The sequence below is a fragment of the Crinia signifera genome, chromosome 19 (genome assembly GCF_055691185.1).
Source record: "Crinia signifera chromosome 19, ASM5569118v1, whole genome shotgun sequence".
Lineage (NCBI taxonomy): Eukaryota > Metazoa > Chordata > Amphibia > Anura > Myobatrachidae > Crinia > Crinia signifera.
The window spans coordinates 107460672-107749029 of NC_139226.1; the positions used below are offsets into that span (position 1 = coordinate 107460672).

At 46.3% G+C, this 288358-nt stretch overlaps 6 protein-coding genes across 15 annotated transcripts; 4 read left to right on the forward strand and 2 right to left on the reverse strand.

Annotated features, from left to right (window-relative positions):
• Positions 1–32616: 32616 nt before the first annotated feature.
• On the forward strand, positions 32617–98921 carry CCDC27 (coiled-coil domain containing 27). 6 transcript variants are annotated; one of them, XM_083163112.1, is made up of 13 exons: positions 32617–32812; positions 42291–43041; positions 45599–45795; positions 48303–48432; positions 50590–50756; positions 53739–53900; positions 54640–54855; positions 55205–55379; positions 58157–58287; positions 58804–58881; positions 60060–60272; positions 64135–64239; positions 98705–98921. In XM_083163112.1, the coding sequence occupies exons 3-13, from the start codon at positions 45634–45636 to the stop codon at positions 98834–98836; spliced, it is 1671 nt and encodes a 556-aa protein (XP_083019238.1). In that variant the 5' UTR covers positions 32617–32812; positions 42291–43041; positions 45599–45633; the 3' UTR covers positions 98837–98921. The 6 variants fall into 6 exon arrangements, with proteins under 6 accessions (XP_083019238.1, XP_083019240.1, XP_083019239.1 ...); XM_083163114.1 differs by lacking the exon at positions 42291–43041 and having other exon boundaries at positions 45605–45795; XM_083163113.1 differs by lacking the exon at positions 42291–43041 and having other exon boundaries at positions 32617–32792.
• A 10655-nt stretch (positions 98922–109576) lies between these two features.
• SMIM1 (small integral membrane protein 1 (Vel blood group)) lies at positions 109577–132161 on the forward strand. The gene is made up of 3 exons (XM_083161924.1): positions 109577–109925; positions 131296–131417; positions 131802–132161. Exons 2-3 carry the CDS (start codon positions 131311–131313, stop codon positions 131932–131934), a joined length of 240 nt encoding a protein of 79 aa, XP_083018050.1. The 5' UTR covers positions 109577–109925; positions 131296–131310; the 3' UTR covers positions 131935–132161.
• An 18838-nt stretch (positions 132162–150999) lies between these two features.
• On the reverse strand, positions 151000–164334 carry LRRC47 (leucine rich repeat containing 47). Its single transcript, XM_083163118.1, has 7 exons — positions 163672–164334; positions 161953–162399; positions 158264–158380; positions 156530–156645; positions 155148–155250; positions 153514–153603; positions 151000–151419 (listed from the first exon to the last, which is right to left on the reverse strand). The coding sequence occupies exons 1-7, from the start codon at positions 164227–164229 to the stop codon at positions 151177–151179; spliced, it is 1674 nt and encodes a 557-aa protein (XP_083019244.1). The 5' UTR covers positions 164230–164334; the 3' UTR covers positions 151000–151176.
• A 9832-nt stretch (positions 164335–174166) lies between these two features.
• Positions 174167–226654, reverse strand: ANAPC4 (anaphase promoting complex subunit 4). 4 transcript variants are annotated; one of them, XM_083163123.1, is made up of 30 exons: positions 226515–226616; positions 224537–224773; positions 221130–221287; positions 219312–219417; positions 219092–219224; positions 217790–217864; positions 216959–216985; positions 216558–216602; positions 213480–213564; positions 205918–206025; positions 205752–205835; positions 204783–204869; positions 198929–198993; positions 197967–198009; positions 197796–197872; positions 196332–196432; positions 189889–189940; positions 188204–188259; positions 187228–187274; positions 186731–186787; positions 186587–186643; positions 185174–185267; positions 183768–183865; positions 183606–183667; positions 181728–181766; positions 181540–181641; positions 179762–179836; positions 178538–178708; positions 176711–176834; positions 174167–174432 (listed from the first exon to the last, which is right to left on the reverse strand). In XM_083163123.1, the coding sequence occupies exons 3-30, from the start codon at positions 221235–221237 to the stop codon at positions 174235–174237; spliced, it is 2376 nt and encodes a 791-aa protein (XP_083019249.1). In that variant the 5' UTR covers positions 221238–221287; positions 224537–224773; positions 226515–226616; the 3' UTR covers positions 174167–174234. The 4 variants fall into 4 exon arrangements, with proteins under 4 accessions (XP_083019249.1, XP_083019250.1, XP_083019247.1 ...); XM_083163124.1 differs by having other exon boundaries at positions 221130–221290; XM_083163121.1 differs by lacking the exon at positions 224537–224773 and having other exon boundaries at positions 226515–226654.
• On the forward strand, positions 226636–262816 carry UBE4A (ubiquitination factor E4A). Of its 2 annotated transcripts, none has more exons than XM_083163119.1 (20): positions 226636–226771; positions 239630–239794; positions 241557–241730; positions 246010–246122; positions 247002–247154; positions 247266–247425; positions 249024–249226; positions 250727–250918; positions 251016–251349; positions 253385–253511; positions 254737–255044; positions 256098–256230; positions 256478–256665; positions 256753–256853; positions 256940–257053; positions 257144–257318; positions 257735–257915; positions 258026–258173; positions 259740–259897; positions 261862–262816. In XM_083163119.1, the coding sequence occupies exons 2-20, from the start codon at positions 239674–239676 to the stop codon at positions 261998–262000; spliced, it is 3222 nt and encodes a 1073-aa protein (XP_083019245.1). In that variant the 5' UTR covers positions 226636–226771; positions 239630–239673; the 3' UTR covers positions 262001–262816. The 2 variants fall into 2 exon arrangements, with proteins under 2 accessions (XP_083019245.1, XP_083019246.1); XM_083163120.1 differs by having other exon boundaries at positions 226758–226810.
• Positions 262817–272296: 9480 nt separating this feature from the next.
• Positions 272297–286530, forward strand: CD3G (CD3 gamma subunit of T-cell receptor complex). Its single transcript, XM_083161928.1, has 6 exons — positions 272297–272439; positions 272683–272703; positions 274808–275011; positions 277657–277788; positions 279969–280012; positions 286317–286530. Exons 1-6 carry the CDS (start codon positions 272370–272372, stop codon positions 286383–286385), a joined length of 540 nt encoding a protein of 179 aa, XP_083018054.1. The 5' UTR covers positions 272297–272369; the 3' UTR covers positions 286386–286530.
• The last annotated feature ends 1828 nt before the right edge of the window (positions 286531–288358 follow it).

Genomic DNA, 288358 nt, shown 5'->3' on the forward strand with positions numbered 1-288358 from the left:
GTGGGCCAATAGGTTGGGGGGTTCTTACTCATGCGGAGACAGTTTTGTAAATCGCACTCCGGTTGGTCCAAAACTCGCACATGACCGGCGGAAGAACTCGCACTTTTTTGTTACTTAAAATCGCACCACTTCGCCGCAAATCGCACCTCTTCGCACTTTTCAGCCTCCAATGCGCATCACATTAAATATGCGAATTTTGACTGAAAAGTGCGAGTTGAAAAAGTGCGAATAGCGGCGATGTGGTGCGCTAAAAAAACATGCGCATTTATCTCAAAGCATAGAATGTCACCCCATATATCCCACAGAGCCCATTTATATCCATCTATATTTGATAGAGACCACTCATGATCCTTTATATGTCTTAGAGCCCCCCAATCATGCCACTTTATAACAGCCTAAAACATGTCTCGGTACTTGTGTAATTTCATGGCGCCACTTACGTAGTCAGCGTAGTGTCCCTGTCAGCATCAGCGTTGTGTTTCCGCAGCCAGCGTAGTCAGTGTCCCTGTCAGCATCAGCGTTCTGTTCCTGCAGCCAACGTAGTCAGCGCCCCTGTCAGCATCAGTGTCGTGTTCCCGCAGCCAGCGTAGTCAGCGTCCCTGTCAGCATCAGCGTTGTGTTCCCGCAGCCAACATAGTCAGCGTAGTGTCCCTGTCAGCATCAGTGTTCTGTTCCTGCAGCCAACGTAGTCCGCGTCCCTGTCAGCATCAGGTTCCCGCAGCCAGCGTAGTCAGTGCAGTCAGCTTGTTTCTGCGACTGTGTGTACGTTCGCATTTAAACGGAGCTTACGCACTAAGCGTAGTCAGTCAGCGTTATGCAATAAGCGTAGTCAGTCAGCGTTATGCAGTAAGCGTAGTCAGTCAGCGTTATGCAGTAAGCGTAGTCAGTCAGCGTTATGCAGTAAGCGTAGTCAGTCAGCGTTATGCAATAAGCGTAGTCAGTCAGCGTTATGCAGTAAGCGTAGTCAGTCAGCGTTATGCAGTAAGCGTAGTCAGTCAGCGTTATGCAGTAAGCGTAGTCAGTCAGCGTTATGCAGTAAGCGTAGTCAGTCAGCGTTATGCAGTTAGTGTAGTCAGTCAGCGTTATGCAGTAAGCGTAGTCAGTCAGCGTTATGCAGTTAGTGTAGTCAGTCAGCGTTATGCAGTAAGCGTAGTCAGTCAGCGTTATGCAGTTAGCGTAGTCAGTCAGCGTTGTGTCAGCGCTTATTACATTGTATGTGAACCATTGAACATTTTTAACCTGCCTGACACTATCCACGTCAGCCAGAAGTGTGGAGAGCGCAGCGATCCCCGCGAGGGGATGCGGTACGCGTCCTCCCAACCTGTTCATACCCCCACTATCCACGTGGGCGTGGAGTTGATTTTATAAAGTGTGGCGAGTGCAGCACAGTGACTACGCGGCCTGATGGGGACACTACGCTGACTACGCAGGGCTGCTGCAGGGACACTATGCTGACTACGCTGGGCTGCCGTTGTCCTAAGCTGACAACATAGCTTGGCCTACGCTGACAACATAGCGTGGTGCCGTGAAACTACACAAGTACCCATGTTTCTTTATGCAGACTCAGGGCCACCAAGTCAATCATGTCTCTTTATGCCAGACTGAAAATCATCTCAATTATACCACTTTATGCCTCAGTGCTCACAGACCCCCTCATGCCATTCCAGAGCCATCATGCCATTGTGGCTTGCCCTGGCTTACTTAGCTGAACCACTGAAGGCCCAATCTGAAGTATAATTGAATAAACAAACTTCTCCAAAATTATCTTTGCTCTACCTGGCTCCATCTGGCATCCACTGCACATTGACTCCAGTCATGTCCAAGGCTCAGAAGAGGTGGACCCAGAAGCATTACAACTGGAGAGTGCGGGTGTTCAGTTCATACAGCCCCATGCTTCTGTCACTAAGGAAACCATGCATCCACAATCTTAGGGAAAGCCAGCATCTCTACTAAGAATGCTGGGCACACCTAAAATGTGGTGTACTGGGTCTTCCCGAGAGTCTAAGGCCCTTCCAGTGAGACCATGCCCCTTTAGTGAGGCAAACAAGGCTTCCTGTTAGGTATTGACCCCTCCAGTGACAATACGCTCATGGTTGGGCAATGGGTAAAACTGAGGGCTAGCAGCAGAGTGGGCTTCCCTGGCCGTGAAGCACTGACTGCGACTTTGATAGAGCTATGGCCAGTCAGAAGTTTGAGAAACTGCTTTCATGGGATGAGCAAACTTCTGGAGAGAGCTTCTCATTTGTTATAGGGTGACATTTGCTGTCTCCAGTTAGTGCTAGAGGCACATCTCTGCTTGACCTCCAACTCCAATGTGTACTGCGCATGTTCGGCTTTACAGCACGTCTTCAGCTTCATACTTTAAATGAAGAATCTAAATGAAGAGCACCTGAAAGTCTTCTCAGTGAGATGGCCTTACATTAATATTAGGGGAACGTTAGGGTTAGGCTGTAGAAAGGGAGGGTTAGGGGGCAGGGGGTAGGTAAACATACTTACTGGGCCCTGTCGGGATTCCCTCTCACAAGATGCCGGCATCGGTATTCTAACCGCCAGCATCCTGTGTGCTGGTCATCGATATGTGTTCCATTGCATAATGGTCCAGCAGATTACAGAGGTTCTTGGTAGGCTGCATGGCATGGTCATAAAGCAACGTTGACCTGGTGTTTAGAAAGTAATCTACTCCCTACCAAAAAAGTTTCTGGTGCCCCTCCCCCACAAACAGGGTTGCACATTATGCCCCACACCATAATTCCCTGTAAGGCCCATACACACTGGGCGACTTTGAGCTGAAAGCCGCATGTTTGATCGGCTTTCAGCTCAAAGCCGCCCAGTGTGTGTGCCCCAGCGATGAGCGCTGCTGCGCACTCCCGCATCATCGATGGGAAAACCGCTCATCTGCTGGCAATACCAGCAGATGAGCGGCTTTGACGGCTTTGCATAGCTCTGCGCTATGCAAAGCCATCCTCTTCCCTCTGTCGGCACCGGGCAGGAGGAAATCCGCTCAGTGTGTATGCACTGAGCGGCTTTCCCCCCCAGCGATGAACGCGATCAGAGCCCTGAGCGGCTGTAACATATGCATGGTGTCTTGAGGAGAGGGAGGGCCCCTTTAGGCACTGGCCCACCTTGTACCCCTGTGGGCCAGTGCGACCCTGGGGTAAGAGGTCTTCCTTCCAAATATTCTGATTATCAAGACCATGAAGGCCATGTACCTTATTGGAAGGCAAGGAGGAAATACAGGAACCCACTGAGATGACCTCTCTGCTGGATAGCGGAGGCCGGTTTGCAGCAGCTAGTATGGGTGAGAATAAGGGATTTTTGATTTCCAAGGTAGTGAACAATTTAGTAAAATACAGGTGAAATTGAGTTGCAATAGCAACATGAGAGCTACATCTAATATCAGCAGGGGGACCAGTAATGGAACTTATATAGTGCCTCTTATGTTGTTGTTTGACTATGTGTGCTAGCAATTTCCCGGGTTTGTTTACCCATCTATACCGTCTATTTTTAACATAATCGACAGTAATTTGAGGTTGGATGTTTTTATCTTTCAAGTATATCTAAAATCTAACTGTAGAGCGAGAGTGGACAAAGGTATCATGCAAAGTTTTCATTTGGGCATGAATGACAAGATAATCTATTTTCTTTGCAAAGTAGTTAATCCAACCCCACATCATCGCAATTGATGTTATACAAAATATAGACCACTTAGTAAACCATGGAGAGAGATAAAGTGGATTTAGATAAAGTAACAGCCAATGTGTGGTACCCTGCAACTGGGGTACCCCCATTCTGTACCCATGACATGCATTGGTGGCCAGTGCTGCCAGTATAAACTTTTGTGGCCTGAAGCACAGGCAGCGGTGAGTTGACTCTCCGGCCAAGAAAAGAGAGGAATCCAGATGGGGGACCCTGCACAAGACAGAGGACCTGAGATCCTGCACCCCAGAAACTGCAGAGCCCGTTGGGAGGAGCCCGCAGGAGAGCAAGAAGTCATGACTGGCAGGAGCCAGCAACTGTTGCAGACAAGCAGGTACCCTTCTCCTGGTCAGCCCGCCTGTTACCCATCCTACCTTCCCCAGGCCTGCTAACCCCATTGACACAGACCCACACCGGCACCATTTTAGACTGAGTCACGGCCCACCTTTCAGTGACTGCCTTTACCCCCATCCTTCATTACCTCGGACAGGAAACAATATTTAGGGCCGGATGTTGTAACATCCGCGGCCCCCTTCGCCGGCTACCGCAATTTTAATAACGGCATATGCTGTAACATATGCCGTTAATAACGCAAGGGACAGCTCTTGCGATAAGAGCTGTCCCTTGCGATGCGGAGCCGGCACTGGACTTCCGGGTCTGTGACCCGGGAGTCCAGCTGCGACCCTGGGTTAAGAGGTCTTCCTTCCAAATATTTTGATTATAAAGACCATGAGGGCCATGTACCTTACTGGAAGGCAAGGAGGAAAACAGGAACCCACTGAGATGACCTCTCTGCTAGATAGCGGAGGCCGGTTTGCAGCAGCTAGTATGGGTGAGCATAAGGGATTTTTGATTTCCAAGGTAGTGAACAATTTAGTAAAATACAGGTGAAATTGAGTTGCAATAGCAACGTGAGCTACATCTAATATCAGCAGAGGGACCAGTAATGGAACTTATATAGTGCCTCTTATGTTGTTGTTTGGCTATGTGTGCCAGCAATTTCCCGGGTTTGTTTACCCATCTATACCGTCTATTTTTAACATAATCTACAGTCATTTCAGGTAAAAAAAAAGCTCCAGGATGTTTTTATCTTTCAAGTATATCTAAAATCTGTAGAACGAGAGTGGACAAAGGAATCATGCAAAGTTTTCATTTGGGCAATGATGGCGGGATACTTCTCCTCTTTGCTAGGTAGATAAACCAACCCCACATCATCGCTATTGATGTTATAAAAAATATAGACCACTATATAGTAAGCCATGGAGAGATAAAGTGGATTTAGATAAAAGTAGCAGCCAATCAACGCCTAGCTGCCATGTTACAGGCTGTGTTTCGGAGCCCTGTCCCTGCGAGAGGTTGCCGGATGACTGACCGGCAGTCCGAATCCCGACTGCTAAAAGCCCGACAGGCAGCAGCTATTCTCCCTTGTGGGGGTCCATGACCCCCATAGAGGGAGAATAAAATAGGTGGTGAGTGCAGCGAGCCACTTTGCCCGCAAGGCGCTTTGTTGCGTTCCCCCCGCTGTCTGAGTCCCCATAGATGGTATTCCCATGACCGGCTAAAGACTGTCGGACCCCTACTGTCGGTGAGTTCTACCACACCCCCTGCGAGCGGGGGATGATACATTCTGACGTTAGGATCGCACTTTACAATGCGATCCTGGGCCCCTATGTAACTGCAATTATACACATTTTGAGCAGAAGTTTTTCACATATTTGTCCTCAGCCCACTAAATGAAGCAGAAAGTAAAGAAACATCCATCACTGAGGTACAATAGGAGGGAGATCCATTACTCCTGAGCATAGGCGTGCGCAGCCTGTTTTCTTAGGGGGTGCGCCATTGGAGGGGCGTGTCCATCACTACCTACTGGGCGTGTCCATCATCGCCTATTATTACACATAATGTAACACACTAATGCCCATTAGACATAATGCCACGCACAATCATGCCCATCACACATGCCACACACAGTAATGCCCATTCCACATTATGTCAAGGTTTAAAAAAATGTTAGTAGAACTAGGAACAATAGGGACTGTGCGCGTCGAAGGCACGCGCCAAAAATTTACACCGTAACGCATATTACACGTCACACAGCCATTACATAGTATACCACATTCCATAATGCCCATTACACGTTGTACGTGTAATTCCCATTACACGTTACGCCTCACACCGTGATGCCCATTACGCCCCACACCATGATGCCCCTTACACGTTACGCCTCAGACTGTGATGGTCATTACAGATTATGCCATGAAGGGGGGGGGTGTGAAATGTTCTTTGCCAGGAGTCATATGTTCCTTACCATGGGTTTCGTGCTCCCTGGGAAGGGGGTGGTTAAATGCTTATTGACAAGGGGAGATTCATGCTCATTGCTGGGGGTGCGCACTGCACACCAGCGCTCCCGTGAATCCGCACTTCCAGGTAGCGCTGGGTGCTCTTCTTATAAGATGCCCACCGGAGCCACAGCCTCCTTCCCTTTTGAGCCGCTGGCCGGATGCTGCACGCCGCACACTGAAGCTACTTTACTTGTCAGCGGCAGGCAGCATCCGGCCAGCGGCTCAAAAGGGAAGGAGGCTGTGGGGGGCCCGGGACACTTGTACCCCAAGTACCCAGGGGCAAATGCCCGCCCGCACACATACTATTCATATACACAGCCCTCTATGCATGCACACACACATACAGAGCTCCCCCACACATAGTATACATATACATAGCCCTCTATGCATGCACACACACATACAGAGCTCCCCCACACATAGTATACATATACATAGCCCTCTATGCATGCACGCGCACACACACACACGCAGAGGCCCTCCCACACACACATAGTATACATATGCACAGCCCCCTTTGCGCACCCACATACACACACAGCCTGCACACATACAGATGTAGTATACATATACAGAGCCCCCCCGCACATAGTATACATATATATAGCCCCCCTACAGTATGCACACAAGATATATACTATACATACATACACACACAGTATACATATACAGATATACACAGCCCACACATATATATCAGGGTTGCCGACTTTCTTATTCTCCTCTCCGGGAGAAGCCCGGAGAGAAGAGTTTCAGTAGCCGCTCAGGGGGCGGGGCTTAAGTGTGACATCACTAACCCCCGCCCCATGCTGGTAAACCAGCGAATTCAGGGATCTCAATTAAGGGGGCGGCGCTAAAATGACGCGATTGTGTCATTTTAGCTCCGCCCCCTCCTCTGAGACCCGAGGATTGCGGCATTTTAATGCCGCGATCCGGGGGTCAGCGGGGGTCCCCCCTGAATCCGGGAGGGTTGCCCACCCTTCCGGGGGGCCGGGAGGGGGACCCGATTTTCGGGAGACTCCCGGAAATTCCGGGAGGGTCGGCAACCCTGATATATATATATATATATACACACACATAGCATACCTCCCAACAGTCCCAATTACAGCGGGACAGTCCCGATTATCAGGGCCTGTCCCGCTGTCCCTCCCGCGGCCGGCAGTGTCCCGCGGTGAGGGGGGACTGTTGTGAGTCCCCCTGTAGGCTGCTAAGCAGCGGGGAATAAACGCTGTGCGCATGCGCGCAGCGTCTATTCCTGTAGCCAGGGGGCTGGGGGCATGGCTAGAGGCTCACAGAGCCTCTGGGTCATGCCCCCATAGCGGCAAAATGGGGGCGTGGCCTCGCGGGAGAGCCACGAGTATAGTCCACGCCCCGAATTAGGCCACACCCCCGGAATTTTCGGTGCGCAGGAACTGCGTCCCTCTTCCGTCTGGTCCAAAGTTGGGAGGTATGACATAGTATACATACAGGCACACACACATACCTCCCAACATGACCCTCTCCAGGAGGGACAGAATGCTCTGTTTCTGGACCTCCATCTTAATTTATGATTGTCATCACCTGTTTTAACACAGAGTAATTGATAAGAAAGGTGTTTAAGCACAGGTGATGGTAATCCATAAATTAAGAAGAAGGTCCAGAAACAGAGCAATGTGTCCCTCCTGGAGAGGGTCATGTTGGGAGGTATGCACACACACACTGTACTGTAGTATACACAGAGCCCCCCTCCCCCCCCTCCCCCCCACACACAGTAATAGGAGCGAGAGGCGACTAGCCGGGAGAGACCATAAACTATTAGGCTGTGCTCCCAAAGCCAGGAGGTGTGCCCTATCATATTGCTGGGGTTAGGTAGGAGGCAAGTAGATAGTAAGGAAGAGATAGGAGGAGGAAAGAAGGGGGAAGGTAGGAGAGGGCTATAGGGTGCAGGCCCCTCCCCAGGGGGCGTATACCCATACTTAAGCACAGGACAGGTAAAGGGGGAGGGTCAGAAAGTGCAGCAGGTGAGGCAGAAAGGATTGTCCAGCAAGAACATCCAGGAGGCAGCAGAGGAATGATACAGAAATATTCTGATAAGTATTCCTTCTTATTCTTTTACTTAATTCCATATTCGGCACCCTGCTACCCTGCTGCAATCTGCTGTTACAAACTCCCAATGTCTCTGTAATTTTATGAATTCAATCTTTAATGCAGATAGAATTTTATCACATGTTTTATATTATGCTGAGCAACTTTCCCCTAAGGAATAAAAGCACCTAATAGAGTCTTACACCTATAACCTAACAGTACAGTTGAGATTCAGTGCAGAAGTTATTTAAATGCACACTTCTAGTTTAAGGCCAAAAAATGATTACTTAGGGATTTATTATTATACTCTAGTCGCTGCAGCCTTCAGGAAAACAGCATAGAATTAGGCCCAATTCAGGCAAGTTAGAAACAAGTCCCATCCCCCCTCCCCCTAATTATATTACTGAGGGCTTGTTTACATGGCATATACAATACCTTTACCTACCCCTCCCACCAGGCAGGGCATACAATGGAGTCAGCAGGATGCCTAGCAATGATAAACAAATGCAGAATTCGGGCAATAATATGAAATGTGTGATTATAGATGAGCATTGGTAGAGCTGAGTTGTTTCTTATCATATGTACTAGGGGAATTACATACAGTTTGCGGTACCATAATACAATATTGCATAGCAGTGTTATTAGGATATGACAAAGCATATGTTTAGATAGGCAGAATGCAAATGTGGGAACGCATGTTTTTTTTTTTTTATTATTATTTATTTATTTTTATTTAAAGTTAATATAATGCAGGAAAATTCATTATATAGTGCAATTTTCAGCGTGTAAGGCATCATAGGGGTATTAATAGACAGTATTATAAGTATGTTGCTGAATGGGGGAATGATATATTGTATCAGGTTAGATTAAGCTGCAGTCAGTAATATAATATGGTGTCACATACAAATTAGTATGTACAATAATAATAGTATACAGGATATCAATAATTGAATTTATTACGTTTGTGCATGATAAGCATTTTACTGCATATTAGACTGTTATACTTTGGCTAGGCCAGAGCAACCTTACGTTACTTCCTGAAAAGCGCTGGGTTAATCTGCTGCTTTATACAAAATCCTGTGATGTTAGAATTCTGTTAAGTCAATTCATGCAATTGTATAAGAAGTAATGAATATAATTAGGGCACAGGGGCTAGAATGTGCTGGAAATTTGGAAATGGAATAAACAAAGCAGAATAATCACAGCAAAATCTAAGGCATTTTGTGTAACATGGGTGTAAAACAGTCATAGGCGCAATAGCATGAGCAGGGTGTAGATCAAATTATGTATAGGAATCAGAAGGGTGCAAGGAGACCTATGTGCAGTGCACCTGCCAGCAATGTGGTGGCAACATATTATAACCTTTATGCTAATACAAGGGATAACAGCCCCTTCTTTGGAAGCTTAGTACAAGTTCTCTGTTCATGGTCATTTAGAACAAAGGTAATGCACTATTTATTGAACAAGCTTAGTGAAAATTCTAATGCCAACGGGGCTTAATGGAACACTACAAATTTCCATGGGGGTAGCTATTCAGGCACTTGTATATGGATAGATGCAGGGTAGGAAATATATAAAAAAAAAAAAAAAAAAGGGAGAATGCAGGGAGGTGGCATTATAGGATTATTGCTCATGTTTTGGGAGGCTGCGTGGTCCAACGTATTTACACACAGTACAAACTAACATGTTTTATGTCACCTCGCAGTGCAACCCTTCCTCTTCCACCTGCAGATGCCTAAGGATCGGGGGGTATGGCCAGGCTCATGACCTGGACGGACGCTGAGCTACGGCAATGCCGAAAGCGTAGTATGCAAATGTGCTCTTTCTTGACAAGAATGAGTTCTACGTTGTGTTAGTATGCGCATAAAGTAGCAAGAGCCTTACATTCGCCATAGTGAAGAAAGCATTAGTGACAGCGGCACGGAGAAGCTGCAGGTCAGCCGGAGATGTGTTAGTGCAGAGAGTGCAAAGCGCATGCCAAACGGCCAGGTCACGGGAAATTCAGGCTCAGGCTCAGCCATCACATGTCTTACCCAGCAGGAAAATCAGTGAATGACGCCTTAGAAAAGCAACAGTGCAGCGTCGCTTACCAGTCTTTTAAAGATGCGCTCAGAATAGTGCGCAGCTGCGGGGTAGGGGCCCAATTGGGGAAGATAGATATCGAATCAGCATTTAGGCTCCTCCCCCTTCACCTACATAGTCACGGATTCATGGGACTAAAGTTCAAGGGCAGTTACTATGTGGCTCTATGCTTACCCATGGGTTGCGCCATTTCATGTGCATTCTTAAAAAAAAAATATATATATATATATATATTTCAGCACGTTCCTGCACTGGTGCGTTGAGGCAGGGACGGGCTGCAGGACAATTGCGCACTATGTGGATGGCTTTCTAATGGTCAGCCAGGTGAACACTGATACATGCGAGCGGCTGTTAAAATCCACGCAGGCGCTGTTCCACAATTTTGGTGTTCCCATAGCAACGGAAAAAACAGAGGGGCCTATGAACAAACTGCCGTATCTGGGAATTGAAATAGATACCACCAGCAGGCTGTGTAGATTACCAGAAGACAAGGTTGCTGGCATTATGAGGCAGATTGGGGAGCATGCCAGAGCAGACAAGATTACACTAAAACAGCTCCAATCGTTGTGGGGGACACTGAATTTCACATGCAGGGTTATCCCTATGGGCTGGAAAGGGCCACAGCAGGGGTAAGTAAGCCGCATCATCTGATTAAGCTGACAACAGAAATCAGAGAAGACATGTTGATGTGGGAGACAATTCTAAGGGAATTCAATGGTATTCGCATCTTGCCGGCACCGCCTGTGTCGAGCAAGAGGCTGCAGCTGTACACCGACGCAGCAAGGTTTTTGGGGATTCGGGGCATATCTCGAGGGAGAATGGTGCGCATCGCAGTGGCCGCAGAGCTGGGTCGGAGCAGGGCTGACAAGGAACATGCTGCTGCTAGAGCTGTTCCCGATCACAGTAGCGGTGGAGTTGTGGAGTAGCTGGTTAGCCAACAAGGAAATATGCTTCTGGTGTGACAACCTGGGGGTGGTCCAGGCGGTCAACAGGCAGAGTGCCTCCTCCCCACCAGCGATCAATCTGATCAGGTATTTGGTATTGGTTTGCCTGCGGCACAACATTAACTTTCGCGCCAAGCACGTCCCAGGGGTAGATAACATTATAGCGGATGCCCTCTCAAGGGGAAAATGGGAAGCGGCACCTCATGCGCAGCTGCAAGGTTTAACATGTCCACCTCATTTATGGCAGGTTGTCAAGATGGCGTGAACAAGCTGGTGAAAGACTTGATAGCGCCTGTGACATGGAGAAGCTACAGGGTAGCTTGGGAGGAATGGGGGAAACATAAGAAAATAGCAGCGAAGGAGGGTAAGTGGGAAAGCGAAGTGCAAAAAGAATTCCTGTGGGGAAGGTACAAAGACGAGAAGTCTAGGGCGCAAGCGAGCGTAGCGCTGGCAGCCATTGCTTTCTTTACAAAAGTAGCAGGGGAGGAGGACATTACAAAGAGCTTTACCATCAGCTGAATGATGAAAGGTTGGGGCAGGCGGAGCCCAACGGAACCTGATACTAGCCGGCCCATTACAGAGACAATGCTGGGGCAGCTCATGGCGGCAGCAAAAGACATGTGCAAAGGTGGTGTTTGAAACAGCATTGCTCATGGCAGCATTCGCAATGGCATTCTATGGGGCATTTAGGGTTAGCAAGCTGGTGGCTGCATCAAAAGCTTGCAAGGGGTCAGGCATGTTGGCGGACAATGTATCAGTGAGTGGAACGGTGGTGGCCTGCAAGATACACAGGTCTAAGACAGACCAACAAGGCAAAGGAAAATGGGTGGCATTGCGGGAAGGAAGCAACCCAGAGACCTGCCCCGTTAAGTTGGAAAAATAATACTTGGCGCTCAGAGCCAACGAGGGTAACGGAGGGTCTGAGGCCTTCTTGGCGCACGCGGATGAGTCCCCACTCACGGTATACCAATTTAAAATCCTGCTTAAGTGATGTGTGAAGGCTAACGGTTGGCAGGAAAAGGAGTATGGTACGCACTCGTTTAGAATTGGTGCAGCCACCACAGCGTTCAAAGCAGGGTGTTCGGATAAAGAGATAAATGCATCGGTAGGTGGTGCTCAGCTAGCTACAAGAAGCACATCAGGTTTGGGAGAAAGGAATTGATGCATAGCTAACACCCTGCCTGAGCGGAGGGTCTCCGGTGGTTGGTAATTTTATGTAATTTGTGTGCAGAGGGTCGTTATGAAGGTTTAAGTCATAGGGTGAGGGAAGGTCATGGTAAGGTGGCAGGCTACGGTTCTGAGAACCTAGCGTTGGCGAAAGTACCTGCGGGCCAGCCAAAGTGTGGCGCCAGGAAGCGGAGGCACCCAATAAAGGGGGTGCAGATCTCCAAAGGCCTGGCGTCGGGGTGGGGGCAAGTTGGGGACCCAGGTCGGTTACCGGTTTTAGTTGCGAGAAAGGGTCCATGGCCCCCCCCCCCACGGTCGGCTTGATTCAGTTACATTCGAGGGCTGGTGGACCGCAGTGCTTTCTTTGCCACCTAAGTGATTAAGATTATATTGGTAATCACTTGGCGCTCAGAGCCAACGAGGGTAAGGGAGGGTCTGAGGCCTTCTTGGCGCACGCGGATGAGTCCCCACTCACGGTATACCAATTTAAAACCCTGTTTAAGCGATGTGTAGGAATTGATGCATAGCTAACGCCCAACCCGAGCAGAGGGTCTCCTGTGGTTTCAAAATTTTATGTGAATTGTGTGCAGTGGGTTGTTATTGAATATTTGAGTCATAGGGTGAGGGAAGGTCACGGTAAGGTGGCGGGCTGCGGTTCTTGGAACCTAGCGTTGGCGGAAGTACCTGCGGGCCAGCCAAAGTGTGGCGCCAGGAAGCGGAGGCACCCAAAAAGGGGGTGCAGATCTCCAAAGGCCTGGCGTCGGGGGGGGGCAAGTTGGGGACCCAGGTCGGTTACCGGTTTCAGTTGCGAGAAAGGGTCCATGGGCAACCCCCCACGGTCGGCTTGATTCAGTTACGTTCGAGGGCTGGTGGACCGCAGTGCTTTCTTTGCCACATAAGCGATTACGATTATATTGTAATCTGATTAATAAATGTGACCTTTAATTCGCCATAAACAAATGACTCTGTTTTGGTTATTTCAGGAGAAAGGGGAGCAGAGGGAAAGGGAAGGGGTGGGAGGGAGGATGTTTAAAGGGGTGGGGTTTCTTAGTCTCTTTAAGGGTAAAAGTATGGCGGGAGCATCAGACGCTCAGAGGTTTAATAGGAGCGAGAGGCGACTAGCCGGGAGAGACCATAAACTATTAGGCTGTGCTCCCAAAGCCAGGAGGTGTGCCCTATCATATTGCTGGGGTTAGGTAGGAGGCAAGTAGATAGTAAGGAAGAGATAGGAGGAGGAAAGAAGGGGGAAGGTAGGAGAGGGCTATAGGGTGCAGGCCCCTCCCCAGGGGGCGTATACCCATACTTAAGCACAGGACAGGTAAAGGGGGAGGGTCAGAAAGTGCAGCAGGTGAGGCAGAAAGGATTGTCCCACCCACCCACCCTTGGACGAAGAAGGAGGAACATCCAAGAAGGATCTGTTTACAGCAAACTTCGTTTTAACAGGGCGCGGAAGTACCTGCGGGCCAGCCAAAGTGTGGCGCCAGGAAGCGGAGGCACCCAAAAAGGGGGTGCAGATCTCCAAAGGCCTGGCGTCGGGGGGGGGCAAGTTGGGGACCCAGGTCGGTTACCGGTTTCAGTTGCGAGAAAGGGTCCATGGGCAACCCCCCACGGTCGGCTTGATTCAGTTACGTTCGAGGGCTGGTGGACCGCAGTGCTTTCTTTGCCACATAAGCGATTACGATTATATTGTAATCTGATTAATAAATGTGACCTTTAATTCGCCATAAACAAATGACTCTGTTTTGGTTATTTCAGGAGAAAGGGGAGCAGAGGGAAAGGGAAGGGGTGGGAGGGAGGATGTTTAAAGGGGTGGGGTTTCTTAGTCTCTTTAAGGGTAAAAGTATGGCGGGAGCATCAGACGCTCAGAGGTTTATATATATACACAGCCCCCTATGCACACACACAGTATACTTACAAAAAGCTGATAAACACACACCTTCATGACAAAAAAAGCAACCATCATTATTAGGCCAATATAATTACGTTTTGTACCATCCCCCTCCCCCTCTAAAACAAAGTCATAGCCTGCTCATACTGTATAACATACAAACCCCCCTGTTCCAGCTCACCTGCAGCACATTTATTTCAAACACATTTCAAACACCAGTCACCAGGAAGTCCTCACTCGGCCACTCGGCCAGCGCTGCTCAGTAATGCCTGAGAGGAGCTGTCTGCTCTTTACACTTCAGCTCCCCAGGGCCGGTGCAAGGCACCGGAGCGCCCCAGGCGAGTCGGGGTGGGGGCACCCCGGTGCCGGGGGGGGGGGGGGGCTGGTACCTGTCCTGCAGCGCTGTGTATTTAAATCTGGCGGCGGAGGCAGCGGGGGTCCCTGCAGTCCATTAGAAATCACGAGCGCTATCCGCCGGGCTATGCGGAAGCGCTTATAGTGTGAAAACACTGGCAGCACGCTGATTGGCTGAGATCAGCGTGCGCCGTGCTGCCAGAGTTTTCACACTAGAAGCGCTTCCGCATTGCCCGGCGGATAGCGCTCGTGATTTTTAATGGACTGCAGGGACCCCCGCTGCCTCCGCCGCCAGATTTAAATACACAGCGCCGTAGGACAGGTACCCGGGCGGCACAAAATGCCGCCCTCCAGTGGCCGGCGCCCTAGGCAAATGCCTAGATTTGCCTAGTGGTGGCGCCGGCCCTGCAGCTCCCCCTACAGGCAGCCAGGGTTCTCACACGTCTGTCACTGCACTGCAGCCGGCTCCCGGAAAAAAAATGGTATTCTGTGATGTCGGACCTTGCAGCATCAGTGCGGGGGTGCCTGTCATTAGGAGGTGCCTGTGCACCCCCGGCACCCCCCGTGTGCACGCCTATGCTCCTGGGGTAGCAAGGCAGTAGAAGGTGTGCCCAGTGGCGCAGAGAGGGTGGGGGGGGGGGCTACTAATTACCTGGGCCCAGGTATGATGCTATTACGGAACCTATTACCTGGCAGCAACAGCAACTCTTCTCAATCTAACACATGCTGCTGTGTGCTGAGATGCAGCGTGTCCAGGGAGGTGCTTAAAATACAATTACTGTAATCTATTCTAAGCATAGGCGAATCTAGGGGGTGGTCCGGGGGTGCACTGGAACACCCATTAGCCCATTTTGTAGCTGAGGGATGGGGCTTTCCAACGAGCCTAGCCCCATGTCTCTAGCCCCCTGGGAACCGGAGATACTGCCAGGCAAACCTGCAACGTTTTCCCTATAGGATAACATGGGACCCGCTAATTCCGACCCCCACCCAGTTCAACGGCTGCCAGTTCCCCCTTCGGCATCACTGAAGCTCGAGGTTGATCTCAGTCGAACCCAAATCGTTGGGCCTTCAATCTGACACCAGGCTGGATCCATATGGGTTAATTGGTTCCAGGGATATTGAGGTTAAACAGTTTTTTTTCATTTCTTAAATGTAATTTCATGAGTGTTTATGTTCTTTGAGGGCAGATTTCTCTGGAACCAAACAGCCCAGTTTCACGGGACCAAACTCATTCGAAGCCAACTCAAAAGTTCTTCAATATGATACTGGGTCAGTTGGTTCCGAAGATATAGCTGGTTGGTTAAAGGGGGGTAGGGAGAGGGGAGTGGTTGTCTCTCCCCCTCACATCAGAAAATGCAGGGACTAAGCTGGTGTATAAGGGGTCAGCCTGGGAATGCCCCTGCATGATCCTGGGACCATATTCCTGCATTTTCTGTTGTGAAAGTGGTATTATTTCAAACAGCCGTGACCTGCAGTGCTCTGAATACAGCCGGGCAGCCCCCTGCTCTCTGCCCAGCTGTCAATGACTGTCACCCCTGCAGCTTCCGCTCCAATTCTTCTCCCCGCTTTAGCCTCAACCTGCCCCCCCTTTAATCATGTGGTGACGGTGCCCGGCGTGCTTCCCCGATGTCACGCACAACAACAGCGTGAACAATATTTCAAATGTCCACTCGGCTAGAGGGGACACCAGGAGGGGAGTGGGAGCGTGCTCTGCGCTGCGGTCTGCTCCTCTCCCCATAGAAGCAGCTGCATCGCTCTCCATCTCTCCCTGCATCAGCAGCGAAGGCTCATATAAGAATTTACAGTTTAAAGTTTCACTTTTTGGGCCTTGCTTAAGGGACGCTACAAGTGGCGGTATGTGGGGGCATTTCGCTTAATGTGTGGCTTAATGTGTAAGGGGCATTACGTTGTGCAGCATCATGTGTAAGTGGCATTATGTGTGCAGCATCATGTGTAAGGGACATTATGTGTGCAGCATCATGTGTAATGGGTACTATGGTGCACGGCATCATGTGTAATGGGTACTATGGTGTGCGGCATCATGTGTAATGGGTACTATGGTGTGCGGCATCAAGTGTAATGGGTACTATGGTGCCATCAAGCAAGAACCCCCTAGCAATGAGCACGTAGGTAAGCAGCACTTATGTGGCAAATATGTAATGGGCATTACGGTTTGTTATATAGTATGTAATAGGCATCATGATGTGTGGCACAATGTGTAATGGGCATTATGGTGTGTGGCCTTATGTATAATGGGTATTACGGAGTTTGCTAAAATGTGTAATGGGCATTACTGTGTATGGTCTAAAGTGTAATACCACACCCCTTTTTGTGATGCCATGCCTCCTTCCCATGAGGCCACGCCCCCTTTTTGACGCGCGTCTATGCCGCGCAAAGATCCCCCTGCTATTATGTCTAGATCTGGGACCACCCAGTACCATAATTCTAGATTCGCCTATGGTTCTAAGGTGCATGGCCAGGCCTCGTGCTATTAGGCCATGGTCCCTGAAAAGTATTATTATAAAAGTATTATATTAGGTCGACATGCATTGGGTCTAACACTGTAGGTCGACAGGTTTTGGAATGTCGACATAATCATTAGAACGACAATGGCAAGGTCGACAGTGAAAAGGTTAACGTTTTTTTAACTTTTTTTGTGAGCCGACATGTGCCGACAGGTGGTAATTTATGCGCTACAATCCACTAGGGCCTGGAGGGAGAATAGAATAGTGTGCCGAACACAGCGAGTCATGCAAGGGGATGCGATACACTTTGACGGTGTCCATGTCAACTTTTGGGTCAAAAGTGTGGCATATGGTCCCGATAGTCGGGATCCCGACAGTCATTAGCCTGACGCCAGGATGCCGACTGGCCGGACTCAGACAGCATGGCGAGCGCAACAAAACCCCTTGTGGGCTCACCAGCAGCGGCGTAACTATAGCACCGCAGCCCCTGCCACCGCGCGGGGGGGGGGGGCGCTGTGCATGCGGGGGCTGAGGTGCTATAGTTAACCCCCCCCAATCCCCCGCAGACTTACCTATCTCGCTGGTCTCGGCGGCTCCGTTCTTCTGCTGAGGACCACCACAAAATGGCCGCCCCATATAGCACACAGTTCTCTGAAACTGTCTGCTGTATGGGGGAGGCCATTTTGTGGTGGTCCTCAGCAGAAGAACGGAGCCGCCGGGACCAGCGTGATAGGTAAGGCTGTGGGGGATTGGGGGGGGGGGGTTTGCATGGGCGGCGGGGCAGGGGGGTAGGGGTGCTTGGCGGGGGGGGCGCCCAAAACGTAGGTACGCCACTGCTCGCCACGCTTCAGGCACGGTGGCTCGCTACGCTCGCCACCTATTCTATTCTCCCTTTATGGGGGTCGTGGTCCCCCACGAGGGAGAATAGCCGGTGGCCGTCGGGACCCCGAGTGTCGGGGTTTTGACTGTTGGGATCCCCACGTTGAGGTAATAACTGTTGGGATCCCGACTGTCGGGAAACTGTCCGGCACCCCTTTAATCCTCCCGCTGATGACCGATGCCCCAAATGCAGTATGACCCAAGCGTCCTTCTTTCACTGTTTCTGGGACTGCTATAAGGTACGTAGGTTTTGGAACAAACTGTTCTCCTTTATAAACGATGCTTTCTCCCTTTCTTTGCTTCTGTCTCCCATGGCTTTTTTATGCATAAATTTTAGTGTATGGGACCACACGTTTGCCATTAAGCACCTATTCCCCTTTTTTTTAGCACTGTTTACAGTAGCTAAAAAGCTCATTTTAAAACATGGGTGTAGGGCCGGTGCTAGGGTGTTCGGCGCCCCCCTGCAAACTAAAAATTTGCGCCCTCAATGCCTGCTGAAGGCGCACGATGAAAAAAAACACATAATGGGCTTAGTAGCAGCAATACCATATGTAGACATTTTGGTACCCTGGTTAGAAAACGAATTGGTAAACCCCCACCCCCCTACGCACACACACACAGACACCGAAACCAGTGATAGTGCGCACTGTAGGCGTGCGGCAAAATTTACACTGTAAATCCTATTACACATGATTTCCACACACTGTAGTGCCCATAACACATATGGTCACACACCATAATTCCTATTACATGTTATAACCCACTGTAATTACACATTATTACACTATTACACATTATGCCACAACCGTAACGCCTATTACATATTATAACACATGCCATAATGCCTATTACATATTATACCACACACCGTAATGTCAGTTATATATTATGCCACATAAGTGGCGCTTACCTACATGCTCATTGCCAGGAGTTACATGCTCGTTGACAGGGGTTTCTCGCTCAAATACAGGGATTACATGCTCCTTACTAGGGGTTTGAGGCTCGTTGCCACTGAGTTACCATTAAATGCTTATATGGTAAAGGTAGATAGCAGTTTTGGAAATACTGGGTCAAGGAGGGGGTTGGGGTCAGGCAATATATATATATATATATATATATATATATATATATATAACACAAAGTGACCCCAAGAGCGCCCAGTACACAAAGCAGCTTCTCTACAAATCCCCCCTGTTAGTGGGAGATATAACAAAGACAAAGAGAGAGTAGAGAGCGCTATATATTCTCCACCAACTATAAGTAAAGTCACCACTACGATTTATGGTGTGAATAACCAATCCAATTACAATGTGATAGAAATTCAATAATAAAACAATTTTATTAAAACAAATTTTTCATGGTTCACATCTGGATTTCATCTTTAGGATATGAATTCAACAGACCAACGCGTTTCGTCTTAAAAAAGACTTCATCAGGGGTTTGATTACACAAAAAGTTGTACATCAACAATTGTGCAGAAAAAATATCCTTAGGGTAGATGGTTAGTCCGAGATTTTATAATCTATAGTATGGTATAGTATCGTGACCTTCGCACGTAGATATAAATTAGGCTGGGAGGTAAGTCCACAGCAATCCTTAGGTGGTGGATGTTATAAATCCAAAAATACCGGATATTGGCAAGAACAGACTAACCAGACGGTCAATAATCAATTAGGGTTCACAACCCAGTAACGTTCACGTCGAATAGACAACCCAATGTGGTATAATATCTGTAGGGTGGTAGCACGCAGGTACTCCCGACAGCTATATATATATATATATATATATATACTACATTTAATTTGTGTGGTTTTAGATAACTATATTATTTCATTCCTTTTAAAATAAGCAGCTTATCTATTGTAACTCTGATTTCCCTGGTGGTCTAGGGTGAAAGCACTCAGCAAGTGTTTATTTCCAGACAACCTACCCCTCCCCCCTTTCCCCCAGTTTTGGGGTTGGTGGCAGCCAGCACAGTACACCTACCCCAGGCAGTGAAGAGAGAGCAGGGCTGCTCCATGCTGTAGCTGCAGCTCCAGGCGTGTCGTGCACATGTCACACAGGCAGCAAAAAGCACAGCAACATTGCAGCTGCCCCAGCGGTGTCCAGACTATTGCTGAAAATACTGGTAACTGGGACACTGGCGGTGGGGAAGACCCGATTAAGCGATAGCCGATGCGGTAGTCAGCACTGCGTTTTTGCTGTGCCTCTGGCACCGCTGTCTGTATGACAGGTGCAGTACAGGAGGCACCGTGTCCCGGCAGAAGCAGAGTGGAAGTGCAGGGAGAGGCTTGAGTGCCTCTTCAGCCTGGCGCCTACCTGCACCGCAGGAGCCGCTGAGTGGGTAGCACCGGCCCTGATTTGGTGTCTAAATCCACACCCACCCTATCGGCACTACATAAGATGATTCTTCAGCAACTATATTGCTACTGTAAAGCCATTTCTCTCACTACTTACCAAGGCAGAAAACATTTTCACTGTAAATGGGATTCTTACATCTCTATGCTGGACCTTGAAACACAATCCAGAATATTTCAGTTCCCTGAATACCAATCCTGGTCTATGCTAAGGTCTTCTACACAATACCTTCAGTAATATTTTTCTCCCATGAAGTACCATGATAGGATGTTTATTTTGATCTAGTTTCCCCGGGACTGTTATACCCTCAAATTTTTCTCTTGATTTCAATGGTTTAAGGTTATTGTTAATTTGTTATATAGTATGTGGATGGGATCAGGGGCGGATCCAAGGTAAAATGACAGGGGGGGCACCATGATAAAAGAGGGTTTGGGTGGGGGAGGGGTGGTGTTAGTGGTGCCAGTGTACATGCTAAGAGAGTTGCAGAGAGAGGGTGGGAATGGGATTAAAAATAGGCCCTGGCATTTAAAGTACGCAGGCTCACCATGGAGATAAAAGTGAAGGATGTAGTTGTGCGCGCACCGAATGCGCGCTCCGGAAAAGGGGTTGTGGCAACTCAACAGGGGGCGTGTCCCAGAGTGTAGTGTACAATACCATATACAACTTCTACACATTATGCCACAAAATACTAGACCCCATTATACTTGCCCCTTACACATGATGCCACATGGATTGAGCCAAAATTCAAATAACGCCAAATGGATTGTGTCAAAATTCAAATAACGCCACACGGATTGAGCCAAAACTCACATAATGCCACACGGATTGAGCCAAAACTCACATAATGCCAAATGGATTGAGCCAAAATTCACATAATGCCACATGGATTGTGTCAAAATGCACATAATGCCACACGGATTGAGCCAGAATTCACATAATGCCACACAGATTAAGCCAAAATTCACAATACGCTTCATAAACAGGGACATTGTCCACCAAAGGTGTGCATTAAACATTTACACCATAATATCCATTACATGTTAAGTTACACCCCATCATATCCATTATGTATTATGCCAAACACCATAATGCCTATTAAAAATTATGCTACATAAGTGCTGCTTATCTACATGCTCATTGCCAGAGGTTCCATGCTCATTGCCAGAGGTTCCATGCTCGTTGCCATGTGGGATTACATGCTCATTGCCAAGGGGGAATACATGCTCGCGGTAAATGGGGGACAGCCGCCAGGCAGAAGTGATAGCCACTGACAGTGGCAGAGCCTGGCTGTATTGAAATAATACCCCTTTCACACCAGGAAATGCATTCCCAGGTTGACCCCTTTTATACCAGCCTAGTCACTGCATTTTCTGGAGTGAGGGGGAGAGAAACTACCCCCCCCCCCCCCCTTTACCCAGTTATCTCATTTAACCGACTATATCTTCGGAACCAACTGACCCATTTACATGAGACAAGTATCATATTGAAGAACTTTTGAGTGGGCTTTGAATGATTTTGGTTCCAGAGTAATCTGCCCTCAAAGAACATGAACAGCCATGACATTACATTTCAAAAATAAAAAAATTGGTTTACACGCAATATCTCCGGATCCGATTGACCGATATGGACCAGCCTGGTATCATATTGAAGGCCCAGCGATTTGGAAATGAATAAGATCAACCACAAGTGGGAACTGGCAGCCATCGGAACCGGGTGGGGGTCGGAATTGACGGGTCCCATATTATCCTATGGGGAAAAAAAGTTACAGCTTTGCCAGTCGATATCTCCGGTTCCCTAGAGACACAGGGCTGGGCTCGTTGGAAAGACAGGGGGCACGTGCCCCTGAATCCGCCACTGGATGGGATTACTATATGTGATGGGAGGCATTGTATGTTTCGTACAGCAGCAAAGACCCGATATGCCAATAATGTTTCCCCAGCACAGGTCTCTATGCTAATTGTCTATACTGCATAAGTTATACCTCTGTGTGTCCCATGTTTGAAACGAATAAAAAATGTTTTAAAAAAAAGTGGTAGGTGAGAAGGGCTGGTCCCAGTGCTGGTCCCAGTGCTGGTCCCAGAGGAGGAGCCAGCCCACAGTAACTAACCAGGGGCTGGATGCAGGGGAAAGAAAAGGAGAGCCCTTGATGCATGCAAAAAGGTTGTGGAAGATAGAAATGAGAGCTATCACAAAGGGTATTATCCAGGGGCAATTTAACATAGGAGACCTAATTTCATGTCGACATTCAGGCATACTTGCCTACCTTTGAGGTTGCCTCTCTGGGAGAAGCTTTGGTGGGCATGCAAGAGACTTGCATGCGAAGGCCGGGAGGGGGACACAATTTTCGGGAGCCAGTCTCCGGCTAATCCGGGAGGGTAGGCATGTATGCACAGGCTATGTTGACATTTTATATGACTACATCCCGTCTATAACATATATATTGGTATAGGTTAAAAATGACTTCGCAAGGGCTTTAGTTATAAAACATACAAAAACTTATGTTCGCCAGCATATCAACTGTAGCTCTGGCACCATCTTGTGTCTAAAAGTGTGAATGGCGCAACCACTTGCTGCCATAGTTGTGCTCTATAGAGTATTTCATATGCTGTCCATAGTAAGAAGTGGATGGCAATATAAATGTCCTATATGAACAGTATAGAAACAACCTGTACAGTCATTGTCATTACTTGCCCTCAATGCAAAATGAGAGCACAAGGTATTCATTAATTTTAATCAAAAGAGATGTGTAGCAAATATTGCCTGTCCAGAGCCCAGTTCAAGGTCTTTGATGGGGGTGAGCACATCACAACACCAGGTCCCACCCCCTAAATACCTACAAATCAAGGCACTGCTCTGCTCCCGGGAATCGGTCTGACTGGGGCAAACTTTGTTGCAGCGTGGGCAGCCAGGAGCAGCTCTCTCTGGTAGGCAGAGGTGAAAGGGGAGTGGAAGACTTTGGGGGCAGCCAGTGACTGGGTGCAGGGGGAGTTGTAGGCCCTGGAAACAGTTTGAGCACCATAGTAACCGCACATGCAGCACCCATAGTAGTGATTTTGTGCCCTATGGTGCATGACCTTATGGGCCCCATATACCAGCAATCACAATTAATGGTTTTCCAGATCCTGTTTTTTGGCCAGATAAATGATTTCTACAATCTATCTGACTTGCCCACACACTACAGATTTATTTCAGTGAACGGCAGATTTTTCCCATCTAAAGATTGCATCTTCATATCTGGAAAGTGCCCATACATCACCTCAATCGATTGTCATTTCAGATGTTATTACTTCTTTCCATAATGTAAATAGCAGAAGAAGACAAAACGGGAATGCCCACACATATAAAAAACAACCGCAGATAATACCAGATTATTAGACATGTTTAAAAATCTGATTCAGCAATCGATTGGCGATCCCTATTAATTGTTGATTGGGATTGCCAAAAGGGGAGCCCACACATCAAAGATTAATTGTGACAATCATCTCCAGATCTGAGGATTGGCACAATTAATTGCTGATGTATGGGGCCCATTATACACTTAAAATCTCCAGGAGAGGAAAAGTAGGTGGGTGGTTATGAGGCAGGGCCGTTATAATTGCTTCATTGGGCCCAACACCCCTCATGTGGAAATTGCCATTTGCATAGAGAGGATTGGGTTGAATGACGCAATTGTCACAGAAACAAGTCCCACCCCCTTATTTTATCTACATTTTTTTATTTGCATTCTGCCCACTTCTCTAGGAAGTTGGTGGAAGGGAGGGGTGCCCTCTCCTCCACGGGTGTAGGTGCCTACACAAAAATATCTGGTGTCTCCTGCAGGAACCGGGAGAGTAGGAGTGTATGTAAAAACAACATGACATCACTTACAGTAAATGCTCCGTGATGGGCAGTGATTCCCGGACTTAGCACTTTTTTTCCAAAATGTTGCACCTCATTCGCATTGTAGGAGAATTAGACGCTAGAATTAGTCTTTATGTCGCACAAGGGGTGTGGTCTGTGGATCATTAAATCGACCAAACTAAATTCGACATGCATTCGATTGACCACTGAAGGTTAAGAGGCCTTAGGTTGACACTTCCTCATCATGGCTTTAGGTTGACAGGGTCAAAAGGTTGACACAAGCATATGGTTGACATTGGGAAGGTCGACAGTCAAAAGGACAACATGGAGTTTCACTTTTTTTTTGTCCCGAATGTCGGCACAGTGGACATGGACAAGGAAAATCTTTGCTCGGCACACTTTTCTATTCTCCTTCCACGCCCTAGTGGATGGTAGGGCATGAAATACCGCCTTTGGGCACATGTTGGTTAAAAAAACTGTGAAAAACCCATGTCGTAGTTTTGACTGTTGACCTTCCCGATGGCGACCTAATGCTTGTGTCTACCTAATGACCCTGCCGACCTAAAGCCATGTCAACCTTTTTCATGTGTCGGCCTAAGGCCTGTCGACCTTCTGTGGTCAAGTTAATGCATATTGACCTTTTGACTGTCGAACTGGTGACCTGCACAAGTATCGGTACAAGGTTGCAGATTAAGCTCATTGATGCATGGTAGGAGGAAGGGTGCAGCTAACTCCGTATTGTGTCTTTTTACACCGGTTTGCACATAGCAGGTGCACTTTAAGCCGGCGCCAGTGTCCAGCGTACCTGTGCATTGTTATATTTTCACAGTAACCAGGGGCGGATTGGCCCACTGGGAAACCGGGCCATTTCCCAGTGGGCCGGCCCAAAACTCATCAAAAAGGGGCCGGCAGCGCTCGCCCCTGGGCTGGCTGGGCCACAGGTAGCAGCAGCAGCACTTTGCCCAAATACAAAATGGCCACTGGAGGGCTGCTGCGCATGCGCTCACAGCACCTCCCAGGTTCCCAGCTCCCGTCCCCCACAGTAAAGCACCGCTGCCCAGCCAGGGAGAAGCAGCCACCCCCTGTCAGAAGTGACAGCTGCACCGGCCATCAAAGAGAGGCGGACAGCGCTGCCTGATTCAAGATCCCCGCTAGCCGCCTCAGTGACGCCTCTATCACCGCCCAGCCGGGACCAGAGGGACAGAGTGGCGCCGGTAATTGACAGCCCCCACCAAATTACAGACGCCGGAAGGAAGTCGCCCCAGGTGAGAAGAAGAAAAAAAAAGAAGAAATAGCAGCACAGGTAAAATCTATAAACAATTAAAAGGTATATGGGACTGATTTTACAATGAATTATAATACACAAATATACAATTGTGACCAAACTAAAAATAATAATAAAAATGCATTTGTGGCCAATAAAATGACTGGTATTATGCTTATTTATGAAATTTTGCCTCACACAGGCCGGGGATCCACACAGGTGGGGGGCGCAGATGACAGGTCAGACGGTGGGTGCAGATGAAGAAGCTCTTTCGCGGCAGTGAGGGCACCGGAGAGCTGCATCATCTTCATCCGCTGCCTGTCCTGTCATTTGCACCTGCCGTCTGTGTGGATCCCCGGCCTGACAGCACACAGAGGACTGGCACCCTGGTTAAGTACCCCCTACGGTACTTGTGTATTATACCCGATGGCATGTGATGCGACGGGATTTTGACCCCCTATACGATGAAAAATCGTATAAGCACCCTAAAGGGTGCTTTTGAGCACCCTAATGGGTGCTTACAATGTTAGATGCACCCCCACGCCACCCCCCACTATAAACGCGAACCCGAAGCGTGGCGAGCGCAGCGAGCCCGCGAGGGGAGGCGGTACGCGTCCTACGACCTTTTCATACCGCCACTATCCACGTCGGCGTGGAGTTGAGAATAGAATAGTCTGGCGAGCGCAGCGAGCCACCGAGCCCGAAGCGTTGCGAGCGCAGCGAGCCCTGCGAGGGGACGCGGATACCTTCACAGGTAAACACGTCCCTTCGCGGGCTTCACAGGTATCCGCGTCCCCTCGCGGGGCTCGCTGCGCTCGCCACGCTTCGGGCTCGGTGGCTTGCTGCGCTCGCCAGACTATTCTATTCTCAACTCCACGCCGACGTGGATAGTGGGGGTATGTAAAGGTCGTAGGACGCGTACCGCCGCCGCTCGCCACGCTTCGGGTTCACGTTTATAGTGGGGGGGTGGCGTGGGGGTGCATTTAACATTGTAAGCACCCATTAGGGTGCTTAACATTGTATAAGCACCCATTAGGGTGCTTATACAATGTTTAATCGCATCGCATCGTATGGCATTGTATGCCATGTACAATGGCATACAATTTAAAAATTGTATGCCATCGCACACTATCGAACGATATCGCGTCGCATCGCATACCATCGTATGCGTTATGGTATGCGATGGGCGCCGCCAAAATACACAAGTACCCCCCCCTACCCCTTTCACACCGGCCAGGTTCCCGGGTTTAACCCGGGAACAACCCTGCTCCATAGCAGGGTTGAAATCCCAGCAAGGGAACCTTACACACCAGTGCTAGCCGCGGGTTGTTCCAGGCCCAACCCGGGAAATTAGGCTGGTGTGAAAAGGGTATCATAGGGGCATTATCAAGTGTCTGCTTTTGCAGGGAGGTGGGATCAGTTGTGCCCCACAGGGACAGGGCAGTCTCCGATACACGCAAAGGAGGGGCAGTTGCGCAGGGGGGGGGGGGGGGTTGGTTTGCGTGGGGGTTACAGGGTTTGGGGTAGTAACAAGGAGGGCATTTACAGAGTGTCAGCTGCAGGGGATGGCAGACACAGGGTGCAGGGGTGACAATTACAGGGGGCTGGGGAACAATAGTGGTGGGTTTAAAATACCTAAGAGGGGGTGTAGCAGCAGGCAGGTATCTCAGAGACATACTCACACAGAGTCAGAAATCAATATACACACACACAAGCTGTAACACACATAGGGGGTTATTCTAGTTCATTCTTTCTGACAAAATCCTTCTTAGATGGACAAAACCATGTGCACTGCGGGTGGGGCAGATGTAACTTGTGCAGAGAGAATTAGATTTGGGTGGGGTTTTTCTTCAAAGTGAGATCTATATTGAAGTGTAAAATCATGCAGTCAGTATTTTCCCTGCACATAAACAAAAAAACTCACCCAAATCTAATTCTCTCTGCACATGTTACATCTGCCCCCCTGCAGTGCACATGGTTTTGTCCATCTAAGAAGGATTTTGTCAGAAAGAATGAACTAGAATAAACCCCATAGTTAGGTACTTATACACAAACATGACATATAATACAGTGCTCATCCCTCCTCTCTCACCTTGCAGGATATGTACACAGTCAGTCACTCTGTAGCTCCTCAATCTCGTTTTTCTCTTTCACCACACGCTGTTGGCCTAGCTGTGTGCCGATTAGCCCCGCCCCTTCTGCTTTGCCTTTGGGGGGGTCATATCACTACACGAGTGGGAGGGCGGGGGGCTGCGGCCGCCTCCAACCTTTTCCACAGTCGGGCTGGTGCGGCCGTATTGCTAAACAGTCGCCTCTGACCTGTTCCGAGGGGGGGGGGGGGGTATCCCACTGCTCACGCGCCGCCGACATGCTCCAGGTCCAGGGGGTGCCGCTCACCAGGCTCCACTGATGGGGGGGCACATGCCTAAAGCTGCCTAGTGGTAGCGCCGGCCCTTAGTGCAGTAAACTGAGTGCGATCCTGCTGCTGCTGTAATCAATTGCCGTGGGGCTCCGGGTGACCTGTGGCTGCCCCCGTCCTTCTCACACTCCTTAATGCTGCTTGGGACTCTGCTCGCCTCTCCCCTGCGCCATCAGCTCTTCCCTCTGTGTTAGAGGCACGGGCGGGGCGGCTTCATGACATCACCTGCACACCGCTGCATCACTGGAAGGAAGTAGGGAAACCCAGTGACCTGGCCGGGTGGCAATATATTAGCAGGGGGGCACGTGCCAAGGTGCCACCCCCCCCCCCCCCCTAAATCCACCTGTGCGTGACCGGAAGTTGGCCGTTCGGCTAGCAAGCTCATTGGCATCTGGAGAATGGTCCAGCAAGCCTCATCTCACTCATTTAACCAGGGAAGTGAGGCAATGGTATATTTTAATATCGTGGAAGTGGGGCACCTGAGGATTAGTCTGATCACATTTAAATTGATCACATTGAAACTTGATCAATAAAGGGTCCTGCTTTAAAATACAGGTTGAGTATCCCTTATCCAAATATCCGTTTCCAAATTATTCCGAAAACCAAACATACCAGAAAGTGATTTTTTTTTTTTTGCTAAAAAGCACTACTGGGAAATCTGTAACAGCACTACTGGGGACATGATATGTAACTGGCACTACTGAGGACATGGTATGTAACTGGCACTACTGAGGACATTATATGTAACAGCACTACTGAGGACATGATATGTAACTGGCACTACTGAGGACATGATATGTAACTGGCACTACTGGGGATATCTGTACCAGCACTACTGGGGACATAGAAACATAGAAACATAGAATTTGACGGCAGATAAGAACCATTTGGCCCATCTAGTCTGCCCCTTTTTTACCCTTCAGGTAAACTCAACCCTTTTTAATCCTTATTTCTTTGTAAGTATATTTATATGCCTATCCCAAGCATGTTTAAATTGTTCTACTGTCTTAGCCTCTACCACTTCTGATGGGAGGCTATTCCACTTATCCACTACCCTTTCTGTGAAGTAATTCTTTCTAACATTTCCCCTGAACCTACCTCCCTCCAGTTTCAGTGCATGTCCTCGTGTTTTATTACTTGTTTTCCTTTGAAGAAAATTTCCCACCTGTACTATGTTAAAACCCTTGATATATTTGAAGATTTCTATCATGTCCCCCCTTTCCCTTCTCTGCTCCAAACTATACATGTTAAGATCTTTTAGACATGATATGTATCTGGCACTACTGAGGACATGGTATGTAACTGGCACTACTGAGGACATTATATGTAACAGCACTACTGAGGACATGATAGGTAACTGGCACTACTGAGGACATGATATGTAACTGGCACTACTGGGGACATCTGTACCAGCAATACTGAGGACATGATATGTAACTGCCACTACTGAGGACATGATATGTAACTGGCACTTCAGGGGACATGATATGTAACTAGCACTAAAAATGTGCAAGAAAATGATTGCTTGGCATTCAAATTCAGTGCCTGAGATATTACACAAACTTTGTTTCATGTTTTGAAACTTTGTTTCATGCACAAATAAAATATATTTGTGTGTATTTCATGTGTTTGTACAACATAAATGCAAGAATCCTCAAGATACATCATTGAAATATAAAAATATTCCGAAATATGGAATAATCCGTTATCCAAAATTCTTCTCGTCCCGAGCATTTTGGATAAGGGATACTCAACCTGTATTTTCGTTTTCTTAATAATACTTTTGTATTTTGCCATTGTCTGTGGCTATATACTGTAGGCAAGTTCTCTGTTCGTTGGTTCATCTTGTTTTTTTCCGTTTATGTGAGGAGGTCTTCTCTTTATAGTTGAGTACTTCTCTGTAGGCTTTATCTATTAGATGTTGGGGATAACATCTTTGGAGAAAGGCGGAGAACATGTCCCTTGTTTGTTCTATAAAGTCTTTGGTATCTGAGCAGTTGTGCCTTAATCGGTACTCTTTACCTAGAACGGCGCCCATCGCGGTGATCGCGGCATCGCGGGCAGTACATAAACGGCCGCGACGCGATGCCCGCGATCACCGCGATTTTCCCATAGGGAACAATGTTAAAAAGCCTGATTGACCGCGATTTAGCATTCAATGCCTCAATGCCCGCGATTTTCCCATAGGAATCAATGTTAAATGGGCTACAGAGCCCAAATAGGCACAATTAACCCTTAAATGTCCCCCCAATTTTTGTACACCACCCCACGATCCACGCCAACCCGAAGCGTGGCGAGCGCAGCGAATCCGTGAGGGGCGGCGGTACGCGTCCTCCGACCTTTTCATGCCCTACTATCCACGTCGGCGTGGAGTTGAGAATAGAATAGTGTGGCGAGCGTAGCGAGCCACCGAGCCCGAAGCGTGGCGAGCGGACGCGGATACCTTCACAGGTAAACGCGTCCCCTCGCGGGCTTCACAGGTGTCCGCTTTTCGCCACGGATACCTGTGAAGCCCGCGAGGGGACGCGTATAACTGTGAAGGTATCCGCGTCCCCACGCGGGGCTCGCTGCGCTCGCCACGCTTCGGGCTTGGTGGCTCGCTGCGCTCGCCACACTATTCTATTCTCAACTCCACGCCGACGTGGATAGTAGGGCATGAAAAGGTCGGAGGACGCGTACCGCCGCCCCTCGCGGGCTCGATGCGCTCGCCACGCTTCGGGTTGGCGTGGATCGTGGGGTGGCGTACAAAAATTGGGGTGACATTTAAGGGTTAATTCTGCCTATTTGGGCTCTGTAGCCCATTTAACATTGAATCCTATGTGAAAATCGCGGGCATTGAGGCATTTTAAAGTAAAATCGCGGTCAATCAGGCTTTTTAACATTGTTCCCTATGGGAAAATCGCGGTCATCGCGGGTACACGATTTTTATGTACCCGCGATTTACCCGCGATGCCCGCGATGACCACGATTTTTTACCCCCGACGCCCGCGATTCTAATCGCGGGCGCCGTTCTAGGTAAAGAGTACCCCTTAATCTAATAAACTGCCCTTTTGGGATAGTTTTTTCCAAGGGAAGTGGTGTTCACTGTGAAAGTGCAAATATGCATTTTTTTCCAACTTCGTTGGTATGGCTTTTAGTGATAATTAGATTGTGGACTATCTCTAGAGATATATCTAGAAAGGTGATTTTTTAAGGGGTGACACTGTAGTGTAAATTTTAATCATTGTAATTAAGGTGATCACGTCATAGCGCCACCTGTCTCCCTCCTGTAGGGACACATTTTTTCCAAGTCAGCTGGTGTCTGTCTGGTGATCAACAGGCTGTAATGATGATGTCCTGCTTCTAATCTGGCCCATCTGCTCCCCTCCAGAGGGTTATTCCAGTCTTCGCCGTTTCCTCTCCCAATCCACCTGTAATTGCATATATGAAAGTAGTTCCCAAATGTAGTTCTCAGGGCACCACAACATATTTTAAGGATATCTTAGAATACCTCCCAACTGCGGGGGAAGGAACATTGGAAGGTACAACAGACATACAGACAAATCTCTGTCCCAAGGATTGGGTAAAAACCAGAAAGGTCTGGACCCCAGAGCACCTGCAGCAATCTTAGCCACTGTGAATGTCCGGGAGGCTCCCGAAAATTGGGTCGCCCTCCCGGCCCCCCAGAAGGATTGGCAAGCCTCCCGCATTTAGCTGGTACCCCATAGCCCTTCCTCTGTTCCAGGGTCTGGACTGTTCCGGCTTTTACCCAATCCCTATTTCCACCCCATTTTCCTCCATCCGCTCCCCCGGCCCACTGTGCACTTCCCCTGTCTCATCCTCCACTTTTTCCCTCTTCACAGTTTTTTCCTGCACTTCTGGTTAATGCGACCAGCTTGTGGAACAGCAGACGGGCAACTGTGTTTTCCAGCAAGTATCTCAGCTGATTCTCTCAATATTCAACCCTTGCCTGGAATGCTGAGTCTTTAGGGGTCTGTTTTTGTAGAATGTTTGGTAATCTCTGGACTAAAATTACCTGTAATGGTGTGCACACACGGAGCGATATGGCTTCCGATGTTGCCGATATAGTGCACATCGGAAGCCATATCGCATGCCGTTTGTGTACTTTTCAGGGCTTGCGAGCCCGATGCGCTGCCGATGCGCGCTCCCGAGTGAGCGCAAATCGGCAGCGACATAGTGAGGGCAGGCAAGACTATATAGTGCAGATCTGCACTATAACGTCTTTGTGCCTTATACTCACATAGCTCCGGCGGCCAGAGGGGCTTCTCCTGGGGCTGCAGGTGATGCGCAGTGACCGGAAGTCCGCCGTATAGAGGAGGGCGGGGGTGTGGCCTCTGATGTATGCATGGGGGGGCGGGGGGAGCTGTTGCTGTGCCGTTGCCCTGGGTGTCGCAGCACCCTGCCATCTGTGCCCCTGCCCGGCACCTGGTGACAGGTATCGGTACTGTCCTCTCCTCCTACTGTCCTCTCCTTCCGGTGCGATGCGAGTCCCAATGCGATCAGATCGCAACGGGACTCGCATCGCACGGCATGTCGACCGTGTGTACACACCTTTACTGTTATAATGTTCTGATAAGAATAGGACTAAAATATTATTACTGTTATTGCAAAGACAGAAAATATTAGTGGAATTTAAAAAAAAATGAGAAGCTTCAAGCATTAAGCTGTAACAGGCTGGTGGCTCTATAGTTAAGGTGTAAATGATATTTATTTTTTCTTGAGGTTATAATCTATTATTGCTGTGTTCCTATGTCAGTCACAAACAAGACAGTATGTCCCAGAAGCCTCAGCATTCAGTGTTTGGTCCTACCATGTACACAGTCTGTCTCCCAGCAACTGACCTTCACAGACCAATCCCTGCTTCACCCTGACATTCCTCACTGACACAATGTAACAGCCAGCCACACGTGGTCATCAGCCGGCAATAGCTGGCTGGGTCTGTCCCTGCACATCCACCTACAGTATATCCCCAATGCCTGTGCTACACTCCTGTGGACACCTCCTTACCCCCCTTGCAGCTGCCTGACAAGGTGAGGACCACTGGCTGCAGGTAGGCATTATACTATTACTTTGCAGTATTATTTATCACTGTTACACAGTATGCTGTGCACTTTAGCAGGATCTAGTTCTGGCATTCCCAACCTCAGTTCTCAAGGCAGTGATATAAGTGGTAATATCCAGGCTTCAGCACAGAATGATAAATCAAAATAACTCAGGTACTGATTAAGTCACCTGTGCTCAAGCATGGAGATCTCTATAACCTGGATGATTCGATTTTGACTATATAATCGAAATCGAATAGAAATCAAACAGGTTTTCACCTGCATTTGATGCCGATACAATCCCGATGCATGCTCCCTCTTATTCTGTATATCAGGGGTTCCCAAACTTTTTTGAATCATGGCGCCCTAGAGCATCAAATTATTTTCAAGGCACCCCTAGGCCAAATGCTTCTTATCGAGAAATTCAGAAAAAAATATTAAATGAAGTGCATTGTGTGTATATGTCACAGTTATCTGGTGAGGGACAGGATTTGCTTATGTTTGTCCCCATATATTATGATTGGCAGCCACAAGCACTGGTTTTGCCTGGTACATTGACCATAAATCAGTGGTCGAAGTGGGGCGGTATACGGGGGTATGGCATACCCCCACTTTAATCTGAAGATAAAAAAAAAAAGTTTTTTTTCCCCCTCAGGATGCTCTCTGATCACTCAGCAGCACATATTGTGCTTTTGTAATACCCCTGTACAACGGGGCAGTCTGGCAGGGGACGTTGATGGACAGGGGGGTGTCCGAAGGTGCGCACTATATTCACTCTTTACTTTTCCATACCCCCACTTCAAAATTTCCATACCCCCACTTCAAAATTTCCACTTCGACCACTGCCATAAATAATATGAATTCATCCTGGTCCACCAACCCAAGGCACCCCTGCAAGTGTCCTGAGGCACCCCAGGGTGCCTAGGCACACAGTTTTAGAACCACTGCTGTATATTGAATAGAAAAATATACTGCAAGTCTATATAGTACAGATCTGTAGTATGTACTCCAAATTGAGTGCGATTCGATCCTGATCAAATCGGGATTAAATATCAAGGCAATCGCACCGTGTGTACGCCCCTAAAGGCATAGCTTAGCAGAATGATGAATTGGGGTGTGTAGTGACGACCCTAATGCAGTAATCACATTATATAATATGGTTGTATTCCCTTGTGTTGATGATGCCGTACATCTGTTGCTTTATTTGTGCTATATGTGCGTTTGCATTTGACTTTTACTAAAAATGTTTACAAACAAATCCCTTATATGTCACTGGGTGCATTGATTTGTCTTAAAGTGTATGGCAGGGGTGGCCAAAAGGTCGATCGTGATCTACCGGTCGATCGCGTAGCTCCCGCCGGTAGATCGCGATCAAATGCCCTTCTTTCCTATGTAAAAGGATCTGCTGAAGCCTCTGAGATCTCAGAGGCTTCAGCGTTCCCAGTGATGCAGTGCGCAGGTGACGTCATGACATTGTCCGCGCAAAGCATCTGAGGAGCCTGTCAGCTTGCGGCAGCAGCAGCGTGCCGACGAGAACAGCACACGGCAGGGGCCGGGGAGATCATCTTCAGCGGGCAGCAGCGGGCCGGGCAAGAGCAGCATGCGGCCGGGGAGATGCTCTTCAGCGGGCAGCAGCGGGCAGGGGAGAGCAGCACACGGCAAGGGAGATCCACTGTGCTCAGTCAGAATGAAGTGCCAACGGGAGGCTCAGTGGCAGCACCAACAGCGGGAATCCTGACAGCTTCAAAGCACAGTAAGAATTGAATGTGGGTGCATATATGCTTTTATTGGGTGGGAGGGGGAGGTGTCTTCACAATTGTAAATTCATCCCAGATGCTGCTTGTTATGGAGTTTTTTTCCCCCTAAAAGTGTGTGTATGTGTGTGTTATTTTTTTTTTTTGTAAGGGGTCACAAATCTCCATCAGGCAGGCAGCAATTGGGATGAACTTACACTTGTGAAGACACACCCCCCCCCCCCCCCACCACCACATGACAGAACATTATTTGTGGCAAAATTTGACTTTTAGACTCCTTTCCTGTGTCAGGATGTGACTTTTGGACTACTTCCCTGTGTCAGGATGTGACTTTTGGACTACTTCCCTGCAGGCACTGGAGCGCCCCAGGCAGGGGGGACGCCCCGGCGCTCACCCAATGCACAGGGGGTGATGGGTGCTGCTGCGTGGGAGGGACCTGGGCTCTGCCGCGGCGCTCCACGGTTTGCCGGGCGACGTGGAGTACCCAATTCATTTGGGGGTAGGTGGTGTGCCGGGTGATGGGTGCTGAGGCGCTCCACGGGTAGGAGGGGGCGGGCGGGTTTTGCCGCGTGCAGGAAACTTACCCCTGCTGCCGGCGTCCCTGCTGCTGCTCCGATCCTCTCTGCTGACGAAAAGGGGGGGTGGGGGTGGGGGGTGGTTGCGCAGGTGATGCTCCGGTGGGGGAGAGAGTTGTGCATGGCGCTGACCTCCATCCAGGGGGGGTGCTCCAAACTGCCAACCTCCAGTGGCCGGCACCCTAGGCAAATGCCTAAGGCTGCCTAGTGCTGGTGCCGGCCCTGCTTCCCTGTGTCAGGATGTGACTTTCGGGCACATTCCCTGTGTCAGAATGTGAATTTCGGGCTCATTCCCTGTGTCCTAATGTTATATTTTGGCTCAAAACCTGTGTCCTAATGTGAATTTTGGCCTATTCTGTGAGGCATAATGTGTAAGGGGCGTATTGCACTGGGAAGGGAACAATTCTTGCACATGGGGAAACGCCGGTAGATCACCGGTAAGTAAATGTACAAAAAGTAGATCCCGGGTTACCAAAGTCCGGCCACCCCTGGTGTATGGGGTCTATTTACTAAGATTGGAGTTCTACTGAAGATGGGATGTTGCCCATAGCAACCAATCAGATTTTATCTGTCCTCATAGCAACCAATCCCGGTCCTCAAGTATTCCTAACAGTTCCGGTTTTCCAAATCACTCAGCCGGTGCACTGAGGCGTTTATTTACTAAGATGGGTGTTCTATTTCCGATGGTATGTTGCTATGGGCAACCAATAAGAATCTATTTTCTTATTTATCTACTATCTTATCTATTTAACACCTTCTAGAAGATAATAGGTCGAATCTGATTGGTTGCCCATAGCAATATCCCGTCAGAAATAGTACTTCCATCTTAGTAAACCCCTGTGTATCACCAACTGTCACATTTTAAAAATCCACAGGTGACCTGTAAAACGTGAACTGTTAAGCCCCATACACACTAGAGATATAGTGAAAGATATTGCTCAGAAAGTTCTTTTCTCAGTGATATAGTATTTCTCAGTGTTATTCACTATATAGTCTAGTGCAGGCGTTGTGAAACTAGAAGTCCAATCATGCCTTGCCACGGTTTTGCTATTAGGGAATGCTAAGACTTTGGCAAGGCATGCTGGGATGTGTAGTTTCACAACAGCTGGAGGGCCATAGTTTGGACATGCCTGGTTTAGTGTGTACACTCAACATCGCTACTGAACTCGCAGCTCAATTTAGTTATATAGCCAAATGTCCTGCATGTTTAGCGGGTCCCAGTGGCCGATATCATTCAGTGTGAATGCACAATATCGGCTTTCTGCAACAGCAGACCAACTTATTAACTATATCGGCCACGGACAGGTCAGCTAAGCCAGTGGCGTAACAATAGCCCCGCGGTCGCGGGGAGGAGCTGAGTTAAGGGTGGGCGCTGGGGGTCTACGGGGCTTTTGTTACGATGCACTGGTCGGGAGCAGCAGCCTGCCTTACTACCCCTCAAATGTGATGCCGCCTCCGGGACCCGCAAATCTCCTTGTCTGCAGTCCGGGTCCCAGCGCTCCTCCTGGCTGCTGCTTGAAAATTACCATAACAAAATGTCTGCCCTCTTACAACAGACCCTTTTTGAGGATGGTAGAGGAGGCGACTGGGCCTCCTCTAGCATCCTCAAAAAACGGTCTGCTATTAGGGGGCAACCATTTTGAATCCAAAGTTTTACAAAGCAGGTCTGCACTGGACATAATAAGATGGGCATTTATTAATGACAAACCTGGAGCTACGTTCCTATTAGACACAGCTGTCACCCAACCCTGTGTCACAATAGTCAGACTTTGAACATTAATCCGTAGAAGAATCCATGTTTCCCATGACTCTACAATGGCAACACTACAACTCTTTGCAACCCTTTGATCAAATTGCTTCACCTGTCTGCTGCCTGGATACTATCTCCGTGCAAGATGTTGACACTGAAGTCTCCATAACCTTAATCTAAACTAATAATACTAATATGGTATGTTCAGTAACTGGACACACAGAACAAACATGATTACCTGACTGCTTGCTCACCGCATTCAATAAGTAAAGAAAGACTTCCCTGTCACAGTAATCCCCAGCGGGGTCCAAGAGAAACGCTTAAACTGGATACACACTATAAGATTATCTTTCCTATCTGGCTGGTTGGAATGAAAATCTGGTCATGTCTGGGAGCAAATTACAATCAATTAACCATTTGCTCCCAAAACCTGGAAAATTGACAAAAACAGTCATTTGCAAAAGTTGGTCAAATCAAAAGGCATTTATTTATTTTATTTTGAAATATGTTTATTGATTTTCAAGTTTTGTGGTCCAACATAGAACAGGGTTGCCGACCCTCCCAGAATTTCCGGGAGTCTCTCGAAAATCGGGTCCTCCTCCCGGCCCCCCCAGAAGGGTGGGCAACCCTCCCAGATTCAGGGGGGACCCCCGCTTTCCCCCGGATCGCGGCATTAAAATGCAGCAATCCTCGGGTCTCAGAGGAAGGGGCGGGGCTAAAATGTCACAATTGCGTCATTTTAGCCCCGCCCCTCCACGGAGATCCCTGAATTCGCTGATTTACCAGCATGGGGCGGGGCTTAGTGATGTCATGCTTAAGCCCCGCCCCCTGAGAGGCTACTGAAACTCTCCTCTCCGGGCTTCTCCCGGAGAGGAGAATAAGGAAGTCGGCAACCCTGACATAGACAAATGCAATTGAAACAAAGCAATGCAAGAATGGCAGCATAAAAGGGAATTACAGTGCATTATGTGAAAACAGTGACATTAAATAGAAATCCACCGATATTATCGTCAAAATGAACAGTTCAGTGGACCACAAATGGGACCACATTATAGGTCAAGAGTTCCATTGAGTCGGGGGACTTGAACTCCCGTTGGGTAACGCATAGAATTCCAGAACAAAAAGAGGATAGCACAAACTTTGCTAGTATTCTCTAGAATATACATGCTACCATATAAGTGGCCAAATCAAAAGGCTTTAACCAATTTGTCAGAATGACCATTTTTGTCTGCTTTCCGGTCACTTGTCATTTGCTCCCAGATATGACCAGATTTTCATTACAACCAGTTAGATTGGAAAGATTATCTTATAGTGTGTATCCAGCTTTACCATAACACAGGGGTTCCCAAACTGTGTGTTGTGGCACCCTGAGGTGTCCCAGGGAACTTATAGGGGTGGCCTGGGTTGGTGGTCCAGGACCAATTCAAATTATGGGTAAAATAATAGGTAAACCTAGTGCTGGTAGCTTCCATTCATTACATATTTGGAAGTAAATCCTGTCCCTCATCACATAACTTTGCCTATGAACCTCATATAAAAACAATGTTCTGGATTTCTCAAGAAACTTGTGGCCAATGGGTTCTGTGAAAAAAAAGTTCTGATTCTCTAGGGCCCCATGATTCCAAAAGAAATACATAGATGATTATTCAGTATTTTTAATTTGTAAATAGGTAGCGCCACACAGAAAAAAGAGAACATGCAGATGGAGACTTCTAATAATCAGCTCTGCAATAATCATGGTACACAAGTTCTTAGCATCATTTTGTAGCCCAAAATGATGAGCCTACATGCCACGGTCAGATGACCTCATCAGATGGGTCCCTAACATTCCTAATCTTCCAGTCCAGAGCATGGAACCCCCGTGGTCAGCACAGGACAACCACCCAAGGCATCATACTAGTGAGAAGTACTAAGTAGCAGTTCAGTGTTACATAGGTGCAGGGCCCTAGGCAAAACTTCAACCTACTGTACTCCCACCACCCCACCCCCCAAAAAAAATCATGTGGTCCTCCCAGCCCCCCCCCCCCCCCCCGGGAAAGTGGGAAAGTCCCCTGCTTTTCCTGAAGGCCCTCTGCACCCTGCCCTTTGCCACCACAACAGAGTACAAGGAGGAGGGGGCAGCGATGTAGGGAAGTATGTCTCAAGGGAAAGTATGGAGGTGAGGTCCTAGGAGTTCCACAGTCGCCACCTGCATTAAGTACAACAAGGATCCTCATAGACATCCTTGATTTTTTGATTTGCAGACTTGGTGGCGCCCCCCCAGATCTTGGCGCCCTAGGCAGCTGCCTAATGGTAGAGCCGGCCCTGCATAGGTCAGAGGTAGCAATTAGGGTGTTAAAAGTGTTACGTTAGTGAAAAGCAGTTTAGGTAGTGAAAAGTGTTATATTGTGTTGCAAAAATGATGCCCTGTAGCAGCCCTGAAACATCAGTACAATACATAGCAGTTTGTATGCACAAGGTAAAGATCAGTGGGGAGACAGGACAATCAGGTCTAATACTATCACTAAAGGTGCGTACACACTGGCCAATAAATAAGCCGTTCCATCAAACGTACAATATATCAGCCAGTGTGCACCATTGATATATCTGTGAATGGCATAGTTTACAGATATATCGCGTCGGCTGGGCAACACACTGCACGACCTATCTGTAGATATATCTGCAGATCAATTGATCTGCAGATATATCTGTTAGTGTATCCCCACCTTTAGACCAAGCATGGACCAGCCATTGTCATAGGAGAACACAGAGGCTAAAGGATCACAATACCTAGCTTGATTGCTTTCAGAAAAAGACTTCAAATGTGTACTCAAGATAAAAAATTGGTCCCCTAAAGGAAATATATACACAGATTGCGTACCGACCAATACTCGTGCAGCAAATCCTGTTCTTGCCCAAGAGGAGCCTAGCGTGTAGGAGGTGGGGCCACATGGCACTTCCCCTCCTATTTTCATCAGTGTGGAGGCATGCCTAGCTCTCTCTGGGCCAGATGTATCAAGCTTCAAAAAGTGATGACGTGGAGTGTGATAAACAGCCAGCCAATCAGCTCCTACCTGTCATTTTTCAAAACCAAAACTGGTTAGCTGGCTGTTTATCATTCTCTAGATTATCACTTTTTGAAGCTTGATACATCTGGCCCTCTGAGATGCTGGGCTGCCCCATGGCTCTACCTGCACTGTGAATAATTCCATACATATCATTTTGCAAAGCAGCGCTGTAGTCACCCCAACTGTGCGGGTGGGACAGTAACAAAAAAGGGAGTTGGGAGGTATGACATTTGCCCAATAGGGAAAATATAAAACACACATTCATTGCCCCCACAGAAGACTGACCTGTCAGACTCAGAGACTAGTTGTAGCGGTTGTTGTAGGGTTCATCAGTAACTGTTGGCATGGTTACACAGCAGAACTAGAGGAAGAAGAGAGGAACGCACTGCAGCACGCAGCAGCCTCATTACCGCAGTGCACTCTATCTGCGGGACAGCATGCAGCTATATCTTCTTGCCACCGCGTCACTGTTTATAGGTCACTCCCCATGCCACACCTGTGCCACCTGGCAGACCGTTATCACTGGGTGCAGAAGACACAGTGCTGCCACTGGCTGCCGGTTGCCACCAAGTCTGAGAGTCATTGGTCACCCTATAGGGTGGTGACCCCATTTGTTGGGTGGACTGGCCATAGACCTTACAGCAGGGCTGGGCATTTGCGGCCCTCCAGATGTTGATGAACTACACATCCCAGGATGCTTTGCATTAGTTTTCTATGTGGCCATGCGGAAACTGAAGCAAGGCTTGCTGGGATGTGTAGTTCATCAACATCTGGAGGGCCGCAATTGCCCAGCCCTGCCTTACAGGGAAGACTCTCGGTAGGCTGGCAAACCAGTGAGGCCACTTATCAGACAGTCACTTATTACTATGATCTGACCCTGCCATGGCCCAGTCCCCCTTCTGCCTCCCACACGCACAGCATTTGCCGGTCACAGAGCAGGGCACCCAACACTGCAAATACTCATCTAAGTATGTGCAGACCCCAGGAGTGAACGGCTTTGGCAAGTTTCACACTCGTCGAACAGGATGGCTTGCGAGGCCAAGAAAACTGTCCTAACCGCAGGGGCAACAAGCTCAGTTTCTGAAAATGGCGCACAATCAGACATAGATCATACCTCCCAACTTTTGCAGTTTTGGCAATCGGGCACGGACGGCCGAAGAAGGGGGCAGCTTCTAGCCCGGTAAACGTGGCTTCCGGCCAGTGGGCATGTCCTAGTGCCGCGTCCCCTGTTTTCATCAGGGGCTCCCTTCCTGCACTGAAGATTCACCGATCACCGTCTGCATACCTCCCAACTTCTCTGTTGAAGAAATAGGGACACTCGCGAGGCGAAAAGGGGGCGGGGCGTATGCAAATGAGGGCGCGGCTTATGCTAATTAGCCGCAAACTCATTTTCATATGAGAATAGACGCTGTGCGCATGCGCACAGCGTCTATTCTATTAGATCGGGGGGTCTCCCAACTGCCACCCCCCGCAGCGGGACAATGCCTGCCGTGGGTGGGACAGCGGGACAGGACCCGAAAATCGGGACTGTCCCGCTGTAATCGTGACAGTTGGGAGGTAGGCGTCTGACCTGCAGAGCAGAGCAGCAGTGATCTCTGGCTCCCCCAAACTGACTTATGACTGACTTATGCATACCTCACAACTGTCCCTATATCAGAGGGACAGTCAAGATTTTTGGTGACTGTCCTGTGTCCCACCCGGCAGTGTCCCGCCGGTGGGGGAGGGGGCTGTTGGAAGTCCCCCCTGTCACAGCGGTGGCAAAACAGGGGCAGTGTGGGTGTCCCAATCCACAACACTTGAAAGCTGGGCTGTATGATAATGTATGGAAGGTTATCATCTTCTTCCTGATTCTCAGCAGATCTTGTGGATCGAGTTGCCGGTTTAATTTAGATCCCTGATCACTGGTAGTAATGGGAACGTAGGCTTTCTTTCCTAGCTGGAAGTGGATACTGTCATGATCCACCCTCTGGGCACCCCCACCTGGATCATGAGGGGGTAGGCACCCCAAGATTCCTAAATATAGCCCAGAGACCCAGACACTCTCTTACCTGAATTAACAACATTTTTCCAATACAATTCCCTGCCTGCCATCTCATGGGAGCCGTGCCTCTCACACTAATATAGCCTTCCACAGGACTGTGTGTTCTATAGTACTAGGATCGGACTTTATTACATACCAGATGTCTGCCTGCGATGGGAAATAGTACCGCGTGTTTATAAGTATTGCGCCCATCAGGGCATATACTCCTGAGCCTGATATGTGTCTATCACAGTAATGTATGGTTTATTGCATGTGTGTAATATCTTGTTGTCTAAATGCGGACAGCCGACACCCCCCCCCTATCTCATCCCCCTCACAGGAAGCATCAGCAAGCTGAATAGGCTGAGACTTCACAACCAACAATAGGGTCTGTTGTGACCTCACACCTGGGCCGCCCCCTTATCAGCAATGGTTCCTGGCCTTTTGTTCTCCCCGGGGAGTTGTTATAGACTGGCCGGCACCAGACCAGCAGGGGGGCCAGATAGTCCCAGAGAACAACAAGTTGGCAGGGCTACAGCAGCAGCCAATCCCTACACAGGACTCAGGGGCATTTACATCTCAGGATTCAAGCAACGACCAATCCGGTCGCAGAACTCAAGTATAAAATGGGGTGAAACAGCAGCTCTTGGTTCGACTTTCCTGCATCCATCCAGGATCCCTGACCCGGCGAGGCAGGATCCCAGGGGAGGAACTGAGGTCCCTCCAGACCCCACCAGAACAGCAGCAGCGGGCATCGGCCCTGGCGCAGTGAACCCCATACCACAGCCAGCGGTTGCATCCAGCGTGCCAGCACCCCGACGGCACCCACAGGCCAAGCGGCTGGGATTCATCACCTGCAGGAACAGCAGTGGGCAGTCGGCCCTGGCGCAGTGGACCCCATACCACAGCCAGCGGTTGCATCCAGCGTGCCAGCACCCCGGCGGCACCCACAGGCCAAGCGGCTGGGATTCACCACCTGCAGGACCGGCAGCGGGCATCGGCCCTGGCTCAGTGGAGCCTGTACCTCCGCTGGGGTTTTGCATTCCCCCCTCACCAAGGCTCCACCAGCCTCAGCTCAGAGACTGCCCAAGGTGACTATTGACTGTGGAAGGGAAGGGGAGGTGTTCACCTTTGTGTGGTTCTGATATAGTTAGTGTGTGCTGTGTATATTGTAGGCTACCTGTATTGTGTAGTGTTAGTGGTGTGGTTATGGTTTTCATGTACTGTTAATATGAAATAAAGGTGCATTTTGTACCTTGCTTTTGTGGCCTTACTGTGTGATCCGCGAACCGAATTCTCCCGGGACTGTGCAATGCTGTAAACACTGCCTTTCTCAAGGCGGATACGAGCGACAGGTCCCTCCATGCACCCATGAGCCCGGGAGTCTTCACAGATACAACCACTGTAGTGTAGTTAAGCCTAGTTCACACCTCCTTTAAGCCTAGTTCACACCTCCCAATATTTGATAGTAGTGAGGAGGGACATTTTGTGCGTGTGGGGGCGTGGCCTAACACATGCGAGTGTGTACTAGTGGAAAGGAGGTATAGCCTGGACTCTACTTTTATCACCACCCCCTCCTCAAACAGATGCATTTGACCGACAGAGAGAGGGAGTGATAGGGGCTAATGGGGGCTATCCTTCCGGATGCGCTATGCAGCACAGAGCTCCACTGGAAAAGCAGGGATCACCCTTGGATCCCTCTGTGAACCAAACAGGTTCTGCTGTACATTCAGGGCTTGGAGCCCAGAGGCAGGTGACTCCAATGCCTCTGGGAGTTTCGCCTCTGGCAGGACAGTCTCCAATTATCGGGACTGTCCTGCTGATTTTGTCGACAGCATGAACCCATCGATATATCCTGGTCATACAGGGTGAGATATGTCACAGTGGGGCAGATGTACTAGCATACCTCCCAACTGTCCCGCTAAACGCGGGAACGTCCCGATTTTTGGGGACATTCCCGCGTCCCTCCTGCGGCCGGCAGTGTCCCGCTGTCCCTCCCGCGGCTGGCAGTGTCCCGCTGTGTCCCACGCGAGCCACCTTTTCAGTTTTCTCTCTCTATGGGGGTCGTGGACCCCCACGAGCGAAAATAGCGGGTGGCCGTCGGGCACCCGGCTGTCGGCGTTTTGACAGTCGGGATCCCGATGTCGGGTAAATGACTGTCGGGATCCCGACTGTCGAGAACGCGTCCGGCACCCGGCAGCACATACATTGCCAGAGTACACTGATGGAATCAGTTGGGCAAATTTAAAATATTTTCACGCCCAAGTTGCGGGTTGATTGCGCCCATACACTATGCAGTTATTGTCTTGAGCTAGTATAGGGGCTGATAATTGTGTAATGTATATCAGGCTTTAGACTGATTGATTTGGGCAACTACTCCACTTTTATCTCTCTCCAAGGCTCGATACATCTCCCCTAAAATCTTTATTGTTTGGCCTGTGACCATATACTTAAAGTTGTAAAGTGCCTCCCTGTCCCCTAGCTGACCTAATTGCCCACCCCTGAGCTAGACCAACCTGTATTTTTTGTTTTAACCGGAGCAATGTGAGTGGATTATATTACCTGTCGTAGTTTCTTAGCTCAGCCTGTTTATAAACATCTTTCTTACTTTCACCTCTTGGAAGTTACTGTATGCGGGATCCGTGGCTGTAATCTCCTTATTGCCAGGTTGGTAACTGTATCACTCTCAGGGGTGGGTTCAGTACTGTACATCTCCAGTGTATGGCCACAATGCTTTCTCCCCTGGGGTGAAAACATTTCCTCATTCCTTCTCAGTGAAGAAAGAGGGGAAATGTTGGTCGCTCAGCCTAGGACAGCGCACACACTGCAAGATGTGCAGTACAATGATGGGATCAGTTGTGCATGTTCATGCCCAACTGTCCGATCATCATTGATCAATCATGGCCATACACTATGCAATTATTGTCCCGATCCACCGATAATCTGCCCAAGAATTGCATGATGTATATCCGCCAATAGGATTGAATGGACTGGTCTAGGCAACTACTTCACTTTATCTCTCTCTAAGGCTTGATACATCAAGGCTTCACATCAAGCAGCCAAGGTTGGCGTGACGGTGGGTCTACCAACATATCTGTCAGATGTGTACTCAACCAAAAGGCTCAATTCATACCTGCTCGCTAGGTTGCATATACTGCTGCCTAGCGAGCAGGTAAATGCTGCCCCCCACCGAACGCACACACATCCGCCACCCGAATCTCTGCGCTATGCCGCTCGCATGCAGCCGCACAGATGAAAAGTCATTCGATGGTTACTGAACAGGTCTGAATGGGCCCCTTAGTTACCTAGCTCAGCCTGTTTATAAGCAGCTGTCTTACTTTCACCTCCTGAGAGGTATGCAGGGCCTTTTCTATGATCTCTTTATTGCCAAGTTCTTAACTAGCGAGTCTTTGATAATTCCAGGTTGCACGTTCCTATAGATGTCGCCTAGGAAACATCTCAGCACAGAAAGCCTCTAGTACCTTATATACCTGCCAAATCTCTGCACCTGTGAAGTTGGGAGCAGCAGGACTGGGAGAACCTGGGACTTTGCAGTCGCAGGAGAAATATTCATGACTCTGTAACCCACCGTATAGAGGATCCAATGCGGCACCTCACAGATGATGATTTTCATTTTTGTTTCTTAAGCAACAGGTTGAACTTGAAACGATAAATTAGTGGAGATGAAAGAAAATCCAGCTTGGAAGATGCAAGGTTTACATGATCCTCAGTGGACGGGATCTCGCAGACCCCGGACAGCAGTATGGAAGATCCCAACGTCAGACACACGGCGAGAGAAATACAACAAGTCGCCTCAAGAGCGCGGACATTCCTACGAGACCCACGTAATTTGTTATTTATTCTTTACAAAATAGCACAAGTAAAACTCCTGCATTGTATGTCACCGAGTTATTGTAGGGCGCGATTTTGTTTTATGGTGAATTCATTCCCAAGGGCCAGATTCTCTAAGCTTCAAAAGTGATAAAATGGAGAGTGATAAACAGCGAGCCAATGAGCTTGTGCCTGACATTTTTGAAACACAGTCTGTGCCATGGCAAGTAGGAGCTGATTGGCTGGCTGTTTATCACTCTCCATTTTATCACTTTTGAAGCTTAGAGAATCTGGCCCCAAATCTTTTCTTCTTCGCTTATTTTTTGGGGGAAATATGAATTATGATTAAAACCAGCTTGTAATATACATTTTCTAACTATATTTTTTATAATATTTGTTAATCAAATAGTGGGTGGGATGCAACAAGCATCGCATCTTGCTTGTGATGCATCTTACCACCCCCGCATGTACCGTAAATCGAAGTCCTATCGGCACATAGGGACCCGGGAGGGACCCTTTAGATCCCTCTTAGAAGGGGTAGTGCAATCATACTTATTGTTTTTCCTCTCCGGGAGAAGGTCAAAGAGGAGATTGTCAAAGGGACTTCAGGGAAGTGGACAGAGCTTGACATCATCAGAGAGGAGGCGGGGCTAAAATGATGCAATGTTTATCATTTAAGCCCCGCACTCTCCCTGAAGAGAGGGAGGTGTTTGACCTTCAGAGGGGGGTGCTGCGGTGAGGGTGTCCAAGGGCATGTGGGCTTGCACAACCTTCCGGGGGCCCGGGAGGTGGACCCAAATTTTTGTGAGCCTCCGAGCCATTTAGGGAGGGTAAGCCAGTATGAGTACAATAGAAGGTCATAGGCTTCTGTTGGGCAACGCTGAATTGAAGATGGCATTGCCCATCACATTCCAAGCCCTAGAATGTATCGCATTCTGGGGCTTGTTGCATATGTGGTACATGGCCAAACCTCAGAAAACAGCATTTAGGGAGGTTTGGACACATATTTTAGCTTCCTGCATCTTGCCTGCATCAGTGCTTTGATCACTTCTTCAATAAAATATCAACTTTTTGTTATTCACGTTCTAACGTAATAAAAAATCCCACAACTATACTGTACATTATATATTGAGGGCCTTTAAGAGATAGGTGCTTGTGGTCTACTTTAGTGCTCAAAAATACTCAAGTGGACTCCATTCCTCCCCGTGGTGCCCCCGCTTCTTATTTTGTGTGGAGTGGAGTGACCTGTTTTCCTGTGGTTCTACACTGGGAAACCTTAGCTCGGCACCCTATTACCATGGAGCAACAGACAACTGGCAACTCTAGCAACAGACGCAGACTGAAATCTCCGCCTAGCTCTGAATAGGTCAGAAAAATGTGATTTATTTTTTGCATCCAGCCCTAATCAGGACCCTGAAGAAGTGTCATTACGTAACTCATTTAGGATGAGATGCTTCATCAGGTAAAAAGCAAAGCTTTCCGTAGTTTGGATTGATAGTGAACACCATCTTTAGATGGCATTGCCTAAGGGAAGCCTAGGGGCCTCCCCACATTGTGCCCATTATCAGCCGCAATCATTGGTGGCTTCAGAGGTGGGGCTGCAGCAAATGGCCAAACTTCAGCTAGGGGAGGCCACACCAACTGTCACCCAATTGCTGCCAAATATCACTGTCTGAGACTCACTGACCATTTGTGGGGATCCCCTGTTTGAACTTTGGCCTGTGCTGTAGCCCCTCCTCTGGAGTTATCAGTGGCCGCACTACAAGCATATGGTGTTACTAAATGCCGCTACGCTTCTCTATGTGTTGGGATGTAATACATGATGCTTACTACCCCTAAACCTAAAGGTTGACAGTCCTTAGGTCGACACCTGAAAGAGGTAAGGTCAACAGGCTCAGAAGGTCGAAACAAGCATTAGGTCAAGAATGGGAAGGATTTTTTCGAGCCGACATGTGCCGACAGGCGATATTTCATGCCCTACCATCCACTCCAGCGTGGTGGTAGAATAAAATTGTGTGCTGAGTGCAGCGAGGCACCGTGCCCGAAGCTTGGCGAGCCAGGTGAGGGGACGCGGTGCACTTTCAACTGTGTTAACATTCTGGACAAAAAAATGCAAAAGACTTAGAGGTAGGAGGGTGCTGCAAGCTTAATCTATAGGATGCTTGTTTCGCCCATACGACCTTGTTGCCCTACCCCTGTTGACCTTCAGTGGATGAACCCAATGCATGTCAACCTAAATTGGGTTAACCCAATGACCCATACCCAACCTGTCTCCTTATGAACTCATCTGTATGTAAAAGTAGTTATTATGTCAGACAGAATGGCCCCTCCCCTTGCTGTATTCATGACTCACTTATACAAACTTTATCTTGTACATACAACATTATTAGCTGTGTTTAGACATCAGGTGCTGAATACAATATCCTCTGAGTTGCTGAGAGGTGATTACATTCCGCCCCAGCTAACACATATTGCATTGTATTAAAGTGTCAGTTTGGTAACTGTGTTTGTTCCCTTGCAGTCTCCTATGTTTTCCTCTAGTCCGGCCTTTTCACTGGAAAGCAGCAGCTCTTCTCATGTCATTGACTTACACACACCGAATGGACCGTCCAGTGGATCCTATAAAGTGAGCAACTTCTCATTCGCCGCAGGTAATCCATGAGGCTTTATTGCTTTCAGAGTCAGCCATGTCTTATCTGCCAGGTTCTCAGGGTGTGTGGTGTTGCGCTGCATTGGATGTCCTTAGTGAGAATGACCAGAGTGATGTGTTGGGGATCGGGTGTCACAGGCGTGGTTCTGGGGTGAAGATAGGGGTGATTGGGGAGACTGATTACTAACAGGAAAAATGTATACAGGTAAAACAATGAAGGATGTTTAGTGAATTGTGTTAAATATGCTAGTATTGGAGAGAGATAAAGTGTAGGGAAAATATGGACCAGGCAATCAGCTCCTAACTGCCATTGTATCCACCAACTTTCTCTCTCCAAAAGGCTTCTCAAATAGACACCATAGTGGGAATAATAATAATGTTACACAATTGCGAATAAGGAGACAATTTATAGCCGTGATGGCTAACCTATGACACGCGTGTCACTCGTGACACACCAAGGCACTTTGACTGACACGCATCTGACCAACCAGTGCGGAGAGTTAAAAACTGGAAGTGCGCAAGTGAAGCGACTATGCCAGCACGCATGTTGTGCCGCCAATTGGAAGGGGACCGAGGGAGTGTCGCCTGTCCGCTGGAGGGAGCAGAGCTAGCTCCCACGCTCTATAGTCCACCCCCGCTGCTGTAGTTGGGCCTGTGCTGCTCCAACTCTCTATAGTCCGCCCCCGAGGCTGTAGTCAGGCCTGTGCTGATCCCACTCTCTATAGTCCACCCCCGCTGCTGTAGTTGGGCCTGTGCTGCTCCCACTCTCTATAGTCCACCCCCGAAGCTGTAGTGGGGCCTGTGCTGCTCCCACTCTCTATAGTCCACCCCCACTGCTGTAGTCGGGCCTGTGCTGCTCCCGCTCTCTATAGTCCATCCCTCCTGCTGTAGTCTGGCCTGTGCTGCTCCCGCTATCTATAGTCCATCCCCGAAGCTGTAGTCGGGCCTGTGCTGCTCCCACTCTCTATAGTCCACCCCCACTGCTGTAGTCGGGCCTGTGCTGCTCCTGCTCTCTATAGTCCATCCCTCCTGCTGTAGTCGGGCCTGTGCTGCTCCCGCTATCTATAGTCCATCCCTTCTGCTGTAGTCGGGCCTGTGCTGCTCCCGCTCTCTATAGTCCACCCCCACTGCTGTAGTCGGGCCTGTGCTGCTCCCACTCGCTAAAGTCCACCCCGGCTGCTGTAGTCGGGCCTGTGCTGCTCCCACTCTCTATAGTCCATCCCTCCTGCTGTAGTCGGGCCTGTGCTGCTCCCGCTCTCTATAGTCCATCCCTCCTGCTGTAGTTGGGCCTGTGCTGCTCCCGCTCTCTATAGTCCATCCCTGCTGCTGTATTAGTGCGGCCTTCTTAAATTATATCTTGCTCTTTCACATTGACTTTCATATTTATAATGGGCACCACAGTGTGTGGCATATGTATAATGGGCATTATGGTGTGTGGCATATTTATAATGGGCACCACAGTGTGTGGCATATTTATAATGGGCACCACAGTGTGTGGCATATGTATAATGGGCACCACAGTGTGTGGCATATTTATAATGGGCACCACAGTGTGTGGCATATGTATAATGGCTGCAAATATCATCAAATTATTGATATTTCTTGAAGTGACACGCGACTCGAGGAAGGCTACACTTTTTTACAATTTTCGACACACCAAGTTGAAGATGTTAGCCATCACTGATATATAAGAATAATGGAAACAACTAAATAAAAATTTGCAGGTGAAATGCCATGATACATTGTGTAACAGGAGTCTCTCGCCATAAGTAATGTATAATAATAACATTGTAATTGGTGGTGTTGGTACAGAACCTGGGGGGTTATTCTAGTTCACTCTTTCTGACAAAATCCTTCTTAGATGGACAAAACCATGTGCACTGCAGGTGGGGCAGATGTAACATGTGCAGAGAGAATTAGATTTGGGTGGGGTTTTACTTCAAAGTGAGATCTATATTGCAGTGTAAAAATAAAGCAGCTAGTATTTACCCTGCACAGAAACAAAATAACTCACCCAAATCTAATTATCTCTGCACATTTTACATCTGCCCCCCTGCAGTGCACATGGTTTTGTCCATATAAGAAGGATTTTGTCAGAAAGTGTGAACTAGAATAAGGCCCCTGGTGTCTCATATATTTTCACACTCTTTATTGTTAGATAGAAAACTCCCTAAAATCTCCAGCTCTGCTGATCTCTCCAAGAGTAACCTGTCCACAGACGGCTCATCGGGAAACCTCTGTTACATTGGAAATCAGAGCAATGAAACCTATCTCACGTTTGTAGACGTAAAGACTCCATGGTACATAAATGTGCTCAATGAAAAGGTAAATATTTTATCTATCTGTCTGTCTGTCTGTCTGTCTATCGGCAGTCAGGCTACTGGGAGCACAGGACAGTTCCTGCTGAGACAGAACTGTGCTCCCTTTAGTGACTTACCGCCGCACTGACTTGTTCCGGCTGCCAGGATCAGAGCTCAACACCGCTAATATAAAGCATGGATTTGGTGTAAAGTATTTATAGACAAAAGAATGGATAATGCCACAATATACATGGCAACCCTCATCATAACAACAATGTTTTTCTTTTTGGAAATGAGTGCGCCCGGATGGTGGATGGAAGTAGTATTACACTAGTATGTGAACTAAAGGGTCCTACACACGTAGCACTATCGTCCCAGTATGCTGGATAAATCTACTTAATAGATGGGGTCCCCGGGATCAGGGCCAGGGACCCCCAAATAGCTCAAACAGTAAGGTGTCTGTCTTCAGTAAGGTTATGGGATCTAATACAGGGTGTGACACTTGCAAAAATTATGTTAGAAGGGGGAGTCAGCCACATTAGCGATATCAACTGCTTTTAATTAAGCTCAAGGGGAGGAGAGGTGCCCCCTTGGGAGCAGGAGCCCGTCGGCAGATAACTCCATTGCCTCCCAGAGTTCTTCCTCTGCACACAGCTGATTGGCTGGCGCATCATCGCCTTCTGCTTTATCACCACTTTATCACTTTACCAGGCTTAATACATCTGCCCCAATGTTTTAAAATTGCCTGTGGGCTCATCCTGTAATTCCTCATACAATGTCTGATCATTCATCTGTCTGCAGATTTATTATTTTTATTTATCAGTGTTCCGTAACACTGGGGTAGATTTAAACGCGCCGCTATACACTTCCTGCTTCGCCTCATTAGCGAGGCGAAGCAGGAGGGGAGAGCTACAAGATGCATCAGTTAACACTGACACGCTGTCTGCTTCTCCCCGGCCGGCTGGACTGTGCGGGATCTTGCTACTCACGCGAGATCCCCAGCGCAGCTCAGACCCAGCAGCAGGGACAGCGCTGTCCCTGCTGTGGACATAGGGCATCGCCGCCTGCAGCTGTCGAAGTCGATAGCTGCAGGGGGCGGAACGGTCAGCGATGCTGACCGTTCATACATTGGGTAGGAGGCAGGCTCGCAGAATAAAATATCGGCCCTGCGCTATGCCTCCTGCCCTGCGCCGCCACACGGCACAGCAGGTGTCATAGATCAGGGGAAGCGCTATCCCCTGCCTTAACGCACGGAGATAGCGCATATTCCCCTGATCGACACATAACAAATCTACCCCACAATCGTTCCTCCCTTGTCAGCTGATCTCACAATCATGGAGCTGTTCTCACTGAACCCCTTCAGCTCCAGAAACTTATCACGTGTCATGTCATTCATTTGTTATTTGTTGCGTATTCTACAACTGTGGTTTCAAGCATCCGTGAATAACATTTGATTGATGGATTCTGTGTATGCGGGTCAAAAGTAATTTTGGATTTGAATGGGTGACTATGAGACTTATTAGTCTGATTGGTAGGCTGGTTGGAGAAATAAATCTGTCAATATTAGATTGCTCCGGTCAAAGTAGTCAAACTTGTTGGTAAGTACAAAGGACAAACCTTGGTTTAAATCTCTTTTCAGGATTATTTATTTATTAACAGTTTCTTATATAGCGCACACAGATTCCGCAGCACTTTACAGAGTATAGTTGAACATTCACATCAGTCCCTGCCCCAGTGGAGCTTACAATCTATATTCCATACCACATGTACACGCACACAGACATTCTAGGGTTAATTTTTTTTCTTGGGAGCCAATTAGCTTACCAGAATATTTTGGATTGTGGGAGGAAACCGGAGTACCCGGAGGAAACCCACGCAAACACGGGGAGAATATACAAACTCCGCACAATTAGGGTCATGGTGGGAATGGAACCCATGTCTTCAGTGCTGTGAGGCAGTAGTGCTAACCATTACACCATCCGTGCTGCCCAAGGGTTATATGTGTCTTGCATATGTGTCTTATAGCTTACAGTCTAGAAGGAGGGGAGACAGGTGACATGACATGAGGTGCAGGTAAGGAGACCTGAAGGAAATATGTGAGTATGGCGAGGATTGTCAGGAGTCAGGACATGAGGCAGCCGGATGAGAGAGCAGACAAAGATGTCCTCTCCCTCATTCTATCCTCTCCCTCCTCCACCTGCCCCCTCGACACCCCTAACAACTCTGCACTGCACCCCATGCTTCAACACACCCTGCTAGGGGGCAGAGAGCATGCAGAGTGAATAGGTATAGCACAAAGTTTTGATTGTGTCAAATTAGTGTCAGTGAAGAGAGAACGTAAATGGAATATGTCACACTGAAATTGCTACAGAGAAAATGTGACTAGTGATATTAGGGTGAACAGAAAGTACTGGCTATGAGCATTAGAGACTGGCAGGCAGGGAGCTCAGTGGGGGGTGTCAAGGTCATGCATTCAGTATATGTTGGAGGTGGTGAATTCCTTAGCTTACTGTTGACTGTTGGTAGTAGTCTGTTTGGGGGATGTTAGAAGTTATATCAGGGTTGCCGACTTTCTTATTCTCCTCTCCGGGAGAAGCCCGGAGAGGAGAGTTTCAGTATCCGCTCAGGGGGCGGGGCTTAAGCGTGGCATCACTAAGCCCCGCCCCCATGCTGGTAAACCAGCGAATTCAGGGATCTCCGTTAAGGGGGCGGGGCTAAAATGACGCAATTGTGCCATTTTAGCTCCGCCCCCTCCTCTGAGACCCGAGGATTGCGGCATTTTAATGCCGCGATCCGGGGGTCAGCGGGGGTCCACGAGGGGGACCCGATTTTCGGGAGACTCCCGGAAATTCCGGGAGGGTCGGCAACCCTGAGTTATATCGGGGTCCTCCTGTGCTCTCCTGAGTATCTCCTGCATGTACAATCTACCCCTAAACAAAATGTAACAGATTTCATTCTGTTATTAAATAACAAAAATATCTTTAAGCATGCATGATATCTATTTTAGGAGCATTGTCTTCTGAAGCTGGGAGAGGAGATAAATCGACTGTCAAGGTTTGAAGTGGAATCCAAGAGGAAAGATCAGATTATTTCGACTTTGAAATATGAAATATCACAGCTTCAGAATGAGTTCTATAAGATCCTCCACTCAGAGACCGGGGATGTAGAGGTAAGATCCCCTACTCACTGACCAATGAAGTAGAGTAAAATCCTATACTCACAAACCAGGGAAGAAGAGGTAAGGATACTACACTCACAGTCCAGGGAACAAGAGTAAGATGCTGCACTCAAACCAGGGATGTAGATGTTAAATCCTGCGCTCACTGACCAGATAAGTGGAGTAAGATTCTACACTCACAGACCATGGATGTAGAGGTAAGATCCTTAATACACAGACCAGGGAAGTAGAGTAATATCCTACACTAACAAACCGGGGATGTAGAAGTAAGATCCTACACTAACATACCAGGGAAGTCGAGTAATATCCTACACTAACAAACCAGGGAAGTAGAGTAAGATCCTACACTAACAAACCTGGGAAGTAGAGTAAGATCCTACACTAACAAACCAGGGAAGTAGAGTAAGATCCTACACTAACAAACCAGGGAAGTAGAGTAAGATCCTACACTAACAAACCAGGAAAGTAGAGTAAGATCCTACACTAACAAAACAGGGAAGTAGAGTAATATCCTACACTAACAAAACAGGGGAATTGTGCAGGCGTCACAGTGACTCGGTACAGAGTCAATCAGAATCAGCCCCTTGGTGGGAATCATACCCATAACCCAATATATCAACTTGTAAATGCCAGAGTTCTTCAAGTTTAATAAAAAAAAATAAGTTATTATGTAGCAGTCAATAGAACAAAATCAGTAGCTGTCATTGAACCATGGTCATCACTGTTACAGGAGACTCTGAAGCATCCTGGCCATGTAAGTCCCACTATTCAGAATGCATTTCCAGAAATGGAAGAATACCCCACTGAGGTTGACGTGACTGAAGAACCATTGACTTCAAGATCACATCTATGGGATTTATCCACAAGTCCACAAAGAAATGTCTCAACTACACCCTTAGTGGGAAGTTTGTCCGAGATACAGAGAGAAAGTCAAATGAAGACAGAGGTATTAAACAGATACGTTTACTTAAAGCAGCAGGCCAGGTTTTCAGGATTAATATCTGTGGGAGCAGGTGAGATAATTACTAAACCAGCTAAATAGATCTCCAGCTGTTGTTGAACTACACATCCCAGCATGCTCCGCTGCAGTTTTGCTATTTGGCCATGCTAAAAATGATGTAGGGCAAGCTGGGATGTGTAGTTCAACAACAGCTGGGGTGTCAAGTTTAGCCATCACTGACTTTTGCAATTGTCTTCCTTTGTTCAGCCTGTACATCTAGACAAACAACATGTATATACATACATTACATGATATATTCTGTGATTCTACAGTAACTCGTGTATTCACTCACAAGCAGAGCCTGAATGATGATGTCGCTGTAGAAGATCAGTCTGGGACCTTCTCAACAAGACATGAAAATCAGGAACCAGCTGATAGGCCTGTGGGAGACTTTGAGGACAGAAGTAGCCTCATACAGACACTGCAAGACAAGATAGAGACGATACAAAAGGACTATGAGATGTCAAAGGGTAATTTATGTTTCTTTTACTATAGTAAATCTATTGAAAATGCAAAAGGTTTAGTTTTAGTTGGAACTAACTGAAGTTACAGCCAAAAAATGAAGACAGGGCTGCATGTGGCAGGATGAATGTCATAATATGAGGAGGGGAATGGAGGCAGCAGAAATTCAGAGACTGGTTGTTCTATAGTGGAATGAGCAGGGTCCCCAGCAGCACATTATATAGATGAGTGATGTACTAGTGAGGACAGGGTTATGTATGACAGGGCAATGGCATTATGTGCGGAGGGGAATGGAGGCAGCAGAAATTCAAAGACTGTTTGTTCTATAGTGGAATGAGCAGGGTCCCCAGCAGCACATTATATAGATGAGTGATGTAATAGTGAGGACAGGGTTATATATGACAGGGCAATGGCATTATGTGCCGAGGGGAATGGAGGCATCAGAAATTCAGAGACTGGTTGTTCTAGTGTAATGAGCAGGGTCCCCAGCAGCACAGAGTATATGAGATGAGTGATGTAATAGTGAGGACAGGGTTATATATGACAGGGCAATGGCATTATGTGTGGAGGGGAATCGAGGCAGCAGCAATTCAGAGACTGGTTGTTCTATAGTGGAATGAGCAGGGTCCCCAGCAGCACAGAGTATATGAGATGAGTGATGTACTAGTGAGGACAGGGTTATATATGACAGGGCAATGGCATTATGTGCGGAGGGGAATGGAGGCAGCAGGAAGCCACAGTCTGGGAGTTACATTAGATAGTGGAAGGAGCAAGGTCACTAGCAGCACAGAGTATATGCTGGTGGCTGGGGATTGGGTTGAATTGGGTATAAATATATACATTTTTAGTGGTTCTTTAAAGATGTCCTCAAAACTTGGCCTATTGGTCTCACTGGAAGAGAAAGGTTGTGAAAGTCAGATATAGTTACTAAGTAAGTAAGTTTTGTTTATACACACTTTATTTAACTCAAGGTGCATTACAGACATCAAAACAATGCACATAAGACTTAGATAGTACAGCAACAGACAAGTAACACAGACATAAACGAGAGCCTTAAGAACACAATAGGCACAATGTAGTGTTGTACAGGCATTTTGGATAATAAATTCCACTGGTTGTGTATTCCACCCTGACAAGGTACCAGGTGAGGCAGCCATCTTTGGCGCACTGTGTAGGGTTACCCTGGGTGGAAGAGGTTACCCCTAGAAAAAATGACACAGAATGCAGCATATAATAGGGTCCCAACAAGACACTCAGATCCATGTATTTTTCATCTCATCCACAAGTGCACCAGATGAGGCAGACATGTTGGGCGCACTATGAAGGTTACACTGTTGGAGATGAGCCATACAAGGGCCCAATGCAGATATGGGAAAGTAGATGCTTGTGTAGTAGTATGATATACTCTGCACAGAAACATCCACGTGAAGCACATCATGCCTGCGAAGGAACCAGCTGGGGTGCACTGTGTAGGTCACTGCTGGCAGAGTGTGCAGTCAGTGGAGGTACACATTACAGGAATAGCACATGGCGGAGCAAAAGTAAACTGTTGAGAAACAAAAGCACATGATGAAACACCTTTGCAGGGAAACCACGAAAGGGTGTCCTTGGTTCTTTCCCCCCAATAACCCCCAGCTCACCATAAGGAGTTGTATAATATACTCATATACTATATAATATAATGTGAAAGTCTCCCTAAAATGTGATATTTACAGTACAGCATACACCGCACTACATAGTAAAATATCATACATCACTGCATAGTCACACAACATAACAGCACTGCATAGTAACACAGCATACACCACACTGCATAGTAACACAACATAACAGCACTGCATAGTAACACAGCATACACCGCACTGCATAGTAACACAACATAACAGCACTGCATAGTAACACAGTCTGCATAGTAACACAGCATACACTGCACTGCATAGTAACACAACATAACAGCACTGCATAGTAACACAGCATACACCGCACTGCATAGTAACACAACATAACAGCACTGCATAGTAACACAGCATACACCGCACTGCATAGTAACACAACATAACAGCACTGCATAGTAACACAGCATACACCGCACTGCATAGTAACACAACATAACAGCACTGCATAGTAACAGCATACACCGCACTGCATAATAACACAACATAACAGCACTGCATTGTAACACAGTCTGCATAATAACACAGTATACACCTCACTGCATAACAACACAAAATAACAGCACTGCATAGTAACACCACATACACTGCATAGTAACACAGCATACACTGCACTGCATAGTAACACAACATAACAGCACTGCATTGTAACACAGTCTGCATAGTAACACAGCATACACCTCACTGCATAGTAACACAACATAACAGCACTGCATAGTAACACCGCATACACTGCACTGTATAGTAACACAACATAACAGCACTGCCTAGTAACACAACATAATAGCACTGCATAGTAACACCGCATACACTGCACTGCATAGTAACACAGCATACACTGCACTGCATAGTAACACAACATAACAGCACTGCATAGTAACACAGTCTGTATAGTAACACAGCATACACCTCACTGCATAGTAACACAACATAACAGCACTGCATAGTAACACCGCATACACTGCACTGTATAGTAACACAACATAACAGCACTGCCTAGTAACACAACATAACAGCACTGCATAGTAACACCGCATACACTGCACTGCATAGTAACACAGCATACACTGCACTGCATAGTAACAGACAGTATATATATATATATTTTTTAGGTGTTATTTCATCTCTGCAAAAACTAGTTTCATCCAGTGAGTACAAGCTAAAGAAATGTGAATGTGAAAAAGAGGTTTTACAAAGAGAACTGCTGGATAGAGCAGTACAAGTACAAGCCATGTCTAACAAGGTACCGGCCGCTGCTAATTACTCTCTTACATCTGTCTAGCTCATGGGGTGCCGGACAGTGGCTGCTCATAATGTCCCTCACAATGAAGACACCAGGGCCATAACCACTGCATATAATAATGCAGTCCCCGACTGCAACCTGTCCCCAAAACATGCCTGAGTTTAGTAGTCATCCCCAAATTACCTCCCACATACGGCCACTGTCTGTCAATCACTCTGCATCCTTATCCATTAAATATCCAACGTTGCGCATTGTGCAGTGCAGCTCCATCACCTCCCTGCATCATATCTGAATCAGGCTGTATAAGGAGATTTTTTTTTTTGGGGGGGGGGGGGGGGGGGGGTGTTGTTGTCCAGGAAAATAAGGTCCTGTATGAGTGTAATAAAAGAATTTAGGTGATTTGGGAAGAAGCCTGTGTGCTTTAGACCTATCACTAGAGTAAATGTTCCTCTAACGTAGTAGTGATGATGATAATAATGGTAAGCTTATTAATAGATGTGCATGTTCATCTGTAAGTTTTCCAGTATGCGAGAAGAAAGAAAACACGAAGAGCTGATGGCGTCTATGGAGAGGGAGAACTACAGTCTCAGAGAGGTGACTGAGCAGTTGCAGAATCCATAACTCACATTATGTGCACTGATACCGCTTCTCCCGATGTATGAAGCAGCCGGGGTGCGCTAAATCACAGGGGTCCCTGTCCTTATCGGCGCTGCTATCTAAATGATAGCAGGCTGAATGTATGAACGGTCAGTATCGCTGGCAAAGCCCTATCTCAACAGCAGGGACAGCGCTGTCACTGCTGTTGGCTATAGGCTGCGCTGGAGATTTCGCGTGAGTAGCGAGATCCCGCACATGCCCAGTCCAGCCGGCCGGCGGGAAGGAGATAGCGCATCAGTGTATACTGATGTGCTATCTCCAGGAGGGGACATTGGCAGAGGGGGGAGTTTACGCTCCCCCGCTTCGGCGGACAAGATGTTAATACATCTTGTCAATGTCCCCTACTGCTTCGCTTTGTTAATGAGGTGAAGCAGGAAGTATCATAGCGGTGCGCTATGTGCTGCTATCATACATCCGCCCCATTGGGGCTTATTTATAAATGTTATATTTATCAATCGCCAGTAATGTGCTGCACCTCTATCACTGGCAGCGCTTTATGTTAACACTGTCCTATATTCTCTCTTGACAATAACCCTGATTGCAGGGGAGAACCCATATTATAAAATAAAAAAAACCTTATTCTTCAAATAAAACCTACTGTGGAAGTTGTGCTGGTTAAAAAAAACTTTTATTTATTTTTTTAAAAGTATATGAAGTCATAGACCATTATCCTAATAGATCCGCATTGGCTTTGGATTATAAAAAAACGGACGGATATCGCGATTAATGACCAAATGTCATTATCACGGTATCCAATTAGCAGCCATTTTTATGGTCCGGAAATGTGTTAGCGTTGATCCCGGCGGCTGCTTATCAGGGATTAAGGCACGCAAAGCGTAATACCTAGGTACTACAGCAGGAATCGGGCAGAAAGGGCTAATAGGATATCACCAATAGTGTAGATAATGCTGCTAGTATGCTACTTAGCCCCGATCCCCAATCCCTGTTTCCCATCTAGACACCCACACGACACAAGTACTGTAGTTTGTTTTCTCCTGCCACGGCGAATCATTCTGCTAGCTGCACTAGTACATAGAGAGTTATTTATCATTTTCATCAACCTGACAACTGACATCTGATGAGCCAACATTGACCTACGCTCAATTGTGTTCCAGCTGCTGTCTGAACTGAAATCAGAGGTAGCGAGGAGGAATGACATGATTGCTGATTTTAAGAATGAAGTTCACAGACTGCAGAAGGAGACAACAGATTATCAGACACAGAAGAGAATGTACGAGGGCGAGAAGAACCAGCTGGAGAGACACCTGCAGGACTTGGCAGCTTCAGAACAACATGCCAAGGTGTCATTGGAGATGGTGCAGTCCAAGGTAGAAGCAGTTTGTCCTTTCATATTCTGTGCTTATTGGTGATCGCAATATAGGTGTCATTCCGATCTAATTGGCCCATTGCGAATTCACAATGGGGACCGATGTTGAAGATCTGCACAGGACTCTGCGGGTGCCCTCGGAGACTTGCATAGTCTCCATATCTCCAGTTTATTTCTTCTCCAGGCTTAATACATCTGCCCCACTGATCCCTATGGCTACATGCATTCAACTAAGGTTTCTTGTGGCCACTTATATGGAACCACTTGTAAAACACAGTATATGAATAAGCCCTGACACGATATCACTGTCTTTTCTTCAATACGTACAGTACTTTGGGGCTCATCTATGTTTGGATGTGTCATTTTATGACACACGCATCTCAGATGTAGCATGACATGTCCACGCTTCTAGGTGCCACCTTCACAATCTCCCTGACACTTATTATTATGTATATGGTATTATTGAGTGTGAAGAAAATAAATATCATAGCAAATAGTTGCAAAAAGACTTAATCCAATACCGCAGGCAACAATGTTATAATCAATACTTGATAAAATTTCCCAAAATATATAGTTAATAATGTTATCTAGAAACATCATGCAACACGTACGTCACAACATTTGGGTATTGGGAGTCGGGAAAGACTGCAACCGTGAAGCCGTGCCCCATTTCACCAATATCGGGCAAAACTTTGCTCTGAGAGCTGCCCTCTGCCTCCCTGAATAGATGCTGTGAGCATGCACAGAATGGGGGTTATTCTGGGTGATTCGCAAGGCTGTGTATTTGCCGCCTTGCGAGTCCACCAAACCCAGCAAGGGGAATGCTGGGCCGCCCACCCCCCCTTACCGCATGTGTTCTCATGCACAGGCTGCAAATGGATGTTTAACATAAACATCCGTTCCTATGCTGCAGGGAACACCCACATCTCTCCATGGTCGCCGACCATCACACATATAAAAGTGACTTTCCAGTCGCTTACACATGCGTGTACGCTGGGACATAAATGGGCGGGCAGCTGACGGTGATGTCAGCTGCCCGCCCCCCCGCACCAGCGTCACGGCCTCATTACCATAAGAACGCTCAGCATTCTCATGGGAACGCCCATAAATCGCTGGGCATTCCCATATGGTGATGGTGCAGCCCACCGCCACATGCCCCTCTACGCCCCCCGCCCACTATGTTGGGTGCATGCAAATGCGCATGCACACTAAAGAAAAACCGGTCCCCATGCAAACGCAGACTAGCTGTGTATGGACCAGAATAAGGGCCCACGTCTATTCCCCACTGCTCTAGTGTCAAAGGACAGTGCGAACTCCCAACTGCCCCCCCTTCACAGGACACTGCTGCCAGCCCTGGTACTGCCACAAGTTGTGCACAGTGTGTGACTCTGAGATCATTTATGTCCACCCTTTGTGGACAGTCATTGAGTGCTGCAAATAATCGTATCTTATATTGTTGTATAATTATATACTTGCCTACCCTCCCAGAATGGCCGGGAGGGTCCCGCAAATCGGGTCCCCCTCCCGGTCCCCCGGGAAGGGGGGCAAGTCTCCCGCATTTCCCTACAGCCCCGGCTCCCCCTCTCCCCGCGGTCTAAAAACTATGACTTTCGCGGGTCCGCGGGGAGGGGGCGGGGCTAAATGACGCAATTCGCGGCATTTCACTGCATTTTTAGCCCCTCCCCCCACCCACGGACCCGCAAATTGAGGCATCAGCCCGTCATGGGGGCGGGGCTTGATGACATCACCCGTGCCCCGCCCCCAAAGCGAAGCCTCTACCCGCCCCCTTTCACTCCTCTCCGGGCTTCTCCCGGAAAGGAGTATGCCAAAGTCGGCAAGTATGTATCAAAGGTTCTTTTTTCTTGTTGATGGCCCTGTAATGTCCATTTGATTGGCTTCATATTTCATTGTTTTCTTATGTCACTGTAATTTTCTCAGTGCTGTGCTCTAGACACTTGGTGGCGCCATACAAATGAAAGAAAATCACAGTGATGGAAGAAATAACTGTATTTGCTCCTTTTGCAACCCTAGGCCCTGCCACTGTCACCTTTACATACACTCAGGGATGGTGCCACGCTTAGGCACAGTTAAAGTCCAGCCAGGTTACAACCTCTGACCTGAATGGGCCCTCGAAGAGAAAGACACAAGGGGGAAATTTACTAAGAATGCAAATACGTAAATTCATATTTGAATTCTTCCTACGACTGCATACGACTGTTTCAGTCGTATGCAAAGTCGTGTTCCGGAGGGTCATTTACAAAGCAGTCATATACAACTGCTTTGTAACCCTCCGATGGTGTAACTATTCGTATTAGCGGCTCATATATACGGCCGCTAATACGAATGTTTCAGGCAGCCTGCATGGATCAGTCAGATCAGTGCAGGCTGCAATGTGTAAAAAAAATATAGATAAATAAATAAATGAAAAAAAAAACAGCGTGGGGTCCCCCCCACGGCTGTAACCAGCACCAGGCTCAAGGAGCCGGGGCCGGTAATAAAAAATCAGGAAACCCCGCAAATAGGGGTTCCCCAATTTTTTACAACCAGCCCCAGGCTCCATGGCCGGGGCTGGTTCCCAAAATACGGGGGACAAAATGACTAGGGGTCCCCCGTATTTTAAGAACCAGCCTTAGGCCAAACCAGCCAGCAGGGTAATGTCACAGCCGGGGGACACTTATGATATAAGGTCCCGCGGCCAAAACATCACCCTACCGACCAGTCAGCCTGGCCAGGGGCCCTGGGGGAGTGGGGACCCCCCCCAATGACAATAGTTTATTCTTTGTTTACACTGCCATCAGCCCGGTGACCACCGCTCCACCGAGGACAGCACCAGGCTTCAGCCTGGTCAGGTGAGTCCTGGAGGGGGGGACCCCTTCATTGGGGTTTTGGCCGCGGGACCTTATATCATAAGTGTCCCCCGGCTGTGACATTACCCTGCTGGCTGGTTTGGCCTGGGGCTGGTTCTTAAAATACGGGGGACCCCTAGTCATTTTGTCCCCCGTATTTTAGGAACCAGCCCCGGCCATGGAGCCTGGGGCTGGTTGTAAAAAATTGGGGAACCCCTATTTGCGGGGTTTCCTGATTTTTTATTACCGGCCCCGGCTCCTTGTGCTGGTTACAGCCGTGGGGGGGACCCCACGCTGTTTTTTTTTCTTTTATTTATTTAATTTTCTATTTTTTAACACTGAAGCCTGCACGGATCTGACTGATCCGTGCAGGCTGAAGCCAAATATGACAGGAAAATAAGGTGTATTTTCCTGTCCTATTTGGCCGGGCATTTCACGCCTAATAGCAGCCGTATTTTCAATACGGCTGCTTAGTAAATCAGGAACCACCATTCTTTTAAATGGTGATTCCTGTCGTATTCTATCGATGGTGTATACATTCGTATTTGTAAATACAAATACGAATGTCCCATCAATATGAATACGAATATTTGTATTTTTGGCTTAGTAAATGCCAAAAATACAAATACACTCCAAAAATTCGTATTTTCCTAGGAAAATACGAATTTTTCCTACGAATCCATATCAGTAAATTTCCCCCAAGGTGATAATAGCACATCCACGCATTGGCGGACCTTGTTGGCCTAAGTGCAAAAATATAATTTAGCCCCCCCCCCCCCACACACACACACCCCAACCCAAATTCACAATAACTCATTGCTGGTTTGGACAGCAGTGGGCCACTTAGTCATCAGGGGGCCCGGATTCAATGCACCTGCTGCACCAATGGTAGTTCCACCTCTGCATCCCAGTAATGTCTGTATCTGACATTCATCTCAGTGAGCTCTGATACTAATTATGTTACTTTAGATTAATTAGATCATTATTTGAATGTATGTGTTTTTCCTATACACACAGTTTGAAAGATTCCGTAGTAAAATCATACAGGCCGCATACACTGCCCCAGGATTCAAGGGTCCACAAGTGGAGGTCTCGGATACAGAAATACTGGACACCATGCAGGTAAGAAAAGATGCACATGTTTGGTCAGGCTCCGTGCATAACCGGTGGCTCCTATGTGGGAGCACTATTTCACGCGGGCTTCTGGAGACTCTAAGGTATAATTACCTATATTTTAAGAAAAAGGAATAAAAAGTTCTTTTAAATAAAATTGAAAAAAATATATAATACTATGCACGTCAAAAATAACAAATAAATAAAAAAGTATGTGCAACTTATAGACGGTTTTCTGAGATTGACCTTGGCATTAAACATAAGACCCATGTGGATTATGTATTTTGAAAATTTATAGCATGAGGAAGTGCCAAGGCTAACAAAATTCCAAGTCTACTTGAAAATTTATCTTATGTAGCTGATTGACAGCAAAGGTATAATGTGTTTTTGACTACTCAAAAAAAGTAGCCACGAATGATCCCTAATAATTTTTTATGTGTAGAGTTCAATAAAAGTTATGTTTTAGATGATTAATATTACCATATAATTAACTAGTAAAAGAGTGCGCCCAAAAAGGCACATTTGTCTTTCTGTTCACACTTTTGTGAACAAATCCCTTCTTATTTAGTCACAATACTGAATGTGTTGGGCGCACCACCAATCCAAGACTACAACAAATACTGAGAGGTAGTCCAACATATTGGTATAATAGATGTTTCTTTTTGAGATGCATTAATAGATGATTTAAGTCTGTGCGGATCCAAATACCACTTTCTGCAAGTAGTTAGCTCCACCTGTGGATCATTTAAAGTGTGTCCTTAAGTAATGATTACACCTTTTGCAGCAGCTAGGCTGTCTGGAAAATGTGAACTGTTGGTAGCTCTCGAGGACTGGAGTTGGCTACCACTGGTCTAAACTGTATTGCTATCACTCTTCTGACACATTTCAGATGATTTCCTTTCATGCACACTGCAGAGTTGAAGTGCATCACAAGAGAGGAACAATGGTCGGTGGGCCTCTCCCGGGTGTTACACACCAAGATGCAGACTCCTCTAAAGTGACAGGAACCTGGTTCTGCAGAGTGACATTATCTTGCAGCACTTGGCTCCTGACACTGAGGAGGAGCCGGCAGTGCTGGAAGAGTCTCAGGGGGAAGTCCGCACATCCCCGAAGTGAGGTAACTGGGTGCTACCCGCACTAAACCACGCCTCCTCTAGTGTGGTCAGTGTATCTCCTGCAAGGCCACACCCCTTTATGCAAAATCATAGCCGTGTTTGAGTGCTCACTCATCCACTGTTACTAAATTAATACGTTCCTTCATCCATTCAGTGTCCCTTTTTAGACTAAAGGATTGAGATGAACTGATTTTTTCAATGGTTTTAAAGAGATGTATAGCCTCAGATCACTTACCAATACTGTACCTATGCCAAAAGACTTGCACATTCATTGTCTTCCTGGGTCCTCTCTGGTTACAATGAGTTAATTGTGAGATTTACAGTGAATTGTGTCATTGTCCTTCAGACAAATGTGTCCTGCCAATAGCCAGTTCCCCCTATCAGTAGGGGAGTCATTTGTAACTGATGACAGATTTTTCTTACTGGGTGACCAGAAGGAATGTCAGCTATTTCATATCAGTGTAGGTTATGGAGACATCAGTGGCGTAGGGCGCAGTCAGGGCACCCGGAGCAAGCTCATGTCACTGCGCCCCTCACCATATATACACAAACACACACATATCGGCATGAAGATTTGGAGTGCAAGGAACCAAAATATATGTTAATATAAAACATTAATAGAGGCCACCCTCACAAATAAATATATAAAATACACTCTATATGTAGCGCCCATACCTGAAACCCCTCACTGTGCAGCCTGTTGGCGGCTCCTCCTCAACCCCCCCGAGCCAAGGTCGGACAGACAAGGCGGGGGCGGGCGGTGATGACTCACTCCATGCTCTCCCTGACTGGCACTCTACACATGACGAGCTCCGCCAGCGCAACCCTAGCTACGCCTCTGGTTGACATCCCTGCAATCTATCTGACCTGCAGGGCCGTTTCTAGACAATTTAGCTCCCAGGGCGAAGAAATAAAAATGCGCCCCCCCCCAATACATAGCATGGTATTATAGTAATTTCGCGCGCCGAAGGCGCGCGCCGAAATAGGGGGTGTGGCTTGATATTAAAAGGGGTGTGGCTTAATGTAAGGCGTGGTCTAGCAGGAAAACAATTACCTTATATCACACTTTTGCAACCTGCAAGACCAGACATTGGTTGCTGCAGGAATTGTTATTGTCCTCCCGCACTTAAGTTGGCTGGCTGAAGGCCACACAATGACCTAGTACGCCTCACAATGACAGGCTACTTAAATCATTATACACTATTTATCTGTGATGCCAATTACACATTACGCCGTACACTGTGATGACGATTACATATTACGCCGCACACCGTGATGACAATTACACATTACACCGCACACCAAGATGCCCATTAGACCACACACTGTGATGGCAATTACACAATACTCCCCACATCGTAATGCCCATTACACATTATGCCCCATGTGCCGCTGCCGCACAACCGATGCTGTTTACTAATATGCCCCCACAGTGCCAGATATGCCCCACAGCGCCACAAATATATACCCCACAGTGCCACATATATGCCCCCACAGTGCCACACATATGCCCCCACAGTGACACAAATATATGCCCCCACAGTGACACAAATATATGCCCCCACAGTCCCACAAATATATGCCCCCACAGTGCCACACATATGCCCCCAGTGCCACAAATATATGCCCCCACAGTGCCACAATTATGCCCCACAGTGCCACACATATGCCCCACAGTGCCACAGATATATGCCCCCAGTGCCACAGATATATGCCCCCAGTGCCACAGATATATGCCCCCAGTGCCACAGATATATGCCCCCCAGTGCCACAGATATATGCCCCCCAGTGTCACAAACATATGCCCCCAGTGCCACAGATATATGCCCCCAGTGCCACAGATATATGCCCCCAGTGCCACAGATATATGCCCCCAGTGCCACAGATATATGCCCCCCAGTGCCACAGATATATGCCCCCCAGTGTCACAAACATATGCCCCCAGTGCCACAGATATATGCCCCCAGTGCCACAGATATATGCCCACAGTGCCACAGATATATGCCCCCCAGTGCCACAGATATATGCCCCCCAGTGTCACAAACATATGCCCCCAGTGCCACAGATATATGCCCCCAGTGCCACAGATATATGCCCCCAGTGCCACAGATATATGCCCCCAGTGCCACAGATATATGCCCCCCAGTGCCACAGATATATGCCCCCCAGTGTCACAAACATATGCCCCCAGTAACAAACTTACTTGGAGAGGGGAGGGGAGCGCATCGTGCTTCTCTCCTATCCCGCGCCCGAGCTCCTATTGGCTGACAGCGGCAGCCCAGTGACGTGGGCGAGGGGACGGAGAAACGCACGATGCGTTCCCCTCCCCTCTCCAGCGTGGAGTCGGGCGGCCGGGGAGACAGCGGCAGCGGCTGCGGCTGCGGCTGCGGGCGGGGGGGTTAGACTGCCGGGCGCCCTGGCTGTTTCAGAGGCGGACAAGCCGTGCGGCGCCCCGGGCTGCTGCACGGCTTGTCCGCCTCTAGAAACGGCCCTGCTGACCTGATATAGAAGGGAAGCTGTTCTGCGGTACAGTGATAACATAGTTAATCTGTGCACACACTAGAGATGGGATGGGGAACCTTTGGCACTCCTGCTGTTGTGGAACTACACATCCCAGCATGCCCTGCTACAGGTTTGCTGTTTGGCCATACTAAAACTGTTCCAGGGTATGCTGGGAACAACTGGAGGGCCAAAGGTTCACCACCCATGCACTAGAGCAACGTGGATTCATTCTGACATCGGAACAAATCCCTGTCTGCCCGGGTTGTGTGTTCTGTCCACCATTAGCATACATGGGGTTGCTGGCTATATCACCACTTTGATGCGCAGGACATCAAACCAGATGTCGTGGCATGTGGCCAAAGGTGAGCGCATATCACCAGTACACACTGAGCAATATGCCGGTCCCATCTGGATGACGGGATGGATATTGCTCAGTGTGTACCCAGCTAGAGTCTTGGATACCTTTTATATGGCATGGGCAAGGTTGGTAGAGGGGAATATACTGGCTATACTTAAAATGCATAAAAACAAATTTCTCTAACGTCCTAGGGTATACTGGGGTTCAGGTAGACAATGGGGTATAGATGGGTCCAAAGGAGCCGGTGCACTTTAATAAAAATTAACATCCTGTGTGCTGGCTCCTCCCCTCTATGCCCCCTCCCACAGCCCAGTTTAGAAAAAAGTGCCCTTCGGGCCGGTAGCACACTCTGGAGCTCCAGAGTTTTTTCTTATTTTTATTTTTAATTTTAATTTTATTTTGCAGCAAGCTGTGCTTACTGCTGTCCTGATGGAGGGACACGGCACCAACCTCTTACAGGGTTAATGGTCCGTGTCCTGCTGCCGGGGTTTGACCCGGACGGTGATGTTACCGCAGTCATTAAGGACTGACGAGCACACCTTCAGCCCGCCGCCCCATCAGAGTGTCGGTACAGCGGTAATAGGTCTCCCGCTAAGGGGATTCTTCTGGCCGCGGCGGCGTGTATTTTACACAGACGCGCCATGTTGGGGGCGGAGCCTCCCGGAGAGCGCGAAAGAGCAGCAGCAGCCGGCGCCATTACCGCTTGCTGAGAGCACCGCGAGGACGCAGCAGAGACCGTACAACAGACTGGTAACACAGTGGGGTTGTGGGGGTCCGTGGGTGCTACTAAGTGCCACACTTGTGTCCTCTTTAGGACCAAACTGCGTTTATTGTCAGCCCGGGTGCCTAACTAACGCCCAGCTAAGGGCTTGTGTGCTGGCTCTCCTTCTCTGTCCCTTCTCACTGCTTGGGGAAGTTACAGTTGCTCTGCGGGTGTTCGTACAGATATATTTATATATATAAGCATTATATACCCGACAGCATGGCAGGGAAGAAGTCTGTGTGTCAGTCATGCCATGCAAAATTCACCCCCTTAGTGGAGGGGTCTCTTGTGTGTGAAAGCTGTATGCCACCTGAGCAGGGTACTAGCAGCCAGGAACCTGCTTGGTTAGATTCTATTAAGGGAATGATGTCTTCCATCTCTTCTGAATTAGCTGTGGCTAGACAGGAGAGACATGACTTACAGAGGTCTGTGGCTGATCTTAGAGCTACACCTGCTGCTCAAAAACCACCTAAGCTTCTTCCTCAAAAGCGTTCTTTGCCTGCTTTGCTGGGTACAGATGAGGATGATGATGAGGAGTTAGAAGATGATGAGGTAGAGATTCCTGAGGTAGTTGAGGAATCTCACTCTCAAGGGGTGGATGCTCTCATCTTTGCAATAAGAGAGGTCCTAAATCTCCCTGATAAGGAAGAGGAACAGACAGAACTAATGTTTTTCTCTACAAAAGAAAAATCCTCTGCCACCTTTCCTGTCTCTACAGAGCTTAACAGGAAATTTCAACAGTCTTGGGCTCACCCAGAAAAGAGATTTCAGGTGCCTAAAAGGTTCTTATCTATTTTTCCTTTCCCGTCTGAGGATAGAAAGCTGTGGGAGACCCCACCGGCAGTGGATACATCTGTATCCAGGCTCTCTAAAAAGATAGTGCTCCCAGTCCCTGGGGCAGTCTCTTTAAAGGACCCAGCAGATAGAAAGTTGGAAACCACATTAAAGGCTATCTATGTGGCATCTGGGGCAACTCAGAGACCAGTTATTGCAGGTTGTTGGATAACCAAGGCCATTAGCAAATGGGCTGAGGCAATTCAGGCTGATTTACAAGAGGATAACCCTCAAGTGGATATGCTGACTCTTTTGAGACATATCCAGGAATCTGCAGATTTTTTATGTGAAGCATTAAAAGAGATTGGAGTAGTGGCAGCTCAGACAAACACTATGTCTGTTTCCGCCCGCAGAGTCTTATGGTTACGACAATGGGCGGCCGACCCAGAGTCTAAGAGGGGTGTAGAGGCCTTACCTTTCACCGGGGAGGCTCTATTTGGTGAAGAACTAAATAAGTGGATTTCACAGGCAACTGCTGGAAAGTCCACTTACTTGCCGTCTGCCCCTCCACCCCCGCGGAGAAATTATTCAGGGCCCTCCTTGCAGTCCTTTCGGACCGCGAGGTTCAGGTCCAGAGGCCGTGGAGCCTCAAATGCAGTCAGAGGCACTAGGGGCAAGTCCCGCAGAACCCAGTCAGCAGTCCTGCCCGAGCAGGCTCACACCTCCACTCAGGAAAAGCCCTCAGCATGACGGTTCCCTTCCTCAGGGGGGGGACATTCCAGTGGGAGCACGTTTACTTCATTTCAGTCCGGTTTGGCGGGCGTCTGCCCTGGACCCTTGGGTGCTAGAAATAGTGTCTCAAGGATACAGAATAGAGTTTGCCTCTACCCCGCCTCAAAAATTCTTCAAATCAGCCTTACCAGCTTCACAGGAATCTCAAAGGAACCTTCTGGAGGCGGTTCGGAAACTAATAGATCAGGCTGTGGTAATTCCGGTACCTACCCATCTCAGGGGGAAGGGATACTACTCCAACGTATTCGTCGTGCCCAAACCAGACGGTTCGGTAAGACCTATACTGAATCTTCGGTTTCTGAACATGCATCTCAAGACCTTCAAGTTCAAGATGGAGTCATTGAGGGCGGTCATTTCGGGATTGGAGGAAAGGGAATTCCTGGTGTCGTTAGACATAAAGGATGCCTACCTTCACATCCCGATATGGCCGCCACATCAGGCCTATCTTCGCTTCACGATCCTAAACGACCACTACCAGTTCAGGGCTTTACCTTTTGGCCTGTCTACAGCCCCTCGGATATTCACGAAGGTCATGGCAGAGATGATGCATCTACTCCGCCGGGCCGGAGTGAATATTGTGCCATACCTGGACGACCTTTTAATAAAGGCCCCTACCAGAGAGTTACTGGAGGAGAGTGTCAACACCACCTCCAGGATCCTGTCAACCCACGGATGGATACTGAATCTAAAGAAGTCGCAGCTAGTACCATCTCAAAGACTTCTTTTCCTAGGGATGATACTAGATACGGTGGCGCAGAAGGTCTTCCTGCCAACGGAGAAGGTTCTGGCAATCCAAAAGATGGTGCGGTTGGTTCTGAAACCGCGCAGGATATCTGTCCACTCCTGCATACAACTACTAGGGAGGATGGTAGCAGCATACGAAGCGATTCCCTACGGACGCTTCCATGCGAGGACTTTCCAACTGGACCTCTTAAACAAGTGGACGGGGTCTCATCTCCACATGCACTCCCTAGTCACTCTGGCATCGGAAACAAGAGTCTCTCTTCTGTGGTGGCTGAAGTCATCCAACCTGCTAGTGGGAAGGAGGTTCGGAATTTACCCATGGGTACTCCTAACAACAGATGCCAGCTTGAAAGGTTGGGGAGCAGTAACTCAGGGAGTTCACTTCCAGGGTCTATGGTCAGAGCAGGAGGTCTCTCTTCCCATAAACATCTTAGAACTAAGAGCAATACACCAGGCCTTAATACAGGCCTCCGATCTGCTGAGAGGAAAGCCAGTTCAAGTCCAGTCGGACAATGTCACGGCAGTGGCATATATAAATCGCCAAGGGGGCACAAAAAGCAGGTCTGCCATGAGAGAAGCGGCAAAAATTCTAAGGTGGGCGGAAAGCCACGCAGAAGCCATATCGGCCATCTTCATTCCGGGAGTACAAAACTCACTAGCGGATTATCTCAGCAGACACACCCTGCACCCAGGGGAGTGGAGTCTACACCCCCAGATATTTCAAATGCTGGTGGACAGGTGGGGGTGCCCTCAGGCGGATATGATGGCCTCACAAATGAACAAGAAACTGCCGAGATATTGCTCCCGAACGCGGGATCCTCTAGCAGTGTCGGTGGACGCACTGACGGCGCCATGGCCCTTCAGTTTCATTTACCTGTTTCCTCCCATCCCATTGATCCCGAGAATTCTCAAAAGGATAAAACGGGAAAGGGTTCTGGTGATCTTCATTGCCCCATATTGGCCGCGCAGGACCTGGTTTGCGGACCTTCTGTCCCTGTCTCTGGAAGACCCTTGGCCTCTGCCACACCGAACAGACCTTCTACAGCAAGGGCCGTTCATTTATCACGACTTACGTCGGCTAAATTTAATGGCGTGGAGATTGAAAGGGAAATCCTAGCAAGAAAGGGCATCCCAAGTGCCGTTATTCCAACTATGCTCCAGGCTAGAAAAGTAGTCACTTCAAAGCATTACTACAGAATCTGGAAGCGGTATATCTCTTGGTGTGAAGGCCATAAATATCCTCCTTCGGAATTCAAATTAGGAAGATTCCTTAGGTTTTTACAGGCTGGGGTTGATCTGGGCCTTAGGCTGGGTTCCATCAAGGTCCAAATTTCTGCACTGTCTATATTTTTTCAAAGACAGTTGGCGACTCTCCCAGAGGTGCAGACCTTCATCAAGGGGGTCTTACACATCCAACCACCCTTCAAAAGTCCGGTGGCGCCTTGGGATCTAAACCTAGTTTTGGAATTTCTTCAATCATCATGGTTCGAGCCTTTGAAGACAGCAGAAATAAAGTTCCTTACATGGAAAACGGTTCTGTTATTGGCATTAGCATCTGGTAGAAGAGTCTCCGAGCTCAGCGCACTCTCTTGCAGAAGCCCATACCTAATTTTTCATGCAGACAGGGCTGAGTTGCGTACAGGGCCGAAGTTCCTCCCGAAGGTGGTCTCGGCTTTTCATATTAACCAGCCCATTGTGGTGCCATCGGTTTCTACTGGTTCTTCCACACCTAAGGCTTTGGATGTGGTTAGAGCTTTGAGGACTTACGTTTCTCGAACAGCTCGTACAAGGAAGTCTGATACTCTCTTCATCCTATATGATGCTAGAAAGATAGGATGTCCAGCGACAAAGCAGTCCATCGCCAGATGGATTAGATTAACCATTCAGATGGCCTATTCGCAGGCCTCTATTCCTGCTCCGGCCTCCATATCCGCTCACTCTACCAGGTCGGTGAGTGCCTCGTGGGCGGCTGCTCGGGGGACCTCATTACTACAGTTGTGTAGAGCAGCCACCTGGTCGGGAAACAATACATTTGTAAGGTTTTACAAGTTTGATACTCTGGCTTCAGAGGATCTACAGTTTGGAAACTCAGTGTTACAGGGACCTCAGCACTCTCCCGCCCGTTGTGGGAGCTTTGGGACGTCCCCATTGTCTACCTGAACCCCAGTATACCCTAGGACGTTAGAGAAAAGGGGATTTTGATTACCTACCGGTAAATCCTTTTCTCGTAGTCCGTAGGGTATACTGGGCTCCCACCTCTGTGCTTCGTTCTACTGTTTGGCGTGTTTGACTGACTGGTTTCGTCAGTGCTATGCTGTTGGTAGTTAAAGTTAAAGTTATTCCTCCTCTCTTAGTATGACCGTCTCCTTCGGGCACAGTTTTCTAAACTGGGCTGTGGGAGGGGGCATAGAGGGGAGGAGCCAGCACACAGGATGTTAATTTTTATTAAAGTGCACCGGCTCCTTTGGACCCATCTATACCCCATTGTCTACCTGAACCCCAGTATACCCTACGGACTACGAGAAAAGGATTTACCGGTAGGTAATCAAAATCCCCTTATTAAGCCCGTATAAAGGCTAATTCCATTGGCATTGGATTTAGGTGTATTCAGTGGATTTTGTGGGGTTATTGAAGATGGGATGTTACCCATAGTAACCTACTTCCCAGTCGATGCCCATTCAATTTCCAATTCGATTTTTATTCGATTTTGCTTCCATAAGCAAAATCAAATAGAAAAATAGTGCATATCTCACTGTGTGTACCCTCTATTAGAAAGCCACACACCAGTTTTCTCCTTTGACATGGATTCATCAATGACCTTGAAACATTCCTTAGAGAACCTGGTCCATGGCGACCTAAAAGTATCTCATAGAGCAGGGATGGGGAACCTTTGGCCCTCCAGCTGTTGTTGAACTACACATCCCAGCATGCATTATGGTATGTATACTTCAACAACAGCTGGAGGGCCGAAGGTTCTCCATCCATGCCATAGAGAATTGCATCCACAATCCCGCTTCTTATTGCATACTTGCTGATCAGATATGTACTTACATAGGCAATTAGTATCACAGAGGACAACTCTCCCGATGAGACCTGTCCTCTGCGACAATGGACACATGCGCTGCAACCGCAGGGGGTGCTGGGAAGGATGTGATTAGATACTTTTCTGGAGAAATTGAGAAAAGAAGCCTATAGGCTTCTGTATTGCAACGCCATCCAAAGATGGCATTAACCCCTTTGGTGGTGGATTTTTTTTAGAGAGTGCTCCCCAATGGGCGAGTTTTTTCTGGGGAGCGCTCCCTGCTGCTGAACAGTCTTATCAGCCGCTGCCCGGCCCGGCCCCCCGGCAATCTGTTTGTGTACGGCGTGGCGTTACAAGGTCTCACCACACACGGGGTAAGGAGGCAGGGCGGGCAGCAGGAGCCGGGCAGCGGCATGCACATGTGCAAACACCCCGAGTGAATGATATTTTCTCTGTTCGGGCGCATGTCAGCGGATGTGTAAGTGTACACATATATTTGCAGCATTGCACAGGGATTCGGGCGGCAGGAGGGGGCATTTACCTGCTTACTAGGCAGCGGATTTACGAAGGAACAGGCCTGAGTTAGCCCAAACACTGCCTACCACCTATCACAGCAGGTAGTAACGGTTACATATAATAAATAGTTTTTCCTATATTTTTTGCAATTGTAAATAATATTAAAGCATTCGGTGAAATAACGGTACAAGCGCTAGCAGCATCACACACACGGACTGTGCGGAGTTTGCATATTCTCCTTGTGCTTGCGTGGGTTTCCTCTGGGTACTTCGGTTTCCTCTGACATTCTAAAGATATACTGGTAGGTCAATTGGCTCCCAACAAAATTAACCTTAATTCTGTGTGTGCGTGTACTGTACATGTGGTAGGGAATATAGATTGTAAACGCCACTGGGGCAGGGACTGATGTGAGTGTTCAAATAATAAATAATGGTAATAAATAATAACATTTTAAAGAGTATAAAGTTATTTGAACACACAATTATTCTCTGGCAACTACAAACTAGAAGAAGCGTCCGGCATTGTATTGCTGCAATTTATAAAAGGTCCGAATTATAACTTGGCAGAAATAAATGAATCCATACTGGGGTAGTCATTTTACAACAAAATCCTATGAAATGAATTAGTTTCTGGATTTGTTCATAATTACCGTGGCATTCTCTCTGACTGTGGTCCCCTCCTCTCTTAGGGGGTTATTTTGGTTCACTCTTTCTGACAAATTCCTTCTTAGATGGACAAAACCATGTGCACTGCAGGTGGGGCAGATGTAACATGTGCAGAGAGAATTAGTATTGGGTGAGTTATTTAGTTTCTGTACAGGGAAAATACTGACTGCTTTATTTTTACACTGCAAAATAGATCTCACTTTGAAGTAAAACTCCACCCAAATCTAACTCTCTCTGCACAAGTAACATCTGCCCCACCTGCAGTGCACATGGTTTTGTCTATCTAAGAAGAAATTTGTCAGAAAGAGTGAACCAAATTAACCCCCTAAGAGAGGAGGGGACCATATGTAGTCTCCACCTGTGTCCTCTTCTCCAGGCGGCAACACAGTAGTCTCCAGGAGACTCTAGCACTGTGACAGAAACAAGTGTGCATGTGCTGGACTCCGGTAAAATGGCGCTGCCTCCAGTTTTGCAATGATTTTTCAACTGTGCATGTCCGCCTTGCCACTTTACTGATGACTTTTGGTGTCATCTCTTGATTATACTTCGTCAGCAATGGAATTTGTGTTCAGCATTAGCAGCGTCTTATGGCATCTATATATATGATATACTGTATATATAACTATGGGGCTGATTCAGAGCTGGAGCCTTTGCGTCACATTTTGCAGCTGTAACGCTTTATCTAAATCAACACATTTGCTGGCATATGCAAATTAGCAACACTTCCCGGATGTGTGTAGGTGTGCGACTAGCACGTGAGCCAGGGTTGTGTTACACACACATCACACACACACATGTTCTGTTATTATACAGGGTTTTATTGTACATTGGTTATACATATATAGATTGATAGTGATATCTATCTAGATAGATAGATAGATAGATAGATAGATAGATAGATAGATATGTACAATATTTACAATATTTACAAATATACACGTATACATATATACAGAAATGTACAAAGCCGTCCTCCTCACACTACCGGCCTGCAGTAGTGGAGATGTGCAGCCAGATTACAATATAGGCTACAATACAGGACAGCATAGAAAAGTCATTGGGGTCAATGGCAGCGGACTCCAACTCCCAGTCTTCATGCTGAGTGCCAGGCGCTACTCAGACAATACGCAATAGCATATAGAAGTCATTGGGGACAATGTCCGGGGACTCCGACTCCCAGTCTTCATGCCGAGTGCCAGGCGCTACTCCGACAATGCAGGACAGCATATAAAAGTCATTGGGGTCAATGGCAGCGGACTCCGACTCCCAGTCTTCATGCCCAGTGCCATGCACTATTCCGCCACTCCTTGGGCCAATATAATCTCCTCCTCCTCAGCCACGACCTCCTCAGCAGATGCTTCAGGCTCCTCCTCTTCATCAATGGGGGACAGAATAGGTGTAAACCCATAAGCCTTGAGCCTTCGGTTTCGTCTGCGGCTAAATGCCGGTCGGGACAAAAGGACCTCCAGAACAAATGCTGCCTGATCGTTGTTAAGCAGATTCCGGGCACTCGCAGGTTTAGCGCTCTGCACGTCTCGGTCACAACATTTGCCTAAGCAGCAGCCCATCTTCACAGAGAACGTCTTCCACCATCCAGTTCTCAGGAAGCAATGAGCCTCAAGCCAAACAGCTCAGATCATGTGACATCATCCCTCTGTGACATCATCAGCATCTATTATATGCAGTGGATGGCTCTAGAGGTGATGGCTGCAGCACAGTCTAATGTCTAACTAGGGAAACCTCACCAACTGCCACAACCTTCCTTCCTACACTGACTCACTGGCAGTTGGTGTGGCTCCCCCTCCATGTATCTTGGACTGTGCTATAGCCCCTCCTCTGGGGCCACCCATGGTTATATGTGATCTGGGTTGATACCCAAAGATTGTAATAAAAATAATTGTCCCCCAATAGTTATCGCCCAGCAATGACCAGTGACAGGATCAGCACCATTACTCAGTATTGTCTACAATCACTTATCAATCTGCCCCCTTGTATAGAAGTAACCAGTGGTGTAGCTAGGTGCCACGGCGCCCGGAGCAAGGGCATGTTTCGCACCCCCCCTCTCCCCAATTTGTAGTAGGTGAGGCTCCTGCATAGTGAAAAGCGGGCTCGGCCAACATTATACCACACACACCGTAATGCCCATTGCACATTTTAGTGAACTTTGTAATTCCAATTACACATACGCCCACACATGATGCCCATTGCATACTATATAACACTCCGCAATGCCTATGACATACTATATAACACTCCGCAATGCCCATGACATACTATATAACACTCCTCAATGCCCATGACATACTATATAAACACTCCGCAATGCCCATGACAAACTATATAACACTCCGCAATGCCCATGACATACTATATAACACTCCGCAATGCCCATGACATACTATATAACACTCCGCAATGCCCATGACATACTATATAACACTCCTCAAAGCCCATGACATACTATATAAACACTCCGCAATGCCCATGACAAACTATATAACACTCCGCAATGCCCATGACATACTATATAACACTCCGCAATGCCCATGACATACTATATAACACCCCGCAATGCCCATGACATACTATATAGCACTCCGCAATGCTCATGATATACTATATAACACTCCGCAATGCCCATGACATACTATATAACACTCCGCAATGCCCATGACATACTATATAACACTCCGCAATGCCCATGACATAATATATAACACTCCGCAATGCCCATCACATACTATATAACACTCCGCAATGCCCATGACATACTATATAACACTCTGCAATGCCCATGACATACTATATAACACTCCACAATGCCCATGACATACTATATAACACTCCACAATGCCCATGACATACTATATAACACTCCGCAATGCCCATGACATACTATATAACACTCCGCAATGCCCGTGACATACTATATAACACACCGTAATGCCCGTGACATGCTATATAAAACTCAGCAATGCCCATGACATACTATATAACACTCCGCAATGCCCATGACATGCTATATAACACTCCAGAATGCCCATGACATACTATATAACACACTGTTATGCCCATGACATACTATATAACACTCCGCAATGCCCATGACATACTATATAACACTCCGCAATGCCCATGACATGCTATATAACACTCCGCAATGCCCATGACATACTATATAACACTCCGCAATGCCCATGACATACTATATAACACTCCACAATGCCCATGACATACTATATAACACTCCGCAATGCCCATGACATACTATTTAACACACTGCAATGCCCATTACATACTATATAACACTCCGCAATGTCCATGACATACTATATAACACTCCGCAATGCCCATGACATACTTTATAACACTCCGCAATGCCCATGACATACTATATAACACTCCGCAATGCCCATGACATACTATATAACACTCTGCAATGCCCATGACATACTATATAACACTCCGCAATGCCCATGACATACTATTTAACACACTGCAATGCCCATTACATACTATATAACACTCCGCAATGCCCATGACATACTATATAACACTCCGCAATGCCCATGACATACAATTTAACACTCCGCAATGCCCATGACATACTATATAACACTCCGCAATGCCCATGACATACTATATAACACTCCTCAATGCCCATCACATACTATATAACACTCCGCAATGCCCATGACATACTATATAACACTCCGCAATGCCCATGACATACTATATAACACTCCGCAATGCCCATGACATACTATATAACACTCCGCAATGCCCATGACATACTATATAACACTCCGCAATGCCCATGACATACTATATAACACTCCGCAATGCCCATGACATACTATATAACACTCCGCAATGCCCATGACATACAATTTAACACTCCGCAATGCCCATGACATACTATATAACACTCCGCAATGCCCATGACATACTATATAACACTCCTCAATGCCCATCACATACTATATAACACTCCGCAATGCCCATGACATACTATATAACACTCCGCAATGCCCATGACATACTATATAACACTCCGCAATGCCCATCACATACTATATAACACTCGGCAATGCCCATAACATACTATATAACACCCCGCAATGCCCATGACATACTATATAACACTCCGCAATGCCCATCACATACTATATAACACTCCGCAATGCCCATGACATACTATATAACACTCCGCAATGCCCATGACATACTATATAACACACCGTAATGCCCATGACATACTATATAACACTCCGCAATGCCCATGACATACTATATAACACTCCGCAATGCCCATGACATACTATATAACACTCCGCAATGCCCATGACATACTATATAAACACTCCGCAATGCCCATGACATACTATATAACACTCCGCAATGCCCATGACATACTATATAACACTCCGCAATGCCCATCACATACTATATAACACTCCGCAATGCCCATGACATACTATATAACACACTGCAATGCCCATGACATACTATATAACACTCCGCAATGCCCATGACATACTATATAACACTCCGCAATGCCCATGACATACTATATAACACACCGCAATGCCCATGACATACTATATAACACTCTGCAATGCCCATGACATACTAAATAACACTCCGCAATGCCCATGACATACAATATAACAATCCACAATGCCCATGACATACTATATAACACTCCGCAATGCCCATTACATACTATATAACACTCTGCAATGCCCATGACATACTATATAACACTACGCAATGCCCATGACATACTATATAACACTCTGCAATGCCCATGACATACTATATAACACTCCGCAATGCCCATGACATACAATTTAACACTCCGCAATGCCCATGACATACTATATAACACTCCGCAATGCCCATGACATACTATATAACACTCCTCAATGCCCATCACATACTATATAACACTCCGCAATGCCCATGACATACTATATAACACTCCGCAATGCCCATGACATACTATATAACACTCCGCAATGCCCATCACATACTATATAACACTCGGCAATGCCCATAACATACTATATAACACCCCGCAATGCCCATGACATACTATATAACACTCCGCAATGCCCATCACATACTATATAACACTCCGCAATGCCCATGACATACTATATAACACTCCGCAATGCCCATGACATACTATATAACACACCGTAATGCCCATGACATACTATATAACACTCCGCAATGCCCATGACATACTATATAACACTCCGCAATGCCCATGACATACTATATAACACTCCGCAATGCCCATGACATACTATATAAACACTCCGCAATGCCCATGACATACTATATAACACTCCGCAATGCCCATGACATACTATATAACACTCCGCAATGCCCATCACATACTATATAACACTCCGCAATGCCCATGACATACTATATAACACACTGCAATGCCCATGACATACTATATAACACTCCGCAATGCCCATGACATACTATATAACACTCCGCAATGCCCATGACATACTATATAACACACCGCAATGCCCATGACATACTATATAACACTCTGCAATGCCCATGACATACTAAATAACACTCCGCAATGCCCATGACATACAATATAACAATCCACAATGCCCATGACATACTATATAACACTCCGCAATGCCCATTACATACTATATAACACTCTGCAATGCCCATGACATACTATATAACACTACGCAATGCCCATGACATACTATATAACACTCTGCAATGCCCATGACATACTATATAACACTCCGCAATGCCCATGACATAATATATTACACTCCGCAATGCCCATGACATACTATATAACACTCCGCAATGCCCATGACATACTATATAACACTCCTCAATGCCCATCACATACTATATAACACTCCGCAATGCCCATGACATACTATATAACACTCCGCAATGCCCATGACATACTATATAACACTCCGCAATGCCCATGACATACTATATAACACTCCGCAATGCCCATGACATACTATATAACACTCCGCAATGCCCATGACATACTATATAACACTCCGCAATGCCCATGACATACAATTTAACACTCCGCAATGCCCATGACATACTATATAACACTCCGCAATGCCCATGACATACTATATAACACTCCTCAATGCCCATCACATACTATATAACACTCCGCAATGCCCATGACATACTATATAACACTCCGCAATGCCCATGACATACTATATAACACTTCGCAATGCCCATGACATACTATATAACACACCGTAATGCCCATGACATACTATATAACACTCCGCAATGCCCATGACATACTATATAACACTCCGCAATGCCCATGACATACTATATAACACTCCGCAATGCCCATGACATACTATATAAACACTCCGCAATGCCCATGACATACTATATAACACTCCGCAATGCCCATGACATACTATATAACACTCCGCAATGCCCATCACATACTATATAACACTCCGCAATGCCCATGACATACTATATAACACACTGCAATGCCCATGACATACTATATAACACTCCGCAATGTAATGCCCATGACATACTATATAACACTCCGCAATGCCCATGACATACTATATAACACTCTGCAATGCCCATGACATACTATATAACACTCCGCAATGTAATGCCCATGACATACTATATAACACTCCGCAATGCCCATGACATACTATATAACACTCTGCAATGCCCATGACATACTATATAACACTCTGCAATGCCCATGACATACTAAATAACACTCCGCAATGCCCATGACATACAATATAACAATCCACAATGCCCATGACATACTATATAACACTCCGCAATGCCCATTACATACTATATAACACTCTGCAATGCCCATGACATACTATATAACACTCCGCAATGCCCATGACATACTATATAACACTCCGCAATGCCCATGACATACTATATAACACTCCGCAATGCCCATCACATACTATATAACACTCCGCAATGCCCATGACATACTATATAACACACTGCAATGCCCATGACATACTATATAACACTCCGCAATGTAATGCCCATGACATACTATATAACACTCCGCAATGCCCATGACATACTATATAACACTCTGCAATGCCCATGACATACTAAATAACACTCCGCAATGCCCATGACATACAATATAACAATCCACAATGCCCATGACATACTATATAACACTCCGCAATGCCCATTACATACTATATAACACTCTGCAATGCCCATGACATACTATATAACACTCCGCAATGCCCATGACATACTATATAACACTCTGCAATGCCCATGACATACTATATAACACTCCGCAATGCCCATGACATAATATATTACACTCCGCAATGCCCATGACATACTATATAACACTCCGCAATGCCCATGACATACTATATAACACTCCGCAATGCCCATGACATACTATATAACACACCGTAATGCCCATGACATACTATATAACACTCCGGAATGCCCGTGACATGCTATATAACACATTGCAATGCCCATGACATACTATATAACACACCGCAATGCCCATGACATACTATATAACACTCCGCAATGCCCATGACATACTATATAACACTCCGCAATGCCCATGACATACTATATAACACACCGTAATGCCCATGACATACTATATAACACTCCGGAATGCCCGTGACATGCTATATAACACATTGCAATGCCCATGACATACTATATAACACACCGCAATGCCCATGACATACCATATAACACTCCGCAATGCCCATGACATACTATATAACACTCCTCAATACCCATGACATTCTATATAACACACTGTAATGCCCATGACATACTATATAACACTCCGCAATGCCCATGACATACTATATAACACTCCGCAATGCCCATGACATACTATATAACACTCCGCAATGCCCATGACATACTATATAACACTCCGCAATGCCCATGACATACTATATAACACTCCGCAATGCCCATGACATCCGCAATGCCCATCACATACTATGTAACACACCGTAATGCCCATGACATACTATATAACACTCCGCAATGCCCATGACATGCTATATAACACTCTGCAATGCCCATGACATACTATATAACACTCCGCAATGCCCATGACATACTATATAACACTCCGCAATGCCCATGACATACTATATAACACACCGTAATGCCCATGACATACTATATAACACTCCGCAATGCCCATTACACATTTGACACATAAGTGCCACTTACCTACATGCTCAATGCCAGGGGATTCATGCTCGATGTCAAGGGGCTTCATGCTCGATGCCAAGGGGGACTGAATTTGCTCGTTGCCAAGGGGGACAGAACTGTGCAGCAGCCCGCTACTGGCTGCTGTTTTCAATTCAATGCACCGCCAGTAGTAGTGTGCAGCAGGGAAGGAGGGAGCAGTAGTATGCAGGAGGGAGGGAGGGTGGGAGCAGTAGTGTGTAGGAGGTTGGGAGCAGTAGTGTGCAATAGGGTGGGAGCAGTAGTGTGCAGGAGGGAGGGAGCAGTATTGTGCAGGAAGGAGGGAGGGAGCAGTAGTGTGCAGGAGGGAGGGAGGGTGGGAGTAGTAGTGTGTAGGAGGGTGGGACCAGTAGTGTGTAGGAGGGTGGGATCAGTAGTGTGTAGGAGGGAGGGAGGGTTGGAGCAGGAGTGGGAGGGAGGGTGGGAGCAGTAGTGTGTAGGAGGGAGGGAGTACACCTTACTCAGCCCCCCCAATGCCCGAGCCGTCAGGGGGCCCGGCTGACAGATGCAGCATGCGTGCGCCCCCTCCCCTGTCGCAGGGCCTGCCCGCTCCCAGCTCCCCGCTGTGTGTGTCCGGGAGAAGTGTTGCTATGTAAAATTCAAATCTCCCGCTGGACCACGCTAGCCAATAGGCGCTCGCGGTCCAGCAGCCACCAGTTGATTGGCTTCTGGACCGCAAGTGTCTATTGGCTAGCGCGGTCCAGCGGGAGATATGACTTTTACATAGCAACACTTCTCCCGGGCCGGACAGTGGGAGTGGCGTGCTAATGCACATACGCTACCGTGTACATACGGTTCTTACATTGTCCACTCGGACTTCAAGCGTGCGGACGGGCGGACGGCCGAACGAAGAGGCTCTGCTGGTGTTAAACATGCCACAGCACTAATCCACAAGAAACGAATGCTCAAACCATTACCCAATCACCCAGTGTATGTTGTTTATTGCATTCAATTAACTATTTGCCTTCCCCAATTGCAATACAAATGAACCCTTATTACATGTGTATTTATTGTGCTCAGATTGTGGCACTTAATAGTAGTTAAGTGCATTTGTGTGTAAAAGCAATTAAATATATAAGAGATATGAACGCAGAGAAGTGTAAATGGTTAAACTGCAAAAGTGTGCTTCTCGTGTTGCTGCCATGTAGTTAGTTAATTGATAAATGTGAGAAATTGTGCGTGTTGTCCGAGCGAATGTGGGCCCACTGATGCGGCTGGGCTGCGTGGCGTGAGAACTGTTTCTCATGTGTACCGGACCGAGCGCTTGGTGACTCGAGCGAGGCCTATGCCCAGCACTTGTTGTCACCACCCATATGCACACCCTGGTTACCACCCAGTTTTGACCAGATTTTATGCCGCCCTGTGATACGCCCACTATGTCCGAGCATGCAGTAGGCTAAGAAACACGCTCCGAGCGAAGTTGTATCTGAGCAAGTAAATCAGAACAACCTCCATTATACCATATGCCATAATGCCCATTACATAATATACCACACACCGTATTGCTTATTACACATTAGGCCAAACACCATAATGCCCCTTACATATTATGCCACACAAATGGGTTTACCTGCATGCTTGTTGCCAAGAGTTACATGCTCCTTGCTACAGGGGGTTACATACTCATTGCCACAGGTATTACATGCTATTACATGGGGGGGGACGGAGACATAGACAAAGTCCTGGGACATAACAAGGGTATAATCGGGGGTAACTCTCAGGGTGCATCAGGAATGTCATGTAATAAAATGTTATGTTGTAACAGTCACGTTACCCCATTACAGTTCTTAGGTACAGATGATCTTAGTATACGGGAAGGAGGGAATGACAGAGGAAGAATTCCCGGAACTATGGAGAGGGCAGGCAGTGTGCATGGTGGGGAGGCCTGTAGAGAGTCTATTGAAGGGGAGAGGGGAAAGAGGAAGCTAGTAAAGAATTCAAATGGGTCCTGGGGTGAAACTAATCACAATATTAGAGCCATATCTAAAAATAAACATAAATTAAAATGCTTACTGGCTAATGCAAGAAGCTTAGTGAGTAAAATCGGGGAGCTTGAAACGGTGATCAGTAGGGATGACTACGACATCATTAGTTTTACAGAAACATGGTGTAATGGATCCGATACGATTTGCCGGCGGTCGGGATCCCAGTGGTCGGAATCCCGACACTGGAATCCCGACCGCCGAAATCCCGACAAGGGGGGGACATGGATCGCCCCCCCTTGCGGGCTCGCTGCGCTCGCCACGCAGCGGGCCCGGTGCCTCGCTACGCTCGGCACGCTATTTTATTCTCCCTCTATGGGTGTCGTGGACACCCACAGAGGGAGAAAGTTTCGGGATTTCGGCGGTCGGGATTCCAGTGTCGGGATTCCGACCGCCGAGATCCCGACCGCCGGCAAATTAACTGCATCCCGGTGTAATGAGTCGCATGACTGGGCATTAAACATGGAGGGATATACACTCTACAGGAAAGACAGGGAAAATAGAAGGGGCGGGGGTGTGTGCCTATATGTAAATAATAACTTAACATCATGTGAGAAAAATATGAGCACAGACCTGGAAGACGACAACTCGGAGACAGTGTGGGCAGAGATAACCGACAATAATAAGAAACCAAAAAACAAATTTATAATAGGGGTATGCTATAGGGGTATGCTATAGACCACCAAATATAAATGACCCATCACATACTATATAACACTCCGCAATGCCCATGACATACTATATAACACACTGCAATGCCCATGACATACTATATAACACTCCGCAATGTAATGCCCATGACATACTATATAACACTCCGCAATGCCCATGACATACTATATAACACTCTGCAATGCCCATGACATACTATATAACACACTAACACACACTTTTCAAACACAAAAGTAATTGAACAATTAGGGAATAGTGATCACAATATGGTTTCACTGGAAATCAACTTCAGTAAATTACATCAAAAAGAATCTGCAAAAATACTAAACTTCAGAAAAGCGAACTTTGAATTATTCAGGGAAGCCCTAACAGGAATTGGGTGGGAAACGGTTATGGAAGGAAAAAATGCAGAGGAAAAGGTGCTTGATTCACTAACTATTGAATACATTCCTAAAGTAACTAAAGGTAAATTCAACAAAAAAAAGCCACCATGGTTGGACAAAGAAGTAAGGTCAGCTATCAACAATAAAACCAGAGCCTTTAAATTCTATAAAAATAACTTGAATGAGGAGGCGTTCGCAAAATACAAAGAATCAAACAAAACTTGTAAAGGGGTAATCAAAGCAGCTAAAATATTATATGAAGAGTGCATAGCCACTGAAAGCAAAACCAACCCAAAGAAGTTTTTTAAATACATAAATAGTAAACGTTTAATTAAGGAAAACATAGGCCCACTAACTGATACTAGTGGAAAAAGTGTTACTGAGGACAAGGGAAAAGCAAAACTGTTAAATGAGTTCTTCTCATCAGTATTTACTAAGGGAGAGCAGACTGTGGAACGAACATTTACCACAAACGGGACAAATAAGCCAGATCTCATTGTGGATTTCACGCCGAAAGAAATAATACTGAGGCTAAGCAAACTCAAAACAAATAAGTCACCAGGGCCAGATGGGATTCATCCGAGGGTATTAATGGAATTAAGGGATGAACTAGCTACCCCCCTACATTATATCTTTAGCAAGTCACTATCGTCAGGTATAGTACCAAAAGATTGGAGAATAGCAGAGGTAGTGCCAATATTCAAAAAAGGAAGATCCAGCTAATTACAGACCCGTTAGTTTAACATCAATTGTGGGTAAACTATTTGAAGGATTTTTAAGGGATGGTATCCAGGAATATTTAGATCATCACCGTCTACTCAGTACTAACCAACATGGGTTCGTGAAAAATCGTTCATGCCAAACTAATCTACTAGGGTTCTATGAAGAGGTTAGCAAAAACCTCGATAATGGAAATGCTGTAGATGTGATTTTCCTAGATTTCGCTAAAGCATTTGATACTGTCCCACACAAGAGATTGATTAATAAAATGGAGAACCTAGGATTGGGTGAAAATATCTGCAGATGGGTAGGGAATTGGCTATGTAATAGAGAACAAAGAGTGGTTGTGAATGGTGCCGTATCAGATATGATACCGGTACTAAGTGGAGTGCCCCAGGGTTCGGTTTTGGGGCCCATTTTGTTTAACATTTTTATTAACAATATTGGGATAGGGTTACTCAGCAATGTATCCATCTTTGCGGACGATACAAAACTTAGCAAAGTCATCAAATCACCAGAAGATGTCACCATGCTTCAAAATGATCTTGCAATTCTAGATGAGTGGGCAAAAAAATGGAAGATGAGGTTCAATGTAGATAAATGTAAGGTTATGCACCTTGGGAGACACAACCAGTGTGCAAGTTACAACCTTAGCGGAGAGGAACTGGGTAATTCCATACTTGAAAAGGATCTAGGAGTCCAAATAGACAGCAATCTAGGATGTAGTGCCCATTGTAATGTAGCTACAAAAAAGGCCAACACAATTCTGGCATGTATTAAGAGTGGAATGGAAACTAGGGACTCAAGGGTAATTATGCCACTGTATAAATCATTGGTGAGACCTCACCTTGAGTACGGAGTACAGTTCTGGGCCCCACACTATAAAAAGGACATCATAGAATTAGAAAAAGTCCAAAGGCGAGCAACAAAGCTTATTAGGGGAATGGAGAATTTAAGCTACGGGGAGAGATTAAGCAATTTGGGACTATTTACATTAGAAAAGAGACGTTTAAGGGGGGACATGCTCAACATGTACAAGTATATCAAGGGCCAATATAAGGAACTGTCACACACCCTATTTTCTACTAGAAAGGAATCTAGGACGCGAGGGCATGAGTATAGATTAGAAGAAAAAAGATTTCATTCAGCTAGTAGAAAGAATTTCTTTACGGTCAGAACAGTCAAACTCTGGAACTCTCTTCCCAGAGAGGTGGTAACGGCTGGCTCATTAAATGCGTTCAAGGCAAAGTTGGACAAACATTTACTGGAGAAAAACATCCATGGGTACAAATAAGAAATATAATTTGTCTGTAAAATACCAGAACCTACCAAATCAGCAATGGATATCTATACCAGGTTGAACTAGATGGACGCAAGTCTTTTTTCAGCCTTACCTACTATGTAACTATATGTAACATTGCCAGGGGTAGTTACATGCTAATTGCCCAGGGGGATTACTTGCTCATTTCCGTAATCTGTCACCTGTCAAGAGTGGGGCTAAAGTGAGATGGGAAAGTGTGAGGACCAGAGAGACAGAGGAGACTTGGAGCAGAGAGAGATGAATTGGTGAGAGAGGGTTGAGAAAAAAGGGTACAGGGAGAGAGGCAGAGGGGAGAGGGTGAGAAAGGGATTAGATGGGGGAGCACAGAATGGAGAAAAAAGGGGAAAGAGACTGGGGTGAGAAGACAAATAAAGAGGCAGGGTGTGACGAACCTTCGGATGCCCCACCCCAGTTCGTCAGTGGGTAGCCCCCCTAAAGGCCTACCGTGCTTGCACCCCAACACAGGGGGGCAGGCACCCAGCTATTCCTAAACAGTGCCCAGTGACTACCAGACCTTTGCAGGCCTGAGACTGCCACGCTGGAGGCAGAACTGTACTATTTCTCTAAGGGTGTCTGAATCCAGCAGGAGATGCCTTATTTCATCCCCCCTCTCTCCTACAGGAAGCATCAGCCAGCTGAATAGACTGAGACCTTACAATCCACAATATGGTCTGTTTTGACTTCACACCTGGGCCGCCCCCTTATCAGCAATGGTTCCTGGCCTTTTGTTCTCCCCGGGGACTTGTTATAGACTGGCCGGCACCAGACCTGCAGGGGGCCAGAGAGTCCCAGAGAACAACCAGTTTCCAGGGCTCCAGCCGCAGCCAATCCCTACACAGGACTCAGGGGCATTTACATCTCAGGATTCAAGCAACGACCAATCCGGTCGCAGAACTCAAGGATAAAAGGGGCTGAAACAGCAGCTCTGGGTGCTACTTTCTGCATCCATCCAGGATCCCTGACCCGGCGAGGCAGGATCCCAGGGGAGGAAACTGAGGTCCCTCCAGACCCCACCAGAACACCAGCAGTGGGCAGTCGGCCCTGGCGCAGTGGACCCCATACCACAGCCAGCGGTTGCATCCAGCGTGCCAGCACCCCGACGGCACCTACAGGCCAAGCGGCTGGGATTCATCACCTGCAGGACCGGCAGCGAGCATCGGCCCTGGCGCAGTGGATCCCATACCACAGCCAGCGGTTGCATCCAGCGTGCCAGCACCCCGACGGCACCCACAGGCCAAGCGGCTGGGATTCATCACCTGCAGGACCGGCAGCGGGCATCGGCCCTGGCTCAGTGGAGCCCGTACCTCCGCCGGGGTTTTGCATTCCCCCCTCACCGAGGCTCCACCAGCCTCAGCTCAGAGACTGCCCAAGGTGACTATTGACTGTGGAAGGGAAGGGGAGGTGTTCACCTTTGTGTGGTTCTGATATAGTTAGTTAGTGTGTGCTGTGTATATTGTAGGCTACTTGTATTGTGTAGTATTAGTGGTGGGGTTATGGTTTTCATATCTATTGATAATATGAAATAAAGGTGCGTCTTGTACCTTCGCTATTGTAGCCTTACTGTGTGATCCGCGAACCGAAGTTCTCCCGGGACTGTGCAATGCTGTAAACACTGCCTTTCTCAAGGCGGATACCAGCGCTAGGTCCCTACGTGCACCCATGAGCCCGGGAGTCTTCACAATTGGTGGCAAGCAGTGGGGATCACACAGTCCTGTACACCAGGCAGAACCAGGGGCCCGTATCGTTATACGGCCAGGTTCTGTTGGCACAATAGCCCATAACCTGATAGTATAGAACCACACAGGGAGGAACACGTAAGCCAAACCCTAAGCAGGCTAAAATGCAGGAGAATGAGGAGCAGCGGGCTCGACAGGAGCGCGAACATCCCTACCGGAGGGCCCGCAAGCCAGAGCTGCAGGTATTATGCCAGTCCAAAGACATCGCCTTTGTGGATACGGACACCCGGGAAGTCCTCATTGGTCGGCTCGGTGAGTGGGTACGCACACATCCGGCCGGCCCCGACGACGAGACTGCCACAAGCCCTGCGGAGGACTCCGGCACGGGGACCTCTGCACAGCCGGCGATGGATACCCTCCCGGCCCAACTCCTTGCAGCGTTGGACACGCTGGGACACCGGGGGCCCCGCCTAGGGTTCCGGGATGTGCCTCCATTCCGGGAGGCCGAGACGGACATTGACACGCACCTCCAGATGTTTGAGAACCTGATGGGAGTCCACCGGGTAGGTCCAGAGGACTGGCCCAAGTACCTAGGGCCGAGCCTGACCGGGAAGGCCCTGGAAGCCTACCAAGGACTCAGTGTACAGGCCTGTGGGAACTATGCCGAGCTGAAGAAGGCACTACTGGCCCGGTTCCAGATCACTGCTGAAACCTACCGCCAGCGCTTCCGAAGTATTAGGAAGAAGGAAGGTAGCTCCTACGTGGAGTATGGCTCACAGCTGCAGAGCCTCTACCGAAAGTGGACTGAAGGGAAGCAGGCGGCCAGCGCTGGGCAGATTGCGGATCTGATGGTAATGGAACAATTATTGGCCCAATTACCCGTGGACCTCCGGGAGTGGGTGGCGAATCGCGACCCCATCAGCCCGGGGAAGGCCGCCAGCCTAGCCGACGAATTCCTGGCTAACCGCTCGGGATGGAGGAACACGCTCTCTACCCCCTCCACCGGGCTACGGCGAGCCATTCAGGGCTCCCCGCCAGGGAAGCCCCCTACCAAACCCTTGGTCCCACGGTGGGAGCCCCCGAGAGCCCCGGCAGCCAACTTCCCACCACCCATTCCCAGGTCCCGAACCCCAATTGGACCTTGGGACTGCTTCCGCTGTGGACAGCCGGGGCACCTGCAGAGGAACTGCCCCCGGGGTCAAGACCGCCCCACCCCCGTAGCCCTGGTCTACGGGCAGCAGGCAAAGGGGCCCGGTAAATAGGAGGAGGACCTATATACCGATGGGGATGAGGACAATGAGGGGGTCTATGCCGTTGACCTGGTAGGCGACCCGGGGGCACCTGCCCCGAAAAACATGCGGGGACACATGCAGCCAGTATGGGTCGAGGGACGGGAAGTAACTGGACTCAGAGACTCTGGAGCTTCTCTAACCCTGGTGGAGCCCGACCTTATCCCTCCCGGCCTCCTTCTGCAACAACAGCGAGTGACCATCCGCACCGCAGGAGGCCAGGAGCGGGACATTCCTGTAGCCCGGGTTCGAATGGACTGGAAGGCCGGGCAAGGAACCATAGAAGTGGGCGTGCTCAGCGGACTGCCCGCCAAGGTCATTTTAGGTAACGACCTTGGGCAAGGACTCGTGACCCATTTTGTGCAACCCGTTACCAGAAGCCAAACTCGGGGAGTAGGGAGGGGAGACCCGAGCCCCCGACTACGGATCCCGACACCAACCCAGGCGCCGTCCTGGCGTGCAACCCTGGAACAAGGCCCCGGTCCTGAGAGGGTGAGTGAACCAAGTAACCATGACCTCCCGACTGTACCTGACTTGGGGGAGGGCGACCGAGAGAAGTTTAGGAAGGCCCAGGCTACGGATCCCTCATTGACCGAGTTGCGCCGGGCCGCCGAACAGGGGGGCCTGGACCGGGGAGGGAATCGTATAGTCTGGGAAAAGGGGCTGCTGTATAGGATAGTCCCCGTAAGGCCTGACCTGGGCCCGGCACCTCACCCAAACAACTGATAGTCCCCGCAGCCTATAGACCAGAGCTCCTAGCCCTGGCCCATGACATCCCGGCCGCCGGCCACCTGGGCACCCGTAAAACACGGAACCGGCTAGTGAAGAACTTCTTCTGGCCGGGGGTGTCACGTGCGGTAAAAGAGTACCGCGCCTCTTGTGACACCTGCCAGCGGTTAGCCGGCGCCCCAACCAAAGCCCCCTTGTTGCCCATGCCCATCATAGAGGAGCCATTCAGAAGGGTAGCGATAGACCTTGTAGGCCCCCTTAAGGTGCCCAGTCGGTCCGGCAAAAAGTACATCCTCACTCTGGTAGATGTGGCCACCCGGTACCCTGAGGCAGTGGCTCTCGCCTCCATAGATGCGGAGCACGTGGTACAGGCCCTTGTGGACATCTTCAGCAGAGTGGGGTACCCCCAGGAGGTGCTCACAGACCAGGGATCCCAATTTCAGGGAGAGCTAGTGAAGACCCTGTGGGAGAAGTGGGGGGTGAGGGCTCTCCGGACCACCGCTTACCACCCCTTACCACCCCCAAACCAATGGGTTGTGTGAACGGTTCAACGGGACCCTCAAGTCCCTGCTCAAAGCATACGTCCACTCAGAGGGGAAGGACTGGGAGAAGGCGCTGCCGCAACTCCTGTTTGCCTACCGAGAGGTGGCGCAAGAGTCTACCGGCTACTCCCCCTTTGAGCTGTTGTATGGCCACTCAGTACGGGGACCCCTCGACCTAGTCAAGGAAGGGTGGGAAGGGACCTTCCGAGACCCAGAACAGCCGGTTCTGCAGTACGTTGAACAACTGCAGGCGCGACTGAAGCGGGTGATGGGCTTAGCCAGAGAGAACCTAGTCCAGGCCCAGGACAAACAAAAAGGATGGTATGACCAGCATGCTCGCCTCCGGGAAATGGTCCCGGGGCAGAAAGTGATGGTCCTAATACCTGTGAAGCATAACAAGCTCCAGGCCACCTGGGCAGGTCCCTACACCGTCATGGAGAGAAAAGGTCCCGTCTCTTACCTAGTATCCCTAGACAAAGGGGGCCGGCAATGCCGCATCTTCCACATAAACCGGCTTAAGGGGTACGTGGAGAGGCACCTAGGGGCGATGGTGGTGTGCTGCCCACCCATGGGTGAGACCGAGCTAGACCCCCTCCCTGACCTGCTAGAGGTAGCTCGACAAAACCAGGGCATTGAGGCAGTGCAGATAGGCGCCCAGCTGGAACCCCAACAGCAGCAGGAACTGGGGGAGGTGCTCCGGGAGCATGAAGCCCAGTTCACCTGCCGTCCGGGCTGCACCCCACTGGCCACCCACAATGTAGACACCGGGGAGGCCAAACCTTGCCGACAGGCGGCGTACAGAATAACCCCGGAAGTATTGAGACAGGTCCGGGCCGAAATAGAAGAGATGCTGCAACTTGGAGTAATAGTCCCCTCCCGTAGCTCCTGGGCAGCCGGGGTGGTGCTGGTGCCGAAGAAAGATGGTACCACCCGGTTCTGCGTGGATTACCGGAAGCTCAATGAGGTAACGGTGACCGATGCATATCCCATGCCACGAATGGATGAGCTGTTGGACAGATTAGGTGGGGCCCACTATGTGTCAACCCTGGATTTGAGCAAAGGGTATTGGCAAATACCCCTATCCAGCGGAGCACAGGAGCGCTCTGCATTCACCACCCCCTGTGGCCTCTTCGAATTCACGATGCTGCCATTTGGGATGAAGAATGCCCCTGCCACCTTCCAGCGCACAGTGGATAACATGCTGGAGGGGTGCCAGGAGTTTGCCCATGCCTACCTGGACGACATAGCTATCTTTAGTGACAGCTGGGAGGAGCATCTGACTCAAGTTAGGGAGGTGCTGACCCGGATCCAGCGAGCCGGGTTCACCATCCGCCCCGACAAGTGCCACATGGGAATGGCTGAGGTCCAATACCTAGGACACCGAGTGGGAAGCGGGCAGCTGCGCCCGGAGCCCGCTAAAGTAGAGGCCATTCTAAACTGGCCCCGGCCTTCTTCCCAGAAGCAGGTCCGCGCCTTCCTGGGGACTGCTGGGTACTACCGGAAGTTTGTACCCCAATACAGTACCATAGCCCAGCCCCTGACCGACTTGACTAAAAAGAAACATGCCAAACAGATAGCGTGGACAGCCCCCTGTGACCATGCCTTCTCCCAACTCAAATTGGCCCTAGCCAGCTCCCCCGTGCTAGCCACCCCCGACTTTGACAAACGGTTCCTGGTTCAAACCGATGCCTCAGACCATGGGCTGGGGGCCGTCTTAAGCCAAGTAGGGGCAGATGGCCGAGACCACCCCATAGTGTACCTGTCCCGGAAACTGGTGGAGCGAGAGAAGGCCTATGCCACCATCGAAAAGGTATGCCTGGCCATTGTGTGGGCCCTAAAGAAGCTCCAACCATATCTTTATGGGAAGGAGTTCACTGTCCTGACCGACCACAACCCCCTGAGCTGGCTTCAAAAAACGTCTGGAGAGAACGGGAGGCTACTACGGTGGAGCCTTGCCCTCCAAGCTTATAATTTTTCTATTTCTCACAAAAAGGGGAAGGACCACGCCAATGCGGATGGACTGTCCCGACAGGAGGAGCCGGATCCCGCTCCCAGGAAACCACTGGCCCCGATCCTCCCGACTGGCCCTGATCCAAGAGCCAGCCCCTCCGACCGGGTTTAGGAAGGGGGAGGAATATGACGAACCTTCGGATGCCCCACCCCAGTTCGTCAGTGGGTAGCCCCCCTAAAGGCCTACCGTGCTTGCACCCCAACACAGGGGGGCAGGCACCCAGCTATTCCTAAACAGCGCCCAGTGACTACCAGACCTTTGCAGGCCTGAGACTGCCACGCTGGAGGCAGAACTGTACTATTTCTCTAAGGGTGTCTGAATCCAGCAGGAGATGCCTTATTTCATCCCCCCTCTCTCCTACAGGAAGCATCAGCCAGCTGAATAGACTGAGACCTTACAATCCACAATATGGTCTGTTTTGACTTCACACCTGGGCCGCCCCCTTATCAGCAATGGTTCCTGGCCTTTTGTTCTCCCTGGGGACTTGTTATAGACTGGCCGGCACCAGACCTGCAGGGGGCCAGAGAGTCCCAGAGAACAACCAGTTTCCAGGGCTCCAGCCGCAGCCAATCCCTACACAGGACTCAGGGGCATTTACATCTCAGGATTCAAGCAACGACCAATCCGGTCGCAGAACTCAAGGATAAAAGGGGCTGAAACAGCAGCTCTGGGTGCTACTTTCTGCATCCATCCAGGATCCCTGACCCGGCGAGGCAGGATCCCAGGGGAGGAAACTGAGGTCCCTCCAGACCCCACCAGAACACCAGCAGTGGGCAGTCGGCCCTGGCGCAGTGGACCCCATACCACAGCCAGCGGTTGCATCCAGCGTGCCAGCACCCCGACGGCACCCACAGGCCAAGCGGCTGGGATTCATCACCTGCAGGACCGGCAGCGAGCATCGGCCCTGGCGCAGTGGATCCTATACCACAGCCAGCGATTGCATCCAGCGTGCCAGCACCCCGACGGCACCCACAGGCCAAGCGGCTGGGATTCATCACCTGCAGGACCGGCAGCGGGCATCGGCCCTGGCTCAGTGGAGCCCGTACCTCCGCCGGGGTTTTGCATTTCTCCCTCACCGAGGCTCCACCAGCCTCAGCTCAGAGACTGCCCAAGGTGACTATTGACTGTGGAAGGGAAGGGGAGGTGTTCACCTTTGTGTGGTTCTGATATAGTTAGTTAGTGTGTGCTGTGTATATTGTAGGCTACTTGTATTGTGTAGTATTAGTGGTGGGGTTATGGTTTTCATATCTATTGATAATATGAAATAAAGGTGCGTCTTGTACCTTCGCTGTTGTGGCCTTACTGTGTGATCCGCGAACCGAAGTTCTCCCGGGACTGTGCAATGCTGTAAACACTGCCTTTCTCAAGGCGGATACGAGCGCTAGGTCCCTACGTGCACCCATGAGCCCGGGAGTCTTCACACAGGGGGAGAGAGAAAAAGAGGAGATGGGTGTATGGAGGGGAAAGGCAGGGGTGGGGAAAACAGGGAGTAGGGGGAGAGCCTAATTAACCCCTTCTGCACCTGCATCCCCCTCCCTAACCAACATTAAAAGCTGTGTACCTTCAGCTTGGAGATCTGCTCCCCCGCTGATCACCACCACCGCCAGTCCTGCCTCCTGTACAGCAGTAGTCGGGCCTCCTGCTTACAGTTGCCAGGCCTCCTTATGCGCTTCCGGGTCTCTTCACCTGTTGATTGATGCCGCTGGGCCTCATGCTCTGCCACAGGTCTCCTTCTCCTCCTATGACTTCTGCTGGGCGCCCTGCATTGCCGCAGCGGGGCCTCCTGCTTCACGCAATCATGATGCCACAGGGTCTCCTGCTCCGCCACAGGCCTGCTTCTTCCACATCGACGCTGCCAGGCCTCATGCTGCCCTGCGCACTGGCACTGACTCCCTGGTGCAGCCTGTATATTCAACCCAGCGCTGGGTTTCCTTCTGCGCTGCTGCCCACAGTCCCCAGCTCCAGCTAATTCTACATTAACTCCTTGGGCCCCGGTGCAGTGCACTGGCAGTAGTTCCTCCCCTGTGTTCCTCCTCTCTATGTCCAGTATCTGTCCCCCCTCCTCTCTGTGCCCAGCATCTGTCCCCCTTTCTCTATGCCTATCATCTGTCCTCCTCCTCTGTATGCCCATCATCTGTCCCCCCTCTTCATGCCCAGCATCTGTCCCCCCCTCTCTATGTCTATGATTAGAAGGAACAATCACATGTGAAAGTGTATAGGTATACTTACAACATGGCTGACCAGGAAGTGTAAATTTCAGTGTGTTCCGCATTTTTCTGCCGACATCTCTGCTCTTTTATAGCACAAACATGGGCCTCATTATACCAGTATATGGAGGTACAATAGCCAGCGGCCAGGTCCGGATTAACAATGGACCTGATGGAGCTACATCTCCAGGCCCACTCTCCAAATAGGCCCATTTTGTAGCTGAGGGCCAGGGCTTTCCAACGAGCCTGGCCCCGCATTGCTAGCCCCTGGAAACCAGAGGGTTTGCCTGGTATGCCAGGCAAAGCTGGAACGTTTTCCCCGTAGGATAACATGGGTGAATTTTGACTAAATCCGTGTGCCATAGTGTGAATTTTGGCTCAATCGGTGTGAATTTTGGTGGCATAATGTGTAAGAGGCAAGTACAGCATAAGGGGGCTACTATTGTGTTGCATAATTTGTACAGATGGCCGACACGGGGGTGCGCGTGCACAAGACATTCACGCACCCCATGGCAACGGAGCTTCCCCCAGGTCCCCGCAGCCTCCCCCGCCGCCGGTCCCCTTCGCTGCCTGACCCCCCCTAACCCTGGTCGTCTCCCTGAAGTGGAGACAGGCAGGATGCCACTGCTCCGCCGGCGGAGGATTGGGACGCGCGTGAGACGCACATGCTTCCCAGTTCAGTGTAGCCCCTGTCTGCCGGCGCTTGCCAGAGGGGAGGCTCTGGCGAGCCCCGGCCAAAGATGACAGGGGCTACATCTGTATAAGGGGTATATGGTGTGGTAAACTTAGGTGACCACATAAAAGGTGCTGAAATGTTGGCTACCAAGTTTCAGCTTTCAGTATTTTTTTTATGCCTGGAGTTCCGCCTCACCCCGCAAGTATCTTAGGACATCGGCGTCCTGCGGGTGCACCTTTGTTGGGCACCCGGTAATATATCTCCCTGCATTTTTCCTATGCCAGCCCCCTGCCTTTTCCAGGCATATATAATTAGTTGAAAGTATTTACACAAATAGAGACACACCCATGAGCAGACCGCCCAACCAGAACACTGGTCACGCCCCCCACATTATTAGGTGCTGACTACAACCCCTATTATTGCGCATAATAGGCCCTTGATAATTTCAGCTCCAGGTCCATTTAGACCTCAATCTGGCACTGCCAGCGGCAACACATTGCTCTGGAATATGAAAGCCACACATATATATAAGAGATACTGAGGGTGTTAGCAGTGGTTTATGTTCAGAGTCAGCACAGCTATGAGACATTCCTTCTGTCACCTGCTGTGAATATGGACTAGCTCATGTTTCCTTATTGTATGGTAGAGTATTTCCTTGTATTGTTCTAATAAATCATACAGGCATTTCTTCTGTATTTTTATTGTTTGTAGAAAATAATTGCGGACCGGTCTGATTTCCACCAACAACTGAAGAAGAAAGGAGTGAACGTCCCTCCCCTTTACGCATCGGAAATCTCCCATGTTAAGCAGTCGTCAACGGCAACAAGAAGGAAAGCCCTGTGAATTACATCGGCTGAGCACTGTGCCAACATGATACTCGCAGTCCACTTTCTGGTGTTTTTAATAAAGTTGGTTTTGTTTATTGTGACTTGTGTGCTGGGCCGATTTTCCATTGGGACCACTACTTTCTATATATGCCCACTCCCCCTTTATAGTGGAACCTACAAAAAATCCTGACTGTCTCATGAAAATTAGAACACTTGGGGGCCCATTCAGACTCGCTCAGGTCTGAATTCGTCCCCGTCCCCAATGGTGGGGGTCTGCACATGCACATGTGCAAACACCCCGAGCTAATGATTTTATCATCTGTGTGGGCGCATGTGAGCAGATGTGTAAGCCTACACATATATTTGCAGTAAAGAAAAAGGAAATGTGCCAGCGCTGGCTGAACAATTAGAAAGACCAGAGGGTATCTCAAAAAATGTAACAATTTATTATAGACATATAAAAACAATCAAGAAAAATAATAAAACACACATTAAATAAAATAAAATAAAAATGAGCACAGGATGCTTTTGCTAATTGAATTGCGGAGCTCCACAGGTGTGGAATTCTTGTGAAATAAAGTTATAGTTAAATTACCATCTGTTGTTCTCTGGTGTAAGGGTTGTGGACACCAGGAAAGGAGTGATGATGAAGTCCCATGTGTTGGTTCCCTGATTAGGGATACAGGCAATTCTCCCTATTTGGCGTCTTCTCCTTTGTACTGGATAATTAGGAATTAGGCTTGAATCCCCAAACGATTTGTAATCCAAATGAATTTTAGGAGATGATGGACGTCTGTGGGAGAAGGGGCATCACTTGTAAAGATGAGAGATGGTCTTTCTTTCAAATAGCTCAACCCGTTTCCCCACAGCACGAGGAGGATACATGGTATGGTGCAGGGCCAATCATATCACATTACTGGAAATGACTGCAACCTCCACTCTTTCCCTCGGCATCAGATGCCATTAGGATGTAGGAGGAAGCTGATTGTAGCGGTATGTGATACTGTGCAGTCAGGTTGTACTGTGAGGAGACAACATTGAGGAGAGGAAAGGGCCGTGCACGGTGCACTGGAGTTGTATAGACTCTGCTCCTGCTGTTGCTGCCCGTGCCCGGCCCAAACCATAAACATCCTTGGCCTCTTGCCAGAGATGTCTCCTCCCCAAACCTGCGGTGGCACTAGTGCAGTGTAAAAGGGGATGATCGCGGTCGCAGACTGTGCGGATTACTCACCGCCGACACTGGCACTGTAGTGCAGACCATGCCATGGAGGGAAGAGGGGAGTCCTGAGTCACGGCACAGCTAAGAGAGCCGCTGCGGAGCTTCCTCCATTCTTGCGAGATAATGAGATCATCAGTTCTGACTCTCCCATGACTCTGTTATAGTCAGCAACTCTGGAGCCAGGCAAAGTCACACACTGTGTGTGTGCGTGTGTTCGTGTGTAGGCCCCGGTGACAGTAGCACGACCGGAAGGGGAGACACTGGTCAGGCAGTGCAGTAACTAAAGAGAGTGCAGAGGATAGCCCCAACGGGGCCCCCGGGCCCCCTAGCAGCTGCATCCCCTGCACCGCCACTGCCCCTCACCCTGCTTGTATTATGCCCTTGCCCCCCACCCTGCTTGAATTATTTCCTCCCCCCTCACCCTGCTTGTACCTACAACAATCAGACTATTGCTGCTCATACATATGTCAGATATTGCATATGTCATTTATCGAATAGCATGAGCAATCGCATGTGGTTTTTAACCACATGCGATTGCTCGAATGCAATCAGCTGCAGAAACGGGGCAGGGATGGGGAGCGGGGCAGTGATGGGGACCGGAGCAGCCGGTGGCGGACGAGGAGTGGGGGCCGGTACCTTAGCAGGAGCTGGGGACCGGAGAGGTGGAGCTTTTAGGCGGCGGGACTCGGCGGCGGCAGCAGATGACTTGAAAAACTGGACGGCCCTCTGATTGGCTGAGGCCGCTGAGAGTGAGAGCTCTCTCAGCCAATGAGTGGCCGCCTGAATGTGAGGCCACTCATTGGCTGAGAGAGCTCTCAGTCTCAGCGGCCTTGGCCAATCAGAGTATTTCAAAGTCATATGCTGCCGCTGCTGAGTCCCCCCGCCTGACAGCTCCGGTCCCCAGCCAGTTAGTACCCCGCAGCACCCGATGTTCATCACAAATGGCATGCGACATCGGGTGCTGCACTGGGCACCACTTGATGCGATCAGATGCAATGGGACATCGCAAGTGTATGGGCAGCATAAAAGTGAACTTAAATCTGAAGACCCTTAATCTGGGCATATTCTATGGCGACCTCCCCACTGAGAAGTCACCTGCGATCCCCCCCCCCCCTTGAGCCAACGCAACCTTCCTGGCAGGATTGCATGCCATAAATTGCACATGATCCCAGCCAAGCCTCACAAGCAATCCTAATGATTGTGTCTGCAGGTGGTGCGACTCACAGGCTCCGGAGCTATGCGCACAGGACAAGGTATCGCATCCACCTGCTATCAATCACCTGCAATTTGGGCTCTTTTCATGTGTTTGATCTCTGATTGAGGAACGCTCTGCATATAATGTGTTAAGTCTGTAACTTATTTTATATCAAACCTTCATGAAGGAGGACACAGGAAGTTCAGCATGCTTCTTTACTCATAAACTGCAGGGCAGGAACTACATACATTACAGGTATTCATACGCCAACTTACACACAAGAAATTAAGATCTGTTATATCCTTCCACGGGATACTTACACAGCAATAGGAACTATATACACCACACTCCTCCCAACTTAGATACAAGCAGACAAATTGTAAATGTAGCACTACACAAGGTATATGTTACCCCAGAAGGCTACAAATCAAGCCTTTGGGGTGCCTTACGAACTCTGTCTGGGTAACGATGTTTAAATTCCCTAAAGACAGGCTGTTCCACTGAAGTCACACCAGAAGGTTCAGGGTCAGTTGTTGTCACTAGGGGAACCTCTTGTTCAGGTGACTCCATTCTAGGCATAGGAACAGTCTCTGTAGTCAACCCAGAGGGGTATACATTTTCCTCAGTGTCAGGAACAGTCTCTGTACCAGGCCCATGGGGATAAACATAAACCCCTACATCACTAGCTTGACTGTGTCCAGATTCCGACTCACAAGTCATCTGCCTCCTGGCCTCAATTATTTGATCAATGTGTCGACGCCACAATTCCCCTCCAACTTCAATCACATACAATTCATGAATGGACCAGCAAAGTCGATATGTACCCGCTGCCATGGAGATGATGGCCATTCCCAGGGGTGCAGTGGGGCTGTGGATGGTGAATTTTGAACTCCTTGACACCCTTCACATCCTTTTGTCAATGTTTCGATTTGCCCATCGATTCCTGGCCACCACACATAGCTTCTAGCAAGACTCTTCATTTTTACTGTGCCCAGATGCCCCTCATGTAAATTTTCCAACACTCTTTGTCTCAGTTTGGGCGGTATTACCACTCTGGAACCACACAACAGAGTTCCTTGACAGACAGAAAGTTGATCCCTCCTGGCTGAAAAAACGTAATATTGAGCATTGCCATGTTTAGGCCAACCTTTGAGAGTTAATTCCATTACTTTAGATAAGACTGGGTCTTTCCTTGTTTCCCGATTGATCATGTCATTGGTTATAGGTAGCTGTTCTATTAACATATTGTGATAAATGTCCAGGTCATCTTGGTCACTGGCTTCATTGCCTTGGGGCAAGGGAGAACGTGATAGACCATCAGCGTTGCCATGTAGTTTTGTTCCTTTAAACTCAATGTCATATGAGTGTGCACCCAGGAATAATGACCAACGTTGAAGACGAGCAGCAGTCATGACTGGAACTCCCTTTTGGGGGTTAAAAATTGACACCAATGGTTGATGATCAGTTACTAATGTGAACCTTTGTCCGTATAAAAATTGATGAAATTTCTTCACTCCCCACACTAGACTTAAGGCCTCTCGATCAATTTGCGCATAATTCTTTTCTGCTGCAGTCAAGGACCGTGAGGCGAATGCAATTGGTTTCTCACTTCCATCTCTTAGTTGATGTGACAACACTGCTCCAATGCCATATGGTGAGGCATCACATGCCAGTCTGATCGGCAGTGTTGGATCAAAATGAGTAAGGACTTTATCAGATGTAATCAATCTTTTTGTTTCTGCAAAAGCTTCCTCACAGTCTTTTGTCCACTTCCAACGAGCACTTTTCTGTAATAAGGCATTTAGTGGGTGTAGGACTGTGGAGATGTCTGGTAAGAACTTGTGATAATAATTGACTAGACCCAAGTAAGATCTTAGCTGCGACACAGACTGGGGCCGGGGTGCTTGCAGTACTGCTTCAATTTTGTCAGCCGACTTGTGTAGACCCTCTCTATCGATTACATGTCCACAGTAGGAAATGCTTTCTTGGAAAAATGCACATTTGTTTTTCTTTACTCTGAGTCCATACTCCTGTAGTCGATTTAACACTTTCTCCAAATTATTTAGATGGTCCACGTCATCTTTGCCTGTTACAATTATGTCATCCAGGTAACATTGTGTTCCTGGTATTCCTTGTAGGACTATATCCATTGATCTCTGCCATAGTGCTGGGGCTGAAGATAGTCCAAACACAAGATGGTTTTATTGTAATAAGCCTTTGTGTGTGTTGATGGTAAGATATTTCTTGGATGCTTCCTCAATTTCCATCTGTAAGTACGCTTGAGCTAGATCAATTTTGGAAAAGCGGTCACCCCCTGAAAGGGATGCAAAGATGTCCTCTATTTTGGGCAAAGGATACTGTACGGTTCGTAGCACTGGATTTATTGTCGGTTACCTTATGCACCTGGGGTGTTGTATATTTTCTCCCAGAGGCTTTATATGCTTTTGAGCGGTTGGGTGTTTTCCCCGACTGACATGTCCTTTCAATATGGCCTCTTTTCTTACAATTTCGACATACTTTGTCTTTAAACCAGCACTGACTGGCTTCATGTGAGGACTTCCCACAGCAGGCACAGGGCTTTCTCTGATTCCAATGAATTGGAGTGGTAGAACATTCTGGAGCCTTCTGTTGCAATTCTGATGCATCTCTGGTTGCAGTCTCCATTGAAATAGCTATGGATAGTGCACTCTCTAAGGTCAGTTTAGGCTCAGCCAGCAATTTCTTTTGTGTATTTGTACTTATCATCCCACAAACCAATCGGTCTCTTAAGGCATCTGATAACCCTGCTCCAAACTCACAGTGTTCAGATAACTTTCTTAATGCAGCAATGTACTCAGACACACTTTCACTTTCACTTTGATTTCTTCTGTGAAACCTGAATCTTTCAGCAATCACTAATGGTTTAGGATTTAGATGCTTTTGTAAGATGTCCACAATGTCAGTGAATGACTTGGTGGCTGGCTTCTCAGGTGTTACTAAACTCCTCAGTAAACTGTATGTTTTGGCCCCCATCACACTTAGTAAGACTGCTACTTTCTTGTCAGCCTGCACACAGTTAGCATCACAGTACAATTCCACTCTCTCAATATATGTAGCCCAGTCCTCTCAGTCAAAAGCAGCTATTGTGCCAATATATCCTGACATCTTGCCTTAATGTCCTCTTTCCTCTCTTCTGTATAGAAAGAATGATAGAACTCACGTGCTCCTGTATTCAGTGATGGCTGTCTGCATGTGCTGCCCTTTTTCACCCCACAATTGTGTAGAGTCAGTCCTTTGGCATTCTACTGATCACTGGAGCAATACTGAAGAATAGGTTTTATCCTCGTCGCCAGTGTTAAGTCTGTAACTTATTTTATATCAAACCTTCATGAAGGAGGACACAGGAAGTTCAGCATGCTTCTTTGCTCATAAACTGCAGGGCAGGAACTACATACATTACAGGTATTCATACGCCAACTTACACACAAGAAATTAAGATCTGTTATATCCTTCCACGGGATACTTACACAGCAATAGGAACTATATACACCACATAATGTAAGGAAACTGTTTGGGATAACGGGCACCCTTCTATAAATTATATAGATATTATATTAGCATTGGCTGGGGAGATGTGACCGGATCACAGGGCCAGCAACAGAAATCTTGGGGCCAGGAACACTGATATCTCTGGAGCCCCCCGACACCGCATACACATTTTTATTACATTGCATATTAAATGTATTTTTTTATTATTAGAAATAAACAGATAATTAATATTTACTATGCAATATAATAGGGAAGGGCAGATTGTGCGTCGTGTGGTTTTCTGCATTGCATGATGTCACTAAACTCATTAGTACAGGTAGCCAGACAGGTGACCAAGCAGCCATGCTTACAGCACCTGAGTCCCTCATTGGCCCTGATTTATTGATTAGTGTAAAGTACCAATGGCAGGATAGATGGAGACCATCGATGGTGAACTGGAAGAAATCTAGTGACTACCCCCAATATCTGTCAAATAACATGGAGCCTGGACACAGCTTGTATTGTGTATTTGGAAACATGCAAATCTCCTGACCAGAGAGGAGGCCTCAGTACTGCAAGCGCAGGGTTAGCAAGCAGTCACCGAGGAGGAATGTGTGGGATGACGGGCAGCACATTCAGTTTCGTCAAACATAAATGTTGAGGAATGTGGTAAAAGATTTCCTCACTTCCCTATTGCTTACTGCAGTCACTGGCTTACTGTGTTTCAGTGCCGGAATTAGGTGTGTGTGTGTGTGTGTATGGGGGCCTACTTATAAAGTTGTAAATGCGATAAACTGGGTGATTTTATTTACATTCTGGGCCTGATTCAGCTATTTTCTGGGAGTGGCGAGGCCAGTGTATGCCAGAATTAATTACACTGATAGGGGCGAATGTACAGCAAGGAGGTCGGGAAGAGAACCTGTAATATACATGGTGTTGCTGTCAGTAAAGCACACTACTTTCATCTAGGAACCTTGAATCAGTTCATCTTTAACAGAGACCATGGTGATGAGAGGTAACGGAGATGTGTACCTGCTTGGAAGTATAATGATTAATGTTTAAGGTTATTAGTAATGTATAACTTCTAGAAATGGTCTGACAGAAGTAACACATTAGTCATAGTTGCTTACATTCTAGCTGCCCTCTTTGAAGAGGGCAGCCAGTTCAGTGAGGCAGGGGGGTGGGGCTGCTGATGGGGCGGGAAAGGGATGGGGTGGCTGGCGGAACATCGGGTGTAGGGGCATGGCCAGCGTGATATCATCCTCATGACCACGCCCCCCGCTGTGCAATGCCTGTATTTCAGGTATTGCATAGCAGGGGACGGGGCTACAATGATACGATTCGCGTAATTTACTTCCATGGACCTCCCCGCTGAGGAGGGGTCGTGGGAGACTGCCTGCATTCTGGGGGGCCAGGATAGGGACCCAATTTCGGGACCCTCCCAGCCATTTCGAGAGGCAACACTGGCAACACTGACATTATTATAGAGCAGTGGTTGTCAACCTCGGTTCTCAGGACCCCCACACGGTGCACGTTTTTCAGGTCTCCACACAGAATCAAAAGTGAAATAATTAGCTCCACCTGTGGATCTTTTAAAATGTGTCAGTGAGTAATGAGTGCACCTGTGCACATGCTGGGTGACATCGAACAGGTGGACTGTGTGGGGGTCTTGAGGACCGAGGTTGAGAACCACTAGTATAGAGGTAAATAGCTAAACTAGTTCCAAAAGCTTTTGCTGTCATACTGTATACTAAGGCTCCGGCGAGTGCAGGGACAGAGTACGCTGTAACGCTTTGACCTGCGCTTGCATTTTGATTCATCGCCTGCCCCGCCGTGCACAGTATTCAACGCCTCAGGGGCTCGCTGCCCCTGATGGCGAAAGTACCCCAATACGGCGACAAGGCGGTGGCAGGCATGATGGCAGCCTGCCGGTGCTGCACAGCCAGGAGGGGGACAGGACGGCCGCAGCAGGGGAACGGAGAGCAGCAGGAAACAAATATTCAATGCAGGGAGGGCCAGGGGAGCCAGGCAGCAGTCTGCGCTGAGCTAGTCCCGCTCCATGCATATGTAATGAGCGGGACCCAGCGCAGTGAATATTAATGAGCGGGTCCCCGCCCCCCTGCATACGTCATGAAAAAAAATACAAATATATTTATGTGCTGCATGCTTGTTAATAAAAATAGCAAGACCCTTCAAATAATAAAAAAAAAACCTGATTTTTGGATACCAAAAAAATGAACAGAAAACATTTTTTTTAAAAGTACACATTACAGTTCACTTAAAAAAGATGTTGAATGCGAAATGATGAAACTACGAAAATCATGCTGAAAGCAGTTCTCCATCCTAGCATTGAATACACTCTCTGCGAATTAGAGTCAAAACCCCATTGAAATATACCAGCGAATGGCAGCGACTATGAAACGGTGAATTGACCGGCAATCACTGGTCGCTTTCGGCGATCAGTGAACATTGAATACAGCAGATATCATTTTCTGAGAAAAAATTCATAGTTTCGCTGAAAAACAGCCCTGTAACCGAAAAAAGCAGTGAATCAAGAGCATTGAATACTGGCCGAATCCGCATGTACACCCCCTGTGTAGCTATACATTTGGGTTTCCATAGGCAAATGCAGGTGAGGTTCCAGTTACCCAGAAACCTCCTCCTCTTGGAAAGTGGCTCAAATTATGACAAAAGAAGCAATGGTACAGTATATAATACGAGCTAAAAGCCCATACAAAGGACGGCTTCTGCAATGTACTTTTACTTTGAGCAGGTGACCGTTTTTACTTTCACTTTGAGCTGTGACAGTTTTACTTTCACTTTGAGCTGTGACAGTTTTTAGCCCACACACTCTCCACCCCACCCCCAGTCCCTATCTGCTCCTACCTCAAATCTCTGTCTACACAGCTCCCTCTCTGCATATCCAGCAAGTTTGAAACTGATCAGCATCTCTTTAAAAATTGCGTTCACTTATCTTTTAGCACACAAAGGAGTAATTTGGGCTGTCAAGTGGCCTCTAGTGGTCACTGGCGGTACTTCACCTCACAGAGATGAGGCGTAGTTAGCCTTTTATATATAAGTGACTTGTGCGAAAAATTTTGCATGTGAATAAAATACGATTACCTGTCATTTTATGGCGAGGTATGTGGTAGCCATTTTGAGTAGCCGGCGCAACCAGAGAAAGAACTCTGGGGCCAAAAATCTATTTTTAACCTAGATTTTGAATTAAACAATGTAATGTGTAATTGTAAATTAACAATTTGTCAGAGACAGAGAACAAAATCTTTAAAATGGTACCTGATTTATGGATTTTGGTTAGGGATGAAGAGAGAAAAAGGGAACATAATACTCGCACGGGCCACCCAAGGGGTTATATGCTCGCTCAGCAATATATCGCTCAGCGAGCATATCGCCCAGTGTCCCGTTTTGCATCAGCGACCAGCAATGGTCACAGATGAAAACGAGACACTCTGCCGGGGGATGCCACTGGTAACCACTACAGTGACCACTACAGGGCTGGTCGTGGGAGCACACTCCCGGCAACCATCTTTCTGTATGCACTCAGAGTCCATATCCCCGGCGATTCTTGGTAGAATTGCCCCGTGTATACGGGGCTTCAGTCCCCAGCCGCAGTTTTGTAAGCAGAGATGTGGCACGAGCGGACGGTTCTCCGGCTTGTAGCGAGATCCATGTGTGCTCGTCCTGCTGCAGCTGCATGGAGCTCCGGTGTCAGCGACCAAACTCTGACTGGGGCCGTGTGTCGCGTGCGCGAGTCCTGCATTGAGGCTGAGCTGCAGGAGCTCTAAATAGTGGAGCAGGCTCTGTTTTAGGTGTTAGGTTGGGGGGGGGGGGGGGCAGAGACTGCACAGCGGTCTGGTAGCAGCACTAGCAGTAATGTACCAGTGCTGCCAGTTATTAATGTGTGGAATATGCCATGTTTTTCATACACTAAGTGTATATGGGGCAGTGGGAAAGTGGAGAGACGGAGCTTACTGCGGAAAAGTCCATTTTTAACTATGATTTTTAAACAAAAAATACAATGTGCAATTGTAAATGAACAATTTGTCAGAAGGGGAGACTGTATGAAGGAAGAAAAAGGAAGCGTCACGAAAATCACCTTTTAAAAAATAATTTGCTCGAGCTGCGGCCATATTATGTCGTGTAAGGGACATTGCACATGGCCAGTGGTAGCAGCTTCTTCTAACAAGCCTGATGTGTGCCAGGAAAAAAGAGAGAGGCGCCTTACCATGAGGTGGGGCAATGTGGGCTTAGAAAGTGCAGTACTGTAGTCAGATGTTCAGGGGGGACAGGTGGACGGAAAGGTGCAAGAGGGATGGAGAGGTGCAGGGGAGACAGAGAGGTGCAATGAAGATGGGGGCATACACATATATAACAATTAATCTGGGGACATATCCAGCAGCTCACAGAACCCTGGGCATGCCCTCACAGCGGCGGGAAAAAAATGGGGTAGTGTCTTGCAGGAGTGTCACCCCGCTAAGCCACAACTCTTCACATGAGACCACACCCCTTTTTGGGTCATACAGTCCTTCAATCTGGGACCACCTATTACCATATTTCTAGATTCGCCTATGCTACTATTCTGTCACTAAACACATGAGTGTCTTCTGCTGCTATTGCTGTACCATGGGAAGCGTAATGATCCCACTAATCCCAAGCCAAACATTTCAAGCCTACCCCGTTGCATCCTGGGAGCCAAAATATGACGGGGGAGGGAGATCAAAACATATTTCATTATAGCTATGCATAACAGAAACAGTTTGAGGAACCTTTTCCTTTAAGAGTTCCAGTATTATTACATAACGTGAGTGTACAGGGTCAGAACTACCCAGTTAATGAACTAATAGAGAAGTTAATCCATCTGCTGCCCTCCCATTTACTGACTGAATATCTTCCCATTCTTACACAACTTCTCTGACTGCAGCGGCAGGTTCACTATTGGTTTAGGCAGCGAGGTCTCATTTTCCCCCCTCTCCTCTCAAAGGAAAGATTTGGGATTGTGCCAGAAAGGAACTACACACACAGTCAGCTGAGGAGTCCATGAAACTCTGTCAGATGTGCTGGGACTTTGTTATTTTGTGAAGCACACTGTAAAACTTTCCCATCACTCCCCATCCCCGCTGACTGCTAACAGAGGGATCCAGTTATCCGCCCTCAGTCAGGGAGGTAAGTTAATCCATGTCTTGTCTGCTGCATGCACTGTGGAATGTGGAGGAATGCCACCCGCTCCAGGAACAAGTTACGCTTTACTAAGCAATGGAGAAAGTCCATGTAACGAGCAAAGCCCTGGACAAGTCACCATCAGTTACACTGGAGTATAGATTGGGGTTCCTTGTTATTAGAAAGAGAGAAGAAGATTGCTATTCGCACAGGACCCTCATTAATTGCGAGGATTATGGGTGGACCCCCAATAAGCTATATACAAAAATATATCATGTATGGTAGATATTGCTGAAGGGGTGTGCTACCACTGGACATCAAGAACAGAATATCAAATACAAGAGAACAGTATGTCCTTGTGTGGTGCACCTAATGAAATTATCACGAATAAAAATTGACTTTTATTTCATAACCACTAAAAAAAGCGAAATATAAAAACATACAGACAATACATAGACACAATGTGTATTAAAAGGAAAACGGCCGCTCTCTGACTCTCCACACTATATTAATCTGTAGTAGAAATCTCCTGTAATCTAGGAGTGTGTAGCTGACACTTGAATAATACGTAAATGCAATCAAAAGTATATAATATATAGTGGTGTCTTATTAGCTAAAGCCCTTGTGCGGGGGTGCCAGGCAAATGGCAGTGGTGTGGTGACTGTGTCACGTCTGACATAGAATTTTAAATGACAGATTACAATATAATTTAATTGGAAATATAATTGTATATCTCACACAATGCCGGGGTTGTAATTAATTACCACAAGTAATTCTCTCCAAATAGTGACTACTGTCGTCACTTTTTGTCACTTATAGACAATATTTTTCACTTGTTAAATAGACATATAGCGTATCTGCCTCTTTATACGGATTTAGCTAGAATTGCTGTGACCATAGGACAGTATAATACAGCCGCTATTGAGTGAAAAAATTGTCCAAGATGACAAAGAAAAAATTTTCTATATAAGTAACATGTCGACTATTAGGTGTCGACCATTAGTATCCATAGCAATAATTAGTAACTTGCCAAAATTGTTGCTAGAAATGGCAAGTGAATTGATTCGTATTCGGTGTGTGTCACAGTAGATGTCAAATTGAACTTATAAATTTCCTTGGTACAGTTAAAGTGTGTCTAAGTAGGTGTCAATTAACGTCACAGATTTCCTTTGAAAATCATATACACCTGATACAGTTTATCTCAATAACACATAGCTCAAGAATAGCTAGGAGAGATGATACAAAGTACTGATTGATGAGTAACCAGTGGTGATTGGTGTAAAGACTGTGTGTAAATACACTTTAATTGTCAGATCCACTGTCTCAAAGTGTCTGGATGTTGAACACTGTAGATAGTAGACAATGTTGTCTGTGCACAGAGGGAGTAATATAGATCTCCTGTTTGTTAGACTGTCACAGGATAATATGGATGTCTGACACTCTGGATTTCAGGATAGCAAATAAGTCCGACACACTGAATAATTGGACAGGGTAGTCTGTACGTAGTGGGAATAGTCTATATCCCCTGCTACAGGCTGTCTCAGGGTAACGCGTTACCGGACACCTACGATGTGCGGCAGTGTTAGTCTGCAGATAAGGGGAGTATGAGTCCCTTGCTGCAGACTATTAGGAGAGATTAGTGCACCCCACAGACGTGAGGTTCACCTCACTCTGTCAATCCCGGCACCACAGCGCACTTGGGGGGCTCCTAGATATTTTAAAATAACAGATCAAAATACATCCTATCAGTGTGTGAATCAGAGAGCGTCACCGCTAGCCGGCGCGCGCTTCGCTTGCAGCTTTTTCAAAGGCCAACCCGACTGGCCATCCCGGAGCTCTTAAAGTACCATCCCTAGTCTTGACTGACGGGAGTTATGTCCAATCCTGTTCTCACTCTATGAGCTAAGTATACGCTGATAGGTCGGTGGGCGCGGCTTTATCACATCAATGATTGATGGCTGCTACGTCCCATCATATTGTCGACCTGCTTCAGACTACCTTCTGATTGGGAGCCGTGTCCTAGCATGTTATCGTTCTGCGAACAGTGCACCGGCTGACAGGTAAGCGAGCACGGCACACTTCACAGTAATGATTGACAGTTTCATCCCATCTCTATCGCATAGTAAGCTGATAGACCTATCCCTCTATTTTTGTTGACTTTATCGGAACTTACAGCGCATATATGTATAGCGTGATGCTGATCGCATAAACCTTTTGTGTTGCTAATTGTTTCCCTTCATGGGGCTGTCATAGTAATTATTGTTTAGAAATTCCAATTGTCAAGCGATGGCCAAAATGTTATGTCCCATTTCGCCGTTGTCGCGTGACATTGGGTTTTTTGAGGTTTTTAGATAGCATGGAGGTTTACAATTATGATGTTTTATTCTCTATTGCTCACATTATGAGTATGCAACTCACAAGCAGTTTTCAAAATTGATGTTTATTGTGATACTTCATTATGTAGCCTCTGGAGATTATGTTACGGAGATTGTTGATGGACTTATATTGTTTGATATAACATAACAGTACTGTCAATAACAGAACTGAATTTTCTGATAAGTAATCCGTTATGGGATCTATAATGGCATATCGATCTCCGGCAGTCAAAGCGCTTGGCAGTGATATATCATGCCTTTGTCGTTTATTAATATTACAAAAAAGTGATTCATAAAGACAAATGGTTGGTTTATTGTAGCTGAAAAATAATATATTTCTGAATAACCTAAAAGAAAATGTGAACTGTACCGTTTTTCGGTGATAGAGTGGCAGGACAGTTATATAATTAACTGACTTCGTAATTTTGTGATGATACTTGGTCCTAGGTGATCTAAAGATACAAGGTTAAATGTGAATGTGCGGTTAGATTGTTCTGTGATACAGATAAAGATAAGCAAATAATAATGATATTGAAGAATATATATAAAAGGAAAAAGAAAGAATATATATTGGCAGAGAAATGACTTACATGATTTTAGTGACAAACTGTATGTTACAGTGTCTATGACACTGTTTATACATACTAAGGGATTGTGGTGCAGAACTCAGTGGGTGTGATAAATATTTAGAAAATTAAGTGAAAAAGCTTACAAAGTGAAAAAAACGTCCCTTAAAGGTATTAAAGACAATAATGAAATTTGTGACTGTAAGAGGCATCTCCTACAAGGATGAGGGTAATATTCAGCAGCGAATGGGTGCTGATATGGACTGCCGATGTGCTGACATGCTGATATCAAGTATGTACATATAAATCAGAGGTATGCCGTAAATTTGTTCTCTTCATTTAGGCCATTTGGGAACATGGTCTCTAACAGGAATATCAACCTGGTTTCCTGTCTTAGAAGTTCACTGTCCACATCACCTCTTCTAATACCCAGATTGACCTTCAACATGCCATATGCTTTAAGCCCTGAGGGGTCCTGCTGATGGTAACGATAAAAATGGCGGGCCACAGGAGTCAGAGTTTTCATGGCTGCTTTATCTTTAGGGGCATTTTTGATGCTATTTACATGTTCCATTATTCGTTTCTTCAGGGGCCTGATCGTCTTGCCAATGTATGTTTTGTTACAGGGACATTGCAGATTGTACACCACCCCTGCTGTTTCACATGTGATGTGGTCCTTGATTTTCCAAGTATGGTTAAACTTATCTTGGTAGGAGTTTTTGGTAATCATATATGTACATGCTCTACATGTGCCACACCTGTATGAGCCAATTTTGGTTTTCTCTTGTCTCTTGATCTTATCAAGGTGGCTGTGGACCAGCATGTCACGCAGGTTTTTACTTCTGCGCCAGCTAATTTCTATCCTGTTGCCAAGAATTGGAGATAGGTCAGAGTCTGTCTTTAAAATGTCCAGATGTTGATTAAGGATTCTTTGAATGTCACGCCATTCTTGACAGTAAGTACCTATAAATCTGACTTTTTGATCTTGCTCGTTGTCTTTCTTGGTAGGTACAAGTAGGGATTCTCTGTTTATCCTTTTGGTCTTATTGTAGGCAGATTTGATCGTCCGATTACTATACCCTCTATCTCTGAGGCGACCACTGAGTTCATCAGCTCTTTTAATGAAAGTTTCTTCATGTGAACAGTTGCGTTTAGTACGCAGAAACTCTCCTTTTGGAAGCCCCTTGATGACCGGGGGAAAATGAGCACTCCCAGAGTGTAACAAGGAGTTGGTTGCAGTTTTCTTTCTGTACATATCAGAGGAGATGGTCCCATCTTCCTCAATGTTCAGACGTAAATCTAAATAATTTACTCCTTCCTGGCTCATCTCATATGTTAGACGGAGATTAAATTTATTGGTGTTGAGGATGTCAATGAACATGACAAAGAGATCTGCATCTCCCTCCCAGATGATCAGTAAATCGTCTATATACCTTAACCATAATGTTATATGGTTCGTATATAGATCATTTTGTTCGTGGAACACCACCTCACGTTCCCACCACCCCAGGTACAGGTTCGCGTATGTCGGAGCACAAGTACTCCCCATAGCGGTCCCCCGTACCTGGAGGTAGAAGGCCTCATTGCATACAAAATAATTTCGTTCTAGCACGAATCTCAGTAATTGGATGATGATCTCATGCAGGTCATTTTCCCTGTCCATACTGAGAAAATAGCGTGCTGCATGGATGCCTTGTTGATGTGGAATGCTAGTATATAAACTCTCAACATCACAGGTTATTAGCCAGGAGTTTTGATTTAAGACCACATCTTGCAGTTTTTTGAGGACATCCATCGTGTCTCTGACATAGGAGGGCAGTGTGATGACATATTGTCGTAGGTGGAAATCAACAAATTCACTTGCCTTTTCTGTCAATCCTCCTATGCCAGAGACAATGGGCCTGCCGGGTGGGATCCGTTCATGTTTGTGGACCTTTGGAAGTAGGTACAGAGTCGGAATGCGTACATTCTTTACCATAAGAAACTCAAATTGGTTTTTAGAAATTGCGCCATTCTTGAAAGCTGTATCTAGCATGTGGGAATATGATTTTAAAAAATCTTCCGTTGGGTTGAAGGTTAACCTTTTATAACAAGTGGCATCTCTTAGTTGTTTTTCCATTTCCTCAACATACGCATCCCTAGACCATAGTACCACGTTCCCCCCTTTGTCCGAGGGTTTTACTATGGTGTCGCTCCAGTTCTTGATTTCTTGTATGGCTTTTTGCTCATCTCTACTGAGATTGCTTTTAAACTGATAGGGGCGTTTGTTTCTTTGTAACTGGTCTAAATCTTTGCTCACTACGTCGACATATGTTTTGACGACGGGGCAAATAGAAAAATCTGGGTAGAAAGTTGATTTTTTCTTGAGTTGAGGGGTATGGATATCTTCTTCACTTGTTAAATCCTCTTCATTAATGTATGTCCTGTTTTCATCTTGGAGATCCTCCAAAGCTGATAAAGCTCTCCTCTCTTCCTCCGTGTACCACAGATTAAATATGGGTCCTAAATTGGTGGGATCATGTGTTGAGGATGATGGACCAGGTGTTGCAAATTCCCCATCTCTATCTCTTTTGCTGTAAAACTTTTTTAACAGCAGTTTGCGTGCAAAAAGGTGTACATCCTTTTCAGTTGTAAATCTGTCAAAAGATGTGCATGGGGAAAAGGATAGTCCTTTTTGTAACACTGTCATTTGGGAGTTAGTGAGAATATGGTTGGTCAGATTGATAATTTTCAATGACTCCTCTAATTGCGGTATCTCCGCCGTTCTCTGGGGTCCTCCCTCCAATCTCTCGCTGCTCGTTTTTTTCTTCTGCCCCCTTCTTGTCCTGCCATGTCTCTGCCAAGGGTTTCCCTGATGAAACCGGGGCTGGCCCCTAAAAAATTCCTCTGTGAGGGGCCTGGAATGGGGACATCTTGTCCTGACTCATTTCCTGATGATTCAATTTCTGAGCTACTATAGTTAGTATGATTGGGGGGTGTTGGTCTTTTTCTATTCTGACTCCACCTGTATACCCGATCATTAAGAAAGTCATTCATGTCTCTCTGCATTTTCCCTTTCTTCCTGCTGATGACTTCTTTCTCAAAGCTGTCTATTTCATTTTTGAATTTGAGAAAGGTCTTTTGGAATTTATCTAAGCCTTCGAAGGGTTTAAGTTTATTGCTGAGAGCGGAAATGTCTGCAGTATACTGGTTCAGAATTAGTTCATCATGTTTCACCAGGATATTGATGAGTTCGAACGAGCAATTTGTGAGAGTTCTCTCCCATTCATTTTTTAATGTTGGTGTGGCGAGTTCAAAAGAGGGGAATACCCTGGGCCTTAGTCCTCTGGGTGTCACTTTCTGTTTGATGTAGCTTTCGAATGTCATTTTATTCCAAAATGTTTTTGTCTGCTTTATCAAAATCATCTTGAGTTGCTGTAAGTCATTCATCCAATCTTCCTGTGAGGTATTAAAATGAGACAGGTCCCTCTCTAGCATGGTTTCTCTGCTTTGTCTAAGATTGGCCTGTCTGAGATCTAGTTCATTACTCAAGCTAAATGCAGGAGCAGTACTCATGGGTGTTTCTGGATTGAGCATCTTTATAGAGTATTTGTTATACAGCTGGAATTGTCTCTGGTTAGGAAATCAATCGGGTTGTGAATTGGAGTAGATAAAATAACAAGATATATTAGTTGTTCATAATCAATTGTCCGTGCTGAATAGGCAAGAATGTGAAGGGACTTCACTTTAACGAGTATAAGAAAGAGAGAAGAAGATTGCTATTCGCACAGGACCCTCATTAATTGCGAGGATTATGGGTGGACCCCCAATAAGCTATATACAAAAATATATCATGTATGGTAGATATTGCTGAAGGGGTGTGCTACCACTGGACATCAAGAACAGAATATCAAATACAAGAGAACAGTATGTCCTTGTGTGGTGCACCTAATGAAATTATCACGAATAAAAATTGACTTTTATTTCATAACCACTAAAAAAAGCGAAATATAAAAACATACAGACAATACATAGACACAATGTGTATTAAAAGGAAAACGGCCGCTCTCTGACTCTCCACACTATATTAATCTGTAGTAGAAATCTCCTGTAATCTAGGAGTGTGTAGCTGACACTTGAATAATACGTAAATGCAATCAAAAGTATATAATATATAGTGGTGTCTTATTAGCTAAAGCCCTTGTGCGGGGGTGCCAGGCAAATGGCAGTGGTGTGGTGACTGTGTCACGTCTGACATAGAATTTTAAATGACAGATTACAATATAATTTAATTGGAAATATAATTGTATATCTCACACAATGCCGGGGTTGTAATTAATTACCACAAGTAATTCTCTCCAAATAGTGACTACTGTCGTCACTTTTTGTCACTTATAGACAATATTTTTCACTTGTTAAATAGACATATAGCGTATCTGCCTCTTTATACGGATTTAGCTAGAATTGCTGTGACCATAGGACAGTATAATACAGCCGCTATTGAGTGAAAAAATTGTCCAAGATGACAAAGAAAAAATTTTCTATATAAGTAACATGTCGACTATTAGGTGTCGACCATTAGTATCCATAGCAATAATTAGTAACTTGCCAAAATTGTTGCTAGAAATGGCAAGTGAATTGATTCGTATTCGGTGTGTGTCACAGTAGATGTCAAATTGAACTTATAAATTTCCTTGGTACAGTTAAAGTGTGTCTAAGTAGGTGTCAATTAACGTCACAGATTTCCTTTGAAAATCATATACACCTGATACAGTTTATCTCAATAACACATAGCTCAAGAATAGCTAGGAGAGATGATACAAAGTACTGATTGATGAGTAACCAGTGGTGATTGGTGTAAAGACTGTGTGTAAATACACTTTAATTGTCAGATCCACTGTCTCAAAGTGTCTGGATGTTGAACACTGTAGATAGTAGACAATGTTGTCTGTGCACAGAGGGAGTAATATAGATCTCCTGTTTGTTAGACTGTCACAGGATAATATGGATGTCTGACACTCTGGATTTCAGGATAGCAAATAAGTCCGACACACTGAATAATTGGACAGGGTAGTCTGTACGTAGTGGGAATAGTCTATATCCCCTGCTACAGGCTGTCTCAGGGTAACGCGTTACCGGACACCTACGATGTGCGGCAGTGTTAGTCTGCAGATAAGGGGAGTATGAGTCCCTTGCTGCAGACTATTAGGAGAGATTAGTGCACCCCACAGACGTGAGGTTCACCTCACTCTGTCAATCCCGGCACCACAGCGCACTTGGGGGGCTCCTAGATATTTTAAAATAACAGATCAAAATACATCCTATCAGTGTGTGAATCAGAGAGCGTCACCGCTAGCCGGCGCGCGCTTCGCTTGCAGCTTTTTCAAAGGCCAACCCGACTGGCCATCCCGGAGCTCTTAAAGTACCATCCCTAGTCTTGACTGACGGGAGTTATGTCCAATCCTGTTCTCACTCTATGAGCTAAGTATACGCTGATAGGTCGGTGGGCGCGGCTTTATCACATCAATGATTGATGGCTGCTACGTCCCATCATATTGTCGACCTGCTTCAGACTACCTTCTGATTGGGAGCCGTGTCCTAGCATGTTATCGTTCTGCGAACAGTGCACCGGCTGACAGGTAAGCGAGCACGGCACACTTCACAGTAATGATTGACAGTTTCATCCCATCTCTATCGCATAGTAAGCTGATAGACCTATCCCTCTATTTTTGTTGACTTTATCGGAACTTACAGCGCATATATGTATAGCGTGATGCTGATCGCATAAACCTTTTGTGTTGCTAATTGTTTCCCTTCATGGGGCTGTCATAGTAATTATTGTTTAGAAATTCCAATTGTCAAGCGATGGCCAAAATGTTATGTCCCATTTCGCCGTTGTCGCGTGACATTGGGTTTTTTGAGGTTTTTAGATAGCATGGAGGTTTACAATTATGATGTTTTATTCTCTATTGCTCACATTATGAGTATGCAACTCACAAGCAGTTTTCAAAATTGATGTTTATTGTGATACTTCATTATGTAGCCTCTGGAGATTATGTTACGGAGATTGTTGATGGACTTATATTGTTTGATATAACATAACAGTACTGTCAATAACAGAACTGAATTTTCTGATAAGTAATCCGTTATGGGATCTATAATGGCATATCGATCTCCGGCAGTCAAAGCGCTTGGCAGTGATATATCATGCCTTTGTCGTTTATTAATATTACAAAAAAGTGATTCATAAAGACAAATGGTTGGTTTATTGTAGCTGAAAAATAATATATTTCTGAATAACCTAAAAGAAAATGTGAACTGTACCGTTTTTCGGTGATAGAGTGGCAGGACAGTTATATAATTAACTGACTTCGTAATTTTGTGATGATACTTGGTCCTAGGTGATCTAAAGATACAAGGTTAAATGTGAATGTGCGGTTAGATTGTTCTGTGATACAGATAAAGATAAGCAAATAATAATGATATTGAAGAATATATATAAAAGGAAAAAGAAAGAATATATATTGGCAGAGAAATGACTTACATGATTTTAGTGACAAACTGTATGTTACAGTGTCTATGACACTGTTTATACATACTAAGGGATTGTGGTGCAGAACTCAGTGGGTGTGATAAATATTTAGAAAATTAAGTGAAAAAGCTTACAAAGTGAAAAAAACGTCCCTTAAAGGTATTAAAGACAATAATGAAATTTGTGACTGTAAGAGGCATCTCCTACAAGGATGAGGGTAATATTCAGCAGCGAATGGGTGCTGATATGGACTGCCGATGTGCTGACATGCTGATATCAAGTATGTACATATAAATCAGAGGTATGCCGTAAATTTGTTCTCTTCATTTAGGCCATTTGGGAACATGGTCTCTAACAGGAATATCAACCTGGTTTCCTGTCTTAGAAGTTCACTGTCCACATCACCTCTTCTAATACCCAGATTGACCTTCAACATGCCATATGCTTTAAGCCCTGAGGGGTCCTGCTGATGGTAACGATAAAAATGGCGGGCCACAGGAGTCAGAGTTTTCATGGCTGCTTTATCTTTAGGGGCATTTTTGATGCTATTTACATGTTCCATTATTCGTTTCTTCAGGGGCCTGATCGTCTTGCCAATGTATGTTTTGTTACAGGGACATTGCAGATTGTACACCACCCCTGCTGTTTCACATGTGATGTGGTCCTTGATTTTCCAAGTATGGTTAAACTTATCTTGGTAGGAGTTTTTGGTAATCATATATGTACATGCTCTACATGTGCCACACCTGTATGAGCCAATTTTGGTTTTCTCTTGTCTCTTGATCTTATCAAGGTGGCTGTGGACCAGCATGTCACGCAGGTTTTTACTTCTGCGCCAGCTAATTTCTATCCTGTTGCCAAGAATTGGAGATAGGTCAGAGTCTGTCTTTAAAATGTCCAGATGTTGATTAAGGATTCTTTGAATGTCACGCCATTCTTGACAGTAAGTACCTATAAATCTGACTTTTTGATCTTGCTCGTTGTCTTTCTTGGTAGGTACAAGTAGGGATTCTCTGTTTATCCTTTTGGTCTTATTGTAGGCAGATTTGATCGTCCGATTACTATACCCTCTATCTCTGAGGCGACCACTGAGTTCATCAGCTCTTTTAATGAAAGTTTCTTCATGTGAACAGTTGCGTTTAGTACGCAGAAACTCTCCTTTTGGAAGCCCCTTGATGACCGGGGGAAAATGAGCACTCCCAGAGTGTAACAAGGAGTTGGTTGCAGTTTTCTTTCTGTACATATCAGAGGATACGCTATATGTCTATTTAACAAGTGAAAAATATTGTCTATAAGTGACAAAAAGTGACGACAGTAGTCACTATTTGGAGAGAATTACTTGTGGTAATTAATTACAACCCCGGCATTGTGTGAGATATACAATTATATTTCCAATTAAATTATATTGTAATCTGTCATTTAAAATTCTATGTCAGACGTGACACAGTCACCACACCACTGCCATTTGCCTGGCACCCCCGCACAAGGGCTTTAGCTAATAAGACACCACTATATATTATATACTTTTGATTGCATTTACGTATTATTCAAGTGTCAGCTACACACTCCTAGATTACAGGAGATTTCTACTACAGATTAATATAGTGTGGAGAGTCAGAGAGCGGCCGTTTTCCTTTTAATACACATTGTGTCTATGTATTGTCTGTATGTTTTTATATTTCGCTTTTTTTAGTGGTTATGAAATAAAAGTCAATTTTTATTCGTGATAATTTCATTAGGTGCACCACACAAGGACATACTGTTCTCTTGTATTTGATGTTCCTTGTTATTAGTTGTCTATAAAGATTTATCATACTTGCCTATCTTAAGTGAAGAGGAGACTCTCTGCAGCTTTTCCAGGGGGCGGGGCAGGGCTTGTAATCTTTTAGCCATACCCCCATTCCTGTAAATGCTGTTATTTGTTGCTCTTCGGGGAGGGGTAAGGATGGCCATCGTTACCTTTGCCATCGATGGCAAAAGTGCAACTGGACATTGATAATGTATTAATATTCAATGGATGACCATCAATGTTTTTACATATTGATGGTCATCCATTTTCTTTGATTGATTGGATTGTGGGCCAATCAAAATATGGGGGCAGGGCTTCGTGAGTGTCAGGGGCGGAGCCCCTTGGGGAAAAAGTAGGGATGGCCATCGTTGCCATTGCCATCGATGGCAATTCTGAAACTGGCCATCGATAGTGCTAAACTATGCAATGGATGACCATCAATATTTTTACATATCTATGGTCATCCATTGTGTTTGATTGATTGGCCTGTGGGCCAATGAAAACACGGGGGTGGGGGGGGCTTCACGGGTGTCGGGGCGGAGCTATGCTCTGTGTCCCGGCACATTTAAAAAAAAAAAAAAAAAAAAGCGAAACATCGTTTTGCTGTTCCATCGATGAAGAGAAACAATCTAGTTCTCCCCCATCAATGGCAAAAGTATTCGACATCGGCCATGAACCATCAATGATATTCCTTTAAGCTTGACATTGATGGTACGAATTCCATCTGTTTTTTCCCATCGATGGTAAAACTATTTGATTGGCCATAAACTATAGATGATTTCTAATCATCAATGGTCGATGGCCATTCTTAGGAGGGGGTGGTACTAAATGATGCTATTTGCATAATGTTAGCCCCTCTCCAAAGAGCCGTGAATGCCGGTATTTGACCGGCAGAGGGAGGGGGTGCAGGGGCTGATGCGGGACCTTGCTAAATGCAAGATGCTTGCCCACCCTTGAGGGAGGCCGAGAGGGGACCTGTTTTTTTAGGACCCTCCCAGCCATTCCGGGAGGGTAGATAAGTATGAGTTACAACTCTGGGGTAAATTTACTAATTGCTCATTACAGCCCAGTTCAACTCTTAGGTTCTAAGGGCCTTATTCTAGTTCACTCTTTCTGACAAAATCCTTCTTAGATGGACAAAACCATGTGCACTGCAGGTGGGGCAGATGTTACTTGTGCAGAGAGAATTAGATTTGGGTGGGGTTTTACTTCAAAGTGAGATCTATATTGCAGTGGAAAAATAAAGCAGACAGTATTTACCCTGCACAGAAACAAAATAACTCACCCAAATCTAATTCCCTCTGCACATTTTACATCTGCCCCCCTGCAGTGCACATGGTTTTATCCATCTAAGAAGGATTTTGTCAGAAAGAGTGAACTAGAATAAGGCCCTAAGAGTCATACTTCCTGACTTCCTGGCTGTCTCTTCTAGTTGGGTAATAGGGTGGGAGTGGTTTCAAGAAAGTGGACGGGTGGTTGTGATGATGTGATTGTACCACTCCTACAATGCCTTGATTACCTTCATTGTGACACAGAGAGGCAGGGACATATTGATGCGATTTATACCCCATTCACAACGCAGCTGTAAGCCGGTATGTTACCAGTTAGAGAATACCGGTATTTCCAAACGTTTCAAAAGCAGGATCCTACATGGTTCTGAGACGTTTTTCCTGCAGTCTGAATGGCCCAGAACCGGTTTGAACATTGGTTGTCTCCCTGCATGTTGTCACCACAGAGTTTTATTGCAAAGAAGCCATTTTTTTTAAGGGTGAAACGGATTGAATGTGAAAGGTACAAAATCGGAATTGAAACAGTAATATACTGGTTACAACATGCAATGTGAAAGGGGTTGAACTGGCTTTTGACCCGTTTTATGAAACGTTTCCAAACACGGGTTGAAAGCAGGGTTGCAATGTGAAAGCAGTATTAGTGGATCATTGGATGCGCAGACTGTGGCCAGGTGTTGGCCAACTCCGAGAGGCTAGCCCACTCTTTCAGGCATCTTCGAGTGGCACCTTTTTTTTCCCGGAATCCTCTAGGCCAGGGGTTCTCAAACTCAGGACCCCACACAGTTTACGGTTTCCAGGTCACAGGTGCATTCATTACTCATAGACAAATTTTAAATGATCCACAGGTGGAGCTAATTATTTCACTTGTGATTCTGTGAGACCTCAAAACATGCACTGTGTGGGGTCCTGAGGACCGAGTTTGAGAACCACTGCTTTAGGCAGTTTACAGGCAAATATGCTGTAAGTAAAGATGCGATGGAATGTTGTAATGCTGGATTACTAAATCATGGTCATCTGCAGATGGTGCTTCAGTAGTATCATTACTCTGACATTTATAACAAAAATAGCTGTATTGTTAATTCATCAGGCAGGGTTGTGGGACACTCGAGGGGGAGCTTGTCGGGGGGGGGGTTTCCGCACACACACATTTATTTATTAACAGTTTCTTATATAGTGCATACATATTCCGCAGCGCTTTACAGAGTATAGATGAACATTCACATCAGTCCCTGCCCCAGTGGAGCTTACAATCTATATTCCTTACCACATGTACACGCACACACAAACATTCTAGGGTTAATTTGTTGGGAGCCAATTAACCATTTTTGGATTGTGGGAGGAAACCGGAGTACCCGGGGAAACCCACGCAAGCACGGGGAGAATATACAAACTCCGCACAGTTAGAGCCATGGTGGGAATCGAACCCATGACCTCAGTGCTATGAGGCAGTAATGCTAACCATTACACCATCCGTGCTGTTTCCAAAATTATTTGATTGCTGGGTACTTGTGTAGTTTCACGGCGCCACGAGATCGCATGCGAGATCGCATGCGATTTATCAATACCTGATATTTATATAGCCAAAGAACAATAAGTGAAATGTGCAGTTTACGTACTCATTCCGTAACTCTGCTTACCCTTTATTCCTAGCTACATGCGAACAAAGCGTATCGCAGCGTAGCGGACCTTTACCGTGTATTGTACACGCTTGAATCACTGCAGTAATAGGAGATCCCTTAGCAGTACTTAGTCTCTAATCTGTGAATACCTTTTAAGGACAATGTCCGTAATATACGCTATCGCTAGATGCGAATAATAGACGAGACCATGATATAACAAATGCGGAGATAGATTCTCCAAAATAGTGTATTTAGTCCCTAGCGGACAAAAAGGGGGTTACAGAAAGAAGAAATACAGGATAACACGTGATACAATGTCCGTAACAATACTAATATACTCTAAACTAAACAGGGGAACAGTAACATATACAGAATACAATTATAATCAGCCACGTTACACAGAAGGGGAACACAAATGTTACCGTCATGGAATATGCGCAGCGCAGTCCGGTCGGAGCTCGCTATATTCAAATTGAACTATAGCCCGGGTCAATGGTGAGGGGATACAGCTGATTATCAGCAGTGCCAAAGTGAGAGAGAGAGAGAGAGAGAGAGAGAGCCAGCTCAGGGATGACTATCTTATAGGGTCAGAAGGGGGAGGACAAAGGCCATTCCCATTGGTCAGGGTTCGAATGTCCAGTCCTCAGTGATTGGGCAAGGTATTACATCTGGCTTGGAGAAGTACAGGGGGGGGAAGGGTATTTTGGTGTCCTTTTGTTTGCTGGCATCTTCGTCGGGGGTCGTAAACAGCAACACAAACTAGTTACAACTGCATTCCTTTGTCTCTCACAGGACACATGATAAAAAGTACATATAATAGGTATTTTGTCCGTAATTATCAGACCATAGGACTTGCGAATATTTGGCTGCGACCGGAATGCTGCGCACGGGACACTGAACATAAAGATACCAAACATGTACAGAAACAATCGTGTATTTCTAATTAAACTATGTGTAGTGCACTAATCCTTTAATTAACTATATTTTATTTGGTGTAAGTATGGTATTATGAATTTATGTGTAATAGTATGGCTGCGCTTCTGGTCCACTTTGTCACACAGACTCGGGTATGTATACTTTATTTGCGCAACTCTGCGAACCAAAATGGCGGCCATACTATCCTAAAATGGCGTGTGTGTAATTTGACATCCGATATCGCATGCGATTTACTATCCATTTCATTACCCCACTATCCAAGTGGGCATAGAGTTGATTTTATATAGCGTGGCGAGCGCAGCGAGCCTCCGAGCCCGAAGCGTGGCGAGCGCAGCGATCCCCGCGAGGGGACACGGATGTTGTTTCAAAGCAACTGAAGATATCGCATGCCATTTGCATGCAATTCCATCAAATACATTCCGTGTCCCCTCGCGGGGCTCGCTGCGCTCGCCACGCTATATAAAATCAACTCTATGCCCACTTGGATAGTGGAGTAATTAAATGGATAGTAAATCGCAAGCGATATTGCATGCGATATCGGATGTCAAATCGCATGCGATCTAGTGGCGCCGTAAAACTACACAAGTACCCAGCAATCAAATAATTTTGAAAACAGCACGGATGGTGTAATGGTTAGCATTACTGCCTCATAACACTGAGGTCATGGGTTTGATTCCCACCATTGCCCTAACTGTGCGGAGTTTGTATACTACAATGGATAGTAAATCGCATGCGATATCGGATGTCAAATCGCATGCGATCTAGTGGCGTATATCATGATGGAATAACAATATCTAATGGCAGTTGTGGTCTGCTCTTGTGTGGAGTTCAACCCTTGATGACTTAAACCTCCATGGTTTCCCACTGATGTATAAAACCCATTGATCATTGTTGGCAAAGCCATTGATGGAAAAGGTTATTAGGCACATCCTCCTATGGAAAGTTGTCCACCCCTGGGAAAATTGCTTAGACGGGTGAAAATCACTCAGTGTGTATGCACTGAGCGGTTTTCAGCCCAGCAAATTTCCCTTATCATCGCCGTCCATACATGCTGGGCAAAATCGCCCAGTGTGTGTGCACCTTAAGTGTCGCCAATGGTAGAAATAAGTCGGCTGAGAGTCTTTCTGTTCTTGCTTCAGGAATCTTCCCACTCTCCCCTGCAGGACGCTTCAACCACAGAAATATTTTAAGTCTTCTTGAAAACAATGCATGCTGGAGTCTATTGTCCTTGTCCCTACTGTATATAACATTTCCTGTGCCACTGACTGCTATGCATCCCCACAGCATAACCACTGCAGTGGCAGGATCTACTGAAGGAAAAATGCTGTAAAAACCACAATTTCAGTGTTTTTTTATTTCCATATGAACTAAGTCCTGCATCCCTTGGCTTTGGTGCAGAGGCAGTGGCATCACTAATCAGATGCTGAAGGCGCGGTCTGCACTCGGGTGTTACCCTCAAAAGGGTTGGCACCAAAGTGCCAGGTCTTGCACATGCCCCTGGAGTGACAGAAATGGGGTCCCTGCGAGGCCACGCCCCCATCAAATGATGCCACACACCAGTTTCGGCAGGGGGTAGAGTTGTTCATGCAGAGTCCGCACTGGTCGTCACCACTCCTGATGGCACCCCTGCAGGGCCGGCTCCAGGCACTTTACATAGGAGCGGCTGTGCTGTGCACTGACTCCTAAGGGTGGCTTTAACTAGGGCTGGCCCATCTGTTATGCATAGTACACAGCTGAGTAAGGCGTCAGAATACTATGGTTCTTCACTCAGCTGCCGCTCACTGTAAGTTAGACAGCTGCCAGCCGCTCACAATTTAAAGCCGTGACAGCTGGGCAGAGAGCTGTAACATTTTGAAAAAAGTAACATTTTGTCATGGTTAAGTTAGTGCTCTGAAGGGCTTCAGGGAATCATTCAATAACACACTATACCACTACATTCTCCCGGTAGGCCCTACCACTGCATCCCCCCAGTGCAGGGCCGGTGCAAGGCACCGGAGCGCCCAGGCGAGTCAGGGTGGGGGTGCCCCGGTGCCGGGGGGGAGGGTGTACCTGTCCTGCGGCTGTGTATATAAAGCTTGCGGCGGCGGCAGCGGGGGGTCCCTGCAGTCAAGAAATAACGAGCGCTATCCGCCTGGCTACGCGGAAGTGCTTCTGTTGTGAAAACACTGGCCGCACGGCGCACGCTGATTGGCTGAATCTCAGCCAATCAGCGTGCGGCCAGTGTTTCCACAACAGAAGCGCTTCCGCGTAGCCAGGCGGATAGCGCTCGTTATTTCTTGACTGCAGGGACCCCCCGCTGCCGCCGCAAGCTTTATATACACAGCCGCAGGACAGGGGGGGGGGGGGGGAATGCCGCCCTCCAGTGGCCGGCGCCCTAGGCAAATGCCTAGATTTGCCTAGTGGTGGCGCCGGCCCTGCCCCAGTGAACCCTACCATTGCATTCCCTACTATTCTACTACTGCATTCCCCCGACAGGCCCTACCACTGCATTCACTTTATTCCCCCGGCGAACCCTACTACTGCATTCCCCGGCGGGTGCTACTACTGCATTCCCCTGGCGGGCTCTACCACTGCGTTCCCCTGGCAGGCCCTACCACTGCATTACCCCAGTGGGCCCTCCTACTGAATTCCCCCAACAGGCCCTACCACAGCATTCACCCCAGTGGGCCCTACTACTGCATTCCCCTAACAGGCCCTACCACAGCATTCAGCCCAGTGGGCCCTACAACTGCATTCCCCTGGCGAGCCCTACCACTGCATTCCCTCCCTTAATGTCCTGCTATGGCATCTCAATTGGATTCAAGACAGGACTTTGATTAAGCCACTATAAAAGTTACAATTGGTTTCTGGACTAAAGGTGCCCATACACGGTACAATAATTGGATGTGTTTGGGACTGCATCGCATGCAATTTGCATGCGAATTGCGTGCAATGCAATGCAATCCAAAGCTAGTTCAAAAAGTATGTGCAGTATATATATTTTGAACTGTGCGATGGGAAGTATGTGGGAGAGCGCATGGCATCGAACCCAAAAAACAGTTACGGGTACGGGCACCTGTACTCTTAACATTCATATTGTTGCACTAGAGTAGCGGTTTTCAAACTGTGGGTCCCGACCATCTTAGCATGGGGTCGCGACTCCATATTGCTGACTGTCAGGCCGATGACTTCTCTGATCTCAGTCAGTGATTCAAGGAGTCAGTTGCATACCTCCCAACTTTTGAAGTTGGGAGGTTGGGACGTTCGCGTGGCCACGAAAAGGGGGCGTGGCCTCGAGAAAAGGGGGCTACGCCCCCGTTTTCGGCGCTCGTCGACGCTGAATAGACGCTGTGCGCACAGCGTCTGTTCTTGGCAAGCTGGGGGTGCTCCCAACTGTCCCCCCCACCGCGGGACAATGGCAGCCCCGGGCGGGACGCGGGAACGTCCCCGAATATCGGGACGTTTCTGCGGTAAGCGTGACAGTTGGGAGGTATGCAGTTGTTCTGTCTGTTACTTCAGACTCCTCGCATCACTTTGTGTCTCCGCAATGCTGCTTTGGAACGCTGACATTGTTATTCTGAATGTGGGCCCTCTGCCCGCCGATCAATTGTATGGATCACCATTTAAGACCTATTCCTACTATCTGGGACATAACAGGAGCCTATAACTATTCCTGGAAGTCACGGTGCTATAAATATTTTCACTGGTGCATCTCATAAGCACAATTGTCTGACAATTCTGACGCTTTATATTTCTTTTTCATGTGTTTATTTATATTGTGCAGTATAGGAAGAGTTCAAAGCCTGATCTTATGTTACAGAGCTTGAGACCAAGGCAATGGTGCACTTCTCTGCCTGATTTAAGACATGAGAGGAAACCAGGAGGAAATGTAGTATGTAATTATAGAAGCTTTGTAATCTATAAATAAGTCATGCAATAAGTATAAAACTACAAGTTTCCAATTATCTGCCCACAGCACTATTTAGTATACTGAATATTTTACATTTTGTTTGCTACCCCTCCCTCTTTGTCCCACCAGAGTTCTTTCACCAGGGGCCAGATGTAACAAGCTTCAAAAAGTGATAAAAAGGAGAGGGACAAACAGCCAGCCAATCAGCTCCTACCTGTCATGTTACAGGCTGTGTTTGAAAAATTACAGAAAGTAGCTGATTGGCTGGCTGTTTGTCCCTCTCCACTTTATCACTTTTTGAAGCTTGGTACATCTGGCCCCAGCACTGGCTGTGCGAACTATATATGGAGCTGCTCTTGTTAGAATGGCTCCTGGTGATCTGATCACCATCCGACGTCTCCCGACAGCTTGCACCGCCCCCATCCACCAGAATGGGGCGCGTACACGAGACGCTCGCATGCCCCATTCTCAGCAATATAATGCATGAGCTTTGGGACATTTGTGCATCCCCTTAGATCTCCGTCCGCTGGCCACGCCCCGCCAGCGCTATGGATATGTCGTGCTGGCGGGCTAGCTAAGGCTGGCTCCACCTGTATTTGTGCCAGCAATCTGTGCTGAACACGGAGGTTCTCTTGCGCTTTATGTATGGGGCAAGGGAACCTCCAAATAGTAGACTATGGGCGAGATGCTCCAACCCTGTTTTCGGGGTTTTTACCGCATTTTCATATGCAGCAAAGCCCCACCACCGGGGCTTCGCTGTGGGGGGTTACGCCAGTTCTAGATGGCGTAACCCCATGGAAGCCTATGTGCTTTCTTCGCATCCCACGCCGCCCCGCGCGCCCCCCCCCCCCCCCCGCTGATCCGCGCCACTGTCCAGGCAGTCTCCTGCTGTGCTGCCCAGACCAGTGACCTCCTTCTCCCTGCATAGCTTCTGGGTGCAGGGAGGAGAAAACTAAGCCCTCACAGCCAGGTAAGGGTGCAGGGTGGGAGGAGGGAACCCGCTGCACATCGCCGGCGATCGCCTTTGAGTTAATAATCTCATATGCTGCATGTGATTATTAACAATGCGAATGCCGGCGATGTGCGGCGGGGGTTATTAGAGAATCCCGGCCTATGACAGAACAGGGCGCTGCCTATTTACTAAGGTGCTCATGTGATCAGATTTCTGTTTCTAAAGGACACATGATCAGCTGAGATTTATCACGTGTTGGGCAGCACAGTGATAACCTCATGTCACAGAAACAGGTTTGGGTTTCGTATTCTCTTTGTACATTGTGCTTATTGAGGGGTGCAATGATAAATCTATTGTAATGTGATGAACCAATAAGCCTGTTACTCTGTGTAAAAGGACAAATAAACACTCATGGATTCATTTTAGATTTATAAAGTTTCAGAAGGACTTGGGAACTGGAGGGGTTTCATATAAAGCCGTGATCATGGGGTAATTCTTTGCAAAGTAGACTTCCTGCTTGTAACGCCTCTATAGGACATAGGAATGTGAGCTGATGATGTGATGCGAAAGGGGGCAGAATTAGGGCTCAGAATAACACTGCAATATACAATTCAAGTGGCCATTTGTTTGAAGCCTAACCTGGAGGCACAAGAGCCCCAGAAGGAGGATGCTCAGTGTGGATGCAGGACTCCTGCACATGTATAGTCGCACTGACCATGCACAGCGGCCATTCCTGCTGGCTGGCTTTGCAATGTGCACCCCATAGGCTACAGCGTGCTAGCACCATTTTCATTATCTGCAGGGGCCAATTACCAGAATGCTTTGCTGATAAATCTGTCAGTACCACATGCCCAATAGAAATGTATGGGGGTGCAGCTGCTGAAATGAATGGAAGCATCTCTACTAGCTGAGTGACAGTGGTGACAATGGGACTCCCAACTGCCCCTCCGCCGCGGGACACTACCAGCCCCGGGCAGGAAGCGGGAACCTCCCCAAAAAAATGGGACGTTCCCGCAGAAAGCAGGACAGTTGGGAGGTATGTAGATGGCAAGTTCAGCCGTACCCACTGTTGCATGTACGCTGGAGACAGAGTGGAACTTTAGGGTTAGGCTTAAGTAAAGGAGTTTCCTACAGCTCACCAGCCAGTAAATGTATACTGCAAATTGCAAGTCTCTCCTATGATAAGAAGTAGTAGACTTCTGCCTCCTAGAGTCACACTACACAGTCTCACACAAAAGACTAGATGGCCCCTACACGTGTTTACTTCAGCAGAGACATTGGTGTTCATCTTGGAATACAGAAGAAAGCCCTATAGGGGAACAGGAAGACTGGACTGTGTACAGTAACACACTCCTCTTTCAACACTGAATAGGTTTAATGATGGCTGTTAGACTTAGAGATATATTATTACTGTATGTAAGATCTGTTTTTACTTCATGTAATTTAACAGTTTGACCTGCCGAGGATGCAGCCACAGGAGACACCCGGCGTTCAGTATAGTCGATGGAATGAAAGAAACCAAGAAGAAATTAGTGTGAACATGTCTACCGCAGAAACACCAACCTGGCGGAGGTAAGAATGCCGCAACACCTGACCTGTACCAAGGTAACACGTAAGAGGCTATTGCCTTAAACCAGGCATGTCCAAACTATGGCCCTCTAGCTGTTGTGAAACTATCATTCCCATCATGCCTTGCCACAGTTTTGCTAGTAGGGAATGCTAATACTGTGGCAAGGCATGCTGGGAAGTGTAGTTTCACAACAGCTAGAGGGCCATCGTTTGGACATGCCTGAATTAGACAAAGTGCATGTGACTGTCATTCTCCCCAATAAGAACATTTTGGCAGACAGCTCATATTACGATTTTTGCTTCACATCTCATGTATTTGATAACTACAGTATGTTCTTCCCAAGCAGTAAAATGAGTTATAACATGAGGTGTAATCTGTTGTTCCAGAGTCTACAATGTTCTGTGTACCGGGAAGATTGGCATCGCTATGAAAGTGGTGGGAGGACTTGCCTTGTTTTGGATTATATTCATCATCGGCTATGTCACCGGTTACTATGTTCACAAATGCAAAAATATGTAAAACAGGAAGATGTTGGTACAGGAAGCCACAGAGGATCTCTGCTCCATATGCTGGGAATGGCGCCCTCCAGTGTGCAGATGGGAAGTGACACTTTACCTAACACCAAGAATTTCTGAGGAGATAAGTAACTACGGTGTTCATAGCTGAGGTATTATGCCAGCAGCAGTTATGTTTTATGTAAATATATTATTTTGCTTAATAAAATCACATGACTAGGATTCTTATTATTTAATATCAAAGCATCACTATTGTTTGTTTGGTTGTAAAACGTAATACCCTCTCATGACATGTGGCACTAAGGGGGTTATTCTAGTTCACTCCGAAAGGCACAAACACTCTCTAATGGACAACACCATGTGCGCTGCAGGTGGGGCTGATGTAACATGTGCAGATAGAGTGAGATTTGGGTGGTGTTTGTACCTCAAACTGATATCTGTATTGCAGTGTAAAAATAAAGCAGCCTGTAGTTACCCTGCAGAGAAACATTAAAACAACCAAATTTAAAGCAGGGTTGCCGGTCCCGAAAATCGGGTCTCCCTCCCCGCCCCCTGGAAAGGTGGCCAACCCTCCCGGATTCTGGGGGACCCCCGCTCCCCCCTCTGATTGTGCCCCCCCCCCCGACCGCGGCATTTAAATTACCTTATGTCTGCAGATCTCCGGGGAGGGGCTAAAGCGTCATAATTGCGTCATTTAGCCCCACCCCCTCCACGGAGATAGGCAAACTAAGTAACTTTCCTTCATGGGGGCGGGGCTTAATGATGTCACGTTTAAGCCAGTCTCGTTGGATTGGAAAGTAACTAAAACAATAACATTTGATATTACAGTGGGAGTAGCAGGTTGGAGTTTGTATTGGTCAGTAAGAGGACCAATGGGAGCCTGCGGAGGAGGAACAGCCACATGCAGGCTGGGCCAGTATTCCACACTCCACATTACCAGGAACTAAATACTAGTTATGTCTGATTGGTTGCTATGGGCAACATCCCATCTTCAATAGAACTCACACTTTAGTAATATTTAGTTACCCTGGGCCCAAGCGCTTGTGCTCCGTAACGTCTGTGAGGCACTTGGGTCCTATGGGATACAGAGTACTTTTATTAATAATAATAATAATAATAGCCACAAACACTGATAATCTAACACTAATACCCCAAACCCCCTCAATTAATCCTTCTACCCTAACACCCCAAATCCCAACTCTGAACCCTGACCCTAATACTCAAACACTAATACCCTAACCAAACTCTTAAATCAAGCCCCACCTAAACCACTCCAACCCTAACCATAATAACCACGCTGTCAAAGGGCAGACTAGATGGGCCAAATGGTTCTTATCAGCCATCAAATTCATGTCTCTATGAGGTTCAGTGAGAGATTTGGCAATAAAGGTGCAGGGCAGATCCTGAGTAGGCTGCTGTACCTGTGGGGCCACCCCTCTATAGGGAATGGAGCAGTGGTTCCCAAACCTGGTCCTCAAGTACCCTAACAGATTAAATTTTCCAAGCGCTGGCCAGCATTGGTGGGCATCCCTTCTTCCCCTGTCCTCCTCCTCCAGCGGTCGCACTGAATGTCGGGTGTGACGTTTTCAAGCTTGATGTGATCAGTGAGGAGCACCGAGAAAGGAGCCACCGCCGTGACAGTCAAGAAGACAAAAGAGCGAAAGAAGGTAATAGAAAGGTGAGTGAAGGACAGCAAAAGCTGGTGGAGGTCACAGAGTGATAAAGGGGAACATATGAACACGGATTTTTTTGCCGGTACCTATAAATATAAGCTTGATTGTTTTGATCATTTATATCAGGGGGGCCAAACAGTCCTCGTGATCTACCAATGATCCACATTTTCTAAACCACCTAGCTGGTGCACATCTGTAGTCATTACTGCATGCTGCTGCATTCATTCCTACTATATATCCACAGGTTGCTAGAAAACAAATGAACTGCTGGTAGATTTTGAGAACCGATTTGGCCACACCTGATTTATCTTTTTATACCTGTGAGTGGTTGTGTAGGTAGCGGTCCCTCCGGTGGTGCAAGTAGAGAAAAATTCTTAGTGGTACTGTGCTGCGCGCAAAAAAAACCAGGCGTGTCAGGGGGTGGCCAGGGCGTGTCATGTGACATGAGGGGTAGTGGCTACATGACAAAACTTTAGAACACGATGACATTTCTGTTTGGGCTTGTGCATTGCATCCTGCACACAAAATGTAGGGGCCAGGATCAAAGTGTAGGAGCCAAACAAACCATAAATAGGGATATTGCACGCCGAAGACGCGCTGCAAAAATCTACACAGTACTGCCTGTTACATGTCACACACCCAATACATATTACCCATGCTATAATGCCCATTGCACATTATGCCACACATCGTAATGCACATTACACATGCCACACACCGTAATACCTATTACATATAATACCACACACCGTAATGCCCATTACACGTTATATACCAAACACCGTAATTCCTATTACACATTATGCCACGCACTGTAATGCCCATTACATATAATAACACATGCTGTAATGCTCATTACATAATATGCCACATAAGTGCCACTTACCTACATGCTCGTTGCTATGGGTTTCATGCTCAATGCCAGGGGTTTCAATGTTTCGTGCTCGATGCCAGGGATTTCATGCTCTCCACCAGGGGTTGCATGCTCTCTGCCAGGGGTCACATGCTTTCTGTCAGGGGCTGCATGCTGTATGCCAGGGGTTAAATGCTCTGCCAGGGCCCAGGGGTTGCATGTTCTCTGCCAGGGGTTGCATTCTCTGTGCCAGGGGTTGCATTCTCTGTGCCAGTGCCCAGGGGTTGCATGCTCTCTGCCAAGGCCCAGGGGTTGCATGCTCTTTGCCAAGGGTTACATGCTCTGCCAGGGCTTGCATGCAAATACCAGATGGGGCATGACAGCAGCTTGTCACTGTGAGGAAGCTAGCTTAGGGTCAAGCATCACTGACAGGATGTGGAATCTCCTAGGGTCCCCTGTGGAGCTACAGATCCCAGCATGTCCCGCCTCTCTCTATAATGCCCTAAGCGGCTGGCCATTACCTGCATGGCCTTTCCAGCTGGTGCAGCAGGTCCCCGGTCAGGGCCTCCCCGATCAGAGCTCCTGGTTCTCCCTGTCCCCGGCATTCAGCAGTGCGATGTCTGCGATGGCTCTGACCTGCCTCCACCCACTTCTCCTCGGCCAGCCGCTCAGGTGAGACCCTGGCTCCCACAGCGAACTCCAGGCAAAGGTGCGGGCAGACGGGGAAGTCAGGGTTTTGTGCGCTGACTCAGGGACCCATAATGCCTTCAACCATCTATTCCTGCACCTCTTCTCACTGGCAATCGTTCATCTCTACCAATGGCTGCCTCCTGACCCCCCCCCCCTCGCATGTAGTACAAAGATACCTCCTCTGCTTGCCTACATCTCAGCTGTGTTGTGTACTGAGAACTATGCTGCTAATTGTTACCCATTCACTGTTTTAGTTTTTCATGACTGTAATGTTGAGTTATGTGTACCCTGTATTGTTCTAATGTGTGCTATATGTACTGTGCTGCCAAACACTTGTGTGGTTTCTTGTAAATGTAATAATATTGTCTGACCACTGGGATGCCGCTGTTGTTAGTCTTTATTCCTGTAAGTTGTTATGTAAGTGCATGCCAGAATGGTGTTTGAGTTTTGCAGTGTATGACATATGTTATATGGATCACACATAAATTCTATAATATTATTTATAATTTAATATTCAAGAACAAGGAAGCGGCGGTGACCCCTGGCTTTTATATCATGTTCGATGCATCATCAAATGTTAAACAAAGGTATATTGACGACTAGCCTAACCCACGCAAAATGGGGAAAATAAATCCTTATTGGAGGAATGTGTTAAAAAAAAGACGATTGCCCCCCCCCTATGCGGGAATCTTGTGTAAACAGTAAGTTGCTGAGGATTTACCGGAAAATAATGATAGCAAATATGGTCCTAATCAGTGGCGTAACAATAGCCCTGCAGACCTCGCGGTCGCGGGGAGGCACTGATTAAGTGTGGGCACCGGGGGTCTGCGTACTATTAATGTGCTGCACTGCGACCTTACCCCTCTGCTTGCCACCACCAGGGCTTGCAGATCTACTTGTCTGCGGTCCCAGCGCTCCTCCTGGCTCCTGCTAATGAAAAACAGCCCACAAAAATGTCTGCCCCCTTACAGCACACACTTTTTGAGGATGCTAGAGGAGGCGGCATTCTCAAAAACGGTCTGCTGTTAGGGGCAGCAATATTGTGATGGTCATTTTCATTAGCAGGAGCCAGCCAGGAGGAGCGCCGGGACCGTAGACAAGTAGACACAGACCCAGTGGCAGCAGGGTAAAGCAGCGGGGTAATGCAGCGTTGGGGGGTTGCACATTTTATAGTTACGCCACTGGTCCTAATGCTTTCTGTTTAGAGCTTAAAGGTTCTGGGCATTGACAAAAATACCTCACATACTTTTAAACTTGTGGGTTTGGACTCCTGTGCACACTTCCAGAAAATGGGATAGTCTTAACCCTTAGAGTGCCAACATCTCTGTGAGCGATGTTCAAAACTTCCGCTTAAAATGCCAACATCAATCACATTTGTTATATAAATTCAAATGAAAAGAATAAGGTTAGGGAAGTCAGTCCTCTATCTCTGTAATACTGTCTCCCAGGCCACCACTAGGGGGGTACTGGCGGGACTTTAGGTGAAGGCAGAAAGGGGGGCCAAGACTGGAGTCTATCTAGTAGAATTTTTCATAAAGATTTGATTCTTAATATTGGGAGTCGTCTGAATATTGTTATATCAGACAGCATGGTTGGTATAATGGTTAGTAGTATTATTATTGCCTCAAAAAAGACTCAAATGAGGCCCCTTAGTCTTTTTTTTTTTTCTAATCTCTTTTGGAATTTTCCCACAGTCCAGTGGTTCTCAGTTCTCAGGATAGTCCCTCCTGTGGATCAGGCCTATTATCCTACATTCCAGGACAATTGGGAGATGTGTGCTGCTGACGGGCTCCCCTTCAGTACCCTGCATACAAGTGGCAGGGGCACACTGCAGTGATGAAGTGTCCATTCGGAAAGTGCAAGGAAGCTGCATGCCCTCATGTTTCACTATTGTCCCAATTAGTACAAAAATGGTACTTGTTTCCTAGCACGGCGCCCGTCGGGTCCCATCACATACCAATAGTTAATATATGCGATGGGACCCGATATTAGGGTTTTAAGAGCTTACTGTACAATTTTAACATTACTTCGCATTGCATGCCATCACAATGGCATGCGATGAGATGCAACGCGATCAGACCCGATTTTACATTGTACAGCCACCCTGATGGGTGTTTACTATGTTAAATGCACCCCCAGACCTGATTTTTTATTGTACAGCCACCCTGATGGGTAATTACTATGTTAAATGGGAATCGGGACATCTATTAGAATGAACTTAGATCTACAGTCATTAGGTCGACCCCACTAGGTCGACTGGCAGGAAGGTCGACCTGACTTAAGGTCGACATGGGCCAAGGTCGACATGACGTAAGGTCGAATTTGCATAAAGGTCGACATGAGGAAGGTCGACTGGTCATAAGGTCGACATGGGTTTTTCGCTGGTTTTTTTATCCAAATGTCGACACAGTCGACATGGACACAGTTGGCAATGAGAATCGGACCTTCGCATCGCTCGCTTCGTTAGCAATGCTTCGGGCACACTATTTTATTCTCCCACCACGCCCTAGTGGATGGTAGGGCATGAAATACCGCCTGTCAGCACATGTCGGCTCAAAAAACAGTGAAAAACCCATGTCGACCTTATGACCAGTCGACCTTCCTGCTAGTCGACCTAGTGGGGTCGACCTAATGACTGTAGACCTAAGTTCATTCTAATAGATGACCGCATCCCGTTAAATGCACCCCCATTGTTAACGCCACCAACACTATCAACGCCAACCCGAAGCGTGGCGAACGCAGCGAGCCCGCGAGGGGCGGCGGTACGCGTCCTCCGACCTTTTCATACCCCCACTATCCACGTCGGCGTGGAGTTGATTTTATATAGTGTGGCGAGCGCAGCGAGCCACCGAGCCCGCAGCGTGGCGAGCGGACACGGAGTACATGTGAAGTCATCCGCATCCCCTCACGGGGCTCGCTGTGTTCGCCACACTATATAAAATCAACTCCACGCCGACGTGGATAGTGGGGGTATGAAAAGGTCGTAGGACGCGTAGTGCCACCCCTCGCGGGCTCGCTGCGCTCACCACGCTTCGGGTTGGCGTTGATAGTGGCAGTGGCGTTAACAATGGGGGTGCATATAACATACTAATCACCCATCAGGGTGGCTGTACAATAAAAAATCGGGTCTGATCGCATCGCATGCGATGCGACCCGATCTGATAGACCCGATGGCATAAGATAAAAATCGTGGGCGCCGTGCTAGGAAACAAGTACCACAAAAATTGTGAGTAATGAAATAATATTTGGATTACTTTATATACACAAAGTATCAGTTCCATGTACTAAGCTGAGATACGGGGTGAGAGGGAAAAGGCAGAGATAATCCCTGTACATATAGATTCTTGATATGTACTCAAGGGATTTCTCTGTCTTCTGCTCTAATTCCGGCTCTAATAGCAGTCTGGAATACTGGCACTGCCATGGGCAACAATGTGAGCCAGCTGTTACTATGGGGGAGATGTATCAAAGCTTGGAGAGAGATAGAAAAAGTGGAGAGATAAAGTACCAATCTGTTACCTCCTTCTCAAGTGGGTATGGTGGGATGTGGGTCTATGCAAACATTTTAAATTATGACCTCGCACCTGATACACAAATCTCCCTTTCTCCAGGTAACAGGTAAGGAAGTGAAATATTATCTAACATCTCATTCATTAAACATTTTTTTTTTTAAAGCATAACAATTATATCTTAATGCAAACTGGAATTGGAATTCTTTAGAAGTGCCAGGTTTCACCTGTTTTTTTTTTTCCTTTTAGGTCTAAAAGATGCCAATTCCCAGATGTCCAAAAGCATCAAAAAATAAAACAAAAACATAATTACAAAAGAATAAATGTATTCAATAAAGAAATAAATTGCAGAGTTTCAATAAATGACATTATACAAATATACAGTACCTCCTTGTACTCAGAGATGATAACAAACTCAAACAATTTAAGACCATCTTTTTTGTTCAAGAACAGAAATTGAAAGTCCCCTTTGCAGACAAAAGGGTACAAATAACAGAATAGGTGGTCTGCCTGCTTTTATGCCGTAATAAAAATAAAATATTTAGGAAAGTGCAGGCCTCTAGGTTCAGACAGAGTTATGTAACTTTTATTTTATAAATAGGAATTGCTACTAGATTTACACAAAAACGTGTTTTCACTAATAGGTGCTTAATAATATATAATATATTTACAAGTAGCCATTTGCATGGTATACTAGTTATATGGTTGCGATATAGGTGGTCAACAATGTTTAGGTCAACCATAATCATCGACGGTGTCTAGGTCAAAACCTGAAAATTGTCAACATACCATAGCTTTACATTTCCAGAAGGTCTTTACGAGCTTAAGGACGACATGGACATGGTTGATACTCAAAAGATCAACACGAGGTTTTCACTTTTTTTTGGTGTCTATGTCGACATGGACACCATATAAGTGTATCGCTGTGCTTGCCATGCTTCGGGCACGGTGCGCTATTGTATTCTCACTCTGTCCCCACTTTGATAGTTAAATAAGAACCAAGTCAGTCTACACCAAAAAAAGTAAAAAACTCATGTCGACCTTAAGCTTGTGTCAACCTACAGTATGTCGACTGTCGACCATTAGTGGTCATCTTAGTGACTGTCAGGATAGTGTCAACCCAAGGATCGTATACCATTTGTATATGTTCTGCAGTGTTAATCTCCATCATAAACAATCTTAATAGAGGTGTCCTGTTCGGTGAGTGGGGATTTCAGAGACTCTGCACTGTGCGGAGAAAACATAGCAGCGTTAACTTGCAAAATCCATTTAATAATCCGCTGCTGGGTGTAGTAGTCCATCTCCACTTTATTTATCTCCATACCAAGTTCAATGTCCACCTCGGCGTTCTCACTCCAGGTGTCTGTCCCAAAAGCAGAATCTTCTGAGGACTGCTTCTCTCCACATTTAATTCCCACATGCAGATCCTCAGTGCTCCTCCAGAGTGAGAACCCTCTCCTGGGAGTCTTTTTCATGGTTAAGCATTGCTGAGACCGGCCAACAGACCTCCTGAGGATCTCTGGCACCTGTTGGACTCTGGACGGTTTCCCACCGCCTCGTGTGGAGGAGAGGACCAGTAGACACGATTTGTAGATGGGTGGGGTCTGAGCTTGTTTCACTGGTGACCCAACAAAGTCATCCAAGTCTTTAACAGCAAAAGTCTTCTGTTCCCAGGTGCCAGTAAGGAGATTGGCGGACCTGCTATGATTGATCCCATCCCCAGGTGATGATCCTGGGAGCGATGTATCTTTCTGCCTTGCGGATAGATGGTTTTCTTTCTCTTGGTCCTTCCAATACCCATCTGACCTCCACCCAGCGCTGTCCATAGGTCCTCTGGATAGAATCTCACACCGTAGGGTGCTGGACTGCTTGGATGGCATGGAAAGGCAGCCTTCTGCTGCCATGGACATAATGGGAGGCAAGAATTGACTCTGGACCAGGGCATTTTTCCTGAGACCTTTGACACCTGCTGTTGTGCCCCTCACTGGTAGGCTGGCGGAGGTGATATCACAGCAGGACATTTTGCCACCTTCATGCCTGTAGTTAGGTGACTTGTGGAAACGATTTGAGGAAACTTTCCCAGAGATTCCCCCATATTTCCCAGGTCCCATTTCACTTTTAGGCTTCTTTTTCCTATCAGTCCAGGCAAGTTTTCTTTGCTGCAGCATCTTGTCAGGCTCGAACGTTTTGTAGCTCATAAGAGAGAGAAACACTTCACTTCTCCAGGGAACTGCAAACAAACTCTCAACCTGAGCTGATCCTCATTGTGTTGTGTTCCCGGTTTGTGATCATTACACAAAACGCCTATTCATTTTATAGTCCTTTGTGACGTCAGCAGGAAATTCAAGAGCCTTTCTCTTCTTTCCCCACAGGCTCGCATGAGGTAGCACAGATCATGATTAATGCAAGTCCAGTACTACGGACAAACTACACCACGTTACACCTGGGGAAATAAGCACTCAAACAGCAATTCATCAGATTTTACAGCCGGCCTGTCTATAGGCAGGCTTGTTCTGGACCATTCAGGAGCTTGTGTCCAGGATAAAGGACTGAAGCAGAGAACAGAACAGTGTCTACTAAAGAGATAAAACATTTGCCATCAGAAGTTGAGGAACTGAAAGTCACAGCATGACTTGTGGCCAATGCCTGCTCTACCTTTCATGCTTACAACAATATAATGGGGCAAATGCATTGAGTCTGGTAAAGTGATAAAGTGGAAGGTGATAACACACCAGCCAATCAGTTTGAAAAATTACAGTTAGGAGTTGATTGGCTGGTACATCTCTGGTACTGACAAGGAAGTCCAGGAACAGAGCATTTTGTATATAATGGAATGGGTCATGTTGGAGACTATGGGTAAACTCAGCTGGGGCCCCAGGAAGGAGCTTCTGGGGTCCCCCAGGTTCCCTAAATTGTTGGAGAGGCAGAGACACCCTCAATTATGTTGTGAGGATGAAATACCACACAATGCAGAGCATAGATGCCAAACATGAAGAGGGGAGAGATGCCTATAAAAAGGGTGTGTGTGCGCACAATTATGGAGGGGAGTAATAATGGGGTGACGGGGGGGGGGGGGGCGGACTTCACATGCAGAAGCTCCAGCGCCCAGTAAACTAGGTCATTGCAGAGGCAGTGTGGCTGAACTAATTAGAAAGAGAGAAGGCCATAAGATGGAAAGAGAGGAGGTGAAGATAGGGTAGCCACCTCAAGCATCATCGATTCCTGGAGATCCATCCCCCCCCCCCCAACCTCGACAACAAGTGAGTGGTCGGAGTCTAATTTAGCAAGAGGGTGAAGCTACTATCACGACCTGCTATCAGACAAAAAACATGATGCCCATTACACATAATGCCACCCAAAGTAATGCCTACTACACATTTTAATGCCTTTGAAATAATATGCCGCATACTTGAAGATAACCTACTGCTGTACATGCTTCTTACCAGATGTCCATTCTCATTGCCATGACATGCTTGTTGCTAGGAGGAGGGGGATGTTACATGCTTGTTGCCAGGGGGAGCTAAAACGTTTTTGCCAGGGGGGAGATAAACGCTTGTTGTCAGGGGGAGGGGTTGCATGCTTGTTGCCAAAGGGACTTGCATCTTCATTGCCAGGGTGGGGAGGGGGACTTACATGCTCGTTACATAGGGAGTTCCTAAAAAGCCAGAACAGTCTCTCAAAACGGCACTGCCCGGCTTGCATCGGCAGCCTCCAGCTTCAACCCCCACAACAGTGGGCCACATGAACATTCTGGTGGCGGCCTGTACAAAAATAGCCGCTGCCTTGGAGGAGACAGACACTAGAGCACCGCAACGAGAGGCTGTTCTGGCAACGATTAAGGGCCTATTGTGAGCAGGGGAGGAGCTGTGAGAAATGCACCATGTCAGTCAGATCCAGGGAGGTGGCACAATCACTCCGCCCCCCTTTCCTGCAAGAGGAGACAGCTGCACTCAGTATTATTATTACATTTTATTTATAAAGCGCCACAAGTGGTTGGCAGCACCGTATATCTGGCACACATTAGCACTATACAGGGTACACAAAACTAAACAGAACAGTAACTGGAGTACTTAAAACAGAGCACATGTAACTATTAGCAAATCTTAGTACGCAATACTAAGATTTGCTAATAGTTGTAGGGAATGTAGGGAATGTAGGGAAGCAGAGGAGTTCTCCACATGCTACCAGGGACAGGTTGTCATTGGTAGAGATTCATGAACACAAGTGAGGAGAGATGCGTTTATAGATGGTAGGTGAGTAAAGCTGCCCATACACAAGTCCTATTTGGCCTGTTCACATCCGATTCAGACGGATCGGCCCAATATAATGGACGAAAACTGGCCAAATCAGAGGTGTTGGCTCCGATGCACCCGTATGATCTATCTGATCAGACCCATCAGCGGCATATCGTGGGTGCTTTTTAGCACCCGTGATGTATTGGATCTGCAGACACCCATTCATTTGAATAGGAGTTTTAAAATCTCCTGGAGCTTGAGTCCTCCATAACCTATGAGGACTCGCTACCATATCAAATTTGGTGCCCCGCTGCTGGGAGGGGGCCTAGTTAGAGGTTGGAACATCCCACTCCAATACGCACATTGGATCAGAGGTCAAACATCTCCAATTTTCACCTGATTTCTCGGCCAGATACGTCGGAATTGGGTGAAAAGTGGATGGGGACCTTTACAGTCTGTGGATGCTGTCTGACATCCACAGACCCCTAATAAGCAGTTACGCGTATAGTATCTTATATAACATGAATTAGTGATATAAAAGCAAAAATTAATTACTTCAAGAACAACCGTTCTCAACTTTTTCAGTATAATTAAATTCCGAATGTCCCCTCATTCTCATCTATTTTGTAGTACTACTTCATTTACTAATTTCTATCACGTGTTCGTAGTTAGATCCTTTAGTGCCGGGAACAGCATTACAGACCTGTCAGCTGTATAACAATATGCCAGGTGTATTTATAGACTTACCGACAACACAACATGAGAATTCTGCCCTCGTATAGCGCAACTGTAAGAGATTAGAGAAAACGGTTTGGAGTTTGCTATGTAAATAAGTCTGTTTAATAAGCATCAACACTTCATTTTGTTACATATCCAAGATACGGCTGATTTGCAATCAGTATAACATAGCAAAGCGATGACTCAGGCGGAGATCATTAAAGCAAAGCGAGTGAATCTGTGCATTTATCAGACCATACTGAGGTCTTTTAAGGGAAACTAAAGACAAAAATGAAAACTATTTTTTATTTAAAAAAAAAAAAAGAAATCATGTGAAAATGTTTTATACATAAAGTACATTTCTAATACTTGGGTATTTTATGACTAAATTGTAACATGAACTCTTCACTCGTCAATTACAGTATATTTATCGGTAGCAAACACATCTTTGCCATCAACCGACTTTTCTCCTTCACAGTTGCTTATGAATTTAGAGGGTATGTCTGAAAAACCCAGGCTTACCTATTCAATTGATTCCATCTTCACTCATTTTTTTCGCCGGTGCGGTTAATTCTTGAAATTTATAAAACATTTTTTTAAAGAAACAATTGTTAAAGATGGCCGCAGAGTCTAAGAAATGTTTACTAACAATTGCTTGCCGATCCACGTGTTTTCCAACCGCGCTGATTTTTCTGATGGTTGAAAAAGCGTCACTTTAATTGAATAGGTCGAATATAAATTAGACCAAAATTCTGCGAAAAGTGTCGACCATCGGATAAAAAGTCACTAATTGAATAACCCCTCCCCTTTGCCACTTAATTTAACAGCATAAATGCACACCATTCATTAACCACTCCACACACAAGCAGCTCTATTTAAGTCTACTTGTATTTAATTAATAGTTACAAACAATTCTCAGAGCACACGGGAAGTGGTCAGTTTGCTTTGCAGCATTATACCCCTTTTCCACTGCCACTAAAACCTGGGTTTATTGCAATTTCCGCAGCTTGTGGAAAAGTGTTAATCCAGGTCCGGCAACCCAGAAATCCAACATGGCTAACTAGCCGGGGTGATCCCAGGAAGCACCAGGATTAAAGGGCCAGTTTAAACGGGTAAAACAGGACATCCAACTCCTCTCCCATTTAGTGCATGGGCAGTTCCGTGGCAGGGATGCCGCTTCCTGCAGCACTGATATTTGAGGACCCCCTAATCTAAAATGTCGGTACTTATATGTTAGTTGGGCGCCCACTAAGCTATTTGCTTAGTTTTCCGCTTCCGCTCGCCACGCTTCGGGCTCGGTGGCTCGCCACACTATATTAAATCAACTTCATGCCGACATGGATAGTGGGGGTATGAGCGTACTAATTATAATGGGTGCCCAACTAACATATAAGTACCAAAATGTCAGACTATAATGCAATAGAATGCATTCGCACATTTCCACCTGCATGAAGAACACCTGGTGCATACAGCTCACAGGCATTTCTGAGTGCGGTCTGTGGTAGTTGTACAGCTGCAGTCATTGGTCACCATATTATGTGTGCTTTAGCCTCACAACCAAGTGTAATGACCACAGCAGTCTGTGCATAAAGTGATGATTACACCAAAATGCCATTTATTCTGCTTATGTATTTTACATGCCGGTTTCTAACAAGGGATAGTGTGGTCCCTTACAAATTACACTACAGAGCAGATTTATCACGCCTTGGATGTCAGGGTGACAAAAACCTGCAGAAAGGGTTTTTTATTATGAATACTTCGAGACATTGACAATTATACAGTCAAATCTGGACAAATGGGAAAACTATTACTGGAAGAATTGTGAGGTCCCAGCATTGTAGTGTGCCCACCATGGCTGCCTCATCTGGTGCACTTGTGGATGGGATGAAAAATACATGGACCTGAGTATACACTGAAATCACCCATTTTGGGTAATTTCTTCTATGGGTAATCTATTTCACCCATGGTAATCCTACGCAGAGTGCCTACAATGGCAGCCGCACCTGGTACCTTGTCAGGGTGGGGTACACAACCCATGGAAGTTATTATCCAAAATGCTGCACCAATCCTGCATTATGCTTACTGTGTGCTCAAGGGTTTCTTTTGCCTGTTACTGTACTACCTACATCCTCTGTATTGTGTGCATTGTCTGTAACCGTACCACCAACATCCTCTGTATTGTGTGCATTGTCTGTAACCGTACCACCAACATCCTCTGTATTGTGTGCATTGTCTGTAACCAGTGGCGGAAGTCCGGGAGGTAATGGAGTCATTTGCCACCGGGCTCCTGGCCAGCAGGGGGTACTGACGCCATTGCCCCCCATTGAATGTCTTTTGCTACTGTAATAATGAGCCACAGTCATACGCGGCTCGTATACAGTGCACAATCACGCAGGTCTCCCGTCTAGTGACAGTCCCCCCTCCTCCTACATTACAGCTAGCATCCCGTCCCGTTGCTTCGGTCTACTCTGCGCACAGCGCTGTGAGCATGGCAGGAGCTGACTGTCTGTGGCTGCGGGGAGGAGGGGCGAGTCCGCTGACTGGCTGTGGATGCGGGGAGGAGGGACGGAGTCCACTGGCTAACTATGGCTTTGGGGAGGAGACGGAGAGTGGTCCCGATTGCCGGCTAGCTGTAGCGGGGAGGAGAGTCGGAGCATGCCGGCTGTGGCTGCTGGGAGGAGAATGTGATTCGGGTGAGTCACCACTGGCTGTGGGGAGGAGGGTGGGAGCGAGTGGTCCCCTGGGAGTAGGATTTGCATGGCATAAGAAAAGTTAGAAAGATAGCTGAGGGGGTGAGAAAGGAAAGGAGTGAGTAAAATGTGAAGAGGTGAGAAATAGAAGGAGAGTTATGAGATGATGGAGGGAGTGGGATGTGCAGGGGCGAGATGGAAGAAGAGGTGCAGGGATAATAGGAGTGAGTGAGGGGTGTCGGGTTGATTGAAGGAGGGAGGGGTGTCGGGTTGATTGAAGGAGGGAGGGAGGGGTGTCGGGTTGATTGAAGGAGGGAGTATATATATATCTATATACATATACACATACACACACGTCTAGGTGTATCTACCTATATTAAAGTGGGGATTGGGGGGGGGGCACCAAGATTCATCTCGCCTCCGGGCACCTGGGACGAACTTACGCCACTGTCTGTAACTGTACCACCAACATCCTCTGTATTGTGTGCATTGTCTGTAACCGTATCACCAACATCCTCTGTATTGTGTGCATTGTCTGTAACCGTACCACCAACATCCTCTGTATTGTGTGCATTGTCTGTAACCGTACCACCAACATCCTCTGTATTGTGTGCATTGTCTGTAACCGTACCACCAACATCCACTGTATTGTGTGCATTGTATGTTACTGTACTACCAGCATCCTCTGTATTGTGTGCATTGTCTGTTACTGTACCACCAACAACCTCTGTATTGTGTGCATTGTCTGTTACTGTACTACCAACATCCTCTGTATTGTGTGCATTGCCTGTTACTGTACCACCAACATCCTCTGTACTGTGTGCATTGTCTGTTACTGTACTACCAACATCCTCTGTATTGTGTGTATTGTCTGTTACTGTACTACCAACATCCTCTACATTGTGTGCATTGTCTGTTACTGTACCACCGACATCCTCTGTATTGTGTGAATTGTCTGTAACTGTACCACCAACATCCTCTGAATTGTGTGCATTGTCTGTTACAGTACCACCAACATCCTTTGTATTGTGTGCATTGTTTTTTAATGTCTGTATAGCGCCTTGAGTCCTGTTGGAGAAAGTGCGCTATATAAATTAAACATACTTACTTAGATATCAGCAAATGTACGCGTTAAAAATGTCAACCCGGTAATTTGCTGAATACGGTATTATGCTGTTCACACCGCAGCTATAACATGGTATATTGCTGATTTTTAAGCGTGTCATCCAGTTTTAGGTGCAGTGTTAATACTCCATAGTCAAAATACCAGGTCAAAAAACCCAGAATGGCCACCCGCTATTTTCCCTCGTGTGGGTCCACGACCCCCATAGAGGAATAGAATAGGTGGCTCACGTAGCAAGGGGCTTTTTTGCGCTCGCCATGCTGTCTGAGTCCGGGCAGTCAGGATCCTGACGTCGGGCTAATGACTGTCGGGACCCCATACCACACCCCACGGATCAAAGGCGATTCATTTTGCAGTGTGTAAGCCTCAGACCCGATATTTTGAACACATGACTGTGCCACAGAAGGTGATAGGCTGTCTCCCTGCCTGATGACAATCCTGAATCAGGAAACAAGAGGACTAGCATCGGAAGTAGTGGAGAAGTATTGCTGCCATATTTCTACACTACAGAGCATAGTTATGGCAACATGGACTGATGGGGAGGGGCGGGAGATGCTTAGAATAAGAGGGCAAGCAGACCTTGCCAGGCAAATCACCGGCACTGTAAAGGATTCGCTAATATATAAAAACATTTGAAATTGGTACATTACCAAAAAAATGGTTTAAAAAGGGGCAGACTAGATGGGCCAAGTGGTTCTTATCTGCCGTCAAATTCTATGTTCTATTCTATGTTTCTACCAACAAACCGGTTTATTTTTTTTAGCGAGAATACAAATATGTCAGCTAGAAAAGTCCATTACAAATGACATTACACTGTTTCTATGTAATAGAAATAAAGAACGTCCACCATGCGATGTGAAAGGGGTTTAGCTTGCTCACACCCATTTCAGAAAGGTTTTGAAATACTGGGATAGAGCAGGGTTTGCGATGTGAAACCAGCTTAACACTGGTATTCCTCCTTCTGTGTAAAAGTGTCAACCCTGGTCATAAATACCAGGTTAGGAGACTCGGGATTCACGACCCAGGTTGACCTGGTCACACAGTAAAAAAGACCTGTGTTTAATGTCTAATTACCGACTAGAACTGCTTCACCCGGTAATCTGGATTCCTGTGTGAAAGGGGTATACAGATGGAGCCGCTCATTAGAGCAGATCCTGGCGATCTGATCGCCATCTGCCATGACCCGCCGCCCCATTCTGGGCAATGAGACACCCGCGCTCCCCCCGCCAGCACTATGCATGTGTCATGCTGGCTTTATCTGTGAGACTAAATGTGTTGTCCTTTGAGATCCCACTTAACCAGGTTCTACTGTTAATTAGTGATGTCATTTGCAGCTATTGTACTGCCACCCCCTTTCATTGTACCAAATCTGTGTCTGGTTCTCACTGGGACCATACTCAGTCCTGACAGTCCTCAGCGATGTTGTTCTTGGCAGAGGATGAACTCCCCGCACTGTGATTTGCTAGCAGACTCTAAAAGTCACCAGAGTCAGTGCTGTGTGACTTTCGGTGGCATCACACTGCCAGGTGGCAGGAATATTTTGCCAGGCAGCCCGCCTCAGAAATATAACATTGGGTAAAACGCTGGGTTCCCTCCACTGTGACTTGAACAATGCCGAGAGAATCACACAAAGGTGGAGACACCTCTCTTCCGGCAGGCCCTTTTCAAATTAAACCACTTCACAATGCTCCACCCTGCTTTATGCCATCACACTGCAAAAGTGTACATGTTAATAAATGATCTGGTTAGCCTTTAAACAAGTCAGATCTGAAGTAAAATCTTCGGTACTTGTGTATTTTGGCGGCGCCCCCGATGTCCGTCGTACGACGAACAGATCGCATCGTATGCCATGCACCCGATGGCATGCGATGCGACGCGATTTTGACCCCCTATACGACCAAAAATCGTATAAGCACCCTAAAGGGTGCTTTTGAGCACCCAAATGGGTGCTAACAATGTTAAATGCACCCCCACGCCACCCCCCACTATAAACGTGAACCCGAAGCGTGGCGAGCCCGCGAGGGGCGGCGGTACGCGTCCTACGACCTTTTCATACCCCCACTATCCACATCGGCGTGGAGTTGAGAATAGAATAGTGTGGCGAGCGCAGCGAGCCACCGAGCCCGAAGTGTGGCGAGCGCAGCGAGCCCCGCGAGGGGACGCGGATACCTTCACAGTTATACGCGTCCCCTCGTGGGCTTCACAGGTGTCCGTGGCGACGCGGACACCTGTGAAGCCCGCGAGGGGACGCGTTTACCTGTGAAGGTATCCGCGTCCCCTCGCGGGGATCGCTGCGCTCGCCACGCTTCGGGCTCGGTGGCTCGCCACACTATTCTATTCTCAACTCCACGCCGACGTGGATAGTGGGGGTATGAAAAGGTCGTAGGACGCGTACCGCCGCCCCTCGCGGGCTCGCTGCGCTCGCCACGCTTCGGGTTCACGTTTATAGTGGGGGGTGGCGTGGGGGTGCATTTAACATTGTAAGCACCCATTTGGGTGCTTAACATAGTATAAGCACCCATTAGGGTGCTTATACAATGTTTAATCGCATCGCATCCTATGGCATCGTATGCCATGTACAATGGCATACAATTTCAAAATTGTATGCCATCGTGCACTATCGTACGATATCGCGTCGCATCGCATACCATCGCATGTGTTATGGTATGCGATGTGCGCCGCCAAAATACACAAGTACCAAATCTTCAGTTACAATATGAAGCGTAAACATCTTACAATGATCAAACAGGGTCATGGATGGAATGTATTCTAGACAAAACATTCTCTGCTGCCAGTCATGTTGTATGTAATCTGTGCTTTCCAGCAGCCCAACCTGTCCTCTGTACTACCCAGGAAGGAGCAGGATTGCACAATATAATTCCAGTAATATAGAGCGGAGTGCCCAGTCCTTTTGTTTCCCCAAGAAATCAGCAGTGGCCAGTATTACACTTCCCTTGCTACAACACAAACTGCACTACACTGTCTAGTACCCAGGGGGCACTGCAGAGGCGACGACCTCAGAGCTTCAGGTGCCGCTACATATATAGCAGTTTTCTCTAGGAGTTACATTCTACTGTGCCAGAAGCCTGCCTTATTTACACAATTAGAATATAATGTAACTCAAAGTGTTCCCCCTGGTCAGGAGGGTGCAGTCGGAGGTCAGACGTGTAGGCAGGTCCAAACTTAGACTCCAATCAGACGTGCACATTGGATCAGATGGGATGTCAAACGCGTGCGATTTTGGTTGATTCCCTGTCCCGATACATTGGAATCGGGAGAAAATCCGCCCAAATCACATTTGTCTTTCTGAAGATTGTTTAAGAAATAAACGATTGCAGAAAAAGTAATTCATATGAAAACTAAGCATTTCTTGGAAAATAAAGAAAATATCACTGCACTGAATCACAAACGGGTCACTTTCTTGTGACAAGTGTGACTTTACCACTACTATACAAAACATGTGTAATGTAGAAATGCATTATGACAGTTTCCAGAACTGGGACAGTTAAGCTTAGTTATTGCCAGCTGCTTATAAATGAGTGTTTGGAACTTAAGAGTTAAAACAAACTTCAGCATTCCTCAAATCGACAGTTTATTTTGGCCGAACACAATGATTACAAATAAGTCTACTTCCATAGCACATATGTGCACCGGCAAATGGGGCATAAAAAATAAATTAAACATGTTCCAAGAGGTATTAGATAATGTGACTTTGCGGGTAAGTGCTATCGATCCGGTACAAGCGGAGGTTTGGTGTTAACGCACAACTACAAATGGCGAACTTAAGTTCAGATCAGTTTTTGAAGGGTATAAAACTTTGAGGTTTCCATCGATGTCGGTCACCCGGACTTGTTCCAGCACCAGCTGACCGCTGTCCTCAGTTTCTGGATTCTGATTGGCCGCTGGTTGCGGATGTGCGTAATCCTCTTCCGGTTCTCGGTCTGTTATGATCTCTTCCTCTTTGTTCTCCAGGGTGAATTTATTAAGCTCAGCCATTTTCTGTGGGAGACAGAGGGTTAAAAATCAGAACTTGTTGGTCAATATATATTATATGTGGGGTCTATACCCCAGTGATAGGCTGCATGGACCGTGTAATGGTTAGCATTGCTGTCTCAGAACGGAGGTCATGAGTAAGAATCCCACCATGGTCCGAACTGGGTGAAGTCTGTATATTCTCCCTATGCTTGCATCGGTTTACACTGGGTACTCAGGTATCTTCCCACAACCCAAAAATATACAGGTAGGTAAATTGGCTCCTGACAAGTATATCCCTAGTGTGTGTGTGTGGGGCAGGATTAGAATTTAATCTCCACTTGGGAAGGGACAGATATAAATGGCCACCCCTCCACATCCCATCACAAAACATGTACTACAGCACCACATGCGTAAGGCATGAATGATGCCATGTAAACAGTAAAACAAAGTAGCCAATCAAATATGGTCTTACAGAACTACAGCAAAACCAGACTATAAAACTTTATTTCATGATTGCAACGGGATTGGTGAGGTGAGATGGATTCTGCGTGATCGGCAAAAATTGCCTTCAGAGCAGTCACCTAAAGACATTTCACAACCAGTATTTTAGTAATGGTCGGTAATTTTCTCATTCAAGTCCATGTGCAGAGAGACACCAGCGGTTACAGGGCATGCTGGGAGGGATCTGCATCATCACTGTGGACAGTAGCCCAGAGGCTTCTATAAGGTAATGACGTTCTATATAACAGTAATGGATAGAACATTGTGTGACCAGCCTTCGGTTTACACCACCCTTGTAAGATATTTAGGACCAGGATGCATCTTTACTGCTACTTCTAGTGACCTCTATCTACACGTTACACGCCTGTCCCCTACATGCCTTTACCACAGGTGGAATTAAAACATTCAATTTCAGTTTAAAATTTGAAAATGTGTACATTGGTAATGTATTCTACATTTCTTTATATAGACCAGTCTCCATTATTTTCCACCTGTACGACAGCAGATCCCACCCTTCACCTGCAACTCGCTAGTCCAAAAGGTTTTCCGCTGAAGACTGCAACACAATGGCATATATAACAGGAGATGGAATTACACACTGTACTGTATGTCCATCAATCAATCCCATAGAAAGATACTGCATCTAAACCTAGCATCCGTGTCCCAAAGTAAGAGGCTGTAATGGAAAGAGTTGTATCCACGTGACACGGGGAAAGTGAAACCTTCTTTGATGTCATCATTGAGCTGATCACTTTCACCGTGTTCCAGATTGGACCAAGGACCAGGAAAGACACATGATCCAGGAGCACTGCAGCTATTCATTCTGAGGGGTAGGTGAGTATGAAGTATCTCCTTCACAGTATGCAGAGATCGCTTTTGGGGAGCCAATTTCATGGGCCAATTTTGGAATAATGGTGTATTCCCTAGGAACTACTTTTTAAAAATGCCTTTGCCAATCCACCTCCCCTAATAGCTTCTCATTGGTATCGCCTGATAAAATAGTGGAAGAGAATGTATTGCATTTAACAATATAATAATAATAATAATAATAATAATAATAATAATGTCATAAACAGACTTTTTAAAAGCCGAAATAAAGATTTGCCACATTGGCCGTCGCACGGGACTTTGATAATCCCCCAGCAGTATAAATGATAAAGAAAGTTCCGGTGTGAACTATCCATGCAGGAAAGGGATAAGGACAACATGCATTGGGTTGACCACTGGAGGACATAAGTCGACATGGTTGGAAGGGCGACAAGCATTAGGTCGACAACGGCAAGGTGGACAGTCAAAAGGTCGACATGCGTTTTTCATGTTTTGCCTGAGCTGGCATGTGCCGACAGGCGATATTTCATGCTCTACCATCTACTACGGCGTGGTGGAGAATAAAATAGTGTGCCAACCACATTAAGCCATGCAAGGAGATGCGGTACATATTGACCGTGCCCATGTTAAGACCAGGGACAAAAAAAAACAAAAAAAAAAAGTGTGAAAAACTCATATATCAACTTTGCCATTGTCAACCTATGCAATGACCCACAGGAAATGTCAGATCTGTCCAAAGGAAACACCCCAAACAGAGAGAACAGGTATTCTATCACAGTCGGCACTTACTGCAATGAGAGCGTCCATCACATCTTTGCAAGTCTGCAAACTGCTGGAACTGGTCACCTCAACGAGAAGCTCGCGGGTGGATTTACGGATCTAGGGAAACAAAAGACTTTCCAATTACTTACAAACACATAGCAGAGTAGGCAGTACTATAGAGTAGGTGAAGAACAGATACTTTAACATAACACTTACAAAGAAGTGCTGTTACTGATAACAGATAAAGCAGGCAAGGCTGACACCACTGTCAAGGTACCGGATTTAGGACATAATGCCCACATTTATTCTCTGAACCTTTAAAAAAAGAATTTACTGGAAAGTAACGCAATAAACCCCACAAGCCTCCTAGGTAAAACTTCTCATGATTATTAGAGTGACCACAGTCTCCCTAAGTCCCAGCAGAGTCCTTAAAACTCAGAGGCATTTAACAGTTTACTATCAGTTCTTATTGTAAGCAAACTCAGGCCCCTGTTCCCTGAAACATGAATAGGGGTGTTCAGGTCAGGACCAGCGAAACCGGAAATCCCATAGGGAACATGCTGGGAGATTTAGTCCTACTGATGGTCAGGCCATGAGGTATAGGGATCTGTAAGTTAGGGGTGGGGGTTGATCTGTACATGATCACATGAGTCACCACTGGTCTGGTTATAAAATTACTGTATACCTGCTTAGGTCTGACTTCATTTACCAGCTACCTTCTCAGTATTCAAGCTCTGTACACAGCAATATATTGCTCAGTGTCTCCTTTTCACCAGCGACTAGAGAAGGTCGCTGATGAAAAGATACTGCCAAGGGAAGCCACAGGGGGGGGGCAGCTGTTCACCGGGAGGCCGATAGTCGCAATAGCACGCTCCTGCGGCCATTGCAGGGCTGGTCACTGGAGCGCGCTCCTTGCAACAGTCAGCCCGTACACACGAGGATATGGTCGCTAGAATTGCACCGTGTGCATTCAATCCCCACCGCTATTTCCGACGAGTGGGAAATAACGGCGGGCGCCTATTCAATGCTGTCTATACCGACAGCATTGAATAGGCAGATTGACAGAACGGGCCTGACTTTAAAAGCTGTCGTGCCCGTTTTGCTAAGAACGGACCCCCCCCCCTTTTCACCGACCGGCAGGTGGGGCACTGAATCCCACCTACCGATATGCGGTTGTGCAAAACAAAAAAACGGGCCAGGGTCACAGTAATGTCTGACCTAATAGGACTGGAAAATAATGAGCATTTCATACTAATTAATTATTTAATTCTTAATTTCACTATTAAAACATTAATTTGCAGCTGCATGGATTAATTTAATAATTTGATAGCACAATGCCTATCTAAATCTAACAGATAGTAGCAAGAGGATATTTTGCAATACACTTTATTTTAAATCAGGTTCCTAAATTTCCATTAAAAGGTGAAGAATAATAGAACATCTCCTCAATACTATAGTGCCCAAAGTGATCGCTCTTCAGTCCCGGTGGCATCTGTTCATCACTAATGCATCGGGCTGTACACGCAGTAGGGAGGGACATGACATCGCAGTAATCTAATACTACTCCTTGGTGGGAAAGATAAAACCATGCAGCTGACACCGGTACCTACAACGCAGACAAGGGTCCGAGTAGCAGTTACATAAATGCCAATACAACATACCTTGGTCTTCTCACTGTTTGTGATTGGTGGGAAGGATATAACTGTATTTTCAGCATCCACTAAGAACGGGAAATTTTCTTTGCCATCCAATAAATGAAGGTACCTAGAACAGTTATAAGACCAAATCAACATACAGTCACAAAAGGCTACATTAAAATGGCTGTAAAAAGAACGTGCATTACTATAGGACATTTTATCTGTCCAGATTATGTACTGCTATCCCCTATACAAATACTGTGCTCTGCAAATAAACATACAAACTGCTATACCCTCCTTCTGCCAATATTGCAGTATACAACTGTGATGTAGCATGTTTTTCAGAAATATGGCACTGAGCAGTGAACAACTACGGTGTAAACAAAAGTAGCTTTGACATTGCAGAAACGGTTAAAAGAAATGTTGGCAAGGGAGCTTTAGACCTTCAATATAACCAATTAGAGAACCTACTGCTGAACAGTGAACACAGCTGAGGATGGGGTACAGACTTGTATCTGTTCCCGTCTTACAGGTCACACCCCTCTGCCACACACTTGTCAGATTGCCTGCTCTGCCAGTAACAATATATGCAGCTGGGTTAAAGAGTCGGTGTCTGTTATATGATCTGCTCCTTCTGGTACAGACGGATTAGTCAAATACATGGGAGCAGGAACAAATCAGCTACACGTGAAGGGAATACTGCCCCCTTTGTTGGTTGAGCACTGATGAAAGGCAGCACTCAGTGATGTCCTATGTTAGGAGCGTTGTCACTGGTAACAGCATATTACAATTCCGTATTCTACTATCTAGGATGCAGTCCAAACAATCTGTGGGCTATGGCGAGCACCTTGTACCATACAGCACAAACATGCTAGGTGGCTTAGCACATATCTATAGGTATAATGAATACTTGAGCTGAACTCCAGGAAAGAAAAAAAATATATATACAGTTTCACTCACCCCCATTATGACCAACAAACACCGGGCTCCCTGCAGTTTGGCAGAAATTCTACCCTACCCTGGTATTACAGACTGGTGAAGAGACCAGGTGTAGCTGTAGGGGAGACGGCAGCCATTCTTACGGATGACATTAATAGTAAAGAACAACGCCAGCATTGAAATGTAATGGTCAATGTTGACGCAGTCTGGTAAGGTTACTGAACTGCTTTTATGGCTGCATAAAGCCAGAACCGGCAACTATGGACTTGAGGCAGGCAGGCAGGCAGACCATGAGACAGGCGTCTGACCGCAAGACACTTCACCCCCCAGCAGGCAGACCACAAGACAGGCATCTGACCACAAGACACTACACCCCCAGCAGGCAGACCACGAGACAGGCATCTGACCACAAGACACTACGGCCAGCAGGCAGAGTATTAACAGGCATCTGACCACAGGTCACTCACTTGTGAAGTCCGGACACATTCTGGCGTTTTTTCTGTTTTCGTTGCTCTTCGGCCTCAAACTGCAGCTGCCTGACAAGCTCCTTTGCATTTATTTCTTTGCGATTCAATGGTATAATCTGTAAAGAACGGGTTGATCAGCATTTACATATAAGGCAGAGATCCCTCCTGTATGAAAAAACACTTCTGCTTAATTTCTGTTTGAACTTCAGAATGGTTAAGTGCCTTAATGTAACTAGCATATATGGTACATAGGATTATGTTGTTACTTCTCTGTACAACAGGGGTTCCCAACCATGGTCCTCAAGGGACACTAACAGTCCAGGTTAAGGACAGCCATACCTTGAGGTCAAGTGACTTTAGTAGCTCAGAAAGATTATGGCGGAGGCCCTTTAAAGCGGACTACGTGCTCATGAGAACGGGAGGTGAGCCAGGTAGGTGTCTATAGGGATTTTGCTGCACTTGTTACACATTAACTACCAGCCCTGCGGATTAGGGCCACACAATGAAGGATTAGACTGAAAACATTAAGCAAACAAGTTATTTCAGTTTCTGCATGACTAGGAAGTTCAAATATGTCCTGCATGTGTCAGATAGGAATCGGTCAATACAGGCATGAGAGGGAGCATATGGGGAGGGTAGACCAGAACGCACTGCTTATACCATTGATTCTGAATACTTTGTGTGTTGTGAATTACACACACTGTGGGAAATATACTAAGATGTGTATTCTACTTCACATGTGATGTTGCTATGGGTAGCCAATCAGAATCTACTTCTTATTTAGCACCCTCTAGAACAGTGGTCGCCAACCCGTTGCTCACGAGCTACTGGTAGATCGCAGTAGAGATCCGGGTGGCTCGACCACTGCCGCCCACTCTGCTACCACTGGCAGCAGCAGGAACAACAACAGCGAGTTCTGCTGCTGCTGGCACAGGGGGGCGTACCTGGCACTATTTGGGCATATGTATATCTGGCACTGCACTATTGGGGGCATATGTGTATCACAAACCCATTTTTATTGGACGTACCCCATGTGGCTACACCCATTTTTGGCACGAGCACAAAGTACAGTATGTGGCATAATGTGTCAGGGGCATTACAGTGTGTGGCATAAAGTGGAAAGGGCATTATTTGGTTATTAAGCAGATTTTCTTTTCAATTTTAGTAGCTCTTCGGGTTGTTTATTTTGCCGCGAGTAGCTCACACCCTAAAGAAAGGTTGGAGACGACTGAAGATAGTAGACAGGATCTGATTGGTTGCCACATGGGAACATGCTACACATGTTAGTAAATTCCCCCCACTGACTTTTCAGCATTCTACAGAACAAAGAAAGGGCAAAATGCTAATTATTGGGTGCAACAGCCCAAACTACAGGTAGAATACAGATGCATTAATGGGAATTTTGTGTCTGGATTATGGGCGCCAAGAAACATATCCCATTATTAAATTGGCCACAACTTACTGGTGTAGAGGATTAGTAAACCAGGACATGCACAGGCCACACACACTGGCCTCTGAGGAAGCCATCTACAGCAAAACATCACTTTTTCCCATACTGAAATCACCCCCCAAGCTCCAAAACGACTTGCTAGATGTTATTCTTAAATCAATGTGGTACTTTATTCACGCACCTCAGTGTTATACAAGTCAAACCAAAAAACAAATGACGACCATCCAGCCACTATAGAACAGACTGGAAGCCGCCTCCTTACAGAATATATCAATGCAACTCACCTTGGAATCTTTGGGTGATCGGGCATCATATATCAGTGGCCCCTTCACCAGCTGCAGGTCATGTGTGGCAATAGTCGCCAAGGTCCTTTTATCACAGAGGTCATCGTGGAGCTTGGTCTAAAATGATTGCAGCAAGGTTAGACAATATGTCCAAAGTCCTATACAAGAAAAATAAACTCTTAGCAATTTCCCCAGCGCTAAAATAAAAGCCCTAAAACGTATTACTCGAAAAGGTTTGCTTTTGTAAAATAAAATTAGGGATTTTAAGAAAATGTGGTACTTCTTTACTTTCACGGCGCCACTCTAGATAGGACAGATAGGATACTAGATAGGATACGATTTGTATGCGATTTGACATAAGATATCGCATAAGATATAGGATAGGACAGATAGGATACTAGATAGGATACGATTTGTATGCGATTTGACATAAGATATCGCATAAGATATAGGATAAGATTTACTATCCATTTCATTACCCCACTATCCACTAGGGCGTGGAGTGAGAATAGAATAGTGTGGCGAGCGCAGCGAGCCACCGAGCCCGAAGCGTGGCGAGCGCAGCGAGCCCCGCGAGGGGACACGGATGTTGTTTGAAAGCAAGTCCCCAATATCGCATGCCATTTGCATGCAATTCCATAAAATACATTCCGTGTCCCCTCGCGGGGCTCGCTGCGCTCGCCACGCTTCGGGCTCGGTGGCTCGCTGCGCTCGCCACACTATTCTATTCTCACTCCACGCCCTAGTGGATAGTGGGGTAATGAAATGGATAGTAAATCTTATCCTATATCTTATGCGATATCTTATGTCAAATCGCATACAAATCGTATCCTATCTAGTGTCCTATCTGTCCTATCTGTCCTATCTAGTGGCGCCGTGAAAGTAAAGAAGTACCGAAAATGTCCCTATTTTCATACATTTATTGTATGTAAAAATAAAACAAACTTGTTTTGAATTTGAAATTAGTTTTATTTTTACATTTTTTTTTTTTTTTGTTAACTACTGTAACAGTTTAGAAATTAATATTTTTCGTATTTCTTCTGTGACTGTATGGTCTTTATCATACTAGCTCCCAAATATAATCCCTTATTGTACTCTTAGTGTATTGCCCCTGATAACGACAGCCAAATTCCATCACATTTTGGCGAAACCGATCACCTTGCTTTCCCCCGCTCCCTTACGGAAAACCCGCCTCTCCTTATATGGACATTCAAAAACTTTCACAAAACAGAGATGGGTCACCTCTATTTTGTGGGAGCGCAGGTTCTCAGTCTTATGGCGGAGCTATCGTGGTCTCAGTGACATAGCTGTGGCAGCTGAACCGTGTGCCCTGTGACACTACAGCATATGCTCTGCAGAGATTGGCAGCACTTAACTTAAAAAAAATAATTTAACGCAAAAACTAAATTTTTTAGAAGTGACTGAATCATAGGGGAGAAAAAAAAAAAATTGTGGCTGCAAGGAATCAGCCCAACACTGACGCACTTTACAGCAGTGTGCATTACACTCAAAAGTGGTCTCTGTGCCAGCAATTATAGGTGGATCCAGCATTTGGGAGGCCAATCTTGCTGCTGTTGCTGAAACCCCACAGCAGCAGGTGGTTGCCCCCTTCTCAATTGAATCCCCCCCATAGTTCTCAAATTGTAAATCAACATTTTTTAATGTTACAAGTACAGAACTACTTGCAGCAACATTAATAAGCAAAGCTTTGGATAAAAAAAAAAAAGGCCTGGAAATAAGAGAAGGGGTGGGCTGTTATATTGAAGATCTGAAAGTGTATTTCTAAAATACAAGTAACTAAGTAAAATCAAAGTTCCTAAATATAGCTGAAAACTGTAATAAATAATATCTACAGAACAAATTGTTTTTAGAGATTTGCAGGTTCCCATTTACCCGGATCTCAAAACGGGATATTATTGTCATCACATCTTTTGGAGCCAAAACATATGACAGCCAATAAAATCCTGTTTAGAGATTCCGGTAAATCCAAACCTGCATATTTCTATTTATTTAAAAAAAAAAAAAAAAATAATGATGCCTCTTACCCCTATATAGAACTTTTCGGGCACAATGTACGCCATTACATTTAATTGTAAAAGTAGGAAGATGTGTATTTAGTGTTCATTCTAGCACACTGCACCTGTCAAAACATGTGCAGCTCCTCTTTCCTGTGTCGCCATCGGCTCTGGTGGTTGCAGCACACCCTGGTCTGTATTTCAGTACAGAGAAACATACCAGACTGAATAAAGCACCAAAGCAGATAGACACCCCCAAGCAGGAAAGTGGAACTGCATGGGATGTGACAGATTAAAGATGCTAGTACGAAAACTAATAAATAATATTGGGCATAATATGGTGATTCACACAAAAATTCCACAGAGCTTTACAGCGACTATGAGTCACATTAGTCCCTTCCCTAGTGGAGCATACACTCTATAATCACGCACAAAGGTTTCATTTCATATGCCAATTAACCTAAACGTCCATACTCACTCTGCGTTTAAGCCTGTTTTAGCAATTTTCCATAGCAGGACGCTATGGAGAGCCATCCTCCCTGTCGCTCATTTGCTGGTAATACCAGCAGATAAGCAGCAGTGTCCGGCAGGAGTGCGCACCAGCGCTCATCGTTAACACGTGCACACTGGGCGGCTTTCTAGCTCAAAACTAGTCAATTGAGCTACCATCAGCTCAAAATCGCCCAGTGTGTGTATGGGCCTTAAAAAGGTATGTTTTTGGATTGTGAAAGGAAATTAAACTCCTCACAGAAAGGGGCTTAGGGCCAGATGTACTAAGCTTGAAAAGTTATAAAATGGAGAGTGATAAACCAATACCCAATCAGCTCCTACATGCCATGTCACAGGCTGTGTTTGAAAAATGATAGGTAGGAGCAGATTGGATGGTGAATTATCACTCGCCGTTTTATCACTTTTCAAGGCTTAGTACATCTCGCCCTTAGGAAGAATTGATCCCAGAAGTGCAGCGAGGCAACAGGCTAATCATTTTGCCACAACATTAAACCTCCTCAAAATGCAGCCCTATGCCGGCCTCCATAACCTCCTTAATCCCTTTCCTCTCACACTGAACAGGTATACATTTGTGTACACTGTTCAGCAACCCCGGTCCGACCCATCTTTTAACCCGTGTAGGAATGCAAGGTTGCTGGACCCAGGATTTTGAAATTTCACAAAGCACAGTGACCCGAGTCAACCCGGCAACAACCCAGGTTATTTTTGCATTGTGAAAGGAGTAATAGGGTTTTGCCACAAGGTGGCTCTGCAACATCACGGCATAGCCTCAGCCTGAGAGCAGTAATAGCCATGGCACTTGTTTTATACAAAGAAGCAGCAATAAAGGAGTGGGAGTCACAGGCTGCTAATGTGAGTTATGGTGCAGACACTTTATACATGAAAAACCATTATATTACATCAGGTATAGATGCAGCTTAAGTAGCATAATACCCAAAGATCAGCTTTTCAGGCTAGATTTACAAGGCCAATCCGGCTTGTTGTGTCTGTATTGCGATCACCTGTTTAAATCCTGCCCTCAAAGTTGCCGGCTTTGAAAAACTGATCTTTAGTTAATATACCAAAAGGTTATACTGAACCTATTTTATTACATCGGTGTCCAGAGTAAGATTTGAAAGCCGCATTTTGGGGGTGATATGGGGTATACCGCCTAATAGGGGTTACCTGTGCAGCTAAGAAGCGTTTCAGGGCATTTCCAGGCCTCAGGCTCATTCCTTTCACCACGCAGCAGACAATGTACGGACGCACGTCTTTGATGTTTGCAGTCACTGTGACAGTGAGGGGCACAGAACTGTCAGATATGTGCAGGACCCTCAGCATAATCTTATTGACCTCTTCCAACTCCTCTTCGCTCTCCTTGCGCTGCTTTTTCTTCTTCTTATCCTTACCATCCTCTTTAATTGCGCCGTCCACCTTTGTTTTCCCTTTTCCTGCTCCCCGGCCCCCAACTCTCAGATATTCCAGTATGGATTTGGTCTGACAGCCGTTAACCATCTTCTCCAGACGTTTATCTTTTAGCTTATTGCCTTTGAAGTTTATTTCCTTCAGTTTGGTGCAGTCTGCGAGTTCATAAGGGATCCCGGTGAGCCGATTATTAGAGAGGTCCAGGGTCTGGTAGGAGGCAACAGACAGGATTGTGTAAGACAGAGGTTTATACAGTAGCGCCCTCGGTTACAGTATAAGAGTTAAGCTTATTTGACTTGATATATGTGCAAGGGATATACAAAATCTACAGCACTTCAATGTTGTAAAAAATAAAATAAAACACATTTAAAAAAAAAAAAAAAAATGTATTCTGATTCCACAGGGTAGATAGAGTGCCAGACACTGCTGGTCAGCTGTATTATTCTGGTCGCTAGCCAATATTAAAAAGCAGCAGCATATAGACATTACTCCTTGAGCAGGTTTTCCCTGTGACAAACTAAAGCTACTTACTGACCATATTAAACTGCTTCTATGATCCCCGACACATCCGTCCTTGTACCTCAAGTCAGAGCCGTAACTGCATGCCAATAATACCTTGCCCACAGCGTTTTTCCACTGTGGGCGCACCATATAGAAGCCCCACCCGCAAAGCTGGCAAGCATTACCCTCCCACCGCTCAGCTCCTATGCCGCAGCTAACAGACATTTTAAATGTGGTGCTGGCTGGCAGCCAATCATAGCTCGCAGACCAGCAGCCGCAGTTAGCCATTGGCTGCCAAACGCGATTAGCTCAGGAGCCGGAGCCATATTTGAAACAACCACCAGACTTAGCACCTCTGTACGCTCCGCTCTCTCACTGTCTTCCGTAGGAGCAGCGGTGGAATGACAGACAGACTGTGAGCAGTACTGGGTACATTGCGCAGTGGGCACTATACGTGTATAATCAGAAGTACTGGGGGCATTCTATGCAGCATGTGTAACAATCTGAAATGACCATTACGGTGTTATATGGGGGGAGGGGGGGGCACCTATTCCACATTTCCTTTTCTGGCACAGTCCACCGAAATGTCTAGTTACGGCACTGTGCCCCAAGTATCCGGGGGTGGTAGTGTTGTACATGAATGCCCATGGGCTCCCACTAACAAATATATGTCCAAACTGATGCCCAATTGGGAGCATGACATCGGATATGCCAGTCATGTCCCTCATGTGATTTCATGCCACATACAATTATACAGTGGGCCCCCAATATGACCCCAGGGGCCACACATGATTAAATCACTGTGGGATAGGTACATGAATGCTGGGCGATAAAGCAGGGGACAACCGGCTTATGTCACTGCACAGGCTTGTCCTGTATGCAATGTGACAGCTAGCGCTGATTCGCTGGTGTCTCTCCCCCCACCCACACTCCACCCCACCCCATGTGTACCAAGCACACAGCGGGCACACTCCGTACCTTCAAACCCTGCAGCAGCCCGATGCTCCCGTCCAGCTCCTGGATGAGGTTGTCGGCGGCGGAGATCGTGGCCAGCAGAGCGAGCTGGGGGCTGAGCAGCGCCGGCGGGAGGGCGGTCAGCAGGTTCCGGGACAGGTTGAGCACGGCCAGCTTGGTGCAGCCCTCCAGCCCCGGCGGCAGCTCCCGCAGCCGGTTACAGCTGACGTTCAGAGTGCAGAGATCGGGCAGGCGACTCAGCTCGGCCGGCAGCTCCTCCAGCTGATTTCCGGACACGTCTAGCACCCGCAGGCCGCGCAGCCGCTCCAGGCCCGGGGGGAGGCTCTGCAGCGCGTTCCGGCAGAGGATGAGGCTCTGCAGGTGGGAGAGGAGGCCCAAGCCGGCCGGCACCTCCCGCAGCTCAGCGCAGCTGCTCACCTCTAGGTAGTTGAGTAGTGTGAGAGAGGTGATGTCGGCCGGCAGCTGCCCCCCGCACTGCCGGAGCCGCTCATCCTCCGCCTGCAGCACTAGCTCCCGTCGCTTCTCCCGTTCTGCCCGCTCGATCTCCGGCCATTCCGCCATTGCTGTTCACGCACGTGGTGAACGGCAGTACAGCGCAGCCAATCACAGACCGAGTTGGCAGCTTCCTTCTACGTCAGCAGTCATCCGCAGCACCGGGTGGCGTCGGATTGGACCGCGCGCTGTCAGTCATAACGCAGGACTGCCTCTTCCTGGGCCGGGACTGGCCAATCACACAGAGCAGGGTCACTTCATTCCGCATCCCAGCCACCAACAATTCAGGTTCTGGAAGAGATGGCCATTCGTGCAGGCACCATCGATGGTTGCCATAGATGGCGATACTGCAACCAGCCATCGATAGCAACAAAATATCTGATGGATGACCAATGATAATTTTAACTATCGATGGTCATCCATTTTCTTGGACTGACTGGCCCGTGGGACAATCAGAACACATACCTCCCAACAGTCCCGATTACAGCGGGACAGTCCCGATTATCAGGGCCTGTCCCGCTGTCCCTCCCGCGGTCGGCAGTGTCCCGCGGTGAGGGGGGCTGTTGGGAGTCCCCCCTGTAGGCTGCTAAGCAGCGGGGAATAAACGCTGTGCGCATGCGCACAGCGTCTATTCCCGTAGCCAGGGGGCTGGGGGCATGGCTAGAGGCTCACAGAGCCTCTGGGTCATGCCCCCATAGCTGCAAAATGGGGGCGTGGCCTCGCGGGAGAGCTGCAGACCACGCCCCCGAATTAGGACACACCCCCGGTGTGCAGGAGCTGCGTCCCGCTTCCAACTGGTCCAAAGTTGGGAGGTATGAGAACATAGGGGTGGAGCTGTACTCCGTGCCTTGAAAAAAATCAAATATCGGTTTTGCTGTGCCATCTGGAACCATACGGTTCTCCCCCATCAATGGCAAAAGTATTCAATACTGGCCATGAACAGTTGAGGATTTCACATTATCGATGGTCTATGGCCATCCCCAGGTCCTGGTGAAACACTGCTGCCAGAAAGTGGCCCTTGCTGCATTCGAACTCTGAGTTGAGAATGGCCTTGTGCTGGAAATTAAACACACAATGCAATAGCGATGCACGGCCCGGTGCACCTCTATCACCGGGAGATGTATGCATACCGCCCAACATGACCCATTCCAGGAGGGACACATTGCCCTGTTTCTGAACTTCCCTCTTAATGTAGGACTACCCTCATCTGTGTTGAACTGGTTATTTGATTTAAAAAAAAAGGTGTTGGTGATGGCAATCATACATTACCAGGGAAGTTCAGGAACAGAGCAATGTGTCCCTCCTGGAGAGGGTCATGTTGGGAGGTTTGTATTTTATGGAAATAGCCATATTTTTTTTGTCCCCACTGTTGGTTATCCATCAAGGCTATAACCAGCCAGCTGGATAAATCTAGTCATATCGCTTAGCAAGAGACTGCACATTTTCCGTGTTTTGTATAGCGGGTGATAGCAATCAGCGTTAACTTGCTTAACTTATATCTCCCATGCTTAATTGCTATTCTTAATCACTGGCACTTTCTGAGCCATCTAGATTCAGGGTAGGGATGGCCATCATTGCCATTGCCATCGATGGCAATTCCGCAACTGGCCATCGATAGTGCTAAACTATGCAATGGATGACCATCGATATTTTTACCTGTCGATGGTCATCCATTGTGTTTGATTGATTGAGCCAACATTAATTTGTGATCTTTGTGATTTGTTTTCTGAATGGTTCATCAAGACTCATTCATTCAGTGAACTCAAATTTACTCCTGACAATAAAAAGTTACATATTCTTATTGTCCCCCATCTTTCTGATCTATTTAGCTGAGGACAGAGGCTACAAGGAATAGTTTGAATGGAGTATGGTTTAGATTTACTATAATATATCTACTGGAGATGTGCGGGATCAGTTTAACCCAGATTTACTCAGATCTCAAAGCGAAATCTTATTAGCTATCTAAAACATGTGACAGTCTACAGCCAATTGGGGAAAAACCCGAACTTGCGCTAATTTTTGAAGTGTACATCTCTAATACCTACCAACCACTTTAGATAAAATACTGGTCAATAACTATACTCCCAATGCTTTAATTCAGGGCCCCAAGAGGCTGGGGCAGGCGGTTTGGTGTACTAAAGGAAGGGTCCAGGCAGTTTGGCAGGGGCTGAGGTCAAACCCACCCCATTGCCTCTCTGCAGCAGTATCCTTTACTTGTTTGGGGAAGGGGGCAATCACAGTGATGGATTTGCCCCTAGCATAGGTGCCCACTGTCCAGCATGCAGTGCTGAAAAATAGGATTTTAAAACCTACCGGTAAATCCTTTTCACAGAGTTCATATGGGATACTGAGGTCTCAATACATTGGGGAATAGAAGTCATCCGACAGGAGACAGGCACATACATTTCTTTAACCAGGGTGTGCTGGCTCCTCCCCTCTACTACCCCTTATTAGCCAGTTAAGAAACTTTGCCCGAAGGAAGGATAACGTATGTGAGGTAGGATTTAACGTGAACAAATAATGTGGTGTGATTCGCACCAGCACACCACAACAACATACCTTGTACTTAACTAATTTTAGTTAACCCCGTTATTGTAACATTAAAAATTACTTATGTGATTAGTAGGGAGCAACAAGTCACCAAAACTCAAATGCTCCAACTCAGGCCAACGGACCTGTAAGGTACAACCAGAGTTTTGAAGTCACTGCCTTGCAACCTGCAAGAACAGTTGGAACAAGATCACAGTAATTGCAATCAGAGCACCGAGGCGGGTGCTCATTATCCCATATGAACTCCGTAAAAAGGATCCTAATTTCACTATTATTCATATGGGATACTGAGGTCTCAATACATAGGGGAGGTCCCAAAGCTTCCAGAAAGGGCGGAAATGTGCAGAGCCTGTTGCAACACCGCCTGCCCAAACTGGGTATCATCCTTGGCCAAAGCGTCAAACTTATAAAATTTGACAAAGGTATGACAAAGCTGCAATGCGGAAACACCCCGAGCAGCCGCCCAGGATGCGCCCACCGCTCTTGTGGAGTGAGCTCTCACAGAAGCCGGTACCAACAATTGTGCTGACACACAGGCCTGCTGTATGGTGGAACAGATCGGGTGCCGACGGCTCCACGACAGTCGGGATTTCGACAGTCATTACTCCGACGTCGGAATCCCGACTGCTCCCTCGGGGGGAGCGCAAGGGGCTTTATTGCGTTCCCCCCGCTGTGCAGTCGGGATTCTGACGTCTGAGTAATGGCTGTCGGAATCCCGACTGTCGGTGAATTATACCACACCCAACGGATCCACCTAGCAATTGATTGCTTGGAAGCCGGGCAGCCTTTCTTTTGTGCGTCATAAAGCACAAAAAGACACTCTGTCTTACGAACACGGGCAGTCCTTTTGACGTAAGCCCGGAGAGTCCTAACCACATCTAAGGATTCTGGAATATCCTGATGCCCTAAGCTAGAAGGTACCACAATCGGCTGGTTCAAATGGAACGCCAACACCACTTTTGGCTGGAACTGTTGTTTTGTCCGAAGCTCCACTCTATCCTGATGAAATATCAGATATGCGCTCTTGCAGGAAAGAGTGCTCAGCTCACACCCTCCTGGCAGAAGCAAGAGCTAACAACGTCACAGTCTTCCAGGTGAGGTTACTGCAACTCGGTGGTATCCAATGGTTCAAACCATGTTGACTGAAGGTAGGCAAGGACCACTTCCAGGTCCAAAGGTGCTGTTGACGGCACAAACGGGGGTTGTATACATAGGACCCCCTGTAATAATGTCTGGACTTCTGGAAACGTAGCCAACTTCTTCTGGAAGATAGAAAGGGCCGACAACTAAACTTTTAAGGACCCCAGACGGAGGCCCAAGTCTAGGCCCATCTGCAAAAAATGCAGAAACCGTTCCAGTTTGAAATCCGCTGGTGGAAAACTCATCTTTTCACATCGTGCCACGTATTGTGGTAATGTGATGTGGTCACCGACTTCCTGGCCTGGGTCATCATATCAATGATATGATATGGAATGAAATCCCTTTTGAGCTAAAAAGGTTAAATGAAGCCAGTTCTGGTAGAAGAAGGGGCCTTGATCCAGAAGATCCCTTCTGAGAGACAGTCGCCACGGTTTTTCCACTAGCATGTTTAAAAGACTTACGTACCACGCCAGTCTGGAGCTATCAGGATCGCCTCCACCCTTTTGCTTCGGATTCTTTGTAACACTCTTCCCAACAGCGGGAGAGAAGGGAACAAGTACACCAGATCGTACGTCCACGTCAGAGCATCCACCGCCTCTACCTGGGGATCTCTCATCCTCGATCAGTACTTGTTGACCTTCTTGTTGACTCTGGAGGCCATCAGGTCTATCTGTGGTACACAGATCTACAATGCTCGAAAACCTGGGGATGTAGTCCCCATTCCCTGTGGTGACGGTCGTGGTGGCTGAGAAAGTCCACCCCGGGAATGAAGATAGCTGATATTGCCACTGTGTAATGCTCCGTCCAGGCAAGGATCTTGGTGGCTTTCCTCATGCAGGCCCTGCTCTTTATCCCTCCTTGCCGGTTTATATATGCAACTGTTGTTGCATTGTCCAACTGGACCTGGATCGCCCGATGTTCCAAGAGGGAGTGAACCTGCAGTAGAGCGTAATAGACCACTCTCAGCTCCAAGTTGTTGATATGGAGCTACGCTTCCAAAGGTGTCCCATTTACCTTGAAAATGCATCTCTTGTGTCACAGCCCCCCAGCCTAGGAGGCTGGCGTCCGTTGTCAACAGAATCCTGGATTCCGAATCTCCATCCCGCAAGGAGGTTTGGAGAGTGGAGCCACCACTGCAGAGACTGTCTTGCCTGCGCTTACAGGCGGATTATCCTGTGCATGTGGACGTGTGATCCGGACCACTTGCTCAATAGGTCCCCCTGGAACACTCTGGAGTTAAATCTCCCGAACTGAATTGCCTCGAATGAGGCCACCATTTTCCCATCAACCTGATGCACAGGTAGACTGACACCTTCTCTGGGTTCAGCTTTTCCAACAGCAACTGTTGGAAATGCAGTGACCTTTTCTGCTGAGAGAAACACCCTCCTCTCCACCATATCCAATATCATCCCCAAGAATTGGAGAAGCTGGGTCGGCACTAGAGAGGACCTGGGTATCTTCAGCATCCACACGTGGTCCGACAGTACACATCTGGTGGTTTCTATCGCTTCCTGCAGGCTTGTCTCTGACTCCGCCTTTAGGAGCAGGTCGTCCAGGTATAGGATTATATTTATCCCCTGAATCCTCAGAAGGAACATCATCTCCGCCATCACTTTGGTGAAGACGCGTGGAGCGGTGGACAGACCAAAGGGTAGGGCCTGAAACTAGAACTGCTCGTCCAATATGGCAAACCTTAAATATGCCTGTGTGGACCCCACACTGGTACGTGAAGGTAGGCGTCCTTCACGTCGATGGATGCCAGGAATTCTCCCTCCTCCAACCCTGCAATGACGGCCCTTAAAGATTCCATTCGGAATTTGAAGACCCGAAGATAAGGGTTCAAGGATTTTAAATTGAGGGTCAGTCTGATCGAACCGTACGTCTTCGGTACTACGAAAAGGTTGGAGAAGTATCCTTGGCCCATTTCCAGTGCCGGTACAGGTATGATTACCTGAGAAGTACCAACTTTTGCACAGCCTGTCTGAGGATCCTGCACAGCTGCTGGGAGTCCCGACCTGAAAAACTTGTGTGGGGGCGGTCTTTCGAACTCCAGCTTGTAACCATGCAAAATAATATCCCTGACCCAAGGGTCGAGGGATGATGCATCCCACCCGTGGCTGAAATATTTCAGCCGAGCCCCCACCGCGAGTATGTCTCAAGGTGGGAAGAGCCCGTCATGCTGAGGGCTTGGGTGCAGCTGTATTTGTGCTATGGTCACGATTGGAAGAGGTTGCTGTTCTCCTGGGTTTACCACAAGCACCTCTGTTGGCGTATGAGCCGCCCCTGGCCTTAGGCCGAAACTTGGAGGACCGAAAGGACTGCTGGGTATTCCCTGAAAAGGGGAGTCTTACCGGTGTGGAAGCAGGCGGGAGGAAGGTGGACTTGCTGGCTGTAGCCTTAGAGATTAAGTCGTCTAATTCACTCCCAAACAATCTGTCCCCTGAGAAGGGAAGATTCTCCACACTGCGCTTGGAGTCCGCATCAGCGACCCGCTGCCATAACCATAAGGCCCTACAGGCCGATACAGCCATTAATGGCGCCCAATTCTTTCTGAGCCTCACACATGTTTGCTGTGTCTTGGAGGTGTCGCAGCTTTTCAGCTACTGTAGCCACATTCATGTCACCCAACAAACCTCCTTGTATTTGGTTGGCCCATGTAAATACAGCCTTAACCATCCAGTAGCTAGTGAGAACTGGGCGTTGGGACGCACCACTGGCTATGTAAATAGCCGTAACTGTGCCGTCTAGCTCCCTATCGGACATATCCTTTAAGGTCGAAGTCCCCGGAACTGGGAGCACTACCTTCTTAGATAGGCGGGACACCGAAGCGTCCACTACTGGAGGCTCCACCCACGCCTTTCTACCCACAGGGTCGAAGGGAAAGGTAGACTTCAAACGCTTAGACAATTGGAAGCATTTTTCATGGTTTTTCAAGGCTGCTTTGAATACATCCTCCAAATCAGCCTGTTCTGGGAACACTATGTCCTGCCTCCTATGAGAGACAAAGAAGAGATCCCCCTCTACAGGAGCAGCCAGAGGTAAATCTACTACCTCTCTAATGGCTAGGATTAGGTTCTCTGTGCCTTGAATGGGAGGCCGTGACCCCTGAGTCCTCTTCAATCTCCTCCTCCTTGCCATTATCCTAACCCTCCTCTATCTCAGAGTCAGGGGAAATGGCGGCCAGTGCCCATTTACAGGACGTCCCTGGTGTAGGTGTGAGAATGTCCACCCTAGCAGTAAGCACAGATCAATCCTGCTGCACCTGCTTGGTCTGCAATGTATTCACTGCAAGCTGTGATGAGACGGTCTCCAGCATAGCTTTCACGCTGCTGTGGCCAGGAGGTTTCCTGGGTCTCACCCTGTGAAAGACCACTAAGCTGTGGAGAAACACTGCTGAGCTGTGGTGACATTTATTGCTCACAAGTGACTTGTGATGTAGAATTAGGAGCAAACTTACAAGTTATTTTTCTCACCATTTTGGAGAATAAATCACCCCCTTGACACACTTCAAACACACTTTGTACACAACCAAGATAATGTCAGACAGATCGTAGCTATGTGTTTGCTATATCACATATATTTATATAGACATATAGTGTGCACAATGCTTCTTAGCAGTGGGGGAAAACTCAGAGGTATATGGGGACACCAGCACCCTGCAAACCTAGTCCCCTAGATCAGTGGTTCCCAACCTGGGGTACTAGTACCCCTGGGGGTACTCTGCAGATAGGGTGACCAACTCATCCCTTTAATCCGGGACACACATTAATTACACAGGTTCTGTGGCAGTTTAACACCAGGTGAAATGGAGTCTTGAGGTGTGGCAGTTTAAAACCAGGTGAAAGCCAGCCACAGAACCTGTGTAATAAATATGTGTCCCGGATTAAAGGGATGAGTTGATCACCCTATCTGCAGACCAGTTGGGGGTACTTGAAAATAATATTGGTAATGGCGGAAGAAGTCTCCAGGATAAGACTCCCATTGCCATGGAGACGAATCACGTTACATCACTTCCGGTTCTGTCTGCATCGTCATTAGCGTCTTCTCATGTTTTTGCCGATCAGCAATCCACTGGGAGCTACCTGCGCTGCCACAGGTGGAGGAAGCAGTGGCATTAATCTTACAGGCATCAGCAGGACCCCAGAGACAGTACACAGCCAGCGGCCAGACACAGAGGGACTCAATTCCTGACCACACACTACTCCTCAGCTACTGCTTAATATAAGGACACGCATACCGCTCACTTCCACTCCACTTGTAAGTACTGTGGATAGATCAAGTTGAGAGGAGGGGGTACTTATAAATGAAAAGCTTAATCAAGGGGTATGGGAGAGAAAAAAGGTTGGGAACCACTGCCCTAGATAGAAGGACTGGTAACAATATTTATGTGCATACAATATATATATATGTACCAAAGTGGCTGCTAGACACACAGAAGCGCTATACTTGCTGTCTCTGCTGTCAGAATCTCTCTCTCCCAAAGGCTGCACCGCTGAGGATTGATTTCTGCTGCTGTAATGGCGCCCACGGCATGAGGAAGAAGCAGGAAGCAGTGTATAGGCGTGCTTAGAGGGTCTGGTCCCACTCTGAGCTAAGCCTCACCCCTCTTATGGCGCCAGGGCTATACTAATGTTTAGACTTTCGCCTGTGTTAAACTTAAGTTAACAATAAAATCGGAACATGCCCTACAGGGACACCTGATGCTGCCGTGGCCATCTTGCCGCACATGAACACTCACCACTTGAGGTGAGGCTGAGCCAGGGGTGTGCGCGCTGCAGAGCAATGCCCGTGGTAACAAACACCCTCTCAGGTCAGTGGACCTGCAGCAGGGATCAGTTCGGTTCCTTAAGAGGCCAGCAACTGTCCCTTCCCCCGGCTTCCCTCAAAGCAGGGAAGCTGTATAGCCCTAACAGCAACCCCAAAATAATAAAGTAAAGTACATTGAAGAAAAATTCTCTGGAGCTCCAGGAGTGTGCATCCTCTCCTGAGGACACATTTTCTAAAAACTGGCTAGTAAGGGGAAGTAGAGGGGAGGAGCCAGCACACCCTGGTTGAAGAAATGTATGTGCCTGTCTCCTGTCGGATGACCGCTTGATTAGTTTGCCAATAGCAACATCACATATGAAGTAGAATACACATCATAGTAAATTTCCCCCATAATATTTTGCCAATCACATCAGTCATTGCCCCAGTGGAGCTTACAATCTATATTCCCTACCACCTTTACATGCGCACACACTAGCCTTAATTTACGCTGGAAGCCAATTTAATTACTTGTGTATTTTTGGTGTGGGGGAAGAAATCAGAGCACCCAGAGAAATCCCACGCGCACACTTGGAGAACATACAAACTCCATTTAGGCTATGGTGGAAATGAAGATCTCTGTGCTGTGAGGCAGTCAGTCATGTTAACCATTACACCAATGCTAGCACACCTTGGCTTTATCATATACCCTTTGAAGTTTTCTCGTTCAATGTTCATTCCTACCTGCTGCGAGCACAGTGAAACGTACCCAGTTTGCTCAGGAACACAAGCACTGGACGGACAGAAAATGACTGGTAATAGATCATGTGGACTGACGAATCACATTTTCAGTTACATTGGGCCTTATTCTAGTTCACTCTTTCTGACCAAATCCTTCTTAGATGGACAAAACCATGTGCACTGCAGGTGGGGCAGATGTTACTTGTGCATAGAGAATTAGATTTGGGTGGGGTTTTACTTCAAAGTGAGATCTATATTGCAGTGTAAAAATAAAGCAGCCAGTATTTACCCTGCACAGAAACAAAATAACTCACCCAAATCTAATTCTCTCTGCACATTTTACATCTGCCCCCCTGCAGTGCACGTGGTTTTGTCCATCTAAGAAGTATTTTGTCAGAAAGAGTGAACTAGAATAAGGCCCATTGTGTAGATGGTAAGGTCAGATCAGGCTGACTTTATTATAGGGGTAACCTTCCTAAACGTATCACTGCAGAGAAAGAAGTAGATTCAGGTTCCTGGTTTTCAAATGAGAGATGAGAATGTATATACCCATCTACAAGTTTCTGTGGATCCGAGGTACATATGAATATGCCAATATTAAACATTTGAGCATCAGCAGCTCTGTGAGAGATGTTCAAAATATCCACTAAAAATACCAGCGTCGCTCACATTTGTTATATAAATTGAAATAAAAAATGTTTGGTAAAAAAAGATGATATTTCCTAATGTCACCTGGGAATGGAATCAGCACTCACGAAGGCCCTACTGAACAGAACTCACTGGATTGAAGTACAAGGCTTCTGGGAACAATAATGACAGGGATCCACATATGTATAATCTAGAGAGGGAATGTTTTATTAGAGGAAAAGTGTCCTAAAGTGTGGAACCCTGTAACTGAACTCAAGGTTCCAGACTTTCCTCTGTCACATCTGCTGCTTCCAGGCAACTGTTCTGCGCATCGTCCGTAGAAGTGTAGAACTCTCCCCCTTCCGCTGTTACATCCTGAGAACGGGATTCCTCGTCTTCATCTTCATCAGCTTCACCATCATCTTCCACATCCATCTCAAACACTCGGACATGCCGCAGGTTGGAACTCAGCTACACAAGAAAGAGAATATGGTCAATAGCAGCATACATTAGCTTAGCATACACATACAGTACAAATACACACACACACACACACACATACATACTGCCTTTTTACAGCTCCACCAGGCACTCAAAAGGGGAATCAGCCTGATTCAGATTGATTCGCTGCCTAGCTTGCCCATAAACGCCACCAAGCCAAACAAGCGATCCTGAATTGGCACCATTGTCTTTTGTACTTAATAAATAACAAAAGCCACCCTGTTATAATCATCAAGCCAAATAATTAGCAGTATGATCAAACCAGGGGCTATGGCAAAAATAGGTCTCAGTCCCAAGGGCCATTTCAGTATATAGTATGTACACTTTTCTCATGGTAGAAACCTGTTAGCTTCTTTTACGTACATCATAGCTAACAAGGAGGCTGTCTGCTTTACAGTATACAACCGATTTCTTCAGACAGGCTCTAACAACATCAAGAAGACCCAGAGATTCTCTGCTGTCGGCCAATGAGACAGGCTCTAACAACATCAAGAAGACCCAGAGATTCTCTGCTGTCGGCCAATGAGACAGGCTCTAACAACATCAAGAAGACCCAGAGATTCTCTGCTGTCGGCCAATGAGACAAGCTCTAACAAAATCAAGACGACCCAGAGATTCTCTGCTGTGGGCCAATGAGACAGGCTCTAACAACATCAAGACGACCCAGAGAATCTCTGCTGTCGGCCAGTGACACAGGCTCCAACAACATCAAGAAGACCAAGACAATCTCTCCTTTCGGCAAATGAGACAGGCTCTAACTACATCAAGATGAACCGGAGAATCGCTGCTGTCGGCCAGTGACACAGGTTCTTACAAAATCAAGAGCCAGAGAATCTCTGCTGTCGGCCAATGAGGAAATGTAGTCCCAGGATTGCGGCGGCAATACCAGACTCCCACACACACACACTAGTGGACTTTAGAAGACCTAATATATATATATATATATATATATATATATATATATATATATATATATATATATATATATATATATATATATATATATATATATATATACACACGGCGGGACTCAGGTATGTAGAGAGACCTTGAAAAAGATTCATATAGAATCGAAACGCGTTGGTCAGCGGAAGGTGGAGGCTGGAGCGGTGCTTGCATTGGGAGACCTGCTATGGTGTTTGCTCCGGGTACCATATACGAGCGCTTCTAGAACGGTTTGTCAGTTCTCTCATGCTGGTAATTAGCTACTTATTCTACCCCGCTCATACAATTTATACTGTTTTATTTGTAAATTTTTGGCAATACAATTTGTTTTATTAAAATTGTACGTCACTATATCCATTTTCTTTGTTCCCCATGTGAATTTTCTGATTGTGGAATGGGAAAGATCTGACCTTCCTGTGAATGAATTAATAAGCGATAGTTAAGTAGGTTTTCTACATCGGATTTTGAGTAGAACACAGTGCGGCACAGTGTGTCCGGTGGATGTGGCCACCAGCATAGGAGACTGTGTGCAGTCTCCTTCCCCTCAAGAGGGTCCCGCTCAGCATAAACGCCATCAACTCATTTTTATTGTTTAATAACAGCTATGTATCAGTCACTTGTGTGTGTCTTAGGAAACCGGTTACATTCTCTCTTTCATATAGGTCAGTGGTTTCCAACCCTGGTCCTCAAGTACCCCCAACAGTGCACGTTTTCCAGGTCACCCAGCAGGTGCACTCATTATTCAGGCACATTTGAAAAGATCCACAGGTGGAGCTAATTATAGCACTTGTGATTCTGTGTGGAGACCTGCAAAACATGCACTGTTGGGGGTACTTGAGGACCAGGGTTGGGAACCACTGATATAGGTCTAAAATGAGTTAGATGGCAATGCAATGTCTAGTGTCCTTTTGTGTGTCTCCAAAACACTGCCATCGTTGGTAGCGAGTGAAACTCTCTCGCACACCTGCACAAACACAGAGGCAATCACAAGGTAGCAGACTAGCTTTCGAATCATTAGCTTACTAGTATACAATAACCCTCTGCCCACCATACTTTCATATCTAACTTGTGTCCCCTTTCTAGACTGGTACCCACAGGCCTGCCCATTCGAGCCACACAAGCTGATCTGATCTTCGCTGTGTCCTTTCCCCCCCCTCTCTCCTGACCCGGGTGCTCTGTGCCCAAATATGTCTGCATTTATTTGCTCGACCTGGCATATTCCTATTTCATATATTCTCCGTTGTCACCGCTGTTCGGCACCACTCAGGACAATAATAAATCTAGGATGTGTACATAGACTTACCACACATGCCACCTTGCGTATTCCGTTCACGGACACGTACTGAGCTTTCATATTTTCCAGCAAGCGCCACTGACTGTCCAAGAACACGGTTCGTGTAGGTATGTCGGCACATTGCTCTTCTACTCTGTGAAACGTCACAAAGATAAATGTCACTAAATCATGTGTCCGACGGAAATACGAAACATTTAAACTAAGCATCAGTTACAGCGATGCGCATTTATAGAAATGAGATTAGCGCAGTGCTGGGCAAAGGTGGCCGGACAAGCCTCAAGCTCGATCCCAGCTCTGACTTATTACCCACAGCAGTCGGAACGTCGGCAGGACAACCCATCAGTGGTCTCTGTAGGTACACCAAGTATATTTAAACACGTAAAACCCTGTAGACACTGAGTGACACGCTTAAGCACGATCGCTGAGGTGAGCGATCTGTGGAGAGCCGGGCATTGCCTATTGTTTATAGGCAAAGCTCAGTGATCTAGCACGGTCCTTTCCCTGCAGGCGATAGTGACATGCGGGACAGCTCATCACCGTCACCTGGGGCTACACACACACAGAGCGATCAGTGCTCCATTTCTAGACGTTCTAGTCAGATCGCTTAGAAATTTGAGTGCCAACGTTGATAGCGATCCTGTTTTTTTTGTATGAATAATCACAACTACAGCCGAGTCAATTCATTGAAGTTTAGTTAAATATTGCACCCAAAAAAAAGATGAGTAAGGTGATATGGAGATGGTCTGACAGACAAAGGAAAAGGGCATGTAGAGGGCATGTGGCAAGGTCCAATTGATTTTTCGGGTATTCGGGGAGTCTCTGAGCTTGTGAGGAATCCGGGGGCTTCTGGGAGAGTTCTGTGGCAGGTTAATTCTCTTGAAATTAAGTGTAATTAATTAAGGGCTATGCATGGCCCTTTTGGAGGTGCAAGTTAGGCACATGTGGCCCATAAAGGATACTGGGAACCCCATCACTAGATTACAGTCATTTAAGGGCTAGAACAGTGTATCTTTCAGTTCTAACCATATGTAACTTATGATTTCACAAACTATGGCCCTTATTCTGGTTGACTCGCTCGGATGCGAATTTGCATCCTTGCGAGTCACCCTAACCCCACCTTATGAATGGTTAGCCGGCGCCACCCATTCTCACGCGGGATGCGTTCGCAATGCTTGCAAATGGATGTTTTACATGAACATCCATTCACATGGCAGTGGGAGCCTCCCCAATGTTTCGATGGTTGCGGACCATTGAATGATGGTGAAGGCGCACGCATATATAAAGGTGGTCCTGACCACTCCTACAGATGCGTGTAGAAATCCAGGAATTGGGCGTGCAGCTGACATCCGGTTATGTCAGCTGTCCGCCCCCACACAAACACACACGGACACATTAGCATGTCGCTTTCATGGGAACGCTCATGAAACACTGGGTGTTCACATATGCTAATGGGCCAGGCCGCCAGCCCACACCCCTCTCCACCCCCCGCTCCCAAGGCTGGGCGTATGCACCCGGCCAACAGACTTTTTGCCGACTTCGCATGCACCCAGCCTATACACGTGCGCAGAAATGCTACTGCGCATGCGCAAAACATCGGTCCCCGTGCGAATTCGCGGCCGCTACAAATGAACCAGAAAAGGGCCTATGAGTAAATGCAACCACCCATTTAAACATCGCATTACTTAATAAATGCAGAAAATGTCACCTAATTTACTTAAATGATTTGTTTTAGCCGAACAATCAGGTCTATGAGCACCTGTAAGACACCATCCTAATGCCATATATTCCTTATAGTAAAGCGTAACATGATTCTCTTGAGACAGAAGGGCCGCTTACCTCTTGGCTGGATCTCTGATGAACTGGTAATCTGTCCTTTCATCAGAATACACTGAAGACAGAGGGAGCAGAGCCAAGATCCTGTCTTTCCCTTCTTGCTCAGTGTTATCTCTCAGGACTACAGTGATTACATCGTCTTCATAGAAGCGAGCATCGAGAAAGCTGTAGCGACTGAAGAGCAAAAGATATTAGACCGAGATGTATGTTACTTCCAGTTCTACAAAAACCAGCAATGATAGAAGTTCACTCATTTTAGACCAAGCTTTTGGATGCAGAGAATATTTAGACTCTTCTTTGTGACTAGCTGAGGTACCGGACATTGCCCAGGTTTGGTTGTGCAATTAGCATTATCTAAGCTTTATCCTGCTTTTGTTTTAAGCTTAACCGCTACCCATGCCCATGGTGTGACCGGTAAGCACCTCTCTGTGATGGGCTCCCGGATCTGACCACAGTTTGTTTCCTTAAACCCCATGTCCTCTACCCCCTTTTTGCTATGCAACCCTCACATATCTTGCCTCCCTGACCCACTTTGTAGTGGCCGGACCCCTGGCGGTTTTGGGATTGCGGGTCTTAGCGGCTGTGAACCTACGTGGATCTTACTATGCCCTGACACAGTTTCAGTGTCCCCTAAAAGCAGGCATGTCCAAACTGTGACCCTCCAGCTTTTGTGAAACTACACATCCCAGCATGCCTTGCTATAGTTTTAGCATTCCCTAATAGTAAAACTGTGGTAAGGCATGACGGGACTTATAGTGTCAACAGCTGGAAGGCCATAGTTTGGACATGCCTGCCCTAAAAGAAAAACAGTGGGGGCATGCTGGGACTTGTAGTTTAATAACAGCTGGAGAGCAACAGGTTGGCCAGGCCTGGTCTACACATGGCATAGATTTTAAAGTACCAATGCTTGGGGGGCTGGTGACCTGCCCTACTTCCTCAGTCTCAATTGTATGGTCTCCTGTAGAATGCAGGAGGGTAGGCAGCTATGGGAAGAGGCTACAGTTAAAGGGATAAACAGGAGAGGATCCATTCCATTCTGTGCTCCTCTCTAATGCAGCAGAAGAACGTGGCCCAAGTAGAGCCCCAAATGGGACCAGTAAAAATAATGGTGCAGCACCGTTATCCCTGAAGCCTTATTCCTGCGCATTGTGCCTGTAAGCCCACAGCCCTTCTCCAGTCTATGCATTGTTCCTTTATATAATAGAATAACATTCTGCTCATAATCACTTTTTTTCTGAAATTTCACTTGTACTGTTCAAAGAATTCCCAAATTCAACAGCCACAATATCTTCATTTGTAGATCTGAGGATAAAAAAACATTAAACACCAATCAGTGGTTTTCTGCTAATTTATTTCTGAAAACAAACACATGACCCTTATAAAACGGACTACAATTACCACAGGTATGTTTTCGGGTATGAGTCATGGGTTGGAAGGTGGACACAACAATTAGGTCGACACAGCAAGCCACTGTACATTGTCCAGAAGGTGGTGCTTCAGATAGCGGCAATACTGTTTATCAGAAGCCAGTTCAAAACTGTGACCCTCTAGCTGTTGTAAAACTACACATCCCAGCATGCTTTGCCATACTTTTAGCATTCCCTAATAGCAAAACTGTAGCAAGGCATGATGGGACTTAAAGTTTCACAACATCTGGAGGCCATAGTTTGGACATGCCTGGTTTAGATGATGTAGCCATAGATACTGTTGTACTAAAGCAGGGGTGGGGAACCTCAGGCCCAGGGGCCGTAGCCTGTCTGAGTGGCCCTCCCACCCGCCCGGTGGCTTTGCCATGAGTCAAGTACAGGGGAATTCTTGTGAGAGGTCGGTAGTTCTCGTGAGATTCCTCTTAATTAACAGCAGCCGGAGACTGTCAGTCCTATTCAGCGGTAGCCGCCGGAGGGTGGGACGGCTGCAGCAGGACAATTCATAAGAGACATTTTTACATATGGCCCATTGAAGGGTTTTTTCCCCATACAAACGGCCCTTGGCACAAAAAAGGTTCCCCACCCCTGCACTAAAGAGTAGAACAGTTTTGTATTGTGTCAGCGATGGAAGCAAGGAAAAGTTAAATCATATTCCGATCATCGTTTATATAGTGCCTCCATTATACACATTGATGTGTTGATGAAACATACAAAATGCTAAGCTTTGTACCTGTTGACCTTTTGACTGTCTATTATAAACATTAACAAGTTCTATACCACACCCGTCTTTGGTTTGTGGAGTGAAACCAATGCAGCAGAGGGAACCACACGCAAACATGGAAAATCCTATAAACGCTACACAGAAAGGGCCTTAATTGGGAATTAAACTCAAAACCTGAGTGTAGTGAGGCAGTTATGCTAACCACTGGGTCCTTGTATATATTAAACGTCCCTCTGTCTGGCTCTCGCTCATTATATTAACCATAAGTTAATTTTCTTTGTTTTATACTGTACAGATTTTGTTTTTGTCAGATGTCTATAAAGTAGACATTATTGAAATGATTAAAGCCTGGAGAAAAATGTACACAGATGATGAGTATCTTATGACGTTATAATGGTTATGGAATTTTAGTTGACATTTACGGCCCTCCATACACTACTGCGACTTCTCAAAGGGGAGATGACCAACGTACCAGGGCCTCCTGGGCCCATGTGGAGCTATTAAGAGTGCAATTGCTGGCTCCTGCTTTAACCTGCTGCGCAGCACTCTGGTGAGCAATGCTACAGGAGGGAATATGTACACCCTTTGAAACAGCCCAGGGGCCGTGAGGGCGTCTACGAGACACGCTGCTGGATCTCGAGTCCTGGACCCATACAGAGGCAGTTTGTGGTTGTGTCTGGAAGCCATCAGGTCCACTTGGGGCTTGCCCCATCAATCGACTAGTAAAGGAAAGACGTCCTGGTGGAGAGACCATTCCCCTGCGTGATATAGCAGATTCCAAACCCTCAAAACTGCTGTAAAAATGTGAAGACCCCTGAATCTTCTGATTATGGCCAAATGTACATTTCATTCAATACCTTTTTAAATCTGTTGATTGTCTGAAAATGATCATCTTGCTGTGGGAGGAGTCCAGAATGCGGAACAAGACATAGTGCAGATTGCGCAATCTATCATTCCAGCTGGAAGGCAAGAAAAACAACGTGGGCATTAGACTTGCCCAAGTCCCATAAATAACTAATTCAGCATAATATTACATAGACCTTACAGGTATGGCAGGGAGATCAGCCTTGGACACGATTCTTCACTGAAAGAGAAACAATAAAACAAATGTAATAACACAAAACCACACTAATGAGATATCCCTAGACACCCTTATATTCCTCATCTCCTTTCCAAATTATAGCCCTGCAACCAGTGGAATAAAGTACTGCCACTCTGCTGGAAATCGCCTCTACCACTCCTTTGTGACCATGGGTGTTTCTACAATGTGCGGTGAACATGGGACCCTGTATCCAGGGTGGACTTATGCGCGCACCCTTATTTATTTACCTCTCCGGAATCTTGTGTTGCTACTGCTGATGCCGGGGAAATTCCTCCTGCCATTTTCCCAGTGTTTTGTGCATGTGGAGTAAAGATTTGTCTCTGAAAACATGGTAGGCACCATGTTTTTGGAGACCCACATAGTGTCTATGGCAGTGGTAGCCAACTCCAGTCCTCGAGAGCTACCAACAGTTCACATTTTCCAGACAACCTAGCTGCTGCACAGGTGCACTCATTACTAACTGACACATTTTAAAAGATCCACAGGTGGAGCTAATTACTTCACTTGTGATTCTGTGAGGAGATCTGGAAAACATGCCCATGTAGCTCTCGAGGACTGGAGTTGGCTACCCCAGGTCTATGGTCTCACAGAGCCTGCACACGGGCCCCCACCACTCTTAAGCCGACCCTGTGTCCTGCTTATGTTTCTAACCATCATTTATAAATGCTCAGGAACATTCCTAGCACGCTCTCTATATTCTTGTCTCCATCAGCCTTTCCCCACTGGCAGGTAGAAGACATTTCTCATACAGCAACCATCTACAGTTCCATACCAGACATCTTAGCCCCTGCCGCTACTTACAGGATCACATAATATATTACGATTTTCTATGAACCCTATCTACCTTTATACATTGATCTTTCATAGTAACCAATCATTTATGTGTTCCCTAAATTTAACCCTTTTAGTGCCAACATTTCTGTGAGAGATGTGCAAAATATCCGCTAAAAACAGCCAGCGTCGCTCACATTTGTTATATAAATTCAAATAAAAAATGAGTAAAAGAAGATTATATTTCCTATATAAGGTAACATTACAGGTCATTATGATGAATACATTCCCACACCTATTTTGATAAATTCAGAACCATCTTTATCTTCAGTGTCTATACCCCATGAGGGGTGACCTATATAGATATATATATATATATAGATATATAGGGGTTGTCCAATTGCGCCGGCTCCCAGCCACAAATAAGACAGGCGGCACTCCGACGGATTGAGGTAAAAAGAAACAAGTGCTTTATTTCATAGATGCGGCTGCCTACGTTTCAAGACCTCAGTCTTGTCCTCAGGGCGTGCATGAAGAAAAAAGTGATGTGCAATGTGTGCAATTTTTTTTTCTTCATGCACGCCCTGAGGACAAGACTGAGGTCTTGAAACGTAGGCAGCCGCATCTATGAAATAAAGCACTTGTTTCTTTTTACCTCAATCCGTCGGAGTGCCGCCTGTCTTATTTGTGGCTGGGAGCCGGCGCAATTGGACAACCCCTATACATTATTTAAGGAAGGCACCACGGGCAATACTCCTTTCAGCATTGAGTGCCGGGTAATCACAGACCTGTATATAGATATATATATATATATATCTATATACTGTATATATATATATATATATATATAATATAGTTTTCTTCTGTGTGGTTATCTACTTGCTGGAATACAAAATCATTTGTAAAATTTGTTTAGTATTTATCTGTGATGCGACTGAGTCCTGCTGGAGAAAAGCACTTTATAAATACAATTAATTGTATTATTATATGTCTATAATAAGACTCCCCTTTTGAACAATGATATGTTATGCCAATCCCTAAAATAATTACCTCTTTGATGTGTGGTATAAAGAAATACACTGTTTTTGTTGAACAGACTTTCCTATAACATCCTGTAATATGCAATTGGAAAAAAAAAGAGCATTAGCTACTGTGGGTCCAGCAAGAGTTCAGTGGTACAAAAGTCACCACTTGGGATAAAAAAAGACTTACAGCTGGTTTTGTCAGACATTGGTCAATAACAGACACCATCTGCCGTTTCATGAAGTGAAGAGACTTTTCCGGATAGTAACGGAACAGCAGAGGACTTTCTGAAGACAAAGATATACCACATTAAACCTGCAGCCTCTTCTTGTATTTTACCATATTGTAATTATAGGTACTTATGTATTATCTGGGCTCCCATGTTAAATGCACCCCATTTTTTCATACCCCTACTATCCAACTACGCATGGAGTTGATTTTATATAGTGTGGCGAGCGCAGCGAGCCACCGTGCCCGAAGCGTGGCGAGCGCAGCGAGCCCCGCGAGGGGATGCGGTCTCATAAGAAAAACGGGAGCCCAGATATTACATAAGTACCTAATTATATTTATAATGAGCTGCAATTATCTTTATTAAGAAACATTGGGTACTTGTGTAGTTTCATGGCAGCAGTTACATAGTCAGCGTATTGTCCCTGTCAGAATCAGCGTAGTGTTCCCGCGGCCAGTGTAGTTAGCATCCCTGTCAGTATCAGAGTCATGTTCCCGCAGCCAGCTTGTATCTGCAACTGTGTGTACATTCGCGGCTGACCGGACCTTACGCAGTTAGCGTAGTCAGTCAGCATTATGCCCTCGCCACACTTTCTAAAATCAACTCCACGCCGACGTGGATAGTGGGGGTGTGAACAGGTTGGGAAGACGCATACCACGTCCGCTCGCCACGCTTCAGGCTGGCGTGGATAGAGGGGGTATGAACAGGTTGGCGTGGATAGCGGGGGTTTGAAAAGGAGGCATTTGCCAGTATGTAACATGGAGCACTGGCAAATTCGTCCTTTATTGTGCATGAGACGCACTTGCGCACCGCACCCCCCTTTGTGCACGATACGCACGCGAACCCCAAACACCCCGCCGCAAGAATTACTGAGACGCACAAGCGTATGAGACGCTCCTGCATCTCAGACAGATGGAGTGCCTGCATGATCCCCTCTCCGCCGGCGTCTGTCAGCACAGGGGATCTGGCGGTCTACCGGCGCTGTGTGAGGCGCTCACTAGGCTTGCCGGGGACAGAGCTGCAGCTCACGGGGACAGTACGATGACTACGCTGACTGTACAGGGCTGCCGCGGGGACACTACGCTCACTGCTCTAGACTGCCGTTAGGCTACGCTGACAGCTTAGCGCAAGGTGCCGAAGTGAAACTACACAAGTACAAAATATTTTTATAAATCTGAGATCAAGGAAAGCAAGACGTTCCTTCATCAAAGCCCATAATACAAGCCTTCAGCAATTCAGAGGCTATTACATAATGGGAGTGGTGTTGGTGCTTTAATAAATAATACCAAATATCATTCAGAAAAGCTCTGTAAACAGAGGATGGTCCCCTTTACCAGATGCCCTGCTAATAAGCCTAAACAAATACCTTTGAGAGGTGCACTGTTCTGGAGGAAGTTGAACCACTGGTTACCCTCTGTACTTGGCGGGGACATCAGATTGTCGTCTTCATCTTTCAAATACTATAAAAAGATTATGAATAGGATTCTTAAAACTCTGATTTAAATAGTGAATATTCATAAACAGCAGCCGCAGTATAGTGAATAGTGACCTTTCACCACACACATTAGTACAGCAAGGCCTCATACCCACTCGCGCCAACTTTGCATGATGTACACACATTCTGAATGCACAAAACTGGGCCTGACAATGCACATGTTTTCTAATGACTTAGTACTCTATGGGAAGGCTGCAGAGTGCGGTGGTTTCCCAAAGGGTGCATGATCCATGCAAACTGAAGAATGAAAATAACAGGATATTTAGAATGATCGGTACAATTCCTTTACATGGGGCGCACTGGAGTTACACTGGGGTATAGATGGTGTTGGGCAGATCATGCCAATTTAAATCTTTAAGGATTTGGCTAGGCTCCTCCCCCTACATACCCCACCATGAGATGCCTTTCACTGGCCCTGCATCTGGGGGGGGGGGTCCCTGTTCACTAGCCAACTCGCTACACGGGGAGGAAGGCCGTGCTGCCACTGACTTGCTCTGGCGCAAGTCAGCGGCAGGGGGGGGGGGGGTGTTGCGAACACGATCTCATCTGACTCTAAGGGGGGAGGGGCCGCTGACCTGCTCCCAAGTGCCCTCCAGTGGCCGGCACCCACAGGCAAATGCCTAAAGCTGCCTAGTGGTGGCGCCTGCCCTGATGAGGGGACACGTCTGTACATTGGTCAGAACATAAAACATTGCGACAAGCAGAGACAGTTTAGCTCATACAACCTCTACCTCTATCCAACATCAACTATCAAGAGTTGGCGTTTATAGCTACAAACAAGTTTAGTATGATGCAATAACTCTTTAGAGTGCCCTTTGCACCAATGGATGCCAGTGTCCCCCAGAATGAATGAATGAAAGAAAAATGCTCGGGATGCTTTACCGAGCATCATGTTTGAAGTTGTATAGCAGACACTTAAAAAGCTTTTACTTGTATAATTAACCCTATGCCAAGCTGGGATCAACCTGGCTATGTGCTGACACGCCATGCTCACATCATCATTAAGCAATACATAAAAGTAATGTTGTAAACTGTTTCTAAATTGGGTACCAATTATTTTGGTATTTACTGTGTTTTCGTGATATTTTGTATACCCATTTGTTAGTAAACTTTATTACCGAAGTATTAATAATACCTTTAAAATGATTGTTTTCAAAACGATCATTGTATTGCTAGAATAGAGAACTTGTGCAGCGGAACAAAGTTAAGGTTGCAAAAGAATTCCCATATGAACGGACACTTCCTGTGTGTTGCATATTATGATCAGTGACAATACTACTTTACCTGACCAACTCTTTCTACGTTGAAGTATTTCCCTTTCTGGTTATACAAGTCTGGTTCCTAGAAAGGAAAGAAAACCAACACTATAAAACAGAGAAGCACACTACGTGTTTGATAACTACTCATGTTGATGAGGTCGGGACTTACCTCATTGAAGTGTTCCGTGAGAAAGTCTGCTACAAACGTGATGTCTTTCTGAGTCATCTACACCGGAAACAGACAAGTACAGTATAAGCACAGAACCCTTATGCCACTTTAAACTTACATAGGGCTATATACAGTCTGGGATAAGACTGTCGGAACGTCAAAACAGTCGGAATCCCGGGCCATGCTCACTCAGCAAAGCGGAAAATGTCGGAAAGTGGGCGTTTCGGTGGAAAACGGCCACGGATTGTCGGAAAAGGCCCGTGAATTCGACAATCTGCGTCTGGTTTCCAACAAAACAGATCCGACTTGTTTTAAGGTTGCATCTGTTTTGTCGTAACCGTCCTTCAATGCTATCGGTAACGGTAGCATTGAATAGGCGAGGGCCGCTATTTCCCCTGATGGGAATAGCATCCGGCATTAAATACCCCCCATAGAATTGGGAAAGGAAATTATAATATACATATCATGTCATTTATTATTATTTAAATATGGACTACCTTATTCAATTCAGGAAGAACGTGATCCTCAGACATCCGTAACATAGCTACAAAAACAACATTTATTAGTAATGAATATAAAGAAGGAGTGTCCAATTTCCCTCCAAATCTGCATAAAGCACAGAGGGGTTCATTTACTAAACATCGATTTTGGTCTGTTTGATGGTTTTCTGCAAATCCCCATAGGTCTCACAAATGATTTATCCAAAAGCAAAATCACCCAGAAACAGCATGTTAACAGCATGACTTAATATGTCCATAGGCAGCAATACACCATGGGGTAAATTGACTAAGATCTATTGAAGATGGGATGTTGCCCGTAGCAACCAGACTCTACTTATTTATTTATTTACCACCTTCTAGAACAGGGATGGGGAACCTCAGGCCCTCCAGCTGTTGTTGAACTACACATCCTAGCATGCCCTGCAACAGTTTTAGTATGGCCGAAGGTTCCCCATCCCTGTTCTAGAAGATAAAAGATAGAATCTGATTGGTTCCCATCTTAGTAAATTTACACCCACGAGAGCAAACATATTACACTTTACATAGACAATAGAAAGCCCAGACTTACTGTTTGTAAAATCAATCAAAATTGGACCATAATAGAAGAATTAAATAGACAAACAAAACACAAACAAGACCCGGAAAACACAACTCGTTCACAGCAAATAGTGCACCAAGAATGTCTGTGGGCACGTGCGTAAGCACCAGCTTCTGTCTCAGGTCATTGACGCTATGTGTAGACTACCCGCTGTCAGTCAGCCGAGAAATAATAGACAGGCTGTACAGCGCGATACACAATATGACATTTCCAGCGTAGGTCACTGCACTACACAATGCCGAATCGCTGATTGGCTTAGACTTGGACTTTCTCAGCCAATCAGTGGACGGCTGAATCACAACAGAAACCACATTAAAACATTCAGAAGACAGTTACTCCACCCCCTGAGAATGTGTGCTAGGAAAACTCTCTTACCCACGTACAACCAGCGAAAGAATGCCTTGAAGTTTTTCATACCACTATCTATAACCCTGAAAGACAAGAATGAACCGGTCTATTTTGAAGTCAATTTAAAGTTAAAGGACTTCTATCAGTAGATCATTAAAAAAAACAGCAAACTAAAACATGTACACTAGCAATAAGCATCTGAATGCACCCACATTGGTTCCTGGAAAGAGTCGCTATGACCAGTAAACAATGATAACTTTTAAAAATGTTATCACATCAAGGGAAGTAGAATAAAAGATGGTACTTGTGTATTTGCAGGGTACCCACTAATCTATTTGCTTAGTGGGCTATTCTGCGTAGTGAAATCGCATCGCACGGCACGTTTTCGTGCCGTACGATACGATCTCACTAGTTCATTTATTAACTGCACCCTGGCCGCGGATCGCATCGCATGCAAAATCGCATGCGATTTTGCATGCGATGCGATTTAGCACAACACCCCCAGTATACATGTCTATGCGATGCAATGGGATTTAGCACACCCCGCTATCCACGTCACCCCAAAGCGTGGTGAGCGATTTTATAAAGTGTGGCGAGTGGACGCGGATTATTTTACATGTATTCCGCGTCCGTTCGCCACGCTTCGGGCACACTTTAAAAAATCAACTCCACGCCGACGTGGATAGTGGGGGTATGCAAAATAGCACACGATAAAATCGCATGGGTGCTTTTAAAATGAAGTACCATCAGATCTCATCGCATAGGTGCTTATACAATGAAAAATCGCATTGCACCGCAAATGGCATGCGATGCGATCCGCGGGCAGGGGTGCACTAAAAATGAACTAAGGAAAATAGCATTGGATGTGATGCAATTTTCCTACGGTGCCTTTACGTATGCAAATTGTGCGCCCTGCAAAATACACAAGTACCTAAAAGATTTGCAGACTGTGGCCCTCATCCAGGTTGTCTAAGTAAGCTGAGATGCCGCCCGGCCGAATCTCCGTCCCTGAATGCCCTCAGTACCATGTGAGGGTATGTGTACACGTATCCCCGTGCATGTGTACCCCCGGCAGGTATCGGTCTGCCCGCATACCCATGGAACTGCACAGCGTTTTCATGGGGATGCCCAAAAATCACTTGGCATTCCCATGGGCGAGCCCCATTCCCGCCACCGTCCCTCCCTGCAACGAACAGCACGGTGTGTAATTCGCCAAAGCTGTTTGTTGTCGGGGTCCGCACACTGCACAAATACGAGTGTTATTGAATTAGCCTCTATATGCGATATCCTATTAACAGTGATCATCTAGCCTCGCCCGGGGTTACACTAATTGCCCCAATAATCTGGCACCAGCTGAGGCTTATCAGGGATTTGATTTGCCTGTCGGAGCATATTTCAGAGAGCAGCCCTGTTTTCAGCTGAATCGGGACTGCGGCTTTGCGAAAACAAACAGGTTTCACTAAGCTGCGTGTTTTTGCACGAAGCGAGTCTTATTATCGAGCTGTCTAATAGAATAGCCCGAAAAATGTAAAAAAATAAAAATAAAAAAGGGTGAAACAGTAAAAAAGGAAAAATCATCTGCCTATGATCTGCATCCTGCAAGAGTAACCCACAGAGTTAATGTATTCCGGGTACAATTACAGTTTCAGCTTCATTCTTGGTTTGGTCCCCTCATTACTAAACGTGCAAGGAAAATAACATTTGGGTCTTACTGTAGTAGCTCATTTGTTTTGAGACTGAAGGAACCAACAGAAGTAATTGCATCTGCAAGAGAGAGAAGAGATCTAAGTTAACATGATACGGTTGCTATAGAAAAACTCAAACTATAGCTAATAGTATGCTGGGAAAAAGGGGATTTTTGTCCTTACCTGGAAAATCCTTATTTCTGAATCCTTTGGTGGACACTGGGACAGTGGGAAGGGGGCGGAGCCATGGCGACAGGCACCAAGTAGCTAACACTTTAGTGGTGCAGCCCAGGCCCCTCCTTCCCCACACTCCATCCTAGGTCAGTTTAGACTACCACCGGACTTAGGAGCACAGGAAAGGAGAGAATGAAAGAAAGAAAAAGAGAGATCTTGTATCACCATGAACAAGAGCATTCCCTAAAACCAACCCATCCGCCGATCAGGGGCGTCTGGGCGGGCGCCCAGTGTCCACCAAAGGATTCAGAAATAAGGATTTTCCAGGTAAGGACAAAAATCCCCTTATTTCCTTCATACCATTGGTGGCCACTGGGACAGTGGGACGTCCCACCGCTGTCCCCTCACGGGAGGGAACGCTCCTGAGCTGCAGAAAGAACGCCACGGCCGAACGCAGAGTCGACCTCGGTGAAAGTATCAAACCTGTAGTGGCGTATAAAAGTGTGCATGGAAGACCATGTGGCTGCGCGGCACAGCTGCTCTGCGGAGACTCCTGAAGCCGCAGCCCACGATGATCCTACCGAGCGAGTGGAATGGGCCGTGAGCCCTGCTGGCGCCGGCCTATTCGCCAGGAGGTATGCCTGCTGAACCGTAAGCCGCAACCACCTGGCAATGGACTGTTTAGATGCGGGCCAACCCCGCTTCTGATGATCATAAAGAACAAACAAAGCTTCTGTTCTTCTAATCTCCCTGGTCCTATCCACATAGATGCGAAGGGCCCGAACCACATCGAGAGCCCCTCCACTTCTTGAATCCTGGAAAGCAGGAACTACGATTTCCTGGTTTACGTGAAACCTGGAAACCACTTTTGGCAGGTAACCCAACCTGGTACGGAGGACTGCCCGATCTTGGTGGAAGACCAAAAACGGTGGCTTACAAGATAGAGCGGTCAAATCCGAGACCCGCCTAGCTGACGCAATTACCAGAAGGAAACACACCTTCCATGAAAGCCAACGCAACTCCACCGACTCCAGAGGCTCAAACGGAGCCACCTGAAGAGCTCTGAGAACCAAAGGCAGATCCCACGGGACTACGGGACTCCGAAAGGGAGGAGTCACGTGCATGACCCCCTGGAGGAAAGTACGAACCTCCGGTCTTGTCGCAATGCGCCTCTGAAACAGAACCGAGAGCGCCGAGACCTGAACCTTCAAAGTGGAATGTTGAAGGCCCAAATCCACTCCCGACTGCAAGAAGGCCAAAACCTTGGGCAACGAGAACCTCCTTGGATTCTTCTCGTGCTCTTCACACCAGCGAAAGAAAGAACTCCAGATCCTGTAGTAGACTCTTGCTGAAGACGGCTTCCTGGCCGCTATCATGGTTCTTATCACAGAATCTGAGAACCCCCTGTCTCTTAAGATCTCCCTCTCAAGAGCCAAGCCGTCAAACCGAGACGAGCTAGGTTGGGATGTCGACAGGGTCCCTGAGACAGAAGGTCTGGCCGGAGAGGTAACCGCCACTGAGGTTCCTCCGCCATGAGCCGGAGATCGGCATACCAGGCCCTGCGTGGCCAGTTTGGGGCCACCAGGATTACCCTTACCCGTTCCCGCTTGAGTCTTCTTAGGAACCGAAGAAGAAGAGCCACCGGCGGGAAGGCGTACACCAGATCGAACGGCCAAGGTGCCGACAGAGCGTCGACCAGAAATGCGCCTGGATCCCGAGTCCTGGACCCGTAGCAAGGCAACTTGTGATTCCACCGGGATGCCAGGAGATCTATCTGAGGCCTCCCCCAACGGAGGGTTAGAGAGTGAAACACCTCTGGATGAAGAGACCATTCTCCGGAGTGGATCTCTTGGCGGCTCAGAAAGTCTGCTTCCCAGTTTTCGACGCCGGGAATGTACACTGCCGACAATGCCAAGAGGTGACGTTCTGCCCAACGAAGAATTGGCTGTACCTCCAGAAAAGCTGCTCTGCTCCGAGTTCCCCCCTGGTGATTGATGTATGCCACCGCCGTGGCGTTGTCTGTCTGTACCTTGACTGCACGAGAGCAAATCAGGGGGGCCGCCTGGAGAAGGGCTAAGTAGATCGCCCTGAGCTCTAGAATATTGATCGGCAACCCCGACTCCTGGTGGGACCAAACTCCCTGGTAGGATCGGTCCTCCACCACCGCTCCCCAGCCCCTGAGGCTGGCATCTGTCGTCAAGAGTACCCAGTCGGAGACTAGGAAGGGCCGTCCCATGGACAGGTGACGTGGCTTGAGCCACCAGAGCAACGATAGTCGAACCTCCTGAGAGAGTACTATCTCCTGCCTCTTCAGAGCCTGTGGTGAACGGTTCCAATACTTGAGGATCTGGTGTTGCAACGGACGAGAGTGAAATTGGGCAAATTCCACCATCTCGAAGCACGAGACCATCTTGCCCAAAATCTTCATACATAGATGAAGAGAGACTCTCCTGTGCTTGAGAAACCCTCGTAAGAGGGCCTGCAAAGCCAGCCGCTTCTTGTCTGGAAGATAGACCCTCTGGGCCTGGGAATCCAGACGCGCTCCCAGATGTATCATCTCCTGGGAGGGTTCCAGGCTGGACTTGCGCCAGTTCACTAGCCAACCGTGAGCCTGGAGCAGGTCCAGCGTAACGCCTAGATGTTGCAGGAGTAATTCTCTGGACTGTCCCAGAATCAGAAGGTCGTCCAGATAAGGCAGAATCCGCACTCCCTGGAGGTGAAGGAAGGCTGCCATAACTCCCATCACCTTCGTAAAGACTCTTGGTGCTGTAGAGATTCCGAAGGGTAGAGCCCGAAATTGGACATGAAGATCCTTGGTTGCAAACCGGAGGTACTTGCGATGATCCGGATGTATCGGAACATGCAGGTATGCATCTCTGATGTCCAGAGATACCATGAAATCCCCCGGCTCCATTGCCTGTATAATGGACCGGAGGGACTCCATGCGAAACCGCGGAATGTTCAAGTAACAATTGAGATCCTTGAGATTCAGGATTGGTCGAAATGAACCATCCGGCTTCCCGATCAGGAATAAATTGGAGTAATAGCCGTGGCCCCTCTGCTGAGGAGGAACCACTTCTATCACCCGAGACTGGAGAAGAGTCTGAACGGAGGCGCTGAGAGCCTCCGCCTTCAGAGGACAGGCCGGGCGCCCCGTGATAAAGAATCGGGTCGGCGGACGCCTGTTGAAGGAGAGATAGTATCCTTCCGACACTATACTCAAAATCCAATTGTCCGATGTCGTCTCCCTCCATCTGTTGGCAAAATGGAGGAGGCGAGCCCCCACCGGCAGGGAGTCGACCTGAGGGGTCCCCGAGTCATTGGGAGGCCTTCTCCGGGGCCTTAGGAGGCTGACGTTTGCCAGACTGGGACTGTCTGCTCTTACCAAACGACTCCCTCCTGGGAGGACGGCTTCTTGTTGAAGATTGTCCCCTCGGCTTTCCCTGCGGCCGAAAGGAACGAAAGGACTGCTTTGGCTTAGAGGGTGCCGACGGGAGGAAGGCTGTCTTGGAAGTGGCTACCGTAGTCACAATTTTGTCCAGCTCCGGACCGAAAAGCATATCGCCCACAAAAGGAAGGGCCTCCAGGGCCTTTTTGGACTCTGCATCTGCATTCCAAGTGCGGAGCCACAAGGCTCTTCTGGCTGCAACCGAAGACGCCGAGATCCTAGAGGCTAACGTAGCCGTGTCCAGGGCTGCCTCGCCCAAGTACATGGAGGCTTCTCTGATATGGTCCACCAGAGAAAGCAGCTCCGACCTGCGTATGCCTGACGAAATGTTCTCCGTCAACATATCTGCCCATTTGCCTACCGCCCTGGCCACCCAGGCCGAGGCCAAAGCTGGCCTATTAAGCGTACCCGCATGAGTAAAGATAGATTTAAAGACATGTTCCATCTTTCTATCCGTGGGGTCCTTTAGAGCCGCCACAGTGGGAATAGGCAAGGTAGTAGCCTTTACCAGCCGGGCTATGTGGGAATCCACCTGAGGCGGGCGTTCCCATTTCGTGCGCCCGTCTGCCGGAAAGGGATAAGAAGAAACCATCCTTTTAGAAATTGTAAATTTCTTATTAGGAGCAGACCAGGCCTTTGCCAGGTCTCCCTCCAGCTGCGCTGAAGATGGGAACACCGCCGGATCCTTCTTCTTGCGCTTAAAAGAGGGTGCCTCCTCCGCAGGGGGTTGGTCTGGTTCCTGTATGTTTAAGCAAGAGCGGACCGCCTTCACCAGCGCATCTACCCTGGACTGGGTCATAACCTCGTCCTGGGATGTAGCCTCCTCGTCAGGGTCGTCCGGGTCATCCAGGTCAACCGGGTCATCTGTGTCCGCCTGGTCGTCCTCTGAAGTATCCGTCCCCGTAGAGTCAGCTCTCTGGGTGCGGGCTCTGGGGTTCTTGCGCTTGCTAGCGGCACCCAGCAGGTTCTGTAGAGAGGAAGAAACCTGAACCAGTCCCTGCACTGAGGAAGAAAGGCCCTGTACCCAAACAGGCTCAGGCGCCAGCAGCTGAGGCTGGGACTGCGTGAGCGGAGCCGGTTGAGCTGGTGGAAGAGTCGCCTGTGAAGGCTGACTCAGCACTGGTGGGGGCTGAGGGTGTGAACGGGAAGCGGCTAGCTGTTCAGCAAGGTCCCTCATGGCTGTCGTCAGGGCCTGCGCCCAACCCGGTTCCCCGGAATGGGATGCCTGTGACGGGGCCGTATCCACAGAGTCCCCACCATTACAGCGTGTACACACACCCCCATGGTCTGTCGAGGTGGAAGAAAAATTCTCCTTGCACCTAACACACTTAAAGGCCCTCAGGGCAGGAGCGTCCCCTGACCGCGAGGGTCCTGTGGACTTTGAGCCTGACTTAGAAGTCATGGCTATGCTCTATCGCACTTCAATACAAGACAGAGTGAATAGAGAGATTTGCACAGAAAAACCCCTATATAGAGAGGGGTGTGAAAACACAGCACTGAACACCTCAAGGGTGCAGTGTCAATGTAATACAACCTGACCCGTCTGGAGACCGGGGAAGGAAGGGTGCCACAGTGTCCACACAAAAGCTGCTTTTCTGCTGCTCCTCTGCACCGATGTGTGACAGAGTCAAGCCTCCTAAATGGACAGGACGCTGGCAGTCCCCGGCGGGAACTCATATAGAGGCTCCCTGCCGGGGATTGGGCGGGGAGGAGGTGAGGGACCTCCCCCCCCTCCTGGAACCTTGCCAGGGCTGAAAAAAATATGGCGGCCCCCACCGCTACAACAATAGCCCTGGTGGTCTAGTGGCCTCGGTTTCCCCTGTGGGGACCGAGTGTCACCGCCAGGAAACCGCCGGGAGCGCACCCACCCCCGGCGGCTACGTGCGCTGGGTTCCCTCCCTCCGGCGTCTACTATCCAGACGCCGCTGCGAGACAGAGCGTCTCGCGGTCACCGTTGCGGGACAGAGTCAAGCTTCCCTCGGGAAGCCTCTCTGCCTCGCGTCTCACTGCGGTCACCGTTGCGGGACAGAGTCAAGCTTCCATCGGGAAGCGTCTCTGTCTCGCGTCTCCCCCAGCCGCAATACCGCTGCGTGCTGTGGGGAGGGAGGGGGGGAAGTGCGGCTTACCTGCTCCGTGGCGCACGGTCCCTCTGTGCTGGGACCCAGCCTGCAGGTCCGTGGCAGTTCACGACGAGCTGGCTCCGGAGCAGGTGAGCAGCCTGGGTGGTCCACCCGGCTTGCTCACCGCAAGTGTAAAAAAAACAAAAAACTTTTTTTAAAAAACGCTGCAGAAAACTGCAGCAGCTACTAAAAACGTGCCTGTGCTCCTAGGCACCAAGAAAAAACTGACCTAGGATGGAGTGTGGGGAAGGAGGGGCCTGGGCTGCACCACTAAAGTGTTAGCTACTTGGTGCTTGGTGCCTGTCGCCATGGCTCCGCCCCCTTCCCACTGTCCCAGTGGCCACCAATGGTATGAAGGAAATATAATGGTTGTCTGCTTAGAGCCAGTGCAGTCCGCTCAGCAGATCCTGGCAATCAGGAAGGCGCAGCGATGGAGAGGCGCTCTCCCTGCTCTGCTATTGGCTGCTGCAGGTGGGAACTAGTCTCTGCGGCAGATGGGAACTAGTAGCGCTACTAGTTGCCCACCACCACAGGGACCCCACAGCCGACTTCTCATCCGCAGCAGAGACCACGCTTCCTCCCCAGCACTGCACAGACCCCGCTGCGGCGCTGCTCAGGGAAAGGGGGGCTGCGGCACTGCCCGGGGAGGGGGGTGGTGTACAAACCTGTTTTCCAGGGCCCCCACATACCTTAATCTGGCCCTGGTCTTAACAGACTTGGTAACATACCTTCGATTGCCTTGGAGTCCAGGCCAAGAGGCTCATACTTCTGCCTCCACAAGGCCATCCCTTTCAGCTCACTAAGGTGGTATAGTAAGGCTTCCGCTCCACTGCAAATCAGAGACCAGTGTTACACAACTCCCCCAAATACAGTACCGACTGCTCATTACTATTTTATTTCCCAAGTAGTTTCATTCTAGCTGATGCCACCTTTATGCACAGTGCCCCCATCCTGGGTGCTAGCCACCTTCATAAAGGGTATACTCTAACTAGCTGCCAGCCACCCTAAAACAGAGCTACCAGACACCGTAATAAGCTTATAGCCCTCTCCCATATAGCTAGCAACATTGATGTAGACCACCAAACCAACAGCACCTGAGAAACAGAGAGCCTCTCCCACCAAGTGCCAACCACCTTGTTACACAGAGTGCCCATTTCCCAGCCACCCCAATACAAAGAAAGTCCTCCCCCGAAACAACCAGCCGCTTTGATACACAGAATTCCCTTCCCAACTTCCTGATGTCACATGACGTCAGCACCCGCCCCCTTTTCAGCGATCTACAAATGAAATAAAAGTCAGTTCATACTCAAATTTAATTCCCAAGGGGAGAGATATCATTGGACGACCACTGAATGAATTCTCTCCCCTTCGGCCGCACACGAGGGGACGTGTTCTCGAACACATGCCCTCAACATGTTACCGACGGGATGCTGTGGCGGGCATTTACACGCCAGGCAGCGAGTCTACACTAAATACACAAAAAGAGTAAGTGAACGAATAATTTGCGCATCCAGCAGCCAGATGGTCAAATATTCCGACAGGTTCCTCTAACCTTCACCATACACCAACACACAAAGAAAATGGAATATGACTTAGCCGGCGCTTGGAAGTTTTCAAGTAGTCACAGGATCCCTCCCATGCAACAGGTTACATATGAGGATAGAGAATAATGTATAATGATGAAGTACGTTTAAAACTTCATTTAATTCACATAAAACATCATTCATGAACAACACATGTACACAATAAAATCAATATAAGCACTATATAAAGTGCATGAATAGTATAAAAACAGATCAATCCTTGAGCAAATGGAGGACGGTAATTACCGGATCCTGTGGGAACTTGCAGTCAAGCAGTTCCACAAAAGCATGTGAAAGTCAGACCCCAAAGCGAGCAGCTGCTGGGCACTTCACCATGGATTTCCTCCGGTTCCTCCTTGCTGATCAAGTGGCTCCTGTGCAGGATCCGGAGCCAGCTATGTCATATTCCATTTTCTTTGTGTTTTAGCGAGTCTACACTGCCTAGCGAGTGGGTCTGAATTAGGCCAATCATTACACAGTGTAATACCACTTTTACAGTATGTCTCAGTAATGCAGCGAGGGGAAACCTGACAACCATTCTGTAGCTAACATCCCTTCCACTACCCATTACAGGCACTGAGGCTTGCCAGCAGGGGGACAGTAACATACCTCTGTAAGTGACTGATTACTAGTTTCTGAATAGTGGAGTATGACGATTCAACCGATTGTCCAAGTTTCTTTAAACCCTAACATAGAAATCACACAATCAGAGCTTCTCACCGTCCATCTAGGTTCTAGGCGTTACAAAGATTACTGAAAAAAATATCTAATGATACTCACTTTAACAGTCAGCTGATTCATCAATAACGCCTGGAGCTCAGGACTAAACACCGGGAATAAAAACAAAAAAATCAAAATAAGTAACAAGTTACCTTGCTGCATAACATACATGTGTGAAAACACATGCACTGACCTCAACACAGTGTTTCATGCACTGTACATTTTCACTATCCTGTGTGTCTGATTCTGGTTAACTTGCAAAAGCAAACTCTCTCTAATGGACAAAACCATGTGCACTGCGGGGGGGTGGGTGGGGTGGGGGGTGGGCGCAGATGTACCATGTGCAGGGAGAGTTAGATTTGGGTGGGGTTTGTACAGATATCTATATTGCAGTGTAAGCAGCCAGTATTTATTCTGCATAGAAACAAAAGAACACCCAAATCTAACTCCCTCTGCACGTTACATCTGCCAACTTACATACGTGACCAGATCTGACCATCCTAACTTGGATTCAGACAATTACTAATCATTTCACATGACTGCATCACATGCATAAAAACTTTAACCAGACGTGTGATACAGCATGTTTATACACCCAATACACGCCATATTTTAGTATTATAGTGTTCCCGCTAGGCTGTTTTAGCGATTTTTAAAGGCCCTACCCCTGTAGCAGCGCCCCGCTAAAAGAGCATGCTGTCTGTCCCCGCAGGTGTGCATGGGGAAGCCCAGCGCCGCCATAGATGGCGATGCCCGGTGCTTCCCCGACACCTCAGTGTCTTCAGCTGGGCCAGGCCTCCCCCTTTCATACCGGCGGCGGCCGAGTCCTCCCCCTTTCATGCCGGTGGTGGCCCGGGCACACCCCTTTTGTGACGTCGGCAGCCCGGGACCACCCACAACAGTGCCGTCGGCGAGCCCTGACTGCCCCCCTTATGCTGCAATGCCCTGCCCGCTGCAGTTTCTAGAAGGAACACTATATTATGTGTTTGCATTAAAAAAATTGTATGCTTTAAACATGTTACCTTGCTTTACCCCACAGGAGGAGCTGCATGAACTCATCATGAACTGAGGTGGTCGTATTTTTCTCCTGAAAACAAGAACAACGTTATGCAGAAAACTACCCCACATGTTCCTCTGATATCCCCGCACCAGCAGTGGGCTATGTGCACTTCTCCCAATGCTCAATATAAACCACCCCACATGTTCTCCTGATATCTCCGCACCAGCAGTGGGCTATGTGTACTTCTCCCAATGCTCAATATAAACTACCCCACATGTTCCTCTGCTATCTCTGCACCAGCAGGGGGCTACGTGCACTTCTCCCAATGCTCAGTATAAACTACCCCACATGTTCCTCTGATATCCCCGCACCAGCAGTGGGCTATGTGTACTTCTCCCAATGCTCAATATAAACTACCCCACATGTTCCTCTGTTACCTCCGCACCAGCAGTGGGCTATGTGCACTTCTCCCAATGCTCAATATAAACCACCCCACATGTTCCTCTGATATCCCCGCACCAGCAGTGGGCTATGTGCACTTCTCCCAATGCTCAATATAAACTACCCCACATGTTCCTCTGATATCCCCGCACCAGCAGTGGGCTATGTGTACTTCTCCCAATGCTCAATATAAACCACCCCACATGTTCTCCTGATTATCTCCGCACCAGCAGTGGGCTATGTGCACTTCTCCCAATGCTCAATATAAACCACCCCACATGTTCCTCTGATATCCCCGCACCAGCAGTGGGCTATGTGCACTTCTCCCAATGCTCAATATAAACTACCCCACATGTTCCTCTGATATCCCCGCACCAGCAGTGGGCTATGTGCACTTCTCCCAATGCTCAATATAAACCACCCCACATGTTCTCCTGATTATCTCCGCACCAGCAGTGGGCTATGTGCACTTCTCCCAATGCTCAATATAAACCACCCCACATGTTCCTCTGATATCCCCGCACCAGCAGTGGGCTATGTGCACTTCTCCCAATGCTCAATATAAACCACCCCACATGTTCCTCTGATATCTCTTATTTTGGAGGACAGAAAAAGAGTGTCTTTTTTTGGTGCACCTGGAGAATTATATTAATAAAACATGACTTTTAATGAGTTAATTTAAAATAGTTGCGAATATATAAAAGACACAGACAAAACATGAGACAACATGTAGTGATTTAAAAAGGATAGGAATCCTCACCTAGTGGGACCCCACTGCACACTGTCCCTTAATAGTTTTATAATTAGTCTTGATATGGCACGGTGGATGTGGTTATGTTACCAAATCATAGTTGCATATTACATGGATAACACAGGATTATTACTACTTTGAAACAATGTGTCAATGTAATCCTGGTGCTCTCTACGCAGCCGCTGGCAAGTGCTCGAACACGGATATGATACCATTTCAGCGCCGCTGCTGACTTGCTGGAGCCAGTGGTTCCACAACCTGCGTTCTGCCCGCAGAGCTGAGTCAGAGGTGTGTCTGTATGCACTCCACTCTGCACGAGCGAGGGAGTGCATACAGGCACACCTCTGACTCAGCTCTGCAGGCAGAACGCAGGTTGTGGACCACTGGATCCAGCAAGTCAGCAGCGGCGCTGAAACGGTATCATATCCGTGTTCGAGCACTTGCCAGCGGCTGCGTAGAGAGCACCAGGATTACATTGACACATTGTTTCAAAGTAGTAATAATCCTGTGTTATCCATGTAATATGCAACTATGATTTGGTAACATAACCACATCCACCGTGCCATATCAAGACTAATTATAAAACTATTAAGGGACAGTGTGCAGTGGGGTCCCACTAGGTGAGGATTCTTATCCTTTTTAAATCACTACATGTTGTCTCATGTTTTGTCTGTGTCTTTTATATATTCGCAACTATTTTAAATGAACTCATTAAAAGTCATGTTTTATTAATATAATTCTCCAGGTGCACCAAAAAAGACACTCTTTTTCTGTCCTCCAAAATATGTCTATTCCGTGTCTGTGGTAGCACACCCTCGCATTAATAAATATTAAATTGATAATACTGCACAAGGAGGGTCCACCCGTGCATAACAATAAACTCTATTTCTGTGCGACTGACAAAATCCTTCCTAACTCCTCTGATATCTCCCCACCAGCAGTGGGCTATGTGCACTTCTCCTAATGCGCAATATAAACTACCCCACATGTTCCTCTGATATCTCCGCACCAGCAGGGGGCTATGTGCACTTCTCCTAATGCGGAATATAAACCACCCCACATGTTCCTCTGATATGTCCGTACCAGCAGGGGGCTATGTGCACTTCTCCTAATGCGCAATATAACCTACCCCACATGTTCTCCTGATATCTCCGCACCGTACTTCTCCCAATGCGCAATATAAACCACCCCACATAGCACCGCACCAGCAGTCTCTGATTCTCTCACCCTATTACATTTCACCCATAATCTTTTTAATGCAACATTTTTTATTTGAATTTATATAACAAATGTGAGTGATATTTTGAACATCTCGCATAGAGATGTTAGCACTCAAAGGGTTAACAGATAGAAATCCTAAAAACATCATTTGTTGGGCATACAGCATTTCAAAGTTGGAGTGGAGAAGCACCATCCTTGGGGTGAAACATAAAATACAACCTGAGCCCCTTATTGCAGAGAGAGGAGGTTCTTTTTCTTTTTAAAGTCACCCAAATGAAGACCTTCTAGTTAATCACAGTACAGCATGGCTTCATGTCATAGAAATACTGGTACAAATTCATACATGTTTTACAAGCAGGAAGGAAAAAGGGCTGTTTGGGGGAATGCACTGATCATTTTTCTAAAATATAACTTAGAATAGTTTTTATTTAATATTCCCTATGTCAATGTAGGGGAACTTACATAAACAGCAGAAAATTTTTTTAGGGGTTAAAATCACATATAATTGTGTTTTTTTTTAAATTCACACAAATGTCCGTCCAAGAGAAATGTCTATTACGTATAGCCCTATAGAAGAAAAAGATATAGAGCACACCTAACATGCAGTTATATTCAGGAGGATATTAGGATATTCTGTTGGTTGTTGCACATAAAATGACCAGAAGAGGGCGCTAACAGACAACATATTTGTATTAATCAAAAGTGTACTGAACCCAACATTAATGCTGCTTTCACACCACAAAACCTGCCCAGACCAGGTATTTAAAACGGGTCAGAGCAAGTTTAACCCCTTTCACACCGCATGTAAATACCTAAAGCAGGTTTGCGGTGTGAAAGCAATACTGTAAAAATGGTAAAACAGCCTTTCTACCCTACCCACCACCACCACCCCCCGGACAGGCACCCCCGGGAAGCAGCCTTTGTACACACACCCCCGACAGCCGCCCCCCCCCCTGGAAGCAGCCATTCCCACCACCACCCCCCGGACAGGCACCCCCGGGAAGCAGCCTTTCTACACAGTCACACACACACACACACACGACAGCCGCCCCCCCCCCCCTACACCACCCCCCGGACAGGCACCCCCGGGAAGCAGCCTTTCTACACAGTCACACACACACGACAGCCGCCCCCCCCTGCACCACCCCCCGGACAGGCACCCCTGGGAGGCAGCACAGCCCCCCCCCCCCCCCCCCCCCTCGGAGGCAGCGCACTCGGCTGCTGGAGGTAGCAGCCGCCCCGCTCTGGTACCTGCAGGCTGACGGGGCAGACAGCCGCCCGCAGCCCAGCCTCAGCCGCCTGTCCGAGAGATGCGGGGGATGCTGCCAGGGATCCTGCACGACCAGAGGCGCTGGGTGTACTACAGGGCAGCAGTGAGAACTACTAGTTCCCTCCTTTTTTACCGTTTCCAAAAAACGTTTTTTTTGGAAACGGTAAAATCACTCTGCACCTTTCAGACCACACATATTACTGTTTTGAAACGGTAAAAAAACAGCAATATAACGGTTAATATGTGCGGTCTGAAAGGAAGCGGTACATCTGTCAGAATGAACTTAGGTCTACAGTCATTAGGTCGACCCCACTAGGTCGACTGGAAGGAAGGTCGACCTGACTTAAGGTCGACATGGGCCAAGGTCGACATGACTTAAGGTCGAATTTGCATAAAGGTCGACATGCACACAGTTGGCAATGAGAATCGGACCGTCGCTTCACTCGCAATGCTTCGGGCACGGTGCCTCGCTGCGCTCGGTACACTATTTTATTCTCCCACCACGCCCTAGTGGATGGTAGGGCATGAAATACCGCCTGTCGGCACATGTCGGCTCAAAAAACAGTGAAAAAAACCATGTCGACCTTATGACCAGTCGACCTTCCTCATGTCGACCTTTATGCAAATTCGACCTCAAGTCATGTCGACCTTGGCCCATGTCGACCTTAAGTCAGGTCGACCTTCCTGCCAGTCGACCTAGTGGGGTCGACCTAATGACTGTAGACCTAAGTTCATTCTAATAGATGACCACTTCCCGTCTGAAAGGGGTTTAGTATCATACAGTTAATGTGGTCACTTCTAGATACCTAAACTGACCAGAAGAGGGCACCAACAGACCATATATCCTTATTAAACAGGATACCATCAAGTCTTTAACGAAAATATAATACATTGTAACATCCAAGTGTTAAATAGTATTCTACTATAAATTATAACACTGTAACGATAAACACAGTGTACCTCTAATACCCCGTTCTCACTGCCGCAAAAACCCGGGTATTTCCCAGGGCAAGCTGAAAATTCCCATGTCCTGTCTCAGTGTGAAAGGATCTTTGTGAAATTCCCAGGTGTTATGCCCCGGGAATTAGACACGGGTTTTTTTAAAGGGTTTTTCCTGGGTAATACACGGGTGTACATCAGTGTGAGCAGCACAGACCCGTGTTTTTCACACATGATGCCAAAAAACAAGCTCATTGGGGGATGTAATCATGTGATATGTGCCATCCATTATATGCTACGCAAGTACGTATACATTATATGCTATACAAGTACATATACAGTGAAAATCACTTAAATGTACATATGATTAAAATATGTACATAAAAACATAAATGTCTTGTCCTTATTATTAATATTTTATTAAATGTTGTAATAGCCATGATAAAATCTATGCAGTGTGCTGGTGAAAAAAAGCCCCATTTAAAATGACATAATCTTTAGGCAGCCAATAAAAGCTGTTTTTAAACAGCCAATCACAGTAATTAGTACAAATTTCCCAACAGCCAATCAAAGCTGCTATTACATTCCACACACTTGTTGGAAGGCAGACCAAGGAAAGCAGTGTGAAAGGGGCAGAGGTGCAGTGTGAAGGGGATCTTTTGAGCTGAGAAGCTCTGTGCCCCCCAAAAATCCGGCAAGAAAAACCCGGGATTTTGCAGGGGTGGCAATGAGAACATGGTATAACAGGATACTGACAAAATCTCTCTCCCACTGCAACATCAGAGTCCTCATTATAGAGTACTGCCTATAGCAAAACTTTTCTTCTTCAGGGCTATACGTAATAGACATTTCTCTTGGACAGACATTTGTGTGAATTTTTAAAAACAGAATTATTTATTTTTTTTGAACACTCTATATGTATCTGTGTATATGTTGTATGTGATTTTAACCCCTAAAAAATTTTTCTGCTGTTTATGTAAGTTTCCCTACATTGACATAGGGAATATTAAATAAAAACTATTAAAAGTTATATTTTAGAAAAATGATCAATGCGTTCCCCCAAACAGCCCTTTTTCCTTCCTGCTTGTAAAACGTGTATACTCATGCTGTAGGGAACAGCACCCCCAATATTCATAAAATTATTTTTTTCTGGGGCCTCTCTACCCGTGAAAACAAGGGATCCAATCTATAAGGTTGTGCGAACATTCACTACACTCCATATGGAGTGGACCCCTATGACAAATTCATACATACCTGTACAAATTTGGTTAGGCGAGAATCCATCTGCACCAGAATTTCTTCCCAAGCTTCAGACATACACGTCAGTGATAACTTTAAATACTAAAAAACAAAACATTAAAGTGCCTTTATTTAAACAACTATCCCATCAAAACTGACCAAACATAATAGTAATGTCAGCGCGGACCAATGTGCTTGGCTGAATGGAGCCTCAATTGAATTGTTCCTCCATATGCCACACAAGTGAGGAGCAGCAACATAGCAAACAAAAAAAAGTAACCTGTGCTTGGTATGCAGTCAGCGCGGTTCTGTACTTTGGGGGGACTGCAGGTTTAGAACACTGTGGTGTGGACTATTTGTTTAATGCTTCCCTACTTTTACCTCTGAAAATATCACAAAAATGTCATTATGGAGGGAAGATCAGAGGAAGGGTGCAGCTGGCTGTTGCCTCAGCAAAAGCAGCCATCTTGCACCCTTCACCAGGACAGCTGAATGCCCAATTTGCACAAACGTGCTTGCTACCCAATTCAGTCGCAAAAACTTTTCTGTGGCTCTGGCCATAACTAGTGTGGTTCAAGATAGTACAGGGGAGTCTTTGGAGCGAGTTTGGCAAAGCTTAGTAAGGACACATCTTTGTTTTGTGAGTTTACAAAGATGCATTTATCTGCAAATAAAATGGCACTGGGTACTAATTCGATACATAGGCATTAATGGCGGGGGGGAGGAGATGCTTCCCACACACATAAAACCACTATAGCAGCTGCATACTGGAATGTACGGTGTTTCCTAGAAATTGGTTCCAAACATCAACTAACCATATGGTAAATAAAGCCTTCTACATTCAATGCTAGACACACTTTTTTACATCCACAACTGTGTGTTTTGTTATAAATACTTCACCACATAGAGTACCACTACATTTCTGTCTAGTTCCCTCTGCCAGCATAGGAAAAAGACAAAGTGAGCTGCTTAAAAGGTATCTACCTGAAGAAGAGTTGAAATGTGGGTAAATTTCCGTGCCATGCGGGTAACCTCAGGTAAGTAGTCTGATAGTAAACTAGTATCCAGCTATGAAAACAAAAAGTTCATGTAAAACTGCTGTAAAGCACAATGCAAAATACAGGACAGCACGCAATGTACGCTTACTCACCTGGAAATAGGTGATCTCTGGTGTAGTGCTGGTGGGGGAGAGCTCAGTGACCACAGAGAGGGATTTAAGGTCACTGGACAAGCACAAGGCAAGGCATGATCCATACACCTAAGAACAAAAGCCAAACACCGAGCATACTGACAAGATCCTCAGAACACTGTTGGTGCACATATCACATATTGGGGCAGATGTATTAAGATAAGCGATAAGAGATAAACGTCCAGCCAATCAGATCCTTACTGACTTTTTTCAAACACAGCCTGTAACATGGCAGTTAGGAGCTGATTGGCTGGATGTTTATCTCTCTTTATCGCCCTTGCATTTATCTCTTGTTAAGGCTTAATACATCTGCCCCATTGGAAGAAGACATTTTCTGGGCTGAACAAACATTTATGAGAATACAGAGAAATAAAATCTATCTTATTGATAGCGATAGCAGCCGTCAGTTAAGAATTCAAAGGATACAATTCCCTACCTATCTATCTACTAGTAAGCCCACTCAAAGCAAAAGCTTCAAAAGCTAGTCTGCTACCTTCTGTGTTTGTGCATGTGTGAGAAAGAGATGTAGTTTCACTCTCTGCCAGATGGAGTGTTTCAGAGACTCCCGGACACTAGACTAGGCAGATATATATATATATATATATATATATATATATATATGTAAAGCGCAACGGAATATGCTGCGCTATATAAGAAACTGGGTACTTATGTATTATCTGGGCTCCCATGTTAAATGAACCCCATTTTTTCATACTCCTACTATCCAACTACGCATGGAGTTGATTTTATATAGTGTGGCGAGCGCAGCGAGCCACCGTGCCCGAAGCGTGGCGAGCGCAGCGAGCCCCGCGAGGGGACACGGTCTCATAAGAAAAACGGGAGCCCAGATATTACATAAGTACCGTAAACTGTTAATAAATAAATAAATAAATATATATATATATATAGATGATACACACATAAAAGCCTAACTACTCACTTTTTTAGGTGAAGTACCGCCATTGACCACTAGAGGTCACTCGACGGACAAAATGACTCCTTAACACAAAGGGCAGTATTCAATGCTCTTTTGCGAGCTGTGACCGCGAGCAGTGCTGACTGCTTGCCATCACAGCTTGTGGGTTAGTATTCAACTGATCCCCCTGCACACGCCGTTCCCATCTTGCTGGGTTTTTACAGCGAGCTGGAGCGTTGAATAAGGTGAGCAGCCTGCACGGGGGTTAAACAGCTAGGATGGCTGCCCTTCTTCCAAGCTATAAATGCTCCCTTGTGCCACCTGATAGGGTGTGTATGTGGGAGTAGGGTTTGTGGTAGAGGATTATCCAGTATTTGTGGGGGACCAAGGTGTTTGGTAGGGGTAAAGGGAGTGTATGGTGTGTTGGAGGGTAGAGAGAAATGGGGTGTAAACAAAGGCGATCAGTTGGCAACTGGTGAGAGGTATGTGTAAGCAGCGCTACTACTGTCAGCAACTGCTGTGAGCGGTACGTGTAAGCAGCGCTACTACTGTCGGCAACTGGTGAGAGCGGTACGTGTAAGCAGCGCTACTACTGTCGGCAACTGGTGAGAGCGGTACGTGTAAGCAGCGCTACTACTGTCGGCAACTGGTGAGAGCGGTACGTGTAAGCAGCGCTACTACTGTCGGCAACTAGTGAGAGAGGTATGTGTAAGCAGCGCTACTACTGTTGGCAACTGGTGAGAGGTGTATGTGTAAGCAGCGCTACTACTGTCGCCAACTGGTGAGAGCGGTACGTGTAAGCAGCGCTACTACTGTCGCCAACTGGTGAGAGAGGTATGTGTAAGCAGCGCTACTACTGTCGCCAACTGGTGAGAGAGTTATGTGTAAGCAGCGTTACTACTGTCGCCAACTGGTGTAAACGGTATGTGTAAGCAGCGCTACTACTGTCAGCAACTGGTGTGAGCGGTACATGTAAGCAGCGCTACTACGGTCGGTAACTGGTGAGAGCGGTACATGTAAGCAGCGCTACTACGGTCGGTAACTGGTGAGAGCGGTACATGTAAGCAGCGCTACTACGGTCTGTAACTGGTGTGAGCGGTACATGTAAGCAGTGCTACTACGGTCGGTAACTGGTTAGAGCGGTACATGTAAGCAGCGCTACTACTGTTGGTAACTGGTGAGAGCGGTACATGTAAGCAGCGCTACTACTGTTGGTAACTGGTGAGAGCGGTACATGTAAGCAGTGCTACTACTGTTAGCAAATGGTGTGAGCACTATGTGTCAACAGCGCTACTACTGTCGGCGACTGCTGTGAGCTTTACGTGTAAACAGCGATAATACTGTCGGCATTACGTATAAGCAGAGCTAGTACGGCCAGCAACTGGTGCGGGCATTACATATAAGCAGAGCTACTACTGTCGGCAACTGGTGTCTTCTTCAGGAAAACCATGCTATAGTGAGTTAGTGGGCAGCAGTGCACAGACCCTATTATACATAGATTTCTATGTTCTTACCCACATCATTGCACACTAATTACCCAGAGTAACATAGAAACATAGAAACATAGAATTTGACGGCAGATAAGAACCATTTGGCCCATCTAGTCTGCCCCTTTTTTACCCTTCAGGTAAACTCAACCCTTTTTAATCCTTATTTCTTTGTAAGGATATTCATATGCCTATCCCAAGCATGTTTAAATTGTTCTACTGTCTTAGCCTCTACCACCTCTGATGGGAGGCTATTCCACTTATCCACTACCCTTTCTGTGAAGTAATTCTTTCTAACATTTCCCCTGAACCTACCTCCCTCCAGTTTCAGTGCATGTCCTCGTGTTTTATTACTTGTTTTCCTTTGAAGAAAATTTCCCACCTGTACTATGTTAAAACCCTTGATATATTTGAAGATTTCTATCATGTCCCCCCTTTCCCTTCTCTGCTCCAAACTATACATGTTAAGATCTTTTAGTCTATCCAGGTAAGTTTTGTGATGTAGGCCATGAACCATTTTAGTTGCCCTTCTTTGTACACTCTCCAATGTATTTATATCCTTCTGAAGATATGGCCTCCAGAACTGGACACAGTATTCCAGATGAGGTCGTACCAATGACCTATAAAGTGGCATTATTACGTCTTTTTTCCTGCTACTGATTCCTCTCCCTATGCAACCAAGCATCTGACTAGCCTTCCTCATTGCTTTGTTACATTGCCTCCCTGCCTTTAAGTCACTTGAAATAGTGACTCCTAGATCTCTTTCCTCCTCAGTAGTTTCCATTATAGTACCCTTGATACTATATTGAGCCTTTGGGTTTTTGAGTCCCAAGTGCATAATTTTGCATTTTTTAGCATTAAACTGTAGTTGCCATTCTCTTGACCAATTCTCAAGTTTACTTAGATCATCAGTCATTTGATTTACCCCTCCTGGTGTGTCTACTCTGTTGCATATCTTTGTATCATCTGCAAAAAGGCATACTTTCCCTTCAATACCATTTGCAATGTCACTGACAAAGATATTAAAGAGCACTGGTCCAAGTACAGATCCCTGGGGTACTCCACTGGTAACATGTCCCTCCATAGAATGCACTCCATTTACGACAACTGTCTGTTTCCTATCCTGCAACCAGGTTCTTATCCATTTAATTGTTTTATAATCCAATCCCACACTTTCAAGTTTATTTAGCAGCCTGCGATGTGGGACAGTGTCAAATGCCTTACTAAAGTCTAGATATGCCACATCTACAGCCCCCCCTTCATCTAGTATTTTGGTCACGGAGTCAAAAAAGTCAATGAGACTTGTTTGGCATGATCTCCCTGCAGTAAAACCATGCTGTTTTGGATCCTGTAAGTTGTTTAATTTAAGATATTCCACTATTCTTTCTTTTAATAGTGTTTCCATTATTTTCCCTACTACTGATGTAAGGCTCACTGGTCTGTAGTTACTTGCTTCTTCTTTGCTTCCGCTTTTGTGCAGTGGAACTACATTTGCTTTTCTCCAGTCCTCTGGAACTGCACCTGTATCTAGTGACTGGTTGAATAAATCTGTTAATGGCGCTACCAACACATCTTTTAGTTCTTTTAGTATCCTTGGATGCACTCCGTCTGGCCCCATTGATTTATCCACTTTCAGTCTTGAAAGTTCTGTTAGGACTTTCTCCCTAGTAAATGTACCTCCATCTACCTTATTTTTATAAATGTCCTTGCAACTTAACTGTGGTCCCTTCCCTTCTCCTTCTATAGTGAATACAGAGCAAAAGTAATTATTTAGCTGATCTGCAATTGCCTTGTCTCCCTCCACCAAATTCTCAGTGTCTGTCCGCAGTCTTATTATTCCTCCATTTGATTTTCTCCTTTCATTTATATACTTAAAAAAAGTTTTGTTTCCTTTATCTACCGACTGAGCCATTTTCTCCTCAGCTTGTGCCTTGGCACGCCTGATCACTTTCTTAGCCTCTTTGCGTCTGGCAAGATACACTTCTTTGTCATTATTATTTTGAGTCTGCTTGTATGTCCTAAAGGCCATCTTTTTTGCTTTTACACTAGTTGATACCTCTTTTGTAAACCACACTGGCTTCCTTTTCCTGGTACTTTTCTTAACCCTTTTGATACAAAGGTCCGTTGCCTTTAGTATTGCACTTTTTAATTTTCTCCACCTCTCCTGCACTCCTTTCAAGTTCGTCCAATCCGCTAATGAGTCGCTTAAACATCTCCCCATTTTTGCAAAGTCAGCCTTCCTAAAATCCAACACCTTAGTTTTTGTGTGACTGGAGTTGGACCCTGACTTGATACTAAACCATACTGCTTGATGATCACTGGATCCCAGGTTCTCACCCACATATATGTCTGATATCCTGTCACCATTTGTGAGTATTAAATCTAATATTGAGTCTTTGCGAGTAGGCTCCCTCACCAATTGCTTGAGAGAGGCTCCCTGTAGGGAATTTAGAAATTTGCCACTTGTAGATGATCTTGCAAAAGACTCCTCCCAATTCACATCAGGTAGATTAAAGTCTCCCATGATTATGACTTCTCCCTTTAAAGCCATTTTAGTGACATCAAGCAATAGGCTCCTGTCCAAATCCTGCCCCTGGCCTGGTGGCCTATAGATGACCCCAGTACGAATAATGTCCTTCTCCCCCATTTCTATGGTCACCCAAAGGGCCTCAGTTTTTTCTTCAATATTTTGTATTAAAGTAGCATTTATGTTTTTCTTTACATACATTGCTACCCCTCCTCCGATTCTTCCCATTCTGTCCTTCCTAAATAAATTGTATCCTGGTATAGCTACGTCCCATCCATGGTTCTCATTCCACCATGTCTCTGTGATAGCCACAATGTCTAGGTCATCCCTTGTCATTATTGCTATTAGATCAGGAATTTTGTCTCCTAGGCTTCTAGCATTTGCACACATAGTTTTAAACATTTTGCCTGTGCATCTGTTATTCCTAGCCATGTTCATACAGTACAAAATTGAAATCTAAAGTTGAAATTACCTGTTTGATGATGTTGTTCAATGTCTGTTTTTATTTTTTACTGTTCAGAAAAGCTGCAGGTCACTAATTCTAAGAATATAGTGAGTACACTCCTGTCCTGCAGCAACAGTTACTTGCATGTAACAAAAATGACTATGGGCCAATATTAGATTTGTACCTGATGGTTTATATACAAATCTGATGTTTTAGGGTCTGCGTGCATATGAGGACATTTCTGTAGATTAACCCTTTGCGTGCCAGGCGAATTTGTCAAAATAGGTGTGAAAATTGCAGAGCAACCCTTTTCATTCATCAGGATGACCAGTAATGTTTATCTTATATAGGAAATATAATCCATTTTTACACAACATTTTTTTTATTAGAATTTAGATAACAAATGTGAGTGATGCTGGCAGTTTTAGAGGATATATTGAACGTCTCTCAGACAGATGTTGGCACTCCTTACATGAACTTATGAATGAAGAGAAATCGAATAAGCATTTTTAGCAGCTATAATGTAACACAAACACACACACACACAACGAATTTCACTAAAGATAAAGTAATCCTACTGTATATAAAGGATAATAGTAACAGCTCCAACAGATCACCACCAGCTCATTACATAATCACACATGGTAGCCTGATAGCAATGATAAGATTATTATAGAAACATAGAATTTGACGGCAGATAAGAACCACTTGGCCCATCTAGTCTGCCCCTTTTTTTAAACATGTTACCTCAAACCATATTTGATCCTTATTTTTATGTAAGGATATCAATATGCTTATCCCAAGCATGTTTAAATTGTACTACTGTATTTGCGTCTACCACCTCTGTTGGGAGGCTATTCCACTTATCTACTACTCTTTCTGTGAAAAAATTCTTCCTCACATTTCCCCTGAATCTTCCTCCCTCTAGTTTCAGTGCATGTCCTCGTGTTCTGTTGCTCCTCTTCCTGTGAAGAATGTCTCCCACCTGTACCTTGTTAAAACCCTTGATATATTTGAAAGTTTCTATCATGTCCCCCCTTTCCCTTCTCTGCTCTAAAGTATACATATTAAGATCTTTTAATCTTTCCTGGTACGTTTTGTGATGTAGGCCATGCACCATTTTAGTTGCTCTTCTCTGTACAGTCTCTAATGTATTTATATCCTTCTGGAGATATGGCCTCCAGAACTGAACACAATACTCTCGGTGAGGTCGTACCAATGACCTATACAGTGGCATTATTACTTCTTTCTTTCTACTGCTGATACCTCTCCCTATGCAACCAAGCATCTGACTTGCCTTCTTCATTGCTTTGTTACATTGCCTACCTGCTTTTAAGTCCCCTGAAATAGTGACACCTAGATCCCTCTCTTCCTCTGTAGTTTCCATTATAGTGCCATTTATACTATATTGAGTCTTTGGATTTTTGAGACCCAAGTGCATGATTTTGCATTTTTTGGCATTAAACTGTAGTTCCATTCTCTTGACCATTTCTCTAATCTGCCTAGATCCTCAATCATTTGTTTTACCCCTCCTGGTGTGTCTACCCTGTTGCATAGCTTTGTGTCATCTGCAAAAAGGCACATTTTACCCTCAATTCCATTTGCAATATCACCAATAAAGATATTAAAAAGCACCGGTCCAAGTACAGATCCCTGGGGTACTCCACTTGTAACCTTTCCCTCCTTTGACTGTACTCCGTTTACTACAACTCTGTTTTCTGTCCTGCAACCACGCTCTTATCCATTCAACTATCTTAGAATCCAATCCCAAGCTTTCAAGTTTATTTAACAGTCTGCGATGTGGGACAGTGTCAAAAGCTTTACTAAAGTCTAGATAAGCTACATCTACAGCCCCACCTTGATCTATTACTTTAGTCACCCAGTCAAAAAAGTCAATAAGATTTGTTTGACATGATCTTCCCCCAGTAAACCCATGCTGTTTTGGATCCTGTAAATTGCTGGTTTTGAGATATTCTACAACTCTTTGTTTTAAGAGTGTTTCCATCAATTTCCCTACTACTGATGTAAGGCTCACTGGTCGATAGTTGCTTACCTCTTCCTTGCTTCCACTTTTGTGCAGTGGGACTATTGCGATGAAAATACCAGGAAAACAACACTATTGTGTAGACACACTAAGCATACAAGTACCTCTGTGATTGTGGCAATCTTGTACATCCCATAGGCATAAATCTCAATCTGCCCTGAGTCTCCACCAAGAACCAAAGCATTCAGCCTTAGGAAACAAAATGTGCACATATGAAGCGTTACTGGGACCGTACATGCTAATTTGGTGAATAACATAATAGATAATTATTTCACATGTAATATATACTAGCAGCCATGCCATTAGGAAGCAGTCCAAATACCAGCAGTCAGGATCCTAGTGTTCATTCTAGCACCCGCTATCTTTGAAAACCTATGCAGTTCCTCCTACCTGCCTGGGGTGTCGCTGTCTGCTGTAGTGCAAGTGTGATCTGTATATCAGCACTGATATGCAAACCAGACCTGTGCTACAAAAACCACAGCAGACAGTGACACCCCAGGCAGGGAAGAGGAACTGCATGGGTTTTTCAAAGATCGCGGGTGCTAGAATGAACACTAGGATCCTGATGGGTAAAAACCAACACTGGAATTCCTAAGGGTGCCCGAGGTGAGTATTAGATTCAGGCTGCCAGAGGGGTGGGTTAGGGATAATATACTCCCAGGTATCCATCGGCATTCTGAGCTAAGGGATTCCGTTATCTGAATTGTGGGTGTTGTGGCACGACCACCAGGATTCCACATCCAATCCACGACATATGTATCCAGATGATGATGATTAAGGGTGTTCCATAGGCTTTTTAAAATCAAGCGATGGTCCAATTTCTGAAGCCTAATCATACTAACGTTTTATAGCTGCGATTTCAGAGATCAGCATTTATAATGAGCGTTTAACACGATTTGTGTGGTGGGGGCTACTTGTGTACCAGTACTGTATATCGATTGGTGAACATATTTATTGAGCACTTGTGCCCAAAAATAAGCGCCAGCATTTTAGAAGATGCATACAGTGTGTGACTTCTACATTGTCATAAGCGGAGATGCGGCACAAACCCATTTCTCAAGGAAGGTTATCAAAAACGAAAGCTTAAAGTGAACGGGGGAAGCTCTACTATTGCATGGAGGTAGTTTGGCTATCAGGACATGGGGTGTATCATTTTCTGACATCACGATTAAAATGTTCTCTGCACTACCAGATATCAAATAGTGCAGCAAACCCCTATCGGCACAAAGGGAAGTATAAGAGGAACGTTAGCCCCATACATACGTTACATAACTGCACAGACTCACATCTACATTTCGGAAACAGGATATAAAATCCCGATACATTAACTCTCTGGTTAGTAACATGGACCTGCAGAACCTGCTAAAGGTATATACACAGTACATTTAAGGCAGGGTTGCCGACCCTCCCGGAATTACCGGGAGTCTCCCGAAAATCGGGTTCCCCTCCCGGCCCCCCCGGAAGGGTGGACAACCCTCCCGGATTCAGGGGGGACCCCCCGCTGCGCCCACGATTGCGGCATTTAAATGCCGCAATCCGCGGGTCTCAGAGGAGGGGGCGGAGCTAAAATGGCAAAATCGCGTCATTTTAGCCCCGCCCCCTCCACGGAGATCCGTGAATGCAACGGTTTACCACAATGGGGCGGGGCTTAGTGAGGTCGCGCTCAAGCCCCACCCCCCGAGCAGCTGCTGAAACTCTCCTCTCCGGGCTTCTCCCGGAGAGGAGAATATTAAAGTCGGCAACCCTGATTTAAGGTTAATAGTAAAGAATAAAAGCAGCATGTAGAAAATGTTATCCCCAATCCTATCACATTATTACCTAGCAAATACTTCAGTTATACAAATGCAAAGCTTGGCACCACTTACTGACCTATGCCCAATGTTATTCTGAAGAGCAGACACAATTTTCACCCAGATCAAGTCAATATAAGAAAGATGGAATGCACAAATCTCTGTTCCATACCTCCCAACATGACCCGTTCCAGGACAGACACAATGCTCTGTTTCCGATATTCCTTCTCAATTTATGATTGCCATTACTTGGTTTAAACAGGTTCTTTGAAACAAAAGTGTTTCACCACTGGAGATGGGAATCATAAATGAAGGGGAAGTCCAGGAATAGAGCATTCTGTCCCTCCTGCAGAGGGTCATGTTGGGGAGGTATGCTATACACGCAAAGCCCCCACACACCTAAATCAGAAATAAAGATTCCTATGCACTATCACAGTTCATTTGTATTGCGGTCATGGGTTGACAGAGACACAATAGATCCAATTAAAACTTCCACCACATGTGTAAGTATTAGAAAGATACTGTAGTTTTTGATCCATTGCGCTATGCTGCAATTTGTTTGCTACGTGCATGCATATAGAGGACTTCTGAATTCTGCGCAGCCAGGATTACACTGAAATATACATCTTTAGGTATCCACATACATCTGTCCTCCGTGCCATACAAGTCGTGTTACACATAATGCATGAGCTCCGTGGAAATCGGTAGCGCTGAGCAACTTTTGCCTTTAAAATTAAAAAAAAAAAGTGTGAAGATGACACACAAGCAGCTTCTGCTGAATACAATGGGCAGTAAACCTATATTATGTGTGTGATGATGGCTGTATCTGCACACGAAATGCTATGTTACAGTATTTATGCAATATACAGCCGCAGTCACACACATAATATCATACTATTGTCATCAGCAGAAGCTGCTTGTGCGTCCTATTCCACTTTGCAAAAAAGAAGCATTGCAACAGAAAAAGTTACACGCAAAGGACATGGCATGGCACGGCTGGATGCATGTGGACACATCTGTATGTTTGGAATAGCACAAGGATGAAACATCGGCGTATTTGGAGAACTTTCAGGTCGCATACTCTACACACATTGTTGAATTCTCATCAGCCAGGGAGTACTCTGAGGTTTATGGTACAGAGCACAGATTTAGCGTGGCTGATGCAAGTCTTTGCCAATAGAAAAGAATATGATGGGGTAGTGAATCTGAAGCATCTTTTCGGGCTACAGACCGATAATACATTGCCACGTATGGGCGTGTTTATTTCTTTTGTTATTCAATTGTGCTCAGTCGAGGTATGCAACAATCCCACCTCTCACACAAAAGCTATACTACAATGTCTGCGCCTGTGATTACATAGGGAGTAGGTATGAACAGTGAAGTAACTCTTACCTTACATCCCCCAGAAGCTTCAAGATTTCATCCGATTTCTCCTCACTAGAACAGGAACAGTCGGAGTCAGTTAGTGGGGCCCACAGATGCCTTCTTTGCTACACTATCTGTGAAAACACTGGCCCTGACACCTGCGATTATAGATATATCCAGCATGCTGGGTATTAATCACCGGGGAGATCGCAACGCGCAGGGCCGTGCATTGTTATCACTATGGCCCCTACACACGGAGACATGTAGGGGCATTTTCTAAGCGATCTTAGAAAATACCCGGTAATCACTACGCGTGTAGGACTCATAAACAGTCAGAGATGGACATTGTTTAAACTGCTATACCTACTTTATCAATACAATACATATTGAACCAGCTTATGATGAGGATATACAAAAATACCTCTTACCTGAAAATTTTTGCAGTGGCATTATACCTGTAATAAAATACACACTCAGTTAGTACACAATGCATATAATATAGGGACACATTCATCAGCTAGAACTGGAGCTGGTGTTTTTCTTGAGCTACTTTCAGCAGTCGCTCCTTTAAATTTATTTTAAAAGGTTTTTTTTTTTTTTTTGGACAGTGTCCCTCATTCTGGTTCATACGCTCCCCTGCAAGTTCGCACAGGATGTTTAGGTACTGCACATGCGCATAAGCATGGGGCGTCGGACATGGGTTGCGGCCATGGGAACGCCCCAGCGTTTCATGGGCGTTGCCGTGGTAATTGGCCAGTGACGCGGTAGCTTGGGGCAGGCACCTGACATCACCGGATGTCAGCTGCCTGCCCTCTTCCCGTACAAGGGCGCTGCACATCTAAGTCACCAGAGAGTGACTTAGATTTGCGAGCGCTGTAGTAATCATTTGCTGATCGGCGACCATTGAATGCTTTCTGCCCCACAGGGTAATGCTGGGTACACACCAAAACGATTTTGGCACAATCCCATCAATCTGGATCCAATTCAGACTGATTGGATGCAGATTTGGTCAAAATCGTTTGGTTGGATCTGAATTGGATCCTAATCCGATCCTACCTGCTGCAGGTAGGATCTGTAAAAGATCCATTTATCTGAATACAGAGGGGATCGGATCGTATGCAAATTGTATGCAAATCGTACAATCCGATTTGCATACGATTTGCATATGATTTGCATCCAATCCAAATCGTTTTGGTGTGTACCCAGCATTACATTTACAGCTCTGTGTACTTTACTTTAAAGTCAAATGATTATCTTACGTTTTCGGCAGTGGAGGTAACCTGGGAAGAAGAACGTTCGACTCATCTTCTGCATTATAAAATGATTTCAAGACACTAGGACAAAATATAAAGATAACAAAATAAAAAGGATATACAGATCTACACCACACCAGATCATTTTGCACTGTTCTACCGTACTGGAAAGAAGAGCATGGAAGAACTTCCCTGAGACCACCACACAATCATCAAAGTGGTTCCGGAATACTATAAGGGGTGTGGCGATTTACAGAGAGACAGGACACTGTACTATAGGCAATCCCCTTAGTGTTGTAGATATAGAGGTATGCTCATTGCAGCATGCATGTTAGCCAATGTCATTAAACTACAGTGTTTGCACTGAAAACTGACTACATTCTGTCTGGAGAACAGAAGCTTTGCTGTGAAATCCAATTAAGTGGGAGGTGTGCGGTACTCATGACCATTAATGATGGTACGGAAAGCCTTGCTTATATTTGCTCACCTTACTATGGGGTGTGAGCAAAAAACAAACCATGTTACCTTATTGGTTATGCCGTGCAATAGTAAAAATACAAAAATAAATAATACTTATAATCTTTTTTTTTTTACTAAAGTCATTATACTAACCTCGGACTAGAGATTATTGTTAAGAAAAATGGCAGCTGGTAAAAATTCTTAGAAATAACACAAAAGTATCTTTGTACGCTTTTAAATACTGCATTATTTTATACATTTTAATTTCTCCCAAAAAGTTTTTTTTCCCCCCCATAGCATTAAGTGTACCCATTGCCCCCAATTTGTATTTAAAGCTTTACAAGAAGCAGTGGATGTTTTTACCAAGTATAGGTAGTCTAGATAACCATGCACCAATCAGTGACATCGCTGGATGGGCCCGCCCGCATTAGTGATGTTGGTGGGCCCAGCTGCCGCATTCAAAGTGGCCCCTCTCCCCATGCCCTTCCGTAATCCTGGAGGGATCACTAAATAATGAGTTACTACGCATATAAATCTGATCATTATACTTCATATAGGCTAAATAAAGCTGATATTGTGGTGCTACCAACAGGTTCTCGATCTCGGTCCTGATGGAACCCTAACAGTGCATTATTTCAAGATAATCTCTGTAATAATTAGTGCCACCTGTAGATCTACAGTTAGCCAATTAACACAGCTAGATGCACTGGATGTAAAACAAGTACTGGTAAGGGTTTATGAGGACAGAGTATGAGAAACACTGGGTTAGAGCTTGTGTTCTCCTTGCACAGGTTTATTTTATAGAGAAGTGCCTATGTAGATCACATGCTGAAGGTGTACCGTACTCACCAGTTCTCCTCAGTCACCTCCATCCAGTGCATGCAGGATACCGGAGTCTCCACAGAGAAGGAATGGAGACTCTCTGGTTTTTCCACATCACAAAGGACAACCCTCTTGGTATCAGCCAGACCAAACGCCAGAACTGTTGGCATAAACAGAAAGTAGAGAAATGACTTCAGTAGCAAACTATAGCGGTTATTAGATACAATTTATCACCGGGTCACCTTACTTTTGCCATCTGGTCTCCAAGCTAAGCATGTCACGTCCTTTCCTGTATTTTCATTCGGGGGCAAATTCCACACTCTCTGAATATTAGCCAGACGATGAAGCAGCACCTTCATACAGAAGACACCACTGATCATTGATGCAGATTAACCAGTGAGGGTTCATAAACATCTAAATCTATTATGGTCATAAAACCAATGAGCACTAGGGATGCCAATCCTGGGGCATTTTTTTCAGTCCCGGGTTCCGAGATTGAAAAATGCTCAATCCCGGGATTCTCAGGACCACAGGATTGGCATCGCTAAAAAAAAAAAAACACGCCCTGTCCACCGCACAGATTTACTTACATGGGAGTTTACTATAGAGCATTAAATAATGCATATTGGTTGAGACAGAAGGCTAAAAAATAACTTTGTGGGCTACATGATCCAATCACAGAGTAAAGGACCATGAACACTGGGTGCTTTGAGCTGAGAGCAGCTCAGTTTTGCATTTTTGAGATGCTTTCAGCTCAAAAGCCACCCAGTGTGTACGGGGCAGCGATGAGCGTTGATACGCAATTCCGCATCATCGATGGCCCGGTCGCTCATCTACTGGTATTACCAGCAGATGAGCGATGGGGTGGACGGCTTTCCATAGCGTCCTGCCATGGAAAGACGTCCACCCCTGCGAAAATCATTGAAACACCACAAAAATCGCTCTCAGTATGTATGCACTGAGGAGATTTCAGCCCAGCGATTTTACCCATCATCAGTCAGCATACACGCTGGACAAAATCGCCCAGTGTGTATGTACCTTAAGGTTAATGTGGAGTCAAAGTAGAGAAAGAAAACACATGTAAGTTGTGTGACCGGCGTAGAATAATGAGGATAAGTAGGTGAAGAATTTGATTAGCCTGTCTGAAGCGGTTGATTAGAGTGTCTGAAGCGGTTGATTAGCCTGTCTGAAGCGGTTAGTATTCAGGAACACTTGTTTAAATTTTGAGATTAGAAGGAAGTATTGTTGTGCGAGGGAAGACATGCCACAGAAGTCTTGTAAGCAGAAAAGTGAGTAGAAAACAAGTGTGCGTAAGACAGGCGCAAAGTATTGGGACACTCAACATTTTTGATAGCCTCGGATGATAATAGATCAGAACCTGGATTACACAAATACCGCTTTCAGACCACAAATGCAGAGTCGCACCGGGACTTTTAAATGGCTCAGTCCCAGTGCGACCCTGCATTTTGGTTCCGTTGTTCGCTGACATCATGCGAGGGCGGGGCAGAGCGCCATCGGGGTCGGGGGAGGAGGTAGCGCTCAGAGCTGGTGCTGCTCCAAGCGCTGCATCCTCCATAGTGTGAACGGGAAACGGGTCGCTCAACCCAATTAACCCGTTAACACTGCAAAGCAACACGGCAACAAACCAGTAAGAACCTTTTTTTTTTTACTAGTTCGTATTGCCTTGTTGTTACCGGTTTGCTGCACCCGCTAACCTCTTTCACATAGCATCCAATTTCCGGGTCGATCCGGCATGAACCCGGTAATTAGGTGCGATGTGAAAAGGGTATAACCTAACATATGTACAGTAAACTGGTAATAAAACTGAAACTTCTGGAAAGTTTGTTAGGAGATATATATATATATATACATACATACATATATATACACACACACACACTGTAACAGTTTAGTATAATAAGTGTTCTGAACTGTAGCTGCTTTGTAGGTTAGTAGTATTGCACAAACACTTCAGAGAAAATGTTACTCTCCCAAATGAATTAACTAGTAACAAGTGGATAGTTATAGTGTACATCATGAATAGGTAGCAGAACTAGGAACTTGCCTCTCCAGCTTTGTTGACAAGTGCAATGAGATCTCTTTTTGGTGACCATGACATAAACAAGATCTCATGGGGTAGCTGCTTCTCCCCAACCTGACGAAACAATGGCATTGTGGAGTTCCAAGACGAAGCCACTCATACATAGATCGCGGCACTGATATCTGCTGGGGAAAAAATATTAGAAGATTATATATAATTGGAAAAGGACCCAGGAGTCCAAATTTAGAACAAACTAGGGCAGTGGTTCCCAACAGTGCATGTTTTCCAGGTCACCCAGCAGGTGCACTCATTATTCAGACACATTGTAAAGGTTCCACAGGTGGAGCTAATTATGTCATTCTGTGTGGAGACCTGGAAAACGTGCACTTTTGGGGGGTACTTGAGGACCAGGATTGGGAACAACTGAACTAGAGTGCAGTGCTCAGTGTCATGGTGCAGCCACTAAGACCAAGAGGATCATATCCTTTATAAAAAAGGGGCATGGAAGCTAGGGAAGACAATGTAATTATGCCACTCTACAACGCACTGGTTAGGACAGTAGTTCTCAACCTCAGGGACCCCCAACGGTGCACGTTTTCCAGGTCACCTCACAGATACACAGGTGCACTAATTACTCACTGGCACATTTTAAAAGCTCACAAGTGGAGCTAATTATGTCACCTGTGATTTTGTGAGGAGACCTGGAAAACGTGCACTGTTGGGGGTCCCTGAGGACCGAGGTTGAGAACCACTGGGTCTGGACATCACCTGGAGTCTGGAGCGCAATTCTGGGTCCCACATTATAAAAAAGGACATTACGGAACTGGAAAAATCCAGAGAAGGGCAACCAAGCTAATAAAAGGAATGGAGTCTTTAGGCTACGAAGACAGGCTAGTCAAATTAGGAATGGTAATGCTAGAAGAGATGTTTAAGGGGAGACATGCTTAACATGTATGATACCAGATAGTAAAAATATCAAATTTTACTGTTAAAATACATACAAAACAATATAATACATGAAATACATAAATAAAACCAGTATAATGGATAAGGTGGGGAAATAGACGTAAAGTGGAAATAATAAAAATGGATAAATGAATCCCCGCCTCAATGGACACGTCTGAGTCAGTTAAGGTGGTCACTTTGTGAAAAACAGGTAAGTGCACATTACCAGTTGGAGATAGGATGTCTTTTATGGTTAGCAGAACTGGGAGTCCTCACGATGTCTGTGGCTGAATGGGTTGCCACTGGAGGAAGGTAGCTCGCTTGATGTTGTTGGAACCTCTTGATTGGGGTGAGAGAAGATGTTGATGTCTCGAATCACCAGAGGGGGAGCTATGATGGTACACCCAATGGGTAGTTCTGCAATATTGTGGAGTCTGGCTTCCGTGCCCAGGAGTGCCTCTCACTGGTGTAGATGTTGTTTACCAGGAGTTCCTCAGCACGGTGTCCGCCAAAAGAAATTATCCACAGTAGAAGTGATGAATAGGTAGTGACCACAAAGATAGTGAATATTCACAGCGATATCCAGAGGCTGGGGTAGATCACCTAACGCGTTTCACTGCGTCCTGCAGCTTTATCAAAGCTTTATCACACACCTTTGATAAAGCTGCAGGACGCAGTGAAACGCGTTAGGTGATCTACCCCAGCCTCTGGATATCGCTGTGAATATTCACTATCTTTGTGGTCACTACCTATTCATCACTTCTACTGTGGATAATTTCTTTTGGCGGACACCGTGCTGAGGAACTCCTGGTAAACAACATCTACACCAGTGAGAGGCACTCCTGGGCACGGAAGCCAGACTCCACAATATTGCAGAACTACCCATTGGGTGTACCATCATAGCTCCCCCTCTGGTGATTCGAGACATCAACATCTTCTCTCACCCCAATCAAGAGGTTCCAACAACATCAAGCGAGCTACCTTCCTCCAGTGGCAACCCATTCAGCCACAGACATCGTGAGGACTCCCAGTTCTGCTAACCATAAAAGACATCCTATCTCCAACTGGTAATGTGCACTTACCTGTTTTTCACAAAGTGACCACCTTAACTGACTCAGACGTGTCCATTGAGGCGGGGATTCATTTATCCATTTTTATTATTTCCACTTTACGTCTATTTCCCCACCTTATCCATTATACTGGTTTTATTTATGTATTTCATGTATTATATTGTTTTGTATGTATTTTAACAGTAAAATTTGATATTTTTACTATCTGGTATCATTCATTGATTTAAGCGCTGCTCGACTCGCCTAGTGCGTGTCTTGTTTCTCCTCTTTTCCAAAAGTGGGGAGTGACTACCCCCACACCCGAGCAGCAGCTTTATCGGAGATCCAGCTCAGTACCAGGCGCCTGATTATTCCTAGTGAATAAAAAACCTTTTTTTCATGCTTAACATGTACAAATATATCAGGGGGCAATATTCTAAATTATCGGGCAACTTCTTTGCTGTGAGGTCAGAAACTAGGACATGTGGGCATGAGCTCCGGCTGGCACAGAGAAGATTCTGTACCCTTATGCTGGCCACACATCAGACCAACTTTCCTCCAACCATCCAACTAGTTGCTTGGATGGAATAAAAATCTGGTACTGGACGGGAGCAAATGTAATACAGTATTTACTTCAGAAATTTGCTCCCAAAATTTGGAAAAGGACAAAAACTGTCCCTCAGACACGACACTGAAGTTGAACCTGTTTGACTTAAACAATTTTACTGAATGTTTTTGTCCATTTTCCTGGGTTTGTGAGCACATTTCTGATTGTTCTTTGCTCCCATACAGTACCGTATTTTAATTCCATCCAAGCAATTAGTTGGATGGTTGGGGGAAAGTTGGTCTGATGTGTGGCCAGCATTAGAAGAGGAAAGGCTTTTTTTATGGTCAGAAAAAGAAAGAATGTGCCTGCGCTGGCTGACAAATACAAGACGGTTCTAGTTAAAAATAATTTTTAATAAAAAATTATAATTATGACTCAGGGCAGGAAAGGTATGGAACTCTCTTCCAGAAGAGGTGGTGATGGCAGACACAATGAACACATTTAAAATAAGGATGGACAAAGATTTTCTGCAAAAAAAAAACATTCAGGGGCTCAACTGATAATCATATAGACCCTAGTTCAGGGGCGGTTTCAGCTGGGGGGCCACTTAATACTTCCAGCAGATATTCGAGGGCCGCACTCCAGAAATAGGGGGTGGTGTCTTTGAATGTATTGTAGCACACCCAGGGCTGTGGAGTCGGTAGATAAATGTTCCGACTTCGACCCCGACTCCTCGACTCCTCTGTATTAATATGCGAATGTATTTGATACATTCCTTGCACCACACTTAAAAACCTAGGATAGACAGTTTCTTCCAGAAACATGTACACATGTCTACCCTCATACAGACAAGCAGGCATGCAGGTTTTAAAATAAATATAAACACTAACAGTTGAATCCAAGAAGCTGTTCCATAAAGTCCTTCTAAGCTCTTCTAGCAATAGAGAAGAATCTTCACTCAATAGGAAAGGTTCAGAAGTGTGGAGCATGAGTTCCACATGCTTTGTGACGACAACAAAAATCAACGAGCCACAATCTCCGCTGGTTTGCTTGCTTGTCACCGTTCAATTCATGGACACAAGGAATGATGTCTTTACCGAATCGTTACTGGCGATGAAAAATGGTGCCTGTACATCAACATGAACCAGCGTAAGGAATGGCTTGGCCAAGGTAAACAAACGACCCCGTGCATGAAACAATATCTTCATCCGCGTAAAAAGATGTTGTGCGTATGGTGGGAGAGCTTGGTTGAATGAATTTTTCGAGTCTACACCAGGTGATTTCTACCAATGAGGTATTGAAAACCTTAATGAACATTGGAAATAAGTTGTAAACTACAAGGGAGAATACATTTATAAGTATTGGTGCTCCGAATTGCGCGTTGCGTGCCATATAGTGAAGCCATGAAAAGCATGCTTTTTCACGGTCACTTAACGTGTTCGTTTTGCGGTAACGTGAGGCACTGCATGCACTGGTCTTTATTCTTACAGTAGAGAAGTCATTAATTATAATTTCCGGAGTCGGTGCATTGTTTGCCGACTCCGACTCCAGGTACTCGAAATTTCGTCAGACTCCGACTGCTCGACTCCAACTCCGACTCCACAGCCCTGAGCACACCATATACCCCTTTTACACATCACGCAACACAATAGTAGGCCCCTTATACTTGCCCCTTACATTAGTAATTCCACACACCAGCTCCCTCTTAGTAAATCCACACACCTGCCCCTCTTCAGATATTCCAAACACCTACGCGCCAGCCTTGAAAAATCGTGCTGCCATGGACACATTAATTACACAGGTTCTGTGGCTGGCTTTCACCCGGTTTTAAACTGCCACACCTCAAGACTTCATTTCACCTGGTTTTAAACTGCCACAGAACCTGTGTAATTAATGTGTCCCGGATTAAAGGGATGAGTTGGTCACCCTAACGCACACACTAGATGACTTGGAGCTGAAAGCAGCTGTTTCTCCAGCCAGTGTGTATGGACCGCAGTGTGTGGTGTCCGCTGATGCACGCTCCCATATCGCCTGTGGCCGCCGCTCATCGGGCGGGATGTATTAACATACATCGCTGCCCTTCGCACTGCAGCCGCCGCGTTGCTGCCGCATATGTACTAACATATGCGGCCAGCATCGGGTTGCGGTGACGGAGACCCCCGCGATACCTGTGATGTGGGCTGCGGGGATCTCCGTCACCTCCCGGCGGCTGGCAGCGTGTCCCTGCGCCTCCTCCTCCGCCCTGAAGCCGGATGTCCTCCCGGCTGTCACACCAGGGGGGGAGGAGATTTTGGAGGACGGGAGGGGGGCGCGGGGAACGTCGTACGGCGGGAGGCGAAAGAAGCCCATAGGCTTCTATAGGGTATCGCCACCCAGGGGGTGGCGATACCCAGCCTTGCGAAAACGGGGCGGACGGGGATTGATACATAGGAAAATGCCGTAAACGGGGGTAAAATGGCATTTTCCCTTTAGTAAATCTCGCCCATCATCTGCTAGTATTACCAGCAAATGAGTAACGGGTGGAAATCGCTGGGAAGGGGAGAAGTCAGTGTGTATGCTATGCACTGAACGATTTTCAGCCCAGCGATTATCGCTGTCCATACATGCTGGGCAAAATCGAACAGTGTGTATGGACCTTTAAACTGAAATGGGGATATCACATCTAATCTATACCACTTAGTCCTGAATAAGGTTGAACCTGATGAAGGGAAGTCTTTTTTTCAACCTCAATTACTACGTATATGTTGATATGGATGAGGGGGCGGCTGTCTGAGCGCAGCTATATAAACAAAAACAAATGATCCCGGACACAGGCGAGCACGTCACATAATAAATAAGGAGTGAGCGTCAGACACAGGCGCAGTGTACCTGCTACATGTACATAACAGCAGCCATCCCGCACCATCCCTCACATGGGCAGCAGCAGGAGCGGGAACATCGCGGCCTGTTGACGTCAGTGGCCCAATCTCTAACAATCCCATCGCCGGCAGCATTGCCCAATCAGCGCGAGGGGGCGTGGTTTAGCAGGAAGCAGCTGTTCTGCACAGTGCAGTCAACGGGAGGGGGGCGTGTTCGCTCAGCCCAGATGTGAGGGCGGAAGCGGAAGTGTCAGGAAGGTGGAAATGGTGAGTCAGAGAATCCGAGGAGGTGTTTACTCATGTAGTGTATGTCCATGTCGTTATATATATACATATCTGATTATATCTATATAGGTGTAATTATCAAGGGGTTGCACACAGACACACATACATACACACTCACTCGCTTGTTCCTTCGTTCACACATCTACACATACACAGGACGGCAGAGTGCATATGGTCTTGTGATGGTTATGCTCATTGGTGTCATAGCTCTGCACCTCTGCTTGGTGATACAGTATGATTGCCTTGGATGGTATATACAGCATACCTGCATGTATTGTATGTTGTATACAGTATTCATTGTATGGTATAAGTGCAATAACTGCGTTGCTTGGTGATACAGTATGGATGCATTGTATGATGTTTATGGTATACATGCATGTATTGTATGGCGTATACAATGTATGGTATATGTACGAGGCTGAAGTTGGCTTCTTATTCGGCCAGCTTCTTATTCGAGCTCCAGCTTCTTATTCGAGCTCCAGCTTCTTATTTAGAACAATCACTTTTACAAGGGTTAATGAATCATGGACCACAAATTTCACTGCAGAAATCAACACAGGGGGGTTGCCTACATATGACCCACTTGCAATTTCTTTTGACCAACAATGATTTGGGCAGAAAATGGGCACAAAAATTGGCATGGGTCCCAGATATCATTTTGAATAAGTAGCTGGTGTCCTGCAAGGGTTAAACAGCGTTGGTCAAAAAATATTACACTGGAAACCCGCACAGGGGGGTCACTTACATATGACCCACTTGCCATTTCTTTTGACCAACAACGATTTGAGCAGAAATAGGGCACTAAAGTGGGCATGGGTCCCAGAATCATGATTTTGAATAAGTAGCTGGTGTCCTGCAAGGGTTAAACAGCGTTGGTCAAAAAATATTACACTGGAAACCCGCACAGGGGGGTCAGATACATATGACCCACTTGCCATTTCTTTTGACCAACAATGATTTCGGCAGAAAATGGGCACAAAAATGGGCATGGGTCCCAGATGTCATCATTTTGAATAAGTAGCTGGTGTCCTGCAAGGGTTAAACAGCGTTGGTCAAAAAATGTTACACTGGAAACCCGCACAGGGGGGTCACTTACATATGACCCACTTGCCATTTCTTTTGACCAACAAGGATTTGGGCAGAAATAGGGCAGTAAAGTGGGCATAGGTCCCAGATGTCATCATTTTGAATAAGTAGCTGGTGTCCTGCAAGGGTTAAACAGCGTTGGTCAAAAAATGTTACACTTGGAATCCACACAGGGGGGTCAGATACATATGACCCACTTGCCATTTCTTTTGACCAACAAGGATTTGGGCAGTAATAGGGCAGTAAAGTGGGCATGGGTCCCAGAATCATGATTTTGAATAAGTAGCTGGTGTCCTGCAAGGGTTAAACAGCGTTGGTCAAAAAATATTACACTGGAAACCCGCACAGGGGGGTCACTTACATATGACCCACTTGCCATTTCTTTTGACCAACAAGGATTTGGGCAGTAATAGGGCAGTAAAGTGGGCATGGGTCACAGATGTCATTATTTTGAATAAGTAGCTGGTGTCCTGCAAGGGTTAAACAGTGTTGCTCAAAACATATTACACTTGAAACCCACACAGGGGGGTTGCCTACATATGACCCACTTGCAATTTCTTTTGACCAACAATGATTTGGGCTGAAAATGGGCACAAAAATGGGCATGGGTCCCAGAATCATCATTTTGAATAAGTAGCTGGTGTTCTGCAAGGGTTAAACAGCGTTGGTCAACAAATATTACACTGGAAACCCGCACAGGGGGGTCACTTACATATCACCCACTTGCCATTTCCTTTGACCAACAAGGATTTGGGCAGAAATAGGGCAGTAAAGTGGGCATAGGTCCCAGATGTCATCATTTTGAATAAGTAGCTGGTGTTCTGCAAGGGTTTAACAGCGTTAGTCAAAAAATCTTACACTTGGAATCCACACAGGGGGGTCAGATACATATGACCCACTTGCCATTTCTTTTGACCAACAAGGATTTGGGCAGAAATAGGGCAGTAAAGGGGGCATAGGTCCCAGATGTCATCATTTTGAATAAGTAGCTGGTGTTCTGCAAGGGTTAAACAGCGTTGGTCAACAAATATTACACTGAAAACCCGCACTAGGGGGTCACTTACATATCACCCACTTGCCATTTCTTTTGACCAACAAGGATTTGGGCAGAAATAGGGCAGTAAAGTGGGCATAGGTCCCAGATGTCATCATTTGGAATAAGTAGCTGGTGTCCTGCAAGGGTTAAACAGCGTTGGTCAAAAAATGTTACACTGGAAACCCGCACAGGGGGGTCACTTATATATGACCCACTTGCCATTTCTTTTGACCAACAAGGATTTGGGCAGAAAATGGGCACAAATATGGGCATGGGTCCCAGATATCATTTTGAATAAGTAGCTGGTGTCCTGCAAGGGTTAAACAGCGTTGGTCAAAACATATTACACTGGAAACCCGCACAGGGGGGTCACTTACATATGACCCACTTACCATTTCTTTTGACCAACAAGGATTTGGGCAGTAATAGGGCAGTAAAGTGGGCATAGGTCCCAGATGTCATCATTTTGAATAAGTAGCTGGTGTCCTGCAAGGGTTAAACAGCGTTGGTCAAAAAATGTAACACTGGAAACCCGCACAGGGGGGTTGCCTACATATGACCCACTTGCAATTTCTTTTGACCAACAATGATTTGGGCTGAAAATGGGCACAAAAATGGGCATGGGTCCCAGAATCATCATTTTGAATAAGTAGCTGGCGTCCTGCAAGGGTTAAACAGCATTGGTCAACAAATATTACACTGAAAACCCGCACTAGGGGTCACTTACATATCACCCACTTGCCATTTCTTTTGACCAACAAGGATTTGGGCAGTAATAGGGCAGTAAAGTGGGCATGGGTCCCAGAATCATGATTTTGAATAAGTAGCTGGTGTCCTGCAAGGGTTAAACAGCGTTGGTCAACAAATATTACACTGGAAACTCGCACAGGGGGGTCACTTACATATCACCCACTTGCCATTTCTTTTGACCAACAAGGATTTGGGCAGAAATAGGGCACTAAAGTGGGCATGGGTCCCAGAATCATCATTTTGAATAAGTAGCTGGTGTTCTGCAAGGGTTAAACAGCGTTGGTCAACAAATATTACACTGGAAACCCGCACAGGGGGGTCACTTACATATGACCCACTTGCCATTTCTTTTGACCAACAAGGATTTGGGCAGAAATAGGGCAGTAAAGTGGGCATGGGTCCCAGAATCATGATTTTGAATAAGTAGCTGGTGTCCTGCAAGGGTTAAACAGTGTTGGTCAAAACATATTACACTTGAAACCCACACAGGGGGGTTGCCTACATATGACCCACTTGCAATTTCTTTTGACCGACAATGATTTGGGCAGAAAATGGGCACAAAAATGGGCATGGGTCCCCGAATCATCATTTTGAATAAGTAGCTGGTGTTCTGCAAGGGTTAAACAGCGTTGGTCAACAAATATTACACTGGAAACCCGCACAGGGGGGTCACTTACATATGACCCACTTGCCATTTCTTTTGACCAACAAGGATTTGGGCATAAATAGGGCACTAACGTGGGCATGGGTCCCAGAATCATCATTTTGAATAAGGAGCTGGTGTTCTGCAAGGGTTAAACAGCGTTGGTCAAAAAATCTTACACTTGGAATCCACACAGGGGGGTCAGATACATATGACACACTTGCCACTTCTTTTGACCAACAAGGATTTGGGCAGAAATAGGGCAGTAAAGTGGGCATGGGTCACAGATGACATCATTTTGAATAATTAGCTGGTGTCCTGCAAGGGTTAAACAGCGTTGGTCAAAACATATTACACTTGAAACCCACACAGGAAGGTTGCCTACATATGACCCACTTGCAATTTCTTTTGACCAACAATGATTTGGGCAGAAAATGGGCACAAAAATGGGCATGGGTCCCAGAATCATCATTTTGAATAAGTAGCTGGTGTTCTGCAAGGGTTAAACAGCGTTGGTCAAAAAATGTTACACTGGAAACCCGCACAGGGGGGTCACTTATATATGACCCACTTGCCATTTCTTTTGACCAACGAGGATTTGGGCAGAAATAGGGCAGTAAAGTGGGCATGGGTCCCAGAATCATCATTTTGAATAAGTAGCTGGTGTCCTGCAAGGGTTAAACAGCGTTGGTCAAAAAATATTACACTGGAAACCCGCACAGGGGGGTCACTTACATATGACCCACTTGACATTTCTTTTGACCAACAAGGATTTGGTCAGAAATAGGGCAGTAAAGTGGGCATAGGTCCCAGATGTCATCATTTTGAATAAGTAGCTGGTGTCCTGCAAGGGTTAAACAGCGTTGGTCAAAAAATGTTACACTTGGAATCCACACAGGGGGGTCAGATACATATGACCCACTTGCCATTTCTTTTGACCAACAAGGATTTGGGCAGTAATAGGGCAGTAAAGTGGGCATGGGTCACAGATGTCATCATTTTGAATAAGTAGCTGGTGTTCTGCAAGGGTTAAATAGCGTTGGTCAACAAATATTACACTGGAAACCCGCACAGGGGGGTAACTTACATATGACCCACTTGCCATTTCTTTTGACCAACAAGGATTTGGGCAGTAATAGGGCAGTAAAGTGGGCATGGGTCCCAGAATCATGATTTTGAATAAGTAGCTGGTGTCCTGCAAGGGTTAAACAGTGTTGGTCAAAACATATTACACTTGAAACCCACACAGGGGGGTTGCCTACATATGACCCACTTGCAATTTCTTTTGACCAACAATGATTTGGGCAGAAAATGGGCACAAAAATGGGCATGGGTCCCAGAATCATCATTTTGAATAAGTAGCTGGTGTCCTGCAAGGGTTAAACAGCATTGGTCAAAAAATATTACACTGGAAACCCGCACAGGGGGGTAACTTACATATGACCCACTTGCCATTTCTTTTGACCAACAAGGATTTGGGCAGTAATAGGGCAGTAAAGTGGGCATGGGTCACAGATGTCATTATTTTGAATAAGTAGCTGGTGTCCTGCAAGGGTTAAACATTGTTGGTCAAAACATATTACACTTGAAACCCACACAGGGGGGTTACCTACATATGACCCATTTGCAATTTCTTTTGACCAACAATGATTTGGGCAGAAAATGGGCACAAAAATGGGCATGGGTCCCAGAATCATCATTTTGAATAAGTAGCTGGTGTTCTACAATGGTTAAACAGCGTTGGTCAACAAATATTACACTGAAAACCCGCACTAGGGGGTAACTTACATATCACCCACTTGCCATTTCTTTTGACCAACAAGGATTTGGGCAGAAATTGGGCACTAAAGTGGGCATGGGTCCCAGAATCATCATTTTGAATAAGTAGCTGGTGTTCTGCAAGGGTTAAACAGCGTTGGTCAACAAATATTACACTGGAAACCCGCACAGGGGGGTCACTTACATATGACCCACTTGCCATTTCTTTTGATCAACAAGGATTTGGGCAGAAATAGGGCAGTAAAGTGGGCATGGGTCCCAGAATCATGATTTTGAATAAGTAGCTGGTGTCCTGCAAGGGTTAAACAGCGTTGGTCAAAAAATATTACACTGGAAACCCGCACAGGGGGGTCATTAACATTTGACCCACTTGCCATTTCTTTTGACCAACAAGGATTTGGGCAGTAATAGGGCAGTAAAGTGGGCATGGGTCCCAGAATCATGATTTTGAATAAGTAGCTGGTGTCCTGCAAGGATTAAACAGCGTTGGTCAAAAAATATTACACTGGAAACCCGCACAGGGGGGTCACTTACATATGACCCACTTGCCATTTCTTTTGACCAACAAGGATTTGGGCAGTAATAGGGCAGTAAAGTGGGCATGGGTCACAGATGTCATTATTTTGAATAAGTAGCTGGTGTCCTGCAAGGGTTAAACAGTGTTGGTCAAAACATATTACACTTGAAACCCACACAGGGGGGTTGCCTACATATGACCCACTTGCAATTTCTTTTGACCAACAATGATTTGGGCAGAAAATGGGCACAAAAATTGGCATGGGTCCCAGATATCATTTTGAATAAGTAGCTGGTGTCCTGCAAGGGTTAAACAGCGTTGGTCAAAAAATATTACACTGGAAACCCGCACAGGGGGGTCACTTACATATGACCCACTTGCCATTTCTTTTGACCAACAAGGATTTGGGCAGAAATAGGGCAGTAAAGTGGGCATGGGTCCCAGAATCATGATTTTGAATAAGTAGCTGGTGTCCTGCAAGGGTTAAACAGCGTTGGTCAAAAAATATTACACTGGAAACCCGCACAGGGGGGTCAGATACATATGACCCACTTGCCATTTCTTTTGACCAACAAGGATTTGGTCAGAAATAGGGCAGTAATGTGGGCATGGGTCACAGATGTCATTATTTTGAATAAGTAGCTGGTGTCCTGCAAGGGTTTAACAGTGTTGGTCAAAACATATTACACTGGAAACCCACACAGGGGGGTTGCCTACATATGACCCACTTGCAATTTCTTTTGACCAACAATGATTTGGGCAGAAAATGGGCACAAAAATGGGCATGGGTCCCAGAATCATCATTTTGAATAAGTAGCTGGTGTTCTGCAAGGGTTAAACAGCGTTGGTCAACAAATATTACACTGGAAACCCGCACAGGGGGGTCACTTTCATATGACCCACTTGCCATTTCTTTTGACCAACAAGGATTTGGGCAGAAATAGGGCACTAAAGTGGGCATGGGTCCCAGAATCATCATTTTGAATAAGTAGCTGGTGTTCTGCAAGGGTTTAACAGCGTTAGTCAAAAAATCTTACACTTGGAATCCACACAGGGGGGTCAGATACATATGACCCACTTGCCATTTCTTTTGACCAACAAGGATTTGGGCAGAAATAGGGCAGTAAAGGGGGCATAGGTCCCAGATGTCATCATTTTGAATAAGTAGCTGGTGTTCTGCAAGGGTTAAACAGCGTTGGTCAACAAATATTACACTGGAAACCCGCACAGGGGGGTCACTTATATATGACCCACTTGCCATTTCTTTTGACCAACAAGGATTTGGGCAGAAAATGGGCACAAATATGGGCATGGGTCCCAGAATCATCATTTTGAATAAGTAGCTGGTGTTCTGCAAGGGTTAAACAGCATTGGTCAACAAATATTACACTGAAAACCCGCACTAGGGGTCACTTACATATGACCCACTTGCCATTTCTTTTGACCAACAAGGATTTGGGCAGAAATAGGGCAGTAAAGTGGGCATGGGTCCCAGAATCATCATTTTGAATAAGTAGCTGGTGTCCTGCAAGGGTTAAACAGCGTTGGTCAAAAAATATTACACTGGAAACCCGCACAGGGGGGTCACTTACATATGACCCACTTGCCATTTCTTTTGACCAACAAGGATTTGGGCAGAAATAGGGCAGTAAAGTGGGCATAGGTCCCAGATGTCATCATTTTGAATTAGTAGCTGGTGTCCTGCAAGGGTTAAACAGCGTTGGTCAAAAAATTTTACACTTGGAATCCACACAGGGGGGTCAGATACATATGACCCACTTGCCATTTCTTTTGACCAACAAGGATTTGGGCAGAAATAGGGCAGTAAAGTGGGCATGGGTCCCAGATGTCATCATTTTAAATAAGCAGCTGGTGTCCTGCAAGGGTTAAACAGCGTTGGTCAAAAAATGTTACACTGGAAACCCGCACAGGGGTGTCACTTACATATGACCCACTTGCCATTTCTTTTGAGCAACGCTGTTTAACCCTTGCAGGACACCAGCTACTTATTCAAAATGATGAAATCTGTGACCCATGCCCACTTTACTGCCCTATTACTGCCCAAATCCTTGTTGGTCAAAAGAAATGGCAAGTGGGTCATATGTAAATGACCCCCCTGTGCGGGTTTCCAGTGTAATATTTGTTGACCAACGCTGTTTAACCCTTGCAGAACACCAGCTACTTATTGAAAATGATGATTCTGGGACCCATGCCCATTTTTGTGCCCATTTTCTGCCCAAATCATTGTTGGTCAAAAGAAATTGCAAGTGGGTCATATGTAGGCAACCCCCCTGTGTGGGTTTCAAGTGTAATATGTTTTGACCAACACTGTTTAACCCTTGCAGGACACCAGCTACTTATTCAAAATAATGACATCTGTGACCCATGCCCACTTTACTGCCCTATTACTGCCCAAATCCTTGTTGGTCAAAAGAAATGGCAAGTGGGTCATATGTAAGTGACCCCCCTGTGCGGGTTTCCAGTGTAATATTTGTTGACCAACGCTATTTAACCCTTGCAGAACACCAGCTACTTATTCAAAATGATGATTCTGGGACCCATGCCCATTTTTGTGCCCATTTTCTGCCCAAATCATTGTTGGTCAAAAGAAATTGCAAGTGGGTCATATGTAGGCAACCCCCCCTGTGTGGGTTTCCAGTGTAATATGTTTTGACCAACGCTGTTTAACCCTTGCAGGACACCAGCTACTTATTCAAAATGATGACATCTGTGACCCATGCCCACTTTACTGCCCTATTACTGCCCAAATCCTTGTTGGTCAAAAGAAATGGCAAGTGGGTCATATGTATCTGACCCCCCTGTGTGGATTCCAAGTGTAACATTTTTTGACCAACGCTGTTTAACCCTTGCAGGACACCAGCTACTTATTCAAAATGATGACATCTGGGACCTATGCCCACTTTACTGCCCTATTTCTGACCAAATCCTTGTTGGTCAAAAGAAATGTCAAGTGGGTCATATGTAAGTGACCCCCCTGTGCGAGTTTCCAGTGTAATATTTTTTGACCAACGCTGTTTAACCCTTGCAGGACACCAGCTACTTATTCAAAATTATGATTCTGGGACCCATGCCCACTTTACTGCCCTATTTCTGCCCAAATCCTCGTTGGTCAAAAGAAATGGCAAGTGGGTGATATGTAAGTGACCCCCTAGTGCGGATTTTCAGTGTAATATTTGTTGACCAACGCTGTTTAACCCTTGCAGAACACCAGCTACTTATTCAAAATGATGATTCTGGGACCCATGCCCATTTTTGTGCCCATTTTGTGCCCAAATCATTGTTGGTCAAAAGAAATTGCAAGTGGGTCATATGTAGGCAACCTTCCTGTGTGGGTTTCAAGTGTAATATGTTTTGACCAACGCTGTTTAACCCTTGCAGGACACCAGCTAATTATTCAAAATGATGTCATCTGTGACCCATGCCCACTTTACTGCCCTATTTCTGCCCAAATCCTTGTTGGTCAAAAGAAGTGGCAAGTGGGTCATATGTATCTGACCCCCCTGTGTGGATTCCAAGTGTAAGATTTTTTGACCAACGCTGTTTAACCCTTGCAGGACACCAGCTACTTATTCAAAATGATGATTCTGGGACCCATGCCCACGTTAGTGCCCTATTTATGCCCAAATCCTTGTTGGTCAAAAGAAATGGCAAGTGGGTCATATGTAAGTGACCCCCCTGTGCGGGTTTCCAGTGTAATATTTGTTGACCAACGCTGTTTAACCCTTGCAGAACACCAGCTACTTATTCAAAATGATGATTCGGGGACCCATGCCCATTTTTGTGCCCATTTTCTGCCCAAATCATTGTCGGTCAAAAGAAATTGCAAGTGGGTCATATGTAGGCAACCCCCCTGTGTGGGTTTCAAGTGTAATATGTTTTGACCAACACTGTTTAACCCTTGCAGGACACCAGCTACTTATTCAAAATCATGATTCTGGGACCCATGCCCACTTTACTGCCCTATTTCTGCCCAAATCCTTGTTGGTCAAAAGAAATGGCAAGTGGGTCATATGTAAGTGACCCCCCTGTGCGGGTTTCCAGTGTAATATTTGTTGACCAACGCTGTTTAACCCTTGCAGAACACCAGCTACTTATTCAAAATGATGATTCTGGGACCCATGCCCACTTTAGTGCCCTATTTCTGCCCAAATCCTTGTTGGTCAAAAGAAATGGCAAGTGGGTGATATGTAAGTGACCCCCTAGTGTGGGTTTTCAGTGTAATATTTGTTGACCAACGCTGTTCAACCATTGTAGAACACCAACTACTTATTCAAAATGATGATTCTGGGACCCATGCCCATTTTTGTGCCCATTTTCTGCCCAAATCATTGTTGGTCAAAAGAAATTGCAAATGGGTCATATGTAGGCAACCCCCCTGTGTGGGTTTCAAGTGTAATATGTTTTGACCAACACTGTTTAACCCTTGCAGGACACCAGCTACTTATTCAAAATAATGACATCTGTGACCCATGCCCACTTTACTGCCCTATTACTGCCCAAATCCTTGTTGGTCAAAAGAAATGGCAAGTGGGTCATATGTATCTGACCCCCCTGTGTGGATTCCAAGTGTAACATTTTTTGACCAACGCTGTTTAACCCTTGCAGGACACCAGCTACTTATTCAAAATGATGACATCTGGGACCTATGCCCACTTTACTGCCCTATTTCTGCCCAAATCCTTGTTGGTCAAAAGAAATGGCAAGTGGGTCATATGTAAGTGACCCCCCTTTGCGGGTTTCCAGTGTAATATTTTTTGACCAACGCTGTTTAACCCTTGCAGGACACCAGCTACTTATTCAAAATGATGACATCTGGGACCTATGCCCACTTTACTGCCCTATTTCTGCCCAAATCCTTGTTGGTCAAAAGAAATGGCAAGTGGGTGATATGTAAGTGACCCCCTAGTGCAGGTTTTCAGTGTAATATTTGTTTACCAACGCTGTTTAACCCTTGCAGAACACCAGCTACTTATTCAAAATGATGATTCTGGGACCCATGCCCATTTTTTTGCCCATTTTCTGCCCAAATCATTGTTGGTCAAAAGAAATTGCAAGTGGGTCATATGTAGGCAACCTCCCTGTGTGGGTTTCAAGTGTAATATGTTTTGACCAACGCTGTTTAACCCTTGCAGGACACCAGCTACTTATTCAAAATGATGACATCTGTGACCCATGCCCACTTTACTGCCCTATTTCTGCCCAAATCCTTGTTGGTCAAAAGAAATGGCAAGTGGGTCATATGTATCTGACCCCCCCTGTGTGGATTCCAAGTGTAAGATTTTTTGACCAACGCTGTTTAACCCTTGCAGAACACCAGCTACTTATTCAAAATGATGATTCTGGGACCCATGCCCACGTTAGTGCCCTATTTATGCCCAAATCCTTGTTGGTCAAAAGAAATGGCAAGTGGGTCATATGTAAGTGACCCCCCTGTGCGGGTTTCCAGTGTAATATTTGTTGACCAACGCTGTTTAACCCTTGCAGAACACCAGCTACTTATTCAAAATGATGATTCTGGGACCCATGCCCACTTTACTGCCCTATTACTGCCCAAATCCTTGTTGGTCAAAAGAAATGGCAAGTGGGTCATATGTAAGTGACCCCCCTGTGTGGATTCCAAGTGTAACATTTTTTGACCAACGCTGTTTAACCCTTGCAGGACACCAGCTACTTATTCAAAATGATATCTGGGACCCATGCCCATTTTTGTGCCCATTTCTGCCCAAATCCTTGTTGGTCAAAAGAAATGGCAAGTGGGTCATATGTAAGTGACCCCCCTGTGCGGGTTTCCAGTGTAATATTTTTTGACCAACGATGTTTAACCCTTGCAGGACACCAGCTACTTATTCAAAATGATATCTGGGACCCATGCCCATTTTTGTGCCCATTTTCTGCCCAAATCATTGTTGGCCAAAAGAAATTGCAAGTGGGTCATATGTAGGCAACCCCCCTGTGTTGATTTCTGCAGTGAAATTTGTGGTCCATGATTCATTAACCCTTGTAAAGGTGATTTTTCTGAATAAGAAGCTGGAGCTCGAATAAGAAGCTGGAGCTCGAATAAGAAGCTGGAGCTCGAATAAGAAGCTGGCCGAATAAGAAGCCAACTTCAGCCTCGTGGTATATGTGCCATAACTGTGTTGCTTGGTATATACAGTATGTATACATTGTATGATATATATGGCATACATGTATGTATTGTATGGTATTTGTTTTAATATACATGCTCTTGGTAACAATATAAATAAAGCTGGCCATAAACTAGTCCAATTTGTCCACTTTTTACCGGATTCTGACTAAACCGAGTGAGAAATCAGGTGAAAAGTGGCCAAGTCGGATGTGTTTGACATCCGATCCAATGTGAAGTCCTATGCACGTTGGAGTTGGAACCTGCTGCAAGTTCGACCTCCAACCTAGCCAGACTCCTGGCAGTGGGGTAATGGGGGTTGCATGCAAAATATCACCTGCGAAAGGACCACGTGATATATCTGATCTTATAATGGTCTTATAAAATAAGCCTAGTAATTGTAGGTAATGTTTCTGTCTTCTTCAGGACGTTCGTTGCTGTGTGTAGTGTACAGCTATCTCAGAGCAGGGGGCTTTTAGGTCTCACCCAATCATCTTACTGTCCTGCAGTTTACACTTTTCATGTCTTAGTGGTTATGGGTTTTAGGGGCTCGGTCCTGCGCACCTACTCCGGCTGCCTTCAGATTATCACTAAGGTCACCCTCAGAACTTAGGGTTTGGCGGAAGTTTTGGAAGTTAGGTGTGGCAGTCGGGATTGACAGCGTCAGGAACTGGCGAAAAGGCGGCGCGGACCCGGGGGAGCTTTGTTAGAAGGGGATACGCGTGCGTCTCGTGCGTACGCATCCCCTTCCATCGGCTGGCGGTTGGCGATCTAGCCGTCAGCCCCTGCAATGATAAAGGCGCTCCATCTGAATGTTCATTCACTAAATCTGTCTATTACGGCGGAAAAATACTTTGTTATTTCTCTGTCTTCTATCTTGATAGATATTTTAGGATTGGACACTACATGGAACTGGCAGCTAAGTAAAATGACAGATCAGGAGAACAACAACAGCATATCGGCAAATCCATTCGCTGCTCTCTTTGGGTCTCTTGCAGAAGCCCGGCAGTTTGTTGCTGGGCAGAAGGAACAGCACCAACAGCAGACAGGTAATTGTAATAGTATAATATAAAGTGGAGAATTCCATTCATTGTGAGGGCCACACGGTGCTTTTGGATACATTGCGAGTATTAATGTCTCTCCCCCACATCGAGGTATGTAGGAAAGTAAGCAATGTTTGGCTACCATAATGAATAGGACTATGCACAGCTTAAATCCCTCCCAGCATACATTCAATTATATAAACAAATGGGGCGGATTCAGAATTGGATAGTTTCTGCGTATCTCAGGTGCACAACTGCAATTTTACACGTGTTTGCATATGACAATACTATTCTGAGTTGGTCAGGTATGTCTTTCACTGAAATTGGGCAGTGAGAGGCAAGAACTGGGCCATGACCGTGCCCTGACTTGTAGAATTTCCATGGTAGTGTTGGCACATGTATCTAAGCAATTCTGAGTTATGCGTACGGGGTAGGAAAGCCCCCTTCTGGTGGCTTGATGCTTTAAGTGTAGATTGGGATGATGACTTCCATAAAATCAATGGGCAGCAAAATTTACGGTTTTCTGACGCACAGACTCCTGCATTATCAGAATGGTATGTCACATTAGCATAAGGTAGTAAATCTGGCAACCAATCATATACTGTTATCTTCTAGAAGGTGCTAAATAGATAAGAAGATTCTGATTGGTTGCCCATAACATCATCCCATGTCAAAGAAGTAAATGTCCCCCTATGTGCGAGAAATTGTTAAGCTGCTCCATTACAATATTTTTATTCCTCACTGCATGTAACGAAAGTTATACAACTTGCATGTAGGATGCTTGTGGCGTGGGAAGGAGTCTTTGGCTTTAGACAGTCCAACTGGCACTGTAGCACAATGTACATAATGTAATGGTTCCATCACTAAGTTACACTGGCACAGCCATCTGGAAGTCACCTATAAAACTTTACCCCCCTAAGTACATCAGGACGGGTGATGGCTAAGAAGCATGGACTATATTAGGCCTTCATTTTATTCCTTGTCTGTTACCTGTAAGGTGCACCTTCCCAGTCTTGGTGCCCTAGGCTGCAGCCAAATCAGCCTATTGGTTTATAAATCAATGTCAGTGAGGACACTTGTATGAGTGAATTAGTTATCGCTTACAATATTGAGATAGGCATGCTTATTCTTACCAAATATTGTTCAAACTACAGAATATTTACTGTATATTGAACTTTTAGCAAATAAAGTATTAAAAAAAAAAAAAAAGGAAATCTGGCTGCCTGCAAAACAGTCACATTGTTTGCCACTCAAAATCATGCCAATACACTTTTGGCGATGAATATAATAGCCTCAGAGTTCTGGAGGTGCAGGAGTTTTGAGCTAGTCTGGCGAAGGATTTTTTTTTTTTAACCCTTTAAGTGCCTAGGGAATTTGTCAAAATAGGTGTGAAAATTGTATAGAAAACATTTTTATTCATCATTTTTTTACATATTTTATATTTGAATTTATTTAACAAATGGGAGCGACACTGGCATTTTTTACAGATATTTTGCGCATCTCTTAAATGTTGGCACTCAAAGGATTTAGCAGCAATTATTTACAAAGCAAAAACCAGGCTGCTTTTCCTTGTTCCGCAATCAGGAACGGAGCCTATTACATTTATTGCTTGGTGAAAATGATGTAGAAATATGGGAAACAGATAATGCTTAAAACAAAACTGCTTGTTTTTCAGGAATACAAACTTCATACAGCACTAACAAAGTTGCTCAGTTGGTGAAGAGGGTTTTTTTATTGGTCACTATAACGTTTCTCTCCACCTCTATAGACGATGGCGGGGAGAGTCAGGATGATTCTGACAACAGCGTTTCCGAAAGCCTGGACGACTGCGATGACTCTGTGGCAGAAATAAGCCGCTCATTTCGCTCTCAGCAGGAGATATGTGAGCAGTTGAACATTAACCACATGATTCAGCGAATCTTTCTGATCACGTTGGACAACAGTGAGTATGACTGTCTCAAGGCTGGCTAGACGTGTTCTAGTTCTAGATAAACCAATATTCAAAATAGCCTGAGGTGTATTTCTGTTTGTATCCCATACCCTTTCATTCTGTTTGCAAACTCTCATAGCAAAAGTAAGCTCAAGCGCTGTTACCTTTCATACTTGGGTATTTATTGATCTTAATGCTTTAGATAGTATTAAAAGTTGTTATTTTGTTTGGCAATTACAGACATTGGGGGTTATTCTGGTTTACTCCTTCTGGCAAATTCCTTCTTAGATGGACAAAACCGTGTGCACTGCAGGGGGGCAGATGCAGAGAGAAATAGATTTGGGTGAGTTATTTTGGGTGACATTCTATGGGATGAGATCTGCTTTTTTTGGCGTTAATAAGACCACAAAATGGCGATATCGCATTTTTCCATTAAATCGCCAATTTAATGGGATGCGCTAAGGGACTGAAATCGCATATTATGTGCGTTAAGGCATGCGGACCAAAAGTGCGAGAGTAATTCGCATTTTTATCGCATCCAGATGTTTTCGTACAGAAAACTATACAAATCGCTTATTTAATGCAATGCGCATTTGCACATCGCACTTTTTAGGGGTCTAATTAGCGCAACTATTTCAGACCAGGTTCTGTTTGGCGAAATAGCCAGAACCCTGCACAGATCGCAATGTTCTGTGCAGGGTTCTGCTGTAAAAAATAAAACAAAGGGTTAAAGCCGGGTACCACATGGGAGCAGCGCTGTCACCGGAGAGGATGCCAGGGACCAGGTGAGTTGGATTTCCTTCCTTAGGTACCCCTGGGGACTACCTCGGATCCCGGACCCCGGATTCTGCAGCCCAGGAGCCCCGTAACCCCAGGACCAGCCCCGGAACCAGGACCAAGGCCCCGGAACCGGACTCTTCTGCCCCGGAGCCCGGACCCAGGATCCAGGGACCGACCTACGGGCTCAAGGTAGGTAAGTATCAGTGTGTTTTGTGTGTATTAAACTTTTATTTTACAGTGTGTCAGTGTGTTTTTGTTAACTATTTTTTGTACTGCAGAACTACAAGTGCCAGCGGGCCCTTTAATGCCCCGCATGCTGGGACTTGTGGTTCTCCAAGTCCCAGCATGCGGGGTAGGCTTGCTGGGACTCATAGTTCGCCAGTAAAAAACAATAGTTTTATTCTTTTTTTACACAAGCCATCAGCTCGATGCCCACCGCCCAGGGGCATCAGGGACAGCCCCGGACTATCAGCATGGGCTGGTAAGTCCTGGAGGGGGGGGGACCCCTTCATTTGGGGGGGTCCCCACTACCCCAGGACCCCTGCCCATGCTGACCAGCCAGGGGGTTAATGCTTTGGCCGCGGTAGCTTATATAATAAGTTTCCCCCGGCTGTGGCATTACCCTGCTAGCTGGTTGTGTCCGGTGCTGGTTCTTAAAATACGGGGGACCCCTAGTCATTTTGTCCCCCGTATTTTGGGAACCAGCGCCGGACCTGGTGCTGGTTTCATGAAATGAAGGGGACCCCTATTTGTCGGGGAACCTGATTTTATGTCTCCAGCACCGGCTCAGTGAGCCCGGGGCTGGTTATGCTCGGGCGGGGGACCCCGCGCTCGTTTTTTTTTTTTGCGCTTTCCTGAAAACGTGCGATTTTCAGACATGAAAATCGCACATTTTCAGGACTAAAGACAGCGCACCAATTCGCCGCAAATCGCACCACTTCGCACTTTTCAGCCTCAAAAACGCATCACATTAAATATGCGAATTTTGACAGAAAAGTGCGATTTTCAAAAGTGCGATTTGCGGCGAAGTGGTGCGCAAATAAAACATGCGCATTTATGTCAACGCATAGAATGTCACCCTTTGTTTCTGTGCAGGGAAAATACTGGCTGCTTTATTTTTACACTGCAATATAGATCTCACTTTGAAGTAAAACCCCCCCCAAATCGAACTCTCTCTGCACAAGTTACATCTGCCCCACCTGCATCGTACATGGTTTTGTCCATCTAAGAAGGAAATTTCACCAGAAGGAGTGAACCAGAATAACCCCCATTGCCTTTTGCCTCAGTATTGAAACTACACTGTCTCCTACTGTAATTATCTCTAATGTCCATTATTGAATGTTTTATACAAAGTGGTATAAAATAGGTTCATTTCAAATAGGGAAACCATTTGTATTCAATGAAGAAGATCGCAACAGTTACAGAGGTTTTATGTGTTTTTTTGTTTCTTTTTTATACTTCCACAAAACAGTTTTACTTTATTCACCTGTGTGTTCAGTTAAAGCTTCGGTTGGGGAAGTTACATTTTGGGGGATGCCGTTATTAGGTCCACAGTGAAAAGGGCGACACACCAAAAAGGTTGACATGGTCAAAAATCGACACAAGTAAAAGGTCGACATGGAAAAGTTTTTCACAATTGTTTTTCATGAAAGTGACTTGATCATACTTTACCATGCCAGTGGTAAAGGAGAGGGAATAAAATAATGTGCCGAGCACAGCGGTATACTTATATGGTGGTAAGGTCGACATAGACACCCAAAAACCTCTTGTGGACCTTTCCCATGTCGACATTTTTCTTAATTACTTTTTTCTTGTGTCAGCCTTTTGACCTAATGCATCTCAACATTTTTGTGTGTCGACCGTTTGACTGTTGACCTAGACACTGTCGGCCATTCGACCCACAACCAAATTTTGAACATGGAGTAACCTTGACGACAGTCACTGTGTCATAACTGAGGGGTTTTGTTCCCGAAGCCCTCGGTGCTTCTGCTTGTGTTTTTTTTTTTTTTTAGATTTTTTTTTTTAGATTTTTTTTTTTTAAACACATATTAACATACATGAAATGGGTGCAGTAATGATTACAGGAGGATATGTATTATTATGGCATTGACAGTAGTATGCTTAACACAAAAAAAAAAACACAGAAACATCGTTGAATGGAGTAATCATTTGTAAGAATGCTATGGTATTTGCGAGGTGTGACTCCTGAGTATTCCAAGCAATAAGTTATAGTTGGAGGTGTGGGGGTTCTAGTTGGAGGAGAGCGAGGGATGAGAATGGGTAAGGAGGAATGAGGGAGTTAGGACAGAGGGGAAAGATAGTGAAAGGAAAAGTGTGGTTAAGGAAAGTGGGTAAAGAATCAGATATCTGAAGGTTTAGGGGTCCAGAGGAGCTGTCGACGGTCAATAGGGCAGTGTCATGGATATGGAGGCATTACAGGGTAGTCAACGGGGCTTCGGCTTGGAAGTGGGTTGTCCATGGTGACCATATTTTAATAAAGTTGAGGGAGGAATCATGCAAGATAGAGGTAATTCTTTCAATTTTATAGGTAGCCCAGGTAGAGTTGATGGCAGCAGTTATGGATGGAGGTGGGGGGGATTTCCAATGTGCAGCAATGAGGCATTTCGCCGCTCCTAGGATATGATTTATTAGTTTTTGAGTTGGTGGTGGGGTTTTAGGTATTGGTCTAAATAGTAGAGAGTAAAACGAAGATGGGGGCATTTGAGTTCTCGTGACTTGTTTGATCAGCTTGTGGACCTCCCTCCAGAAAGTTTGAATGGAAGGGCAGGACCACCAAACATGCAGAAAAGCTCCCCTTTGGCCACACATTCTCCAACAAGAGTCGGGGGATGTGGGGTAGATAATGTGCAGTCTGGTAGGGACCATGTACCATCGGAAGTATATTTTATATGCGTTTTCCTTGATTCGGACCGATATGGAGCTCTTTGCTACAGCCATCCTAATTTTAGACCAAGTAGCTGGACTTAAGGTTTCTCCCGTTTCTCTTTCCCAGACTAATTCATGGTCCTCTTTTTGCGGCTGATTATATGATAAGAGTCTTTGATATATGGTGGATATGAGCTTTTTGGTTAGGTGAGCATTTCTGCAAAGAGATTCAAATGTTGAGCGAGAAAGGAAAGGGACTGGTCGAGGGAGAGAGTTATAGAAGTGGCGAAGTTGTAGGTATTGATAGAATACATGGTTTGGGAGGGAAAATCTGGATTGCAGTGAAGCGAAATCAGGGGAGCAATGTCTAGTGGGAAAAGAACATTGTGTCGGGTCCAGAACTGGAAGGACTTGTGATCCATGCCGGGGGTAAAAGTTGGATTATTCCAGATAGGGATCAGTAGGGGGTGGAGTGAACGTAGTTTGTAAGTCTAAACGCTAAGATCCCAAATGCGTAATGTATGTCGGGTAGTGGGGAGAAGAGAGCTTCTGCTTGTGTTTATCACTGATATAAAGGGCAATGCTGTTACCAGGAAGACACAGTGTTATGTTTCTCATATCACAGGTGACCCCAGTCAGAAGAGCGAGAATGGCCTACCTCTGCGCTGTGTGTACCTGGAGGAGATGGGTTCAGAACTGGATGGGCAGGACTGGTTGGACATGGATAATGTGGAACAGGTACACCCAGTATACTATGCATGTGTTATGTCCAATACCAGAGGTGGCATTGTTACAGTAAGCCCCTAGAGAATGTGTATCACCGAATTTACCTAATAACTGGACTAGGGATGTTTAAGGTGTGTCCACAGTGGGTTAATGTGTTTGCCGATAGATGGCGTGGCGTTTTTCCCAGTTGCAAATGTGTGGTAAATGTTTTCGCCTCAGTTTCTTCATTTCTGTAAAGTTGTTTTGCGCGGTTGGATGCATGATGGATTCCTCCAGATCAGCACATTTATCAAAGGATGAAAGCGGTGTAGGTAGAGCAGTGGCTCGCGTGGTGCGTTATTTGGGAATTAGATGCTTCACAGCCGAAATCCTAGCAGGGTTGGTGACAACGTTCGTCTACCCAGGCCGTGGCAAGTCCGAGAAGCTTTTGCTTCCCGCCTTATAATGCTGACACCACCACCGGAATATGTCTCGCCTTGTGAGACACTGCTCTCCGTACATCACCTTCATCCTGCGATACATCTCTGAAGCATGCTCGCCTTCTGCGTGAGTAAATTGGATAACCGCCCTTTGCGCTGATCTGGAGGAATCCATCATGCATCCGACCGCGCAAATCAACTTTCCAAGAATGAAGAAACTAAGGCGAAGCCATTTACTACACATGTGCAACTGGGGAAAACTCCACTCCATCTATCGGCAAACACATTAACCCGCTGCGAATTAGATACAACGCCGCTACAGCAAAAGTCTCCTTTCTATTTGGGCACACCTTATATTTATGAAACATAAATTTGTAGATTGAAACAATACTAATTCTAGTTTGTTTCAATAGATGTTCTAAATAGGTATCATTTGTTTGTGTAGTTATGTCGCCATTTAACACTCTTTCAGGCTGTATTCACGCGGCTCCTTCTCCCGGAACCTGGGAAATATCTAATCTGCATGACCCCCGCCGGAGTCCCCAATCTGTCCGCAGATAGAGATGCAGGGGAGAAGCACATCATCCCATTCCTGTTTTCCTGCTTCCAGAGAGCCAAGAAAGAGGTGAGATTACTTCTGCGGTACGAGCAGCCACTCTGCTCCTCACCTTGATGTGCCACCTGCGTCCTTTCCTCTTCTCATCTGTAACATTAAGACGTGACTGTGTCTCTGCAGGTCACTAAAGTGCCAGAGAATCTACTACCATATGCAGTACGCTGCAAAACGTTAGCCGTATCTAACACACGTACTGTGCTGCTTACCCCAGAGATCTATCAGGGGCAAGATGTCCCAGCTCAGGTGGTGGACCTTATGCTTGAGGGACTCCGAGGAGCAAGTGAGTGCTGTAGTCTTTTGTACCACAGGCTAAGCTTACAGGGTATATGGCTGCATTGCTAAGTGTATCTTTGTTTTGCTGTGCTGCAGCAGGATAGATAAAGATCGAGTTATTTCATTTGCAGCACTTGATTTGTTTGCAATGTTTTGCATTCCTGTTATTCATCATCATCCTAATGGATAACTCTACAGGTAAACGTTCTCAGTGCGAAAATGAAAACTTCTCTTACATCCTATCTAGGAGACACTGATTTTAGATTAGGGACCTGATTGTAATTCGCACTAGGGACCGATGTTTCTACACTGCGCATGTTCGCATATGCTCAGGGCTGCTGTGCGGGTGCCTTCGGGGACATGAATAGTCACTGTGGCACTCACGCGGGGCGTGGGGGCGTACGCATGGGGATGCCCAGCATATCCTGGGCATACCCACAAAAACACTGGATACCACCAGAGATTGCTGGGTGTCCCCATGCGAACGCAGGCAGGCAGCTGCCCGCCCAGTTCTCAGACCACATGCCACAGGTCTAAAGCTGTGTACACACGGGGGCGATAGGGGCTGAAATCGCTGGGAATATGGTCGCTGAGCGACCATATTGCCAGTGATTGGAGTGTGCACCAGCGATAAATCGCCGGTTGCGCGCTCCCGTTTTCAGCCCCTGAATGGTCGCTGGTCGGAGGAACATGCTCCTCCGACCAGCGACATCCCCTGCCTCTTCACCCAGCAGTGTTTACATTTTCATCTGCGACCATCTCTGGTTGCAGATGAAAACGGGACACGGGGCAATATGATTGCTGAGCAATATATTGCTAGCAATATATTGCCAGCGATCATATTGCCCCGTGTGTACGCACCTTAAGTCAGCCTAGACTTAATAAGATTTGCGAGCAGGGGAAAAACAATCATTACATGATTTTTGCTCCCATACGCTACCTTGCGAATTCAAAACATCCATTCACAAAGCACCGGGGATGTGCGGACCATGGTGGGGGGTGGGCATTCGCATGCCCGGCGATGGTGTTTGAAGGCTCACTAAGCAGCAAATTTTCTCCGCTTTTTGAGTCAATTAGAATCTCCCCCCTAAGTGCCTTTGGAGATAGGCTCACATTATTTATTATACTGGACTTTGGGTGCTTTGGGCTTTTTTGTCCAGGAGCTGCTATGTTGCTTTCTCTAATGAGACTGCCAGCGCCAGTCTCCAGTTACCATTTGGTTGCAGTCTTTTTCCCTTGGCAGGGGCTCATAGAGGGATCATTAGGCATTCTGGAAGTCCCCAGGGACTGCACTACGATAGGCTCTTTTGAAGATGGGATGTTGCCCATAGCAACCAATCAGAATCGACTTCTTATTTATTTAGCACCTTCTAGAAGATGATTGATAGAATCTGATTGGTTGCTCAAAGCAACATACCTTCTTCAATAGATCGCCCATCTTAGTAAATAAACCCCTATATGTTAATGCGATGATTACTTTGTGTTCTAGAAGTCTATAGAGCCGCATCATTGTGCGTGAGTAAAAACCCTTTCTGCTGTATGTGTTTTGGAATATGGTTCGTCCCCTGTACCGCTTTGGTCATCCTGGAAATTCTTGTCTTTCAGATTTTGATGAAGTAGTGGAGTTCCTGGAGGAGGTCATTGAGTCTCTCCTGGCAGATGAGGAAGTGCAGCCCTTTAGTGAAGTTTTCCACCCTGTGTTTGATGTCCTCCTGGAACGCGTCAGGGACTTGGACCTGTGCCAGATGCTGCTCTACACTTATCTGGACCTTCTCCTCTACTGCTCCCGACAGAAGGACATCGCTAAGGTGACCAGAGTGACATAGAAGTAGATTACAATATATTGACTCAGGCACTTAGGCTTGGCATTGGTTGCTTTGTTGGATACTTGTTTCCTAGCACGGCCACAAAGATCATGATCGTGGGCATCGTGAGGAAAAATCGATTTCCCCATAGGGAACAATGTTAAATGCCTCAATTTAGCCGCGATGCCCCCGATTTCCCATAGGAAACAATGTTAAATGGGTCAATTTACCCAAATCATCATAGGGAACAATGGTAAATGGCCCAGAAACCCCCCAAAACACCCCTGAACAGTGAAATGTCCCCCCAAAAGTATTTTACGCCACCCCACGATCAACGTGAACCCGAAGCGTGGCGAGCGGCGGCGGTACGCGTCCTCCGACCTTTTCATACCCCCACTATCCACGTCGGCGTGGAGTTGAGAATAGAATAGTGTGGCGAGCGCAGCGAGCCACCGAGCCCGAAGCGTGGAGAGGGGACGCGGATACCTGTGAAGCCCGCGAAGGGAAGCATTTACCTGTGAAGGTATCCGCGTCCCCTCGCGGGGCTCGCTGCGCTCGCCACGCTTCGGGCTCGGTGGCTCGCTGCGCTCGCCACACTATTCTATTCTCAACTCCACGCCGACGTGGATAGTGGGGGTATGAAAAGGTCGGAGGACGCGTACCGCCGCCCCTCGCGGGCTCGCTGCGCTCGCCACGCTTCGGGTTCACGTTGATCGTGGGGTGGCGTAAAATACTTTTGGGGGGACATTTCACTGTTCAGGGGTGTTTTGGGGGGTTTATGGGCCATTTACCATTGTTCCCTATGATGATTTGGGTAAATTGACCCATTTAACATTGTTTCCTATGGGAAATCGGAGGCATCGCGGCTAAATTGAGGCATTTAACATTGTTCCCTATGGGGAAATCGCGGGCATCGCGTCTGGACCATTTAAGCCTTTTTTAGCCGCATACGACGCGACCGACCCGATTTTGACTGTTTTCAATGCATTTCAATGGGAAAATCGGGGGCGTCGCGTCGGTCGCGTCGTATACCACTAAAAATGACACCCGATGCCCGCGATTGTGGCCGTGCTAGGAAACAAGTACCCTTTGTTGTTTTTACAATGCTTTGATGTCTACATATACAGGCAGCCGTGTGCTTACCTGCTAATCTGTCTAAAACTATCTCCAACCTGTCCTCTATAAAGCAGAGCAGGCTATCCACTTATATTTCTGTGTTCCATATCTGATGTGTGGTTAAGTCATCTTATAGATCAGGAATGGGAAACCTTCATCCCTCCCACTCTTGATAAACTGCGCATCCCAGCATGCCCTGCAACAGTTTTAGCATAGATAAATTGCAAAGCTGTAGCAGGGCATGCTGGGATGTGTAGTTTAACTGCTGGAGGGCCAAAGGTTCCACATTCCTACTATACATAATCGTTTTACACACAGCAGGTACATTACATATATATCGCTGTTATCTTGGGCAGTAAAGAAAAAACCTTTTCTTTCCTTTTGCAGGTTTTCGTGAACTATATTCAGCCTCAGGACCCAAATAATGGGCACCAATATCAGAAGACCTTGCTGGGTGCCATCCTCAGCATCTCCTGCATATTGCGCACCCCAGGGGTGGTGGAAAATCATGGCTACTTTGTGAACCCATCGCGCTCTAGTCCCCAGGAGATTAAAGTGCAGGAATCTAACATCCATCAGGTGATCTGGTCCTTCTAGTGCACTTCGCTTTATCCACTCATTCCCGCATTGTATAAGTCTGTGCTAACAATACTTAGTCTTCCATTTTTTTGCTCAGTTCATGGCTCAGTTCCACGAGAAAATCTACCAGATTCTGAAGAACCTTCTGCAGCTGTCCCCAGAGACCAAGCACCTCATCTTGTCCTGGCTGGGGAACTGTCTGCATGCCAACGCTGGGCGTGCTAAAATCTGGGCCAACCAGGTCCCGGAGATCTTCCTGCAGACGTATGCTTCGGACAGCTTCTTTCTGAACTTGGGAGCAGCTCTGCTACGTCTGTGCCAGCCGTTTTGTAAATCAAAGTCTGCCCGTTTGCTGACGTTCAATCCCACGTACTGTGCTCTGAGGGAACTCAACGAAGAGGAGCGTAAGAGCCGGAATGTGCACATGAAGGGTGAGCAGAAAACCCATTTTTATTTTATGGGGTTTTTAGAAATATTTTTGTAAAAGTTACAATTAATATTATTAATACTTGTTATTAAGTATTCTGGCATTATTTAAGGCTTCAATCTCAACACTAAACATGTAACACCCTTTACGGTAACATTTCACCATGTTATTTCTGTAGCCTGTTCTTCAGCAGGCCTTTATTTGAGACTGAGGTACATATTTTTTATGAGAGCTAAAACCTGATCTGTATCATGATCTGCTCTAGTCTTTATCTCTACATTATCTCTAATACCGCTTAAAGAACGCAAATGCAGAGTCGCACCAGGACTTTAAAGTGGTTCAGTCCCGGTGCGACCCTGCATTTTAGTCCGTTTAGAACTCCTCAATGAACCGGCAATTTTGCCGGTTCGCTGACAACATGCGGGGGTGGGGAAGAGCGGCAGAGCGTCATCGGAGGAAGGGGAGGCAGCGCTTAGACTTGGCGCTGCTCCAAGCACTGCCTCCTCCATTGGTGTGAACGGAAAACGGGTCTCTTGACCTGATTAGCCCATTCACACCCCGAAGCAACACAGCAACAAACCTATAAGAACCCTTCTTTTTTTTTTACCGGTTTGTATTGCCTTGTTGCTACCGGTTTGCGGGACCTGGTAACCCCTTTCACATCGCACCAATTACTGGGTAGAAACGGCAAGAAACCGGCATGAACACCTTAATTAGGTGCGATGTGAAAGGGGAATTATATTGAGGCAGGGTACACAATACACAATTATCTATCAGATGATTTGTTAAGTTGGAATACAGAAATGAGATGACTGTTGACCATTTGCTTTCAAACACTGGAAAACATCCAAAAATGGTTGTTCGGACAAACTGGTTAAACTGAACAAATTAGGTCAGATGCACTAAGCTTCAAAAAGTGATAAACAACCAACCAATCAGCTCCTGCTTGACCTTTTTCAAACCCAGCCTGTAACATGACAGGTAGGAGTTGATTGGCTATCACTAGAGACAGGATTATATGCAACATAAAAAGCTTGAAATATGCATGCAAATATGCATGAAAAATACTTAAAATATGCATGAAAAGTGTTAAAATATGCTAAATTAAATAATAAAAAAGTACTTTTTAACTTATTTATTTAAAAATCTGCACACAATTAGTTGCAAATAAACCTCAAAAATAGGCCCACAGCATCTGCAGATGTCTAGTGCTGTACACAGGATTTTTTTTCCTGGCTGCTACAGCATACTGCAGCATCCTAGGCTCTTCTTGCTTCAACTACACGGAACCTCATCTCCAGCGCCGATGGATCAAATGTCAGCATAGCGTGTGAGGGCTGTGCAGTGGAAGGCTTCCTCCCTGCGCTGCATACTCACTGTGACACGGCATTTCCTCCACGCCGCGTGATGTCACAACCCTTCCGCCTGCCTCCTCTGCTGCAGAAGTCTGTCTCTTGGTGTAAAGTCCCAGGCCAGGGGCAGGCAAAGGTTCAGGAGCTTTGTAATGGCATCCGCCCCGACTGACTTTTATCAACATGGATTGGCAGGCTAGAGCAGTGTCAGACATAGCGTATATCCAAGGTTCCCCACACTGCGCACATATTGCCACAGCCTGCACACTCTACCACTTCCTGGCCAGCAGCAGCAGGGCAAAGCAGTGCTGTAACTCACGGGTGGGAAGAGGACGGGGCCTAAAATATGCACCATCACTAGATTTTAGGTAAAATATGCAATAACCAGTGAGAATGGGCAAAATATGCAAATGCATATGCAAATATGCAAATGCATATAATCCTGTCTCTAGCTATCACTCTCTATTTTATCACTTTTTGAAGCTTAGTGCATCTGGCCCTAAATCAATTTGAACAATTGTTATTGTCCGATTTTCCAGCGTATGGAAGCGAATCGTCAGTTGTCATTTGCTCCCTACTAGATTTTCATGTCTGCCAGCCAGATTGGACAGATGATGTGACCGATAATTGTTTAGTGTGTACCCGTCTTTATAACCAATCGCTGCCTTTTCTCGTCCCTCCATACAGGACTGGACAAAGAAACCTGTCTGATTCCAGCTGCTGATGACCAGCAACCAGATTTTCTTCCGAATTTCAACTTGGTGACTGAGAATCTGGTTCTGACACAATACACGTTACATCTAGGCTTTCACAGGTACGTGATACCCGCTGTATGTACACCAGGTGCTCCAACGGGATGCGGCCAATATGCCGGCGGTCGAAATACAGACACCGAAATCCCGACCGCCGCAATGCCGGCACTTTGTCCCTCTATGGGTGTCAACAACACCCATAGAGAAAGAATAGAATAGTGTGCCGGGAGTAGCGAGGCACCGGGCCTGCTGCGTGGCGAGCTCATTTCCCATTGTGTAGGCCGCTTTGTATAAATAAATAATCCAGTCTGGGGTATACTTGTGATGACAAATATATTCATTGCTGTTACTGGTGTTGGTGAACTCGAGCTCCAAATGAAAGCTGATAAGGTCCATGGTTTTATGGTAAAGGGGGCGTGACCGTTGTGGAAGGCCCCTGTTTTAATCATTCTCTGGGGGACATTCTGGTTGACTTGCAAAGCTACGAATTTCACAGCTTTGTGAGCCAACTAAACACCACACAAACGCCCACTCGCACGGCGAATATCCCCGCACACATGGAGGTTTTGAATAAACATCCCTTTGCAGCCTTGTGTGCAGGGCTGAAATTATTCGATGGTCACCGACCACCACTGATTTTGAAAGCACCCGCAAATCTAAGTCACTCTCTAGGGACTCAGATTCGCGCCACCCCAATATGGAAACAGGACGGGCAGCTGACATTCGGTGATGTCAGCTGCCGGCACCTGCGTCACGGACGATTTACCATGGGAACGCCTAGTGTTTTCATGGGTTACGCCCATGAAATGCTGGACATTCCCATGGGCGTGAGCTGTGCCCGCCACCCCACACTCCCACATTGCTCCGTGTGAAAAGGCCGGTGGCTATAAAAGTTGCCGCATCCATTCGCAAACAGAGCCTCCACATGCGAATTAATGCTTATGATCATGCGCAGTAGCAAAACATTTCTCTACTAGCTTTTTCTAGCATAGCATCGCATCGCATGCACATCGTATGCACAAGGCATACGATGCAATGCTATGTGTGCTAGTTAAGCCCACAACGCACGCCGGGATCGGTGCGTGTGTGGGCTCCATTAGTTGATCAGGTCTCTTTACTAATTCCTATAAAGCATTGTGGACACAAGTTAATTTTTGTTTTGTAAATGTATTTTTTCTGACGCTGCTTCTGTAAGATTGGTGTACACAGATAAAGTAAGGTCTATAATTCACCTTCTAGTTCTGGAGCTGGTTGTACTCAGGTTTGTCTCCCATATGATTTCTCCAGGTTGCATGAGCAGATGGTGAAGGTGAACCAGAGCTTGCACAGACTACAAGGGGCATGGCGCGATGCCCAGCAGAGTGGCAGCGCCGGCGCGGAGAACCTACGAGAACAGTTTGAACGGCTTATGACAATCTATCTGTGCTTGAAGGCAGCCTTAAGCGAGCCCCAGTGCCTACAGAACTGCCTGCAGCTGCAGCTCTCTACCGCGCTACTGTTAGTGCAGATTGCTTTGGGGAACCGAGGCACAGAACCATTGCCACTTACCTTTCCTGTGCCCGATGTACAGCACAGCGCCCTCGCATACGTACCAGGTACCAGACTACACTGAATTAACATTTTAGTAACCTTCATCTTACAGAAAAATATGGTTATGTTAAAGGCATAATTGTTAATATATAATATAATTGCCAGCGTTATTTATTCATGTAAACTATGGGCCTTATTCACTACCGCTCGCTAAGCAGTGGATGTTCGCTGCTTAGCCCCCTCAGCCAGCGCCACCCGCATCCCCTCAGTAGCATGCAAGGGATTTGTCTGAGAACCCATCCCCTCGCGTGCGCCTTAAGGGGAGAGAAATCATTCGATAGTCGCCGACTATCGAATGATTTCTTTCCTCATCGGAAATGACAGTCAGTGAAAACTGATTTTTATTTCTGACGGTGTTTGCCCAAAGAAGGGGCGTGTGCTGACGTCATGTGACATCAGCCTGCCAGCGTTGTCAGGGGAACGCCCAGTGTTCACCTGTCTCTCCTTCACCTACCCGTGCAAATTCTGCGGCGATTGTGATAGTCCCCAAAGGCGTTCGCACAGCGGCCCTGCACATGCGTATAATCGCCCATGCACAGAGCCCCACCATCAATCAGTCCCTGGCGCGAATATGCTGGGGACCAAGTGATGTTGAATCACCCCCTATGTGCACTACACCCCCATTGAGACATTTTTTTGCTTCACTATTCCCACCATCTAGTGCAGGGGTGGCCAAACCTGTCCTCAAGATCTACCAACGGTGCATGTTTTCCAGGCAACCTGTGGGTCTATAGTAGGAATGAATGCAGCAGGTTTGACAATGTGACAGTTAGTAATGACTCGAGGACCGATTTGGCCACCCCTGATCTAGGGCCTCTTCATCCATTGAAAGCTTCATTCATAGTTCTCAAAGGAAGCAGAACACGAATTGTTTTCTTAATGGATCAACAACAGTATAAAACAGCTTGTACCTATAGATTCCTATTACACGCTCTCTACACTGGCCACATGGACAACTGTGAAATGCGCCTCACAGCGGAGTCACCTTTTTCCTATGCTCCCCTTATTCCAGCCTGAACAGCTCAGTAAATATTTTCTCGCCTTTCTTGGATTAACAGAGTTCTTTGCCGATAACCTGGGAGACTTTTTCATCTTCCTGAGACGGTTCGCAGATGAGGTTTTGGAGACCGCTGCCGAATCTCTAGAACAGATACTGGATTTTATTACAGTGTTCACAGGCAGCGTTGAGAGGTAGGGCATGGCAAATAGTCCAGGAAATTGCATATACCAGATGTATTAATAACCCCCCCCCCCCCCCTTTTATTAATTTGTGAGTCTAGGGGGAATTCTACCCTGTGTACCTGACTACATAAAAAAAAAAAAATCTTACATTTTCTTTCATTCTGTTAGATTGATCCATTTGAAATGAGTTCTAATTCCAACTTTTATTGAATTTTATTATATATTGTTAAACTTAAAAAATGCTTTCATTCTTCAGGATGAAAAATCCTCACCTGCGTGCCAAGCTGGCAGAGGTTCTGGAGGCTGTAATGCCCCATCTGGAAAATACGCAGAACCCACTGATCTCTAGTGTCTTCCACCGACAAAGAATCTTTTGTTCTTACCGACACGCGGCGCGCCTGGCGGAAGCGCTCATTAAGGTGTTTGTGGACATAGAATTTACCGGTAAGTGAAAGAAGCGTTTATTGTTCAATGAAAGTCTAGACCCTACGTTTCACAGCGTAGCTATCAATATGCCAACTGTATCTTCAGGTGACCCACATCAGTTTGAGCAGAAGTTTAACTATAGGCGTCCTATGTATCCCATCTTACGGTACATGTGGGGGCAGGACGCCTATCGGGAGAGTATAAAGGTAAGCAGCCCCATCAATGATCATGTTATTATTGGTAGTATTGGTTATTAACGCCTAAAAGAAGCAACTTGGTTTCTGCTCCATAGAACTTGGCGGAGTATGCGGCTAAGAACCTCGAGGCAGTAAACCCCCCACTGTTTCTGCGGTTCCTCAATTTGCTGATGAATGACGCGGTCTTCCTACTAGATGAGGCCATCCAGGTACATCATAACCGTGGTTCCCAAACTTTCTTGAATGACCGCACCCTATAGTATCAGAATGTCCTCATTTATATTGTCCTTATTACTCAGTACCTGAGCAAAATTAAAGTCCTGCAGATCGAGAGGGACCGGGGAGAATGGGACGGGCTGAGCGCTGAAAGCCGACGGGAGAAGGAGTCCAATCTGCTCATGTTTGGCCAATTAGCCAGGTTCCACAATATCATGTCCAATGAGACCATTGGGACCTTGGCTTTCCTCACATCAGGTAAGGACACACTACGGGGTCTATTTACTGAAGCAGCAGGTTTTTAGAAGTGGTGATGTTGCCCATAGCAACCAATTAAGGATCTTTACATTTCCTACAACAACAAGTACTCTTTAGAATGTGACTGCGCTAGACTGCAAGATCTAAGTGTGCAATTCATGTATGAGACCCTGAGGGGTGAATTTATGAAGCTTGGAGAAGTGTTATCTATCCCCATAAAGAACGTTATGAGCAAGGTAAAATTGTTCAGCCAATCAGCTCTTACCTGTCAATTTACATATTGTAGCTGATTGGCTGAACCATTATCACCTTGCTCATAACGTTCTTTATGGGGATAGATAACACTTCTCCAAGCTTCATAAATTCACCCCTGAGAGTGGTAAAGGCAGTTTGGCCCTTCTGTGTTTTCTCCTCAGACATACACTCGCTCTTTGTCCAGCCCTTCCTAGCAGAGCGAATCATCTCCATGATGAACTACTTCCTCCAGCACTTAGTTGGCCCTAAGATGGGGGCATTGAAGGTGAAAGATTTCAGTGAGTTTGACTTTAAGCCACAGCAGTTGGTTTCGGACATTTGCACCATCTACTTGAATTTGGGGTAAGTTAGGACCGTAGTAGGGACAGAGGGTCCTGTAACATGTGGTATGGGGGCACACAGCTGGATGGGATGCAGAAATAGAACTCAGTGCTGTAAAATGTCTGTTCCAGGGATGAAGAGAACTTCTGTGCATCAGTGCCAAAGGACGGACGCTCCTATTCACCAATACTGTTTGCTCAGACTGTGCGTGTGCTAAAGAAAATTAACAAGCCTGGGAATATGATCGTGGCCTTTGCAAACATGGCTGAGAAAATTAAGGTGAGAGACCATTTTCAGCTTCAAAGGGAGTCTAAAGGCCCGCATACACTAGTGTGATTTGGTTAGATTTGACCCGATTAAAATGGATCAGGCCGATTAAATGGGACCGAATCTTGTGTATTTGGGGGACAAATAGAGACGGAGGCCGGGGGAAAGGGGGCAGACAGAGGAGCAGGCAGGGGAAGCCGGGCGGCCGGCGCACTTAAAAAAAAAAAAAAAAAAAAATCCCAAATGAATGGGCAGCCAGTGATTGGCTGAGAACTCTTTCAGCTGATCACTGATCGGCTGAGAGAGCTCACAGACAATCAGTGGCTTCCCATTTATTTGTATGTTTGTTTATTTATTTATTTACAGTTTCTTATATAGCGCAGCAGATTCCGTTGCGCTTTACAATAGTAGACAGTGATAAAACAAACTGGGTAACAACAGACAGACTTGGAGGTAGGAGGGCCCTGCTGCAAGCTTACAATCTATAGGGATATAGGAGGGAAACACAAGGACAGGCACCAGTAATAGCATAGCAGTCCCACCAAGTTACAAGTCCAGAAGGGAAGCTATATGATACATAAGTGCCTCAGAGGGTTATGCGTGTAGAACTTAAATATGATAGGCTTGCCTGAAGAGGTGTGTTTTCAGGGAACGCTTGAAAGTTTGGAGGTTAGTGGAGAGTCTTATTGTGCGTGGAAGGGCATTCCATAGGATGGGAGCAGCCCGATGAAAGTCCTGTAATAGTGAATGGGAGCTAGTGATCCGTGCAGAAGAGAGACGCAGATCTTGTGCAGAGCGGAGTGGTCGAGATGGGAGATATTTTGTGATAAGTGCAGAGATATATGCTGGTGCAGTATGGTTAATAGCTTTATATGCGAGTAGAAGTGTTTTATATTGAATACGGTAAAACACAGGTAACCAATGGAGGGACTGGCAGAGCGGATTAGCAGACGATGAGCGTCTTGCAAGGAAGATCAGCCTAGCAGCAGCATTTAAGATGGATTGCAGTGGTGAGAGTCTGTTCTTGGGAAGCCCAGTTAGGAGACTATTGCAATAATCAATGCGGGATATAATGAGTGCATGGATAAGAGATTTAGTAGTGTCTTGTGTGAGATAGGGACGTATTTTGAATATGTTTTTTAGATGCATGTAACATGATTTGGAGACAGATTGAATGTGGGGAAGAAAGGACAAGTCAGAGTCGAGGATGACCCCTAAGCAACGAGCTTGTGGGGTATTGTAGATTGTATGTTTGTTTGTTTTTAAGCAGCTAGGCTGGCTCCCCCTGCCCAGCTCTCCTTGGCCCCCCCCGACTATTTCCTCCTGCAGCTCCCCGGAAGTTGCATGTGATATATTGCATGCGATTTATCACATGTAAAACTTGGCACATCAAGTGCCAAATCTTACCTAATGCATGGGGGCCTTAACTTTTGGCTGGAGCCAACAGGAATATAGGGACAGGTATATTAAGCCTGGAGAAGTGATAAATTGTGTCCATTGTTAGAACCTGTGCCAGTTGTCCATGTCACTCATATGGGGTCAAAAGTCACAGTTCATTGATTTCTCTTCTATTCTCAGTCCTTTTCAGACCAGCAGCAGCGAGATGAGGAAACCTATGCGGATGCACCTGATGAGTTCCTGGATCCTATTATGAGTACAGTCATGTCAGACCCAGTTATTCTACCATCGTCTCGTGTTACCGTGGAAAGGTCAACCATTGCTCGGCATCTGCTTAGGTAAATGTCATAAGAATCTAAGAGTATGTGTCCGATCCCATTGTGTTTCTTATGTATGTATAGGGTATAAGTCATTTCTAATATGGGGTTACTTCTCTTCCCCTTCTGTGGTTACAACCACTGAGGGGAAAGAAACACCTGTTTAGAGGCGCACACACTTGTAAATGAATAAAAATGTTTAATTGGGGAATGGGAGATGTTGGGCTGAAGGTAGCACAGGATTAGATGGGTTCCATGGCTACCAGTGAGATGTTCTTCACTATAACCCATTGGGGGGTATTGAATGTACTGTAGGGTCACAAGTGTCGGGCTGGCCCGACAGTCATGACCCTGTCCCGTTCTCGGGTGGAGCGGCAGGAATTTTTCAATGTCCCGCCTGCCGAGCGCCGAGAAGCGGACGAAAATCGCCGAGCTGCGGTCGAGAGCTCGTCAATTCCCGGTCGTTCACGGCAGAACGTGCTCGACTGCTTGTGAAGTAAGGCACATTCTGCTGAGATCCTTGTTCAGTGCTGTCGGGGAAGACTGCATTGAATAGGGCCCCGCCGCCATTTCCACAGTCGGGAATGGTGGCTGGAGATTGAATGTCCCCCCTACTGTGACAAATAAGGAGTTTCTCTTGATGAAGCCCTTTTACATCAGTTGTGGATACCTGCAGAGTGGGCAGTCCACATTGTGTGGCCCACTCTAGTAACAATGGGCAGCACCAGTAGCTGGAAGTAAAGCTAACAACTTATTTGCTTTAGTATTTTTTTATTATTATTATTATTATTATTTTTTTTTAAACCAAGAATAAAGTAGCACACGACTGCACCCAAGATCTAGTACTGCAATCTATCTATTTTGCTGTATAATATAACTTTCTGGAACCAGCCCCTGCTTGAAGTGTGACATTTATTCTACAATGAATGTTGCAATTTCCGAAATGTTTCCTTATATTTAAGGACTTTGACAGCATCTTGTTGCCATAGCTGTTTACTATTGTAAAGCGCAACGGAATCTGCTGCGCTATATAAGAAACTGTAAATAAATAAATAGGAACATCAATAAGGATCTACAGATTTCTGTGACCTAGATGTTTTTTTATGGAAGGTCATCGATTATCGAATGACTGTGCATGTATATAGATCACAGTATACATGAGCAATGCCAAACAGCGACACAAAGCAAGCCGGTGTAAGGGAAGGAGTGGAACATCTGCTCCGGAATCAATTGGCTTGTTTTTATTGCATAGATCAGTGGTAGCCAACTCCAGTCCTCAGCTAACAACAGTTCACATTTTCAAAACAACCTAGCTGCTGCACAGGTGCACTCATTACTCGCTGACACATTTTCAAAGATCCACAGGTGGAGCTAATTACTTGTGATTCTGTGAGGAGATCTGGAAAACATTAACTGTTGGTAGGTCTTGAGGACTGGAGTTGGCTAGCCCAGGATAAAGTAGCTTCTGGGTTATGCACAGACTGGGAAAATCATTCGGTAGTGAGTGAGTTGTGTATGGATTTGCAGCTAGCCGCCGATCGGCTTGATTTTCGCAAGCCATTCACAAACTCGCACAGGGCTGGTTTTCACTCTGGCACGGAGATGGCTATCTGACCGCAGGGCCCTGCAATTTTAGCAGAGGGACTATCCGGTCCGAATACCCCCTAAATTACAACAACAAGGTGTTTCTAATTTTAAACAGCTGATTTCAAGTATGTTTCATGTTCCAGTTAGTTGTAGTACCCAGCTTAATTGTATTTACACTATCACTTTTTCAACGGCATGACCAATTATTTTAAAGTAAATAATGGAACAGCTGTATAATAAAAATAACCCGACCATACGTGATTTTTTTAAATTTTTGCACCTCTTCCCTAAACTTCTGTTGTTTTTTTCACTATTGGCCAAGTAATGTCACTTTGATAAATCTGGCTAGTGGTATGCTCATAAATAATAAATACTTGTATGTGCACTTTTCCCTGCAGTGACCAGACGGACCCTTTTAACCGCAGTCCTCTGACCATGGATCAGATACGACCAAACCATGAACTTAAAGAAAAGATCTTGCAGTGGCTGGCTGAGCGCAAGCAGCAGTGTGAGAACAGAGCACGGGAATCTTTATAGACTTATGTACAGACTGCATTGAGACATCTACCGCAGGCAGTGCTTCTTCAGCAGGGAATTACAGCGCAGAGCCCAGGCATAAGCAATCACATCTGCACAGTGGGCGTGTATGAGAGAGTACGGCAACAACTGGTGCACAGCCAGCCACAGACTGCCGAGCTGATAATGAAGAGGCACACCTAACTACTTACCTGCCAAAGTGGTTTTATGGGGTTAATTTAAAGCTTGCCTTCTACCGTAATTGGAGTGTTTGTATAGCTAGTAGTTACCCTATCCACACGCGCACGTGTCCTCTGTACAAGATCCAGTTCTGTAACTCATTTGGTGATGTATCTGCAATGAAATGTCATTCACCCAAAAATTTTCTTTTACCAGTTCAGCCATAATTGTTTACAGCAGGGGTAGCCAACCTTTTGGAAAATCGTAGCAAGACCTAGGTCTGCAGTTGTCAGCCACTAGCAAGGGTCTGGTTTATAAGTAGAGATGTGCAGATCCGGATTTACCCGGATCTCAAAACGGGATCTTATTGGCTATATGCTGTCACATGTTTTTGCTCCAAAACATGTGACCGCTGGATAGCCAATAAGATCCCGTTTTGAGATCTGGGTAAATCCGGATCTACACATCTCTATTTATAAGCATGGTTTGCTACCTTAATGGCAAATTAAAACTGAGCCTGTATATTAGACAGAATATATATGTGTAAATGGAGAGGGAGAGTGAGAATATACGAGACTTGCATAACTGATGTAAGGTAGATCCTGTCTGCTAACCTGTAAATGTATAATAATCCTGGCTAATAAATGCTAACATTTTCGTTTATTGTCTCGACTACTGACATCAACACCTTCTGTCACAATAAATTGTTGAAGGTCGTTATGATATCCACGGTACGAAAAGATCCGTTTCTTTGTGCTGCTATAGACTGTATTATTGGTAAAAGATACTGCTTACAATCTGTAGGTTAGGATACGTCTCTCAAACACCGACGCTTCCCGCTACCTTGCCTTTTCCTTATAAAGAGCACACAGAATCCAACTCTTTCCAGAACACGGACAAGGCTGCACTCCGAGTTCCCTTGGCTTAGCCACCGCTGCTAATGCTGCCAGTGTAATGATCTTCATGTTTGTATGCAAAGGCCAATTATCGTCAGACTGCACCTGTGCCGCAGTCACAATGCGAGGTGCTGGTGCGATCTTGAAATGAAGATTTCATGGTAAAGTAGTCCATCTGTCGGGGTGTCATCTGCTCCCTGGGCCGTGATGATGATGCTGTTATTTGGGGGCCGCAGGATACGCTATGTTTGTGCATAGCTTGTGGCCGTGAGATACAGTATGCAGATTATGTTCTTGGCTGCTCTGATCCTCCAATGCCTGCCTTATTGTGGCCTCAGATCCTGAATGTCGGGGAAGGGGCCGGATTCGGACCCAGATGAACGAGTCTGAATCGACCCCTTACTTCTGGTAGGGAACAGGTTTCTTGGGAGAGGGATATCTCAAATGGATTATTTACATAGGCCATGGGCAGGAGTCACCTATTACCAGGGCTGGCATTACTGCCAATAGTTCAACACCAGACGTGGCAATGGTCTTTTGTTTGTGTCCATATTACATCTATGTTGATCTTGTGCGTGTCAAGCATTTGGTGTCGACCTATTGACTGTCTTACCTAGACACCATGGGGTAGGGCACAGAGACCTGTGTGGGGTGCAGCATGCCCCCTGTGACGGGTGGTTACTTGTCCCATCTAAGCATCAGAATGTCTTGTGTAATTGGTTGCCGCAATATCCCTTTAATTAGGGACACATACAGGGGCCGGTTCGGACCCGTTTGTTCAAGTCTGAATTTGGCCCCTTGTCCAATGGTCGGGGGTTACGCATGCGAACAGCTTCATCTAGTTTCACACTCGCCAAGCCGTTCGCTCCAGAGGGGGCGGACGTGGGGCTGGAGCAGGGAAACGGTCAGTGTTTTATGGGCATCACCATGCAAATGCTAGGATTTACCCTGTGGATGCTGGCGGGTTGATGAACGCTCGGGGCGGGCGGCTGAGGTCACATGATGACCCACATGATGCCCACCCCTTTTTTGGTGATCTGACTGACTTTTATTACCGAAGGGGAAAGAAATTTTCCGATGGTCAGCCACCATCGAATCATTTCTTTCCCCTTCAGCTGCATGCGAGTGGCATGCGATTTAGACAGTCAGTACTCCGACATCTGAATCTCAACTGTTTAGATGCCCAACAGTCGGAATCCCGACAGACGGGCTGTTCTCCCTTGTGGGAGTCCACGACCCCCATAGAGGGAGAATAGAACCTGTGGCGAATGAAGCCCTACAAAGGGCTTCTTTGCGCTCGTCCCCCAGTTGGAGCACCACGGTCGGGATTCCGATGTCGGGATACTTACCGTCGGGATCCCGATTGCCGGACCGCCATAGCACCCCCTCATCTCTCGCCCTCTCTTTATAATGAAGGCTGCTATGATTCTGCTGCCTAGAAATGGCTTTCTATAGGAAGTGCTCTGTACCATTATATCCTTATAGCACATCCCTATTACAACTTCAGCTGTATCTGGCTTCTAGAAGGCTGTGTATTGATATTTGAAACCGGCACGCCCACTCGGACCCGCCGGTGGGAGCTGCCACTGTAAACAAACCAATATCCATATTGCTGTCAATATTTTAAAGATCCTTTTTGCCAGGACTCCAGTAAACCATTACTTAGGCACTAGTATGCCCACACGAAGCAAATGCTTTGAAAGCTAGTCTGCTTCCTTGTGATTGCCTCTGTGTTTGTGCATGTGTGAGAAAGAGATGTAATTTCACTTGCTACCAACAGATGGCAGTGTTTCGGAGACACAAAAAGGGACACCAGATATATATATATATATATATATATATATATATGTTTTTGTAGGGCCAGCACACACAAATCTCAAATAGCAGCAGCTGGGGTGCCAACTCAGGCTTGTAGTCCCAGGGGTACAGCCAAATATAAAGTCCAGTTTAAAGAGCACTCACCAGTCTTCCAAATTCAATGCCAATAAAAGTTTAATACATCACCAGAATTTCAAAGCAGGGTGTCGACGTTTCGAGCCTCAGCGGGCCCTTTGTCAAGACAATGGTGGATGGGTCACAGCCCCAGAAGTACAAATCACCATAAGCATCTACACAGTATAAATACACACCAGAGGCCGGAAGTGCCTGCCCGTCGCCACTTAATCAATTATCTATTACATATACACTATTAGCCATTGTACACCTCTTCCCCTGTGTCCATACCTATGTCCTATTTAGTAAAGAAAACAAAATAGTTATTTACCTAGCGCTGGCAGCTGTATAGCGCTTCATATCGGTGATCTCCGGCATGCGTTCCACCGCATTGGAACGCACACACCGGAAGGAGGAACTCGCGCTATTACCAGATGCGCCACCCCTCGGTGACGCGTACCAGAGCTTAACGTGTGCTCTGTTAGGAAGTCTCCCCGGCAAGCGGCAGCAGGGATCCCTAGTTCCTATTGATCAAGAATCACACACTTTGTTTTAAGGGGCAAAGTTGCGTTTACACGATCTAACTTGTGAAACGCACGGCCATCTTTGATTCTTTTGGACCGCAGACTATTTAATAAAAAACTCTATGTCACTCAAAGAAAGGTCCACATAACGGTGATGGCGTATTTGACATATTTCTTCTCAGGCATATAGTTTAATAATCATGGGGACAGTGTCTCAAACAAATTTGCAAAAAAGATGTAACAAAATATATATATATTTTTTGAGAAAAATATATAGTTTAAAAAAATAGTATTTTATAGGCGATCGGCCAGGTTTACTTACTGCCTCTGGTTTACAAAGTACCACAACCTTGGTATGCATCAAAACAGGACAAACAACATATACACGCAGATTTAAAAGATATGGAATCAGAGTGTCACATATCTGGCTAAAAAACAGCCTAGAATGCGGCACCCAGACTCCAAAACCACCCATTAAAAACAAATATCAATTAGGTCCCATTGATATCACTTTTAGGTTCTGTTTTTAGAACATATTTGCTATTTTACTATTATTGCAAACAAGTAAATAGGTGCCAGAAATCCATATCTATCACCTATATTATGTACCTTGTGTAGTCATAGGCACACAATCAGTATTTTCTAACGGTGACTACTAAACTTATACTATCACTGAGAGGTATTATCACAAACTCAACATATTTCATCACAAGAAGATATTCATATGAGTTTTCTCATTCAGGCCTCGGGGCCATACAGTGTCCAAGCGATGGATCCACTGGGCCTCTTTTTTCAGAAGCATAAGCCCCCTATCACCCCCACGGGGCGGGGGAGGAATTCAATCTATGGCCATATATCTCAAGGTGGACAGTTGATGTTTTTCTTTCACAAAATGTGCTGCCACCGGCTTATCAGTGGAGCCAGTAGAGTAGGCCAATCGGATCGAGGATCTGTGTTGATTAATTCTCTCACGTAGGGTTCGAATGGTTTTTCCCACGTACATTAAGCCACATGGGCAGATCAGGTAATAAACCACATGGTCAAGTAGGCAGTACAGGCGGTGTTTCAAATATATTTTTGTACCGCTGTGGGGATGGCAGAAGAATGTGCCAGTAATGAGTGCTCGGCAGGTTGCACAACCAAGACACTTATAGCACCCATTCTTTTTAGTGAGCCACCGATCTTGATCTGCTTTTGCTGGTTTCATGTTGGGTCTCAAAAGATGGTCCTTAAGGTTAGGTCCTCTATTCACACTGAGTAGTGGAGGGGCCTTACCAAGTTTCTTAAACGCTGGGTCTGAAGTGATCATCGACCACTGTGATTTGATGACACGTTGTGTGTTCTTGAAGTTGGTGTCACAGTGGGTATTAATGATCATTCTTGCGTTCTGGGTTAGACCTTTAGGGATCATACTTTGTTCTTGAAACCTTCTTTTGGCTTTGGCGAGGCTCTTATCAATAATTTTAAGGCTGTACCCCCTATCCAGGAATCTTTGTTTACATTCAGACAGTTGTCTTGTCATTGTCACCTCTTCAGAGTTGTTACGCATAACCCGAAGGAATTGTGAAATGGGTAAATTGGACTTAAGAGAGTCCGGGTGATGACTCGTGGCCCAGAGAAGAGTGTTCCTGTCAGTCACCTTCTGATAGAGAGTATAGCCCAAAAATGCTCCATTCTTCAGGATAGTTATATCCAGAAAGTTCATAGAACTGGAGTCACATGCATACGTGAATCTCACCGGAGAGGGTAAACCATTCAGAGTGTTAACCATCTCAACAAAAGATACTTCGTCACCTAACCAAATGAGAAAGACATCATCGATGTATCTCTTTAAATATTTAATCTGCCCAGAGTAATGCGGAAAGATGTATTTTTGTTCATACGAGTGCATAAAAAGATTGGCGAAGGCCGGGGCCACATTGGACCCCATTGCGGTCCCCGCCAACTGCATATAGTACTTCTCCTGATAGAGGAAGTGATTATACTTCAATACCAAATCTAGCGCATTTAACACAAACTCAATGGGTGGACCCCCATAAGGCCCTTCCAAAAGTGCAGCTCTCACTGCTTCACTTCCCTCTTTATGTGGGATAATTGTGTACAATGAATTAACATCCATTGTACACAATAAGCATTCGGGTTCAAGGATACCTAACCCCCTGATCTCCTCAAGGAACTGTGAGGTATCCCTGAGGTATGTGGGGGTGGCCTGGACCAGTGGCTGGAGATGGTGGTCCAACCATTTTGCAAGTGGCTGCAAGAGAGAACCCCTTGCTGATATGATTGGACGACCAGGTGGATTGACGAGGGACTTGTGGATCTTAGGCAACGTGTATAAGATCGGGCACACCGGATGTTCAACTGTTAAGTAGTCCTCTGTCTCCTCGTCAATCCACCCTTGCGTCAAACCCATCTTCAGCAATTCATCTATTCTGTGCTTAATAGCACACATTGGGTTAGAGGTCAATTCAAGGTAAGTTGTTTTTTCACCCAGTTGTCTCTTAATCTCGTGGTCATAATCAGAAAAATCTTGTAGTACGATGGATCCGCCTTTGTCGGCGCTACGTATGACCACTGATGTATCGTCCTGTAACCCCTTTAATGCAGTTCTCTCTGCAGCAGACAAGTTATCAAAGACTCTGTTATTTTTGGCTTGTTCCTTACAATCTTTATCCACTACCCGTAGGAAGGTTTTTAAACTCGCATTAGTACTAATGGGATCATAAGTACTTGGTCTTTTAAAGATCTTCTTGGGAGCTATAGTGGGGGTTGGCATAGGAGTTTGCATCGCTTTATTGTCAAAATGCTCTCGAAGGCGGAGCTTCCTCCCCATTTTAAAGTGGTCAATCGACCACTGAAATGAATCAAATTTGTGTGTGGGTATGAAGTTCAAACCCTTCGAAAGCAATGTGCGCTCTGGTTGTGAGAGGTTTTTGGATGACAGATTGAAGATTAATTCCTGTACCCCCTGTAACCCCCTGTTTGCCCTCTGCCTGGATTTCCCACCCCTCCGCGGGTGCGGTCTTTTGCACGCCGACTTAAGATGTCTCTGCGGGTGGGTCTGTTTCTTTGCTCTAAAAAAGATGAGGACGTTTGTTGATATGAGGAACCCCGAGGGGGGGGTAAGCTGTCACCTGTATCTGTCTCAGAGAATGAGTTGGAAATTTGGGATTCAGGCTCTCTGAAACGTGGTTGCCGTGAGCGGTACCCTCCTCGGTGTCTGTACCCTGATGGTTGCGAAGAACCTTCTCCCATCAACCATTTGTACACACCGTGTCTCTGGTAGTCACTCTCAACGGTTTCCAATTTCTTTCTTTTGAAGGCTATTAAGTCTGTTTTATATTTATCAATTTGGGATTGTATTCGGCCCAACCAATCCTCAGTCTTATCAGCCTTCAAAATACTCAGCGACTCTTTTTCATACTCAGATATTTCTATCTTAATTTTCTTCAATTCTACACCCACCTCCTCTACAACCAAGGCTATCAAATCAAGAGAACATTTGTTAAGTACTCCACACCATCGGACGCAAAAAGCAGGATTGCGGCGACCGATGGTGGGAGTATTATTAATTCTAAATCCTCTCGGAATACGCTTTTTTCTATAGTATTCAGAGAGGAATTGCCCATGTAGCATTAGATCAATCTCCCTCCGTTTTAATCTGTGCAGCTTGTGAAAATGATCAGCAGAAGTTGCAGAGGGTAATTGGGCAAAATCCAACTCTGTAAACAAAATTTTATCGATTTCATCATCTGTTAAACTGATTTGGATATTTTCCGCATCACTCAAGGCAATCTCATCCAATCCCAATAGGCTTGTCGCCATTTAGGGAACACACTACACACTTTTAGTTAACACAGGGTATTTCTGGCAGAGCTATACACTAAGTAAGCACAAACAATATCTCTTGCAATATATTTTTCAGAGTACAGAACCAAAAGTCAAGTCCAATATAAACCTATAGATGATAGTTAACCACTTCAGGAGTGTAACACATGCACGTGTCACAAATTTTTGTAAAACAGGCGATCAAAAAGTAGTCTCCACTTTCCAATAGTTCACAACTTTTTCCAAATATATCCAATGGGTGCACAGTCCAGGAAATGTTACCTTAGTAGGCGAATCTCCATATATATGTTTTTGTAGGGCCAGCACACACAAATCTCAAATAGCAGCAGCTGGGGTGCCAACTCAGGCTTGTAGTCCCAGGGGTACAGCCAAATATAAAGTCCAGTTTAAAGAGCACTCACCAGTCTTCCAAATTCAATGCCAATAAAAGTTTAATACATCACCAGAATTTCAAAGCAGGGTGTCGACGTTTCGAGCCTCAGCGGGCCCTTTGTCAAGACAATGGTGGATGGGTCACAGCCCCAGAAGTACAAATCACCATAAGCATCTACACAGTATAAATACACACCAGAGGCCGGAAGTGCCTGCCCGTCGCCACTTAATCAATTATCTATTACATATACACTATTAGCCATTGTACACCTCTTCCCCTGTGTCCATACCTATGTCCTATTTAGTAAAGAAAACAAAATAGTTATTTACCTAGCGCTGGCAGCTGTATAGCGCTTCATATCGGTGATCTCCGGCATGCGTTCCACCGCATTGGAACGCACACACCGGAAGGAGGAACTCGCGCTATTACCAGATGCGCCACCCCTCGGTGACGCGTACCAGAGCTTAACGTGTGCTCTGTTAGGAAGTCTCCCCGGCAAGCGGCAGCAGGGATCCCTAGTTCCTATTGATCAAGAATCACACACTTTGTTTTAAGGGGCAAAGTTGCGTTTACACGATCTAACTATATATAGAGAGAGAGAGATACACTTATACTCACACACATTGGCCCTTATTCAGCTTGCTTCGCTCGGACGAAAAGTCTGGTCGCCGAGTGCTCGCTCCTTGCCTTCCGAGAAAGAGGTCGAGAGGGGCATTGCGGCATGATAAGGGTCATTCCCATATTCGCACGCCCTGGGTTTCATGGGCATTCCTATGAAAATGCAGGGCGTGCATATGGAAATGCGATCTTGATGCGTGGGGGGGCGGACAGCTGCCCTCCCATATCCCTGCTGGTCTAGCGATTTCCACATCATTCGATGGCCGGCGACCATCGAATGATGGGGGAGGTTCCTACAGGCATGGGAATGGATGTACACATAAAACATCCGTTTGCATGCCGAGTGGCCGAATTCGGCGTGCGAATGGGCGGCGCGGGTGATCCATTCACTAGGCGGGGTTTGGCACATTCGCTTCTGCCCATGCACGCATCCGAGCGAATCGATCCGAATAAGGGCCATTGTGACGAGGATCACAGACATTGGGATTCAGATGAAGACTTTGATCTTTATTGTATAAAGCAGGTCACGGCATACCAGATTAATTCCATAGGCAAGCGCAGTTACGGGCATTAGCATACAGGTAATCACAGCATAAACAAACTCTTGCAAACGCTCCAGTGGGTCCTACCATAGCCCACACCCCGGCCTATCACTTGGGCAGCTAATCCACCATCCAGAGAATTTGCACTCTGCCCTGGAAAACGCTTATATCAGGAGATCACAGGTGCTGCTGATTACACAACCTTGCTTCTTCTACTGTGCCAAAACCTGGTCTGGATCTTCCACATTACTCTCATGTGGAGAGATGCTGTCTTTTCCACACTCCACCCCAGTGGCGGAACTCCCGGAGGCAATGGAGTCATCTGCCGCCGGGCGCCAGCCTTACAGGGGGGCACTGGCTCCATTGCCTCCGTTGTTCCGCTTAGTGCTGCTGCCACCTGCCGCACTTATCTTACTCATAGCGGTGCGGCTAGGTTATGCAGCAGCGCGTGTCAGCGGGCGGGCGTGGGCAGGCTCTTGTGAGTAGTGCCCCCCCTGTGTTCTGTGTTCGGGTTGCTCCCCTGTTGCTCCCCCGTGGCCATGTGCGCAGCGTCCGTGTCGCTGCTCCACTCTGTCACCTGGCTGGTGTCTGCCTGAGCAAGCGATGAAGAGCCAGAGTCGGGCGGCAGACAGTCCACTCCACACAGCCAGTGTGCGAGTGTGACTGTCACTGAAGCAGGCAGGCGGCAGCTGTTAACTAAAAGCTGAGAGGGAGATGCGGCAGCCTTTGAGGGTAAGTCTATGAAGCCCCCTCTCTCACACTCTTGTTTCTCCATGAATCCTTCTCTCTCCCTCTTTCTCTCTCTCTCCCGCTCTCTTTTTTTCTAGGGGGGGGGGGCAACTTTTATCTTGCCTCCGGGCGCAGTAAACGAACTTACGCCACTGCTCCACCCCCCTTAGCTTCAACCACCCTGATGAAGCTACAAAATTTTCAGGCAAGCTCTCGCCCACCTCTACTTGTGTCATGCACCCGAGTACACAGCCCTCCACCAATTTCCAGAGGTCGTCTTTTTTCTCCTCCCATAGCTTCACCATAGGGTTGCTTGGAAGATCAGAACCTACAAACCTCAGCATTGAACTGGGTAATAGGGAGCAGTGGAAATAATCTTTAGTAGAAAACTGCGCATTTTAACTCTCGGGCAGACTTCCTCTTTTTCCTTATAATCCGTATAGCAAGCATAATAAACAAACAACAATATAAATATTTGGGACATGAGGATTTAATAATCCTATAGTTTCCCTTAAAATTCACAGTTGGCAGCTATGGTATTCTACTTTGGGCAACCTAAGTGACATTTTCTTAAACTCAACGGAGGTTGTGCCTAGTAAACGAGAGCACAGGATGTCTGTGGCTTTAACTAAAAGCATGCTAGTATATTCTGCTAACCTACACACCCCACAGTTTGCTTCCGGTACAAGCGCAGCACAGACAAGTACACTGATCTTCAGTAAAACATTATCACCTAGACGGAGCATTATGGCATATTCCGCGATCGTTCTGTGCTGTCTAGTCTATATCTGCCTATATACAGACACCTCCGCGGAAGGTATGACTAAGATGCCCCGTGACTTCCCAAATTAGCAGATGTCCAGTGTAGTGGCTCCAGGATATTGGTTTACTGCTGGAAATCACAAGTTTTGAATGAAGGTTGAAAATGATAGGGAATATGTGGTTGAGAGATATAAGATTATCAGAAGGCATATGAATGAATTGTAATGACTTCCTATAGAAATCGGCATTCGTTTATAACCTTGTTTTATTTCTTCTGTTTTTCTGATCTTTTGAAAAGACCCCAAAAAGCATATTAAGGGTAAGTAACCGCATTTATTTACTAATTGCAGTTTCATATGGTTAGGAACAGATCATTAAGGTGCCCATACACTAGTAAGATTTATCTTCAGATCTGGCTGGTTGGAACAAAAACATGGTTATGGATGAGTGGCAGTTTGTCAGTTTTCCAGCATTTCCAAGCAAATGGTCAACTGTCATTTGCTCTCATCCATAACCATGTTTTTGTTCCAACCAGCCAGATCTGAAGATAAATCTGCGTGTGTATGGCCACCTTTACAGACCGAAAAGGCACAATCATGGCTATCCATGTAAATTATATCAATCGTGACAATGCAGAGGTCTTCTGCCATGCCCAGTACCAGGCGGGTATTACACGAGAGGTTCCTGGTTCTTCCGGGAGAGTAGAAAATATGATATATATTTGTTCTGTATTCATGTGTTTGTAAAGGGCAGATTTACGTTATATCATTTAGATGTGTAATTTAAGCAAAAAAAAGCAGGTAACTCTGTCTCCTGGACAAACCATGTTGCCATGCAAGGGGAGAATATACATTAATATTTGTTTCTGTGCAACGTAAATACTGGTTGCTTTTGCATGTAGCCAACAGATATAATAATAATAATAATAATAATAATAATAATAATAATGTTATTCATTTAGCATTTTTCTCCTAATAGGACTCAAAGTGCTTGCATTAGCCTTTCACAACACAAAATACAAAACAAACTTAACAAGGGGCATTAGTGAAATGCTTGGGTGAACAGGAAAGTCTTGAGTCTATCTTTGAATGATTCCAGAGTGGAAGCTTCTCAAAGTGAGCAGGGAAATGAGTTCCATAGAGTTGGAGCCACAGCGCTGAAAGCTTGACCCCCCCAGATGAATTCAGGGAAAAGTATGGGTGTTGTTAGTAGTTAGACAGCTTTATTTTTACATTGCAATTTCAGTTTGAACACACCCCACCCAGGGCAGTAGAGAGACTGACCAGCCCCAGGTATTTTTCAGGGGGTGTGGCCTAATTGGTGGTCATGCACTAAAATACAGTAAAAATAGCACTTTATGCACTTCCCTGGCCCCGCTGCAGCCTAACAGTTATATGTATATTAGCTCCACAATGTCTAGGTCTACAGTCAAAAGGTCACATGGTCACAAGGTCAACATTCAAAAGGTCAACATTCAAAAGGTCAACATGAGGGTTTTTTTGTTTTTTTTGGGGTGCCTACACCAACATGAGTCAGTATGGACACCATGCTTCATGCACGGTGCCATGATGGGCTTGGCACACTATTATATTCTCCTACCACCTAGTGGACGGTAGGGTATGAAATACTGCCCGTCGACTCATGTCGGCTCAAAATAAAACGTAAAAGCTCATGTCGACCTGTTCCATGTCGACATTTTGGCCACGTCAACATTCTGAATACCGACCTTATGACCATGTCAACCTTTTGACTGTCGACCAAGACACTGTAGATATAAAGACTGCATACCACCCAACACACAGCAGCATGTTCTTGGTTGAGAAGAGCCGCTCTAGACCTGGGCCTGGGTAATTGCAACACTGACCCCACCCAAATCTAACTCTTTTTGCACATTGCTTCATTGGGATTCATACACTTTCCCAGCGATAAGGATGCCAGTGTCAGCTCTGTATGTACTCTAACCCTCTCCCCTGCCCACCTAGCAGCAGCCTAACCCTAACTCTCCCCGCAGCCTGATCCTCCATGCTAGTGCTTAACCCTAACCTCTGAACCCTACCATTGAAACCCGCCCCGCAGCCTAACACTAACCTTTTTCTCCCTGCAGCATACCCCTAAGTCCCCACATTAGTGGCTAAACCTAACCCCCCGATCCTGGCCCCACACTAGCCTGCCCCGCAGTCTCCCCGATCGGGAGGCCAGCTGTCGGTATTCCGGCATGAGCATCCCGATCTTGCTCGAGGTTCTAGTACGGTCTTCTGGCAGCAATCAGGATGCCGGCATCTGTACATTGAATGCCGGCTTGTTGATCAGATCAGGTCCATTGTATGTAGTAAATGGATATTTAAATGCTGCTTACATAAACCGCGCCTCTGCCATATGGGCACTTGCTTTTCATCTGACAAGTAATTCCTTCTCCCCACTAGCACGTGAGGCAAATGACAAGCTGTTCCTCGAGTGCCCCTTCAAGAAGTACACATGGAAAAAGGAAGACAGCGATCTAGATTTGGAATTTAGTAATAAAGAACTGGATTTGGGCTATCTGTGGGATGATCCTCGTGGGGTCTACTCCTGCTGGGATGCTGAGAGTACAGATAGCGCACCTCAGTATATCCATGTGCATGTGAGAAGTGAGTAGCCACCAGAGGCATTTGCTGCCAGTATGGCATAGTGCAGTAGGCTGGGTACAAGGTACCATCCGCTTGTTGTTTTCTGCTTTCTTCTTGCTGATGACTGTTACCTAAGGATGGACATTCAATATTTATTTTCCAATGTTGGTGTTTTTTTATGGGTTCCGGATGATAGATCAACAGTCAATAGGTTGAGGCCATGGAGTTGACACACACGTTGATAAGTCGACAGGTACAAAAGAACGACCGATGAAGGCACCAATATTTATCTTTCCCCTGCTTCCACTACATGTGGCTTAGATATGGAGAAACATACAAAATTACACCCAAATGTCTTGAGTTGACCAATCCACGTCGCCCGTTTGTACCTGTCTTTCTTTTTCATGTCTACCTTTGTCCCTGATTACCTAATGCATGTTGAGCATATAGTGTGGTCCTATTGACTGTATTCGGTACTTGTTTCCTTGCACCGCGCCCATCGCATCGTATACCATAAGCCTTACAATGGTATGCGATGCGACGCGATGGCACCCGATGTTATACAATTTAAAATTGTATAACATTGTATATGGCATACAATGGCATAAAATGCGATGGTATACAATTTTAAATTGTATAAGAACCCTAATGGGTGCTTTCAATGTTAAATGGCCCCCCTATAAGATTATTAATTGTATAAGCACCGTAATGGGTGCTTACAATGTTAAAAGCACCCCCTCGACGCCAACCCGAAGCGTGGCGAGCGGCCGCGGTACGCGTCTTCCGACCTTTTCATACCCCCACCATCCACGTCGGCGTGGAGTTGATTTTAGATAGTGTGGCGAGGGGACGTGGAATACATGTAAAGTAATACGCGTCCCCTCGCGAGGCTCGCTGCGCTCGTCACACTATATAAAATCCAACTCCACGCCGACGTGGATAGTGGGGTATGAAAAGGTCGGAGGATGCGTACCGCTGCCGCTCGCCACGCTTCAGGTTGGCGTTGATAGTGGCGGTGGCGTCGGGGTGCATTTAACATTGTAAGCACCTATTAAGGTGCTTATATAATTAAAAGTCGTATAGGGGGACCGTTTAACATTGAAAAAGCCATTAGGGTGCTTATACAATTTAAAATCACATCGCTTTGTATGCCATTGTATGCCATATACAATGGTATACAATTTTAAATTGAATACAATGCCATACGACTGAATATCGTGGGCGCCGTGCTAGGAAACAAGTACCCTGAATTCATTCTCACCCTTTTAGACCATGCATGCCTACTTTTGAACTCTCCTCTCCGGGAGAAGCATCACTTCTGGGGGCGGGGGCCTGATGTAGACGTCACTACACGGCACGGTTTGCATATTTAGCCCCATCCCCTCCCCAAGAAAAGCCGCAAATCGCGGTAATTCAAGGAGGCGGCCAGGCAGATTGTGGATGGTGAGGGAGAATCCGGGAGGATTGCCCACCTTTCCTGGGGCCGGGAGGGGGACCCGATTTTCGGGATCCTCCCGGCCAATCTGGGAAGGTAGGCAACCCTGGTTTAGACCACACCCTATTTGCATTATTTAGTGGTGGCTTTCTAGTGTTCGCCATCTACAAATGGTGTGGAAGCTATGGTCTTTCAATGACAAAGTACTGTATGTCTGAAAACACTCGTTCACGAAGGCTCCTCCATTAAATGACCGTGACGCGTTGGTTAGAAAACATTGGGGCAGATGTATTAAGTCTGGTAAAGTGATAAAGTGGTGATAAAGAGGAAGTTGTTAATGCATCAGCCAATCAGCTGTGTTTGAAAAAAAATTACACTTAGGACTTGATTGGCTGGTGCGTTATCCCTTTATCACCACTTTATCACTTCACCAGGCTTATTACATCTGCCCCATTGTATGACAAGATGTAATATCAGAAGCCTGCCCACCATTCCTTGATGGGCTTCTGTCCATACCCACTTCTAAGCTGTCTTTGATTACTTTATAGCCAAACCAATCAGCTGTGCAAGCCTGCAAATGGGCTGCGATAATATCACAAAAAGAGGCAAATCCATTCACAGCACACCCACCAGCAAATGAGTTCCTCGCTGTGTGCAGTCTCTGTGTAGCCCTGTGATAATGCAGGAAGTTCGAGGTCTGAGATTATGTCAGAGGCCCCCCCTGAAAGCTCCTATCCATGCCTGCATTTATTCCTGACACTCCCATTAAATGATTGGCTGCTACCCCCAAATGCCTGGCACCTGTCAATCACCTTGCGTACGGCCAGCAAAAATAAAAGACGCTGGATTTGATTGAAGGGGGTCCTTGTGCAGGCGTCGTCGTTCAAAAATCGCTCAGGCTGCAAATTCGCAACCCAGCGAACTGGTCTGAATCAGATCCAATCAGAATAGGTGCAGTTAGCAATACCTACAGTATCTATAGACACAAATCTGGTTATGACCTGTATACCATGAGAGTAACGTGTTCCTGGTATGTTCTATACAGTATATGAATACACTTTTCTGGCTTCCAGTATCATCCTCTCTGGTTATAGCACTTCTGTATTATCATCATGTCTAATCAGTCATATCCCAACTCACATAAGTCTATGTTCTCTCTTATTCTTTTTCTATTCCAACTTCTGCGCATCACACCATTGGCCCCATGATTGAACGTCTCTGGTTTTATCAGAGTGCCAGAATTGCATAGAGCTGGACACTGGAACAATCTCCGGATTCCTTTGTGCTGATGTCATTATGATTGGTCTCATCGCCATGGCTGTATATTTCGTTTCCGGAGTGGAGACCCGGAGACCCGGACGAGGTGAGCTCATACATCAATTCAATGTGTGCTTGTACCATGATTATAGGTTATGCCTAATTTATTTAATTGACAGGTATATATATTATTATAAATATTACTAACAAGACTTATACACACAGAAATCTGTCTGAAATAGGTGTCCATTTGAGGATTCAAAGAGATTTAAATAGGTTGCCTCCTAATGGCTCCTCCCCCTTACAGAGCGCTGCACTGTGTTTAATAACTAAAGGCGGTGCAGGGCTGTCGACTGAAAGCTGAGCCTTGCTCTATAGCTGACCTGCCCTCAAGTCAGAACAAGCCTCAAATCAAAGCTGCCAGGATGCATGCGCAAACCACTGATTATTAAAACCATTGATGGTACAAAACCACATAGGTTGCTACCATCGATGGTCCATTGTACCTTCAACATCCGTAGAGTGGTGCTTCAATGGCCATTCCTAGTCTGAAATAACTGTACCCTCAGTATTTGTAATTCTGGCTCAAGTCCCAAGGCAACTGCCTGCAAGCTTTTAATGGATTCAGTATTGAATCCCGGCGGTCGGGATCCCGGCGTTCAGAATCCCGACGCCGGAATCCCGACAGCCGAAATGCCGACAAGGGGGGGACGTGGATCGCCCCCCCTTGCGGGCTCGCTGCGCTCGCCACGCAGCGGGCCCGGTGCCTCGCTACGCTCGGCACGCTATTTTATTCTCCCTCCAGGGGTGTCGAGGACACCCCAGGAGGGAGAAAGTGTCGGCATTTCGGCGGTCGGGATTCCGGCGTCGGGATTCTGAACGCCGGGATCCCGACCGCCGGGATCTTAACTGCATCCCCTTTTAATGTGTGCCATCCCATATGATATAAAGGGATAGTGTGCACTGAAGGCGTGCACCGCAAAACAGGCGTTTCGCCTCACAATAGTACCCTTAATTCAATTTACGCCATACATTAGTGCGATTCTATTCACATGACAAAGTACGTAGTGCCCCCGATTCACATTAAACCACAAAGTAGCGTCCCTTATTCACATTATGACACACAGTAGTGTCCCTTATTCACATTACTTTAAACATTAATGCCCCTTATACACATAATGCCACAGAGTAGAAGTGCCCTTAATACACATGCCACAGTAGTAATTCCCATTATACACATTTGCCCTTATTCTGGTTCACTCGCAAAGTCAAATTCCTTCTCAAATGGACAAAACCATATTCACTGCAGGTGGGGCAGATGTAACTTGTGCAGAGAGAATTAGATTTGGGTGGGGTTTTACTTTAAAGTGAGATCTATATTGCAGTGTAAAAATAAAGCAGCCAGTATTTTCCCTGCACAGAAACAAAATAACCCACCCAAATCTAAATCTCTCTGCACATATTACATCTGCCCCACCTGTAGTGCACATGGTTTTGTCCATATGAGAAGGAATTTGCCTTTGCGAGTGAACAAGAATAAGGGCCATAATGCCTAGGTTAATGGCACTTACATTTTATATCACTGAAACATAGCACTGTCCTTAATTATCTGAAGCCCCATTCCTGTGTCTGCTGTCATCCAACAGATCCTCTTCTTTGGCATCTCCCCATCCTGATGTCAGGGGCATTACTGTGTGAGGCATAATATGATGTCAGGGGCATTACTGTGTGTGGCATAATATGATGTGTGGGGAATATTATGGTGTCAGGGGCATTACTGTATGGCATATATATATGGTGCAAGGGGCATTACTGTGTGTTTCATAATATGGTGCAAGAGTCATGACTGTGTGGGGCATAATATGGTGGTCAGGGGCATTACTGTGTGGCATACTATGGTGCAAGGGACATTACTGTGTGGGCATAATATAGTGCAAGGTGCATTACTGTGTGGGGCATAATATGATGCAAGGTGCATTACTGTGTGGGGCATAATATGATGCAAGGGGCATAATAAAGTGTCAGGGGCATTACTGTGTCGGGCATAATATGGTGCAAGGGTCATTACTGTGTGTGGCATAATATGGTGTCAGGGGCATTACTGTGTTGCATAATATGGTGCAAGGGTCATTACTGTGTGTGGCATAATATGGTGCACGGAGCATTACTGTGTGAAGCTAAAGAAACCCCTGTCGGCAGGAATGATATATATTGATTAATTAGTTGCTGTCAGTGATTAAATTGTCCTGTTGAAGTACTGAGTGTCTCATTATACTTTCTGTACAGCTTCTGACAAACAAAATCTGATTGAAAACGATGCAGCATATCAGGTGAGTGGAATAAATACAATGAATAATAGTAATAATAATAATAATAATATTTCAGTTTTGATTTTAATTGTTTGGGTAGATCAGACTTTCTGGCTAAGCTTAAACAATAAATAAGGAATGTATTTAAGGCTGCGCAATTGATATCCCATGAACTGCCTGTATTACCCTTTCTTCTAAGCCTCCCTTATGTGTATTATATGACTAACTCACTAGAATTGTGTCCGCGCCGCCAACTGACAGGATATCACGTGAAGGTGTACGGTAACTGTGTGTTCTATTTCCCCTGCCCAGTGTCTAATGCATCTAGTGTCATAAAGTATAAATTAGATTTATTCCCAGAGTAAAGTATACATATTTAATCCTACTTAGTTTAATATTTCATCTAGATTTAGAGAGATAAGCATTTTTATTTATCTTAAAATACTGTCTGGAACTATGGGACAGATGGCCTGAGCCTTGTAGAAAGATAAAGTGGAGAGAGATAAACTAGCAACCAATCAGCTTGTAACTCGTTTTATTTCTCTCCAAGACTTAGTACGTAGACCCCACAGTTTCACAAACATATATTAGTATTGCTAGTATTTTATTTCTCTCAACTTTATTCATCTCCGAGTCTTAGTACCTCTCCCCCCTATATTAGAGATGAGTAGTTTGGATTGCCTGCAATCTGAGTCCTCCTGGGTCCGAGTAAATCCGAGTCCTGGCTTGAGGTTTTCTACCAGACTCGGATTCCAAATCATGCCAAAACATCATTCTCTCATGTCAGATTCTTGCGGGTTTTGAATTCTATTTAAAGACCCAGTGACAGTGAATTGGCACCATTTCACTCCAGTCACACTGCTGTGTGCTGTGCTCTGCTGTGTCCATCCATCTAAGTGGCTGTGCTGTGTCCATCTAAATGGTTGTGCTGTCTCCAAGGGCCTTATTCTAGTTCACTCTTAGAGGCAAATTCCTTCTCAGATGGACAAAACCGTGTGCACTGCAGGGGGGCAGATGTAACAGGTGCAGATAGAATTAGATTTGGGTGAGTTATTTTGTTTCTGTGCAGGGAAAATACTGGTTGCTTTATTTTTACACTGCAATATAGATCTCACTTTGAAGAAAAACCCCACCCAAATCTAATTCTCTCTGCACATGTTACATCTGCCCCACCTGCAGTGCACATGGTTTTGTCCATTTGAGAAGGAATTTGCCTCGTAAGAGTGAACTAGAATAAGGCCCTAAGTGACTCTGCTGTGTTGTATCCATTAAGTGGCTGTGAAGTGAATCTTCAAGTAGCTGTGCTGTGTCCATCTATGCGACTTTGTGGTATCCATCTTAGTGTCTGTGCTGTGTCCATCAAAGTGGCTGTGCTATGCCCATCTAAGTGGCTGTCCTGTGTCCTGTCTCCTTTGTCAAATTTCATCACACAGTGGTGCTGGACTGACTCTGCAGGCCCCACCCACTGCATTGACATAAGCAGTGTCATTCTGTATTGTTTGTTTATCAGTTGTTTGTCAGTTGCAAAAAAACAAAAAAAGTTTAAAAAAGTTACAAAAATTGCATAATTTGTTTGTACTGTTCTGCGCATTGCACCCCAGTACACTATATCCCAGTGTCAGTTAAAAATGCCAGTTAAGTGTTAGTGCCAGTTAGTGCCAGTTCAGGTAAGCCGTTGTGACTCCAACAGTGTGAGCCAAGCTGCCAGTTAAAAAGAAAAAATATGTTGTATAATTTAACTTCTAGTCAGTCACCACTACCGTAACTCCATCTGATACAGTCACCATCCAAAAAATGGTGGAGGTTATTTTCATGAAACCCTAGAAATAGGCATGTCACAGAGTCCCTTTGATTTGGGTGAGTTATTGGCATAGGAGGCTACTTTCTCAAAATGTGTAATATGATGTTCATCAAAATGAAGTACATAGACCACAAATAAGACCTTTTACTGACAGTTATCATCTAAGTATAGACTTATCTAATGGTGGATTCCAGTAGGGAATAATTGATATTGTGTGAGGATGATGTACACAATGATAAGTTCGGTAGTGATAAAGACATCTTGCCACTGCAGAGCTGTAAGCTTAGAAGTCTTAAGCCCATTGGCAGGTGGTTTGTTGGAGCCCATATGGTACTTGTTTCCTAGCACGGCACCCCCGATGTCCACCGTAGGGCATCTGATCGCATCGCATGCCATATAGCCGCATACGATGCATGCGATGCGATGCGTTTTTTAATTGTACAAGCACCCGCGAGGGGCGGTGGTACGCGTCCTCCGACCTTTTCATACCCCCACTATCCACGTCGGTGTGGAGCTGATTTTAGATAGTGTGGCGAGCGCAGCGAGCCACCAAGCCCGAAGCTATCACCAAGCCCGAAGCTATCTAAAATCAACTCCGCGCCGTCGTGGATAGTGGGGGTATGAAAAGGTCAGAGGACGCGTACCACCGCCCCTCGCGGGCTCGCTGCGCTCGCCACTCTTCGGGTTGGCGTTGATCCTGGGGGTGGCATTAACAATGGGGGGCCATTTAACATTGTAAGGACCCATCAGGGTGCTTGTACAATCAAAAATCATATACCATCGCATCCTATGCCATTGTATGGCATAGGATGCGATGCAATATTTTATTGTACAATATCGCAACGCATACCATCGTATACCATATTAAGTGTTATGGTATACGATGCGATGGGCACCGTGCTAGGAAGTACCGCCCATACAAACCAAGCACTTCAGCAACAAAAGTGGAAGTTCCCGTCACTGAACTGCTTGGTTTGTTAAAATAAGCATGTCATTTTTAAGATCCATCAAAAGGGTAGATGGGAGGGTCCAAAAGACAATTTAATCTTTTACCACTTTTTATTGCTGCACTACTGTGTGGCAAGGTTTCATAGATGTGCTATAAACTGCAGTGTTTTTGTGCTTCTGTTGCTTAGTAACCAGCCATTCTTTGGAATAAAGTGGATTAAAACAATAATGTGAGCTGCGAGGTGGTCAAAACTAACTGGAAAGTAATGATAATCAGGTTAATAATACTCTAGGGCAGTGGTTCCCAAACTTTTTTGAATCACGGCACCCTAGAATATCAGAATATTTTTAAGGGCACCCCTAAGACAAAAGTTTGTTACCAAAAATAAAAAAAAGAATTAAAGTTGTGCTTAAATGTCATCCTTAGGTCCAGTTATATGGTGAAGAAAATGATTCACTTCTGTTTATCCACATATTTTATAATTGAAAGCCACAAGCACTGATTTTGCCTATTACATTGAACATAAATAATTTGAACTGGTTCTGGACCAACAATCTGAGGCACCCCTGCAAGTGCTCCGAGGCACCTCAGGGAGCCTAGGCGCACAGTTTGGGAACCACTGCTCTAGGGACAAAAATATGATGTAATTTGATCGTTTTAAGCCATTTTTTTTAAAAACCTACAAACCCACGGCATTTAGGCAAACCATAAACCAATCAATCAATTAGAACCAAACCTCAATGGGTATAGTATAAGTAAGCAGTTGTAATATTGATTGAGAGTTCATGCTCAGGGCCGCCACTAGAAATTTTGGGGCCCGGGACTGACCTACAGTCCGGGCCCCCAGCGGCACAGCGCCATACCTCTACCCCCACCCCCTGCACATGCCCCCCCTGCATGACAGCACCCCTCCTACCCCTACTGTGTCCCCATTACTAACCATCACCCACGGTGCATCATCCTCTGGCTCCTTCAGTGTCCACAGTCAGGTCCGGCGCGCACACTGCACAGTGCAGCCTGCAGAGCGCCGAGCCACCTAGGCTCGGCGCTCTGCAGGCTGCACTGTGTATTGTGTGTGTCTGGCCGCTGGTGCTAGGTGGGGGTGTCTAGGTGTGGGAGTCTGTGGGCAGCTGCCCGGGCCCCTCGGAGGCCCTGTTCATGCTACAAAACACACTTTTAACCTACATAGGATTTCATACCTTACACACCAAAATCCTGGGTCTGAACTTGGGATTTGGAACACAATTCCAATAAAGGGTCAGACCTCTTTAAGACCACTGCTCCCACCCGAGTTGGTGGCATTTACAATGAACACAGGTACAATGAATCTAGTCTGCTAGAGCTTGGAGATGACATAATCTCCTTGCGCCAAAAATACTGCTATCCCTATGTTGTGAAAGGGACTCCGGTTCAGATTACCTGGGTTACTCATTCACACTGTCCCTGTACTTCCTAGGATTAACCCTGCAAGTAACTATGTTGGAATCCTGTGAAACTGGACCCAGATAACTTTTTTGGGACCCATTCACACAAAACTTTCACCCAGGTTAACCTGGCAATGACCCAAGTGAAAGAGGTATAAGTCATTATACCACTGGATGATGTCCTCAAATGGTTTATTGCAAGTATCTATGGTAATTACCTGAGGAAAAAGACTGAGTGGAGTAGTCTGTGAACTGTATACTTAATACCTCCCAATGATTATAGAATATTATTAGCATGACAAAGGGAATCATCTCTGCATAATATAATATATATATATATATAATATATATATATATATATATATATATATATATATATATATATATATATATGCATAATATATTAGCAGTATTTTACCATTAAGGGCCAGTGATAATCCTGTCATAATCTCCCCCATTGACAGTGAGTTATGCCACAGCAGAGAACCAGTGTGTCTCCACCAGCAATGGTACCTACTACATAGATCCCCAATATTTTTTTTCCCTACTTGATACAGGGACAAAGTGCCACCTAAACCCCTGGTACACCCACAAAGCCCCACCCCTAGGTTCTGATTGGCCCACAGCTCAGTAAAAGGGCAGGGATAATCATCGGTGGGGGGAACCATTAATGGTAACCCTGTGGAGGGTTTTATACCATTGCGGTTAACTATCAATTGTGCCATCATAAGTAACAATGACAAAGGCAATAAATACTATTTTATTAAATATTTTTTATGCAGCGCATGAGTTACTGCACTTTGGATACAATAAAGGGGTGATTCATGTTGACTCAGAAGGAGCCGAATTCGGCCACGTTCCGATGGTGGGGGGTCTGCGCATGCGCTGGAGGGGAACGGCCAGTGTTTTATGGGGCGAGCAGCTGATGTCACATGACATCAGCGCCCACCCCCTTTTTTCGGCGGACTCAGACGGAAATAAACGTAACTAGACTGACTTTTATTTCCGAAGGGGAGAGAAATCATTCGATAGTCCGTGACCATCAAATGATTTTTCTTCCTTTTGGCTGCATGCGAGGGGATGTGTTTGCATACGTCCCCTCACATTACCAAGGGGATTCTGGGGGGGCTCACGGGTGGGTGGCGTTAAGCCGTGCAATAAGCAGTGAACAACTGCTGCTTCGCTAGTGATCCTGAATCACCGCCAAAGTGTATTGTGCTGGCAGTTTTGCATCTGTACATCTTAAACTTGCAAATAAGATAGAATGAGGGCTGCATAGGCTCAAGGGAATTTAAGAGCCGGTGAATTTGATGGTTGTAATGAAAGATATAGAAGTCAGTGAAAAATGCCCAGGGGAAATAACAGGTTGAGTGGCAGTTAGAGCTGCCAATCAGGTAGCATAGGGGCGTTAGCTTAGAGAGGGGTATATTAGGGTACCTGGCCAGGAAGTGCTTCCTCTTTGAGTCTGGATCCCCACCCTCCCTATCCCTTTTCATCTGTACTACCCGGCCTCAGGGTCATTCACCAAATTGGATTATATAGCTTTAATTAAATCGGCGAGAAGGCGCTCTCGACCAGCAGTCAGGTGGGGTGTCAGGTGGTCTCTGTGCGGTAATGCCCCCCTTTGCCAGGACGGCGGGCGAGTCCCAGGCTCCAGCGGTGGGACGTTGGACACTTCATGGAAGTGTCCACGCCAGGCCATAGAAGGGGTGGTATGTCTGTCACAGCGTGGGCTGTACCCCACAAGAAGGGGTGTTGTCAGATTGGGGCGCTTTGGTCGCTACCATGAGCAACACCCGAGATGACTGGTGCTGGTCTCAAGTGCTTTCTTTGCCATCCCTTAAACAAATAGGGGTCATACCATTACAATAAATATTCATGACCCTTTAAACTTACGCAGTGGTTGTCCATGTCTTTATTTTTAGATTAAGGTGTTTGTGTGAGTTATTTCTAGGCATAAGAGTTAAGTAAAGGTATAGGTCAAACAGCATAATTCATTAGGCGCCTTAAAGCTAGATGCATACAGTTGGCGTGTAAGTACAGATGACACAAATTTAGAGTATATGATTTAATGCCCATATGACTGTAGGCATCGAGCTATACACTTGTGTGTGTTACACCTGTCATCTTGTGCTCTTTTTCCCCTTCCAGGCTCTTGGTCCCCGTAACGAAGACCCGTACAGCCAGCCAGCCCCACGTATGAAGAGAGGCGCTTTCTGATGAGACTGAGCACCAACTGCTTATTGTGTAAGAGTGGAACGTATCCACCAAACATTTCACTTAGAAAAAGTGCTGTCTATGGCTGAGGGTATGGTCTTGGAAAATGTGACATGTATTGCTTTCTGTGCAAAATAAAAGCTTGAGAACAACGGAAATCCTGTGGTATTGTTCAGCTGGGTGAGAGGGGAGGAGAATTCCACCTGTGATCTAGCCCAGTATGAAACCTTGAGTCAAAAGGAAGATGAGACAACAGCATGATTCAGGGAGCAGGGGCCTGATTCAGAGGGGGGCGCAGTAGCACTCACCATTACAATTTGATTTGATTTGTGCCTTCAGTAATATGCAAACGTTAGTTGCAGCCCTCCTCTTGTGTACATATGGGTGACAGAACCTGCGACCCCGAGACACCCACTCACCGGTGGTTGTGATCAATCCACCATGATTGCTGTGACCATCAACACTGTTGCAGGCGGTATGCTGACGTTAGATTGACAGTGTCTAGTCCATCAGGCATTAGGTCGACCCATGAAAAAGCTCAACATGCATTAGGTGGACAAGGTCAAAAGGTCAACATGTAAAAGGTCGATATGACAAAGACTTTAAAATACCTTAATGCAGGGTTGCTTACTTTTAAAGTCTCCTTTCTGGAATTCAGACTGTCAGCAGCACTTTTGGGGGTGGGGCCTGATGTAGACATCATCAAGCCCCACCTCCAGTAATGCAAATCCCACAATTTGCGGGTCTACGAGCAAGGGCTAAATTGCCACAATTTGCATATTTAGCCCCTCCCCCCAAAAGCCACAACTTGCGATAATTTTAAAGCTGCCGCTAGGGAGTTGCGGGGGTCTGGCGGTATCAGGGGGGTCGCCCACCTTTCCAGGGAGCCCGGAGGGGGATACGATTTTCGGGATCCTACCAGCTATTCCAGGAGGGTAGGCAACTCTGATATAATGTGAATATTAGAGATTTCATCAACAAAAAATAAATAAATATAAATACTAAAACTTCGTAATTTTGGTAAACCTCCTCCAAACAGTCTACTTGTGACCCTAGACGTCAGTAGTCTGTACACTAATATACCAAACGATGAAGGTACAGCTGCTGTACGAGAAATTCTCACAGACAGCACAGATTATAATGGTCCACCGATTGACTACCTCATTCTGCTAATGAACATCCTACTTCATAAAAATTATTTTTTATTTAATAACGCATTTTATTTGCAGCTATCCGGTACTGCGATGGGGTCAAACATGGCCCCATCGTATGCTAATTTATTCATGTACAGTTATGAGCGAACCCATATTATGTCTAATCCAGAGTTTTCCAAATACATCCGTTTTTACACCAGGTACATAGACAACCTGTTTCTGGTCTGGGCAGGCAGCACCAGTCAACTGGAACTCTTTATCACTCATCTAAATCAATTACCTGGACGCATCCGCTTTACCTATAATTGTCACGAGAATACCATGGACTTCCTTGATGTAACGGTGACCGCATCAATGGATAGATACACCACCAAAGTATTTGTGAAAAAAACGGACAAAAATACTCTATTGGCCAACTCCAGCTTCCACCCTGCTCCCCTCAAGAGAGGTCTTCCCTTCTCCCAGCTAATTAGGGTGACCCGCATCACCTCTGAGAAGGAAGACCTACTCCATGACTTGCAACTGATGGCAAACAAATTCTTGGCTCGCTGATATGATAAACTAGAGGTAGAGATGGCAGTAAACAAATGCATGGACATTGAACGTGAGACCCTCCTGAGCCCTATTTTCAAAGCAAATGAAAAATTGGATTGGGTGGTTTTTCTACCCTATCCAATATAATGAAAATTGCGATTTCCAAGAACTGGCATATTATCAGCACGGACCCAATAATTGGGCCTGATTGCCAACAACTGCCATTATTCAGCTACAGACGTAGTCCAAATATAAGACAACGGATTACATACTCCGATATCAGCCCAT

Coding starts and splice junctions, on each gene's coding strand:
- CCDC27 (XM_083163112.1), top strand. CDS start 45,634: ATGAAAGAAAATCCAGCTTGGAAGATGCAAGGTTTACATGATCCTCAG. Junction 45,796..48,302: donor GACATTCCTACGAGACCCAC/GTAATTTGTTAT, acceptor GTTCCCTTGCAG/TCTCCTATGTTTTCCTCTAG. Junction 53,901..54,639: donor CAGAGACCGGGGATGTAGAG/GTAAGATCCCCT, acceptor TCACTGTTACAG/GAGACTCTGAAGCATCCTGG.
- SMIM1 (XM_083161924.1), top strand. CDS start 131,311: ATGCAGCCACAGGAGACACCCGGCGTTCAGTATAGTCGATGGAATGAA. Junction 131,418..131,801: donor GAAACACCAACCTGGCGGAG/GTAAGAATGCCG, acceptor CTGTTGTTCCAG/AGTCTACAATGTTCTGTGTA.
- ANAPC4 (XM_083163121.1), bottom strand. CDS start 221,237: ATGCCATTGTTTCGTCAGGTTGGGGAGAAGCAGCTACCCCATGAGATC. Junction 206,026..213,479: donor AGATTGCCACAATCACAGAG/GTACTTGTATGC, acceptor TTTTGTTCTTAG/GTGTATGGATCATGCCTTGC. Junction 185,268..186,586: donor ACGTAGAAAGAGTTGGTCAG/GTAAAGTAGTAT, acceptor ATCTTTTTATAG/TATTTGAAAGATGAAGACGA.
- UBE4A (XM_083163119.1), top strand. CDS start 239,674: ATGACAGATCAGGAGAACAACAACAGCATATCGGCAAATCCATTCGCT. Junction 239,795..241,556: donor ACAGCACCAACAGCAGACAG/GTAATTGTAATA, acceptor CCACCTCTATAG/ACGATGGCGGGGAGAGTCAG. Junction 251,350..253,384: donor CCGGAATGTGCACATGAAGG/GTGAGCAGAAAA, acceptor CCCTCCATACAG/GACTGGACAAAGAAACCTGT.
- LRRC47 (XM_083163118.1), bottom strand. CDS start 164,229: ATGGCGGAATGGCCGGAGATCGAGCGGGCAGAACGGGAGAAGCGACGG. Junction 162,400..163,671: donor GGCTGCTGCAGGGTTTGAAG/GTACGGAGTGTG, acceptor GCCTCCTACCAG/ACCCTGGACCTCTCTAATAA. Junction 153,604..155,147: donor CAAACAGTGAGAAGACCAAG/GTATGTTGTATT, acceptor TTGTTTCCCTAG/ATCCGTAAATCCACCCGCGA.
- CD3G (XM_083161928.1), top strand. CDS start 272,370: ATGGCATATTCCGCGATCGTTCTGTGCTGTCTAGTCTATATCTGCCTA. Junction 272,440..272,682: donor TACAGACACCTCCGCGGAAG/GTATGACTAAGA, acceptor TCTTTTGAAAAG/ACCCCAAAAAGCATATTAAG. Junction 277,789..279,968: donor GACCCGGAGACCCGGACGAG/GTGAGCTCATAC, acceptor CTTTCTGTACAG/CTTCTGACAAACAAAATCTG.